Genomic DNA, 243793 nt, shown 5'->3' on the forward strand with positions numbered 1-243793 from the left:
CAAACAGGAAGGGGCTCAGAGCTGATCCCTGATGGAGTCACACCTCCACCTTAAATTCTTCTATCATACCTAAGGCACACCTCACCATTGTTCTGCTGCCATCATACATGTCCTGTACTATTTTAACATACTTCTCTGGCACACCAGACTTATGCATGCAGTACCACAGTTCCTCTCTTGGTACTCTGTCATAGGCTTTCTCTAGATCCACAAAGATACAATGTAGCTCCTTCTGACCTTCTCTGTACTACTCCACTAGCATCCTCAAGGCAAATAATGCATCTGTGGTACTCTTTCGAGGCATGAAACTATACTGTTGCTCGCTGATACTTACTTCTGTCCTGAATCTAGCCTCCACTACTATTTCCCATAACTTCATTGTGTGGCTCATCAACTTTATTCCTCAATAATTCCCACAGCTCTGAACATCGCCTTTGTTCTTAAAAATGGGAACTAGAACACTTTTCCTCTATTCTTCAGGCATTTTATCACCTGCTAGTATTCTGTTGAATAAGTTGGTCAAAAACTCCACAGCCATCTCTCCAAATTGCTTCCATACCTCCACCGGTATGTCATCAGGAACAACTGCCTTTTCATTTTTCATCCTTTGTAGTGCCTTTCTAACTTCCCCCTTACTAATTATTGCCACTTCCTGATCCTTCACACTTGCCTCTTCTACTCTTCCTTCTCTCTCATTTTCTTCATTCATCAACTACTCAAAGTATTCTTTCCATCTATTTAGCACACTACTGGCACCAGTCAACACATTTCCATCTCCATCCTTAATCACCCTTACCTGCTGCACATCCTTCCCATCTCTATCCCTCTGTCTGGCCAACCTGTAGAGATCCTTTTTTCTCCTTCTTACGTGTCCAACCTGGTGTACATCTTCATATGCCTCTTGTTTAGCCTTTGCCACCTCTACCTTTGCCCTGTGTGACATCTCGATGTACTCCTTTCGCCTCTCCTCAGTCCTCTCAGTGTCCCACTTCTTCGTCGCGAATATCTTTCCTTGTATGACTCCCTGTATTTTGGGGTTCCGCCACCAAGTCTCCTTCTCCCCTTTCCTACCAAAAGACACACCAAGTACTCTCCTGCCTGTCTCTCGATTACCTTGGCTGTCGTAGTCCAGTCTTCCGGGAGCTCCTCCTGTCCATCGAGAGCCTGTCTCACCTCTTTCCGAAAGGCCGCACAACATTCTTCCTTTCTGAGCTTCAACCTCATGGTTCTCTGCTCTACCTTTGTCCTCTTAATCTTCCTACCCACTACCAGAGTCATCCTTCACACCACCATCCTATGCTGTTGAGCTACACTCTCCCCTACCACTACTTTACAGTCAGTAACCTCCTTCAGATTACATCGTCTGCACAAAATATAATCCACCTGCATGCTTCTACCTCCGCTCTTGTACGTCACTATATGTTCCTCCCTCTTCTGGAAATAAGTGTTCTCTACAGCCATCTCCATCCTTTTTGCAAAGTCCACCACCATCTGACAATCAAAGTTCCATTCCTGGATGCCGTACTTACCCATCATTTCTTCATCCCCCCTGATTCCTTTACCAATATGTCCATTACAATCTGCACCAATCACAACTCTCTCGCTGTCTAGGATGCTCAGAACTACTTCATCTAGTTCCTTCCAGAATTTCTCTTTCAACTCTAGGTCACATCCTACCTGTCCTAACCACATTATACATAACACGCTCAATTTCAAATTTTAGTCTCATCACTCGATCTGATACTCTTTTCACCTCCAAGAGATTCTTAGCCAGCTCTTACTTTAAAATAACCCCTACTCCATTTCTCTTCCCAGCTACTCTGTGGTAGAATAATTTAAACCCTGCTCCTAAACTTCTAGCCGAACTACCTTTTCACCTGCTCTCTTGGATGCACAGAATATCAACCTTTCTCCTAATCATCATGTCAACCAACTCCTGAGCTTTTCCTGTCATAGTCCCAACACTCAAAGTCTCTACACTCAGTTGTAGGCTCTGTGCATTCCTCTTTTTCTTCTGACGATGGATCCAGTTTCCTCCTCTTCTTTGTCTTCGACCCACAATAACTAAATTTCCACCGACACCCTGCAGGTTAGCAGTGCCGGGGGCGGCCGTTGTAAACCCAGGCCACGACCGATCCGGTATGGGATTCTTTAGATGAACGCTCATATTTGTTTGGCACAGTTTTTACGCCGGATGCCCTTTCTGACGCAACCCTCTGCATTTATCCGGGCTTGAGACCGGCCTACAGATTGCACTGGTTTGTGCCTCCATAGGGCTGCATTAGACCATGCATGAAACAATATTCGTTATAACCAGATGCATTAAATGGGCATAAAGCCAGTTATTGAGTCATTAGTTACTGCAGGGGTAATAACTGAATGTCCAGACTCTCCCTGCAACAAGCCAAATTTTCCAGTAAAAAAAAAAGGAAAGTACCCAAACAGGAGGTTGGAAAACAGTTCAAGACCTACAAGCAGTAAATGCTGCTGTAACACAGCGAGCACCTAGTGTCCCAGACAAACATACACATTACTGAATTCATTAAGACCAGATGCAAACGTTTTTACAGGAGTGGATTGAATTGCATTTGCATTTGAAGGCAAAAATACACATTTACCAGGTCATGTCCACATTAGAACTATCAAGTGGCAATCAAATTCTACTTTATGTAGATTGTGTTTTGCTAGCATCACCCCACAAGCAAACTTGCAAAAGTGATACAATAGTATTGTTAAAAGATTTAGCAAGGAGGGACACAAGGTTAGCAAGAACAAACTGGAAATTTGTAGACAACAAGTTAAGAACTTAGGATACAACCTTAGCCCACGAAGAACAATTTTAGATGATAGAAAAAATAGTTTTGCTTAATGTACCAAAACCACAAACAAATTATGGAACAATAACTGCGCCTTTGTCCAAGTTAATGTATGAGGAATACCTCAAAATGACATCATTGTTAAAATGGACAGAAGAATCAGAAAAAGCTTTCTGTGAGATAAAGAAGGAACTAGTGTCAGATTATAGCAAATCCTTTATCAGATACTAGATTGTCAAGATCATTTTATGACCTCAGTTTTAGTGCAACAACATATAGACTCAGCGTAGCATGTGCATTACCTCAGTGTGTAAGAGCAGTTATTGTGACATCTATTGCTGTAGAAACAAGTTCAACCATAGTTTTGTTCCATCATCTGGTTCTAAGAGTGCCACATGCAGTCCCTGCATTGCGTATCAAGACAAACGAGCGACATTGAACCCAGGAAAATTTTTTACCACATCATGGTGCAAAATATGATTGTCAAAAGTTAGCAGAAATATGAGCCAAAAGCAGAAGTGACTTGAGAGATTAGACTCTAGAAAGACGTGTGATTTGTAGATGGCTCATCTATGAAGATGCATGGTATAGACAGCCAATATGCATTTGCAACAGTGCATATTTTTGCGCAATACTGGAAGGAAAAGAAAAACAATAAGGAGATGAATTAATCCACAGTCAAAGTAACACATGCAAAATTGTTAGTTGATTTACTTAATACAATGCAAATGCCAAAAAACTGTTACTGTATGCAAATGCCTCACACATACATCAAACAAAGATGTGATTTCATTGGGAAATGCTTTCGCTGATAGAATACTCAAGGAAGCTGCATTATATATATATATATATATATATATATATACATTTATATATATATATATGATAAATGACAAATTTAGATAAGAGCCACATTAAGAAGATATGCACAACATTATAAAAAGACATCTATGTATGACCAAACAACAAACCTATCCTATAAATAGGTGGCCATTTTGAGCTATGATTTTGTCACATATCTCAAACAGGAGGGATGTGAGTCTGTATAATCAACATTATACAATTTTGGCTTCAATTTTTATTAAAAAAAATAATAATTGTAGGACATGTTTGACATGTGCAAGACATAATCCACAAGGTAATATGAGCCAATGTAGAGGACGGTTCCTTACACCACAATATCTGTTTAAAAACTATCCCTATGAGTCTAGTGAATTACACCGAAGTGAAGAAGGAAAACAAAAAGGTTTGGTTATAATAGATGCCTTTTCAAAAATGATAGAACTCTTTCTAAACAAACATGTCAACAGCTATAAAAATAGCAGAGAGGAATACTTGAGTTCATTTGTCTCATTGTAAGAAGGTTATTGATTTTGAAACCATTGTTAGTACTAATTTGTTTTATTGGCTATTTGTAAGATAGCTATTCTCATTCCCACTGCCATGGTTGCTGTAGTCCGGTTATACAGGGGGTAGTGGTATTTAGAACCCTTCCGTCTCAATCCGGTGAAGAAAACACCCTGGGCAAAGGCATTTAGGGGAGTGAGTCTGCTATCATAATGGGAACTAAACAGTTAAATTTTGCTGTTGAGTGTAGGATTTTATTTTTTCTGCTCGAGTGGTACCTATGGTGTCCCAGTGGTGTTCTGGTGTCCCAGAAAACAAATTGGATAACTGCAGATAAAAAAAAAAAAACAAGCGAGTTAATTAAAATAGCATGGTAGATCTGAAAATGGAAATCATACTACGAGAGTTGCAAGTGTTACAAAATGTGTACTTGCGCATGGAACTAGGGCTTTTGTGTCTTCCAAACAATCCTCAATTCCCTGTGTATTTTTGTGCAGGTCACAAACTACCATGACCTGGCTTTGTGACAGTTTTGAGGTTAAAAGGGAGTGACTGCTTATCTAAACACCAAATTAGATGTGGAAAACTGGTTTCAAATTGCAACAGGCCTTTCAAAATAATAATTGGGTTGTCATGGTATAAAAATGGCGTCACAGTGATGACGCTGTAAGGCTTTGGCCTCACAGTTATGAGGACTGGGGTTTAATCCCAGCCCCTCCTGTATGAAATTGCATGTTCTCCCAATGCCTGTGCAGGTTTCCTTCGAGCGCTCCAGTTCCCTCCCGCATCCCAGGAGCGTGCAACATTGATTGGACACTCTGGAGTGTCCCTAGGTGTGATGGTGAGTGCGACTGTCGTCTGTCTCGATGTGCCCTTCGATTGGCTGGCAGCCAATTCAGGGTATACCCTGCCTCCTGCCCGATGATATTGGGATAGGCTCCAGTACTCCCACGACCCTTACGAGGATAAGCGGCTAAGAAGAATTTATGAGAGGAACGGTACCTGATAATGAAGAAGACAAAAAGGGGGGATTCTGTGTATACACTAACTTCTTTTGAAAAACAAAAAACATTGTTTTCTAATGATGTACATAATTTTTTTTAATCTGTTTTACTGCAAACAAATTGGGAAATGTATCAGCAACTAAAACTATTTTTGTGATTTTTAAGACATTGTCAATTACAGACATCTGATGGCGATGCGGAGGTAACAGTCTTTGATAAATGGAAAACAAAATGCAACAGGTTACTGTGCTTCAATAACTTCATTATTGCCATTTGTCTGTTCATCCTATGTCTATTTATGAGTTAACATCTACTGTACATGCAGTTTTTACCTTTGTTCGAAAGAGAAGGAGTATGGGAATGATAAGTGTTTTAACATACATCGACGCCACTGATGTTCTTTAGATGAACGCTCATATGAACTGGAGGTGGCAGAAATGAAGATGTTGAGGTTCTCGCTCGGAGTGAGGAGTTTGGATAGGATTAGAAATGAGCTCATTAGAGGGACAGCCAAAGTTGGATGTTTTGGAGACAAGATTCAAGAGAGCAGACTTCGATGGTTTGGACATATTCAGAGGCGAGAGTGTCAGTATAATGGTAGAAGGATGCTGAGGATGGAGCTCCCAGGCAAAAGAGCGAGAGGAAGACCAAAGAGAAGGTTTATAGATGTGGTGAGGGAAGACATGAGGGCAGTTGGGGTTAGAGAGGAAGATGCAGGAGATAGGCTAAGATGGCAAAAGATGACACACTGTGGCGACCCCTAACGGGACAAGGCGAAAGGAAAAAAAGAAGAAGAAGACGCCACTGATGTTCCAAGTGAGTATAAATTGGCTGATCAATTTGGTAGCAGGTTGTTGGCGTACAACCAACAAAAACAGACTGAATGAACTACGTTCATGACAATGTACAAGAATTGGGCAATTGGATACAGAGAGGGTTTGTAACTGTGCGTGAACAGTTATCTGCTCATTTATGGCATTCCAAAGCAGAGTTGTTGTTGACAGGTTGGCTGAGAGAGGAGATATCTGTGCTATGTTCGGAGAACAATGTTGCGCAGTGAAACCAACACAGAGCTACGGAGTCATGCCATCGAGGGGTTTCAAACCCTGAACGGCTCATTCCGGTATTGACACCTCTATGTGAGAGACCTGGATAAATGCCTTTGGATGATCCACAGGCTGCGGCTCATTCTGGTATTGACACCTCCGTGTGAGAGACCTGGATAAATGCCTTTGGAAGATGCACAGGCTTGTTGTCCTCAAATTTGGGATCAATTGCTGCAGCAGTATTGGCCTTGTGTGGATGTTGATGGATTCTTTGTCTGCGTGCTTTCATTGTGAAACTTATTAACACTGTTATGTCACCAGCGACCGAACAGGGGGCGGACATGTATCCTTTAATGGTGAAGAATGACAGTGACGATGATGATGATTTTTTTTTTCTCTGTGCACGTGTATTTGTTTCATAAAAATGTTTTCATGAGAAGAAGTTGCAAGACGATATAAGAATTTGTGCAAATACATAATAAACAGGAGGGAAATGTTAGAATTATTGTTCACATATTTATTATGGACTTGCAACAAAGCCAAAGTATCCTCCTTGCTTCGGAGAGTCTTGTTCACAAGACGACCTCCTTAAACACAGATGCAACAGTATCTTCCTAGAAGTGGCCAAGGACAACTCCATCATAACCAAAGAATGTGCCACATCGTCACCAAAAAATGTGCCTTTGTTCCATAAGTTTTACTGTCAAATACAACATGAGCCTTGACAAATAACAGCAAACAATTTATCTAGATGGTGGGTTGTAAAGGTCAAATTATGACCTCAATAAAATAGTATACAAAAATATAATACAAAAACATTATATAAATGGGAGGCCACAATGAGCCATGCTTTTTACATGCCTCAACAGGAGGGAAATGAAGAGTAGATACATTATATAATTTATGGGATATTTTTTTTAAAGCATGTTTAATCTGTGCTAAACATAACCCACAAGCCTCAGACCAAAAAGGGGGAGGTTTCCGACACCTACTTATCCATTTGAAAGTATATTTATAGAGATTTTTTGGAATTATATCAAAGTGAAGGAAAAAAATACTGTTTGGCCATTACAGAAGCATTCTCTAAATGGATAAAGTTATTTCCAGCAAAACACTTTGGTGTTTTAACAGTAGCATAATGCACATAATACCATGCTATGGCCTTCCAAAAGCAAATTAACAGTGACAATGAAACACGTTTTGTGAATCAAAGAAAAACATTGGCAAAATCGAAAAAACAACCATCATATACATATTATATATCATATATAAATGTATATGGAGGAAACAGACTATGAACAAAGTTTAGATTTTGCTCAATGCTACATCAACATTACGACTATTTCAGTCCTACAAAAAATTGCATGAAACATTGTTTAGAAGGCCAATATGAAACTAATGATGATTTGAATTTAGCTGACTATATGCGGAAAAAAAAGTGAAAAGATCAAAGGACACACAAGCGCCAAGCATCTTCCAGGCTCTCAACAGGAGGCCAAATTAGTGGGGCCGGGAGGCTAGGTGCTTGTGAGAGGTGTGAGGAAGGAGCATTGGCACGCTCTAAGTTACCGACAACACCAACAGCTTAAAAAAAATAAATAAAATGGAAAAACTAATTTAGGTTAATTTGACAAATTGTAAAAATGTCATTTCAGTCTAGGATCCATTTGGTTAGTTGAGCGGAAAGCTGACTCGAGGCTGGGTGTAGACTTATAGTGTCTAAAAATAACCAAAAGTCCGAGAAGACATTAAAAGACACATAACCTATTAGGGACACCTAAATGAAATGCCTACCCTGAAAGTGGTTAAGTCCCAAATTAGGAGTCTGTAGCATGGTCGCAATCATGATAACATTCTTATTGCTTATGACACATCTGTGGAGCATTGGAATGTTGTCCTACTATGAAAAACCTTTGACACTCCAAATCATTTTGAGCACCACCAAAGTACCTTTGAAACCACCTTTATGAAGAAGCAAATATACCTCACCTTGCCTCTTTGCAAAGGCAATAGTCTCAAGGCCACAGATATAACTACGAGTACCCCTTCTTCAAAACTAACGAAAGTAAAAGGGATCCAAAAACTAGTGGCTGGTGACTAGAGGCTGCATTTTTGGAAAAAATAAGAATTGGTTTCCTATGGTAAAACAAAGGTGGAACAGTGGAGCAGTTGCGGAGTGTTGGCCTCACAGTTCTGAGGACTGGGGTTGAAATCCCAGCCCCGCCTGTGTGGAGTTGCATGTTGACCCAGTGCCTGCGTGAGTTTTCTCCGGGCACTCCGGTTTCCTCCCATATCCCAAAAAACATGTGACATTAATTGGACACTCCAAATTAGCCCAAAATGTGGTTCCTGCTATTGTCTAACTCGACGTTCCCTATGGTTGACTGGTAGCTGATTTGAGGGTGCCTCGCCTCCTGCCTTGTGGTGGCAGGGATGGGCTCCACCACTAGACAGAATCAACTGCATTCATTACTTCTTCTTCTTTTCCTTTCGGCTTGTCCCGTTAGGGGTCACCACAGCGTGTCATCTTTTGCCATCTTAGCCTATCTCCTGCATCTTCCTCTCTAACCTCAACTGCCCTCATGTCTTCCCTCACCACATCCATAAACCTTCTCTTTGGTCTTCCTCTCGCTCTTTTGCCTGGGAGCTCCATCCTCAGCATCCTTCTACCAATATACTCACTCTCTCGCCTCTGAACATGTCCAAACCATCGAAGTCTGCTCTCTCGAATCTTGTCTCCAAAACATTCCAACGTACAAAAAAAAAAAAAAAAATTGGGCAGTTACACACAAAGAGGGTTTGCAGCTGTGCACAAGCAGTTATCTGCTACTTCATTTATGGCATTCCAAGGCGGAGTCGCTGTTGACATATTGACTGAGAGAGGGGAACTCTGTGCTATGTTCGGAGAACAATGTCGCAGACTTCTCGCCAAATATTACAGGTGTGAAGAAGTCACACACCAACGCTATAAGAGAGTCTTCGAACCCTTAATGGTGAAATGTCAAAAACATTTTGGTGTTGACGCGTCTGTGTGGGACTCCTGGATGTGTCCCTTTGGAAAATACAAAGCCCTGATGTCTTCAATTTGGTATAAGTCACTGTTTTCGCAGCAATATTGACATTGTGTGAATGCTGTTGTATTTTGTCTATGTGCTCTCATTTGTTAAACTTATTAACAGTGTTTTCCACAAAGGAACAGGTGGTATTGATGAAGAATGTTGATGGAGTGACAGCGATGACGATTTTCCATTAAACTTGTCTGGCTTGTTTCTAGATCCAGATTATGAGTAAAAACATTTTTTTCCTCTGTGTATGTGTATTTGTTTTCAAGGAAAAAAAAATAGTACTAGATGATAGAGAATGATGACTGATAATAGAGATGAGAACTTGTGCAAATACACCCCACATCTCGGGGGATGATGCATCCCCTGGCTGACTTCAAAGCAGATACTCCTGATCACCATCAACAGATGCACCCCTTTAGTGACTTCAAAGTAGATACTCCTCAAACACCATTCATGTAAATGTTTATCTTTGTATTTGTTTTTGTGTTTGTATTGCTATCTGTTCCTCCATTTGTTTTTTGATCTTGTGACCCTTTGTTTTAAGAAACTAATAAAAAGGGGGACACTGGTAAAACAGACTCAGAGCGGGTGTTGGCGTTGCAGCTGGTCAGCTGGTCTCCTCTCGAGTCATTTGCATTATTCATCCAGCGGTTGGGTTTAAACCTAACAGTGAGAGGCTTGAAGTAATAGCGTAATGAAAGTTGTAAGTTTAGCTGAGTCTGGCATCAGGGGAATTTACCAAAACCCCATGCTGGCATCCAATTTACTGAAAATAATTCCCAGTGTTTGGTCCACTGAAGGCAGGATATATTTCTCCCTGCACATGAACTTGTTTAGCTTGGTGAGATCTACATATATATACAGCACCATTCTTTTTAGGCACCACAACGATGCCCGCGCACCATTCCACAGGCTCCTCAATTCTGCAAATAACGTTAATATCGTTCCATGTGGGACAGTTCATGCTTGACTTTGTCCATCAGCGAAAATGGAATGGAAGAGAATGGTACAGCTCCCGGTTTCAGCTTGTTAGCGTAAAACTGACGTACTTCTCCAAGGCCGCTGCATAATTTCAGGTAATTCTCCTTCAGCGTTCGCACGCGGCCCAAAAAGTCCCTAAAAACCCCTACATTTTCGAAGGTGCATTTAGGGGCTCCTAAAAGTCCTTAAAATCCACGAAAACCGGTCAAGCCCCTAAAAAGGCCTTAAAATTAAAAAAAATATCAAAGGGAGGACCTCTACCGCCAAAATTCTCCCTAAAAAATAAATTAATCTTTTATGTAAAAAAAAAAAAAAATAGCGATCCGTCTGGCGTCCAAATCAGCCGGAAATTGTCAACGGAAGTCACCGTGTTAACAACTCGTCGCCATCTTGTCAATATTACATTGTTTGTTTCCGTGAGTAGGCATTTCACTTCGTCTTCATTACGACGTAGCGTAGTTCTTTCATCGATCCAACTTGTATCACGGGGAAGTGCATTTTTCAAGAAGCTTGGGTTGAAAGTAAGGAGTTTGGGAGCTGGGTTCGTCGAGATCCAAAAGATCGGCACATGTTTTACTGCCATCTGTGCAAGCAGAGTTACCAGCTTGAAAAGATGGGCGTCAAAGCGCTGGAGTCACACCGGAAAAACATGAGACACGCTGATTTGGCGAAGACTCTCTCATCTTCCGTTGGTATGAATCTGTTTCTAAAATATAAAGATAGTGAAGCATCAACTTCACGCAGTGGTACTAGCAGTGCATGCGCACTAGGGATCGCAAAAAAACGCTTACTTTCATTACCGGATTTAATGTTGACGTTCATCTTTCGGACTTTCAGAAAGGGCATGAAAGTATACCGAGCGTTTCCTCGATGCCATGTTTGATGTTTCTTTGATTTAACTCAATGTTCTTTTGAGTCCAACTTTACTCTAACAGCGAAACTTGAAAAAAGTGTAAATGATGTTGAAAAAATAGTGCAATGTGGAGTACCGGAACCGGAAGAAATGATTGGAAATTTTAAACGATTTCGAAAGTCCGATTACGGTTTTCGGTTTAAAAAAAAAACAAAACCGGTTATAACCGGTTATTTGTAACCGGTTGCGATCCCTAATGCGCACCTACAGTTGTCCAGCCATCGACTTCAACGAGCCAGAAGTCAGGCTTTATGAACGTAGTTCAATACACGAAGACGGACTCGTTAAAGGCAGCGATCGTGTGGACTTTAAAAGTGATCTGCAGCCATTAGAGTTACAAATCTTGTGAAAATAATTCGAAAGTGTTTGCAGTCATGTTCCCAGACAGTGACATTGCTAAAAACTACCACTGTGGGGAAAGGAAGACTTCGTACCTGGCTACATTTGGCATCGCTGCCCACTTTTCATCTTTACTGCCTCAAAGCCAAAAAAGCCAGAATAGAGACTGACATATCAACGCTTATTGAGAAGGCTGACAGGCTGTGTGAGGAGGCAGAAGAAAAGAGGAATCTGAGGTTTATTACCGAGGCCAATGCACTCAGAGGCAGAGCAAAGGACAAGAGAGCCACTTTGGCACCTCTGCAGCAACAAATAGAGGAGGCACTGGATAGGCTCAAGGAGCTAGAGTAGGGGTGCTGAAACAGACATCAGTAGAAAACATTTGTGTATATAGTTGCAATTGTAGTTAGAATCTGTTTTTCTGTATACTGTTATGTGAAGACATTGACAATGGTCATATCAATGAGAACTACCACAAGGGGCGACAGGTGATCACTGACACAGGTACTGAGATACTGGAACATTTGATGAACCAAGAACGGTTGATGGCACCATTGGGTGAGTCTTTTTTCCTTACTCTTGATTTCCCACGATGGCGATAAATTTTTCGTGTCTGCCCTAAATTTTTTCCGTGTCAGCCCTAAATTTTTCGTGTCAGCCCCTGAGAATGCCCCTAAAAAGCCCTTAAATTTTTTTGGTCAGATTGAGTATTAACCCTGTCCTTTAATGCCTCCACAGTGACATTATCTAAGCGTGCCACCAGCCCGAGCCTACAGCTCACAGACCTCCCCAGCAAGGCAGTATGCACATAGCAAGCAATGTAAACATTGTCCATCTCTTTCCTCTTACCTTTCCTCAGCAGCAGCCTGGCGACGCCCACCACTTCAAGCGGACTCCTACTGGTCCAAGCAGTGACTTTGTTGCCTTCTTGAGTGTGGGTGAGTGGTCCTTGTATATCCTTTGGAACACTGTGTGGAAAGACTGTGACATCAGCACCCGTGTCAATTTTGAACTTCACATTGCGTTTATTAATGTAAATTCATCCAAGCTCCTCCAAGCATCTCCAGCTCAGGGTCTCGTCTGCCATCTCCTACTGAATCTACAACTTCCTGACAGGCAGGACAGTCACGAATGGGATGAGGAGAGCTCCCACAATTTTTGACACCGTGACTGTGCGCCTGTTTTGTTGTTTTGTTGCTGAGGACTGTGTGGCTTGTTTGTTTGACTGCTGTTTCTTCACCTCCTCACTCTGCCGTGCCATTCATATGACTTTATCCAAAGTTACATCTGCATCCAACTGCATGCCTTCATATAAGACCTTGTCCAGCACGTCATCCACAATTCTGTCCCTGATTACTTCCTGGTGGAACACCCCGTAGTTACAATGCTCTGCCAAGGCATAAAGTGCGGTGATGAACGAATCCACACTTTCTCCCTCCCTCTGATAGCGCATGTTGAACTTGGCGCACTCATAAATGACGTTTTTCTTCACAACAAAGAACGTCTGGAATCCTCCTCTCATTCCTTTGTATTTGTGTCTTTGGTGGTCCAACAGGTTTAATCCAAGCAGAATGTCATCTGCCACGTCTCCCATGCAATAAATCAATGTATTTATTTGGTTCTTCTCTGAGCTCGCTTGTAGGTTACTTGCAAAGCAAAATATTTCAAATCTCCAGATCCATTTCTCCCATTTCCGCGGCTTTGAAAAGTCAAAGGGCTCCGGCGGCTGGATGTTGGATGTTGAAGGTAGTGCTCGGTCGGCGGAAAATTATCAGCTGCTGTGGCACGTCGTCCACCTGGGCGGGAGCTCTGACTCCGCCGGTCATGTTTCCTCCTTCTAAACTCATGCTTTCTCCACCACGGTCCAAACAAAGCTCTGTTAGGTCCAGTCCACACTAACTACACCACTTCTGACACCATGTCGTGTTATTAAATAATATAGACGAGAGTCCACTGTGTCTTTCAACGTGCCTGATATTTATTTTGCTTTCTAACCACCAACTCCCTAACTCACTTCCTTGTCGTCCCTCTCCGTCGCGCCCTGCTGAGGTCAACACAATCAGTGTGGCTGTTTGTCTCATTGTACCCTGCAATTGGCTGGCAACCAATTCAGGGTGTACCCTGCCATCGGCTCCAGCACACCCGCGACCCTTGTGAGGATAAGTGGCTAAGAAAATGGATGGATGTATCCAAACCTTTTATTTGAGCAGGGTTTTTAATTTTAAGAAAGTACTACGTAGTATTAAAAGAAGCAGTATTACATACTTACCCTAACATACTAGTCACTCACAGAATAGGAGACCGGTTTGCAATTTATCAAAAATAATTTGTGCACCATGAAATAGATTGAAATGAACCTGTCCTTTATCTGCACATTTTTTTTCTTATTTTATAAACTTTGAACCTTATTTTTCTACATTAATTACATATGAAGAGTTTGTTTTCAAAATGAGACATATCCGTTTTTTTCATTTTGAGAGAAGGGCTTTGTATTGAAGTGGAAACAATAAACTCAATTTATGTTTCTAACTATTGGGGGATTGGAAAGAGATGCTAAAAAGTAACTAAACACCATACTACAAAAAAATATTGGCTTTAATATTGACCGAGTTTTTTTGATGACAAATTTCATTTTTTCTCCAAAATGAGACATATCCAAACATTCTATTCTTGGCAAAGTGAGACATATCCAAATTTCGACTTAAACCTTCAGGAGCAGCTGTATTTTTTTAAAGTCAGTCACCAGTCACAATTTTCACAATTAGCTCACTAATGTCAGATGTTGAAAAAGGAGATGAAAAAATGGGAATTTCTTTTAAAAAGGTGTTTTTCAGTTATTTAGAAACTGTTTGTTCAGTATGAGGTCTTGAGTTTACATCATTGTAATTTTGTGTATCTGTATGCGATTCTGCAATCCGACATCTGCAGGCATTGTGTCACTCAGTTGATTAATTTTGTTTATAAGTTGATGTGAGATCATTAAGAAAGTAAACTCCTTCAAACCACCAAAATTAATTGCGAGGGATACCAGCAGAAAAAAAATAGGTAGTCGATCTCATACACACATCTCCAAAATGAAATCAGTTTCAAACTCACAAATTCACTGTTTGAAATCTGACTCATTGAGTCTGCTTTCTTTTGATTTTATTTATAGCTGTCGCTGTCGGGGGAAAGAACACTGCAGAATAGGATATAAGTCTGTAGTAATAATAACAGTATTCATAATGCTCATAGACAGAAATTGAGTCTACTCCAAGGGTGTTGATTTCCTTTTAATATCAACTTTTCTTAAGTCATAGCCGATAACTTTCCTTATAAAAAATGGCAAAAAAAAAATTGCAAATTTATTCATTCATTAATGATTGTTGGTGAAATATTTTGAACAACAAAATTACTATTCAAGCATTACACAATCATAGACAAAACAGTATGTTTATTACATTCAGATACAATGGTACTTGGATGAGAACTGAAGTATTAAATTGCAATAATTTCATAAAGAATTAAAATTAAATAGGAAAAGCACCCTCACAATGGGACAGCCTGCAAGTAAACCAGCACAATCACTGATTCATTTATTCGATATTATTAAACATTTATAAACAAAATACAAGACTTAGTTCAGCTCCATTCTCTCCGGTGTCTCGTACATAAAATCAAACTCGGCATTAGCATCTCTCTCAAACGTGGGCGCAGCCATTTTGGATGACGATGTGGAAGATACCGGAACTTCCCTCTAGACGAATTCTGATTGGATGCTGCTTGCTTCAGCAGCGCACGCTGATTGAACGAAATTATGTCGCATTTTGCTCTAAATAAGATCTCGATATGTCGCATTTTGAAATAAAACGCGATCTTCCTTGGCTGATATAGAACGATATGCCGCACTTTGAACAAAAATCAGAGTATCCCGATAACTACCATTCGGAGCTGGATAATTTTGGCGCGAGTTTCGTAAATCTGAAAAAAATGCCTATGTCGCGTTTTGAAAACAAACTCTTCATATGTTGCCATCAGATTCTGAATCTCCATCTTTGGTCCTTTCCAAAAGTTGCCAGACTGGTGAAGTGCCTCTTCATGAAACTGGAACACATATCTTTCTGACAGTAGAGAGAATACTGCAACATGTATTTCAACCTCAGGTGTTCTCGAAAAAAAACTCTTATTGAAAGACCAAATAATTCTGTGCAAATGTCATGTAACATTTATACAAAATATAAGCATACAGTTCAATAAAAATGCTATGATTCTAGTTCTCTAGTATATATTTACTTCATATACAAGCATATACAGCAACATTTACACACACAAAAAAAGAATAAAAAATCAGCATGTAGACCATTTAAATCCTGTGTACTCTTGGAAAGGTGTCACGAATCTTTGATACACAACAGGGTGGAAGTGGCACGTGGTTATTCCTGCCAAAAATTCCCCAACACCATCACACAAGCTGTCTATAAGCAGTATGTTGCATTAACCCTAAAATATGACAATTTTCCAGAATGGGACTTTGTTTGAACAAGCATTGATTGGACAAATACACCAAGGGGCAATTTAGAGTGTCCAATTAATGTTGCATGTTTTTGGAATGTGGGAGGAAACCAGAGTGCCCGGAGAAAAACCACATAGGCATGGGGAGAACATGCAAACTCTACACAGCGTGGGCTGGGATTGAACTCAGGTCCTCAGAACTTGAGGCCAACGCTCTCCAGCTGATCCACCGAGCCAACCTCGGTGAAATAATATTTTTTAAAATCGATTTACTCATGCTGTGGAAAATCCAGTCGCTGCCGATACTGTTGCCTGAATTGTAAAAAGGCAACCTCCAGTACCGATGCATTCAGACAACTGGCAATAAATCCTGGGTGCTCCATCATGCACTGCAGCAGACGGTCTGGATAAGATGCCATTTTCTGGTGAATATGTCGACTTACGGTAGCAAAAACTCTCCTGTTTGCATAGGTATGTAGCATTTACATGCACACCTGTGGAGATAATTAAAAAAATAAAAATCTGTTCATATTCACAAACTTTTACAGCTCAATGACCCATATCAGTCCAGTAAACAGAACCATACACCTTACTTACATTTCTACTTTTAGCATTTAGTGCCAAACAAAACCAGAAGATACCGGTTTACAGCTTTTAGTATAAAGTTTTGTGCTTTTGCTCATGACATCTTGGGAAAATTTTGACTAAAATGGGGTTTGGACGAGTGTGGGTACTGTTTACTGGGGAGGTTGCTCTCAAATTAACGTGGAAACATTCTAAACGGATTTTATTCATTAAAATCCTTATTTGTGAACAGAACAGCGAGATAACAAAATGTTCATAAGCAGTCAGAAAAAGAAAGATCAAGAAAGTGGACAGGAAGAACAAATGGGAAGAAAGATCTGATGTTCCATAGAAAGGAAGATGATGAGACAGGACCAGGGTAAAGGACACTAGACAAAAAGACGAGAGGTAGTAGAAAAAAAAACAAAAAACTCTTGACTTGCTACTACCTTATGAAACAACACCACACAGAATGATGAGATCAGATGGGACTGACTTGAAATGGCACTGACTTGACTATTTTAGTGTATAGGACTGCACAAAGCCGACAAAAATCAATCTGCAGTAAATTTCAAAATTCAGACAGCAACCAAGCCTTTTAGACATAGAGCAATTTAGCAAATTAAACTAGAGTAAAACAAAAGGATGAGCCTTTTGAAGAATAGAGTGAAAAAGACAACTGTAATCAAGACTAACAGCGTGTGGGGGGAAGTTAAAGATGCAAATGGGATTCTTCAACAGCAATTGAAGAATGCTCTCCAGGTTCAAAAGATGCAATTCGGAGCTAAGTTAACAAACATTACATCGGCCTGTCCGCAGGCACATTGGAGGAGTATGTAAATCACATCCTGCATACTGAAAAGAGAAAAATGAGCATAATAATAAAAGAAAAAAACAAGAGAAACAGAAGTCACCAGAGCAATGTAAAGCAAAAATGTATGGAGGAAACAGACGATGGACAAAGTTTAGATTTTGTTAAATGCTACACAGACATTACGACTATTTCAGGCCTAAAAAAACTGCATGAAACATTGTTTAGAAGGCCAATGTGAAACTAATGATGATTTGAATTTAGCTGACTATATGAGGAAAAAAATGTTAAAAGAAAAGGGACAATCACAAGCACGAAATGACAAGCATCTTCCAGGCTCTCACCAGGAGGCCCAATTAGTGGAGCTGGGAGGCTGGGTGCTTGTGAGAGGTGTGAGGAAGGAGCATTGGCACGCTCTCGGTTACCGACAATGCCAACAGCTTGAAAAAATAAAATAAAATGGAAAAACAAATTTAGGTTCATTTGACACATTGTAAAAACGTCATTTCAATCTAGGATCCATTTGATTAGTTGAGCGTAAAGCTGACTCGAGGCCTGGTGTAGACTTGTAGTGTCTAAAAATAACCAAAAGTCAGAGAAGACATTAAAAGACACCTAACCTATTGGGGACAGCTAGATGAAATGCCTACCCTAAAAATCAAATTAGGAGGCTGTGGAATGGTCGCAATCATGATAACATTCTTCCTGCTTATAACACATCTGTGGAGCATCGGAATGTTGTCCTACTATGAAAAGCCTTTGACACTCCAAATCATTTTGAGCACCACCAAAGTACCTTTGAAACCACCTTCTAATGAAGAACCAAATATACCTCACCTTGCTTCTTTGCAAAGGCAAGAATAGTCTCAAGGGCACAGAGATAACTACTAGTACCCGTTCTTCTAAATCAAAATTAACCAAAGTAAAAGTGATCCAAAAACTAGAGGCTGGTGACTGGTTTTAAATTGCGACAGGCATTTTTGGAAAAAATAAGAATTGGTTTCCTATGGTAAAACAAAGGTGGAACAGTGGAGCAGTTGCGGAGTGTTGGTCTCACAGTTCTGAGGACTGGGGTTCAAATCCCGGCCTCCCCTGTGTGGAGTTGCAAAACCCTGCGTGAGTTTTCTCCGGGCACTCTGGTCTCGTCCCGCATCCCAAAAACATGCAACATTAATTGGACACTCTAAAGTGCCCCAAAGTGTGATTGTGAATGTGGCTGTTGTCTAGCTCTGTGTTGCGTATGGTTGACTGGTAGCTGGTGTGAGGGTGCCACAGCTCCTGCCTGGTGGTGGCAGGATGGACTCCAGCACTCCCGTGACCCTTATGAGGATGAGCGGCTACGAAAATTGATGGATGGATGGATGGATGGATGGATGGATGGATGTCAAAACAACAACAAAATTCTTATCGAAAGATTGTGTTGTTTGCATGACAATTTTACAGATTATCCTGGCACTGTAGGAACTGGAAGCAAATTAGGAAATTTAATTTATTAGCTTCGATGTGTAAATCCATTTTTGAGATTGACGGTACATTTATGTCATTGTCGCATCAGGACATCTGTTGATTATGCAGATGTAACTGGCTCTTTGACAAATTGGAAAAAGAAAGAGATAGGTTGTTATGCATTGATAACGCTATTGTCTTATCTATTCATATGAAAGATGTCTGTTTATGAATTAACATCTATTGTACATGCAGTCTTACCCAAACACTGGCATAGACAAAAGACCAGAGGAATGAGAACAACAAAAGTGTTTTAACATACATCGATGCCACTGATGTTCCAAGTAAGTATAAATTGTCTGATGAATTGGTTGCAGGATTTGAGTCCTCTGGTTTTTGGTGTACAACCGACAAAAATGTTGACAGAATAAACTGCATTCATTACAACATAAAAAAGGGCAGTTGGACACAAAGAGGGTTTGAAGCTGTGAACCAGCAGTTTTCTGCTACTTCATTTATGGCATTCCAAGGCTGCGTCGCTGTTGACATGTTGGTGAGAGAGGGGAACTCTGTGCTATGTTTGGAGAACCACTTCTCGCCAAACATTACAGCTGTGGAGAAGTCACACACCAACGCCATAAGAGAGTCTCCGAACCCTTAATGGTGAAATGTCAAAAACATTTTGGTGTTGATGCTTCCGTGTGGGACTCCTGGATGGACCTTTGGAAAATATAATGCCCTGATCTCCTCAAATTGGTATGTCACTGTTTTCGCAGCAATATTGACCTTGTGTGAATTCTGTTCTATTCTTTGTCTATGTGTTCTCATTTGTAAAACTGAACACAGTTTTCCACAAAGGAACAGGTGGTGGAGATGTATCCTTTAATGATGAAGAATGTTGATGGAGTGACAGCGATGGTTTTCCATTAAAGTTGTCTGACTTGTTTCTAGATCCAGATTATGATTAAAAACATTTTTCCCCTCTGTGTACGTGTATTTGTTTGAATAAAATAATTTCGTACTAGCTGATTGAGAATTTGTGCAAATACATGATAAACTTTAGGGAAATGTTAGATTTATTATTTTATCATGCATTTCTTTATATCATCCTTGCCTGAATCCTTCTCATTCCAAGCGGCTGCGTGATCTGAAGTTTGACCCAAAGTCTGACCCAGTGACATCTGGGGGGGTGATGCACATCCTTGCTGACTTCAAAGCAGATGCTCCTCAACACCATAAACGTGCTGTAAATCAGAAACCTGCTGACCTCTAGCAGGTTTATTAGGCAATGCTGCGGCTTTGAAGAAATGTTTACTTTCATATTTCTCTTTGTGGTGGCATTGCCATCTATTCCTCCATTTGTTTTGTAATCTTGTGACCCTTTCATTTGAGAAACTAATAAAAAGGGAGACACTGGTAAGGGTGACTCAGAACGGGGTTTGGAGTTGCAGCTGGTCAGTCAAACCCGTCTCTCCTCTCAAGCCAAATTTTGTTCCTGTCCCTTCATTTGCATAATTCATCCAGAGGTTGGGTTTAAACCTAACAGAAATATTTGCAGGTATCAATGATCGGCAAAAATTGATCGGACATTGATGACCCGAGCACACTGCGGAAATTACAGAGAACAGTAGCGACGTCACACTGAGAAAAACAAACTTGTCCGCAACCCAAGATCAAGTTGAGAACGTCAATGAATCTTCTGATAATTTGAGCGATGAACGTGATTCTGAAGGGTCCTATGAAGACGGTGAAGAATATGAACTATATAAAGGCATTAAAGGTTATCAATTTTAGCCAGTTCGACAGAACCCAAATTCAGATGCAGATGAAGCGGCAGGCCCTGAAGGTGCCAACACTGGGACGAAAACCTAATTCTTGTTAACTCACTGGTGAGCATTTGTGATTTTTTTTTTTTTGCCATAAACTGATAAATAGAAATGGCTTAGCTATCCTCAATGAATATATGAAGTTTTCAGTCTTTTAAAATTATGCAAAGGCCCTGTATTTTTCTGTACATTTTGACACCAAGTATCTGGAGTTTACATTGGTATATTTTCACAAATAAGGATTTCAAGGCACGAAATGTTATTTATATTTTTATCATTCCTGCTAAAATCAGCATTTGTCCAATCAATGCTTGTTCAAACAAAGTCACATTTAGGAAAATTGTCATTTGAGTACTGAGATGGAAAATTTAAGTATAAACTGTCTTCTTCAAGCCACTTCTGTTTATAACAACTTGTGTGTGTTACCTGTGGTTATGTTACCATGAGAACTTGTGGGTTTCCTGTGTTCCAAATGTACAGAGGTAAGTGGAACAACTGCACCTAACTGAGAGACTGACACACGTTAAGGAACATATTTGACCAGCCAATAATAACAAAGCGTTATGAAAATAACCATGTAACAGTGCACATCATGTTGTGAGTCAACTCCACTCCGGAAGAAGAAACGGTATAAAAGCGGTAACCATGCCCCTCACAGGAGGGATGTGTGTTGGTACAGATCTTGGACTCATATTGTGTTTCCTCCAAATGCAATTGTAATACTGTACATCTCATCATTGTAAAAAGATTGTCTTCGTCTCGGTCTCCCTGGCAAGACAGTATATTTTCAGGTGATTGAGACATACTGGGCAGTACAGTGGCGCAGCTGGAAAGGGTTGGTCTTACACTTCTCAGGAACCGGGTTCAATCCCAGTCCTCCCTGTGTGGAGTTTGCATGTTCTACCCGTGCCTGCGTGGGTTTTCTCCAGACACTCCGATTTCCTTCTACATCCCCAAAACATGCAACATTAATTGGACACTAAATTTCTCCTCTGTGTGACTGTGAGTGCGGCTCTTTATCTCCATGTGCCCTACGATTGCCTTGTAACCAGTTCAGGGTGTACACCGCCGCCTGCCTGTTGACAGCTGGGATAGATTCTAGCACTCCCATGACCCTTGTGAGGATAAGTGGCTAAGAAAATAGATGGATGGATGAGACCGCTGAAAGACAGCTTGTGAGATCGTGTTGAGGAATTATAGGCAGAAATAATCACATATCACTTCCATCCTGCTGTGTGTGAAAAATTCATGACATGTTTCCTAATCCGGATGGACAAAAGTACACAGGATTTAATTGGTCTACATTGTTAATATTTTCGTGTTCTTTAAGTTTTTGTGTAAATGTTTATGTATGTTTGTATATGAAATAAACATACACCACAGAACTAAAATCATTGCTTTTTTTATTGAACTGTATGCTTCCTTTGTGTATATATGTGTTTCACTGCATTTGAACTGAAGGCTTATTTGGTCTTTCAATATGAGCATCTTGAGACCACCTGAAGTTGAACAACATGTTGTAGTATCCTAACTGCTGTCAGAAAGATATCTGTCTTCCTTTCTCATGAACCGGCACTTCATTTTATTCCAGGCTAAGGTCATACACACGTAAACAGTCCAAAATGGGCAGAGGCACGAAAACGCGAAGCTAGAGGCAAGGTCTAAAATCATGAAAGGAAGTCGAATCACTTTGATGCAAAACTTGTAAACAAGAACAAAAGCAAGGCTTGGCTAGGATGGCACAGACATACTGTAACGGAGGGAAGTACTACAAAACGCTTGCATACTCACGCATTATAAAGCAGAGAACAACACACAGTAAAACAGTGCAACGAACTGGCAAACGCCAATGACACATTCAAGGCTTAAATTCCTGGTCTAATTAGCATCCAATGCAGAGCAGCTGTGGGACAGCTGTCAGAGGCAGTACCGCCTAGGGCAGTGGTTTGGCCATGGCCCTTGCCAGCAGCACCGCCCAGGGCAATGTAATTAATGTAGAAAAGTAAGGTTCAAAGTTTATGAAATAGGAAAAAATGTATCGATAAAGCACAGGTTTATTTCAATTAATTTCATGGTGCACCAATTATTTTTGACAAGGTGAAAGCACAAATTCATTTCAAACAGCCCTTGCTCCATATTTTGGATGAGGTTTTAAAGCAGCATATGTCTCTAAAATCACTATATGACGATAGGGTAACAAAGGAAAGAGTGTAATTCACTGATCAAATTCAAAGTATTACAAATACTGTTTTCTCCAACATGAATCCACAAACTGCCGGAAACTGTCGCATTTTTACGTATTTGACAACCAAGTTTCTCAATGAAGTATACAATCACATTTGCAAGAGAATTTTCATTATTTAACGGTTTGAAAGTATGTGTGACTAGTATGTCATACTTAAAGCCCAGGTGTCATCCCTATAAACATTCTAAAATAGATATTTTAATGTAAAACGCATATAACATTATTCAGTTCAATGTCTATACGAAAAAATAGAAGTAATGGAAACAAACGAGTCCACTCGGGGGCGCCTCTGTCCTGTACGTCATTTCCTCCTTCTTCTCGAAAACAATTCCCTGAGAGGATTTTCATGGCGGGAGTTACAAAAAGCTGTATACGTCAAAATCATGTTTTGTGGACACAACACATGGGACCATAATGGATGTGGGTTTTTCATTAATAATATAACAAAAATCATCCATTTCATGACAGTCGCACTTTAAATTCTTGTTTTCATACTATGTACTATTTTCCACTTTTATTTTACGTCGCCGGACATCTAGAATTAAGATAACAACAGCAGTCAGTCAAGTAATAGTCTGGGGAAAGTCATCTCTCCTTGGTGTATAGTGCAGTGATTTCCAACCTTGATAGAGCCACGGCACATATTTAACAATTGAAAAATCCCACGGCACACCAACAAAAGTAAATGTCACCAAAAATTGATCAATTAATTACTGGATGTACTTCCTGCCATCTAATAGAAAAGGATTTTTTTGTTCTGTCTGTCATTGTGCCACACTGGCAAAAATAGATGAATAAAGATACATGATTTCTTGGATAAAATGTTTTTTTTTAGCAATTACATAAAATTGGATTACTTCCCACGGCACACCTGAAAAGGGCTCAGGGCACACTAATGCACCCCAGCACACTGTTAAAGAATCACTGGTATAGCATCTTGCGAGTTGAATCAGAGGTTAGTCAAAGTTTGTCAAGTCAGTCGGTGTCTGCCAAATCCCGTGCTAGTGCAAATCAGCTGTTATATGGCGAACAAGTCCATACAGTTGGGCTGGGTAGGAGTAGATGTCGGGCAGGGCTGGGTGAGGGGTATTGGGATATAGCACATATGTGAACTGTCACGTCCCATCTGAACGAGAGGTAGGACCCAAATGCAGGAACTCGGAAGACGCAAGGTAGTTCAAGAAGAGACACGTTTATTGTATGCCGAGATCGGGGATCGAGCAGGTAGTCCGGTGCAGCAGCGGTTGTTGGGGCGTCGGGCGAAAAGAGCAGATGAGTGGGCAGGCAGGAGTCGGTACACGGGAGAACAATCAACGCAGGCAGAAGTGTCAAGGGATCAGGCTTACAAGGTTGGTCAGAGAACGGACGAAGGTCGGTACACACAGGTTCAGTCAGGAATACGAGGGTGCTGGAACGGGACATAAAGCTCAACGAACTGGCCGCGGACCAGTCGTCACCGGGTCCTATATATACGGGGGATGATCAGCCCGCATGAGGCACAGGTGTGTGCCTCCTAATTAGCGCAGCCGCGCGGGCACCCGCACAGCTCGTGCTGAAGCGGCAGGATCATGACATGAACTGGGCGTTTGCTCAAAGTCTCCAGGGCTGATAAGATGGGTGACGGAATAGTTCATACGTGAATCTTTCTCTGGGCTTCACAGTTCTGGTGGACTTCCTTGTGGGCTCTCCACCTTGTGGTCCTGCTACAGGTTCAGCCATCTCCTCTGGCTTCATGGCACCTGTATTATCATCATGTTTTTGCATCACAGGTTGTTTCTGAACATTCTCAACAGGTGGTGACTCAGGTGGTGTTTGTTCAGGCAATACAGATAGAACCCTTCCTTCCTGCTGATGCACATAATCTGGTTCTGGTGCTTGTCTTCGAGATTGGAATTCTCGTGCTCCAGCTCTGAGATTACTGTGTGTGTCAGGTGGAGGCTCCTGATGCCTGAGTTTCCTCTTGTACACAGGTAACTGGCGAAAGTTGTAGAAATATCCTTTCTCTTCAGGATCTCCAGAATCCTGCTCAACTGCTTCTCCGCTGTTTGTTTGTCTGTCTCTCAGTTTTGTTTTGTTTTTTGTTTCTTTTGTCCATGATAGGGCTGCTCTTCCTGTTCAAATGGCAAGTCAAGCTTTTCTAGGAGCTTTAATCCTGCAGCCTGAGTTGAGAATCTGTGTGTGTGTGTGTGTGTGTGTGTGTGTGGTGTGTGTGTGTGTGTGTGTGTGTGTGTGTGTGTGTGGTGTGTGTGTGTGTGTGTGTGTGTGTGTGTGTGTGTTTGTGTCCCAAGCCCGGATAAATGCACAGGGTTGAGTCAGAAAAGGGCATCCGGCTTAAAAACTGTGCCAAACAAATATCCCACACCGGATCAGTCGTGGCCCAGGTTAACAACGCCTACCCCCGGCACTGCTAACCCCCAGGGCGTCGGTGGGAATTCAGCTACTGTGGGTCGAAGACAAAGAAGAGGAGGAAACCGGATCCGTCGTCAGAAGAAAAAGATGAATGCATAGACCCTACAACTGAGTGTTGGGACTTTGAATGTTGGGACTATGACAGGAAAAGCTCAGGAGTTGGTTGACATGATGATTAGGAGAAAGGTTGATATAATGTGCATATATATATGACCGTGTGGGTGCTTGTACTACAACGTAATGTGCAAGAAGTTACTTCCCATTTCATTTTACTATGTTGTAATCATCTGGCGGCCCTCGATAAGGAGCTTATCACCTGTTTGTAATGGCAGTTCATTTAGTATATCCAATTAATCATATGTATAGTAATTAAAACAAATTATTAATTTAATTAAGAATTCTTCTTCTTCTTTTCCTTTCGGCTTGTCCCGTTAGGGGTCACCACAGCGTGTCATCTTTTTCCATCTTAGCCTATCTTCTGCATCTTCCTCTCTAACCCCAACTGCCCTCATGACTTTCCTCACCACATCCATAAACCTTCTCTTTGGTTTTGTTTTGCTCTTTCTGTAGCAGTATAGTTTGCCTTTTGCCAGTATTTTGCCACAGTGTGGTCTATTAATCCTAGCATTATTTGTCCAATCTCCACTGTCATGAGGAAGTATCTCATGACTTTGTTTTGGGTCCCAATTTTCCCTAACAATATGCCAATCGCCTTTAAAAGGTGTCATCCCAATTTAGTGTACTCCAGCCCCATTAAGGTGGGGCCTTTTTTAGGGGAGAACATTTTCCCCCATGTTTTGGACCACTCAACTTCTGTCCCTTTTGACCTTGTTAGTCTCTCATCAACTCCTTTATATTGTGGGGGAGTAGGGAGTAAAGCTGGGTAAAGTACCGGATAGTTTGGAGCACTCGGTAATTTAGCCGGTATGAGGGTGGGTGCGGTTGTTGTTCCCGGTCTCTCTTCCTGCCTCCCCCTTCTGGTGCCATCTAATTACCTGTTTTTCTATGAAACATGATGTTCCCTTCCTTCTTTTTACTAATTCTTCCCCTACTTGCTTGTTCTTTTCTTTTGACTTCCTCTACCTCCCTCTTCACCTTACACTGAAGAAAATAAGTATTTGAACAACCTGCTATATTGCACGTTCTCCCACTTAGAAATGACGGCAGGGTCTGAAATTTTCATCGTAGGTGCATGTCCACTATGAGAGAAAATCTAAAAATAAAAATCCAAAATCACAATGTATGATTTTTTTAACGATTTATTTGTGTGATGAAATTTGCATTATTTCAACAGCAATCGAAGACACAAGAAATACAAAAAGAGTGTAACGAACATGAGACATGAAGATGACACCCCGCAGTTCGGCGCTCGGCCCATGTTCCCACGAAAACGAAAGGACACGGAGATGGTACATTTGTTGTTGCATTCCAACGTGAAGTGGATTGCCAACAAGAACATCAGAGAAAAGACTGGACAGCCATGGCTAGCATCGTGTTTAGGTGCCCCTGCAATGTCAACAAACCAACTGCGTGAGCTGGCCCCCAAAGGTTTTGTGAAGCAAAAACACCCTCCCTCTGAATCACAAAACTCGGGCATCTTCTTCACCAATGGACAACCACAGATGGAGTTAGAGGGTGCAACAAGCAAAACAACTGCCTGACACACAACTGAAATAAAAGGAAATAGTTTAATTCAGTAGCCCCCAACTACTGGTCCGCGGACTGGAACCATGCCGTGAGGCATCTGTTACTGGGCCACGGAGAAAGAATGACTAATTTACATAATTTGTATTGCATTACAATTTACGTAACAATGTCTTTTATTTTTAACACTGACCGCATCTTCACCGCCGCAACAGCTGTATGACTCAATTGACACGTCAAGACTTCACAGAAAGCTTCCGTTTCCACTCCCGGCCAAGTCAAAAAATTTATTTCATCCTAACAAAGACTCTTCTGTCACATAACACAACAGACACCTATCGCCAGCTGTTCCAACCTGGTTAGACCAGTTTATTTACTTCCTTACCACACTTACTATTGCTTTGGATTGTTGACCCCAAGTATTTGAAGTCATCCACTCTCGCTATTTCTTCTCCCTGGAGCCTCACTCTTCCTCCTCCACCCCTATCATTCAGGCTTATATATTTGGTTTTACTTCGGCTAATCTTCATTCCTCTCCTTTCCACTACATGCCTCCATCTTTCTAATTGTTCATCCAACTGCTCCCTGCTTTCACTACAATTTCATCTATGAACATCATGGTCCAAAGGGAGTCTAGTCTAACCTATCTGTCAGCCTATCCCTTACAACAGTAAACAGGAAGGGGCTCAGAGCTGATCCCTGACGCAGTCCCACTGCCACCTTAAATTCTTCTGTCACACCTATGGACCACCTGACCACCATTCTGCTGTCCTCATACATGTCCTGTAATATTATAACATATTTCTCCACCACCGTTCCAGAATTCTGGTTGAAAACCAAAACGTTCGAAAACCAAAGCACGTTGTCCCATTTCAATTAATGGAAAATGAAATAATGCGTTCTAAACTTAAAAAATAGTTTAAACAATTTTTGTAGCTTTTCCTGAAAATTAACTACATAGTAGAAATACATGTTTAAATAATTTATATAATTAAATCATTTTAAAAATATATTTATTTTTTGCTCAAAATGTATGCGTTAGCCTAGTAGACTATGCTAGGCTGGGAGTGCATTGCCGTATCTGTAGTGACTTGGCCCCCAGCATTATACACCTCTTTTTTTTATTAACAAAAGTGCAGAATAACTTTAAACGAGCAATAATGAGTGGGAGAAAAAACAGACATTGTTTATTTGCACAGAAATTACGTAACATGTAAAAAAATGAACTTGCAACTAGAGGTAGGGGTAATGGAACAAAAGAAAAAAAAGCAATGCTAAATTTGCAGCCTATGGCGAACAACGGAGTGAATCCCACTTCTTTTGCAGAAATTATAGAACCATCCTTGACTTGCTTAGAATTCTAAAAAAAAACTAGAAAAAAACTAAACTGAGGTCTTTTCTTTTTAAATCTGTATACAGGTTTCTAGCTTTGGCGCAAATCCCTTCCTTGCCAACACTACCCCCAGCTAACTGCTGCTTGTCAACAGTTTTACGAACTACTTTCCTTTTTTCAACACCAGCAGTTCCACTTGCCTTCTTTGGAGCCATGATCAGGGGTTAATGTTGCTCAATTTGAAGAAAAAAAAAGTCACTACAGTACTGGGAAACATCCGCGAGTAGAGAAGTGTGTCAGTCAACTGGTTGTGCCGTTCGCTAATGCGCGCAGTCGGCCTTTTCTGTTTTCTGGGGGGTGTGCTTGAAAGCACAAAAACAAATCATTGTGGGTCAGCTGGCCTGGGTGTTCTAATACCAATTTTTGTTCGAAAACCAAGCCAAAAAAATCTCAAAATTTTTGTCCGAAAACTGAGATACCTCTGTACTTACTTCTGTCCTGACTGTCGCCTCCACCACTCTTTCCCATAACTTCATTGTGTGGCTCATTAACTTTATTCCTCTATCGTTCCCACAGCTCTGCAAATCGCCTTTGTTCTTAAAAATGGGAACAAGCACACTTTTCTTCCATTCTTCAGGCATCTTCTCGCCCGTGAGTCTTCTGTTGAATAAGTTGGTCAAAAACTCCGCAGCCACCTCTTCAAATTGCTTCCATACCTCCACAGGTATGTCATCAGGACCAACTGCTTTTCCATTTTTTATCCATTTTAGTGCCGTTCCAACTTCCCCCTTACTAATCATTGTCACGTCCTGGCCCATCACACTTGCCTCTTTAACTCTTCCTTCACTCTCATTTTCTTTGTTCATCAACTATTATTTAATCTATTTAGCACTACTGGCACCAGTTAACACATTTCCATTACTATCCTTCATCACCCTGACCTGGTGGATACCCTTCCCATCTCAGACATGAAGATGATACTTACTCTCACAGGAATGAAAGGACAAGGAAATTGCACAATTGTTTTGGGACTCTAATGTGAAGTGGATTGCCAATGAGGACATCAGAGAAAAGACTAGACAGCTGTGGCTAGCATGGTGGCATTAAACAAATTTAATCGCCAACCCAGACAGATTCCGCAACCCACGGGGCCTCATTTGGGCCGCCGGGTTGGGAGAATGAGAGGGTCAAGAGTGACATCTACATGTAATGGAGCGTCACGGCAGACAGGGATCTTCCTCAATTACACTGGAATGAAAGGGAAAAAAATATAATCCAGGATTCCCTTGCTACTTCACGCTTCACTTTTTGCGGCTTTGGTGCTTTGCGTTTTTAACACCCTGGCCCAAAAGAAATAAATATTGGCATATTGCGGGAATATGCATTGGTACAAGGCGTGTGATTGGTCCAGGCGTGACGTTGACCAATAAGAGCATCTATGGATTTATCTTCTGAGGTGATTAGGTGAGGATCATTGAAGCCTCACTAAGCAAATTCCATTCAAACCTTTCCCTTGTCATTCCTTTCCACCATTTTCTGTAATTGACTGCGCGATAACGTGTTGTGTTCACAATGCCACCAAAGCGCTGTGCTGATATGAAAGCTTCATCTGAAGTGCCCAACAAGAAGAGGAAGATGAAAAACTTTTGGATATGATCAAAGATGGCAGAAATTATGCTTTTGTTGCGCGCGATGATGGTGTGAATGAATCCACGGTGTGCTACATAAAATCCGTAATCAATGTTTTCTATGACAATGAATGAAAAAAGAAATAATGCATTCCAAAATTTGGGCTTTTTAACACATTTTTTTAGCTTTTCCTGATAATAAACTGGATAGTAGAAATAAATTTATGGTTTAAATACTTTTTATAAATTAATGTAAAAATATTTATTTTTCGCTTAAAATATATGCTTTAGTAGTGGACTATACTAGGCTGGGAGTGAATTCCTGTATTTTTAGCGACTCGGCCCCCAGCCTTGTAAACTTTTTTTATTCACAAAAGAATAACTTTAATCAAACACTAATTAGGGGTAGAAAAGCTTTTTTTTTTTGAACAAAATGTAACAAAACATTCGTAACTAGAATTAACAAACAAAAAAATTGAGAAATGCTTCAACAACTGTATAAATCAAATGTCTTCAGGTGTGGTGACTCACCCCCTTTTAACAAAAATCGAATCTAATGTCCTTTGTTGCTGCCGATTCTTAAGAACATTTCTGAAGTGGCTCATTAAGACATCATTAAAATTTTGGAGTTCTCTGCTACATTCAGATTTATTGGGGTGATGAAGTTCAACGAAATTATGGATTTCGCTCCACTTGGCACAGATGCCTTTGATGTCAGCACTTGGGACATTCTTCTTGGGTTTAGTCATCGGATGACATCTCATCCTCCAACGTGTTCTTCTGCTCCTCCTGAAGGTGCAGGAGTTCTTCGGAAGTGAGCTCATCACGATGCTTCTCCAGCATGTCCTCAACATCATCGCTGTCCATCTTTAAACTGAGATTGTGGCCCATTGTCACGATTTCATGGATGAGTGGACGATCCTCTGGAGACCTCATGTCGCCACCAGCAGCTATTGAAGACCCTGCAACAGTTGCAAAACCTTCAAAGTCAGGCTCAGTAACACATTCGGGCCACAATTTCCTCCATGGAGACTTCATGGTCCTATATATGACTTGGCTCCAAGCTTTGTCGACAATGGTGATGCAGTGGTAAATGTTAAAATGATTTTCCAAGAATCTCAAAAGGTCACCTCGAAGCATCTTAGAAACAGAAATTTTGCATACAATTTCTTGAAATTGGCCATGACTTTCTGATTGAATCAAAGGTGTCATTTTAGGAGGACGAAACGGACTTTGATTAATTCAAATTCATCTAAGTCAAGTCGTCCTCCAAACGTGGAGGCTGGGCAGGTGCATTTTCTATTAGCAGAAGGCAGTGTAAGGGGAGGTTTTTCTCCTCAAAATAGGCTTTCACTGTCGGGGCAAACACCTCATGCATCCACTCAGTAGAAAAACAAGCCATGGTGTTGGACCTCCACAGAACAGGCAATGTATGGCTCATAATGGTTTTCTGCTTGAATGCAAGGGGATTCTCAGCATGATACACTAGCAGAGGCTTGATCTTGCAGTCGCCGCGAGCGAAAAAGAAAGAAAGCGTTAACGTGCCCTTCATAGGGTTGTGGCCTGGCGTTGACTTTTCCTCCTATGTGATTTAGGTCCTTCGTGGCATTTTCTTCCAGAATAGGCCCGTTTCATCACAGTTGAAAACTTGTTGGGGAAGGTATTCCTCGAGCCTTGACAAAACGGGCAAACTCGACCTTGAACTTGCAACTTGGTCCGAACTTACAACCTCCCCGTGATGAACAATTGAGTGTATCCCACTTCTTTAACGGAATTTGTCAAACCATCCTCGATTAGCTTTAAATTCAAAGCCCTCAGGAACTAGACTAGGGTCTTTTTTGTCTTTAAATCAGCATACAAATTTATCTCACTTTGAAATCATGGAGGTTCTATTGTGAGAGAGACAATCTAAAGAGAAAAATCCAGAAATCAAAATGTATGATTTTTTTTTAATGATTTATTTGTGTGATAGAGCTGCAAAGAAGTATTTGAATACCTGTCTATCAGGTAGAATTCTGATTCTCAAAGACCTATTAGTTTGCCTTTAAAAGTCCACCTCCACTCCATGTATTATCCTGAATCAAATGCACCTGTGTGAGGTCGTTAGCTGCATAAAGACACCTGTCCACTCCATACTATCAGTCAGAAGAGGAAAACCAAGGAGTGGCTCCGTAAAAAGCATATCAAAGTTCTGGCGTGGCCTATCCACTCTCCAGAACCTAAATCTAATCGAAAATCTTTGGAGGGAGCTGAAACTCCGTGTTTCTCAGCGCCAGCCCAGAAACCTGTCTGATCTCGACAAGATCTGTGTGGAGGAGAAGGCCAAAATCCCTCCTGCAGTGTGTGCAAACCTGGTGAACAACCACAGGAAACTGACCTCTGTAATTGCAAACAAAGGCTACTGTACCAAATGTTAACATTGATTTTCTCAGGTGTTCAAATACTTATTTGCAGTTGTAGCACACAAATAAATCGTTTAAAAAAATCTTACATTGTGATTTCTGGATTTTTCTTTTTAAGATTATCTCTCTCACAGTGGACATGCACCTAGAGACGAAAATTTCAGACCCCTCCATGATTTCTAAGCGGGAGAACTTGAAACACACCATGGTGTTCAAATACTTATTTTCTTCACTGTTGCTGTCTGTCTCTTTTCTGCAATAATTATAAAGAACGTATTATTGTCTTGCACATAGATTTTATTTTATCCTCTTATATTAATTTTATTTTATCCTCTATATTATTTTTATTTTATCCTGCAGGTGCATTATTTTTGTGTTTTCAGCTGATCAGCGAAATCATATTTTGTTACCCACAAATTTAAATATTTTATTTTAGAAGGACATTGGCTTTCTACAATCTTCCAATCTTTATATGTTAACTTTCGTTAAGGATCCTCTTTGTCTTCAGCCTTACTGTTTGTGTTCCCCATTATCGCAAATTTAGAAGTCAGCGGTTCATCTATCGTGACTATATTGACTTTTCCTGAACAGGGTGACAATTATTTTCTGTATTTGCCTCTGCTTCCTCAGTGCAGTTGTCACTAAAATGGCCTGTTCAATTGAGGTAGCGAACCTCCACTAACACTTAACACGTGCACACGGAGTTTAAGTACGTATAGAACACCGTCACTCTTTTCACAGTTTTTACAACTTCTCTGTCGAGGTTACCTGATAAGAGACTAGTATTGTCAGGGTTTATTTTCTGCAGCAGTCACCTCGACGTGCAAGTCACTCTACCCGTATGTGTGTGTGATTACCTTTCTGAGCAAGAGTTGTCCTCCTCCTTTGGCTGCCCGTCAACTTTCAGTTCCCAGATGGAGACCCAAGGCCAATGCTCCAATGTTGTGGCCACGGTCTTTACCTGGACTTTGGCTCAGCCTCTCGGGGACTCAGGTATCTTGGGATCTGGCTTGAAGGACCAAATTAAATGTCAGCTTCACCAGCATGACATTTAGTTAAAACCATTAAATAAGGAGGAGGCACTCATCACCAGTTTGCTTGCATGGAAGGAGAACGGAAGAGAACTGCATCCCACAATTCTCCTCCACGCTTTAAAGCAGTTCTCCCCGACTCCTTTCTTTTATTTGCATTCACAATTACAACATCCCCAAGGAGGGAGGCCAGAAGCATTTTTTCCATGATTTACTACGTGTCATGCAAGTAAGTGGAAACTGCTTAGTAAGGCATTATGGAAATGATAAGTGTGGCAAAAGCCATTTTAGAGTTATATTCAGGTGCACAGGAGTTGGTTGACATGATGATTAGGAGAAAGGTTGATATTCTGTGCATCCAAGAGAGCAGGTGGAAAGGTAGTAAGGCTAGAAGTTTGGGAGCAGGGTTTAAATTATTCTACCACGGAGTAGATGGGAAGAGAAATGGAGTAGGGGTTATTTTAAAGGAAGAGCTGGCTAAGAATGTCTTGGAGGTGAAAAGAGTATCAGATCGAGTGATGAGACTAAAATTTGAAATTGAGGGTGTTATGTATAATGTGGTTAGCGGCTATGCACCACAGGTAGGATGTGACCTAGAGTTGAAAGAGAAATTCTGGAAGGAACTAGATGAAGTAGTTCTGAGCATCCCAGACAGCGAGAGAGTTGTGATTGGTGCAGATTGTAATGGACATATTGGTAAAGGAAACAGGGGCGATGAAGAAGTGATGGGTAAGTACGGCATCCATGAAAGGAACTTTGAAGGGCAGATGGTGGTGGACTTTGCAAAAAGGATGGAGATGGCTGTAGTGAACACTTATTTCCAGAAGAGGGAGGAACATATAGTGACCTACAAGAGCGGAGGTAGAACCACGCAGGTAGATTATATTTTGTGCAGACGATGTAATCTGAAGGAGGTTACTGACTGTAAAGTAGTGGTAAGGGAGAGTGTAGCTCGACAGCATAGGATGGTAGTATGTAGGATGATTCTGGTGGTGGGTAGGAAGATTAAGAAGACAAAGGTAGAGCAGAGAACCATGTGGTGGAAGCTGAGAAAGGAAGAATGTTGTGCGGCCTTCCGGAAAGAGGTGAGACAGGCTCTCGATGGACAACCGAAGCTCCCGGAAGACTGGACGACGACAGCCAAGGTGATCAGAGAGACAGGCAGGAGAGTACTTGGTGTGTCATCTGGTAGGAAAGGGGAGAAGGAGACTTGGTGGTGGAACCCCAAAATACAGGGAGTCATACAAGGAAAGAGATTAGCGAAGAAGAAGTGGGATACTGAGAGGACTGAGGAGAGGCAAAAGGAGTACATCGAGATGCGACGTAGGGCAAAGGTAGAGGTGGCAAAGGCTAAACAAGAGGCATATGAAGACATGTACACCAGGTTGGACACGAAAGAAGGAGAAAAGGATCTCTACAGGTTGGCCAGACAGAGGGATAGAGATGGGAAGGATGTGCAGCAGGTAAGGGTGATTAAGGATAGAGATGGAAATGTGTTGACTGGTGCCGGTAGTGTACTAAATAGATGGAAAGAATACTTTGAGAAGTTGATGAATGAAGAAAATGAGAGAGAAGGAAGAGTTGAAGAGGCAAGAGTGAAGGACCAGGAAGTGGAAATGATTACTAAGGGGGAAGTCAGAAAGGCACTACAAAGGATGAAAAATGGAAAGGCAGTTGGTCCTGATTACATACCGGTAGAGGTATGGAAGCAATTTGGAGAGATGGCTGTGGAGTTTTTGACCAACTTATTCAACAGAATACTAGCGGGCGAAAAGATGCCTGAAGAATGGAGGAAAAGTGTTCTAGTTCCCATTTTTAAGAACAAAGGGGATGTTCAGAGGTGTGGGAACTATAGAGGAATAAAGTTGATGAGCCACACAATGAAGTTATGGGAAAGAGTAGTGGAGGCTAGACTCAGGACAGAAGTAAGTATCTGCGAGCAACAGTATGGTTTCATGCCTAGAAAGAGTACCACAGATGCATTATTTGCCTTGAGGATGCTCGTGGAAAAGTACAGAGAAGGTCAGAAGGAGCTACATTGTGTCTTTGTGGATCTAGAGAAAGCCTATGACAGAGTACCAAGAGAGGAACTGTGGTACTGCATGTGTAAGTCTGGTGTGGCAGAGAAGTATGTTAAAATAGTACAGGACATGTATGATGGTAGCAGAACAATGGTGAGGTGTGCCTTAGGTGTGACAGAGGAATTTAAGGTGGAGGTGGGACTGCATCAGGGATCAGCTCTGAGCCCCTTCCTGTTTGCAGTGGTAATGGATAGGCTGACAGATGAGGTTAGACTGGAATCCCCTTGGACCATGATGTTCGCAGATGATATTGTCATATGCAGTGAAAGCAGGGAGCATGCAGAGGAACAATTGGAAAGATGGAGACATGCACTGGAAAGGAGAGGAATGAAGATTAGCCGAAGTAAAACAGAATATATGTGCGTGAATGAGAAAAGTAGAGGGGGAAGAGTGAGGCTACAGGGAGAAGAGATAGCGAGGGTGGAAGACTTCAAATACTTGGGGTCAACAATACAGAGCAATGGAGAGTGTGGTCAGGAAGTGAAGAAACGGGTCCAAGCAGGTTGGAACAGCTGGCGAAAGGTGTCTGGTGTGTTATGTGACAGAAGAGTGTCTGCTAGGATGAAGGGCAAAGTTTACAAAACAGTGGTGAGGCCGGCCATGATGTACGGATTAGAGACGGTGGCACTGAAGAAACAACAGGAAGCTGAACTGGAGGTGGCAGAAATGAAGATGTTGAGGTTCTCGCTCGGAGTGAGCAGGTTGGATAGGATTAGAAATGAGCTCATTAGAGGGACAGCCAAAGCTGGATGTTTTGGAGACAAGATTCGAGAGAGCAGACTTCGATGGTTTGGACATGTTCAGAGGCGAGAGAGTGAGTATATTGGTAGAAGGATGCTGAGGATGGCGCTCCCAGGCAAAAGAGCGAGAGGAAGACCAAAGAGAAGGTTTATGGATGTGGTGAGGGAAGACATGAGGGCAGTTGGGGTTAGAGAGGAAGATGCAGGAGATAGGCTAAGATGGCAAAAGATGACACGCTGTGGCGACCCCTAACGGGACAAGCCGAAAGGAAAAGAAGAAGAAGATTCAGGTGCCTTCCATCAGACTTACTCTTGACAGCCACCTGCATCACACACCCAGGGCATCCAAGTTCAACCAGCAACAAACAGAGACACAAATGCACCAGACAGAATCTTCACCAACAGTGCTGGAGGTGCCCTTTCTGGCCGCGCCTGCCTGTCTTCCAGTGTTGGTGAACAGGTGGTAAAGTTCACTGATGTAGATGCTTTCTTTCTACACAAGGAATTTAAAATTTATGGTGATCAGATTTCTGACATCGGTTCTGAAATGTCTAGCCTATGTAAGCAAATGGACAAAGGAATACTAGAAGGGTTTAGTGAGTCAGAGATTATCCCCACTGTTCTTAAAGGGTATGTAAAATCTTCAATGCACCTTCTGCTTATATTATGTAGTTTTTTTGTGCTAAATTTGAATCTGAAATCTGTTATGAAGGAAACGCTTTTATTTTTCGATTATCGGCAAAAATTGATCGCACATTGCTGGATTCGCCAGAAATACATGACAACACAGCGGAAAAACCAGAGAAGGGACATGACGTCAGAAGTTGACATAAACATTATTGCTCAACACCATTTGACTTCATTGTATGAAAGATGCTGAATTTTCCAATAATTTGAGCGATGAACATGATTCTGAAGTGTCCCACAAAGACGGTGAAGAATATGAGCTTTTTAAAGGCATTAAAGGTTATCAATTTGAGCCAGTTAGACAGAACACACATTCAAATGCAGACGAAATAGCTGGCGATGAAGGTGCTGAGCAAGCACTCAGACCCAACGAGGATGACATGCCTCATGTTCGAAACAATGACTGGTAAGCATTTGTGAAGTTGTTGTTTCATTTATTTAGCCATAAACTGATAAATAGTAATGGCTTTGATATTCTGAATGTATTATACAAAGTTTTTTGTCTTGTTTAAAAATTATCCAAACGCCGTGTGTTTAGTCTATGTTGGTATATTGTCACAAATAAGGATTTTAATGAACAAAATCCATTTAAATGTCATTAATTTGAGAGCAATAGCTGGTCATAACTTGCTTCACCAGAAATATAATTTCATGTGTTGAACTGATGTCATAACCAGACAGTACCCAGAACTGTCCATCTGCATTTTAGTCACAATTTTCCCAACCAGTCATGAGCAAAACCACTAAACTTTAGACTGAAAGGTGTAAACCGGTATCTTGTGGTTTTGTTTGGGCACTAAATGCTTAAAATAAAAATGTAAGTGGGGTGGATGGTTCTGCGTAGTGGACTGATATGGGTCTTTGAGCTGTAGAAGTTTGTGAATGTGAACAGATTTTAATTTCTTTTTTAAAATAGCCACAGGACTGCATGTAAATGCTGCATACCCATGGAAACAACAGAAGGAAGTTGTTGTTGTCATGAGAATCAACATATTTACCAGAAAATGGCAGACTATCCAGACCATCCTGCTACACCACGTACATGCAGTGAACAAGGCGAAACAAACACTTTGTAATATTTGTAGCATCAAGCTACCACCCAGATAAGTGAAGCAAATATATTATCTATCCCCTATACATACTACAGAGCGTAAATACCCCTCAAACACAGTGTATCTTACCACAACGTACATTGTCTAAAGGGGAGGGGTGAAGATGGTCGCGGTACTTATTACGGGAGGGTGTATCCCCTCTAAGTGTACATGGGGGTGCAAGGCTTAATTACAATGTTACACTCAGGGTTAATATGTCAGGGAACTATTTACAAATTTTGTGTGATTATAAAAATAAAATAAACAAATATGCTTTTAACTTTGTTACATTACTTACCCATTTTTCTCTGCCCCTGTAGCTGTAGTGAAATGTGGTGAAAAGCTGCTTGGTTTTGTTTTTTTCTTTTCATCTTTTCTGTGAAGCTCAAGTATTGCAAACTACCTTATTCTTTTACATGATCATTTATTTTCGACAGTTGTGACTGAGTGCTCGATGATCGATTGCTGCTGTCTCAGTCCTTGACAGAGGGTGTACGGGTGTCTTCACGTCAGTGCACTTTGTGACCGGAAGAGAAAGACATCGCGTTGTGAATTCTTGTGTCTTGACTTTGCTCCTTCTGCAGAGGAGCGCTACGTTTTGGGAGCTCGTCCGGGATTTGTGCAGTGTTCATGTACTTCTTCCTATTAAAGAAATCACCGGCTATCACATGTCTCTTCTAAACTCTACCATCATCAGCAGCGTAGCGAACCAGCAACAGTGGTGTCCTGACTATCATTGAACACGGGAAAAGCAAGCTGAGGTAATTCTACATACCAGGGGAGCTGCTCTCACGTTCTCAAGGTGAAAAGGCATCACATTCCGCCGTTCACTACCACACTGCACAAAGATGGCTTCATTTTCATTGGAGGCAGAACAACTACAGGTTGAAATAACCTCTGGAAAACATTGGCTGAAATATGTGACTTTTTAGTCATCGCAGGAAAAGATCTAGAATATGTGACTGGTAAAAGTCAAACAACTCTCATCAAATTAATTTCAGACTACATACAGTGGGAGGAACTTGAAGAGCTTTAGGATAATGCATTAGCTGACTTGCTCAGACTGACAGATGAAATTGCTAATCTCCGCAGAGCCGCTGCTCTCAAACAGAAACAAACACAGAAAAAGAGGAATGATTATGGAAGGGGATTGAGACTTTGCAACTTCAGAATGACAAAGAGCCCGCAAACAGAGAAATTTAAACCGCCAGCCCTAGCATACTAACACAGAGCACACACCAGAATTTCCTCCCTGCTGTGTGGCACAAAGACTTTACAATATCTGGCCAAATCGGAGAGCTCAGGCAGAAAGATCGTCTGACCTTTTCAACTGTAGCCTGTGAAATAGAACACGGCCTAAGTAAAGGGGTTCCAGAACTCGAAATTGTTGATGCAGTAGTACAAGCAATTACTCCTGGCATGCAACTTCATAGCTATTTAGAGGGGAAAGTCAATCTAACGCTCCCCAACCTCAGAAGAATCCTCTGATCCCATTATCAACAGAAGAGTGCCATGGAGCTTTACAAGCAGCTGATCTCCAAAGTCCAGGGCACCAGAGAAACACCACAGAACTTTCTCATTTCAACCCTTGATCTAAGACAGTAAATCCTGTTCGCATCGCAAGAGGCTGAGTCAGGTTTGAAATATGACCCAGATCTAGTACAAAATATATTTCTCCATACTGTGTTAACTGGCCTGCAGAATGACAGTATCAAACGTGACCTACAGCCTTATCTTGAACAGAGTGACACCCCTGATGAATTGTGACTGGAGAAGGTAAACAGAGCATGTGCCTATGAGACAGAGACAGCACACGAAGAAGTTACTGGTACCACCATGGGCTGCCAGTATTCATTCATTTCAGTCAAATGATGCTCCTGACAAGCCACTCATGCAACAAAGCTTGGCTAAAGTACCCCTACAATTGTCTCTCACCTACAAAAGATGAGATCCGAGATGGCCCTGTTGCGAGATCTTAAGCTGTGGTGTCCCAAATAAAAGAATCAATGCAGCAGCACCAGCAGCAGTTGCCACAGCTTCAGTACACCACTACATAGAGCCAGCCTAAGCGTCAGTACAGCTCCCAACAATTTCAACCACAACTCCCATACATTCCACAACCGTTACAGCCGCAATACATCGCTCCACCACATATCTCTTAACTTCAGTACACTCCTCAGCAATTACCAATGCAACAACTCCAAGACCAACACACACAGAACTTTCCCCAGAGATACTGACCTTCACCTTGCCTGGGACAGCAAGAAGGAGCCATCTAATATCAACAAAGGTTTGTCCCACAATGTAGCTTTCCACCACCAAACCGTGGATGAATGAAGAAGTGGCTTAACTGCTAACAATGAGGAACAGACCTTTCTGCACACACTGTTTCCTCTGTGTTAGCAGTGAACACTAACTAGATGTCGCATGAGGGCACAGCAAACAGTTTTGAGGTGAGTCGTTAAATGAAATGAGGCCACTCATCCGGGGCAGGGAGTGACCAGTAACCAGATAATGTCCCCACACTGCCTACACTGCCGAAAACAGACTCAAAGATTGAAGCAATGTGCTAAATGTGAACATGGCTCTTTACTGCTCTAAATTTTGTAAAACTAATAATTGGAAAGTGCACAGTGATAATTGATCTCGCCCCTCATGTATGCCTGTGAACACCGAATTACAAAGAGAGAGAAAACCCCTAGTAGCGGTGCTGGTTGGTAAAAAGTGTCTAATTTATTGTCTAATTCAAGGTCAAGAGGGTCAACCTTTGTGGGACTCTGGCTCTCAATTGACAATTATTGATGAGGAATGGAAAGAAATGCACCTGCCAAACACAAAACTCAGGGGGCCCTTTAGACATGGTAGCAGCCAATGGGGAGAACATACCGGATGTGGGCTGGGTGGAGGTAACCATTAGTTTAGCTTCAGGGGAAGCTCCCACCACTTCAGTGAAAGTCCAAACTCTCGTAATGAAGGGTGACAAGCTTGGCCGACCAATCATTGGATCTAATGTTTTTGACCTGATTATAGACAATGAATTAAAATAATCTAATGCCACTGACAGAGAATGCCTAAGACAAATGGTGAGAACACCATTTCCCAATCTTGAACCAAAGCAAGGACAGGCCTTTGTACAGTGAGTAAGTGTGGGAACGGGTACAATGTTAGAACATAGAAGGAACGGATCACAATTCCAAAACACATGTCTGTCAATGTAGCGGGCCATGTTCAGATGCAGAGCCCACATGAAGATACCATGCTGATCTTCGAGCTCGACGTGAACCCCCAGTGGACAGAGGGACTCGAAATCTGTGACACTGTTGTCAAAGTAAATTAAGACAGCAGGCCCTCTATCATTGTAAGTGTACAAAATCCCACATCTCACGACATAGTGTTGGCAAGAATAACTGTCATTGGAAGTGCCCAAAACATTCAAGCTCTGTATCTTGCCTCCATATTGAAGGGTGCTCGACCTCCAGCTCCCGTTTGCTTGAGACCCGTTCGACTCGAAGGAAACAAAACAACTGACCAATGGAACCTACCAGTCAATTTGAGTCACCTCAGTGAGCCTGAGAGAGAGATTGTTCACCAGGTGTTGAGAGAAGAATCTGCTTCATTTTCAAGAACAGATGATGATATAGGGTGCATTGAAAAGCTACAACTTAGCATTTCTTTGAAAGACACTGAAACTGTGCCAAAAAACATACCTGTCTGTGCCTAAAATGCTGTACAGAGAAATTAAAGATTACTTGCACGACCTCATTCCACAGGGCTGGGTCCAGAAGTCCAATTCACCATATGCCTCACAAGTCGTCTGTGTACGAAAAAAAGATGGGAGTCTACAATTGTGCATTGACTTTCACGAAGTAAACAAGAAAACTCTCTCCGCCAGGCAACCTATCCCCATGTGCAAGATGGATGGTCTTGAATGGTCTTGGTGGAAACTCCTGCTTCTCACTGTTAGATCAGGGGAAGGCATACCATCAGGGCTTCATGGCCAGAGAGAGCAGACCTGTGACAGCTTTTGTTACAGCCTGGGGTCTCTATGAATGGATCTGCATCCTGTTTGGCCTGATAAATGCCCCAGCGGCTTTCCAGCGGTGCATGGAGGAATGCCTGGAGGGACTGAGGGAGGAATTTTCCATCCCATATTTAGATGACACCCTGGTCTTTAGTAGGTCATTCCCGGACCACATGGAAGATGTGAAAGCTGTGCTCCAATGTCTGCAACAACACGGCATCAAGCTGAAGCACGAGATATTTATATGCGAAGCCCGCTACCTGGGTCGAATTGTCTCTGTTGATGGCAGTAAAATGGACCCTGCTGATACAGTGGTTGTGAAGGCCCTGAATGAGAAGAGACCAAAAACTGTGGGTGAGTGTAGAGCAGTAATGGGCCTCCACATTTATTACCGTCAATACATAAGAGATTTCTCCTGTATTGCTGGACCCTTGTATGCACTGCTTGAAGCTGAACCTGTGACACAGGAAAGTAGTAACACAAGGACAGACGGGGAAAAATTGAAGCGCAGGGGAATTCCTTCAAACAAGCCAATCACTTGGACTGATGCCCACCAGCAGGTTTTGGAAAGATTGATTGACTGTCTGGTTGAGCCCCCAATCCTTGGATTTTCAGACTTCAACAAATCATTCATTCTGCACTCAGATACGTCCAATTTTATTGTACCAGGAACAAGAGGGAAAGCTATGTATCATAACCCATGCATCTCGAATGTCGACAAGGGCAGAAAAGAACCATCCCACTCACTTATGCATTATCCACAACCAAGCTGAACGCCATAGTGACTAGGTGCATTGCTGAGCTGGCAGACTTCCATCTGACCATTAAATATCATCCAGACAAAGAGAGTGGTGATGCTGATGGTCTATCAAAGAATGCCTTGTGAGGAAATGATGGAGGACTATACAGAGGAAATCTTTTCCCCTTCAGTCCAAGCTACTGTGCAAGCCATAGAAACAGGTCTCCGAAACAATATGGTGCATGATGTCTCTTGAATGTTCGAGAACAGACGAAGAACTACCTACGCCATTTTCAAGAATGGAGATTTGCCAGGCACAAAAGAAAGATCCAGATATTGGCCCAGTATTAAACCTCAAACTGTCAGATCTAAGACATGCTGGAAAGCAGCTCAAGTCACTCAACGCAAAGAGCAAACGTCTACTCATAGACTGGGAAAAACTTAGTTTGGATGTAGACGGCGTACTGCACCACAAGACTGTCACCAGGACCCAACTTGTCCTACCAGAAAAATATAATATACAACAGTACTGACACAACTTCATGACGACATGGGCCATTAGGGGTGGAACACACAACATCACTCATTCGTGATCGTTTCTTCTGGCCGTACATGCAGCAAGAGGTTGAAATCAATATGTCTCACTGCAGTGCCTGCATTAAACAGAAAAATCCCTGCAGAGAAACAAGAGCTCCCCTCAATCCCATTGTCACAACACAGCCAATTGAAGTAGTCTCCATTGACTTCACACATCTTCATAAGTGTGCAGGGGGCTGTTTGTACATATTGGTGATAGTTGGTCAATACACTCGCTTTGATCAGGCATATGCCACAACGACGACATCTGTCAAATGTCTTGCAGACAAGATATTCAATGACTATGCTATGAAGTGGGGTTTTCCCAACCGTAGAGGTAGAGGTTCTGTGCTGTATGAGGGTGATAGAGTCCTTGTAAGGAATTTCACCCCCAGAGGGGGAACTGGGAAACTCCAAAACCACTGGAAAGATTGTAGAAACAAAGACATCCGCCAAGTGGGAGAGGACATGCCAAAATATGAGATACTTCCAGAGCAAGGTAAAGGGAGAACAAGTAGGGTTCTACACCGTAATCTTCTGTTGCCATGCAATAATGTACCCTTGGGAACCCAGTTAACCCTTACTAAACGGAAATGGAAGACTAAGGCTCAGGCCAGTAGTGATACGACAGTAGCAAACCAAGAGAATGAGGAGAGCGATGATAACAACTATGGATACCACTGTGTGTCTTAAGACCAGTTGTTCTGTGTGCTGCAACCTGTCAATCTAGACGAACAGAATGTCAATGATGCTGGACGTCAACAGCAAGACCTACCTCAGCAGTAGTAGCTTTAGGGTATAGAACATGTACTCAATGGAGGCATGACACCAGATCAAGAGGAGATGCAGGTTAAAGATGAGCCAGTCAACGAACAAAGAATGCCAGTGATGTCGTCATCTCTTCCAAGCGACGAGAACGAAGCAGCACAGCACTACCAGCGATCTGTTAGAGAGAGATGGCCTACGAGGGTAGCTGGAACTCCAAGTAATATTTTATGCCCTATGGAGCGATGCCAAAAGGGAGTACGTGGATGGCTGCACAGCATTCCATCAACTACCAGTCTGCCATCCCCGGGTCCTGAATCCAGAACACCCCCAAACTCCTTGACAACAATGCCTCTATTCCCCTATATATACACTATTTACATACACACACTACACACAACATTCATGGACTGTGGCTGATGCATACATACACACATTGCCCCACATACAGACACTCCCCACTCAAGGACTCTATGATGAGCTGAGTGAAACCACACACTTCTGTACTCTTGGACTTTACGTTGAGCTGAGTACTACAGACAACATTCATGGACTGTACAAGTATATGAGACATACATGCACGATACACAGACAATTCAGGATCCTGGAGTCTGCATGATACACAGACACTTCAGGATCCTGGACACTGTAATGAGTCGAATGGGACAACATGCTTGTGTACTCTGGGACTTTGTGTAAAGCTGAGAACTATGCTGAACATGTACAGACTGTTCAACAAGTTGACTTGTTTCATACATGTACACCTTGGATATACTCTGAACTGTTAATGAAACGACTGAGTGCTTTAGCCTTGATTGTACGTTGTTATGGGCCGGATGATATATGTATATGTAAAAAAAAAAATTATAAAAAAAAAAGTTAATGATTGAAGGATACCCCTCCTCGAGCCGTCACCTTAACGCGGTGAAGGTGTTTGTGTGTCCCGATGATTCTAGGAGCTAAGTTGTCTGGGGCTTCATCCCCTGGTAGGGTCACCCATGGCAAACAGACCCCAGGCAAAGTACAACTCCAAAACCCCTATAATGACGACAAAAATTGGATATTGGTTTCCCTTTCCTGGACGCGGATCACCGGGGCCACCCTTTTAGGAGTCCTTAGAGCAGGGGTACTCAATGTGTCGATCGGGGGACTGCGTGCCCCCCCCCAAAAAAAAATCAGCCAATGGTCCCTCTGAACTGCGCACGTGTGCAATTTGCACTGCTCAGGCAGTCTTGCAGATATTCTGAATTGCGCGCAAAAAAAAAATAATAATCCAATGCAAAATGAAAGTATGACATACATCTATTCAGTTTGTGGCATTTTGCAATGTGATTCAATGAGTGAGAGATGACTGGTTGTTACATCCAATGGCACAATTCACATACATACTGTAAAAAATGAAAAGAAGCCACTAGTTTCTTTTAGGCAGCACACGGAACTTATTCTAACAACGACCACTGCTCCGCCATACTCTCTTTTCCTAGTTTACCTTACATCCGCCCCGCCCCCCTTAAAGACATACACTCATAAGTATAAATGTTATAGGAGTTACACAGCTCTAACCCTAACCAGCAATGTGTTTTATGATGGATGAGATTTTCTCTTTTCCAAGTGGGAAAGGTCTGGTCTGAAGCCAAAGCAAAAAAGGCAGGATGAGATCCAAAACCGAAGACCCAGTACAAAAAATGTCTTCGATGGATCTAACTTTGTGGAAGACCGCATCATCAACTGAATCCATCTAAAATCAACTGGAACAGAAGACCGAGTACGAAAAATGTCTTTGATGGATCAAACTTTGTGGAAAACCGCATGATCAACTGAATCCATCAACCGGAACAGATATGTTTGCACGAGGTAAGCCCTATATTTGATTTTCAATACATGTCTCATATAAATGAATTAGCAGTTCTTCGCTTGGATAACATAGCTAAGTGTGAATGATTGACACACTTGATCTGTGTTGAGCGATATTTTGCGATGATCTGACTGCACAAACGTGTCCCTTTGTTCGCGGCTACGGTAAACCGGACTGTGTTTGCACGAAGGTATGCCCTATATTTGATTTTCAATACATGTCTCATATAAATGAATTAGCAGTTCTTCGCTTGCATAACATAGCTAAGTGTGAATGATTGACACACTTGATCTGTGTTGAGCGATATTTTGCGATGATCTGACTGCACAAACGTGTCCCTTTGTTCGCGACTAATTAGCTAAGCTAAACCGGACTAACAGTCCTAAAAGCCTTCGACGTGCACCGAGACACCAAGACTGAAGGAAGGATGTTTGAGGACACTAAAGTAGTGATTGTCGTACTCGGTCGGGACTTACGTAGGTTCGGCACTAATTCAAGAATAATTATTGAGGGGAGCGCGTGACGTTACACAAAGAAAACGAGAGAAACACCTCGTAAATCAAGCCTCGCCTTCTTCTTTTCCTTCATACGGCGGTTCACAAACTGCTATACAGATACATATACAGATTCTGCACACAAGTGTGATATGTAACACGAAAATAGGAAACTGTCAATGACGAATTCGTCTTTGGGTTATAATATATTATATTATGTGGCTTCTCGGTATTCCTCTGACTCTGGAAAGATCTCGAGCTAATATCAATGGTTTCTGCGTCGATATGCATGTAAATACCATTGAAATACCCCTCGCTGAAATACTGGAAGCCCTGCTGTCTGCTTTTCAATGATATTTCGCTGTTAGCTAAGAATGTAAGTGAGAAATCAGCCGGTAAATCGGACAGTTTCGCTCTATTCTTTTCTTGCTGCGCCGCCCTTTTTGCTAATTGTTTGTGTGATGTAGGCGCACGTGGCGTGACGTCACTTCAGGAGGCGCGGTTAAGTGCCATGTACGGAGGGGTCAATTGCGCAATCTGCGTCACTGACCAATCAGAGGCCAGAGATCTGCATAATCCAAAGCCCATTTTTGCTCCCGCCATTTTCTCAGACAACATTGCATGGTCCAGTATAGGTTTAGTTAGCGTTTTATCGCATATTTGGGTTATTTAACAAAAAATATGGTTAAGAGGTGTAGTCACGGACTTTGTAATAGTGACGACAGGTATCCTGAAAGGCTAGTTGGTGGAGTTCGATTCGTACCCTTTCCAAAACCGAAGACCCAGTATGAAAAATGCCTTCGATGGATAAAACTTTGTGGAAGACCGCATCATCAACTAAATCCATCTAATATCAACCGGAACACATATGTTTGCACGAAGGTATGCCCTATATTTGATTTTCAATACATGTCTCATATAAATGAATTCGAAGTTCTTCGCTAGCATAACACTGCTGCGTGTGAACGATTGACACACTTATTCTTTGTTGAGCGATATTTAGCGATGATCGGACTGCACAAACGCGTCGCTTTGTTGCCGGCTCGCGGCCGAAGCTTAACCAGACTGTGTTTGCACGAAGATATGCCCTAAATTTGATTTTTAATACACGTCTCGTATAAATGAATGAGACGTTCTCCGCTATCATAACATTGCTACGTGTGAATGATTGAATGAAATCAGAAGCATGGCGTCTCTCTCAGTTAAGAATGTATTGTATTTAGAATCTATAATATATCGTTGATTTGAATGAAATCAGAAGCATGGAGTCTCTCTCAGTTAAGAATGTATTGTATTTAGAATCTATAATATATCGTTGATTTGAATGAAATCAGAAGCATGGAGTCTGTCTCAGTTCAGAATGTATTGTATTGTATTTGCCATTTTTACTGTTTGTCTTACGTCAGGCACGTGGCGTGATGTCACTTCAGGAGGCGTGGTTAAGTGCCCTGTACGGAGGGGTCAATTCTGATCATGTGGCCCTTAGTCAACATTATTTGCCCACCCAAGCCAACTGAAAGATGAGAAGGTTCGACCAAGATGGCGACCGAGGCAGACGCTTGTTATCGCAGCTGAGCATTTTTGGATCTCTATCCCTTACTCCTGCTATGTGAGTTTTACTATGCGGCTATAAATGTCTACAAGCAGTGTTTAAACAACCTCCCGGAGTTTTGGGACGCTTGTCCCACAATTTATAAAAGGATATTTTTTCCCCACGGCGGACGATAAACAGCTAAGCTTAAGCTAAGCTAAAAACAAGTCAAGGCTAATCTAAAGAAACAACGGAGTGACTGTACCGAACTTAACTAAACTTGACCATGCTAAGCGATAAAGGAACAAAGCGCAAAGACAAGAATAAAGAAGTTGCCTACCAAGAAGGAATGATTTTTGGCGTGCCCCTTGACGTGAACAAGGCTCGGCGTTCCTCCGCTGACGCTACGTCCAGGACTTCTTCCCATCCTTCTTCGGTCAATATGGACCATGACTATGACTGCACAGGTCTGCAGACCCAGCTCGATGGTGATGGTGGTCTGGTTCCTCTGCCGCCATCTGCCACGGATACTCCAGTCAAACCAAGAGAGAAAAAACAAAAGGCAGAGATGTCTTTAGCTGATCTACAAGCTAGCATCCTCACTGCAATCAATGTGCGCGCCGACAACTTGGAAGGCATGATTACTAAGAATGCGGACATGATTACTAAGAATGCGATGAGCATTGATGCCCTTAAAAAATCAGTTGATTTTGCTTTTGCTGAAGTTGAATCTCTTAAATATAACATGAAGGAAGTCCAGGCTGCTAGCGTAAAATATGAACAACAGATTGCAGACTTGCAGCAAAAGGTCAATGAAGCAGAACGTTATACTCGCAGATGGAACCTCAGACTTCACGGCATCCCTGAAGACAACCCAGAAGACATCAAGGCCAAAGTTATCAACATTTGCTGTTCTATGTTGCCTGGTTCTCAGCAGAAAATTACAGATAATATTGACATTACACATCGCCTAGGGAAATACCAGAGTTCCCAAAACCAGCCAAGAACCACCATCATCCGCTTCACAAACAGATCCACAAGAGATCTTCTGTGGAGAGTGGCAAAAAAGAGCGAATACCTCAAAAACCACAAGCTGAGATTTACTGAAGATCTAACAGCTGAAGACAAGGCAATACGCAACAAGCTGTGGCCAATGATTGAAGCGGCAAGGAAAAATGGGAAAAAGGCTCACTTTGCAGGCACCCGTGTTATCATCGATGGAAAAGAAACACGCCCAGAGAATAGTGATGGTTTGCAGGCTAATACCCCATCCAGTGGTGGATCCACTCACAGTTAAAAGGTCGCTGAACTCAACGCAACTTCACTCAGGATGATCGACAAAGAAAATTGAAGAAGAATGAGGAGGAACAGAAGTGCCTTTACAGGTTGTAAAACACTGAAGACAACAGACAATACAAGGGCTCGTTATCACAAGTATGGCTAAAGTTTTAAGGGAGGAGCGTTAAAATTCAAAGGACAATTTTGGACCTTTATCTCTTCCCACTTAACTTCTTGTCCTTTTCTGGATTAAAAGTTTAAGTGTTGCTAAACTTCTATATGTTCTACCTCATTGATGGTATGTTTAACACTGGTTTATATGTTAATAGGTACATTTTTAAATTCTCAGGGATAGAGATTTTTTTTTTTCTCTTCGTTACTTGAAACTATCTTTCTATAGTTCTTGTTCTTAGTATATTTTTTTTGTTACATTGTCTTTCACTGTTGTTTCTCTTAATGTCAGGGGGTTAAGACAAAACGTTAAAAGAAAAGCTTTATTTTTATTTGCAAAACAACAAAAAACTGATTTCGCTTTCTTTCAGGAGACACACTCGCTTAAGAACGATACAACTTTTTGGAAGGCCCAATGGGGCAATGACATCTGGTTATCTCATTGTTCAGAAAGAGCAGCAGGTACAGCTGTTTTAAATAATTCCTTCAATGGGAAAATCTTGCACAGTGAAGCTGATACTAAAGGTCACTTTCTTATTATAATTATTAATACCAATGATACCATAATTTTCTTAGTTAACATATATGGATACAATTCAAAAAGTGAAAATGATACCCTATTCGGAGTTTTAGAATCTCGTTTCCTATATTGGCTCTCTAAATATCCAAGCGCAAAGATAATAATGGGCGGTGATTTTAACATTGCTCTTAACGGTCTCAAAGATAGGTGGCCTCCGCGCTCTAATCCCTCATTAGCATCTACTCTAATACAGTTCATGCATAAATTTGATTTGATTGACATATGGAGAGAAAAAAATCCTGGAATGTCCTTATATACTTGGAATAATAAAACTAACACTAGTTTGTCAAGAATAGATTTTTGGCTGATTTCCAATGGATTTGACAAAAATGTCATTACTGTCAATATTATTCCAACTCCTCTTACTGACCATAAAGCAATATCAATACAAATCCTTCTAAACCCTCGTACCTGTCGTAGGAATTCTTACTGGAAATTAAACAGCTCTATTCTTAAACATGAAGCTGCTTCTAAGACCATCCGATCTTTAATTGATCATTACTGGCAAAAAGCCTTACTTGAAAATAAGTTTTGCACTAACTGGGAACTTTTAAAATTCGAACTATCAAAATTTTGAGGACATACAGTAGTTCAGTTGTTAAAGCAAAAAAAGCTGAAGAAGAAAACATTATCTCAGAAATAACGGCTTTGACACAAAAAAACAGAGCTAACTTATCTGAAAGTGAATCTCATCTCTTAATACAGTTACAACTTAAATTAGATGATTTATATAGGATGAAAGCTGAGGGGGCTTTTATTAGAAGTAGAAGGAGGTGGATGGAGGAAGGAGAACAGAATACTGCCTATTTTTTCCGGCTTGAAAAATCTCATGGCAAACTTAATACTATACAAAAACTAAACATTGACGGAAACATCACAGACGATCCCAAAAAGATAGCTAAATACTGCTCTGATTTTTATACCAAACTCTATGATTCTAAATACTGTGAAGACCTCACCAGCCACTTTATGGTATCTCTCACAAACACTAAGTCAATTGATCTCGGCCTGAAAGAGTCCTGTGACCAACCACTAATAATACAAGAAATTATCTCAGCAATAGATCATCTTAAATTAAATAAATCCCCAGGTACAGATGGCATTACTTCCGAATTTTACAAAGCTTTTTCTAAGCAGTTAGCTCCCTTCCTCCTCGCTCTCTTCTCAGAATGTATTCATAATGAATCCCTCCCTCCAACTTTAACTCAAGGCCTTATAACTTTAACACCCAAACCCAAAAAAGATTTACTTCTTATTGATAATTGGCGCCCAATATCATTACTAAATAATGACTACAAAATTTTTGCCTCAATATTTGCCAAAAGAATGAAATTTGTTTTAGATTATATAATTGATGAGACTCAATCTGGTTTTATGAGAAATAGACACATTTCCAACAATATAAGATTAGTTCTTGATTTAATTGACTATGCAGATCTATGTCCAGACGAAAGTTTCATCCTTTTCTTAGATTTCTATAAGGCTTTCGATACAATTGAACATAACTTTATATTCCATGCACTAGACAAGTTTAATTTTGGCCCACTTTTCAAAAGTGCTGTCCGAACAATGTACAAAAATGGAAACTCATCTATTAAACTGCATGCTGGCACTTCCCCCCGATTTCCTCTTAGACGTGGAGTAAGACAAGGATGTCCAATATCACCCTATCTCTTTCTTCTTTGTACACAGCTTCTCACCGACTCTATTAAGCTCAGCCCATTGAAAGGTATTCTAATAGCAGACAAAGAAATTTTCATAAGTCAGTTGGCCGATGATACTACACTTTTCTTAAAAAATAGATGTCAGATTCCTCTTGCTATTGATGTGGTTAACACTTTTTCTCTTGCCTCTGGGCTCTGCTTAAATATTAAAAAATGTGAACTACTTGCCCTCAAGACTTGTAATATCTCTTCAATCTGTAATATACCTGTAAAAGACTGTGTCACATATTTAGGCATATTTATAAATAAAGATATGGAAACTAGATGTGATTTAAACTTTAATCCTGTTATCGACAAAACTCAGAAAAAACTTAATCAGTGGCTGCAAAGGGATTTATCTTTGAGGGGCAGAACTTTATTAACTAAAGCTGAAGGTATATCCCGGCTCACCTATGCTGCCTCATCGCTTGGTGTTAATAAAAACATTCTAAAAAATATCGACAAAATGCTCTTTAACTTCGTATGGAAAAATAAAACTCACTATATTAAGAAATTGGTTGTAATGAATACTCATGACAAAGGAGGCCTAAATTTTTTAGACTTTCAAACATTAAATAATACTTTTAAAATTAATTGGCTGAAGCACTTCATTAAAGACCCCTCCTCAATTTGGAATTTCATACCAAATTTTGTCTTCTCTAAAGTAGGTGGCCTACATTTTCTTTTACTGTGCAATTACAAGATTGAAAAAATCCCATTGAAATTATCAAACTTTCACAAACAGATGCTTCTCTCATGGTCTTTATTATATAAACATAACTTCTCTCCGCACAGATATTACATATGGAATAACAAAGACATAACATACAGAAACAAATCCTTATTTTACCCTGCCTGGTTTTCTCATAATATACTACTGGTTCACCAGCTGTTTGATTCCGATGGCTTGCTGTTTACTTATGAAGAATTTATATCAAAACACAATGTGTTAATCCCTACTGACGAATTTAAGATAATCATTAATGCAATTCCTGCTGGTGTCTCTTTGCTATTTAGAAGCCCAGCGGACCAAATACCAGCTCCTTTGCATCTTGATCCATCTAAAAGCGAAGTAGGCAGGATTTGTTTCTCGAGAACACGTAAAAACAATCATTCCATACGTACTTTATTTCAAAGGGACATAGTGTCTCTTCCTCACATAACATCTTATTGGAATCAATTATTACATAATCTTGACTGGAAAAGAATCTGGATCTTACCAACTAGATATATGATTAACAACAAAATAAAAGAAGTATCTTTTAAGTTAATTCATCAAATTTATCCTTCCAAAATATTTATTTTACAGCGTTTTAAAAAACAAATTGATACTGATTGCTCTTTCTGTTCAAACTGCCCTGAAGATAATTTTCACTTATTTTGGTCTTGCCCTGTCTCCAATAATTTCTGGAAAGATGTTTGTATTTTTATTTCTACTTTTATTGACAACAGTTTTACTCTTTGTTTTGAAAATATACTGTTTGGTTTCACGTCTTTTACCTCGTCTAAAAACAGACACTATTATATGATTAATCTTATAATTTTACTAGCTAAATTTCATATTCATAAATGTAGGTGTATAAATAAAAATCCTTGTTTTATTTTCTTTCAAAATGAAACTAGACAGTATATTCATACCATTAAGAATTCTATGAACGCTAAAGCCATTAAAACGGTAAATTTGTGTAGTTTATTTCATGTTTTTTTGTAGAATGTAATCTTCTTTTTGACCCCCCTGGCAAATTGTCTTCTGCGTTGAATTGTATTGTTCTGTTTAATGTTCAATAAAGGAAAAAAAAAAAAAAAAAAAAAACTGAAAGATGAGACGTAAGCGGACGACTGAAGGATACACCTTTGCGAGATCGCTGCACACAACGTTACTTATTTAAAAATCTCCCCGCCTTTCCTCCTTTAAAATACACGACAGTAAAAACTCATTATTGTTGTCGTGTATTTTAAATTTTATTTTGAATTGTCGGTTAAGGTGTTGAGTCAACGTAAACCTCAGTGATGAATCATGAATGGAATGAGGAAGCACTTAAAATTTTATATGAATTAGAGCATAACGATTCCGTGAACGAATCTTTTTAAGAGTGTGAGGCAGTACGCTCAAAAGAAATGCCGTTCATATCACTAGAATGTAGGAAGCAGCTGCCTCGGAAGTCTTTCATTCCAGTGCTGCAAAATAACCGTTTTCCACCAAGGCGACGCGCCCATATTTTAAACTCCATGCACACTACGATGCTAAACTAGGTCGCAGTCGTCAGCGCTTTCCGTGTGTGTACGGCAGAAAAATTGCAAAACACTGCTGCATACGATTGAGTATAACGTCTTGCAGTTAGGACAAGGAACAGGGAGTTCCTTTCACATGAGAAAAAAAAGACTTTTAAAATATTTTTTAGAAGCATGTTGTTTATTTTAGTATCTGGTTTGGCGTTAGAAAAAAATAATCTTCATGAAAACTGACATGGGAATAAACAGGTTACAAGTTAATTTCCGTGTTCCTGTGTTACTTTCTAAGGCAATGTCGACCTTCCCAACATGGCCTTTGTATCGGTACGTCGTTTCACTTGACTACTAATTATATAGCTTCATATCTATGTGTAAAAACCGGAATTCGAAGAGGACCTCTGAGTGGGAAATCGAACTTCGGAGGCATTGCATATCCAACATCAGACTAGGTACTCGGAAATCCCACATCCGAGTAGGCAGGAACTAATGTTGCGTATTCGTTCCAAATTAATTTTGGAATGTATTGAGAGCACATTTGGATTAACACTTAGAACAAAACGGACAACTTTGTCCCAATTGAGTTGCTGTACGTTTTCCGCCGCCGAACGCTTGTACTCTACCGCATAAACATTGTATTCCGTTATTGATAATTTTCATAGATGTGTTTACAACTTCGTCGATAGACGCGGACTTGAAAAGGAACAACAGTTAATGCGAAGAAGTCTGAATAAGTAAATTTGCGCGCGAGGTCCACAGTTAAAATGGCGGAACCATAGATATATGTTAACCACTGTACGCATTTTCTCATTCTCTGGGCTCTTTTACTAATATGTACATTTGTTAGCTGCTGATGACATACATGCCTGATTGGAGGGAGTTAATTTAAAGTTGTCTTCCGAATAAAAATTCCGTGTGGATAGACCAGGTATGTATCTTCATTGAGCGGTAAATAACAGGTGTGGGGTCTTTTTACTTATTTTTCGTCTTATTCTGTTTCTTCATCACCATTGTTTGCTTTTGTCTGAGTGTTTTTTTTTTTTTTTTTTTTACAGTTATGAACACGACTGAGCTGATGAGAGGAGGTTGAGCTAACTTTCGGACCATCTGACCCGAACCAACGAATCGAAGATGAACAGGAAAAGGGATAAAGGATTTGAGAGTCCACGACCCTTTAAATTATAAGTATATTGTATTACTCCGTTCAATTAATGAGAGCTCAAGTAACACGTGTTAATTTATTCAGCTCACTGGAAGACAGCGTTATTTATTTATGTACAGAACCAAGTGATTGTTTATAGTAACGCTATTATATCTTCTGTTTTTTACGACCCACCAGGTCGTGTGCATCAACAATATCAACTTCCAGAGGAAGTCTGTAATTGTGAGTATGAATATTCCATAAGGATGATATTTTTACCACATGCAAATGACATCATTACAAATACATGCAGAGCATAATGCTATCAAACAACACTCGTATCTAATACTTGGTGAGCGTTTAGGTGGAGAAAAGGGAGTGGTGACTAATGAGTGAAACAATTTTTTTTCATAAATAACCTCTTTAAAAGCATACGTGATCACGTGAAATGTGAAATTAGCACTAAATAATTAAGTTGGGGTGACATGGTGGAAGAACTGGTTAAAATGTTCACCTCACAGTTCTCAGGACCCATTTGAATCCCGGGCGCGCCTCTGTGGAGTTTGCATGTTCTCCCCGTTTCTGCATAGGTTTTCTCTGGGCACTCCAGTTTCCTCCCACATCCTAAAAACATACATTAATTGGAGAATCTAAATTGCCCTGAGATGTGATTGTGTGAATGTTGTTTGCCCTGCGATTGACTGGCCACCAGTTCAGGGTATACGCCGCTTCCTGCCTGATGATAGCTGGGATAGGCTCCAGCATTCCCGCAACACTTGTGATGATAAGCGGTTCAGAAAATGGATGGATGGATAATTTAGTAGGAACCTTTTCAAAATAATTTCAATCGAAAACTGGATTTGTGTGTCCCAGTAAATTGAGCATTTCGCATGACAATAATAAGTGGGATGCTGTATACATTAGTAATCTTAAATTAATAGTGGAGATGCGGCCTTTATTTGTTTTAGAAAGATTAAAATACAGTCCTTTTACACAGCTATAAAGCTGTATATTAGTGTGCAATCGCATGAACAGAGTTATGCTCCCAAAAATTTGCATTGGTCAAATAAAAGAGTCATGCTTGTGGTTCAGTGCTGCATTTTTTTTTAAACTTACCATAATAATCTTTTTACAATGTAATCCAAAAATCCAAATCTTCTTCTTTTCCTTTCGGCTTGTCCCGTTAGGGGTCGCCACAGCGTGTCATCTTTTGCCATCTTAGCCTATCTCCTGCATCTTCCTCTCTAACCCCAACTGCCCTCATGTCTTCCCTCACCACATCCATAAACCTTCTCTTTGGTCTTCCTCTCGCTCTTTTGCCTGGGAGCTCCATCCTCAGCATCCTTCTACCAATATACTCACTCTCTCGCCTCTGAACATGTCCAAACCATCGAAGTCTGCTCTCTCGAATCTTGTCTCCAAAACATCCAGCTTTGGCTGTCCCTCGAATGAGCTCATTTCTAATCCTATCCAACCTGGTCACTCCGAGCGAGAACCTCAACATCTTCATTTCTGCCACCTCCAGTTCAGCTTCCTGTTGTTTCTTCAGTGCCACCGTCTCTAATCCGTACATCATGGCCGGCCTCACCACTCTTTTGTAAACTTTGCCCTTCATCCTAGCAGACACTCTTCTGTCACATAACACACCAGACACCTTTCGCCAGCTGTTCCAACCTGCTTGGACCCGTTTCTTCACTTCCTGACCACACTCTCCATTGCTCTGTATTGTTGACCCCAAGTATTTGAAGTCGTCCACCCTCGCTATCTCTTCTCCCTGTAGCCTCACTCTTCCCCCTCTACTTTTCTCATTCACGCAAATATATTCTGTTTTACTTCGGCTAATCTTCATTCCCCTCATTTCCAGTGCATGTCTCCATCTTTCCAATTGTTCCTCTGCATGCTCCCTGCTTTCACTGCATATGACAATATCATCTGCGAACATCATGGTCCAAGGGGATTCCAGTCTAACCTCATCTGTCAGCCTATCCATTACCACTGCAAACAGGAAGGGGCTCAGAGCTGATCCCTGATGCAGTCCCACCTCCACCTTAAATTCCTCTGTCACACCTAAGGCACACCTCACCATTGTTCTGCTGGCATCATACATGTCCTGTACTATTTTAACATACTTCTCTGCCACACCAGACTTCCGCATGCAGTACCACAGTTCCTCTCTTGGTACTCTGTCATAGGCTTTCTCTAGATCCACAAAGACACAATGTAGCTCCTTCTGACCTTCTCTGTACTTTTCCACAAGCATCCTCAAGGCAAATAATGCATCTGTGGTACTCTTTCTAGGCATGAAACCATACTGTTGCTCGCAGATACTTCTGTCCTGAGTCTAGCCTCCACTACTCTTTCCCATAACTTCATTGTGTGGCTCATCAACTTTATTCCTCTATAGTTCCCACAGCTCTGAACATCCCCTTTGTTCTTAAAAATGGGAACTAGAACACTTTTCCTCCATTCTTCAGGCATCTTTTCGCCCGCTAGTATTCTGTTGAATAAGTTGGTCAAAAACTCCACAGCCATCTCTCCAAATTGCTTCCATACCTCTACCGATATGTCATCAGGACCAACTGCCTTTCCAGTTTTCATCATTTGTAGTACCTTTCTGACTTCCCCCTTAGTAATCATTTCCACTTCCTGGTCCTTCACTCTTGCCTCTTCAACTCTTCCTTCTCTCTCATTTTCTTCATTCATCAACTTCTCAAAGTATTCTTTCCATCTATTTAGTACACTACCGGCACCAGTCAACACATTTCCATCTCTATCCTTAATCACCCTGACCTGCTGCACATCCTTCCCATCTCTATCCCTCTGTCTGGCCAACCTGTAGAGATCCTTTTCTCCTTCTTTCGTGTCCAACCTGGTGTACATGTCTTCATATGCCTCTTGTTTAGCCTTTGCCAACTCTACCTTTGCCCTACGTCGCATCTCGATCTACTCCTTTCGCCTCTCCTCAGTCCTCTCAGTGTCCCACTTCTTCTTCTCTAATCTCTTTGCTTGTATGACTCCCTGTATTTTGGGGTTCCACCACCAAGTCTCCTTCTCCCCTTTCCTACCAGATGACACACCAAGTACTCTCCTGCCTGTCTCTCTGATTACCTTGGCTGTTGTCGTCCAGTTTTCTGGGAGCTTATGCTGTCCATCGAGAGCCTGTCTCACCTCTTTCCGAAAGGCCGCACAACATTCTTCCTTTCTCAGCTTCCACCACATGGTTCTCTGCTCTACCTTTGTCTTCTTAATCTTCCTACCCACCACCAGAGTCATCCTACACACCACCATCCTATGCTGTCGAGTTACACTTTCCCCTACCACTACTTTACAGTCAGTAACCTCCTTTAGATTACATCGTCTGCACAAAATATAATCTACCTGCGTGGTTCTACCTCCGCTCTTGTAGGTCACTATATGTTCCTCCCTCTTCTGGAAATAAGTGTTCACTACAGCCATCTCCATCCTTTTTGCAAACTCCACCACCATCTGCCCTTCAAAGTTCCTTTCCTGGATGCCATACTTTCCCATCACTTCTTCATCGCCCCTGTTTCCTTTACCAATATGTCCATTACAATCTGCACCAATCACAACTCTCTCGCTGTCTGGGATGCTCAGAACTACTTCAACTAGTTCCTTCCAGAATTTCTCTTTCAACTCTAGGTCACATGCTACCTGTGGTGCATAGCTGCTAACCACATTATACATAACACCCTCAATTTCAAATTTTAGTCTCATCACTCGATCTGATACTCTTTTCACCTCCAAGACATTCTTAGCCAGCTCTTCCTTTAAAATAACCCCTACTCCATTTCTCTTCCCATCTACTCCGTGGTAGAATAATTTAAACCCTGCTCCCAAACTTCTAGCCTTACTACCTTTCCACCTGCTCTCTTGGATGCACAGAATATCAACCTTTCTCCTAATCATCATGTCAACCAACTCCTGTGCTTTTCCTGTCATAGTCATAGTCCCAACATTCAAAGTCCCTACACTCAGTTGTATGCTCTGTGCATTCCTCTTTTTCTTCTGACGCTGGATCCTGTTTCCTCCTCTTCTTTGTCTTCGACCCACAGTAGCTGAATTTCCACCGACGCCCTGCAGGTTAGCAGTGCCGGGGGCACATCCAAAAATCCAAATGACTGTACATATTTTCTTAACATGGTGAAGTGCAGGGCTCTCAGACTCATGGGCCAACTGCGGCTCCCGGGACAATAGTTTGCGGCCCCCGCAAGTGTAGTGTGAATGACACTTGTGTGCGAAGCTGAACGAGCCAATCACTGTGACTATGGCTCTCGAGGACAGGACATCTGCCGAGTTTATTGCCTACTCGTGACATTAGACAACAGCCACAGTCAAGTGCAGTACGTCCAATGCCTCACCGCCTTAACTTGCTCGCATGCTCAGTACGTCCAATGCCTGACTGCATTCATTCACTCGCTCACTCAGTACATCCAACGCCTCACCTCCTTCACTCGTTTTTATGCTTCTTCATTCCTCCAATCAAATCGGCGGAGGAGTAGCTGTGAAGCCACTGACTGATCATCCGTGTGCACGCCTGTGAACACTGAAACATCAACGCAACACTGACTCAAAGTGGGATTATTACACAGCCCCAAACCTCTTTTTCAAAGCCCACAGTGAAGAGAAAGGTCGGTGATGAGTGTCATCTTTACACAACCAGGAGATTTAAAGTACGCTTTCTCAAGGAAGGAAGACAAAAGGAACTTTTTCTCGTGAGGAAAACATGGGACGTTTCTCTTTCACCATCTCCAACCCGTTCTATTCACAGCTCCATGTCTCCTCTTTTTATTTAGTTAAGGCAATCCGAAACGTAACAAACACGGCAAATGTGGTAGGCAACACAATCGTAAGCAGGTGTGTGACAAGCAATGCAAAAATGACTCAATAAACAAAGTAACTGAGGTAAATAAAGAGAAACGAGTCGCGGTGTGTCTTCAATTGACGCGCTGAGCGCTTGTGTCGCATTTCAGTGAGTCGGGGGACATTCTCCTTTGCACGCCGAGCGCTTGCGTCGCATCTCGTTAACGTCCTCTCGGTCTTGTGATGTCATCCTTGTCCTGACACCTCCGTCTCTACAGTCGAGTGGTTTCCCGGACGTAATATTAGTGCGTATTTCTCCGTTGCATCATATTATTCAAGCATTCAAGTGAGAAGCATTAAAAGAAAAATGAGAAATAGCTATGTACTATTAAGAAAAAGAGCATTAAAAAGCAAACGAGCAAATTTGAGAAAAATATGTACAATGAATTCAACAATGAGCACAGACAATTTCAGGAGTGCAATATTCAGGGATGAGAATTTTTAGACTTTTTCAGACCAAAATGACCATTCTCGAGATAAGGGCAAATCCGTTGAGAAAATTTCAGGGGGGACTAGGGGTAGGGTACCGTGCGCCTGCCTTTCGGCGGTCGGCTCCGAACTGCAAGTTCAGCTTAGTGCTAGCACAAGCACGACTATCATGCCGTTGTAACTTGCTCGGTAGTGTAAATATTTGCACTTTGCGACATAAACATTAAAACTTGTTTGCGGATGATTACTCGATTGTTCAACAGAGTTATATACAGTATAACGATCCAATCATGTTAGTGGTTAATCGAGTTTCACCATTGCCATATACATGTGTTCTCGGTTCTCAGAAATCGCAGTGTAACTTGTTAGTTAGCCAAGTAATGGCGCGTGGGACTTAGCGCGAACTGAGCGATGGTGTGTTCAAAGTTTCACGATGGCGAAAGTGTTAGAAAAAAAGGATGAAGGTCGAGCGAGAGGAATTGACAAGGATCCTGGAATCAAAAGCTGTTTCAGATCGGCATGGCTTGAAAAAAGTGTAACCGTGCAGATAGGACCAAAAACGGTATCAACATGTCTAACCGAACACATGCAAAAAGAGTACGTTCCCGGCAAAGTGCTTTGCACTCTGTGTTCTGATAGGAGCAAAAAATATCCAGGAGGAAACATTGTGGCAGAGTGCATTTCTGACATGTCAAGTGACATTTCTGATGAATTGTGTGAGAAAGCCAAATGTTTCAGTGTATATTTGGTCGCTCTTGATGAAACCACAGGCATCACAGACACTGTCCAGCTCGCCATATATGTCAGTGGTGTTGATGACAATTTTGAAGCAATGGAGGAGTTGCTCACAGTAATTCCAATGAATGATCAGACCACCGCTCAGGAGATATTTCACCAGCTGTGTGATTCCATTGAGAATGCCGGTTTGCCATGAAAGAGGTTTGCTGGAATAACAACTGATTGAGCTCTATCAATGACAGGGAGGAAAAATGGACTGGTGGCACTTGTTCAAAAGAAACTGCAAGAGGAGGGTGTGGAGGAGGCTATAGCTCTGCACTGCATTATCCATCAGCAGGCCCTTTCCAGCAGATACCTGAAGTCTGTCTGTGTGAAATGCATCAACCAAATCAGATCCAGGGGCTTAAAGCACAGAAGGTTCCCTGCTTTTTTTTTTTTTTTTGAGGAAATGGAGTCAGAATATGGGGATGTGCTCTACTTCACCAGGGTACGTTGGTTCAGCAGGGAAAACATTGGAGTGATTTTTTTTTTTTGAGTTTAGAGCAGAAGTGAAAGCCCTCATGGAGAAGGATGGTGTGGCTGTTCCTGTGCTAAATGGACATAGCTTTTCTTGTTGATATCACACATGAGCTTAATGTACTGAACAAGAAGTTACAAGGCCAGGGGAAACTTGTCAGTGATGCCCTTGACAACATGGGGGCATTCTGCACAAAACTTGTTATGGAATGTGCCGCTCTCAGACAAACCTTTGCCATTTTCCAGCATGGAAGGCACTTGTGGATACAGGCACACCATTCAGTGACCGTAACAGTTAACACAAGTAACAATGGTGAAGAAGTGTGTCGCTCAGTTTTGTTGCAATTTGAATTATTCTGGTCACAGTTTACATGATTTTCCCATAGACCCAAGCCTCAGAAGACAGTGGGTCAGGTTTGTGCAAATGAAGAGAGCTAATTTTTCCAAACCCAGTCAGCAGTCTGTCATATGCAGCAGGGATGCGAATTTTCCGCCGATCGGCGGATTTCCGACTTTTTCCAGACCAAAATGACCATTCTCGAGATAAGCTCAAATCCGTTGAATTTCAGGGGGGTTTGTTAGCCAAGTAATAATGGTGCGTGGGACTTAGACATGACCAGCCAAGCTTATGTTCTGATGTGTGCAGGGTTTTTAATTTTGATAAAATACTACATAGTATTAAAACAAGAAGTTAAGTGTGACATACTAGTCACTGGCATAAAAGTTTCAAACTGCAAACTAATGTAAATTCTCTTACTTGCAAATTTGATTGTATACTTCCTTGAGAAACTTGGCTGTCGAGTAAGCAAAACCTGACAGTTATCAGCATTGTGTGGATTTACAGTGCCTTGTGAAAGTATTCAGCTCCCTTGAACTTTTAAACCTTTCGCCACATTTCAGGCTTAAAACATAAAGATATACAATTACCTTTTTTTTGTCAAGAATCAACAACAAGTGGGAAGCAATTGTGAAGTGGAACTAACTTTTTTAACAAATAAAATCAGAAAAGTGGGGCATCCAATATTCCTCCGCTCCCTTGGATTAATACTTTGTAGCGCCACCTTTTGCTATAATTACAGCTGCAAGTTGCTCGAGGTATATCTGTATCAGTTTTGCACATTGAGAGACTGAAATTCTTGTCCATTCTTCCTTGCCAAACATCTTCAGCTCAGTGAAGTTGGATGGAGAATGTTTGTGAACAGCAGTCTTCAGCTCTGCCCACGGATTCCCGATTGGATTCAAGTCTGGACAATGACTTGGCCATTCTAACATCTGGATACGTGAACCATTACATTGTAGATTTGGCTTTATGTTTTTGATCATTGTCCTGTTGGAAGATTAATCTCCGTCCCATTCTCAGGTCTTTTGCAGACTCCATCAGGTTTTCTTCCTGAATGGTCCTGTATTTTCCTCCATTCATCATCCCATCAATTTTAACAATCTTCCCTGTCCCTGCTGAAGAAAAGCAGGCCCCAACCATGAGGCTGCCACCACCATGTTTGACAGTGGGGGTGATGAGCTGTTGCTTTTACGCCAAACGTATCATTTTGCATTGTTCCCAAAAAGTTCGATTTTGGTTTCATCTAACCAGAGCACCTTCTTCCACATGTTTGGTGTGTCTTTGAGAAATGGCTTTCTTCTGGCCACTCTTTCATAAAGGCGATATTTGTGCACTATACGACTAATTGTTGTCTTATGGACAGACTCTCCCAACTCAGCTGTAGATCTGTGCACAGTTCATCCAGAGTGCTCATAGGCCACTTGGCGGCATCTCCGATCAGTCTTCTCCTTGTTCGAGGTGAAAGTTTAGAGGGACGGCCGGGTCTTGATAGATTTGCAGTGGTCTGATACTCCTTCCATTTCAATATGATTTCTTGCACAGTGCTCCTTGAGATGTTTAAAGCCTGGGAAATCTTTTTGTATCTAAATCCGGCTTTAAACCTCTCCACAACAGTATCTCGGATCTGTCTGGTGTGTTCCTTGGGTTTCGTGATGCTCTCTGTATTTTAAACAGAACCCTGAGACTATCACAGAGCAGGTGCATTTATATGGAGACTTGATTACACACAGGTGGATTCTATTTATCACCAGTCAACATTGGATCATTCAGAGATCCTCGCTGAACTTCTGTAGTGAGTTTGCTGCACTTAAAAAAAGGGGCAGAATAATATTGCACGCCCCACTTTTCAGTTTTTTATTTGTTAAAAAAAGTATAAAATATCCTATAAATTTCGTTCCACTTCACGATTGTGTCCGAGTTCTTGTTGGTTCTTGACAAGAAAATAAAAATTTTACATCTTTTTGTTTGAAGTCTGAAATGTGTCTCAACTGGCTCAAATTGATAACCTGTAACACCTTAATTGAGCTCACATTCTTCACTGTCTTCATGGGACCCTTCAGAATCATGTTCATCACTCGAATTATCGGAAAACTCATTGTCGTTCTCACATCGGTGTTCATGGGCAGCCATGTTTGTGTGTCTTGTTTTGACTTCACGACCCTTCTCAAGATTTTCCACTGTGTACTCTGGTTGCTCCGGCGAATTCAGCAATGTGTGATAAATTTTTGCCGAAAATCGAAAACAACAAATGTTTCCTTCGTATCTGATTTCAGATTCGAATTCAGCATAAAAAACTGTACAATATAAGCAAAAGGTGCATTGAAGACTTTCCATACCCCATAAATGGTTCAGGTCCTACCTGGAGGAAAGGAGCTACTTAGTAACCATTGGAGCTGCTCAATCTCAACAAATGGCAATGGCATATGGCGTCCCTCAAGGGTCTGTTCTTGGACCCTTCCTGTTCAGCCTGTATAGACTAGCCTTGAGTCAAATTTTCCACAACTTTGGTTTTGACTATCATAGCTGTGCAGATGCCTCAGTTATATATAGCAGTGTCTCCCGATGACTATAGATCTTGTGCACGTGACGTCCCAGTTTGCACGGTGCCATATCGCCGGTTAAACCTCGCTGCCCGGCAGTGCAGGAGTCATTGACCGGAGCAGATTTTTTAAATTGCCTGAGACCTGTTGTGCTGTTGGTTGTCACAATATACAACAGTTCTTCAAAGATATCCTTCTATGGAATACCAGATGAAAAGATCAAAAAGGATCGATGGGTTGCCAGTCAAACAAAGCTGCTCGGGAGTCGCTAAACAGGAGCAGATTTTTCCCATTGCCTGAGACTTATTGTGCTGTTGACAAAACTCTGGGTGTCGTGCTATAAAACATATTTTTGTTTCTTCTCAATGGAATTAACTTGCAACAATGCTTTGTTTTACTGGCAATATGGCAATGTCACATGATTTTGTGATGTAGGTGGATGAACTCTATAGTTCAATTGAGGTATTGTGACACTTACTTAAACAGATCAATCACAGGATGAGCCAAAATTTCCTGACACTAAACCACAGCAAAACGTTTTTGGCAATAAATAAAAATTAATTGCTGTTCGTAAATACCTGGACTCTTGATCTTTAAAAAGTTAAGACCAAGTCCGTAACCTTAATGTTCTCGACAGTCCGACCTGACCTTCAACAGTCATTTCAAATCAATTACTAAAACTGCCTTTTACTATCTGAATGACAGATCTAGAGTGAAGGCTTGCAGTGTCAACCAGAAGAAGCTCATCCATTCTTTTATTTCAATTTGTCTTCACAATTGTAATGGTCTTCTGACTGGGCTCCTCCAAAAAAGAGCATTTAAACAGTTGCATGTTGTTCAGAATTCTGCAGGTCGGGTTATGATGAGAGCAAGCGGTCTGAGGATATAACTCCAATTCTAAAGTCTTTACACTGGTTTGCAGTCAGTTGTAGAATAGATTTGAAAGTTCTGCTACTGGTCTTTAAATCACTAAATGGTTTAGGTCCTGAATACATTAAATAAAACCTTACCGAATGCAAACCCAGTAGGTCTCTGAGATCGACTGACTCAGATCTATTATTAATGGAGTGCATAATCCAAAGGAATCAGCATCTGGCTATGATGCTGCTGCAAAAAAGTATAAGTTGCCTACCGATATGATGTCAGCCTCGAGTGTGTTTTCAAATCCAGATTAAAAACAGGTTTTCATTCATTTTAGAGTACGTTTCCTTGACATTAATTGGACTAAAAGCTGTTGTAATTGTACCTATAAACCTTGTACCTTTAAATGTTTATCTATGTATTTCCCCTCTGTATTTGAATGAAGCGCATTGAGTTATAATGTGTCTGAAATGCGTGATACAAATGTTTGTTTTTGCTTTGCTTTGGAGTGTAAGTGATTAAAATAGAAATGTATCTGAGGATTTGATCACTTGCTTTTAATTGCTAAATTCTGCTTAATCAGGGTAGTCACACAGTATTGCCAAATTTGAGCATTTTCTCCACCTTTCGATCAGTCACTAAAGGTCTGATTTAGAGTCCCCTTTGAAAGTTTATCGTGACATAATATCCCGTGTTGTGGGCTACAGTAATGTTCATAATAATAGCAGTCCAATGTGACTAACCAGATTTATCATGTTTTCAGTATATTTTTATTGCTACATGTCAAACAAGTTACCAATAGGTGCAGCAGTTTCTCAGAAAACCAACAAGACCCACCATTCATGATACACACTAAGGTTGTGCAATTGGGCAATTTGTTGAAGGGGTTTTGTTAAAAAATAGCAGTGTGGCATTCAGTCAGTGAGGTAATCAATTTTGTGAAAAACAGGTGTTAATCAGGTGGGCCTTATTTTAAGATGAAACCAGCACTGGCCTACATAGAAATATGGAGAAACAATTTGCTGACAGAGTAAAATGGTTCTTTTTGGGTGCAGGGTCCATGGACAGTTTGTGAGTAGACCACCAAACTCTGAATTCAAGTCACTGTACACAGTGAAGACAGTAAAGCATGGTGGTGCAATCATCATGATATGGGCATGTACGCTTACTATAGTGTTGACCCTATTTATCGCATACCAGGGATCGTTGATCTGTTTGCATATGTCAAAATACTTGAAGAGGTCATGGTGTCTTATGCTGGAGAGGTCATGCCCTAGAAATAGGTGTTTCAATTAGACTGTCACGTTTACCAGTTAAAGTAAGTAAGTAAAGAAGTAAGTAAACAGGACAAAAAAAGAAGCAAAGACACCAGTTCAAGTTTGACAGCTCGTGAAGAGAGAGGATAGGAACTGTCTGCACTCTCTGATAATCCTCTCCCCAGTACCTCTATATATTTGGTTTTAAACACCCCTTATTTACATGGCTATTACAAAAAGGAGACGGGGTAGCAAAATGTATTTGGAAACAAAGTTTACTTGTTTGATTGTCTTGCGCTATCTCCTGCTAAGCAGGTGCCACGTTATTGAGAGCAGAATAAAGCATTTCTTCAGTGCAAGCAGATGTATTATAATTATATTCACAATTGTACCTACATAGACAATGACCCCAAACACACTACAGGGATGAGAATTTTCCGCCGATTGGCAGATTTCCGACTTTTTCAGACCAAAATGAGGGGTAGGGGTAGGGTATCGTGCGCCTGCTTCTCGGTGGTGGGCTCCGAGCTGCAAGTTCAGCTTAGTGCTAGCATAAGCACGACGACTATCATATGCCGTTCTAACTTGCTCGTTATTGTAAATATTTGCATTTTGCGACATAAACATTAAAACTTGTTTGCAGCAGATTACTCGATTGGTCAACAGAGTTATACAGTATAACGATCTAAACGTGTTAGTGGTTAATCGAGTTTCACCATTGCCATGTACGTGTTCTCGGTTCTCAGAAATCGCAGTGTAACTAGTTAGTTAGCCAAGTAATGGCGCGTGGGACTTAGCGCGAACTGAGCGACGGTGTGTTCAAAGTTTTACAATGGAGAAAGTGTTAGGAAAAAAAGGATGAAGATCGGGTGAGGGCAATTGACAAGGATGCTGGAATCAAAAACTGTTTCAGACTGGCATGGCTTGCAAAAAGTGTAACCGTGCAGATAGGACCGAAAACGGTATCAACATGTCTAACCAAACACATACAAAAAGTGGACATTCCCGGCAAAGTGCTTTGCACTCTGTGTTCTGATAGGAGCAAAAAATCCCCCCCCCCCTCCCCCTATCAACAGACATTTTCAGTGTTTTTCCAAATTGGTCATTCTCATCCCTGACACTAGTAAACATGCAAAGTCTTGGTTCCAACCAACAAAGGTACTGTCTTGGATTGGTCCGCCCTATCCCCAGACTTTAATCCAATTGAGAACTTGTGGGGTGACATAAAAAAAACTGTTCCTGAACAAAAACCAAAAAATGTAAAAGAATTGTGGAATGTCGTTAAGCAACGTTGCCGTGGAGTAACAGTTGAAAGGTACCACAAGTTTGTTGACTCCATGCCACAGATGTGAAGCAATTATAAAAAAAACAGTTGTCATACAACTAAATATTAGTCTAGTGATTCAAAAGTTTGGTAAATCCCAGAAAAAGTTTGTTCAAAATACCTTTGAGTTTGTAAAGTCAACGACAGAGTGCTACTGTTTTGAACATATCCTTTTCAATAAATTGCTCAATTGCACAGCCTTAAGATCGTGTATATCATGAATCTTGTTGGTTTTCTGAGAATCTACTGCATCTACGTGTAACTTGTTTGACATGTAGCAATAAAAATTCCACTGAAAACATGGATTAATGTGGTTAGTCACATTGGACTGCTATTACTTTGAACTCCTGAATTTTCACGTTATTTCACATTTTTACATACAACTTATTTTATGACGCTATTTCTTTTACTTTTTATGTATGGATTATTTAGGTTGTTCCCAACATCTGGTGAATTTTTCAGGAAGACCTTTGGTAGTTTATTTGAGTTCAAATGTTGACATTTTAAATGATTTATTTTAGTTGCTGTATCAAGAAATGATGACTAATACACTAACTTTTTATACATGTTTTGTTCTCCCTCCTTTTCCCATTTAGGGCTATGTTGAACTGACCATACTCCCTACAGTACCCAACCTTAACAGAATCAAATTGAACAGTAAACAGTGCCGTATCTACAGGGTCCGAATCAATGATCTTGAAGCTCCATTCATTTATAATGACCCAACTTTGGAAGTTTGCCACAGCGAGTCCAAGCAGTAAGTACAATATGTCAATGGTTTTTGAGTCTGGTTTACACATTTTTTTCATGTAGTTATCTTATTTTGGATATCATTCAGATTTACAGATGATCTTGCTTTGGTTTAGGAACAAAATTACAGTATTTTCTGCATTATAAGGCGCACCTTCAATGAATGGCCCATTTATATATATATATATATATATATATATATTATATATATATATATATATATATATATATATATATATAAAAAAAAAATCATATATAAGGCGCACCGCTTTATAAGGCGCATAGAATAGACACTACAGTAGAGACTGGGGTTACTTTAAGCAATCATTAGATGGAGCTATGCTCAAGGATCAATAGTGATCCATTTATAAGGTGCTCCGGATTTTAAGGCACATTGTCGACTTTTGAGAAAATTGAAGGCTTTTAGGTGCGCCTTATAGTGCGGAAAATACGGTAATCGTTATTTTGAAAATTTGCCTCACAAAATTCTCATGATAATAAAAAGGCATTTTGCCTCTTTGGGTGCAACAGGGGTAATTGGGCCAAAGTCTGGTATGATAGAACAAAGTGTGAGTGTTTATCAATGCATTTATTTATTTATTTTTCAGGGAGGGGGGGTCCAGTTTTTAGAAAACACTAATACTTGAAATTTATACAAAGGTGGGGCAATTAGCGCAATTTCTTGTGTGTAATGCGTCCTGAAGTGTAATATGCTCCCCCAAAGTTGACCCCAAAAATAATCAAGAAAACCCTTCTACCAATGTACAATGCGCACCACCAATTTGCTGCTAGCCATATGGTCAAATTATTAGAAATGATCTGTATTTCTATTTCGCTATCTTAGTACTTTTATTGTTTGTACTTGTATTGATTTTCAAAAAATAGTCTGTACAACAATCATTAAAATAATCTTTGTGCATGTGCTGATGTAGCGGTAAAATATATCTTTGGACAGGCCAAAGGACACACTTGTCCTGATCCCTGTAATTGTCATAACAGAATCCCTCAACCAACTAAAACAACTGCTCAATGATGACATAACATTTTATAAATACTGTTGATAACACATACTTTATTAGTCTTAAGTTGTTTAACTTAAACTTTGTGCAGAAACATTTTTTGCATTAAAAATTTGTGCATAAAATGTTTGTGCATCGTACAGTGTATCCACTGCATTGCACATCCTTGGCCAAGACTTCAAAAGAGGCATCATACTCATCTCCAATTTGAAAAAGATCCAGACGTTACTCACGTTCGATGTTTCTTCAACAACTTGTTAAATTGCCTATAAATCCTCACGTCTAACACATCTTGTTGTTAGCCAGCTAAGCTAAGGTGGTCTGGGTCATCAGCAAGCACGTTTAAGTTGACTTTTCTACTTGGCCAACTTACTACTCAGTACTCACGGTCCTCTTTGTAACCGAAATGTAGGTCTTGCCGGTCGTGTAAGTACTAAGGTTTGATGTTAAATATTAGTTCAGCTCAGTTAAATATTAGAGTACAGGCACGTTTTCTTTTTAGCCATCTAGGCTTGGCTAACTTAGGCCAAGCAGTTTCAAAATGAATGAAATGGCTCCAATTTGGGTACTAAGATTGCACAGATGATGATTGTAGTCCACTGAAGTCGTCCCATAGGAACGTTCTATGTTGAGTATTCACAACATTCGGGCCAAATTTGGCAGGATTAAAGTTAAACAGTGTTAAATAATTTATTTATTTAAGACTGTCAATTGTATTATCAACTGTATTGATAAAATGTTATACCATCTGTCACGACCCATCGAAACGGAGGTAGGACTCAAATGCAGGAATCAGGAGACGGAGTGGTAATTCGGGAAAAACGTTTATTATTCCAAGGTCGGGGATCGGGCAGGCAGTCAAGTGCTGCAGTGGTAATCAGGACGTCATGCGTGGAGTGCAGGTCCGCGGGCAGGCAGGAGTCGGTACACGGGAGATCGATCAAAGAAGGCAGGAGGGATTTTTTTGACAATGATAGGGACTAGGACAAGCGTGTCCTGTGGCCTGTCCCAAGTTATATACAGTATTCCCGATACATCAGCAGAGGCACAAAGATTATTATTCATCATTGTTGTACAGACAGTTTTTTGAAGAACAAAACAAGTACAAACAAAAGTGCAAACTTAGCAAAATACAGATAATTTCCAATATTTTGACCATATGAGTAGCGGCAAATTGGTGGTGCGCATTGTACATTGGTATAAGGGTTTTTCAGATTTTTAGGTCAACTTTGGTGGCGCGGATTATACTTCAGGACGCATTATACTGGAGAAATTACGGGAAATGCCATAATCTGTTCCAAGCCTTCCGACCTCCCGCCAAAAGTAAGCAAAGTACATTTTGTAAAGAATAATAAAAAAAATTGTTCATTTACCTTTGGTGTTTGGCGACGATGTGAAGAGAAGGGTGAGTGACAAGCAAAAGGCATTGCGGGGGACGGAGGTGAAGGTAAGCTTTGACAGCCGAGAGAAAATATATGTACGAACATATGCAGGCACACAACTTAATTCCACGAAAGTAACTTGGGGCCCATGATGAAGGAAGAAGAATAAACTTGCAAAAAAACACGCAAAAAGTTGTACTTTTCCAATGTGCGTTATTGTGACAGTGCTAGCATGATTCGGTGACAGTCGAATGTCCAAGGGAATCAAAAAGCATCATGGTTAAAGCTTGACATCCCTCGTAGCAAATAGGATGCCAGGAAGATGCTCTGGGGGTAGCCAATGGGAGAGCAGCTTTATCTCTCTCGCTCTCGCTCTCTGTCTCTGTCTCTCTCTCTCTCTCTCTCTCTCTCTCTCCTCTCTCTCTCTCTCTCTCTCTCTCTCTCTCTCTCTGTCTCTCTTACAAAATGTGAAAGAATTCATTACTATCATAGTTATGTCAAAAGCATGTTCACATTCTGTAGAAATTCACCATGCAGATGTGCAGGTGAGACAGTCAAGCTGTTGGGTTTCATTCTTACTCAAGCTGTTAGGTTTCATTCTTACTCAAAATCTGAGATTTGCAATAAAGCCAAAGTATCAACCTTGTTTTGAAAATTCCTTGCGCACACACACACACACACCACACACACACACACACACACACACACACCAGGGTTCGCACGCGGCACTAAAAGTCCCTAAAAACCCCTAAATTTTCGAAGGTGCATTTAGGGGCTCCTAAAAGTCCTTAAAATCCGCGAAAACCGGTCAAGCCCCTAAAAAGTCATTAAATTAAAAAAATATCAAAGGGAGGACCTCTACCGCCAAAATTCTCTCTAAAAAATAAATGCATCTTTTATGTAAAAAAAAAAAAAAAATAGCGATCCGTCTGGCGTCCAAATCAGCCGGAAATTGTCAACGGAAATCACCGTGTTGACAACTAGTCGCCATCTTGTTGTTTGTTTCCGTAAGTAGGCATTTCACTTCACTTTGGGAGCTGGGTTCGTCGAGATCCAAAAGATCGGCACATGTTTTACTGCCATCTGTGGAAGCAGAGTTACCAGCTGGAAAAGATGGGAGTCAAAGCGCTGGAGTCACACCGGAAAAACAGGAGACACGCTGATTTGGCGAAGACTCTCTCATCTTCCGTTGGTATGAATCTGTTTCTAAAATATCAAGATAGTGAAGCAGTTATGCGAGTAGTATTTTGATGTCTGCCAATAAAAGTTTTATTCCTACACCATCGATCGTTAATTTACTCCGCGGTAATGGGGTAGTTTGTATACAATATTGACAAACAAGCTTGTTGAATGTGGCTTTCAACAACGCACTCGTGTAAGTTAAATTTTTATTTTTTTTGTAAAAATGTTTTAATGTTGAAATTCTTCTTTCGGACTTTCAGAAAGGGCATGAAAGTATACCGAGCGTTTCCTTGATGCCATGTTTGATGTTTCTTTGATTTAACTCAATGTTCTTTTGAGTCCAACTTTACTCTAACAGCGAAACTTGAAAAAAGTGGAAATGATGTTGAAAAAAATAGCGCAATGTGGAGTACCGGAACCTTAAGAAATGATTGGAAATTTTAACCGATTTCGAAAGTCCGATTACGGTTTCGGTTTAAAAAAAAAACGAAAACCAGTTATAACCGGTTATTTGTAACCGGTTGCGATCCCTAATGCACACCTACAGTTGTCCACCCATCGACTTCAACCAGCCAGAAGTCAGGCTTTATGAACGTAGTTCAATACATGAAGACGGACTCGTTAAAGGCAGAGATCGTGTGGACTTTAAAAGTGATCTGCAGCCATTACAGTTACAAATCTTGTGAAAATAATTCGAAAGTGTTTGCTGTCATGTTCCCAGACAGTGACATTGCTAAAAACTACCACTGTGGGGAAAGGAAGACTTCGTACCTGGCTACATTTGGCATCGCTCCCAACTTTTCATCTCTACTGCCTCAAAGCCAAAAAAGCCAGAATAGAGACTGACATATCTACGCTTATTGTGAAGGTTGACAGGCTGTGTGAGGAGGCAGGAGAACAGAAGAATCTGAGGTTTATCACCGAGGCCAATGCACTCAGAGGCAGAGCAAAGGACAAAAGACCCACTTTGGCACCTCTGCAGCAACAAATAGAGGAGGCGCTGGGTAGGCTCAAGGAGCTAGAGTAGGGGTGCTCAAACAGACATCAGTAGAAGACATTTGTGTATATAGTTGCAATTGTAGTTAGAATCTGTTTTTCTGTATACTGTTATGTGAAGACGTTGACAATGGTCATATCAATGAGAACTACCACAAGGGGCGACAGGTGATCACTGTCACAGGTCCTGAGATACTGGAACATTTGATGAACCAAGAATGGTTGATGGCACCATTGGGTGAGTCTTTTTTCCCTTACTCTTGATTTCCCACGATGGCCCTAAATTTTTCGTGTCGGCCCTAAATTTTTTCCGTGTCAGCCCCTAAGAATGCCCCTAAAAAGCCCTTAACTTTTTTTGGTCAGACTGAGTATGAACCCTGCACGCACACGCACACATGCACAAGCCAACTTCCTTATCTTCCGAGAAGTGGCCAAGGACAACTACATCAACGCGCACACATTATTTTTAAATATACCTTTGTTCACTTGCTTGCTCACCCCTCATTTTGACCTCGAGTACTTTTCGAAATAGAGTATGCGGGAGGCTGGTTCAGAATGTGTTTGGAGACTGTAAAAGGCCAGTCTCTCACGTTCTCCTGATCAGAAAAATGTTTTCATTGGCATTATTTATGCATTTAGTGAATCAAATTACAGTGAAGGAAATAAGTATTTGAACACCCCCCTATATTGCAAGTTCTCCCACTTAGAAATCATGGAGGGTCTGAAATTTTCATCTTAAGTGCATGTCCACTGAGAGAGATAATCTAAAAAGAAAAATCCAGAAATCACAATGTATGATTTTTTTTTTTTTTTTTTAATGATTTGTGTGATACAGCTGCAAATAATTATTTGAACACCTGAGAAAACTAATGTTAATATTTGGTACAGTAGCCTTTGTTTGCAATTATAGAGGTCAAACGTTTCCAGTAGTTATTCACCAGGTTTGCACGCACTGCAGGAAGGATTTTGGCCCACTCCTCCACACAGATGTTCTCTAGATCAGACAGGTCCCTGTCGCTGAGAAACACTGAGTTTCAGCTCCCTCCAAATATTTTCTATTGGGTTTAGGTCTGGATAGTGGCTAGGCCATGCCACAACCTTGATATTCTTACGGAGCCATTCCTTGGTTTTCCTGGCTGTGTGCTTCGGGTCATTGTCATGTTGAAAGACCCAGCCACGACCCATCTTCAATGCTCTGACTGAGGGAAAGAGGTTGTTCCCCAAAATGTCACAATACATGGCCGTGGTCATCTTCTCCTCAATACAGTGCAGTCGTCCTGTCCCATGTGTAGAAAAACACCCCCAAAGCATGATGCTACCACCCCCATGCTTCACAGTCGGGATGGGTTTCTTGGGATGGAACTCATCATTCATCTTCCTCCAAATACAGTTAGTGGAATTATGACCAAAAGTTCAATTTTCATCTGACCACAAAACTTTCTCCCATGACTCTGTATCATCCAAATGATAATTGGCAAACTTAAGATGGGCCTTCACATGTGCTGGTTTAAGCAGGGGATCCTTCTGTGCCGTGCATGATTTCAAACCATGAAATCATAGTGTATTACCAACAATCACCTTGGAAACAGTGGTCCCAGCTCTTTTCAGGTCATTGACCAAGTACTGTCGTGTTGTCCTGGGCTGATTCCTCACCTTTCTCAAGATCATTGACACCCTACGAGGTGATATCTTGCATGGGGCTCCACTCCGATTTAGAATGACAGTCATGTTTAGCTTCTTCCATTTTCTAATGATTGCTGCAACAGTGGACCTTTTTTCACCAAGCTGCTTGCCAATTTCTCCATAGCCCTTTCCAGGCATGTGGAGTTGTACAATTTTGTCTCTGGTGTCTGTGAACAGCTCTTTGGTCTTGACCATGTTAGAAGTTTGACTCTTACCGATTGTATGGGGTAGACAGGTGTCTTTATTCAGCTAATGATCTCATACAGGTGCATCTCACTCAGGATAATATATGGAGTGGAGGTGGACTTTTAAAGGTGGGCTAACAGGTCTTTGAGGGTCAGAATTCTAGCTGATTGACAGGTGTTAAAATACTTACTTACCTCGTGGGGTTGGACAGCGTCAGGGGCAGCTGTGGTGTCTGAATAATCCTTAGAAAGGTGACGAATCACCCCAGGACAACATTACAGGACTTTGTCAATGACAAAGAGCTGAGACCACCATTTCTAAGGTGACTCTTGGTAATACACTAAGACGTCATGGTATGAAATCATGCATGGCACGAAAGGTTCCGCTGCTTAAACCAGCACATGTCAAGGCCTGCATTAAGTTTGAAAAGGAGCATTTGGATGATACAAAGTATTCATGGGACAAGGTTTTGTGGTGAAATGTTCCCAAAATGGAACTTTGTCGTCATAATTCCAATAACAGTGTTTGGATGAAAACGAATGATGAGTTCCATCCCAAGGACACCATCCCTTCTGTGAAGCATATGGGTTGCAGCATCATGCTTTAGAGGTTTTTTTCTGCACATGCGTCAGGACAACTGCACTGTATTAAGGAGAGGATGACCATGGCCATATATTGTGAGATTTTTGGGAATAACCTCTTTCCCTCAGTCAGAGCATTCAAGATGGGTCGTGGCTGGGTCTTTCAACATGACAATGACCCGAAGCACACAGCCAGGAAAACCAAGGAATGGCTAAGAATTTCAAGATTCTGGCATGGCCTAGGCACTATCCAGACCTAAACCCAATAGAAAATATTTGGAGAGAGCTGAAATTCAGTGTTTCTCAGCGACAGCCCAGAAACCTGTCTGATCTAAAGAAGATCTGTCTTGAGGGGTAGGCCAAAATCTTTCCTGCAGTGTGTGCAAACCTGGTGAACAACTACAGGAAACATTTGACCTCTGTATTTGCAAACAAAGGCGACTGTACCAAATATTGACATTGGTTTTCTTAGGTGGTCAAATACTTATTTGCAGCTGTATCGCACAAATTGTTAAAAAAAAAATCATACATTGTGATTTCTGGATTTTTCTCTTTTGATTGTCTCTCTCACAGCAGACATGCACCTACGACGAAAAATTTCACACCCCTCCATGATTTCTAAGTGGGATAAATTTGTATGCTGATTTAAAGACAAAAAAGACCCTGGTCTAGTTCCTTAAGGGCTTTGAATTTAAAGCTAGCGAGGATGGTTTGACAAATTCCATAAAAGAAGTGAGATATACTCAGTTGTTCGACACGGGGAGGCTGCAAGTTCGACCAAGTTGCAAATTCAAGGTCGAATTTGCCCGTTTCGTCAAGGCCCAAGGATTACCTTGGCCAACAAGTTTTCAACTGTGATGAAACGGGCCTATTCTGGAAGAAAAACTTGCCCTTACGCTGCCTTCTGCTCATGGACAATGCGGCTGGCCACCCTCCACGTTTGGATGACGACTTGACTTAGATTAATTTGAATTCGTCAAAGTCAGTTTCTTCCTCCTTATACGACACCTTTGATTCAACCCATGGACCAGCAAGTCATGGCCAATTTCATGAAATTTTATACCAAACTTCTTTTTCTAAGATGCTTCGAAGTGAAAAGTGACACTCGGCTAACCCTCTGACTCTCTCATTTTAACATTTACCACTGAATCACCATTCTCGACAAAGCATGGAGCCAGGTCATACATTGGACTATGAACTCTGCATGGAGCAAATTGTGGCCCAAATGTGTTACTCAGCCTGACTTCGAAGGTTTTGCAGCTGTTGCAGGGTCTTCTACAGCTGCTGGTGAGGATCTGAGGTCTCCAGAGGATCATCAACTCATCCATGAAATCGTGACAATGGGCCAAAATCTCGGTTTAAAGATGGACAGCGATAATGTTGAGGACCTGCTGGAGAAGCATCGTGATGAGCTCACGACCGAAGAACTCCTGCTCCTTCAGGAGGAGCAGAAGAAGACATTGGAGGAGAAGATGTCGTCAGATGTCACTGAAGGCAAGAAGGATGTCTCAAGTGCTGAGATCAAAGCCATCTGTGCCAAGTGGAAGAAATCCATAATTTCGTCGAACTTCATCACCCCAATAAATTTGAATGTCGCAGAGAACTCCAAAATTGTAATTATGTCCTAATGAGCCACTTCAGAAATGTTCTTAAGAATCGGCAGCAACAAATAACATTGAGATTAGATTTTTGTTAAAAGAAGGCGAGTCACCACAGCTTAAGACATTTGATACATTCAGTTGTTGAAGCATTTCTCCATTTTTTTTGTTTAACTCGAGTTACGAATGTTTTGTTACTTTTTGGAAAATAAAATAAAATGCTTTTCCCCCCTAATTATTGTTCGTTTAAAGTTATTCTGCACTTTTGTTAATAAAAAAAGTTTACAAGGCTGGGGGCCGAGTTGCTACAGATACGGCAATGCACTCCCAACCTGGTGTAGTCCACTACTAAAGCATACATTTTAAGCAAAAAATAAATATTTTCAAATTATTTTACATAAAGTATTTAAACTATACATGTATTTCTACAATCCAGTTGATTATCAGGGAAAGCTAAAAAAAAAAAAAAAGCGGTAAAAAGCCCAATTTTTTTAGGCTTGGAATGCATTATTTCACTTTCCATTCAATGTCATTCACTTTTAGAACCGTTTTCTGGAACGGATTGTGTCGAGAACTGAGGCACACACACACACACACACACACACAGTGAGTCCTTGGGTGGGTAAAAACGTCCTCGAACTACAGCAATTTTACGGATTTTATGTAGCGCACTGTGGATTCATTCACACCATCATGGCGCGCAACAAAAGCGTAACTTCTGCCATCTTTGATCATATCCAAAGGTTTTTCATCTTCCTCTTCTTGTTGGGCACTTCACATGAAGCTTTCATGTCAGCAGAGTGCTTTGGTGGCATTGTGAACACGAAAGGTTATCGCGCAGTCAATTACAGAAAATGGTGGAAAGGAATGACAAGGGAAAGGTTTGAATAGAATTTGCTTAGTGAGGCTTCAAGGATCATCACCTCAGAAGATAAATCATGCTGTCATTGGTCAACGTCACACCGGGCAATCACACTCCTTGTATTAATGCGTATTCCCGCAACTCCGCGCATTAGCATTACCCCTACCTCTAGTTGCAAGTTATTTTTTTTTTTTTTTATGTTCCGTAATTTCTGTGCAAATAATTTCTGTTTTTTCTCCCACTCATTATTGGTTGTTTAAAGTTAATCTTCACTTTTGTTAAAAAAAGGTTTATAAGGCTGGGGGCCGAGTCGCTACATACGGCAATTCACTCCCAGCCGAGCATACTCTACTAGGCTAACGCATACATTTTGAGCAAAAAATAAATGTATTTTTCAAATGATTTAATTTTATAAAGTATTTAAACATGTATTTCTTCTATGTAGTTTATTATCAGGAAAAGCTACAAAAAAATCGTTTCAACTATTTTTAGGCTTGGAATGCATTATTTCATTTTCCATTCATTGTCATGGGACAACATGCTTTGGTTTTTGAGCGTTTTGGTTTTCCACCAGAATTCTGGAACGGACTGTGTTTGAGAACCGAGGCTCCACTGTATCGCTGAGCTGCATTATGGTTTCATGCGTAGAAAGAATTCCACAGATGCATTATTTGCCTTGAGGATGCTCTTGTAAAAGTACAGAGAAGGTTAGGAAGACCAACATTGAGTCTTTGCAGATCAAGATAAAGCCCATGACCGAGAATCAAGAGAGTAACTATGGTGTTGCATGCATATCTCTGGTGTGGTGGAGAAATATGTTAGAATGGTACAGGACATGTATGAGGGCAGCAGAACGTTGGTGAGGTGGTCCATAGGTGTGACAGAAGAATTTAAGGTGCCAGTGGGACTGCATCAGCTCTGAGCCCCTTCTTGTTTGCTGTTGCAATGGATAGGATGACAGATAGGTTAGACTAGAATCCCTTTGGACCATGATGTTCGTAGATCAAATAGTCGTGAAAGCAGGGAGCAGTTAGATGAACAATTAGAAAGATCGAGGCATGTAGTGGAAAGGAGAGGAATGAAGATTAGCTGAAGTAAAACAGAATATATATGCCTGAATGATAGGGGTGGAGGGGGAAATATGAGGCTCCAGGGAGAAGAAATATCGAGAGTGGACGACTTCCAATATTTGGGGTCAACAATCCATAGCAATAGTAATAGTGGTAAGGAATTGAAGAAAGTGGTCTAACCAGGTTGGAACAGCTGGCGATAGGTGTCTGTTGTGTTATGTGACAGAAGAGTCTTTGTTCGGATGAACTGAATTTTTTGACTTGGCCGGGACCGTGTCAATTGAGTCATACAGCTGTTGCGGCGGTGAATATCCGGTCAATTTTAAAAATAAAAGACATTGATACGCAAATTGTAATGCAATACCAATTATGTAAATTAGTCATTCTTTCTCCGTGGCCCAGTAACAGACCCGGTTCCAGTACGCGGACCGGTATTTGGGGACCACTGAATTAAACTATTTCCTTTTATTTCAGTTGTGTGTCAGGCACACGCGTGTTTAACTACATCTGTGGTTGTCCGTTGGTGAAGAAGATGCCAGAGTCTAGTGATTCAGAGGGAGCGTGTTTTTGCTTCACAAAATCTTTGGCGACCAGCTCACGCAGTTGGTTAGCCGACATTGCATGGGCACCGAAGCACGATGCTCGCCGTGGCTTTCCAGTCTTTTCACTGATATTCTTGTTCGCAATCCACTTCACGTTGGAATGCCACAACGTGTCATCTCCGTGTCCTTTTGTTTTCGTGGCAACATGGGCTGAGCACGGAACTTCGGGGTGTCATCTTCATGTCTCATGTTCGTTACACTCTTTTTGTATTTCTTGTGTCCTCAATTGCTGTTGAAATGAAGCAAATTTCTACGTGTGATTAAATAATTAAATTATTTTCCAAACATTAATTATTTTTTATCGTCTCATTTTCACAAGTGATGTCACAGTGGTGACGTACTAATTCATTTCCTGTTTCCAGTCCCTGTGTAGCTGTCTACCATCATGTATTTTTGTTTTTATCAATCTGGACACATTTGTCGGCTATTTTGGGCTTCAGAGTTTTATAATCTCGCTTTCACCCAGACCAGAGAATGTATTGCAATTTCATGTCGTCATAGGTAACCAATCCACCATTGCGTCCCTATCTTTTTGCGGTCTTATCCCTTGTCTAAACTTGTCAATGTGTAGTTCATTCATTGTCATGGAGATGATGATTATGATCTGGCAAATCATTTTCAGACAAAATAAATAAAGCAATATTTTCTTTGTCCGGTTTCATTACAAAAATAAAAAAAAATTGTAAATTGAGGAAAAAGAACAAGTCATTAGTTATTACCACTGACTGATGTGTAAGTATCGAATAACTGTGTTACAGAACTGAGAGATAGAAAAGATTAAAAAATATGATAATGCACTGGTTCATTTCCACTCTCTTACACAGTTAGCTTTGTCCAGCTGCACTCTGTACCAGAAACAAGAGAGATTTTGTCTGATTTGACTACAGACAGAAACAGACAAAAAAAAAGTTTTTACACAGAATGTATAAAGTTCTGGCTTTAACTGTATATTTAATTGAGTATGATCATGATCAATGATCATGAACGACTTTTTGGGCTGCATCACGTTCCAAAAAAGATGGGACAGTTGGCAAAAAGGACTAAGAAAGTTGAGGATTGCTCATCAAACACTCGTTTGGAACATCCCATAGGTGAACAGGCTAATTGGGAAGAGGTGGGTGCCATGATTGGTTATAAAAGGTGCTTCCCTGAATTATTCAGTCATTCACAACCAAAGTAAGGGCGAGGTTCATCTTTGTGAACAAGTGTAGTGTGCGCTCAGGCTCAATTGACTGGAGTGTTTGTGCTTTTGAGAAGCAAAGGTTTAGAAGGAAGTGTTTGTCAACCGCACCTGTGGTCCTGAAGATTTCATGGAATCAAGTAAAAGATAGACTTCAGGCTTATTCCTTGGGAATACTTTGCTCTGAAGCTTTCTCATCCAGGATTCCTCCGGTAGCTAGTGTTGCTTTCTTTTTGCTAGCTTGCACTATCACTGCTTTGTAATTACAAGTACAAAAAAAATTAATACCACTGATATTTAAATTTGCCATGCCAGTATGCATATATACCGTAATTTCTCAAAAATAATGCACACATTTTTCCAAAAATATTTTCGAAAAGTTAATAGAGCCCATTATATTTAGGTATGGATGAAAAATAAAAAATACAATCACATTGTATAGTTGTATACAGGTACATAGAGTGGTTAAATAAAAGAGATACATATACATTTCAATATGATATTCGATGTCTTATTTTACACACTTATATTTATTACTGTAATGTGCTCCCCCAACCTGACCACTACGACCTCCTAGGGGAGCTTGCATTTTACGATTGTCAGCGTCGCTCGTTTGTTACTGCACCAAAAATTAGAAACGACTGGCTGTGAGTTTGTTTTAACTTAAACCAAGACAGAAAAATGTCTACTACAACGGCAAGTTGTGCAGCTGCTTTAAAAAGAAGTCATCTCTCGTGCCGATGACGCCGCCACACTGGAAGTAGTGCCGCAGTCCGAAACAACGATAGCTCGCCTCAATGGCTTCAGGTGGGTGTAAAAACAACGTGAACTCAAACTACTTAATATGAGCGTACATAAAAAAACGGGAGTGCGCACACAATTTAAATGGGCGATTTTCTTTTTTTTTTTGTTTCTTTTTTTTTTTTTTAATGTGCCCATTACCATCGTTTCTATGTAGTTTGACCTCACGTTGTTTTTTTACCCACCTGATGCCATAGGAAAGCTGTGGCATTAGGTGGGCGAGAGGCTGCGCTGCGGAACCAAAACTCTTGGGATTCAAGAAATATTTCCCTACAAACGCCATGGATGGCACAGAGGATGACATGCTGTGGGAGCAAACTAGGATCACTGTTCATGAATTCAGGAGGCACCAGAACTGGACCTAAGTCACCAAAGGTAGCTACGATGGATATTTTTCAGATTGGCGATGAGCCAGATGATGCTTTTGAAGTCTTGGCCAAGGATGTGTAATGTAGAGGAGAAACTGCAGTACGCACAAACGTTTTTTGCGCAAATATTTATTGCAAAAAATGTTTACGTCAAAAACAGTGTTAAATATTTATTTAAGACTGTAATATGTGTTATCAACACTATTAAGAAAATGTTATGCCATCATTGAGCATTTATTTTAGTTGGTTGAGTGATTCTGTTCTGACGATTACAGGGACCAGGACAACCGTGTCCTGTGGCCTGTCCCGAGATTATATTTCGGCTACATCAGAACGTGCACAATGATTATTATTATTAATGACTGTTGTACAGACAGTTTTTTGAAAAGCAATACAAGTACAAACCTAACAAAATATAATTCCCAATATTTTGAGCACATGGGTAGCAGCAAATTGGTGGTGCGCATTGTACATTAGTAGAAGGGTTTTCCAGATTTTTTTCTTTTTTTAGGTCAACTTTGAGGATGCGCATTATTCTTCAGGGCGCATTATATACTCACGAAAATACGGTGTATATATATTTTAACCAGATGAATGCTTTTAATATTCTTTTCAACAGAAGGAATCTGAACTACTTTTCCAGTGCCTATACTGCGGCTGTGAGTGCTGTGGACCCAGATGCAGGACATGGGGAGTTGGTCATCAAAGTTCCTTCTGAACTCTGGAAACAAGGAGATGGTGAGGCAATCAAGACTAAACCACTGTGTATGCCTAAATCTAAATTTTGTTACCTTATTGAATTTGAGAAATTGAAAAGGTGAACATTCTATATGAGATATTTTCTCACTACTGTATTTCCGTAAATAGATTTTATGTGGCAATCCCCACACAGCTCACTCCAAAATACAATTACAAATACAAATCTAAACACTTAATTCTTCTTGGAATGGAAGCCTAAAAGAAATGTGGAAAAATGTGTCACTGTTCACTGATCATTTAAAATGACTTAAACATACATACAGGGGGTATGGAAAGTATTCCCCTTAAAATAATTCAGTTTTTTTTATAGCCGTTTGCTGAAGCCATTTAAGTTAATTATTTTCCTCATTAATATACACACACCACCCCATTTTAAAATTTAAAAAAAAAAAAAGAATTTTAAAAATTTGTGTAATTTATTAAAAAAAATAGAAATATCACATAGCCATAATTATTCTGACCCTTTTTGCAGTGTTTAGTAGAAGCACCATTTTGAGCTAATACAGCCATGACTCTTGTGGGAAATAATGCAAAAGATATTTTGGGATTTTTGGATCCTCTAAAGTTCTGTCAGTTTGAATGGTAAATGTTAGTGGGCAGCCATTTTCAGGTTTCACCAGAGCTGCTCAATTGATCCCTCCGTGGATATTGCGCAATTATTATTGGTTCACTGACCAATCAGAGGCCAGAGATCTGCATAAACCACGCCCCTTTTTGTTCCCGCCATTTTCTCAGACAACATTGCATGGTCCAGTATAGGTTTTGCTTACGTTTTATCGCGTATTTGGGTTATTTAACAAAAAATATGGTTAAGAGGTGTAGTCACGGACTTTGTAATAGTGACGACAGGTATCCTGAAAGGCTAGTTGGTGGAGTTCGAGTCGTACCCTTTCCAAAACCGAAGACCCAGTACGAAAAATGCCTTCGATGGATCAAACTTTGTGGAAGACCGCATCATCAACTAAATCCGTCTAATATCAACCGGAACAGATATGTTTGCACGAAGGTATGCCTTATATTTGATTTTCAATACATGTCTCGTATAAATGAATTCAAAGTTCTTCGCTAGCATGACATTGCTACGTGTGAACGATTGACACACTTATTCTTTGTTGAGAGATATTTAGTGATGATCCGACTGCACAAACGTGTCGCTTTGTTGCCGGCTTGCGGCCGAAGCTTAACCAGACTGTGTTTGCACTAAGATATGCCCGTTTCCAAGGTGATTGTTGGTAATACACTAAGACGTCATGGTTTGAAATCATGCATGGCACAGAAGGTTCTCCTCCTTAAACCAGCACATGTCAAGGCCCATCTTAAGTTTGCCAACGACTATTTAGATGATACAGAGGAGTCGTGGGAGAATGTTTTGTGGTCAGATGAGACCAAAATTGAATTTTTTGGTCATAATTCCATGAATCGTGTTTGGAGGAAGACGAATGATAAGTTCCACCCCAAGAACACCATCCCTACTGTGAAGCGTGAGTGCTTTGGTGGTGTTTTTCTGCACATGGGACAGGTGCACTGTATTAAGGAGGGGATGACAGTGGCCTCGTATTGTGATATTTTGGGGAATAACCTCTTTCCCTCAGTCAGGCCATTGAAGATGGGTCGTGGCTGTGTCTTTCAATATGACAATGATCCAATGCATACAGCCAGGAAAACCAAGGAGTGGCTCCATAAGAAGCATATCAAGGTTCTGGCGTGGCCTCGCCAGTCTCCAGACTTAAACCCAATAGAAAATCATTGGAGGGAGCTGAAACTGTGTTTCTCAGCGACAGCCTAGAAACCTGTCTGATCTAGAGAAGATCTGTTTGGAGGAGTTGGCCAAAATCCCTCCGGCAGCGTGTGGAAACCTGGTGAACAACTACAGAAATGTTTTGACCTCTGTCATTGCACAATCACATGCTACTGTACCAAATATTAACATTGGTTTTCTAAGGTGTTCCAAGAGTTATTTGAAGCTCTATCACACAAATAAATCGTTAAAAAAATCACACAGTGATTTCTACATTTTTTTTTTTTTCGAGATTATCTCTCTCACAGTGAACATGCACCCATGATTAAAATTTCAGACCCCCCCCATGATTTCCAAGTGGGAGAACTTACAATGTAGCACGGTGTTCAAATAATTATTTTCTTCACTGTATCAATGTTCCTTCGAATCATCATGTCAACCAACTCCTGAGCTTTTGCTGTCATGGTCCATATACTCAGTTATATGGTCTGTCTATTCCTCTTCTTCTGCCGACGAATCTGCTTTCCTCCTCTTCTTTGTCTTCGACCCACTGTAGCTGAATTTCCACCGACGCCCTGCAGGTTAGTGGTGAGGGGGCGGCCGTTGTTAACCCGGGCCACAACCGATCCGGTATGGTATTATTTAGATGAACGCTCATATTTGTTTGGCACAGTTTTACACCGAATGCCCTTCCTGACGCATCCCTCTGCATTTACCCTGGCTTGGGATCGGACATCTAATTGCACTGCCTTGTGCCCCCATAGGGCTGGATTCTCTTCGCCAAATGCCAAATCTGCTTTCTCGCCCGGGCATCCTGCATTTTCCTAATTCTGATTCAGTGTCTGCATTTTCCTGCTGCGTTCTCTCACTCACGCCAGACAATTATTTTGCGGTCTCTAGCGCCCTGTAAAGTTGAGGAAACATGATTTATTCTCTACTCCATCACATTTGAAATCGAAAACGTTGCCTACAGAGGTGATGTCAGGCCCAACAGTGATTGTTTTGATTGCCAACTATTACTTTTTCTCCTGATTTTTAGCTTTTTGCCATTTTTCAATGATAATTCTTACACTGGATGCGCTTGCTTTGTTTTTTAACTCGGTTTTTTTCCATTTCTTTCCCTCTTTTGCATTTTCCCCCCACGCCTTTCATCATTCGTCAGGCCTTTATCCTCTCCTTTTCTCATAGTTTCTGTATGAATGGTTATAGTTATCCATCGTTCTTTTCGTAATACTGCCTTTGTAGCCCCACCCCAAGTTTTCCTCTCATGTTTGGAAATGGTGATTTGATGTAGGTGCCATACGGGAGCCTTCAATGTTTGTGTGTTTGCTCACAATATTGATACATCTAACAGTAATAGTGTCTTGTGTTGTGTAATCCAGCCCTATGGGGGCACAAGCCAGTGCAATTTGTAGGCCGGTCCCAAGCCCGGAAAAATGCAGAGGGTTGCATTAGGAAGGGCATCCGGCATAAAACTATGCCAAACAAATATGAGCGTTCATCCAAAGAATCCCATACCGGATTGTTCGTGGCTCAGGTTAACAAAACCCGCCCCCACCACTGCTAACCTGCAGGGCGTCCGTGGAAATCCAGCTATTGTGGGTCAAAGACAAAGAAAGGAGGAAACTGGATTCGTCAGCAGAAGAAGAAAAAGAATGCACAGAGCCTACAACTGAGAGTAGGGACTTTAAATGTTGGGACTAAGACAGGAAAAGCTCAGGAGTTGGTTGGCATGATGATTGGGAGAAAGGTTAATATATTGTGCTTCAAAGTAAGCAAGTTGAAAGGTAGTAAGGTTAGAAGTTTAGGAGCAGGGTTTAAACTATTTTACTATGGAGTAGATGGGAAGAGAAATGGAGTAGGGGTTATTTGAAAGGAAGAGCTGCCTAAGAATGTCTTGGAGGTGAAAAGAGCATCAGATCGAGTGTTGAGGCTGAAATCTTAAATCGAAGGTGTTATGTATATGTGATTAGCGACTATGCCCCACGGGTAGAATGTGACCTAGAGTTGAAAGAGAAATTCTGGAAGGAACTAGATGAAGTAGTTCTGAGCATCCCAGACAGAGAGAGAGTTGTGAATGGTGCAGATTGTAATGGCCATGTTGGTGAAGGAAACAGGGGGGGATGAAGAAGTGTTGGGTATGTACGGCATCCAGGAAAGGAACTTTGAGGGACAGATGGTGGTGGACTTTGCAAAAAAGATGGAAATGGCTGTAGTGAACACTTTTTTTCCAGAAGAGGCAGGAACATAGAGTGAGCTACAAGAGCGGCGGTAGAAGCATGCAGGTGGATTTTATTTTGTGCAAACGATTATCTGAAGGAGTTTACTGACATTAAGGTAGTGGGAGGGGACAGTGTAGCTCGACAGCTTAGGTTGGATAACTCTGTTGGAGGGTAGGAAGATTATGAAGAGAAAGGTAAAGCAGAGAACCATGTGGTGGATAATTAGAAAGGAAGAATCTTGTGCGGCCTTCCGGAAAGAGGTGAGACAGGCTCTCGATGGGCCCGAGCAGCTCCCGAAAGACTGGACTACTACAGCCAAGGTGATCAGAGAGACAGGCAGTAGGGTACTTGGTGTGTCTTTTGGTAGGAAAGGGGAGACTTGGTGGTGGAACCCCAAAATACAAGTCATACAAATAAAGAGATTAGCGAAGAAGATGTGGGACACTGAGTGGACTGAGGAGAGATGAAAGGAATACATTGAGATGCGGTTTAGGGTGAAGGTAGAGGTAGCAAAGGCTAAACAAGAGGCATATGATGACATGTACACCGGGTTGGACACGAAAGAAGGAAAAAGGATGTCCACAGGTTGGCCAGACAGAGGGATGGATATGGAAAGGATGTGCAGCAGGTAAGTGTGATTAAGGGTAGAGATGGAAATGTGTTGACTGGTGCAAGTAGTGTGCTAAATAGATGGAAAAAATACTTTGAGAAGTTGATGAATGAAGAAAATGAGAGAGAAGAGTAGAAGAGACAAGTGTGAAGGACCAGGAAGTGGCAATGATTAGTAAGGGGGAAGTTAGAAAGGCACTCAGGAGGATGAAAAATGGTAAGGCAGATGGTCCTAATGACATACCTGTGGACGTATGGAAGCAATTTGGAGAGGTGGCTGTGGAGTTTTTGACCAATTTATTCAACAGAATACTCGCTGGTGAGAAGAAGCCTGAAGAATTGAGGAAAGTGTGCTAATTCCCATTTTTAAGAACAAAGGTGATGTTCAAAGCTGTGGGAACTATAGAGGAATAAAGTTGAGTCACACAATGACGTTATGGGAAAGAGTAGTGGAGGCTAGGCTCAGGACAGAAGTATCAGTGAGCAACAGTATGGTTTCATGCCTAGAACAAGTACCACAGATGCATTATTTTCCTTGAGGATGCTAGTCGAAACGTACAGGGAAGGTCAGAGGGAGCTACATTGTGTTTTTGTGGATCTTGAGAGAGCCCATGACAGAGTACCAAGAAGAGGAACTGTGGTACTTGCATGCGTAAGTGTAGTGTGGCAGAGGAATATGTTAGAATAGTACAGGACATGTATGAGGGCAGAAGAACACCGGTGAGGTGTGGCGTTGGTGTGTCAGTAGAATTTAAGGTGAATGTGGGACTGCATCAATGATTCGCGCTGAGCCCCTTCCTGTTTGCGGTAGTAATGGATAGGCTGACAGATGAGGTTAGATAGGATTCCACTTGGACTATGATATTCGCAGATGATATTGTGATTTGCAGTGAAAGCAGGGAGAAGGCGGAGGAACAATTAGAAAGATGGAGGCATGCACTGGAAAGGAGAGGAATGAAGATTAGCCGAAGTAAAACAGAATATGTGTATGAATGTGAGGGGTGGAGGAGGAGGAGTGAGGCTCCAGGGAGAAGAGATGGCGAGGGTGCACGACTTCAAATATTTAGGGTCAACAATCCAGAGCAATGGTGAGTTTAGTAAGGAAGTGAAGAAACCGGTATAAGCAGGTGGAACAGCTGGCGGAAGGTGTTTGGTGTGTTATGTGACAGAAGAGTCTCTGCTGGGATGAAGGGCAAAGTTTATAAAACAGTGTTGAGGCCAGCCGTTATGTCCGGATTAGAGAGAGTGGCACTCGAGACAACACGAAGTAGAGCTGGAGGTGGCAGAAATGAAGATGTTGAGTTTCTCGCCACGAGTGCGGAGGTTGGATAGGATTAGAAATATTCTTAGCTTATTAGAGGAACAGCCAAAGTTGGATGTTTTGGAGACACTCGGTTGTGTGATGTTCTCTTCTTCGAAAAGAGCTTCTGTGTCAGAAAGCGCGTGTTCATCTCCCATAGTAGGGTCCACTGCATGTTTTCAATGACGAATGTCCGGGTGACGTCACGGACAGGGGATGCAGCCAATATGATGACCATTTGGATGTTGTCGAATGACTTTTCCGCAACTTTGCACATGGATGACGCGCTGTCCGCTCATATTTATTTTTTGGTATAAACATTGAAGTGAATAATGTTCTATGTATTTATCATTACAATATCTATTTTAGAATGTTTATAAGGATGACACTTGACCTTTAAGTATCATCAGAAGAAATGGACAGCACTCAAGTTAATTTTTGAGTGTAAAAACAAACATTCTGAAAACTTATGGCTGTGTGATATTAGTTTTTCCTTTTTAATCAGCTAGAAATTCACATTTTTTTCCATCAATCTTAGGTTATGTGTCAGTCACTCACATTTGAAAAAATGTTACGGCCACTCATGCACACAGATAAAGTTGCAGTGGTGATTAGGGATGGAATCTCAAAACCTTAAAATAACTTACTGGATTAATATAACATCACTGTAAATTAAAATTAAAAAATACATAACTAAAATATTAAAACGTTTCAAACTCAGAAATGATAATTTCCCATTTCAACTGATATTAGTAGAACGTGATATAAAACGGTATTTAAAAATTTTCATCAATAAAAATACTTGACCTGACAAATTTTATCTGAAGAAAAGTTAAATGCACTGGCCTGCCAAGGAATAAATACGTACGGTCTATACACGCAATGTTTTGAAAATGTTTAAAGTTTAGTTCAACATAATCGGAGTTATTGGCAACAAGCTCGCGATACGTTGTAACAAACATTCCTGTCGGCAATTGTGATGTATTTTTATAATCTAGCATAATTTACGGCGGTATCTGTCAATCCATAGATGAAAGATAGCAGTTAGATGATCTATATCTTCCTGAAGCATGTAGAGCGGAGATGTTTTCAACTTCAAGATAATGCATACCACAGGGAAAATGTTAGAACTAAGTTAGAACTTAGATCAAATCAAAGTAAATCACAATCTCATACTTATTATAGTTAGCGGGGTGGGAGGTGGCAATGCACATGCACATCGCCGCGACTGCCGTAAATAGGAGGCTGGATTGCTAGAACACGCCTTTACTTGCGTGCGCTCAACGTATTGGCCACACCTGACTCAAGCGACGAGGTGGATGATAGTCGAACGTCTTTTTTTTTTTTTTTTTTTTTTTTGGGCAGGCCGTCACACGATCAACCAAAACTGCCTCACGGTCGACGTCTTGAGCACCCCTGGTGTAACTGAATTTTCTTTGACATGGCTCATTATGTTGATGACTTTCAATGTAAATGCACATGCAGTACATGAAGAAGCTCTGAACATGCACTTTTGGCATCACTTCCGGACATGCTCAGTATGGTTAACTTGCATTTCCTGTTTCCGGGTGAAGAGTGATTGTTTAGGAGCAGGCTTGTTTAGTTTCCATTTATGAAATAAACACGTAAATTAATGTCAAGACTACACAAAATAAGCGATGTCTTTCAATATGTATTTTTTTTACTCGCAACAAATTTTACGTACGTGATTTTTCGTGCTCGACTGTGCAAATTTGCGAGCGCGAAGGCGTGCTCGTCAAATGTGAGTGACTGGTGTGTACATTGAGGGGAAAAAAATTAACTTACATGATTTTAGCAAATGACTTCAATATAGCAGAGTAAAACAGTTAAGGGGGTTAGACTCTAGGTCAGCCATATCCATTAATCTAAGGAAGTGCTTCTCAATTATTTTCTGTTACGCCCCCACTAGCAAGTTCTCCGCTGTGAATATAAGTAACATTAGAGAAAACAAAAATAAATTAGAAATATACTTCAACCTAGAACAAAGAATAATTTTTATAATAATTTTTTATTCTGTAACAGAAATGATTTTGAGCGCATCAATTTGCCTGAAATTAAAAAAATCCTTGTGTAAACGGTAAACATTTTTGACTGACTTATTGCACATTTTGATTGTGGAAAATAAAATGAAATAAAACCAATAAATAATAACTTCAAATTCAGTTCAGCATCCTTAACTTAACACAATATATAAAACTTATTTAACTTGCAAAAATTTTTATAAATCTGCTGTGGTGTTTTGTTTTATTTATTTTTTTTTAATAATTTTTTACCCATTTATTTATTTTCCGCTGGGGCAATTTGTTACCCTACCTTATATGATGCTTTCAAAATGATGCTTGCAAAAAGGATGGAGATGGCTGTAGTGAACACTTATTTCCAGAAGAGGGAGGAACATATAGTGACCTACAAGAGCGGAGGTAGAAGCACGCAGGTGGATTATATTTTGTGCAGACGATGTAAAGAATAACAACCCTCCTAGCCAGCGAAATGCCAGGAAGATGCGACGGTGATTGTCAGTGGGAGAGCAGCTCTATCACACCACACAAACTAAGATACTGGGTGTTTATGTTTGGTAGAATTTGGGGAATCCGGTGCCTATTTTTTCTTTTCGTATCCTGAATTTTTCATCACTAGAGATGTTTGTAAGTAGAGGTACCAATGTACTCACCAATGTAATCTCATCCTGAATGACAGTTACCCAAGTTTGTCACAAAACGTTTGTCTACTGTTAATGATTTTTCTGTTTATTGTGCGCTTTTATCTTTAGATTCACATCTTTTAAAGGTATATATTGAATTTTCCCTGGACCAGCCTAAAGGAGGTCTCCACTTTGTTATCCATGATTTGGAAGGCAGTTTGGCAGAGAGAGGTGCCCACGTGTTCTCCTTCGGACACCATAACTCCACTCGGTATTCATAATAATTTTTTTAGGTACAAATCATGAGGTAGTTTACATAGATAAATGTTCACATGTTCCTTATTTTTTTGCTGTTTACTTTAATGTCCAAATTAATGAGCTTAAAACACAACATCTACTTACAGGGGCTGCCATGTTTGTATTCTAACAAGTGTGATTCTTGAGAATGTAATTCGATTTACGCAATTAATCTGTTCCGGAAGTTGTTTCGTAACGTATAACTTTCGTAAGTAGAAACGCACTTTACAGGTAAATAGTACCGCTTTTAAACCAAGATACAGTCCAGATGTTTACATTTTATTTAATCCACTGCCATTTTTTTCCTTTCGTATCCTGAATTCCTTTCGTAAGTGAAGACAAATAGTTTCCTGGAAGGCTTTTTGTAACCTGAACCTTTCGTTAGTTTACACTTTCATTCAAGTAAAGGTACCACTGTTTACAGTATAGTCACCAGATCTGTCTTATTTTTCGTCTTGATTTTCAAATAAATGTTATCTCCCAAAAAGGGGGTGCTGCAAAGAAAGTTGGGGAACCCTTAAGTTACAGGGACTCGTTGTTCTAGGGCAGGGACACATAGTTTCCATGACATGTGCATCCCGGGACTCTCGTATTCTGAAGTGTAAAATGATCAATGTGTTTAAACTATTGGTCTGAGGAAAATGTACAATGTATGTTATGGAATACCTTCATGAACCAAGGTCTCACTGAAAGGAAAGACATTTGTTTGGTGAACTGACTGAAGCAGAGCTGAAACAAACATTTTACTATTTTTTAAATATGAAATTAATCATCTTATTTGACCTTTTCGCAAGGTTCTGGTTCCCTTGTGTGGATTCCTACTCAGAGCTGTGTACGTGGAAGCTTGAGTTCACCATAGATTCCACCATGGTTGCAGTGTCATGTGGTGACCTAGTCGAGACAATATACACGCATGACATGAGGAAAAAAACTTTCCACTATGTCTTACCTATCCCAACTGCGGCTCCCAACATTTCCCTGGCTGTAGGGCCCTTTGAAATCCTTGTTGACCCCTACATGCATGAGGTGAGTTTGCTGTTGTTTTTGAATGTTAAAATATACATACAATGTACGATATGTCTTCTTTTGAAATATTTACCTTTTGGATGGACCACTGATATTTTCACAGTTGGGAAAAATAATTCTAGTATTTGCGGTAGTATTTGTGATTCAACAGTTGTATAATATTGTAATTTTAAATATCAATATTTTCATGATCTCCAGCAATGTGTACATACTTTGCAGGGAGAAAGTTTTTTAAAAGATGTGGAATTCGAAACACTTGAAACCCTTTTTCCATTTTCAGGTCTATTGTGGCATCAGGTCCTAATTGCTGTAAATAAACCCCCATCAGTACCTATTAAGTGTGTGAGACTAGCAGAATGAAAATAAATCTAGATATTTGCGTTTGAGAATTTGGTAGAGTAATTAAGTAATTAAGCCAGGTAAAGCAGTGGAATCTTATACATTTTATACTCTCTACATATTCACTAAAGTTGGCATCTCTATTTAATTCATCACAATAGAATACACACTTGAAGGTATTTGTTGTCTTGCTACAGGACACCTTGGTTGTGAGTATGAACCAGAAACCCCTCAGAAGCAAATTATATACAGTGACAACTGTTAAAATGATTATTCATTCTAGATTGTGCAGTTAAAACTTGTAGTGTGGGAGATGGCCCCAAAGAACTCTGTAACTACATTTGGTAAAGATTACACAAACATCTTCTCTCGTCTCATCCCAGATACTTTAGAGAATCATTGTAGGGCCGCATATCAAGCTCTGGTCTTTATCGGAGGAGAAAGTAATTGAATTAACCCCTTTACCCGAGGACCTCAAGACAAGACTTTTGAAATTGTTAACCCAAGTATACTCCCACTCTGCTCCACAAAACCCTTGACTGTTTTCGAACCCTTGGAGAGACACAAGGGCTCTGCTAATGCAGTTAAAACGTGCTGATAAGGGAGAGACCTCTGCTAATCGATAGTGATGAATCACCGATGAGGAACACACGGTTCTTTGTGATACCAAACAACAGGGGGGTATTGAACCAAGCACATTGTGAAAACTCGCAGGAAGTTGTCCCTAAAAAGAGGGAAAGTTGGTTCAATTAGTTCCAAAGAGGTGGGGAAGAGGAATTCCGACTCAGTCGCTGTAGTAACTGGCTCAGTGAACCTAACCTGTTTTGGCAAGTCTTTTTGTGATAGAATAATTCAGGAAGGCAATCTTGGTTTTTAATACAAAGATACAAATAATACAAAAAAGTGACAGTGGGAGGGGAAGGAGAGAGATTACGAGATGGCCAGCTGTCTTTATGCCCTTTGCAAGCTGCCACACTCTCTGAAACTGAAACTCAAAAAAGCAGATTAAAAGGTCCTTCAGTCAGATTCACTAAATTTCAATGTGGTAACGATTGAACCTCATTCCAGCCAGCGGCATACTGATAAGGAAATGACAGACAAAGCACTTCAAATTCTTTATTGTCAGATATGTTAGACATAGATGACATACAACATTCCTGAAATAGTATTCCTCTCAGATCTGCAGTCCCATAATAGAGTTGAAAATGAATACATAAAATATAAATGAGATGGTCTGTCCAAAATATGTACATTGTGCCTTTTACTATCGAGATATGGTCTCGAGTCAATAGTGATGGGTACCAAGGAGATAAAATAATAATGGCAGCAAAGCATAGAGGGAATTGAGCATCCTGATTGCCTGATGGATTTTTGAGCCTGCTGGTTTTGGCCCAAAGATTCTGCAGTCTCCTCTCTGTGGGCAGTTTTTGAAGAGGGAGTGGGATGGGTGAGTGGGGTCACCAGCGATCCTGGTGACCTTGTGGGTGAGGCGGGCCTTCAAAAATGTCCAGAAGGTAAGAGCAAGAGACACCGATGATCCTCTCAGATGCTCTCACAGCGTGTTGCTGGATCTTGCGGCAGGGGGTTTTGCAGGTACTCCACGGTGATGCTCAGCCACAGGATGTCTTGATCATTCCTCAGGAATGGAGATCATGACTGGGGACAGGCCTCTCACTCTTTTCAGTTTCCGCAGTAAGTGCTGCTTTTGATCCTTTTTAGCTTGTGCTGTGGTGTTAGTGGTCAAGGACAGGTCTCTGGACATATATACACCCAGGAAATTGGCGCTGCTCACCTGCTTTACTGCAGCAATGTTGATGGTTAGCGGGGATGATGGGTGTGCCCTCTCCTGAAATACATTATGATCTCTCCTTAGTCTTCTCCATGTTCAGGTGGAGATTGTCCTTGCATTCCTTGTTGTTACTTTTCTGACCGCTTTCAAAGCAAAGCAATGCAAATTTATTTGTATAGGGCATTTCATACACAAGGTGACTCAATGTGCTTTACATGATTAAAAGCATTTGAATATAAAGAAGGAAAACATTTAAAACAGGAAAAAGTAGCAACAAAATAAATGCAGTAATCCCTAATTTTTTTTGCAGTTGGGCCCAAAACCACCTGCGAAAAGTGAAAAACCGCAAAGTAGTAGGGGATGTAGTTTTATGTGGATACCAGAATGTTTAAAATATGCGAACAGTATTTGTACTTTGCAAAGTAAAGACAAAAATAGTTAATTAAATCTTTAATTATAAAACCTTAGAAATTTATACTGTTTTATAAATTTATCATATAAGTACAGGGAGTCCTCAGTCTACGATCGAGATCCATTCCTACATTGGCGACATAATTCGAATTTCACCGTAAATCGGATTTAACCATAAAATTCAACATTTACGATGACCAATGGTGTTGGCTTCTGAGGATAAACGGGTCAGAAAATGCATGGGTGTAATGAAAAAATATAAGATCCTTCACTTACCATTACTGAGAGGTGGTTGGCGAAGAATGAAGGGAGGCTGCGTTTAGCTATTCCAAAGGAAGCATCTGCAAGTAGCCGTTGCTAGCGGTAAATTCCTCCTCAGCGTCCTTGCCTTTTTGCTATTTCAAAATTACAGTGCCTTGTTAAAGTATTCGGCCCCCTTGAACTTTTCAACCTTTTGCCACATTTCAAGCTTCAAACATAAAGTTTAAAGTTTAAAATATCCCCAAAATGTTGTTCCATTTTAGGATTGTGTCCCACTTGTTGATTCTTGACAAAAAATGTAATTTAATATCTTTATGTTTGAAGCTTGAAATATGGCAAAAGGTTGAAAAGTTTAAGGGGGCTGAATACTTTCACAAGGTAGTGTAGAAAATATGCAGTCTCTTTTCCCTGAATGAACTACAACTACTTCTTTTCCTTTTGGCTTGTCCCCGCTATGGGTCGCCACAGCGTGTCATCTTTTTCCATCTCCGGCTTCTTCCTCTCGAACACCCACTGCCCTCATGTCCTCCCTCACAACAGCCATCAATCTTCTCTTTAGTCTTCCTCTCACTCTTGCAGCTCTTTCAGAATGCTGCAGATCGTGCTCTGACCAGAACAAAGCGGTCAGAGCATATAACTCCAATCCAAAAGTCTTTGCACTGGCTTCCAGTCATCTTGAGAATACATTTTAAAGTTCTGCTACTAGTCTATAAATCACTAAATTATTTCGGCCCTGAATACATGAAAGAAATGCTTAAGGCATACCAACCCAGTAGACCTCTGAGATCGCCTGACTCAGGTCAAATACTGGTGCGCATTGTCCAGCGTAAACATGGTGAAGCAGCATTTTGGTATTATGCTGCGCACAAACAGAATAAATTACCAACAGAGGTGAGGTCACCCACAAATCTGAATCTTTTTAAATCCAGGTTGAAAACTCTTTTTTTTCCTCATGCTTTTTAGAGTATTTCTACTTTGTAATCATATTACTTGCACTGGATGTGGTTTTAATTCTTTTTTTAAAATGTATTTATTTTTGTTTTTATCCCATTTTAAATGTTTTCTCTTTGTTTTCAAAAGCTTTTAATCATGTAAAGCACATTGAGTTACCCCGTGTATGAAATATGCTATACAAATACACTCCATCCTTAGCACCTACCAATATACGAATATGCTCACTCTCTTGCCTGTGGACATTTCCAAACCATTGAAGTCTGCTTTCTCGAACTTTGTCTCCAAAACATCCAACTTTGGCTGTCCCTCTAATGAGCTCATTTGTAATCTATCCAACCTGCTCACTCTCTGCCACCTCCAGCTTTCCTATCTGTTGTCTCTTGAGTGCCACTGTCTCTAATCCGTTCATAACGGCTGCCCTCACCACTGTTTTATAAAGTTTGCCTTTCATCCAAGCAGAGACTCTTCTGTCACATAACACACCAGACACCTTCTGCCAGCTGTTTCAACCTGCTTGGACCCATTTATGATGAGATGAAAACAAAACGTTTTGGTCATAATTCCACTACCTCTTTTTGGAAGAAGATGAATGATGAGTTCCATCCCTACTATGGGGGTGGTAGCATCTTGCTTTGGGGGTGTTTTTCTGCACATGGGACAGGACGGCTGCACTTTATTAAGGAGAGGATGACCGCGGCGATGCATTGTGAGATTTTGGGAAACAACGTCTTTCCCGCAGTCAGAGCATTGAAGATGGATCGTGGCTGGGTCTTTCAACATGACAATGACCCGAAGCACAAAGCCAGGAAAACCAAGGAGTGGGTCCGTAAGAAGCATATCAAGGATCTGGTGTGGCCTAGCCAGTCTCCAAACCTAAACCCAATTTAAAATCTTTGGAGGGAGCTGAAACTCCGTGATTCTCAGCGACAGCCCAGAAATCTATCTGATCTAGAGAAGATCTGTTTGGAGGAGTGGGCCAAAATCCCTCCTACAGTGTGTAGAAACCTGGTGAACAACTACAGGAAATGTTTGACCTCTGTAATTGCAAACAAAGGCTTCTGTACCAAATATTAACATTGGTTTTCTCAGGTGTTCAAATACTTATTTGCAGCTGTATAAATAAATCGTTAAAATATCATACATTGTGATTTCTGGATGTATTTTTTTAGATTATCTCTCACACAGTGAACACGCACCTACGATGAAAATTTCAGACCCCTCCATGATTTCTAAGTGGGAGAACTTGCAATATAGCAGGGTGTTCAAATACTTATTTTCTTCACTGTATCCAGGTGTTAGAATGACCGAGTCAAAGTCCAGACCTGAATTCAATTGAGAATCTGTGGGCAGAGCTGAAGACTGCTGTTCACAAACACTCTCAATCCAACCTCACTGAGCTTGAGCTGTTTTGCAAGGAAGAATAGGCTAGAATTTCTCGATGTGCAAAACCAATAGAGACATACCCCAAGCGACTTGCAGCTGTAATTGAAGATGGCGCTACAAAGTATTAATGCATGGGGGCCGAATTATATTTCATGCCCCACTTTTCAGGTTTTTATTCCCGTGCATGCCTGTCTGCCTGCCAAAACCTTAACAGCCGGTCTGTGAAAAATAATGCCTACTCTAAATTAGTCCACGGTCCAAAAAACATTGGGGACCACTGCCGTACATGACACATCCCAAATACCATGGAGGAGATTGACAGCGCTCAGTCACGACGCAGAACACAATGTAGGTTTTCTCTTAGCGAATAAGGATACAGAATACAATGCGCATTCACACTCTATAAAAATCCTACTACACTAAAAAATACACGCACAAAAAAAAGTCAGTGTAATAGCGTGGCCCCGTAAATTGAAATGCGTTGTTGCACGGGAAGACTATTTATTGTTCTTTTTCCTCCTATCAGGTGACCCACTTTTGCCTGCCACAACTGCTGCCTCTTCTCAAGCATTCAATGTCTTACCTGCATGAGATTTTCGAGTTCTATGAAGAAATTCTTACATGCCGCTACCCATATTCTTGCTTTAAGACTGTGTTTGTGGATGAGTCCTATGTGCAAGTGTCTTCCTATGCTTCCATGAGCATCTTTAGGTAAGCATGAAACTTTTTTTGTACCTCATCTTTTATTTTGATACATTTTGTTTTCTTTTCAATGGTTATTCAGGGTGTCCCCCCCAAAAAAGTATACAAACTTCAAATAACGGACCTTTCCGACCTGTCAATCAGTCGTACATTAATAGCCAATCAGATAGCTGCATTGTCTTGCTTGACACACCCCTCTTGTGATCATGACCCACAAGCAATGCTGGTTATCAGTCGCGTGCGCTTTGAAAAGTTAATGTTACCAACAAAATGGTCTTCAGATGTGCCTGGGGAACATGCAATTCTGATGAAAGATATCCGGCCAGGTTACAAGGGGCCCGGTTGATTTATTTTCCAAAGCCTAAAACACAGTTGACAAAGTGTCTACGATGGATTAAGGCGTGTGGAAGAGCGCTCGTACAAATAAATGTAGACAAAATCAACAAACACAAGGTTGTATGTTCGAAGGTAAGGGAGAGGTAACTTCTCTGAGTTTGATTTAATTATTATCAGTGCTTTATACATTGTAGGAGAACAACTTTCACTTTGTTAGTGTATCACTGACCTGCTGAATGAAGTGTGTAGTATTTCATGTCGAAGAGTCGGGTTAGTGATACGTTAATGCTCGATGTCATGCAAGAGAAATGTCCATTTGCCTATTTGTATCACATCGGACTTTTAAGACGGAGCACTGGGTTCCGTTACGGGCCAAGTCAAATGAATACACCCACTCACTTGTAGAGACTACATTGATATTACTAATGATCTTTCCGAGTTAAAAGCTTGCTTTACATGTTCAGTACCATTCCACTATTTTAGCCTGTTGGATTTCAATATGAAATTTGTGAGGCATCAAACTTTTTTGCATTGATTGCCAACGTTTCGCTGGAACTCTGACATTGCGTCCTGCTTCGTCCAAAATCCTAATTCCGTGTACATATCCTTCCGTAAAATAGTATAGACCTCTCTGTAGAACCCTCTTGGACAAGTCTTGTGCATTTGGCAAAAAACCCCAAAACCGCAATGTTACCGGGAATACGCGAGAGAATCCACTTCAAACTTGTTCTGTTCACTCGCCATTTTGGAAGATTGTGGGGGATGGCAACTGTAGCCAAGGGGGGCGGCGCTGAAGATCGCCAGTCGGAAAAGGTCCATTGTAAACTTGATTATAATTCAAATAATTTGTTCAGTGTTGCATCTTGCATAAATTCACTGCCAGTCAACAAAAGTCGTGGACATCCCTTATTTATATTTGAATCATTTTAAAGTTGAAGTGAAGAGACCTCCGCGACGGAGGCCATGTTTTTTGTGTTAAGACAGAATTTTAAAGGTCTACTGAAATCCTTATATAGATTTTAAAATAGCTATTGTTATGAAAACTACGTATAATATTCTCACTTCAATGTTTACATGAAAAAAATGAGCAGAGAGGGTGTCATTCATGCGCAAAGTTGCGGAAATCTCACTCAACATCCCAGTGGCAGCCATTTTGTATGAAACATCATTTACAGATGTCACACACGCCATTTAGAAGATGCTGTGCCACCTGCTATGGGAGACGGACAATAGAGATTTTCAGATTTTTCTGACGCCCCTTCTGACAGCTTTTTTCGAATAAGAGAACATCTCACAATCGAGTGAAGTGACCGGGGCAGTATTGCCCTATCGTTTCGAGCCATATTTAGATGATGTGCGGATCACTTCTCACTAACATCAGACGCCCGACAGTATGTACGACAGTATGTAGCGTACTCAGGAGGAGGCATGCCGGGCTGAATAACTACTTCAGCCAGTTGGAGGGGCTCCTTTCTCCTCGTCCAAAATCCTAATTCCGTGTACATATCCTTGCGTAAAATAGTATAGACCTTTCTGTAGAACCCTCTTGGACAAGTCTTGTGCATTTGGCAAAAAAACCCAAAACCGCAATGTTACCGGGAATACGCGAGAGAATCCACTTCAAACTTGTTCTATTCACTCGCCAGCGCTGGAGTCGCACTGGAAAAACAGGAGACATGCTGATTTGGCGAAGACTCTCATCTTCCGTTGGTATGAATCTGTTTCTAAAATATCAAGATAGTGAAGCATCAACTTCAGGCAGTGGTACTAGCAGTGCATGCGCACTAGGGATTGCAAAAAAACGCTTACTTTCATAACCGGTTTTAACCGAACAGCTGTAGCAAAAAAACGGCACCATGGTGGTGTTTAAATAATTCACCCGCGGGACCTCGAGTTGGGGAGCGGGGTCCCGCACGGACTGTTTTTGTTGTTGCTCTTCCGGAGTGACAAATCCACAGAGTTCCCCCGGTTATGCGAGTAGTGTTTTGATATCTGCCAATAAAACAAGTTTACTCCCATACTTTGGAGCGTTTCCTCGATGCCATGTTTGATTTTTCTTTGAATTAACTGAATGTTCTTTTGAGTCCAACTTTACTCTAACAGCGAAACTTGAAAAAATGGAAATTATGTTGAAAAAATAGCGCAATGTAGAGTACCGGAACCGTAAGAAATGATCGGAAATTTTAACCGATTTCAAAAGTCCGATTACGGTTTCGGTTTTAAAAAAAAAAACGAAAGCCGGTTATAACCGGTTGCGATCCCGAATGCGCACCTACAGTTGTCCAGCCAGAAGTCAGGCTTTATGAACGTAGTTCAATACACGAAGACGGACTCGTTAAAGGCAGAGATCGTGTGGACTTTAAAAGTGATCTGCAGCCATTACAATTACAAATCTTGTGAAAATAATTCGAAAGTGTTTACAGTCATGTTCCCAGACAGTGACATTGCTAAAAACTACCACTGTGGGGAAAGGAAGACTTCGTACCTGGCGACATTTGGCATCACTGCCCACTTTTCATCTCTACTGCCTCAAAGCCAAAAAAGCCAGAATAGAGACTGACGTATCAACGCTTATTGAGAAGGCTGACAGACTGTGTGAGGGGGCAGAAGAAAAGAGGAATCTGAGGTTTATCACCGAGGCCAATGCACTCAGAGGCAGAGCAAAGGACAAGAGAGCCACTTTGGCACCTCTGCAGCAACAAATAGAGGAGGCACTGGGTAGGCTCAAGGAGCTAGAGTAGGGGTGCTGAAACAGACATCAGTAGAAGACATTTGTTATATTATAGTTGCAATTGTAGTTAGAATCTGTTTTTCTGTATACTGTTATGTGAAGACGTTGACAATGGTCATATCAATGAGAACTACCACAAGGGGCGACAGGTGATCACTGTCACAGGTACTGAGGTACTGGAACATTTGATGAACCAAGAACGGTTGATGGCACCATTGGGTGAGTCTTTTTTCCTTACTCTTGATTTCCCACGATGACCCTAAATTTTTCGTGTCGGCCCTAAATTTTTTTCGTGTCAGCCCTAAATTTTTCGTGTCAGCTCCTAAGAATGCCCCTAAAAAGCCCTTAAATTTTTTTGGTCAGACTGAGTATGAACCCTGATATGTCATCCCCCCAACTATTTTTTTATGGCTTGATACATACCAACCTGTCATTTAGGACCCACAAAGCTCTCGTCCTTTGCACCTGTGCAATCCATTTTTCACGATGAACTGAGTCTTTTGGGAGAGTGTGAAGAGTCAATCCATCCTCCTGAATGTTCGCGCAAAATCCAGACGTCATTTTGGCTAACAGGCAGGAAAAAAACAGCTACTTTCCCGCCGGTAAAACTGGTATAAACACACAAACCCACCAGTCTGGGTGTCTGTAAAAAATGTCACTTCCTGCTTCTTCTCCAAAAGAAATGGCTCGACAGGATTTTCATAGCGCGAGATGCAAAAATCCATATATGACAACATCATACATGGTTCCATTTCACCTTGTCCTGAATTCTCTTGAGCATCCCAAAGTTTTTTCCTGTCAGATTTGGTGATCCATCTGTGGTAACGTTGGCCAGCGTACTCCAACACCAACTTGTGCTTTTGTATGACCGCTGACACGCTGTTAAATAAATCCTCTCCACGTTTTTTTCCTTTCAGCGATTCTATATTCAGAAACTCCTCCGTTATCTCAAAATTCTCATTAATCCCTCTGATAAAAATTAAAACCTGGTGTCCTTTATATCATGGGTTTCGTCCAGTGTCAAAAAATATTATGTAAATGACTCCGCTTTTTTGTTTCGCTTGCCAGTTAAGTGTTCGTCAATTACTTAAATATGGCGAGTCACTGACCTGCATGATAAGCTAATTTTTTTCGAATTTGTTCTTGCTCTCAGGACATAAAATACTTGCTGTCTGTACAATGCACTCTTTAAGAAACTCCCCTTCGGAGAAAAGCTTGCTGGCCTTTGCTCGTTTGAAAGCCAGTAAATAACTCGTGTTCGAGCTTGCTTCTTGGATGGAAGTTGCTCGAATAAAGGTGTTTTGCTGAGCCTGCAAGCTCGCTACCAACCTGTCAGCGGTAGCTGTACGTTCCTTTTTTGAAAGGTTGCTGGCGTAATTAGCATGTTTGGTGGTAAGGTGACGGCTGATGATGTACTCTTTTAAAACTGCAACGGTTTCTTGGCAAATAAGACATTATGCCTTGGACTGGACTTCAGTGAGGAAGTACTTAGGCGTCCATTCTTTGTTAAACACCCGGCACTCACTGTTGACTTTTCTTTTCTTTGACATTGCTGTAGATGGCTTCTGATCTGACCAGTAGAAGAAAAGCGAAAACTGGAAATGACTCAGGGTCTGTAAAATCAAGACACTGTGCCTACTGCGCCACCTGGTGTTGAAATGCCTGTCATTACAAGTCAAATGAAATACATGTCATTGACATCAAACCTTAATTCTGTACAAATCTTCGGCCCGTTTGCTCACCCCGTTATACATACATCAAAACGCATATCGTGCAATCCCCCACGCACCAATTGGCTCCTCTGATTACTGCTTGTTGGACTGAATACCTACCCGCAGGCAGGCTAAAGAGATTGCATATCGTAGTGGGGACAGGGCCCTCTACAATCGCACTAGAAACCATCTGAATAAAGAAATTAACATTGCAAAGAGGGACGATGTCGTTAAACAGGAAAAACATCGTGACTGACTCTAAATCAGTCTGGCACGGATTACAATCTGTCATTAACTACAAGTGACGTTCTCCGGTAGCCAACAACCTAAATAGCTTTTACTGCAGATTTAAAATAGGCACTTCCACACTACGCACCCACCAAGCTGCACTGCAACCCACAGCATCTTCCACTCCACCTTCCTCTCCCCTGTTTAGTATCCATGAAGGGGACGTTAGACAGATCTTCAAACAACAAAAGATCAACAAAGCACCGGGCCCAGACCTTGTGTCCCAATTCTGCCCCAAAGTCTGCGCAGACCAACTTGCTCCTGTCTTCACAAAGATTTGAAGCAGGTCTCTAGAACTGTGTGAAGTACCAACCTGCTTCAAGCGCTCCAACATTATACCGGTCCCCAAAAAAGCAGCGGTCTTAGGTCTTCATGAATACAGGCCTGTTGCCTTGACATCTGTGGTCATGAAGGTCATGAATGCCTTGTGCTGGACCACCTCAAAAGCGTCACAGGTCCCCAAATGGACCCATTGCTGTTTGTCTATTGAGCAAACAGGTCTGCGGATGATGCAGTCAACATGGGTCTCCGCTTCATCCTTGAACATTTTGATAGCGAGGGTACCTATATGAGGATCATGTTTTTGGACTGCAGCTCTGCATTTAACGCAATCATCCCTGAATTCCTCTCCTCCAAACTTCTCCAGCTCCAGAGTCTCTCCTGTGTTTTTACACACTTGGCCATTAAAGCTGATTCTGTTTCTGATCATGACGTGTGATGAAAAGACGGATGGGTCCGTTCCGGCTGCCTTTTTTAAAATTAAAAACATCCTTAAAATCATGCTGTACATGTCAGTAGACCTTTAAGTTTCTCTGGAATGAAGAAAGGAAGACATTGTAAGTGGGAGAAGGGGGGTGTTCTAAGCCACCTCCAATGTTCAGGGATGGTCTTTCCACATTCATGTAGATTGCCTCTGTACTTTTTCAAACCCTACGGCTACCCTGTCTATATTGTGCACAGTTTTGGCCTCAAAAGCGTGGTCTTTATCTCGAAAGTACAGACACCTGAGTCTTGGTTGAGGAATGTACCCGTCTTTGTTGTGACATGGATTTTGAGGCACTCAGTCATACGTAAAGCACACCATATATAGTCTGTATGTGCACTTGTAGAAAGGGCTGAATGATATTGGTGGAAAAAAGCCTTCTAACAATATACTCATTCTTTTCTGCCAAAGAAGACAATTGGTGGAGAAATTTCTATTTTGGTTTCATCTGAGATTCTCCCAATCCTCTCTCTTGTCTTTTTCCTCTTTATACAAAGGCTCCCTTACGAACTTCAGGTGGGTCTGGATATGTAGTGGCTTCAGCACGAGGACACGGCTGGGACTGAAGGATTTGAGTCCCTGGAACTGGAGTGTGTTACTGATGGTAGTCTCTGTTGCTTTGGTCCCAGCTCTTTGTAGGTCATTCACTAGGTCCCACTGTGTGGTTCTGGGATTTTTGCTCACCGTTCTGTGATCACATTGACCCCACGGGTGAGATCTTGCAAGAAGCCCCAGATCGAGGGAGATTGTCAGTTGTCTTATGTCTTTTATTTTCTCACAATTGCCCGGAACTCCTCACCAGGGAGGCGTCCAAATCAGATGCCTCAGCCACAGGGATGAGAATTTTACGTGGATTTGTCGAATTCCCGAGTTTTTTCAGCTGAAAATGTCATAGTTGTGGAACGTGTAGATTCGTCGAGAATTTTTTGTTTTGTTTTGGGGGGTTGCGGGTTTCGGCTTGATGCGGGGTGAGGCTATGATCAAGACCGGCTACCAGCATTTATCGGCAACACTCGTCGTGAAATTAGTCACAGCTGTGATAGCAGAAAGCAGCATTGCTATCTGTAACGACAACATTCCGATTTCCGGCAGCATTCTGATGGTATTTCATCGGTATTTTCACTCTGATGTTATCATTTCTTAGAGAAGCATTCTATTTACCATGGCATAGATATAACTTATAGACATACGTACGCATATGTCATTGACCGGTCTGCACATTTTCCAGTATGGCGAAAGTCTTGGAGCGAAACGATGAAGATCGTGCCAGGGAAATTGATTAAAACCATGGTGTAAAAAACAGTTTCAGATGGGCATGGCTTGGAAAAAGTGTAACCGTGCAGATAGGAACGAAAACGGTATCAACATGTCTAACCGAACAAATACAAAACGTGGACATTCCTGGCAAAGTGCCGTGCACTCTGTGTTCTGATAGGAGCAGAAAATATCCAGGAACATATCCAAACCAGGTCAATCTACCGTTCCATTCTTCCCTCACTCATGAACAAGACGCCAAGAACTCCTCCACTTGAGGTAGGATCTCATCTCTGACCTTGACAGGGCACGGCACCCTTTTCCAAATGAGGACCATAGTCTCACATTTGGCGGTGCTGATTCTCATCCCAGCTTTACATTCGGCTGTGAACTATTCAAGTAAGAATTGGAGATCATGGCTTGAAAAAGCCAACTGGACCACATCTGCCAAAAGCAAAGATGTAATACTGAGGCAATCAAACCGTACAGCCTCTACACGTCGGCTGCGCGTATGTGTTCTGTTCATAGCTTTTATGGTTCTGAAAAGAATCTGTGACAAAAGGCAGCCTTGGTGGAGTCTAACCCTCAGAGGAAACAAGTCCCATGGAAAACATGCAAAGTTCTTTCGGCGGTGGGAGTTGGGACTTATTCTGAGAGCGGATTCTGCCAGTTGTTCCCCGAAGACCCTCACAATACATGGGGGCCTATCAAGTTGAACTGGCATTTTCCCCCACCATCAGAGCCAATTCACCACCTGGTGGTGATCAATTGATTTCCCCGCCCCTTTCTTCACAAGTGTCCAAGACATGCAGGCACAAGTCCGATGACACAAACACAAAGTCGATCATTGAACTGCGACTTCAGGTGTCAAGTGGATGTCTGGACATCCATATGTTCATACATGGTGTTCGATATTGGACATTCCGGGATGATGACAGAAGTCCAATAACAGAACAGCGCTCTGGTTCTGATCGGGGTGGGGGGTGGTTGGGGGCAGTTCCTCTCAATCACGCCCTTGTAGGTCTCACTGTCACTCACTGCCAGAGAGGTGACATTCCAAGACCCTAGAGACAGCTTCTATAGCTGGGAATCGGCTTGCCGAAGTCTCTGCCTTCAGCCATTAATAGCAACTCAACTGAATGTGATTTGATCTATTCACCGTCTCAATGTGTCTCTTGTTATATAATTACACCATTTTCCTCATAGTTGAAGTCCAGTAATCCCTTGTTTTTCAAGGTTAATTGGTACCAGACCCAAGAATGAAAATTGAAAATCCTCAAAGTGTGGGTAAGTCGACACTGAGCCCCTCCTGGATGACCAAGCTTCTCACCCTATCTCTAAGGGAGAGACCGGGCACCCTGTGGAGGAAAGTCATTTGGGCCGCTTGTATCCGGGATCTTGTTCTTTTGGCCCCGACCCATATCTCGTGGCCAAAGGTAAGGGTAGGAACGCAGATTGACTGGTAAATTGAGAGCTTCGCCTTCCAACTTAGCTCCCTCTTTACCACCACGGATCGATGCAAAGTCCGCATCACTACAGACGCTGCAAGGATTCGCCTGTTGATCTCCCGCTCCATTCTTCCCTCACTTGTGAACAAGACCCCAAGATACTTGAACTCCTCCACTAGGGACAGGATCTCATCTCTGACACGGCCACTTTTCCAACTGAGGACCATTGTCTCAGATTTGTAGGTGCTGATTCTTATCCCAGCCGCTTCACACTCGGCTGCAAACTGCTGCAGTGACTGTTGGAGATCAAGACTTGATGAAGCCAACAGAACCACATCAACTGCAAAGAGCAGAGATGCGATGCTGAGGCCACGAAACCCGTACACCGTCTATAAGCCTTGGCTGCACCTACAGATTCTGTCCATAAAAGTGACAAAAGGAACCCCTGGCTCACCGGAAACAAGTCCGACTTATTGCCGCCAATGCGGACCAAACTCTGACACCAGTTTTACAGGGACCGAACAGCCCTTATTATGGGGTCAGAACCCCATACTCCCCAAGAACCCCCCCCCACAAGACTTCCTTAGGGACACGGTCAAACGCCTTCTCCAAATCCACAAAACGTGTAGACTAGTTGGGCAAACTCCCACGCTCCTTCGAGGATCCTGCCGAGGGTGTCGAGCTGATCCACTGTTCCACGGCCAGGGTGAAAACCATGTTGATCCTCCTGAATCTGAGATTCGACTACCTGATGGAACGTCCTCTCCAGCACCCTTGAATAGACCTTACCAGGGAGGCTGAGGAGTCTGATCCCCCTATAGTTGGAACACATCCTCTGGTTCACCTTTTTAAAAAGGAGGACCACCACCGGAGTCTGCCACACCAGAGGCTCTGTCCCCGATGTCCATGTGATGTTGCAGAGGTGTGCCAACCAGGATAGCCCCACAACATCCAGAGCCTTGAAGAACTACGGGCGAATCTCATCCACTCCTGGTGCCCTGCCCCCAAGGAGCTTTTTGACCACCTCAGTAACCTCAACCCCAGAGATAGAAGAGCCCGCCTCAGAGCACGCAGTCGTGTTGGTGGAATTGAGGAGGTCTTTGAAGTATTCTCACCACGGCCTCACAACATCTCGAGTTGAGGTCAGTGTCCCATCCCTACTATACACAGTTTTGACTGTGCACTGCTTCCCCCTACTGAGACGCCGGACGGTGGACCAGAATTTCCTCGCAGCCGTCTTGAAGTCATTCTCCATGGCCTCACCGAACTCCTCCCAAGCCCGGGTTTTTACCTCCCACCGAAGCTGCATTCCGCTTGGCCACGCGGTACCTTTCAGCTGCCTCGGGAGGCAAAGGCCAAAAATTCCCGACAGGACTCCTTCTTCAGTATTCCTCACTGTTGGTATCCACCAACGTGTTCGGGGGTTGCCGCCACAACAGACACAGACCACCTTACGACCACAGCTCCGGTCGGCCGCCTCAGGAGTGGAGGTGCAAAAAATTGTCCACTCAGACTCATTGTCCCCCGCCTCACCCGAAGCATGAGCAAAGTTCTTTCCGAGGTGGGAGTTGAAATTCCTTCTGACAGAGGAATCTGCCAGCCATTCCTAGCAGACCCTCACAATACGTTTGGTCCTGCCACATTGGCATCTTCCCCCACCATCAGAGCCAACTCACCACCAGGTAGGGATCAGTTGACAGCTTCACCCCTCTCTTTACCCGAGTGTCCAAGAGATGCACTCCCAAGTCCGATGACATGACCACAAAGTCGATAATTGAACTGCAACCTCGGGTGTCCTGTTGCCAAGTGCACATGTGGGCACATTTATGCCTGAACATGGTGTTCGTTATGCACAATCTGTGATGAGCACAGAAGTCCAGCAACAGAACACCACTTAGGTTCTGATCGGGGGTGGGAACGTTCTCCTGGCTCCAGAGGGGGGCCCCGGTGACCCCTGTCCGGGCAAGGGTAACAGAGATCCAATTAGTGTACTCGTCATCAGGGTTTTGGAGTCATACTTTGTCTTTGTTAGTCCTGTATTTTCTTTTTTTTTTTTTTTTAATTCACTTCATTTGCAGATCACAACATAGTATTCATTTGGCATGACATTGTTTCTTCTTTGATTTCCACGAGACCGGTCAAGTTTAGTGTATTCCTCTCAATTAAGGCTAAATTGATAAGATGTTGACTGCCAAACTATAAAATAGGGCCACAGATTTTGGTCTCAGATATATCATGTCCCAATATTGTCTTTCATGAAAACCTGTGAGTTTTTAAAATTGCATGAAACAGAAGACATTTGGTTGCAAATGCATCAGCCATTCCAAGGTTGATACAATAAATACACTACATGAAAATTGCAACTACTGAAGATTTATTCACAAATACAATTATACTGTACCGTGAATGAATGCCATTTATTTGACATTATACAACTGTAAAAACGAGATAGGCTAACTTATGTCGTGCAATTGAACATTTAATTATTTTTATCCCGGTACATAATACTGCAATAACTATCCCACGAGAATGTTATTTTCATAACTTTAGAAATTCAGAAAAATTGTTTTTGTTTTGTGTGCATCCCCTACTCACATTTTTCACACAGGATTTTGCCATGTTTTCCAGCACCAACCTTCTTCATAGCTCTATGGTCATTGACCAGACCCCTTTGACTCGTCGTTGCCTTGCCCAGGCCTTGGCTCAGCAATTTTTTGGTTGTTTCATCTCCAGGATGTCTTGGTAAGGAATATTTTGTTAAAACCCACTGATTGTAGTTTTGGTGGTTGTTGTGGCATTAGTGATTCACCAAAGATTCAGCCACCAAAATGCTTTGACAAAAAATGTAAGTTTTTGACTGACTTTTTCACTGAAATAAAACTACCTTATTTATTGACAGCTGGCACACGCAAATGTGTACACCTCAGAGTAAAGAATAATTTACTCTTCATAAGCAACGCCTTGTAGACTATTACTGAATATCTAGTTGACTTGACTGGGAGGTCATTTTATGACATGCACTGTACACTCACCGTACATGCATTCAGCAAACTATTAGTAATATAAACAATTGCATCAGGAAGAGCATCCGGCGTAAAACTGTTCCAAACAAATATACGTTCATCTAAGATGACACGCTGTGGCGACACCTAATGAGACAAGCCGAAAGGAAAAGTTTTACAGTGGATACCCTTCCTGATGAAACCCCTCCGCATTTTAGCTGGGGAGAGAAGCTTACAGCACCTGCTATTTCCAGGTTGTCTCCCATCCAAGTACTAACCAGGGCCAAACCCGGTTTGCTTCCGAGATCTTACGAGATTGTGCGTTCTCACCCCGATGATATACTGGTACTTTGTGAAATTAGATATTCACACAGAAGGACTTTGTAAATATTTTTTTACTTCCTTTGCTTCCAAACTGAGAGAAACTACTCAAACAAAAGTCATTGTTTTTATTTTTTTCATTTTATTTTTGAAAGATTTTAAATTAATTAAAATACAAATGCATATTTTGGATTTGTGCGTGTCCTGCTGCAGCGTACAAAAACAATTAGCACTGTCTTCTACACACGCTCCAGATAGATTTTTCTTCTAAGTGCACTTGAGGCAGTCTTCTTTTACACATCGGCGGCATCTGTGCATGCTCAAAAATTCCATTCACACGATACACTGGGTTGATGGTGCTCTGCTTCTCCCTCCTGAGAAGCCTTATGGTGGACTAAAATTTATTCGAAGCAGTTCAGTTGTTGCTTTCCATGGCCTCACTGAACTCCTCTAATGGCTGAGGTTTTGCCTCACCGACCACCAAAGTTGGATTCCGCTTTGTCAGCGGGTACAGGAGTCCCAGAGGCCAAAAAGGCCTGATAGACTCTTTCTTTAGTTGATGGCATCCCTCCCCGGTGGTGTCCTGCAACGGGTTCAGGTATTGCCACCACGACAGGCATGGACTACCTTCTGGCACTGTTCTGGTCGGCCGGATAGGCAATATTGGCGCAGAACATGGTCCACGTGGACTCAATGTCCCCACCCCAAGACATGGATGAAGTTCTGCCGAAGGTTGGAGTTGAAACTCCTTCTGACGGGGGATTCTGCCAGACATTCCCAGCAGACTTTTACAATACGTTTAGGCCTGCCAGGTCAGACCAGCATCTTCCCCCACCATCGGCGCCAATTCACGACCAGTTGTGATTATAAGACGGCTCCGCCAATCTCTTCACCTGAGTTTCCAAGACATGCGGCTGCCAATCCGACCACCAAGTCAATCATCGGATGGCGACCTAGCATGCCCTGGTGCCAACCAAATGTATGTCCACCCTGATGCTTGAACATGTTTATGGACAATCCATGGTGAGCACAGAAGTCAAATAACAGAACACCACTCAAGTTTTGATTGCGGGGCCTGTTCCTTCCAGTCACTCCTTTCCAGGCGTCATTGTCATTGCCCACGTGAGCATAGAAGTAGCCAGCTGGAGTGCTTTCTAGGACCCCTTCTAAGGTGTCCCAAAAGGGTGGCTATTTTGAACTGTTGTAGGCACAAACAACAGTCATGATCAATTCCCCTATCCGAAGGAGGAGGGCGGCTACCTCTCATCCACCAGCGTAAGTCCAAATATACAGGCAGCGAAGTAGGGGGGCAATGAGTGTACCCACACCTTCCTGGCGCCTCCCACCACGGGCATCTCTAGAGTGGAAAAGAGTCCAACCCCTCTCAAAAGGGCTGGTACCAGACCCCAAGCTGGGTGTGGTGGGGAGCACGACTATATCTTGTCGGGACTTCACACACCAGCCTGGGCTCCTTCCCTGACAGAGCGGTTACATTCCACTCCCTTAGAGCCAGTTTCTGTTGCTGACCTTGGATTGCCTAGGTCCCTGTCTCTGGCCATCACCCAGCTCACAGTGCACCTGACCCATATGCCCTCTCCCACAGGTGGTGACACAATAAGAAGGGTGAACCATGTTACCCTTTAGGGTAAGAAGGATAGCCCATGGCTGACAAGATTTCATCAAGAACTAAGAAGCCAGAGGAGAGGAAAAAAAAACACCAAGAAGGCGGGAGACGAGCTAAATACCCAGGAGTGTGCAAGAGTAATAGTGAAAGATGGAACAGAGCACACCCATTGGCTTGATTATTAAAATGAGTTCAAACGAGCCATCCATCCATTTTCTTGGCCACTTATCCTATCAAGGGTCGCGGGAGTGCTGGAGCCTATCCCAGCTGTCATCTGGCATGATTCAGGGTCCACCCTGAACTCGTTGTAAGCCAATCACAGGGCACATAGAGACGGACAACAGTCTCACTCACAATCACACCTAGGGGCAATTTAGAGTGTTCAGTTAATGTTACATATTTTTGGGATGTGGGAGGAAACCCGAGTGTCCGGAGAAGATTCATGCAGGCATGGGAAGAACATGCAAACTCCACACAAGTGGGGCCTCAGTGAGACCAACTTTACAGCTCCCTCACCGTGACGCCGGTTTGAATAAATAAATTATAAAATATTCTCAATTTGGTACTCCGTACTCAGCAGTCAAGCATATCTATCAGACTTTATACGGTAGTCTTGGGAAATAAACTGCTTATGGTTTATGTCACATTTCATGTTGCTTAGAGTCAAAGACAATTCTAAATATCTCACAATTGCGCTTGAATTTTGACATACTGATACAGACATCAAGGCATACATTTGGAATATTTCAGCAGAGTTGGAAACATCAAAACAGGTATGAACCACTGTGTCGCCTTATTTTGGTCAATTACACAAAATTTTCAATTTGTGATTGGGCGGGGTCAAAATCTTCTAGGGGTATGCATACTTTTTCATAGCACTTTTGTTTGGTCAGTGATTAGACATACTTGTGAACAGTCAGAATGCTTAAATCGATAAAGTAGAAATATGTCTAAAGATTTGATCACCTTTTAAGCGCTGAACACTGCTTAACCTGGGCATTCAAAAACAGTATGGCTAAATTTGAGCATTTTCTCTATCTTCTGATCGGAGTCAGTTAAGGTCTGACTCAGCGTCATCTTCAAAAGTTTATGGTGACACAATATCCTCGGTTGTGGGCTGAAGTAGTGTTCAAAATAATAGCAGTCCAATGTGACTTAAACAGATTAATCCATGTTTTCAGTACATTTTTATTGCTATCAAACAAGTTAGCAGCAAATGCAGTATAATCTCAGAATACCAACAATACCCAGCCATCATTATATACACATTCTTAAGGCTGTGCTATTGGGCAAGTTGTTGAAAATGAGTCTGTTCCAAAAAAATAGCAGTCTCTCTTTCAATCAGTGAAGTCATCAATTTTGTGAAGACCCCTTTTTAAGGATGAAGCCAGCACCCTTTGAACATGCATTTTTTCTTGGAAGCCTGAGGAAAATGGGGCATTCAACACATTGTTCAGAAGAACTATGTACTTTGATACAAAGTTTGATTGGACAGGTGCAAAAAACTATTGTCTGTTCCTCTAAAATGATCTCTGATGCCTTAAAATGGAGAGGAAAACCCAGAGACACCTGGCAGAAAACAGAAGACAACCATCAAAATGAAACGCAGAATGGCACAGGCTCAGCCAATGATCAGCTCCAGGATGATCAGAGACAGTCTGGAGTTACGTGTAAATACAGTGACAATTGTAAGACATCTGTGTGAAGCTAATCTATTTACAAGAATCCCCCGCAAAGTCCCTTGGTTGCAGAAGTGTGCAGAAGAGGCTACAATTTGCCAAAGAATACACCAAATGGTCTAAAAAGAAATGGAGGAACATTTTTGGGACTTATGAGAGTAAAATTGGTCTTTTTGGGTCCAGGGGCCACAGACAGTTTACAAAACGACCCCCAAACTCTGAATTCAAGTCAAGTGAAGCATGGTGGTGCAAGCATCATGATTATGGGCATGTTTCTCCTACTATGGTCTTGAGCCCATTTATCGCATACCAGGGATCATGTTTCAGTTTGGAATGTCAAAATACTTGAAGAGGTCATGCCCTTAAAATGGGTGTTTCAACAAGACAATGATCCGAAACACACAAGTAAACATGCAAAGTCTTTGTTCCCAACCAACAAAATTAATGTCTTGGGGTGGCCAGCCCAATCCCTGGACCTTAAGACAATCGAGAACTTGTGGGGTGACATGAAAAATGCTGTTTCTGAAGCAAAACCAAGAAATATAAAAGAATTTTGAAATGTCTTTAAGGAGTCTTGGAGTGGAATAACAGCTAAAAGGTGCCACAAGTTTGTTGACTCCATTCCACGCATATGTGAAGCAGTTATTTAAAAAAAAAAAAAAAACACAAATTCAACTAAATATTAGTTTAGTGATTCAAATGACTGGTAAATCCTAGAAACAAACATATGAACAAAATAATTGACTTTGTAAAATCAACGGCAGACTATTTTTTGGAACACATCCACTTCAACAAATTGTCCAATTGCATAGCCTAAGTGTGTATGTATATCAAAAATGCTGGGTCTTGTTGGTTTTCTTAGAATCTACTGCACCTACTGGTGAGTTGTTTGAGGTAGCAATAAAAAATATCTTGAAAATGTGGATTAATCTGGTTTGTCACATTGGACTGCATTATTTTAAACACGACTTTATGTTCAATGATTCCAAGTGATCCAACATGTTCAGGATTTCCATTCACAAATCCCTGCGTATAGTAAAATGTGGGAGTTGGCTCAAAAAGTAACTGGTTTATAAATGACAATACCTATGTTAATTTAGCAGCCATGTGGAAAGCATCTGACTGATATTTGTACATAGTTTTTGTGAACCTCATGCTAATAGCTAATGGTATGTTGTCACTCCTATAGGGCTGATGAGTGGGTTTTGAAGGGAATCTCAGGCTATATATTTGGTCTTTATCTGAAGAAGACGTTTGGAGTGAATGAATACCGTCACTGGATCAAAAAGGTATCAGCCTTTTTTTATATCGTTATTGTTTCATAAACTTGGGCACATTTGCAATAATATTTGGATATCTAAGTAATCTGAAGCTGGTTAAGTTCAACTGTGTTTTCAAAATACTAATTCCCTCCAAAAATAACTGAATACTAAGAAAGAAAATAGCTTAGGTCTAAATGCTTGTTTCAGGGTTTAGCATGAATAGAGGGATATTAACATCTAGTCCTACATAATACATCTGATCATCTGGTGAACCAGTGACTGCTGTGAAAAGGCTGCTGACAACAAGGGAAAGACCTTGTGACAGCCTAGAAAGACAGCTGGTAGGATAAGAATAGACGCTAACTGGGCCGCCTCATGCTCGCTACGTGTGGCAGCAGAGCCCAGGACAATTCCTCTATGGGCTCACCCAACATAGCTACTGAAAATTCTAAGAAGAAAACAGCCCCTGAGCCTGTGAGAGTGGGGGCGGAAGATGGCTCATTGGAGGACAGAACACACAGAAATGGAAAAAAACTACAATATCGTTTAGCAGCATAAATGAAGCTCCAACACTCAAAGCAGGACTTATCCTCCAGATCTGCAATTGTAGTTGGCCAAAGTTTACATCCACTCAGGGCCTGGAGATTCACCACCGCAGGAAACTGTGCCTAAAGAAGGGACAGCGGGTAAGTTGCATTGACAGCTACCTTTTGAGAAGCAGGTCAGTCAGTTGGCTGAAGTTCAGCAGCAGGACACACACCACAGTCTGCTGGACATCAACACCCCTGTCACAGTGGAGGAGGAGGAACAAGGCACAAGAGAGCAACCTGAACCAATGTTCTCCCTCTAAGCTGCGCCACTGCACAATTGTGCACTTGTTGCACACTCAGTGCACATGAAAACCATTCCAGCGAGGTGACCCACAGCCTGACGTCTTTTTAAAAAAATAATTTAACACTGAACCACACGGTCTCTAACAAGCTGCTGTTCACCCGACTTCTACTTCCTAGTTTACCTGACACCCCCCCCCCCCGCCCCATTTGCTCATAAAGGGGTACACTCATAATTACAAACACCGCACACCACTAGTGGTCTTTAGTTATTAACACAGTCTGGGCAAAATAGAGCAAAGAGAGTTAGGCATGCTGCTTATGTTTACTCTTGATAATAATGGTAAAAAAAAAAAAAAAGTGGTGTTGCTTTAATGAATGTCGGGGTATTGAATAATAAAAGAAAAAGTGGTGAAACTGGATGAGATTTTATTTTTTTTGAGTAAAAAAGGTCTGGTCTGAAGCCAAAGTAGAAAGTACAAGAGGACTTAGTGTATAATGTTAAAATTCCACCTTGGCACAGCCTCATCGAGGATGAAAGCACAGACAATCTTCTTCTTTTCCTTTCGGCTTGTCCCGTTTGGGGTCGCCACAGCGTGTCATCTTTTTCCATCTGAGCATATCTTCTGCATCTTCCTCTCTAACCCCAACTGCCCTCATGTCTTCCCTCACCACATCCATAAACCTTGGTCTTCCTCTCGCTCTTTTGCCAAGTAGCTCCATCCTCAGCACCTTCCACCAATATACTTACTCTCTCGCCTCTGAACATGTCCAAACCATCAAAGTCTGCGCTTTCGAATCTTGTCTCCAAAACATCCAACTTTGGCTGTCCCTCTAATGAGCTCATTTCTAATCCTATCCAACCTCTACATCTTCATTTCTGCTACCTCGAGTTCTGCTTCATGTTGTTTCTTCAGTGCCACTGTCTCTAATCCTTGCATCATGGCTGGCCTCACCACTGTTTTGTAAACTTTGCCCTTCATCCTAACAGAATCTTCTGTCACATAACACACCGCATTGCTAAGGATATTCTGCAAGCAATAATTCCGTTTTACACCAAAAAAAAAAAAAAACAGATGGGGATATCATTGTGGCTTAAAAAAATTAAATGAAACAAAGTTGGAAGTGACATTTCCATTTTTTTGTCATTGTGGGTTGTTGACATTTTCATTGTACGTTTGTAAAAACACAAAAATGTTCTTAAAAATGTTCTGATGTAAATGCTATAATCTGAATCTTTGAATGAGCCACGTAACTTCAATAGATGACACTGCTCTGACCACGATGCATACATCTGATGTTACTTGTTTGCTCAGACACGTAAAAAATTAGAGGGAACGTTGAACTGAAACCAATCCTCCACTACAACCAACCGCAGAAAGGAAGATCCAGGGGCGCAGGCCCTTGGTCAAATGGCCAAAGGCCTGCAACAAGACTTTGTGGAAGAAGGTCAACATGGATCTCTGCAGCACATTGGAAAGGATCAGAGGCACCATTCCAAAGAAACTGGAAGTGATGTGGGATTTAATCTATACATACAATTTGGAGTGGTGGAAGAGAAAAAGGCTCCCCCAGTATCCCCAAACAGTCCAGAAGGCAAAAAGACAGATTTCCTGATGGAGAGGAGGCACTTGAAGAAGCTGTGGAGGAAGGCCACAGAGGAGGAGAAGGAGGCCATAAACCTGCTGGGAAGACCTGAAAACCTTTCCATAAAAATGCAGAAGGAAGGAGCATACAAAATCACACTTCTTTAAAGATCCCTTCAGATTTGCGAAGAGTCTACTTGCAAAGGAGAAAAGCGGAAGGTGACGAAAGCCATTCTGGAAGAACACCTGAAAAGTTCCTGCACAGATGACCACACTCATGAAGAAATTATGCTCCCGAAAGATATGCCACCAATCAATCCACCAGAGAACGAGCTGGACATCAGTCCACCCAGGTGGAGTAAGGCAGTCCATCTTCTGCATAGCGCAAGGGCTGCATCAGTTCCTGTTCCCAATGGTGTTCCATACAGGCTCTACAAAAACACACCAGATGTCCTGTGATTCCTCTGGAAGCTGATGAGGGTCGTGTGGCAGAAGAAGGACATACCAACTGCCTGGCATAGCGCTGGAGGAATTCATATTTAAAAGGAGGAGGACTCATCAGAGATTTGGCAGTTCCGACAGATCAGGCTTCTAAATGTCGAAGGGAAAATTTTCTTCAGTGTGGTTGCTCATAGGCTAGCAGAATACCTGCGAGGTAACAACCTGATTGCCATGTCAATCCAGAAAACAGGAATACCTGGCTTCTCCAGATGCATAGAACACACTAGCGTCATCTGGCATCTGATCCAAGTTGCCAAAAAAGAGGGATGAAACCTTCATGTGGTGTTCCTGGACCTAGCAAAAAGCTTTGACTCAGTCCCTCACAACCTTCTGTGGACAGCGCTTGATTATTTCAAGGTCTCGGCGGTGCTTACAACCTTGGTTAGAGCCTACTTCAAAGATATCCAGCTCTGTGTTACAACTGCAGGGTACACCACTTCATGGCAGCACCTAGAAGGGGGAATCATGGCTGGGTGTACCATCTCCCTGCTGCTATTCACTCTGGCCATGGAGGTCATCCTCCGGGCCTCACGCTGGGTGGTTGGTGGGCAGTGAATAAGACCTGAGGTGAGGCTGCCTCCAGTCAGAGCCGACATTGATGACCTCACCACACTTACCACAACCAAGGCCTGCACTGCACAATTGTTATAAAAGCTCCTGGAAAACAAATCTAGAAGTATCTCCATCAACAAGAGAAAATTATCAAGCCATCGCTTTCACATTGGTGAGGAACCAATTCCAACTGTCTCCGAGAAGCCTGCGAAGAGCTTGGTCCGGCCGTACAACGTCTCTTTTAAAGACAAAGAGCAAGTAGAGCAGCTCAGAAAGGAGGTGGCCAGCGGTTTGGAAAGAATCGACAGAACCCTGCTCCATGGGAAGTTGAAGCTCTGGTGCTTACTTTACGGGTTACTTCCTCGACTCCTTTGGTCACTAACCCTCAATGAGATCCCGCTCTCAAAGGTAGAAAAGCTGGACAGAATGGTCAGCTTGTTTGTGAAGAAGTAGCTTGGCCTTCCCCTGTGGCTCAGCAGCATTGGGCTCTACGGTAAAGGGATGTTACACCTGCCCATTTCTAGCCTGGCAGAGGAGTACAAGTGCGCCAAAGTAAGACTGGAAATGATGTTACTGGATTCCAGCTTATAGACCAGACTGCCTCCATCCTGGCCACTGTGAGGAAATGGACTCCACTGGCTGCAACTGAACAGGCAAAGGCAGCACTCAGAGACAAGGACATTGTTGGCCGAGTGTAGGAGGGGAGGAGTGGCCTTGGGCTTGGGGCCAGTAGACCAGTATTGAGTAAAGCCACTACTGCTGAGAGGAATAAGCTGGTGGTTCAGGAGGTCCGTCGGGAAGAGGAAGCAAAAAGTTAAGCCCAAGTTGTGTCGCAGGCCAAGCAAGGGCAGTGGTTGATTTTCCCCAATTTTTTTTTTTTTTTTTTTTTTACAACAGTAAGTTTCTTTCGGCTTGTCCCTTTCGGGGTCGCCACAGCGTGCCATCTCGGATGAACGCACATATGTTTGGCACAATTTTTACGCCGGATGCCCTTCCTGACGCAACCCTTCTCAGGGAGTGGAGGCCCCAGTGGGATACGAACCCACAACCCCTGGTTTATCAAACCAGTGCTCTAACCACTGAGCTACAGGGCTCGATAAACCAGTGCTCTAACCACTGAGCTACAGGGCTCGATAAACCAGGGGTTGTGGGTTCGTATCCCACTGGGGCCTCCACTCCCTGAGAAGGGTTGCGTCAGGAAGGGCATCCGGCGTAAAAATTGTGCCAAACATATGTGCGTTCATCCGAGATGACACGCTGTGGCGACCCCGAAAGGGACAAGCCGAAAGAAACTTTTTTTTTTACAACAATCAATAATAATCTTTGTGCATGTACTGATGGAGTGGTAACATTTATCTCAGCACCGGCCATAGGACCCGCTTACGCTGGTTCCTGTAATTGTCAGAACAGAGTCCCTCAACGTACTAAAATAAATGCTCAATGATGGCATAACATTTTATTAATACCGTTGGTAACACGTATTCAGTCTTAAATAAATAAACTAACACTGTTTAACTTAAACTTTGTGCAGGAACATCTATTTTGCATGAAATATTTGAGCATAAAACGTTTGTGCAACGTGCAGTTTATCCACTACATTACACATCTGCGGCCAAGCCTTCAAAAGAAGTATCTGACTCCTCTCCAATCTGAAAAAGATCCATAGTAAGCTACCTTTGCTGCATCGCTGTGGAATTCATTGATGATTTGGTCGAGTTCTGGTGCCTCCTGCATTGCATCATGAACAGTGATCCCATCTTGCTCCCACAGCAAGTGATCCTCTGTCCCATCCACGGCGTTTGTGAGGAAACATTTTTTGAATCTCAAGAGTCTTTGTTCCTTTTATGCCGCATTATTGTCAGCTCCACAATGCTCACAGCGCAGCCTCTTGCCCTCCGTTCGGCTACAATTTTTAGCAGCTCTTCTGGAGCGTAAGGTTGCTATCAAAACAACAATTGTTAAAAGCCAAACTCCTGCGAGCAGGTGAGAGAGCTCAGGTTGGTGGCAGACATTACCGTAATACAAATAAATGTGTAATGCAAGACGTTAAGTATATTGAAATGTAAATGTACTGTATACCTTTTTTCCCTCCTGTTTGTACCTGTACAATGTGATTTTCTTAATATATATATCTACTAACTTTTTGAAAATCCATCCATCCATTTTCTTTGCCGCTTATCCTCACGATGGTCATGGGGAGTGCTGGAACCTATCCCAGGTGTCAACGGGCAGGAGGCGTGGTATACCCTGAACTGCTAGCCAGCCAATCGCAGGGCACATGGAGACAAACAGCCGCACTCACAATCACACCTAGGGGCAATTTAGAGTGTCCAATTGATGTTGCAAGTTTTTGGGATGTGGGAGGAAACCGCAGTACCTGTAGGAAACCCACGCAGGCAGGAGTACATTCAAACTCCACACAGGCGGGACCGGGATTGAACCTGGGACCTCAGAACTGTGAGGCCAACGATTTACCAGCTGATCCACCGTGCCGCCCTTTTTGAAAATATTTTTGTAAAATTTTGCGCATTCTATTCAAGGAATTACGATAAATGATTTGGAAATAGATTCAAATGAAGGTAAACACCTGCGTTCCCTGGTGCTTCAATCCGATATGAGTTAATCGTTAAAATCCAACACATTTATCTTGTAAAGAGGCACCATCTCACTTTTTATACAGTTGAATCAAGTTTACGCATGTGAAAAAATTATTTTTTTGTATATCTATCACACCATTTTAAAGAACAGAGGCGATTTGCAGAGCTGTGGGAACTATAGAGGAATAAAGTTGATGAGCCACACAATTAAGTTATGGGAAAGAGTAGTAGAGGTTAGACTCAGGACATACGTAAATGTTTGTGAGCAACAGTTTGGTTTCAGGCCAAGAAAGAGTACCACAGATGCATTATTTGCCTAGAGGATGCTTGTGGAAAGGTACACAGAAGGTCAGAAGGAGCTACATTGCGTCTTTGTGGATCAAGAGAAAGCCTTTGACAAAGTACCAAGGGAGGAACTGTGGTACTGCATGCGCAAGTCTGGTGTGGCGGTGTTATGTTAGAATAGTACAGGACATGTATGAGGGGAGCAGAACAGTGGTGAGGTGTGCCGTAGGTGTGACAGAAGAATTTAAAGGTCAAGTGTCATCCCTCAAAAGGGCTAATTTCTAATCCTATCCAACCTGCTCACTCCGAGCGAGAACCTCAACATCTTCATTTCTGCCACCTCCAGTTCTGCTTCGTGTTGTTTCTTCAGTGTCACTGTCTCTAATGCGTACATCATAGCCGGCCTCACCACTGTTTTGTAAACTTTGCCCTTCATCCTAGCAGAGACTCTTCTGTCACACAACACACCAGACACCTTCCGCCAGCTGTTCCAACCTGCTTGGACCCGTTTCTTCACTTCCTGACCACACTCTCCATTGCTCTGTATTTTTCACCCTAAATAATTGAAGTCTTCCACCCTCGCTATCTCTTCTCCCTCTAGCCTCACTCTTCCCCCTCCACCTTTCTCATTCACGCAGATATATTCTGTTTTACTTCAGCTAATCTTCATTCCTCTCCTTTCCAGTGCATGTCTCCATCTTTCTAATTGTTCCTCTGCATGCTCCCTGCTTTCACTGCATATCACAATATCATCTGCGAGCATCATGGTCCAAGGGGATTCCAGTCTAACCTCATCTTTCAGCCTATCCTTTACTACTGCAAACAGGAAGGGGCTCAGAGCTGATCCCTGATGCAGTCCCACCTCCACCTTAAATTCCTCTGTCACACATAAGCCACACCTCACCATTGTTCTGCTGGCATCATACATGTCCTGTACTATTTTAACATACTTCTCTGCCACACCAGACTTCCGCATGCAGTACCACAGTTCCTCTCTTGGTACTCTGTCATAGGCTTTCTCTAGATCCACAAAGACACAATGTAGCTCCTTCTGACCTTCTCTGTACTTTTCCACTAGCATCCTCAAGGCAAATAATGCATCTGTGGTACTCTTTCTAGACATGTAACCATACTGTTGCTCACAGATACTTACTTCTGTCCCGAGTCTAGCCTCCACTACTCTTTCCCATAACTTCATTGTGTGGCTCATCAACTTTATTCCTCTATAGTTCCCACAGCTTTGAACATCACCTTTGTTCTTAAAAATGGGAATTAGCACACTTTCCTCAGTTCTTCAGGTATCTTCTCACCAGCGAGTATTCTGTTGAATAAATTGGTCAAAAACTCCAGAGCCACCTCTCCAAATTGCTTCCATACGTCCACAGGTATGTCATCAGGACCATCTGCCTTACCATTTTTCATCCTCCTGAGTGCCTTTCTAACTTCCCCCTTACTAATCATTGCCACTTCCTGGTCCTTCACACTTGTCTCTTCTACTCTTCTCTCTCATTTTCTTCATTCATCAACTTCTCAAAGTATTTTTTCCATCTATTTAGCACACTACTTGCACCAGTCAACACATTTCCATCTCTACCCTTAATCACACTTACCTGCTGCACATCCTTTCCATATCCATTTCTCTGTCTGGCCAACCTGTGGACATCCTTTTTCCTTCTTTCGTGTCCAACCTGGTGTACATGTCTTCATATGCTTCTTGTTTAGCCTTTGCCACCTCTACCTTTGCCCTACGTCGCATCTCAATGTACTCCTTTCGCCTCTCCTCAGTCCTCTCAGTATCCCACTTCTTCTTCGCTAATCTCTTTCCTTGTATGACTCCCTGTATTTTGGGGTTCCACCACCAAGTCTCCTTCTCCCCTTTCCTCTCAAAAGACACACCAAGTACTCTCCTGCCTGTCTCTCTGATTACCTTGGCTGTCGTTGTCCAGTCTTCCGGGAGCCTGTCTCACCTCTTTCCGAAAGGCCGCACAACATTCTTCCTTTCTCAGCATCAACCACATGGTTCTCTGCTCTACCTTTGTCTTCTTAATCTTCCTACCCACCACCAGAGTCATCCTACACACAACCATCCTATGCTGTCTAGCTACACTCTCCCCTACCACTACTTTACAGTCAGTAACCTCCTTCATATTACATCGTCTGCACAAAATATAATCCACCTGCGTGCTTCTACCTCCGCTCTTGTAGGTCACTATATGTTCCTCCCTCTTTTGGAAATAAGTGTTAACTACAGCCATCTCCATCCTTTTTGCACAGTCCACCAAAGTTCCTTTCCTGGATGCCGTACTTACCCATCACTTCTTCATCGCCCCTGTTTCCTTTACCAATATGCCCATTACAATCTGCACCAATCACAACTCTCTCGTTGTCTGGGATGCTCAGAACTACTTCATCAAGTTCCTTCCAGAATTTCTCTTTCAACTCTAGGTCACATCCTACCTGTGGGGCATAGCCGCTAACCACATTATACATAACACGCTCAATTTCAAATTTTAGTCTCATCACTCGATCTGATACTCTTTTCACCTCCAAGACATTCTTCGCCAGCTCTTCCTTTAAAATAACCCCTACTCCATTTCTCTTCCCATCTACTCCGTGGTAGAATATCGTAAACCCTCCTCCTAAACTTCTCGCCTTACGACCTTTCCACCTGCTCTCTTGGATGCACAGAATATCAACCTTTCTCCTAATCATCATGTCAACCAACTCCTGAGCTTTTCCTGTCATAGTCCCAACATTCAAAGTCCCTACACTCAGTTGTAGGCTCTGTGCATTCCTCTTTTTCTTCTGACGATGGATCCGGTTTCCTTGACCTGTAAATGGGCTTATTGAAGTTGAAGGTGGAGAAGAGCTTTTTGCATAAATATGTTCTCCCAAAAAGGCACATGGTCCACTTGAACATTCGAGAAAATTCAGGGAAGCTGGGGGTCAATTCTCTCAACAATTGCCCAAGCTTGTCTGCTTCTCCACTCACCTCCCTGAACTTGGTTTTGAGTTCAGCGTTGCACTGCTCCATTTGAAACACAGGAGAGGCATCTTGCACATCAAAGGAGAAGGGGTCTTTAAATATTTGAAATGTGGCTCTGTGCATCTTGAAGTCTGCAAAAAAATAGAATTCCTCCTGCAGCTTCAAAATGGCCTTAACATACTTCTCAGCATTGAATAGTGTGCCTGCATCCTCGAGTGCCTTGCATGCTGGGAAATGGAAAAGGTTTGTTTGAGAGAGCTGGGCTTTCCATAACACAGGTTTTGTACAGAATGCCCTCACGTTTTCATAGGCAGTTTCCCCTGGCCTTCTAACTTCTTTTTTAGTACATTAAGCTCATGTGTGATACCAGGAAGAAAAGCTTAGTCCATGTGCCATTTGGGATCAGTTAGCACAGGAACGCCCACCCAATCCTTCTCTATGAAGTCTTTCACTTCTGCTCTCAATTCAAAAAATCTCTTGAATATGTTTCCCCTTCTAAGCCAACATACCTCGGTGAAGTAGAGCGCAACCCCATATTCTGACTCCATTTCCTCAAAAAAAAAAAAAAAATAAGCAGAGAGCCTTCTGTGCTTTAAACCCCTGGATCTGATTCGGTTGATGCATTTTACAACGACAGACATAACATTGTGAAACTTCGGGCATCTGCTGCAAAGTGCCTGCTGATTGATAATACAGTACAGACATATGACCTCCTCCACACCCTCCTCTTCCAGTTTCTTTTGAACAAGTGCGACCAGTCCATTTTTCCTCCCTGTCATTGATGGCGTTCCATCAGTTGTTATTCCAACAAACCTCTTCCATGTCAAACGGCATTGTCAATGGCATCACACAGTTGGTAAAATATCTCCTGAGCGGTGGTCTTACCATGCATTAGAATTACTGTGAGCAACTCCTCGATTGCTTCAAAATTGTCATCAACACCACAGACATACAGTGAAGAAAATAAGTATTTGAACACCCTGCATGTTCTCCCACTTAGAAATCATGGAGGGGTCTGAAATTTTCATCGTAGGTGCATGTCCACTGTGAGAGAGATAATCTCAAAAGAAAAATCCAGAAATCACAATGTATGATTTTTTTTTTTTTTTAATGATTTGTGTGATACAGCTGCAAATAAGTATTTAAACACCTGTCTATCAGCTAGAATTCTGACCCTCAAAGACATGTTACATGTCTGTCTTTAAAAGTCCACCCACTTCATGTATTATCCTGAATCAGATGCACCTGTGTGAGGTCGTTAGCTGCATAAAGACACCTGTCCATCCCATACAATCAGTAAGACTCAAACTTGAAACAAGGCCATTACCAAAGACCTGTCCAAAGACACTGGGGACAAAATTGTACAACTCCACACAGCTGGAAAGGGCTACGGACAGATTGCCAAGCAACTTGGTGAAAAAAGGTCCACTGCTGAAGCAATCTTTAGAAAATGGAAGAAGCAAGCTAAACATGACTGTCAATCTCAATCGTAGTGGAACCCCACGCAAGCTATCATCTCGTTGGGTCTCAAGGATCCTTAGAATGGTGAGGACTCAGCCTGGGACTACAAGACAGGACTTGGTCAATGATCTGAAAAGAGCTGGTGACTGTTGGTAATACACTAAGACGTCATAATATGAAATCATGCATGTCACGGACAGTTCTCCTGCTTAAATCGGCACATGTCAAGGTCCATTTTAAGTTTGGCGTTGACCATGAGTCATGGGAGAAAGTTTTGTGGTCAGATGATACTAAAATTAAGATTTTTGGTCATAATTCAACGTAACAAATTTGACAAAACAGGGCAACCGTAAAAGCAGCCGAATGTTCCTCATCCCACGATGTGTTGCACACAATCTGCCCCTCTCGAGAACGTTAGTCTGTTGCATCACTATCTGGTGTTCCCACAGCACGCAATGTGCCTCTCTTCGTTGCATCACATTGGTTAAGACCATGAAGTATAGTGTCAGGTTTACCAATTAGACATTCATTAAAGTGGACAAAAACAAAGCAAAGACACCAGTTCAAGTTTGACAGCTCGCGAGGAGAGAATGAGAGGAACTGTCTCGTACAGTTCGCCACTGCACTCTCTGATTATCCTCCCCTCAGCACCTCTATTGAGTTTCAAGACGCCCCTTATTTACATGGATGTTACAAAAAGGACACGGCAAGCAAAACATAGTTGGAAACAAAGTGTACTTGTTTGTTCATGTGTGTGCATGTGTGCGGAAGATTGCTGAGTACATGTGTGGTCATCATTTCTTTAACAGGCAGCAGGTGCTCCCGGTTGTAACAGTTCTGATGATTAGATATTTTTGTTCTTGCTATCTCCTGCTAGGCAGCTGCTATGTTATCTAGAGCAGAGCAAAGCATTTCTTTATTGGGAGCAGATGTATGATAATCATATTCACAATTATTCTTACATTTCCGCCCTGTTTATCCCACATTTGCTGCCATGTTTTCTAGAGCAGAGCAAAGTATTCTTCATTGCAGGCAGGAACAGTAACTGAATTAGAGCAGAGCAAAACATTTCTTCCTTGCAGGCAGAAACCGTTACTTAATTATATTTACACATCATCTAATAGATCACCCTTTGGGGTTTATTCTGAAGAATCATATTTATGAAAACAAAAATAGTTACACTCGAGGAAATTATAGCACTAATTATTTGTAATCTTCTGGATCAGAGAACAGCTCTGGAAGAGAAGTCATAACGTCATCGTGGTCAAAAATATCACTGTCATTATGGGGGTTTCCTTTGGCATAAGTCCATAGATGGAATCCCCAGCAATTAGAATCCACCAAGGAAAAAAAATAGTGCTTAACTTATTCAGTGGGAGCACACATGGAGTCCTCCCCTCATGCCTCACAGACTGCCGCATAGTTGTTTATAAATGTTATTTGAAATGAGGTTGCACCTCTTTATCTTATGAGTGGTAGGCATAGTTGGCTGAGTTTAATTATTGGTTCTGTTGTAATATGTTTTTGTCAGCTTTACAGGTACCCAAAAGTATCATATGAACAAAAATATCATTACGGCTGTCAACATTGCACCCCAACATGCTATCATATTATTTAGCTATTTTGAAGTCATGTCGACCAAGCCACCCTTGAATGAGTCAGGTGTCTTTTAAATCTTCGCCAGCCTTCAGGTATTTTCAGATACTATTAATCTGCATCCACCTTATGCTGGACTTTACTCACCTTTCCCTTTGACTCAGCTGTGAGGACCTTTTACAGTGTGTAAGGTGTTTCTTTCTGCTATTTAGCCCAATTCATTCAGGTCTTCCTCGGTCTATGCCAGTGTTTGGTTAAAACTGCACGTACAATAGATGTTAATCCATAAACAGACATGAATAGACAAATGGCAATAATAAAGTTATTAAAACACAGTAACTTAGTATATTTTCTTTTCAATCTGATGGTGTAGTGCAGGGGTGTCAAACTCATTTCTCTTGCGGGCCACGTTGTAGTTTGGGTTTCCCTCAGAGGGCCGTTTTGAGTGCAGGCAGCGTGGGATCGACACCTACTCAGTGATGGTGTCGACATCTACACCGCGACTGGCCGCCGACCAGCCCGGGGTGTAGTCTGCCTCCGTCCGAAGTTAGCTGGGATAGGCTCCAGCTCTCTCTCCTAATAAATGCAAAAGGGTTGCGTCAGGAAAGGCATCCGGCATAAAAAAAAAAAAATAAAAAATCTAAAAGACACTTACCGCTGCACCACTATGACAATGGCACAAAATTGGTTTTACACGTCAATGCTGATAAATTTCTGATTTGTTTCCAGTCCTATCAATTTGATGGATGTAAAATTTCCTAGTGACACGGCATTACAAACAATGTTTTTTGTTTTTCAAAAGAAGTTAATGGATACACAAAACCCCCTAACTTTTTTCTTTTTTTTAATGCATTCATTATCAATTAATAGCACTGGTATTATCTGTGGATCCGTGCAAACAACACAATCTTTTAGACATTTTTTTTTTGTATGTAGTTATCCAATTAGTTTTTTTTCTCTTTGGTGGTGGTGGTGCTGGGGGGGCGTTGGGTGGTTCCCACAGGTACCACTCAAACATAAAAATGAAAATAATGGGTAGCGTTTTCATCCAACACCCAACAGCATAATTTAACTGTTTAGTCGACATTATGACTGCAGTCTCACTCCTCTGTGTAACCGGAGTACAGCGACCTTGGCAGTGGGAATTTGAACAGCTATCTTACAAGTGGCCAATAAAAACAAATTAGCTTTTAGTGTGAGCAATGGTTTCAAAAGCAATAACCTTCTTACAATCGACAAATGAACTCAAGTATCCTTTTTGAAATTTTTAAAGCTGTTTGGGGTTGTTAATGGCTACTGAAAGGGACCCACTTGTGAGGTTTTTTTTCTTCATCATTCGTCTATCTCTCATTGTGTGGAAAATATCCGTAATTTGTATGGTCTCCCAAACGGTGTTTTGAATGGAATGAGACCTGTTGTGCTTGTAATGTATGTAGAGTTTGACTAAATCTATCCATTGTGTCCATGGTCTATATTTCTTCCATGCATTTCTTGAGTGTGTTCTTAATTGTATTATTCATTCTCACTTTGTGGATAGTAAGAACAGAGGTATTTCAAGTTAATGTGGAGCATGAGTCCTATTTTGTCAACCACTTTGTTTACAAAGTGTGTTCCATTGGTATGATGTCATTGCATAATGCTTCAGGAACAGTTAGTGCATCAGGTTGTTTAGCTGGGACCATTTCTACCCATTTTGAAAGTGCATCGATGATGACTAAACAATTGTTTTCCCTCACTTTTGTTTAGTTCAATGAAATTCATGTGTATTTTCTGAAATGGATGTGTAGTCTTGGCGGCACGGTGGTTCACCTGGAAAAGTGTTGGCCCCACACCTCTGAAGACCCAGATTCGATCTCGGCCCCACCCGTGTTAAGCCTGCATGTTCTCTCCGTGCCTGCGTGGGCCCCGGGCACTGCGGTCTCCTCCCACGCCCCAAAAGCATGCAACATTAATTGGACTCTCTAAATTGCCCCAGGGTGTGATTGTGAGTGCGGCTATTCATCTCCATGTCCCCTGTGATTGGCTGGCAACCAGGGTGTACACTGCCCTCTGCCCATTTACAGCTGGGATAGGCGCCAGCATGGCCCTTGACCCTTGTAAGGATAAGCGGCTAAGAAAATGCATGGAGGGATGGATGGATGTGTAGCCTGAGGAAACTGACCACCTTTTGGATGCACGTTCCCTGGTGGATTATGTCGAGCACAGATCAAACAAGCCCTACAAAAATTTTTTTGCATACAAGTTAAATCCATGGGTCATGTAATGCCTTTGTGCCGGGGCTACCATTCGCCCTGTTGAGACCTGAGACTTCCCAATCCTCAATATTGCCGCCCACTTAAAAAGATTTTTTGGTAAAATGGGTTTTGTATCTGTGCTGACATAAATCCCATTTTGTAATGTAGCACCTTTATTTTTCCACATTTTTAGTTCTGCTGGTAAGTTTTGTTGTTGCATTTTGTTTAACACATCGTCTGAAAGTATGTCTTCATTTGTTGCATGGTCAGCTAATCCCATAAAGGTTTTGGCTGCTACGTCTTTTGCTGTTTTATCTTTAAATCCATTTCCTAATAATACTTTCTGTATTTGATGTATGTACTGCACATTTGCATGGCTATTTCTTTTGGTAATTGAACTGCTGTGAGCAAATTTTGTAGGAGCTCTGCATGTGCCACTCTTTTCCCTGGAGTTGTCACCATTCCTCTATTTTTCCAGTATTGTTAGTGTAGATTTTGATACCACTGTGAATAGCATCTGGTCTCATATTGATTAACACTGCCCATTAAGGTATTGTCTGTACAGTTCAGTCCAAATCTGGTTCTTTTCTGTCCAATCAAGACCATTTCGTGCCACCAATACAAATTGTCCCAAACTCTTTAACTCCTGTTAAATTTGTTTGTGCAATGACTTGTGTGGTAGTGTCCATTCCTTGCGTCATGCATTTAGTTTGTCAGTCAGTTTTGTTCCTGTCACTACGACTGATATACCATCTGAGTACAGATCATCAATTATGATTTTGTCTCGTGCGGGCTGTTATAAGTTTACAGTATCTTATACTACATAGTCACATGCAATGAGTCACTTCTTACGTGATTTTGTGGTTGTTCAATCATGTCTCGAGTTGTTTGCAACAAGCCCGTTTTTGTGGGAGGTTTGTTTGGAATATTTAAGGTGTCATAATAGAGTGCTGGGTTCCAATTTTGTAAGATATTTAACTGTCTTCCCAGTAACTCCTTTTTTTTTCTTTTTACTTCTATATTTCCTGTTAGAGAGGGAATTAAGCCCAGTCCTAGTTTCAAGCAAGCCATCTCTTCCCAACAAATGTATAGGGCAAATTAAAAGGTTGCATTTTGGGAGCATTAGTTGTGACATTTTTGATGGGGCGATACCTGCATGAGGAGATGGCATTCACGTGAAATGTGATCTTTTTCTCTACAACACCAGCTAATTTCTTTTTGATCAAATTTCCACACCTCCCCATTACTCTTCCTTGCCTCTTCCTTATCTTTGGCCACAATTATTAAATGTTTCCCATAAAGCTTCATAAATTTCTCCTTCCTCTGTCAGAAAGGTGTCAACTTTCTTTTTCAAATTTTGTAGCACTTTGTGTGTAGTGGTTGGTTAATGTATTGTTACAGGCTGCCAGTCGCTTTGTCAACCCAATGTTTTTCAATCCATTGTTTTGTAGGATTATTTGAATTTGCATGAAACATTTTTTAATTGCTCTTAATACACACTCCCTGGAGTGTGATCTAAAGGAATGGCACTGTTTGCTTTAAAACATGCAGTCATTCCAATTCTATGTGCTTCAAATGGTTCATTGTTGTTTTATTTTGCTCTTGGAATGTCAGAAAAAATTGGTTTTGTCTAAATCTAGCAGCAGTGCGCTATATTACCCCTTGAACTCCCTGCTGCTGTGAGAAAGTACTTTGGTGTCATCCGAATTTGCTGTACTTCCACACCATTTAAGTGTTAAGATTTTCTCAAGTCTTTCCTTCCCAGGACGAATTATGTTACATCAACTTTATTAGATGTGATATCTTTTATGGCCATTTTCATATCATCTTGAGTCCATTTTTTCTGTGTGTGTGTTTCTCTCTTATCCTGCAGGTTAACTATATACATTTTTTGTGTATGTGTTGAGCTGGCCAGCAAAGCCATATTGTGTTATCCACAAATTTTGATGTTTTATTTTAGTACGACATTGGCTTTCTACAAACTTCTAGTCCTTACATATATATATTTTTCAGATGTTCTCTGTATCAACTATTTTGCTATTTGTTTTTCCCCTGTTGAAGTCAGTGGTTTACCGAGGGTGACTATCCTGACTTCCCCCTGAACAGGGTGATGATTACATTCTGTTTGAGGTAATTTTTAAGCTTCTACCACAAGTGGCGGAGAATTCTTACCTCTGCATCCTCAAACAGTTGTCACTCAATTTCCTGTTCAAATGAGGTTGTGAACCTCCACTCACACTTTTACACATGCACACGTTTCACAGACCCTAAGTACGTACAGGGCACATGTTGTCCTTTTCTCAGTTTTATAGACTAATCTGCGTACTCGATAGGGACTAGTATTCTCGAGGTTTGCTTTGGCAGTCACCCAGATGCGCATTCACTCATTCCTCATGAGTGTGTGAGTTTCCTACTCACCAGAGATGTCTTTACTTCTTTCGGCTTCTCGTCAACCCTCAGCCTCTAGACACAAAGTCAAGGCCCAGTCCCGGAAAGGGTCTCACGTGCCATGGCCACGGTGTTTGCCTGGACGTCGACTCAACGCCTGGAAACCTCCGGTATCTTGAGATCCGGCTCGAAGGGCCAAGTAAATGTGAGGTTTACCAATTAGACATTCATTATACTGGACAAAAAGTAAGCAAAGACACCAGTTCAAGTTTGACAGCTCGGGAGGAGAAAGGAGAGGAACTGTCTCGTTCAGTTTGCCACTGCACTCTCTGATTATCCTCTCCTCAGCACCTCTATTTACTTAGTTTCAAGACGCCCCTTATTTATATGGATGTTACAAAAAGGAGACAGCAAGCAAAACATAGTTGGGAACAAAGTGTACTTGTTTGTTCATGTGTGTCTCCATGTGTGTGGAAGATTGCTGAGTACATGTGTGGTCATCATTTCTTAGACAGCAGGTGCTTCTGGTTCTAACAGTTCTGATGATAAGATGTATTTGTTCTTGCTTTCTCCTGCTAGGTGGCTGCCACGTTATCTAGAGCAGAGGAAAGCATTTCTTTATTGGAAGCAGATGTATGATAATTATATTCACAATTATTCCTATATATAGCATCAATCATTAAAAGCAAAATGAGAGCAAATATAAGATAACTATGTACAATTACTGTAATTTCTCATGTATAGTGTGCAGAATTTTCCCAAAATATTTTCAATATGTCAATATGACCTGCCTCCAGGAGTTCAGAATCAGCTTTATTGGCCAAGTATGTAAAAACACACAAGGAATTATTCTCCGGTAGTCAGTGTTGCCCTAGTACGACATACAGAACAAGAAGAGCAAAGCAACACCAACAAAGAACAAGACACATTTCTATTTATAGGAACTATTCCTTATAAGAGTCGTGCAAGATGTAAATCTTCTTCATTTAGAACAGGTAAGAGATAAGTGTGTTGACGTCCCACATTGTGAAAAGCTCGTTTAGAGTCCCTTTCCCCATTTGCGGTTCCCGTTACAGACAGTGCAATAACAATTGTGCAAAGGGAGCAGTTTAAAATGACGAATCGTGTGATAGTCTACAAAATATATGACAAATACTAATATTGATTGGACCAGCAGGATCTGAGTATCACAACAATAGCACAAGGCAGAAAATTGTATATTTGCTGATAAAGAATTTAATGGTTTAATTGCCAGAGGGAAAAAAATCTTCAAATGCCTGCTTAGTTTTGACTTGCATTGATCTGTAAAACTTTCCTGACGGAAGGAGCTGGAAGAACTGGTGGCCAGGATGTGGAGGACCCGAAAGGATCCCGCCTGCTTTCGACCTAGTTCACGTTGTGTGTAAGTCCTCAACAGTGGGTAGAGTGGTGCCGATAATCGGTTGAGCTATTTTGAATGTCTGCTGCAGTCGGAGTTTGTCCGTTTTTTGTGGCGGCCCCAAACCTGACTGTGATGGAGATGCATACAGTGAAGAAAATAAGTATTTGAACACCCTGCTATATTGCAAGTTCTCCCACTTAGAAATCATGGAGGGGTCAGAAATTTTCATTGTCAGTGCATGTCCACTGTGAGAGAGGTAATCTTTTTTCTTTTGGCACAGCCTGATCGGGGATGAAAGCACAGACAATCTTCTTCTTTTCCTTTCGGCTTGTCCCGTTTGGGGTCACCACAGCCTGTCATCTTTTTCCATTTAAGCCTATCTCGTGCATCTTCCTCTCTAACACCCACTGCCCTCATGTCCTCCCTCACAACATCCATCAACCTTTTCTTTGGTCTTCCTGTCACTTTTTTGCCTGGCAGCTCCATCCTCAGCACCCTTCTTCCAATATACTCACTCTCTCGCCTCTGAACATATCCAAACCATTGAGGTCTAATCTCTAACCTTGTCTCCAAAACATCCAACTTTGACTGTCCCTCGAATGAGCTGATTTCGTATCCTATCCAACTTGTTCACACCAAATGAGAACCTCAGCATCTTCATTTTTGCTACCTCAAGTTCTGCTTCCTGAGTCTAGCCTCCACTACTAATTCCCATAGCTTCATTGTGTGGCTCATCCTCTTTATTCCTCTGGAATTTCCACATTTCTGAACATCGCCTTTGTTCCTAAATGTGGGGACTAGCATACTTTTCCTCCATTCTTCTGGCATCTTCTCTCCTGCGAGTATTCTGTTCAATATGGTCAAAACTCATAAGCCACCTCATCAAATTGCATCCATACTTCCACTGGTATGTCATCAAGTCCAACTGTCTTTCCATTTTTCATTCTGTTCAGTGCCTTTTTAACTTCTCCCTTACAAATAATTGCCACTTCCTGGTCATTCATGCTTGCCTCTTCTACTCTACATTCCCTCCCATTTTCTTCAGACATTAACTTCTCAAAGTACACTTTCCATCTACTGAGCACACTACTTGCACCAGTCAACATATTTTTATCGCTATCCTTAATCACCTTTACTTCCTACCCATCTTTTCCATCTCTATCCGTCTGTCTGGCCAACCTGAAGAGATCCTTTTCTTTTTCTTTCGGATCTAACCTGGAGTACATGTCGTCATATGTCACTTGTTTAGCCTTCGCCACCTCTACCTTTTCCCTACGGCGTAACTCAATGTATTCCTTACGCCTCTCCTCAGTCCACTTCGTGCCCCATTTCTTCGCTAATCTCTTTCCTTGGATGACTTCCTGTATTTTGGGGTTCCACCACCAAGTCTCATTCTTCCCATTCCTACCAGAAGACACCTCAAGTACTCTCCTGCCTCCCTCTCTGAATACCTTGGCAGGAGTCTTCCAGTCTTCTGGGAGGTCTTCCTGACCATCGAGAGCCTGTCTCACCTGTTTTCGAAAGGCCACACAACATTCTTCCTTGCTCAACTTCCACCACCTTTTTCACCTTTGTCTTCTTAATCTTCCTACCTGCTACCAGAGGCATCCGACACACCACCATCCTATGCTGTCGAGCCACACTCTCCCCCACCACTACCTTACAGTTGGTAACCTCAAAATATAAGCCACCTATGTACTTCTAACTCTGCTCTTGTTGGTCGCTATGTTCCTGTCTCTTCTGAAATAAGTGTTCACCACTGCCAATTCCATCCTTTTTGTGAAATCCACGATCTGCTCCTCAAAGTTCCTTTGCTGAATGTCGTACATACCCATCACTTCTTCATTGCCCCTGTTTCCTTCGCCACCATGTCCATTGAAATCTGCACCAATCACCACTCTCTCTATGGCTGAAATGCTCTGTGGACTACTTTGTCTAGTTCCTTCCAGAATTTCTCTTTCAAGTCGCAGTCACATCCGACCTGTGGGGCACAGCCGTTAACCACATTATACATAACATCATAATCCTCACTCATTCTGATACTCTTTTCATTTCCAAGATATTCTGAGCCAGCTCTTCCTTTAAAATAACCCCTACTCCATTTCTCTTCCCATCTATGATAAAATAATTTAAACGCTGCACCTAGACTTCTAGCCTTACTCCCTTTCCACTTGCTCTCTTGGATGCACAATATATCACTCTTTTTCCTAATCATCATGTCAACTAACTCCTTAGCTTTTCCTGTCATAGTCCCAACATTCAAAGATGCCGATGTATGGTCTGTGTGTTTCTCTTCTTCTTCTGCTGACTAAGCCTCTTTCTTTCTTCCTCTTTTTTTGTCTTCGACTTACATTATCTCAATTTCTACCAACGCCTTGCAGATTAACATTTCTGGGTGCGGGCGTAGGAAGCCCGGCCCACGACCTATTCGTTATGGAATTCGTATTATGTTTTACTTAAAGCGGTTTATCCCGAATTCCATTCCTGACGCAATTCTCTGCATTTATCTAGGCTTGGGACTGGCCGACAGGTAGCACAATATTGTGCTGCCCAGCGGGCTGCAGATAGTCAGATGTGAGAGATAATCTTTTCATTGTAGGTGCATACCCACTATGAGCGATAAAATCTAAAAAGAAAAATCCAGAAATCACAATATATGATTTTTTTAACGATTTATTTGCGTGATAAAGCTGCAAATTAGTATTTGAACATCTGAGAAACAATGTTAATATTTGGTACAGTAGCCTTTGTTTGCAATTCCAGAGGTCAAACGTGTCCTGTAGTTGTTCACCAGGTTTGCACACACTGCAGGAGGTATTTTGGCCCACTCCTCCACACAGATCTCGAGATCAGACAGGTTTCTGGGCTGTCGCTGAGAAACACAGTTTTAGCTCCCTCCAAAAATTTCCCATTGGGTTTAGGTCTGGAACTGGCTAGGCCACGCCAGAACCTTGATATGCTTTTATGGAGCCACTTCTTGGTTTTCCTGGCTGTGTGCTTCGGGTCATTGTCATGTTGAAAGACCCAGCCACGACCCATCTTCAATGCTCTGACTAAGGGAAAGAGGTTGTTCCCCAAAATCTCACAATACATGGCTGCGGCCAGCCTCAGTTCAATCGTACAGTCTCATGTGCAAAAAACCCCCACTCCCAAAGCATGAGGCTACCACCCCCATGCTTCACAGTAGGGATAGTGTTCTTGGGACTGAACTCATTTGTCTTTCTCCAAACACGGTTAATGTAATTATGACCAAAAAGTTCAATTTTGGTCTCATCTGACCACAAAACGTTCTCCCATGACTCCTCTGTCATCCAAATGGTCTTTTGCAAACGTAAAATGGGCCTTGACATGTGCTGGCTTCAGCAGGGAACCTTCTGTGCCATGCATGATTTCAAACCATGACATCTTGGTGTATTACGAACAATCACCTTGGTCCTGTCGTGTAGTCCTGGGCTGAATCCTCACCTTTCTAAGGATCATTGAGACCCCACGATGTGATATCCTGCATGGGGCTCCACTCTGATTGAAATTGACAGTCATGTTTAGCTTCTTCCATTTTCTCTGATTGCTCGAACAGTGGACCTTTTTTCACCAAGCTGCTTGGCAATATCTCCGTAGCCCTTTCCAGCCGGGTGGAGTTGTTCAATTTTGTCTTTGGTGTCTTTGAACAGCACTATGGTTTTGGCCATGTTACAAGTTTGAGTCTTATCGATTGTATGGGGTGGACAGGTGTCTTTATGCAGCTAACGACCTCACACAGGTGCATCTGACTCGGGATAATACATGGAGTTTAGGTGGACTTTTAAAGGTGGACTACCAATTCTTTGAGCGTCAGAATTCTTGCTGATAGACAGGTGTTCAAATACTTATTTGCAGCTGTGTCACACAAATAGTTAAAAAATCATGCATTGCAATTTCTGGATTTTTCTTTTTAGAATATCTCATAGTGGACATGCACCTACAATAAAAATTTCACACCCATCCATGATTTCTAAGTGGGAGAATTTGCAATATTTATATTTGATATTGCAATATTATTCCTGACTCAGTTGTAAGGTGACGGTACACATGGGTTATTTGGAGACAACGCTGAAAGATGTTTCTCCTCCAAGTAAGGAGGCGGCGCGGAGGGCACTTTGGATGTTTATGGTGTCAGACCAACACTGTCTTCCTTGACAGCCAAATGGGACAACTTTAACGCACATCCCATCGCCATCATCCTTTCTCTTGATTTCATTTCCACAACTTAGTATTCTCTCACCTTTCTTCATATTGAGACAATTTTTTCTACTTCCAATTTTAGAGCTGCCGCTCTTTTAGCACAAGCTTTTTCCGTTTCTCTCATTAATGCCACAAAACATGCAGTTGAAGACATTGGAGGAAACCAACCATTCTCACAGTTTTTCCTCATCCATTATTTGAATTATTTGTCATTCTCTTTCTTTTTCAGGCATGCTTTGATGCCTTGATTCCAAAATTATATACAAAAGAAAACAAATACTCATAAAAATTACACAAATAAATGACAAAACACAAACAAACCACATGCATTCCTCACTTAGCACCACTTAAGAATGGTTTGGTATTTGCTGCGAATCGAACCATTCACATTCCCTATCAAACTCTCCCTGCATTTTGATTTAAATCGTCTTTTATCAAAAGTGCTCAAAACTTTTTTTTTTCTCGAAAGTACTCAAACCTTAATTTAGCAAATAATACTTTTTTTTTTCTTTCATTCTCATTTTATTTGAGGAATTCTAGTTGCCAGGATTCTTGAAAAAATGAAAAAACCTCTCCTAAAATAAAATTACAATTGCGCATTTCACTGTTCATCTGGGTAATTCTTTTCAACTTGTTTTTATCGTGTACACTTCCTCAGTTGAATTCGAATGAGGAATTCTAGTCTCTAGGAATCTCGGAAAAGAATGAGACAACCTCTCTGTTCAGAAAGTTTTGGACTGGTTTCAACCTACCGGTCTGTCTGCCATTCACATGATTTACAACTTTTTTTTGTCGGCACAACCTCCGAACACAGGGCACTTCTAAACCCTTTTTAGAGTGGTACGCCCACACACTCTACTGCTTTTCAACCATTTTGGTGGGACGTGACGGTTTCCCACCAGGACCTCGAACCTAGGACTATACCACCCACAATTTCCCCTGCTGTTCAACCAGCCCGAAACTATAATTTCACACTGTCACAAATTCAAACGTGACCCGGACCTCAACACCACTTAACAAACAAAAGATCACTTTTGGAGGATAAATATCCTCTCGTTATGTCAATTGTTGGCCGGCCAATATGTCCACCAACACGTCAGTCCGAAATCACGTCAGGGTCACCAATTGTTGGAGGACGCTTTTTTTTCCTCTGCGTGTTCGTTTAATTTCGGGTAGTGACAATGCTGGTTATCTAAATACAGGCTGGAGACGATGACCAATTTCTTCGAAGCTTTTACTTAAAGAATATTCGTTATATGAGTTACAGACAATGGCTTTCCCAGTTCATAAGTGCGAAGATACAAAGAACTTACAGCATTCTTATACTATCAGAAGGGTCCGCATCACAAAAGTATGAAAGGAAAATAAAGAGCATCACAAAATTTCTTCATCATAATGACTAAACCAGTTTGAGTTGATAATAACTGGCACATTCCTATGCCCTGGTCTCCAGTATGGTTAACTGATGATTTGGCATGCTTCAAACATCTGGTTACAATAGAGTGTTTAACTGAGGGCATGTGAGCAAAAGATACACATCAATAAAGATACACTTATATATATATATATATATATATATATATATATTATATATATATATATATTCGGCCAGGCCCATGTACCTGCAAAGTTTTGTTCAAATTTGAACGTTCTAAAATCTGCTTGTTCAAGGAGAGTAAGAATTTATACGAAACACTATGACCCTTGCAGTGGTTGCTACTCTTAAAGTGTAGCATCAGGAATTCCCAACCTGCTTAGTGGTGTTTTGAGAATGTTTGTTCTTGTTAATGTTAATTATTCCCTAATAGAATTAGTTTCATCCCTTAATAGTGTTATTAGTTGATTTTACTTTTTTTTTTTTTTTTTTTTTTACATTTTTTCCTGTGGTTTTGACACCGTTTAAGAGTGTCCTATTGCAACCATTTACCGTTCCTTATTACAGCACATCGGTTGGGAACCTTTACATCTGAGAGAGTCATAAATGCCAAATATTTATAAGTGTAATTTCAAAAGAGCCATGCAATATTTTAAAAAATAAATGCAAGTGCATCTACGCCTTTATAAGACCAACACTTTTAAAGTACAATAAGTCTCTGAATTCTTTTAAATAACATTGTTATGCTGTTGCTAACCAATGATGACCAAAGTACTTCTCACCATTAATGTGACATCTGGTGCTTCATGTTTTTGCTCATGGTTTTATAGTCTCATATGTTTCATATGTCGTTAGATTAAGCTTCATGCAGGCATTGAGGCTTCCATCCATTAATCGTGAACATAATTCAATTTAATTTGCCATCATGATGGTACAATGATGAACAGTTCTTACTGACAAAGGCATGTCTTTTATCTGTTTGATTATCTTGTCTTTATGTGAAGTTGTGAAAATGTTGATTGGGAAGATCAAGTACGAATGCTTTGGCATACTCCCCATCTGTGAATTTAGACACACAGCAGAACCCTTTCTCTCCACAAAGGCTGTCAATTCTTGTTGAAAACTTCGGTGGTACTCACCTGTTTTTTCTTTGAGCAACCTTTGCCAAAAGCGTTTCCATCATTAGTTGCTCTTTCCCGATCTGCATTCAACCCTTCTCCGCCTGAGCACATCGACTGCCATAACAAACTACAGTAATCCCAGTGGACAAACAGTCTCCTTGTCATTTGCGTTGCCTGCACGACAGAAATCACATGTACAGTATGTCATTGTGAGGGCTCTGCCAGCCATATGCAACCATCAAAAAAGGTAGGTATAGCTCGTGGACCATAGTTTCCCGACCTAGGTTATAGCAGCTTAATGGCTCGTGTTTGTAATGACTGGTTGAAATAAGTCTTATTGTGAAATGTAACTTTCGACTTGGCCATATGGATCGTTCAGCCATATGTGGCATGGAGGCACATTTGCAAGAGCATTTTGCGGTTCTGCCAATTTTAGAATGACATTGGATCATGTAATTGAGAATAGCTAATTTCTGGTTTGATTACAAAATCATTACTGCCCTAATTAATTTTGTCACAGGAGTTGGACAAGATTGTGGAATATGAACAGAAGATGGGAGGCGTTCTTTTGCACCCAACATTTAGTGGAGGCAAAGAAAAGGACAAGTAATACATTTTAATTTGATTCCAATCACTGTTCATTTTATGACTGGGAATGTTTGATGTGACATGCTGAAACCAGTCCTCTTTCTCCAGCCCAACCCCTCACCTTCATTTCTCTTTGAAGCACCCACACACATTGTCATGGGAGTACTACAAAATGTTCCAGTGTAAGTCTCACTTGGTGATGAGGCTGATTGAAAACAGGATCAGTATGGAGTTCATGTTGCAGGTGAGTTGCCTTCTTTTTAACTTAATGGGCCACTATCATAAAATGCATGATTTTTATTTTATTAATGAAAAAAATGGCAGCCGACATTAACCCATGCGGGTTTTTTTTCTCCACAAGACATGATTTAGACGTATACAGCTTTTTGTAACTTCTGCCATGAAAATCCTCTCAAGGGATTTGTTTTCGAGAAGAACCAGGAAGTGACGTACACGGTGGGACCGCCCTCAAGTGGACTTGTATGTTTCTGTTAGTTTTACCTCACCGGCCGGCTGCGATGAACCGCGATGGCTCATCTCCGCCGCGAAGTGGATCGGACCGCGAGGCGGTTTTGTCGTGATCGCATATCATGTGAATATGGCTCGAATCAATAGGGTAATATTGCCCTGGTAACTTCACTTAGTTGTGTGATGTTCTCTTCTTCAAAAAGAGCTTCCATGTCAGAAGGGGCATGTTAGTCTCCCATAGTAGGGTCCACTGCGTGTTTTCATTGGCGAATGTCCAGGTGACGTCACGGACGGGATGCAGCCAATATGGCGACCACTTGGATGTCGTAGAATGACACTTCTGGAACTTTGCGCATGGAAGACGTGCTCTCCGCTTATATTTATTTTTTCGTATAGACATTGGAGTGAATAATGATACATGTATTTTTCATTACAATATCTATTTTAGAATGTTTATAGTGATGACACTTGACCTTTAAATTGGTACTGACACGTAATGCATGAGTTTTAGTATGTTTTTAACAAAAAAAGGCAGCCGGAATGGACCCATCTGTTTTTTTCACCAAAGGTCATGATGTTGTCGTATGTGGGCTTTTGCATCTCCCACCATGAAAATCCTCTCGATGCATTTGTTTTGGAGAAGAAGCAGGAAGTGATGTTTTTACTGACGCCCATACTAGTGGGTTTGTGTGTTTATACCAGTTTTACCGGCGGGAAAGTAACTGTTTTTTCCTGCGTGTTAGCCAAAATGCCGTCCCATTATATTGCTAGATATTGCTTGAACACATGGGAGGATGGATTCTTCACACATTTTGGGAAAAATGGATTGCACAGGTGCAAAGGACGAGAGCTTTGTGGGTTCCAAGTGACAGGTCGGTGTGTATAGAACGATTTTAAAAAAATAAAATTAAAAAAAATTATATATATATATATATATATATATATATATATATTATATATATATATATAATATATATATATATATATATATATTTGGGATGGGGGGGACAATGTAATCCTCTCAGAACATAACAAAAGATGGTCATAATAATTCAATAAAGTACCTAAGTCAGGGGTGCTAAATATGTCTATGTGCGCGGGACAGCGTTGTTAATCGTATATGCATCATATATGTAGTTTTCATAACAATATCTATTTTAAAATGTATATATGGATGTCAGTAGCACTTTACATATTGTATACAGTATATTGGTACACTCTGCATGGGACAATGTGGCCTTTTAGACAGTTATTTTCAAGTTTTGCACTTGGGCTTCGCAATCAGGGCAACTAGAATAAAACCAAATGTGGCTTTTATGCAGATGCTAGTCTCCTCCCTCTGCAAAGAAGAGTGGTCCAAAATTGCCCTCAAGATGTATGCAAACCAGGGGGATGATATTCAAATCATGTACAAATGGTGTGTATACACAAAACACAGTGTATGTTGTTTTTCACAGAAGAGTTCAGATATATCAAGAGTGAAAGGACCATGGAAATGTGAAGTGCCTAACGCCAATTTCCTGGTTGGTTTATGCACATTTCTGTTTCTGTTGCTGTTGGTGTTTTGGTGACACTTAAGAGTTAATGCTAGGAAAATGTGATCATAAATCTTCACATCAAATATACACTAACAATTAGCACTGATGAACAATTAATGCCCGGCAACATTTGATTTACACTCCGAAATACATACATGGACTCATAATTCATTGGTTAATCAGTGTACTTAATGTATCAGTGGTATTTCTAAAGACATCTTATAAGTGATTCAGGTGATCATTTATGTCGCTTATTGCCCTCACAATTGCTTCATGTAACTAAGCATACACACTTAAAAAAAATTCCTTTGAATTTTACTTTGAACATGTTTATTGGTTGTACGTGATTAAAATATTTTTGTCGGAGAAGGAGGTGAAAGTCTTGCCATTGTGTCAATATGTTCAAATTCAGTAAATTCAAAGCACTATTTTTTATCAGTCTATGTGTGCAGCAAAGCACTATTCTTATCAGTGTCTACGGGTGTAACAGCAGCCGGTTGTTGGAGCGTAATTACATCAGAGACGGGAAGGGATGGCGTGGGTGATACAGCACTGATGAAATCAAGTCGTTTCTTCTTTGACTTGCTGATGTGTTTCTATTTTAAGTCAAAAGATTTTTTGATAAATGCCCAACATACATTTTCACATGAACATTTATCTCTTTGGGCTGAGTGTAGATTACTGAAGTAACATATTTGCTATGAGTTATACAAATACATTACATTAACCTTGTGGGGTATTCAGAGTCCTCAACATGTGACCCCACCACCCTCGAGAGAGCAGTGTCAACTATGATCACAGCGACTCTCTCAAACAGGGTGGTGCCCTCGGCGCTCGTTCCTCCACCTGTTTTGGCCACACTAGTGGTGGGCTGCTGTGATCCACTTTGTCTGACCACTTTTTTAGTTCAGCATATATGCACTGGTCTGTCTCCAAAGCATTGACAGCTGCACACGTCTCAATCGCTCTTCTTTTACTTGTTAATGCCGGAGGACAGTGTACCACAGAGGAATTTCTTGCACACCTCCAATTCATTGAGCAGCTACACATTCAGAATGTTTTTTTTGTCATTACCTTGCTAATATTCCATTTTTTTAATGTAAATGTATGTATTTGATTCCTTTAAGTAGGATTTGCATATTTAAATGTTGGTGTGGGGAAAAAAAAGGGTCATCTTCTCTAAGATGCGCTCAATTCTATGTGAATTGGAAGGTATGAAGGAAATGTATTTCGATTCACGCGTATGCTCAAATTCCTCTATAAGGATATTTTTGTGAATATGATATTTTCTGTTTCAGTTGGAAATCCATGCAATTCTTTGTGCATGAGGCCCCCGGGAAATATCTGACGTTCCGTTGTACTTTCCAAAATGGGGTTCTCCAACAATATTAAGTAATGTTTTTATAGGGGGTTCTAATACTTATTTCCTTCAATAAATAACAAAATAATGAAAGTTTTTTTATTTTTATTTTCTAGAAGCTGATCTAGAATCTAGATTTGTTTTAAAATTTTGATATTCTGCCTCTACTTGTTAAAATATACCTTCAATTAAATTCCAGGGGTGGCCAACCCGCGAGTCTCGTGAAGGCACGAAAGCATATTGAAGTTCTGTTTCTTGTAATGTGTGTGCTCGTACAGTAGTTGCGACCACACTTTGCTTGTGTTTATTACGGTATTTGCAGGCGCACTTTGCTTGATTTATCACAGTTGTTACGGATATTGTGATGACAAGCTAATTGTGTGTGGGGATCTGGGTCAATGTGTGAGTGAGATGGGTCTGCACAAGCGTGTATGGTAAGAAGGAAAAAAAATACATAACAGCCACCGAGGAAGAGTAGCTTTGTCTCGCCATCCAGCTCAGAAATAGAGTAAGTATCTGCGAGCAACAGTATGCATTCATGCCTAGAAAGAGCACCACAGATGTGGTATTTGCCTCGAGGATGCACATGGAAAAATACAGAGAAGATCAAAAGCAGAGCTGGAGATGGCAGAAATGAAGATGTTGAGGTTCTCTCTAGGAGTGACCAGGTTGGATAGAATTAGAAATTAGCACATGAGAGGGACAGCCAAAGTTAGATGTTTTGGAGACAAGGTTCAAGAGAGTTGACATTAATGGTTTGGACAATGCCAAAAGCGAGAGAGTGAGTATATTGGTAAAAGGGTGCTGAGGATGGAGCTGCCAGGCAAAAAAGCGAGAGGAAGACCAAAGAGAAGGTAGATGGATGTTGTGAAGGAACACATGAGGGGAGTTGGTGTTAGAAAGCAAGATGCAGGAGATAGGCTGACATGGAAAAAGACTGACACACTGTGGAGACCGCTAACGGGACAAGCTGAAAGGAAAAGAAAAAATTCCAGCTCAGATCTGCAACAAGAGAAGGGAGTTAACCCAAAGGACAGTCTTGTCCCAGAAAAGACGTCTCCTGTGCGTTTCCCCACCATGGTCAGGTGACGGAGCAGGAAAAGTTAACACGGTATTTTTGTAAAACTGGCATGCGCATTGAATGAAATTAGCGTCAAGTTTCTCAGTCGTATTTTGTTCTTTGTTTAAGTATCTTGGGGTCTTGTTCACGAGTGAGGGAAGAATGGAGTGGGAGATCGACAGATGGATCGGTGCAGTGTCTGCATTGATGCGGACTTTGTATCAGTCCGTTGTGGTAAAGAGGGAGCTAAGTCGAAAGGCGAAGCTCTCAATTTCCCAGTCGATCTACTTTCCTACCCTCATCTATGGGCATGAGCTGTGGGTCCTGACCGAAAGAACAAGATCCCTGATACAAGTGGCCATAATGAATTTCCTTCGCAGGGTGTCCGGGCTCTCCCTTAGAGGGAGGGTGAGAAGCTCGGTCATCCGGGAAGGGCTCAGTGTCGAGCCGCTACTCCTCCACATTGAGAGGAGCCAGATGAGGTGGCTGGGATATCTGATTCGGATGCCTCCTGGACGCCTCACTGGTGAGGTGTTCTGGGCATCTCCCACCAGAAAGAGACCCCGAGGACGACCCAGGACACGCTGGAGAAACTGTCTCTTGGCTGGCCTGGGAACGCCTCGGGATCCCTCCGTAAGAGCTGGAAGAAGTGGCTGGGGAAAGGGAAGTCTGGGTATCCCTGCTGAAGCTACTTCCCCTGCGACCAGACCTGGAAAAGCGGTAGATAATGGATGGATGGAAGAGAGACTTTGCAGTTAAGCTGGAAAAACATGTCACTAATGACTCCAAATCAGTTTGGCACGGTCTACAATCGCTCACTAACTACAAGCGGGGTTCACCCCCGGTAGAAAACAGGAGTGGGCTCGCTGACGACCTAAATAACTGTTACTGGAGATTTGAATTAGACACTTCCACACTATGCACCCACCAACAAGCCGCACCACCTTCCTCTCCACCGTTTAGCATCCATGAAGGGGAGGTTATACAGATCTTCAAACAACAAAAGATCAACAATGCAGACCTTGTGTCCCCAACCTGCCTCAAAATCTGTGCAGACCAACTTGGTCCTGTCTTCATAAAAATCTTCAACAGGTCTCTAGAACTGTGTGAAGTACCAGCCTGCTTCAAATGCTCCAACATTATACTGATCCCCCAAAAAGTCTCAGGTCTTAATGACTGCAGGCCTGTTGCCGTGACATCTGTGGTCATGAAGTCCTTTGAACGCCTTGTGCTTGACCACCTCAAGAGCATCACAGGTCCCCACCTTGACCCACTGCAGTTTGTCTATTGAGCTCACAGGTCTGTGGATGATGCCGTCAACACAGGATTGCACTTCATCCTTGAATATCTTGACAGCGAGGGTACCTTTGAGAGGATCCTATTTGTGGATTTCAGCTCTGCGTTCAACACCATCATCCCTGAACTCCTCTCCTCCAAACTCCTCCAGCTCACCGTCTCGCCTGCCATCTCCCGGTGGATTTACAATTTCCTGACGAGCAGGACACAGCAGGTGAGGCTGGGCTACCTCATCCACGTGCAATATCAGCACCAGGGCACCCCAAGATTGTGTCTTCTCCCCTCTGCTCTTCTCGCTTTACACGAATGACTGCACATCGTGCCATCCAACTGTTATCCACCTGAAGTTCGCAGATGACACCATGGTCATCAGCCTCATCAAAGATGGCGATGAATCTGCGTATCGACAGGAAGTGGCGGAACTTGAGCTTTGGTGTGGTCACCAGACCTGGTGAAGAACCTTGCCAAGAATGCCTCCCTCAGCCACGTGCGCACATAAAGCGCCCGGCTCGACGGTGTTGTTCATCGCGTACTGCAGCGGCTATGAACACCCCCCTAAAGCAGCTCCATTATATGCCACCACAGTGCCGAAAAACAGCCACACCAGCTAAGGCGCCGTGTTCGGCGGTCACGGCTTCTGCGAAGGCTGCGCTTCGGGCTTTGCGGACAGCGACGGCTCTGAAGAACCCAGCCGAGAATGCCTCACTCAGCCGCGTGCGCGCAGTAAAACGCCCTGGCATGACAGTGTTGTTGATCGCGTACTGCGGCATCTGTGAACAACCCCCTAAAGCAGCACGGCTCAGCTCTTCCTCACTCAGCCGCGCGAGACAACAATGCAGTAAAGCGCCCTGGCTCAACGGTGTTGTTCATTGCGTACTGCGGCGCTATGAACAACCCCCTAAAGCAGCTCCGTCATAAGCCACATCGGCTGGCTGCGATGGCTCATCTCCGCCGCGGAAGTGGATCAGACGGGGATGCAGTTTGGCCGTGATCGCATATCATCTGAATATGACTCGAAACAATAGTTTAATATTGCCCTGAGGGCTCAAAACAATTGTGTAATATTTTTCCCGGTAACTTCACTTGGTTGTGTCGTGTTCTCCTTTTCGAAAAGAGCTTCCGTGTCAGAAGGGACGTGTTCATCTCCCATAGTTAGGGTGCACCGCGTGTTTTCATTGGCGAATGTCCGGGTACCGTCACGTACAGAGGATGTAGCCAATATGGCGACCACTTGGATGTCGTAGAATGACACTTCTGCAACTTTGCGCATGGATGACGCGTTCTCCACTCACATTTGTTTTCCTATCGACATTGAAGTGAATAATGTTACATGTATTTTTCACGACAATATCTATTTTAGAATGTTAATAGCGATGACACTTGGGCTTTAAATTTTTGAGCAGCGAACCTAATATTTTTCTGCCTTGAGCCATGTTAGGACACTCACTCACATCCTGCTCGTCCAATCAGTATTGGTATTTATTTATTTATTTTTACATTTTGTGGACCGCACGATTCGTCACTTTAAACTGCTCCTTTTGCACAATTGACATTACCAGTTTATATAGGTTTTACATCTTGCACGTCTTATAAGGAATAGTATAAACAGAAATGTCTCTTGTTCTTTTTTCTGAATGTCATACCAGGGCAGTACTGACTGCCAGAGAAAAAATCCTTGTGTGTTTTTACACACTTGGCCATTAAAGCTTATTCTGATTCTGATATTGTTACAGTGTATGTCGGTTTCTGTGAGGTGTGTTAAAAATGTTTAAATGTGTTTAAAATTTTCACGCGTTCAATAACAAACCGTGGTTTACAGCCAGACCTCGGCAACTCCGCCAGACTAAAGAGGATAGATATTGCAGCGGGGATAGCACCTTCTACCGTAGCACTAGAAACCAGCTGACTAAAGAAATTAACATTGCAAAGAAGGAAGATGCAGTAAAAGTGGAAAAACATCTTGCCGCTAATGACTCCAAATCAGTCTGTCACAGATTACAATCGCTCACTAATTACAAGCAACGTTACCCCCAAGTAGAAAACAAGAGCGGGCTTGCCAACGACCTAAATTTTCTGACACTATATTCTCACTGAAGAGGTAAAATCAAGTGAAGATTAGTTACAAGTTTGTTTATGGAGATTAACAAGTTAAAAATACTGTAATTTCTCGACTATCATGCGTCCTGAAGTATAATGTGCACCCCCAAAAGTTGACCTAAAAAAATCATGAAAATCCTTCCACCAATGTACATTGCTCAGCACCAATTTGCTGCTACCCATATGCTCAGAATATCAGGAATGAGTTGGATGTATATTTTATGTTTGTATATATTAAATATTGTATATTATACACACACACACACATATATATATATATATATATATATATATATATAGTTTTTCAAAAAAATTCTCCGGACAACAATCCTTAATATTAATCATCGTGCATGTCTTGATGTAGCGGTAATATCATCTTGGGACAGGGCATAGGACACGTTTGTCCTGGTCCCTGTAATTGCCAGAACAGAATCCCTCAACCAACTAAAATAAATGCTCAGTGGTGGCACAATATTTTATTAATAGTGTTGATAACACATATTACAGTCTTAAAAATATAAACTGTTTCAACTCAATATTTTTTTTGCATTAAATCTTTGTGCATAAAACGTTTGTGCACAGTGCAGTTTATCCACTACATTACACATCCTTGGCCAAGACTTCAAAATAATTTCCATTCAGAAAAAGATCCATAGTAGCTTTATTTAGTGCATCACAGTGGAACTCATCATTGATGACTTGGTACAGTTCCAGTGCCTCTAGCATCATGAACATCCCATCTTGCTCCCATCGCATGTCATCCTCTGTGCTTTCCATGGCGTTTGTGAGGAAACATTTTTTTAATCCCAAGAGTTTGAAAACTGTAAGACTGTATAATGTTGAGTGACATTTCGCTGTCTCCATCGTATGGTTGGAGTTGTGTATTACTAGTTGAATTTTGTTTTGTCTCTTTTTCTGGGCATTATATTATATATATATAAATTATAAAACGAACGTCCGAACTTGTATCCCACTAATAATCAACACATTTTTCTTGTCATCAATTACTACGCCATACAATTGTCAGGTTCGGGTGAGGGCCTGCTTAACACTTTCTGCACACAAAAACTGTCCGAGGAAAAAAGAAAACAAGAATAGAAACCGGACAGGAAGCTAATTGTAGAGATGTTGGTCTTGTAGTGGAGGTTGTGGTTCTCATCCATCGCTGCGTAGAAAGGCGTATTGTTGTCAGAGTTCTCCTAGCTTCCAATAGTTGCTGTCATGAGGATACTCGTGTATTAATGTCCCCAACACTAAATTCATTAAAAAAATGCATAGTGAAAAATTGCAGCTCACTTTTTTCCCCCTCTTTCCTGAAGGTTTTCAACAAACTTTTGAGTCTGGCCAGCACAGCCTCATCACAGAGATACCAGAGTCACATGTGGAGCCAGATGCTTCTTTCTACTCATGCCTTCTTGAAATCCATCTCTAATGTGTCTGGCAAAGATATTTCCCCTCTTATCAAACAATGGGTGTATCCTTTAATTCACAGCAGTCAAATTCATGATCCGCAGCCCAGATCTGGCCTACCATGTCATTATGTGCTCTGTGAAAGCCCGAGAATGATGTGCTTTGATGTGTGATTTATTTCTTTTTCTTGCTTGGTTACGTAATTTAGTTTCCTTAACATAAAATGTATTTTTTTCTTAACTTTTAATATTATTTTCATAATGTGTTTATTTTATTATTTGATAAAGCTTTTTTTTTTACTGAAAAAATTTGGCAGGAAATACAAAAATAGCATGTGCAAATTGTTTTATTTTCTTCTTAACTCATTCACAACCAGAGATCAGAGTGCTGTCGTAAAATTCTATGGCAGCTTTGTATTCAACAGAAAGAGGAATGTTTTGGAGCTGGAGATCCGGCAAGACTACACATCTTCTGGAACTCAGAAATATGTTGTGAGTATGTGAATTAAGAATTTCGATACTGGACTTGGACATTTGACTTCTTTTTGTTCTCGGGATGAATCTAAAACAATACGCACACAATGCAATGCGCTCAAACCTAATTGAACAAATCATTGCAAAAATGACATTACTAACTCACTATCACACTATGAACAATTGGATACAGTATATAGTTGGTATGGAAGGTATTCCGAGACCCTTCAGTACTTAAATTGCATTATATTTTTATTTTGCAGACATTTGCTAAAATCATTCATTTTTTTCCCTCAAAATGTACACACACCGTAGATGCCCCCCAAAAAAAAGATATAGACCAAATAACATTTGGTGGGAAAAAAAAAAAAAATATATATATATATATATATATATATATATATATATAGCAACTTTGTAAACAATTGAGAAAATTGGTGACATTTCAAATCTCTGTTAGCTGGTACTAAAAAAAACCAATTGTACTGTTTTGTTCCGTTTTGACAAACATTTTTTTGTAAAAACATGGTCCTGATACCTGGTGGCACACTGCTATGCATTATTTTGTAGTGTTAAGGAAGTGTATGGATGTAAATATGTACCACTAGGATTTGAATAAAAAATGCCACTGGAATTTTTATGTTTTATTGTTGTATACATATTGTGACTAAATTCATCTGGCTAACATTCGCTATCTGAAATTCACCGCCTAAATTTGTCACGTGGCGTTACATACTAAGAAAGCGTAACTTGATTGGCTGGGTGATGGGTTCTGACATCCTTTGCTAATGTTTGTGACCTGAAGTCAACCTGCCTGTTTTACACTGAATTTAGACGTTGAATTTCAGACAGCAAATTTTAGCCATTTGAATCTCGGGAAACTGAAAATATTGCATTTGAATTTTGAATGGGTGATTTATTTATTTATATATTTTTTTAAATGAATTTTTTAAAATTAAAAAGTTAATCTGAAATACATCTATTGAAAATGTGATCACTTTGAAATAATGTTAATTTTAAAATGTAGTCAAAATATGTATACCAAAATACAACATAAAATATTCAGTGGCATTTTTAATTAAAATCCTGCCATAGAAGTGACCTGATACAATAGTGTTGATGGATACAGTACACTGTTTTCTCAAATGTTTATCGATTCCGCAGGGTCCCATAAAGGTGACTGTGCAGGAACTAGATGGCTCATTCAACCATACTTTGCAGATTGAGGAGAGCAGCCTCAAACATGATATTCCATGTCACTCCAAGAGCCGAAGGTGCTGTAAAAAATACAATATACAATAAAATTGTTCACTGTCATTTGTCATTTTAACTATTTTGGATTTTGGAAATGGCAGCATGGCAATACAGAGGTATCTCTATTTACGAATGTTTCACATTACGAAACGATTTCCGTAACAAATTAATTTCGAAAGTCGAGGCACCACTATTTAAAGGCTTCCTGACAGTCAGGCTGAGGTTGAAGTCTCAGTTGGAAAATTTGGATTTTGCAGTTTACTGTGAATCCCCGCAGTAGGTGAAATTCGCAATTTTCTATTTACTTATTTGTAAGATGTAGGAAACTTGCCAGTCCCGCAATTATTAATATTTCCCAAACATTTATTCTCATCCATACTCATTAAGACTTTCTGTACTTTAAACGTGTAATATTAACAACACACAGTATAAAATAAATGTACTTACCATTTAAATTATGTATTTTGAATGTACTGCACAGCTGGGAAGAACTCATCTGTCACCAGGGTGTTTTTTTTTCATTCTTTATGTACCGGACCAAAGTTTTATTTAACTCGAAATAGCTCCTGACAGGTGCAAACCATTTTACCTTATTTGAAGTGGTCAAGGAATTCCATGTTGCATTTTCTTCTGCCATTCACTGCGAGATAGTTTTTAGGTGGTATCATAGGGCTCGAAATATAGTATTGTGATGCCTTCCCAATGATGTTCGTGGAAATAATAGTTTCTCACGTTGAATGAAAAAGAAGCGTTACTGTAAGATGTACACCAAACTCACTCTCAGCTCCCTCGCACCTACAGTACATGGTCCCACTAACACAGAGAAGGTATGCATCCAAAAATACTCAGAAATCTCAGTGCGCATTGAGTAGGCTTTTTTACTCTCGAGGTATTTAATACCTGCTAATCAGTCAGCCAGGATAGGCTCCTGTGAACCTAATAAAGACAACCAAAAATCATTGATTTTCCATGTTATGATATATATAATGGGAATTTTTTTTTTTTGAAGGGAGGTGTGGGGGCAGTGAAATCTTGTTTATGCACACACTGTACAAACAGTTCCCTCCAAAAGTGTTTGAACGGCAAGGTCAATGGTCAGGTCTCAAATGCCATTACATCTAACTGCATTTTAGCAAATGTACTATTCTCATTACCTTTGTAGTAGTTGTTTTTTGCACTGTCCCTTTGTGTCAGCACTATATTTACGAAAAAAGAGACATACAGTCCCCTCCCAAAGTATTGGAACAGCAAGGTAAATTTCTTTGTTTTTGTTGTATGCCAAAGACACAAGACATAGCAGATGAGCCTAGGGGATTCCACCTCATCCACAGGAACCATCAGCACCAGGGCACCCCAAGGTTGTGTCCTCTCCTTGGTGCGCTTCTCGTGCACAAACGATTGCACCTCAATGCACCCGACTGTCAAACTCTTGTTTGTAGATGACACCACAGTTATCGGGCTCATCAAAGACTGTGACAAGTCTGCATATGAACATGAAGTGGAGAGGCTGGACCTTTGGTGTGGCCAACACAACCTGGAACTGAACGTACTAAAGACTGTAGAGATGATTGTGGACTGCAGAAGGCATTCTTCACCACAGCTGCCCCTCCTTCTGTCCAACTGTCAACCTTCGAGACCTTCAAGTTTCTGGGAATTACAGTTTCACAGGACCTGAAGTGGGAGACGAACATCAACTCCATCCTCAAAAAAGCCCAGCAAAAGGTGTACTTCCTGCAGCTTCTGAGGAAGCACAGCCTGCCACAGAAGCTGCTGAGACAGTACTGTGTATCTCCATCACAGTCTAGTTTAGATCTGTGAGAAAAAAGGACATACTCTGACTGCAACGGAAAATAAAAACTAATGAACTGTAGGATGGTTGGCACCAGCCTACCCACCCTTGATGACTTGCACACCACCCGAATTAGAACGAGAGCAGGCAGGATCCTCTTGGATCCTCCACATCCTGGTCACCACCTATTCCAAGTCTTTCCCTCCGGTAGGGGCCACCAAACACTTTTCGCCACACTGCCTTTAGTTTTTTTGGACATTTCTGGCACATTCACCTACTTAGAACATTCGCCTATTTGGACATTCGTTCGATTTTGGTGGCTATCCGTCTGGCGTGTTAGCTCATGTTGCACGCTACTAAACTGTTTTTGTATCTATTTTGTGTTAGTTTGTTATTGTACTGTGTTATATTGTGTATGATTGAATTGTCTTAAACGCAATACAATTGCTTTTGTTAGATTTTGCCGTTTTGACCAAGGAGATTTATTCTAAATAACATACATAACACAGTTCTCATTTGTTTCTGGAGGTTTCTCCCTAAGTCTCGACTTCAGGAGGTAAAATACATGCTTTGTTGGTTTAAGGTTCGGTAATTGATTTGGTGAGTCAAAGACCTTCCACTCCCCCTCAAAAGTCCTTGTTTTGTTAGCAGTGTGTTTTTGTCATTGTCTTGTTGCATAATAAAGCTTCCCCTCAATAGTTTTGATACATTTTTCTGTAAATTGCCACACAAAATGGTTTTATGGACTTCCGAATTCATTATGCTCTGACCATCATGCGTGACATAAATAAAGATGAGTGAGCCCGTTCCAGAAATAGCTATGCAAGCCCAAGTCATGGCACACCTACACCATGCTTAACAATTGGACGTGTTTTGGATCACAAGCAGATTTTTTTCTTTTTCTATCACTTTGGTAGAAGTTAATCTTTGTCTCATCAGTCCAGAGAGCTTTGTTCCAGAATGGTTATTGCTCATCTCTCTACAGCTTTGCAAAATCCATTCTTGCCTTCCGATTATTTTTGCTCAGTCGTTTGCATTTTGTGGTACGGACTCTAGATGACTTCTCTCGAAGTCTTCAAACAGCTGATTGTAATACCTTCACTTCTGCCCAGGGGATGTTGACAATCCATTTTGTCTGGCAATTTAAAGAAAAATTCATCCAAACTAATCGGGTGAAGCTTCATCATGCAACAAGACAATCATCATGCAACAAGACAATGACCCAAACTACACTGTCAACACAACAAAGGATTTCTTGAGGGGAAAAGCGGAAGCTCTTAGACTGCCAATCAAGGGACCTTAACCAAATATTGCATGTGTTTTACCCCCTGAAGAGGAGACTGAAAGGAGAAACTCCCAGAAACAGACAGAGGCTGCAATGAAGGTCTGGAAAACATTTCAAATGAAGAATGCAACACATGATGAAATCAGTGAATCGCAGGCTTGATGCAGCCTACTGCATGTAAGGGTTATGCCACCAAATACCAAATGTTATTTGCTTTAGGTTAATAATTTCTGATCCAGTACTTTCGCTCACATGAATTATGTATGGCTTCAAAAAAGTTGCTCTGTCCCGAGCTGTTTAACACATCTATATGTAAATACCATGAAATTAACCATGGATTTCTGCGCTTATCTTATTCATATTTTGGTCTGAAACGCAAATGTTTTCATGATACAACAAAAACAAAATAATTTTGGAGGGAACTGTATGTATGTATCTCTTTTCACGTAAATACTCTGCATACAAAATGGGACAGTGAGAACAAGTGCAATAGTAGTGGAAATAAGTACAAGTGCTGAAATGGGGTTTGATTTAGTGTAGTTGCAGTCCTGTGTCGAGAGAGAGAGAGATGAAGAGGCTCAAGTCATTCATCCACCTGGTAGCTGCAGCCACATCCATGAACGTGGAGGAATATGGAGGCCATAACCTTCCTTTCCCTCTTCACTGTTCTGGTTTCTTGTCATGACTTGAGGGGGAGCAGGGGACAGCCGTTAAACCTCTTGGATGTATGAATAACACCCTACCACTTGGCCTGGTGATTGACCATTGTGGCAGGAAACTAGGACATAATGGAGTGGATGTTAGACTCAATGATAGCAGTATCGAAGTTTGATTGCATGTTCAGCCTGACCTTCTTCAGATGTCGGAAGAAAGACATTCTCTTTGCAACCTTCTTCGGAAGGGTGATGATGTTGAGCTCCCACTTAAAAATATCCTGAGTTATGGTCACTGCTCGGAAATGGCTTCACTTGCAATGGCAACATGAGTGATGTCCACTGTGAGAGGAAGGGGCTGGGTTGCGCTTCTTGTAAAGTCTACTACGATAGCCACTTTTTTCTGGACACTGAGCACAAAGTTGAATAGATCGGTGGTTCTCAGAAAGTTGTCACCCTGAGATCCAAATTTTCCTGTTGTTGCAGTTGTGAGGTGCTTATACAAAAGTTGAGGACCACAGTGATTCTTGTTTTGTTTAGAAATAGCGTCTTAAAACATCCACCATATATGTATTTTTAAACACCATTTCAAATGAGTTGTACATACTGCCAAAAGCGTATCGCGAGCAAGAAGCTGAGTTTCAACACAATACTTGTTTATGGAGTTAACTAGTGACAAGAGCACAAGTGAATAGCATTTCCTGTCCCATACATAACATGTTGTAATTCTTGTAATTTTGTCCTCTGTGATTTTGACTAACCGTAAATGGATCCGGACACATTTTGGGTAGCCACCATTCAACCATTGGCTTGAATTCCCAATGGTATAATCATGTGGTTTCCCTCTCACACAAAGAACAGCTGTTTGTTTTCTGGACCTCTTTGAGTATTGTGCTTGTCCACTGATTGAATTCACAACTTAATTTGTATTTATTTTTGGAGTATTTGTATTTATAATTCAATGGAAACAATGGATTTCCCTCACTTGTCATCATTGATGACTAAGAACCACACATCTGTTTGTTAATCTGACCATTGCATTGACAATATCCCATTTTTCCCGTGTTTTACGGGTCAGTTGTAACAACAGAGGGGCAGTGTTAGGTCTAAAAATAAACGAATCCAGCAGTCACTTTAGCAAATGTAAAACTGTAATCTGTTTAAATCAAGTTTGTCAATCTTATTCTAGCTCAGGGGCCACATGGAGGAATATCTATTTCCAAGAAGGTCGGACCAGTAAATCATGGTGTGTGTGTGTGTGTGTGTGTGTGTGTGTGTGGTGTGTGTGTGTGTGTGTGTGTGTGTGTGTGTGTGTGTGTGTGTGTGTGTGTGTGTGTGTGTGTGTGTATTAGGGTTAGTTATATACTTTATAACTTCAAAAGAAAAACTTCATTATTTTCATTGTTTTAATACAGTTCAATATCAGGGTGTCATTTCTCAGAAATATAAATTTGCATTTATCAGGAAATGGCGGCACACATCGGTGCAGCGGCTCTTAGCTCTGCAGCTTAATGCTTTTTCTTTTTTATTATTTCGGTGTTACTTGTGTATTTCTGCAAAGCCACAGTGACATATAGCTTCCAGGACCTGATTGATCTGGAACTGAAGCACAACTTATCAATAACAAAGGAATATCAAATGAAAACAATATTCCGGAGGACATCGTGATCCCACCGAGATCTCCGTGGATAGCTGCTCTTAGCAAGCAACGGAGAAGGCGGAGGGAGCGTGAACAAAAGCGAGGATGTCGGGCGGGCCTGGGTGCTAAGCTAATAAAGCAACCTCACAGACCTGCGCTTCCAAGCATCTTTTTGACCAACGTAAGATCCATCACCTACAGAATGGACAAATTGGAATTACAACTAGCCAGTAGCAGCTTTGTCTGGAACTGCAGTATTATTTTCATCACAGAGACATGGGTACATCCGCGAATCTCCTATGCTGCAGTTTTGCAAGCAGGCCGCAAGCTACATCGACAGGACAGAACCAAAGCATCTGGTAAGACCAGAGGGTGAGAGCTTTGTGTCTATGTACACAATGACTGGTGTTCTAACACCAGGATCATCAACACCCACTGTTCTTCTGATTTAGAGATTCTTGCAGTTTCATGCAGACCCTTTTATCTACCGAGGGAGCTAACAGTGGTCATTGTTGGAGCTGTCTATATCCCGCCAGATGCTAACATTAGTGTAGCACTTAGCTGTCTGCTCAATACTGTAAACAAACTTGCAACTCACTCATCCCGACGGAGTATTTCTTGTAGCTGGTGTCTTCAATCAAGCATGTTTGAAGACTGTCTTATCCAAATTCATCCAGTATGTGACGTGTCCCACCTGAGGAGACAAAACCTTGGACCATGTTTACTCCAACATTAAACATGCATACAGGGTCTCACCCCGCCCCCATCTTGCTGGATCCGATCATGTCTGCGTCACCCTTACGCCCACATACATCCCCCTATGAAAACAAAAAAGGCCCAAACAAAGACAATTACAACATGGCCTGAGAATGCACTGTCTTCACAGAAAACAATTGGAAAAAGATGTGGGAGGGATTACAGCACATCATAAATTACAGCAGAAATAAAATGTATGCTGGAAACACAGACTCCTCGCTGGCAGAGGAACTAAACAATTTCTTTGTCAATTTTGAGACAGACTGATCAAATCCAGGCTCATCACAACCACCTCACATCAGCAGCACACTGACGCTTCAACAGCATGAAATCAAAGGTATGCTCAGGACTGTAAATACCAGGAAAGCAGACGGAGTGCCGGGGAAGGTACTGAAGGCCTGTGGTGATTAGTTGACCAGTGTTTTCACAAAAATCTTCAACAGCTCCCTGCAAAAATCAACCGTTGCCTCCTGCCTGAAATCTGCAATGATCATCCCCATTCCCAAAAATTCAGCCATTCACAGTCTAAATAATTAAAGGCCTGTTGCACTCACACCTGTGATCATGAAGTGCTTTGAGAGTCTGGTTGCACGCCACATAAGGGGCTCACTTCCTCCCTCACTCGACCCCTACCAGTTTGCCTACCGATGAAACCGGTCCACCGAGGATGCTATCACAATAGCTCTCTACACTGCACTGAACCACCTGGAATGCCAAGGGAACTACAGTACATCAGCATGCTTTTCATAGACTTTAGGTCAGCCTTTAATCCCATCATCCCAGGCATGTTGGTTGACAAACTCTCCCTCCTTGGACTATCTCCTTCCATCTGATGCTGGATTAAAAACTTTCTCACAAACCGTCCACAGTCTGCCAAACTTGGCCCACACCTCAATCACCTTCAGGACCGGGTCCCCCCAAGGTTGTGTACTGAGCCCTCTGCTATACTCTCTGTACACATATGACCAGATGCCAGCCCATACCAGCAACTCCATTATCAAGTTTGCTGATGATACCACCGTGATCAGGCTCATCTCAAAAGGAGATGAGTCTGCCTGCATAGACGAAATTACAAAATTGTCAAATGGGTGTTCTACAAACACACTAAACACCACAAAGACGAAGGAAATCATGTTGGACTTCTGTAAGTGTGGCATGGACCCGTTTCCACTGTTCATCAATGGTGAGTGTGTGGAGAAGGTCCACTCCTTCAGATTTCTGCGTGTCTACATCACAGAAAAACTCACCTCGACTGTAAATACCACAGCAATAGTGAAAAAGGCCCAACAGCGACTCCACTTCCTGAGAGTGCTCAGGAAGAACAACTTGGAAGCTAAGCTACTGCTGGCTTTCTACAGAACTACCGTTGAGAGCATACTCATATTCTACATCACAGTGCGGTACGCTAGGTGCACAGTAGCGGACAGGAAAGCTCTGCAAATAGTGCCCAGAATATTACTGGCTGCTTTCTGCCCTCCGTAGAGGACATTGCGAACTCCCGCAATCACAGCAGAGGCACGAACATTGTAAAGGACTCTTCACATCCTGGTCACCAATTGTTTAACCTGCTACCATATGACAGGTGGTACAGCTCCCACAAAATATGGACAACGAGATTCAAAGACTCCTTCAACTCCAAACCACTGGACGTAACAGTACGTGTAATGTAATATTATGCAACTTCACTTTTGTCTGCTCTTTGTGGTTTTAATAATCTTACCAAAGCATGGACAGGGAGTATAAGACTGAAAAATACATGCTATGCATCTATTTATTTATTTATTTATTTTAGCAATGATTTTAGTCTTGATGTACGTATTGTCATTTTTACCTAAGATATCCTTCCATTTTTATTCTATTTTATTCTCCTTGTGGAGAAACACTCATCATTTCATTGTATGCACATTAAAGGCTTTTGATTGATTGATTGATAGAAATAAAAATAACATTATCCTGTTCTGTAAACAAGTTCAAGAAGAGCTTTTTTTGTCCTAATACCACAATAATTTTGCTGCGCCCTAGCACCATCTGTAGCCAGGTTGACTGTGGAGGACCAGTGCTACGACGTGTGCTGTCATTGTATCTTTCCTTGGCACGCTCTCCACAAGCTCTCCCGATGACAGTCAACGTGTCATCAACTCAGGGAAGAGAATTTTCCGCCGGAATTCCGACTTTTTCAGACCAAAATGACCATTCTCGAGATAAGCGCAAATCCATTGAGAAAATTTCAGGGGGTAGGGTATCGTGCGCCTGCCTCTCTGTGGTGGGCTCCGAGCTGCAAGTTCACCTTCGTGCTAGCACAAGCACGACTATCATGCCGTTCTAACTTGCTCGGTAGTGAAAATATTTGCATTTTCCGACATTAAAACTTGTTTGCGGCAGAATACTCGATTGGACAATAGTTATACAGTATAACGATACAATCGTGTTAGTGGTTAATGGAGTTTCATCATTGCCATGTGCATGTGTTCTCGGTTCTCAGAAATCGCAGTGTAACTTGTTAGGTAGCCAAGTAATGGCGCGTGGGACTGAGAGCGCGCGAACTGAGCGACGGTGTGTTGAAAGTTTTACGATGGCGAAAGTGTTAGAAAAAAAGGATGAAGATCGAGCGAGGGCAATTGACAAGGATGCTCAAAAACTGTTTCAGACGGGCATGGCTTGAAAAAAGTGTAACCGTGCAGATAGGACCGAAAACGGTATCAACATGTCTAACTGAACACATGCAAAAAGTGGACATTCTGTGTTCCGATAGGAGCAAAAAATATCCAGGAGGAAATGCACCCCCCACATCGACAGACGTTTTCAGTCTTTTTCCAAATTGGTCATTCTCATTCCTGTCAACTGCGCGGATTGAAATGGCCAGTTGTGCAACGCCTGTAATGTCCATGCTTTTCATCAATTGCCACTGAAAATGCAACAAATGATTTTACTTTGTGCAGGAACTACATGTCCAAATCCACTGAAAGTGTTTCTTGTCAGGCTCATAATTGCAAAAGCCTGGCACCTTTTTGGACACACAATCTCCACGGCCTTCATCATACAAGTTTTTACAAATTCACACAAATGGTTTTGAAGACACTGATTTCATTAGCAATGTGGTAGCGAGCCTTCTCAGCAGCATCACTCATGTCTCTGCTGTGAGTAAACACAGAAGGTGGTTTCTTTCATTCACCGCCTTTCTTCTCTGCTGTCCTTAAAAGTTGTCATATTTGTCGGAATGAAGACTCATATAGTGTTTTTTTTTTTTGCCTCTGGTCCCCAAACTGGTCACAGTTTTAACAGGAGGCTCTAGCCAGCCCGATCGTAATTAAAAAAATCCTGCTGAATTTGGACCGAATGTTGTGAATACTCGATGTGGGACGCTCCTGGGAACGACTTCAGTGGACTAAAGCCCGGATAAATGCAGAGGGTTGCGGCATCTGGCGTAAAACTGTGCCAAACCTATACAGTGAAGAAACTAAATATTTGAACACCCTGCTATATTGCAAGTTCTTCCACTTAGAAATCATGGAGGGGTTTGAAATTTTTATCATAGTTCCAGGTCCACTGTGAGAGATAATCTAAAAAGAAAAATCCAGAAATCACAATCTATGATTTTTGAATGATTTGTGTGATACAGCTGCAAACGAGTACTCTATCAGTCAAAAACCTGTTAGTCAGCCTATAAAAGTCCACCTCCATTCCATCTATTATCCTAAATCAGATACACCTGTGTGAGGTCGTTAGCTGCATAAAGACACCTGTCCACTCAATGGCTAAGTACGCCCATCCCCAGCACTGTTAATCTGCAAGGCGGAGGTAGAAATTCAGATAATGTAGGTCAAAGGCAAAAAAGAGGTGGAAAGCGGCTTAGTCAGCAGAAGAAGAGGTATGCACAGACCCTATGTTGGGACTATGACAGGAAAAGCTCAGGAGTTAGTTGACATGATGATTAGGAGAAAGGTTGATGTATTGTGCATCCAAGAGAGCAAGTGGAAAGGGACTAAGGCTAGAATCTTAGGAGCAGTTGAAATTATTTTACCATGGAGTAGGGGTTATTTTAAAGGATGAGGTGGATAAGAATGATAGAGGTTAAGAGAATCAGATCGAGTGATGAGACTGAAATTTGAACTTGAGGATATTGTGTATATTGTGATTAGCGGCTATGCCCCACAGGTAGGATGTGACCTCGAGTTGAAAGAGAGATTCTGGAAGGAACTAGTCGTCTTGAGTATCCTAGAAAGAGAGAGAGAGAGTTGTGATTGGTGCAGATTTCAATTGACATGTTGGCGAAAGAAACAGGGGCGATGAAGAAGTGATGGATAAGTAGGGCATTCAGCAAAGGAACTTTGAGGGTTAGATGGTGCTGGACTTCGCAAAAAGGATGGAATTGGCAATGGTGAACACTTATTTCCATAATAGACACGAACACAAGAACGTAGGTAGAAGCACGCAGGTGGACTATATTTTGTGCAGACAATATAATCTAAAGGAGGTAACTGATTGTAAGGTAGTGGTGGGGGAGAGTGTAGCTGGACAACATAGGGTGGTGGTGTGTAGGATGACTCTGGTAGGGGGCAGGAAGATTAAGAAGACAAAGGTAGAGCAGAACACAGGTGGTGGAAGTTGAGAAAGGAAGAATGTTGTTTGGCCTTTCAGTCAGAAGTGAGACAGTCTCTTAACGGACAGGAAGAGCTCCCGGAAGACTGGAATACTCCTGCCAAGGTACTCAGAGAGGCAGTCAGGAGAGTACTTGGTGTGCCTTCTGGTAGGAAAGGGAAGAAGGAGACTTGTTGGTGCAACCCCAAAATACAGGAAGTTATCCAAGGAAAGATTAGCGAAGAAGAAGTGGGTCTTGTAGAGGACCGAAGAGAGGCGGAAGGAATACATTTAGATTCAACATAGGGCAAGGGTAGTGGTAGCGAAGGCTAATAAACAAGAGGCATATGACGACGTACACCTGGTTGGATCCAAAAGGAGAAAAGGCTCTGTACAGGTTGGCCAGACAGAGGGATATAGATAGGAAGGACGTGCTGCAGGTAAAGGTGATTAAGGATAGCGATGGAAATATATTGACTGGTGCCAGCAGTGTGATCAGTAGATCGAAAGAGTACTTTGAGAAGTTAATGAATGAAGAAAATGAGAGGAAAGGTAGATTAGAAGAGGGAAGCATGAAGGACCTGGATGTGGTAATGATTAGTAAGGGGGAAGTTAGAAAGGCACTGAACAGAAAGAAAAATGGAAAGACAGTTGGTCCTGATGAAATACCAGTGAAGGTATGGAAGCAATTGGGAGAGGTGGCTGTGGAGTTTTTGACCAACTTATTCAACAGAATACTAGCGGCGAAAAGATGCCTGAAGAATGGAGGAAAAGTGTTCTGGTTCCCATTTTTAAGAACAAAAGGGATGTTCAGAACTGTGGGAACTATAGAGGAATAAAGTTGATGAGCCACACAATGAAGTTATGGGAAAGAGTAGTGGAAGCTAGACTCAGGACAGATGTAAGTATCTGCGAGCAACAGTATGGTTTCATGCCGAGAAAGAGTACACAGATGCATTATTTGCCTTGAGGATGCTTGTGGAAAAGTACAGAGAAGGTCATAAAAAGCGACATTGTCTCTGTGGACCTAGAGTACCAAGAGAGGAACTGTGGTACTGCAGGCGCAAGTCTGGTGTGGTGGAGAAATATGTTAGAATAGTACAAGAGATGTATGAGGGCAGCAGAACAGCGGTGACATGTGCCATAGGTGTGTCAGAAGAATTTAAGGTGGAGGTGGGACTGCATCAGGGATCCGCGCTGAGCCCCTTTTGTTTGCAGTAGTAATGGATAGGCGGACAGATGAGGTTAGACTGGAATCCCCCTGGACTATGATGTTCGCAGATGATATTGTGATTTGCAGTGAAAGCAGGGAGCAGGCGGAGGAACAATTCGAAAGATGGAGGCACACACTAGAATGGAGACGAATGAACATTAGCTGATGTAAAACAGAATACATGTGCATGAATGTGAGGGGCGGAGGAGGAAGAGTGAAACTCTAGGGACAAGAGATAGCGAGGGTGAACGACTTCAAATACTTAGGGTCAAAAAATACAGAGCAATAGTGTGGTAAGGAAGTGAAGGAACTGGTCCAAGCGGGGTGGAACAGTTGGCGGAAGGTGTCTGGTGTTCTATGTGACAAAAGAGTCTAGGCTAGGATAAAGGGAGAAGTTTATAAAACATAAATGAGGCTGGCCATGATGTATTCATTAGAGACTGAAGAAACAGGAAGCAGAACTGGAGGTGGCAGAAATGAAAATGTTGAGGTTCTCTCTTGGAGTGAGCAGTTTGGATAAGAAATAAGCTTATTAGAGGGACAACCAAGGTTGGATGTTTTGGAGCCAAGTTTAGAGAGAGCAGACTTCGATGGTTTAGACATGTTCAGAGGCGAGAGAGTGATTATATTGGTAGAACAGTGTTGAGGATGGAGCTGCAGTGAAAGCAGGGAGCAGGCGGAGGAACAATTGGAAAGATGGAGGCACGCACTGGAAAGGAGAGGAATGAAGATTAGACAAAGTAAAACAGAATATGTGCATGAATGAGAGGGGTGGAGGAGGAAGAGTGAAGCTCCAGGGAAAACAAATAGCGAGGGTGGACGATATCAAATACTTGGGGTCAACAATACAGAGCAATGGTGAGTGTGGTAAGGAAGTGAAGAAACTGGTCCAAGCGGGGTGGAACAGTTGGCGGAAGGTATTCTATGTGACAGAAGAGTCTCTGCTAGGATGAAGGGCAAAGTTGACAAAACAGTGCTGAGGCTGGCCATGATCTACGGATGAGATACACTGGCAGTGAAGAAACAACAGGAAGCATATCTGGATGTAGTAGAAATGAAGATGTTGAGGTTCTCGCTCGGAGTGACCAGGTTGGATAAGATGATCTAATGAGCTCATTAGAGCAGTGATTCCCAAACAGTGTACCGGGGTACATTAGTGTGCCGTGAGCGCTCTTCAGGTGTGTCGTGGGAAGTTATCCAATTTTATGTAATTGCTAAAAAAACATATTTCCAAGAAATAATATATCTTTATTCATCTATTTATGCCAGTGAGGCACAATGACAGAAAGAACAAAAAAGTCCTCTTCTCTTAGATGGCAGGAAGTACATACACTAATTAATCTATCCATTTTTGGTGACATTTACTTTTGTTGGTGTGCCGTGGGATTTTTCAGTTGTAAAATATGTTCCTTGGCTCTATAAAGGTTGGAAATCACTGCATTAGAGGGACAGCCAAAGTTGAATGTTAAGGAAACAAGTTTAGAGAGAGCAGACTTCGATGATTTGGACATGTCCAGAGGCGAAGAGAGTGAGTATTTTGGCAGAAGGGTGCCAAGGATGGAGCTGCCAGGCAAAAGAGCGAGAGGAAGACCAAAGAAAAGGTTGTTGGATGTTGTGAGAGAGGACATGAGGACAGTGGGTGTTTTAGAGTAAGATCCACGAGATACGCTTAGATAGAAAAAGACACGCTGTGGCGACCCCTAATGGCACAAGGCGAAAGGAACAGAAGAAGACTCATATAGTGCCCATTAAGGTATGTTCTTTCAGCAATGCAACATACTGTGAACACACCAAACATGCAGCGTTCCCATTCACTTCCATGAATAAAGAGAAGGATAACCATTTTTCTGGGAACGCATTGCACCCTGTGTCCACTTTTCTCTTTTAGACAGCCATATACTGGGGAAATGAGAGTGCCAAATCCACATTAAAAGTCGAAGCTATACTAAGTAGCGCGGGCAGAACACAGTCACTCGGGCAATCGGAAAAGCAGTTGCATTTATTTAAAAATTGCAACTCATTTTTTTGTCCGTCTATGCTCACGAGCCAGATTAAACCAGTTTGCAGGCCGTACGTTTGACAACCCTGGTTTTTGATAAACCATTTAGAAAGTTGTAAAGGGATCTGGGAAATCCCAAATAAAAGGTCTCATTTGTTGGTCTTTTTTTCTCCCTAGAAACAAGAAAAAGAAGATTCCACTGATGAATGGAGAGGAAGTGGACATGGACTTATCAGCCATGGAGTAAGACAGTAATAGAGAAATTGCTGTTTGGTTTTCCAAAATGGCTAGAAAGAGAAAATACTGATCCATGTCTCGATGGGTTTCTTGTCAACTCAACCAAAGTTTTAATGAAATTTCTCCTGACATTCAAATGAAAGGGTCGCAGGTAAAATCTTTTTCACCTTTTCAAACTAACTAGTAGTGAGGACATTGCTGCTCAGACTATCCGCCCATGTGCCTTCTGGTTTGACGTAAATTTTTAGATTACACGTTATCTAATTTTCGATATCATGGGGCACAATGTTACTTCTTTTTGTGCATACAATTCAGCAAAAATGATGAGAAAACTTTTCCTTTTTATTACTTTTGATCAATTCCATAACTCTTGGTTTGCGCCAAAAAGATCTACGTTCTCTGTGAGAGTGGCTCATAGATTCTCTCCACTCAAATACAAAAACGAGGCCGCACGGAGTGAATTTTATAGGTGTCAAAAGGGACCATCAGGGAATCTACAACAACAGACATGACAATATACATCACAAACGAAGACAGATGAACATTGGTCTGGGAACTTAAGTTGTGACGTGAAGAGGGGTCAGTTAGCGTGGGATGACTAGAAGCCTTGTAGGATTCGCTGTTCTCAATAATTTGATATACACCAATTTGTACCTTTAGTAGACTTCAAGGTTTGAACTTACAAGCATTGACCGAGGTTTAGGTAGGTGGCTCGAGCTTCTGGGTTTACCCCGATAGAACAGATGCCCTCACGAAGTTTGGAGCAGGCACATATGCTCGGCAGTCGAGGCTGCTATTTTGATGGGTCAGCATCACCTTGGTGATGGTGAGACCGTGAAGGTTGATCGGGAAGGTCCGGTAGACCCGAAAGCACAGAGCATCAGCCAGGAAGAGCGCGTCCAGAGAGCGGGGGCAAGAGAGCCACAGTGTTCTAAGAGAAAGCATGACGTTGGCTTTTTCTATCCCTGGAGAAGGGACAAATGGGTGTTTTCACACCAAAGCTCGAAGGCTAGGCCCTTGAATCTTACTTTCCATTTTAAGATTAATTTGGTTCAAACCAGTGGAGATATATATATATATATATATATATATATAATATATATATATATATATTATATATATATATATATATATATATATATATATATATATAAGTATCAATTATTGGGTTTCAGACAACGAGAACATTTTCCCTCTAGCGTTGACCAGTCCCACAGTCAAATGTTCATGTGTGATGCAGCTATAGCCTGTCACAATTATCTCACTGTTTGCAATAACATCTGTTTTTTTTCCTTTTTCATTGTTTGCACAATTAACACAGGTTCAACTTTAGACATTCAAGTTTGGAGCAATCCAATCACCAATGGTGTTCATTCTAGTGTTCAAATATCATTTTTGTCATGTACTCCTAATATTAGTGAGGAAGCCTGGCTTCTGCCGTGGCGCTCCATCGAATGGAGGTGTCTCTCTTGAGTCGTTCATTGTCCTGACCCGGCAGCCCAAATGGTGCCTCTTTCAAGTGGCACGATATCCCCTTGGTTGCAGGGTCTGTCTGAGGTGGCTTTTTAGTGCCACCATCCTAGCTGCGGCTGTCCAGTCTTTTCTCTGATGTTCGTGTTGGCAATGCACTTCACGTCAGAGTGCCACAACAAATGTGCCGTCTCCTTGTCTTTCGTTCCCATGGGAACATGAGCCGAGCGCTGAATTTCAGGGTGCAATCTTCGTGTTTCCTGTTCGTTACAACACGCTGGAAAGACTACGTGTCTCGGCTGGCCTGGATACGCGTCGGGATCCCCCCACACCCCACCCCCGAAAGAGCATGAATGGATGAAGTGGATGGGGAAAGGGAATTCTGCCCGTCTCTGTTAAATCTACTCCCCCTATATCCCAACCTCGGATAAGCCATAGGAGATGGATCGATTTTTATGGACATTTATTCATTCTCTGTAAACAAATTTACCTTCTCCGACATGATGTGTACAGATGTATGAGGCCGAATCTGCTCTGGGGAAAATGTCAAACTGACTTTTACTCAAAATGCAGAATGTATTTGAACTACAGTCATTTATTTATAGACAATATTAATAACCTTAACTACAAACCCAATTCCAGTGAAGTTTGGACATTGTTAAAAATACAGAATCCAATGATTTCCGAATTATGTTCAACCTATATTTAATTGAATGCACCACAAAAACTAGATATTTTTACGTTCAAACTGATCAACTTTGTTTTTAGCAAATAATCATCCATCCATTTTCTTAGCTACTTATCACAAGGGTTGCGAGAGTGCTGGAGCCAATCTCAGCTGTCAACAGGCAGGAGGGGGTTTACATCCTGAACTGGTTGCTAGCCAATCGTAGGGCACATGGAGACAAACAGCCGCACTCACAATCACACCTAGTGTCAATTAAGGGTCTCCAATCAATGTTGCATGTTTTTCGGACGTGGGAGGAAACCAGAGCGCCCAGAGAAAACCCACAGAGGCATAGGGAGAACATGCAAACTCCATACAGGCGGGGCTGGAATCGAACTTCAGAATTGTGAGGCCAACGCTTTCCAGCTGCTCCACCATGCCGCCCAAATAGTCATTAACTTTGAATTTTTTTGGCTGCAACACGTTCCCAAAAAGCTGGGACAGGGTCATGTTTACCACTGTGTTACATCCCCTTTTTTATAACAACATTTAATTAAAGTTTGGGAACTGATGACATTAATTGTTGGAACTTTATAGGTGGAATTCTTTCCTATTCTTGCTTGATGAACAGCCTCAGCTGTTCAACACTCTATCGGGCTCTGTATCGTATTTTACGCTTCATAATGCGCCACACATTTTCAATGTGAGACACTTCTAGCTGCAGGCTAGTCTCATATCTGCACTCTTGGGCTATGAAGCCACTGTTGTAACACATGCAGAATGTGGTTTGGCATTGTGCTGCTGAAACAAGCAGGGGTGTCCATTAAAAAGATGTTTATTGGATGGCAGTCTCTGTTTCTCCAAAACCCGTATGTACCTTACACCATTATTGGTGCCCTCACAGATGTGTAAGTTACCCATACCATTGGTACGAACAAAACCCATCACCATCACAGATGCTGGCTTTCTAACTTTGGGTTCATAATGATCCAGATGGTTATTTTCCTTTTTGGCCTTAGGGATATGACTTCCACAATTTCCAAAAACAATTTGAAAGTGAAGTGAGCAGGCTCAAAGTCAATTTGTTTCACCAGGCAGTCAGGATGCTCAACTCCTCTGGTTTGGCCCCATTATGATTATCCTTCCCTGGCACCCAGGGATGTTCAGAGCTGTGGGAACTATAGAGGAATAAAGTTGATGAGCCACACAATGAAGTTATGGGAAAGAGTAGTGGAGGCTAGACTTAGGATAGAAGTAAGTATCTGCAAGTAACAGTATGGTTTCATGACTAGAAAGAGTACCACAGATGCATTATTTGCCTTGAGGATGCTCATGGAAAAGTACAGAAGGTCAGAAGGAGCTACACTGTGTTTTTGTAGACCTCGAGAAAGCCTATGTCAGAGTACCAAGAGAGGAACTGTGGTACTGCATGCGTAAGTCTGGTGTGGCAGAGAAGTATGTTAAAATAGTACAGGACATGTATGATGGCAGCAGAACAATGGTGAGGTGTGCCTTAGGTGTGACAGAGGAATTTAAGGTGGAGGTGGGACTGCATCAGGGATCAGCTCTGAGCCCCTTCCTGTTTGCAGTGGTAATGGATAGGCTGACAGATGAGGTTAGACTGGAATCCCCTTGGACCATGATGTTCGCAGATGATATTGTGATATGCAGTGAAAGCAGGGAGCATGCAGAGGAACAATTAGAAAGATGGAGACATGCACTGGAAAGGAGAGGAATGAAGATAAGCCGAAGTAAAACAGAATATATGTGCGTGAATGAGAAAAGTGGAGGGGGAAGAGTGAGGCTACAGGGAGAAGAGATAGCGAGGGTGGACGACTTCAAATACTTGGGGTCAACAATACAGAGCAATGGAGAGTGTGGTCAGGAAGTGAAGAAACGGGTCCAAGCAGGTTGGAACAGCTGGCGAAAGGTGTCTGGTGTGTTATGTGACAGAAGAGTGTCTGCTCGGATGAAGGGCAAAGTTTACAAAACAGTGGTGAGGCCGGCCATGATGTACGGATTAGAGACGGTGGCACTGAAGAAACAACAGGAAGCTGAACTGGAGGTGGCAGAAATGAAGATGTTGAGGTTCTCGCTCGGAGTGACCAGGTTGGATAGGATTAGAAATGAGCTCATTAGAGGGACAGCCAAAGCTGGATGTTTTGGAGACAAGATTCGAGAGAGCAGACTTCGATGGTTTGGACATGTTCAGAGGCGAGAGAGTGAGTATATTGGTAGAAGGATGCTGAGGATGGAGCTCCCAGGCAAAAGAGCGAGAGGAAGACCAAAGAGAAGGTTTATGGATGTGGTGAGGGAAGACATGAGGGCAGTTGGGGTTAGAGAGGAAGATGAAGGAGATAGGCTAAGATGGCAAAAGATGACACGCTGTGGCGACCCCTAACGGGACACGCCGAAAGGAAAAGAAGAAGAAGAAGAAGAGTATGTGGCCTCAGAAATGTGCGTCTGGAAGAATGGTTAAAAATAAACCAGAACACATATTTCCATAAACACACTTAAACCTTGTGCAGTCTTCCCCGAAGAGTTAAAGCTGTTACAGCTGCAAATGGTGGAGAAATGTCATATTGAAGAATTATTAATTGGATTATTATGAGTAATTATCACTTTTCATAATTATAACTTTTTCACAAATGTGCGGAGGAGGAAGAGTGAAGCTCCAGGGAGAAGAGAAAGTGATTTTTTTAACTCTTTCATCTATTTTTGCACCGCAGGTCTGAGAGGAAAGCTATTTTAGGTATTTTCTGTCATTTGTGTACAATGAAGAAAATAAGTATTTGAACACCCTGCTATATTGCAAGTTCTCCCACTTTGAAATCATGGAGGGGTCTGAAATTTCCATCGTGGGTTCATGTCCACTGTGAGAGGGATAATCTAAAAAGAAAAATCCATAAACCACAATGTATGATTTTTTTTTTTTTTTTTACCGATTTGTGTGATACAGCTGCAAATAAGTATTTGAACACCTGAGAAAACCAATGTTAATATTTGGTACAGTAGCTTTTGTTTGCGGAGTTCAAACGTTTCTTCTTCAAAAATCTCACAATACATGGCTGCGATCATCCTCTCCTTAATACGGTGCAGTCGTCCTGTCCCATGTGAAGAAAAACACCCCCAAAGCAAGATGCTATCATTCCATTCATTCCATTCCATTACCAACAGTTACCTTGGAAACGGTGGTCCCAGATTTTTTCACACAATACAAAACTGTATTTACTGACATTGGATTTCTGAAGTGTTCCGCCCTTGTGGTGGTATTATTTTTATTTTTTTTTTTTTTTTTCCCCTCCCCCCAATTGACATAGTGAGGGATTGAGGTCACGGGCATTCAGTATTACTTTTTGGTCTTGCTGCTTACATGTCGTGATTTCTCCAGTTTCTGTGATGCTTTTATGGACCGTAGATTATGAAAGCCCAAAATTCCTTGCAATTGTATAGTGGGGAACAGTCCTTTAACTGTTTCACTATTTTCTCACGCACTCTTATCACAAAGAGGTGAACCTCACCGCATCTTTGGTGATGAATGAATGAGCAATTCAGATAAGATCCTGTTATACCCGATCATGGCATCCACCTGTTGGCAATTAGCTTTTTTGTCTGATGAGCGTTCCTCAAACTTTTTCAGTCTTTTTTTGCAACCTGTCCCAGCTTTTTGGAATGTGTTGCTGCAATAAAATTCCAAGTTCATCATTATTTGGTAAAAACAATGTTTATCTTGTCTTTGTTGTGTATTCAATTAAATATGGGTTGAACATGATTTCTAAATCATTGTATTCTGTTATTAACGCAATGTCCTAATTTCATCGGAATCGGGTGTGTACATTCAAGAGATTGTGCATTGATTTGTGTCCATCGCTGCAGCTGTCCACATGCAGTCGATGTCACTGAGTAGAGAATGTAATCAGATTGCTCAAATGTCTTAATTTTTCCAGGGCCTTCAGTATTCTGTCTAATCCCTGCAATAATCTGATTGACATATTATTCATCTTCTGCAGGTGCAAATTTGATGTAAATTAAGTGATTTGCAGACACACAGCCACAATATATTTTGTGCCACATTGTAGAATTCATCATCGTAACTAATTAAAAACAATGAACATGATTGTTATACAGGTATATTGCCGGTTTCTGTGTGGCAAGCTTCTCATTGATACCACCTTTTAGAAAATAAAATAAAGTAACATTTTGAAGACATACGTGTGACTAAAATGCCACACATTGGTTTAGATCCATCGAGTGAATGCCCTTTTATGGGTAATTAGGGGCACTGCTTATGCATATTGAAGCCTGTTGGCATTAGGTCGTCAATAAGAATCTGTTCTTATTCATTCACATAAACACAGTTGTGTGAGGAAAATGGACCATCATACACGTCTAATGAATCTGACGATTTTGCATTACGTCCAATTTGTGTGCAGAGTGAGAACACTTCTACACTCTATTTGTGAAGGCGGCTCATTAACTTTATTATTCTTAAAACAATTTGTAACCTGTGTGATAATATGTATTTGGTCATTGTCGTTGTGGATTTTTTCTTTTTTTCTGATGTAGTGCTGACTCTCCTCTTCTCTGGATCCGGATTGACCCAGACATGTCCATTCTGAGGAAGGTAGAATTGGAGCAAGCCGACTTTATGTGGCAATACCAGCTGCGTTATGAAAGGGATGTGGTTGCACAGGTAAGTTAATACAATATATTTACAGGTAATGGTTTTATTTTTCTTTTGCAAATTACCATAATTTCTCTATATATTATTATTATATTATAATATATATTACAATGTATAATGCACAGAATTTTTCTAAAATATTTTCAAAAAGTCAATAGAGCGCATTATACATGTATTTAGATATGGATTAAAAATCAAAAAGAAAATCACATTGTGTAGTCGTATACAGGTACGTAGGGTGGTTAAAAAGGTAAATATTTACATTTCAATACGATATTCAATGTCTAATGTTATGCATTTATATGTATGATGGTAATGTGCGCCACCAATCTGACCTCCTCAACCTCGCTGGAGTTTCCCATTATACGATGGTTAGCCTAGCATATTGCTATTGCACCAAACGCTCCAAAATGGCTGCCTGTGAATTTAACTTAAACTGTCGACTAAAAGGGTGATTTACACTGCGGCTTTTAAAAGAAAAGTCATCTCTGCTGCCGAAGACGTGGACAACCGCGAAGCAGCACGGCAGTTCAAAGTGCCTGAATTGAATGTTAGATTGTGGAGGAAGACGAAGGCAAGAGTTTATGCTATTAGCATCGTGGCACTTTGCTTCAAAGGTAGACTTTCAAAGCTGAACTAACAGGTCTTTGAGGTCGGAATTCTACCTGATAGACAGGTGTTCAAATACTTATTTGTAGCTGTATCACACAAATAAATCGATTAAAAAAAAAAAAATCATACATTTCTGGATTTTTCTTTTTAGATTATCTCTCTCACAGTGGACATGCACCTACGATGAAAATTTCACACCCCTCCATGATTTCTATGTGGGACAACTTGCAATATAGCAGGGTGTTCAAATGCTTATTTTCTAACCAGTATGTCCGACTTCACCAAAATCAGGAGGCATGGACTGGGGAAAGAAAATTTACTTCATTGGATGACTCGGGGTGGCACTGTGGCTTAGCTCAAAAGCGTTGGCCTCAGTTCTGAGGACAAGGGTTCAATCCCAGCCCTCCCTGTTTAGAGTTTGCATATTCTCCCCGTGTCTGCGTGGGTTTTCTCCGGAGACTCAGTTTTCCTCCCACATCCCAAAAACATGCTAAATTAATTGGACATTTTAAATTGGCCCTGGGTGTTATTTTGAGTGCGGCTCTTTGTCTCAATGTGCCCTGGGATTGGCTGGCAACCAGTTCAGGGTGTTACCACTCCTCTTGCCCGTTGACAGCTGGTATAGGCTCCGGCACTCCCCGCAACCCTTGTGAGGATAAGCGGCTAAGAAAATGGATGGATGGATGGATGGATGAGTCAAGATAAAAAGAGGTTGACATAGATGTCGCCACCTCGAACTGCCTCCATACAAGCCATATTCCATACAGACATAGAGTACACTATATTGGCAAAAGCATTCTTTTACCTGCCGTGACTCATGAATTTAAGTGACATCCCATTCCTAGTCTAGAGGCTTCAATATTAAAATAGTTTATTTCAGCTGGTCCTGTTAGCGGTCGCCACAGCATGACATCTCAGATGAACGCTCATATTTGTTTGGCACTTGAACTCATGACCCCTGGTTTACCAAACCAATGCTCTAACCACTGAGCTAACGGGCCTCTCAATTAAATGTTTAACAAATTCACATTTGTGAAAAAGTTATAATTATGAAAAGTGATAATTACTCATAATAATCCAATTAATAATTCTTCAATATGACATTTCTCCACCATTTGCAGCTGTAACAGCTTTAACTCTTCGATGAAGACTGCACAAGGTTTAAGTGTGTTTATGGAAATATGTGTTCTGGTTTATTTTTAACCATTCTTCCAGACGCACATTTCTGAGGCCACATACTCTTCTTCTACTTCTTCTTCTTCTTTTCCTTTCGGCGTGTCCCGTTAGGGGTCGCCACAGCGTGTCATCTTTTGCCATCTTAGCCTATCTCCTTCATCTTCCTCTCTAACCCCAACTGCCCTCATGTCTTCCCTCACCACATCCATAAACCTTCTCTTTGGTCTTCCTCTCGCTCTTTTGCCTGGGAGCTCCATCCTCAGCATCCTTCTACCAATATACTCACTCTCTCGCCTCTGAACATGTCCAAACCATCGAAGTCTGCTCTCTCGAATCTTGTCTCCAAAACATCCAGTTTTGGCTGTCCCTCTAATGAGCTCATTTCTAATCCTATCCAACCTGGTCACTCCGAGCGAGAACCTCAACATCTTCATTTCTGCCACCTCCAGTTCAGCTTCCTGTTGTTTCTTCAGTGCCACCGTCTCTAATCCGTACATCATGGCCGGCCTCACCACTGTTTTGTAAACTTTGCCCTTCATCCGAGCAGACACTCTTCTGTCACATAACACACCAGACACCTTTCGCCAGCTGTTCCAACCTGCTTGGACCCGTTTCTTCACTTCCTGACCACACTCTCCATTGCTCTGTATTGTTGACCCCAAGTATTTGAAGTCGTCCACCCTCGCTATCTCTTCTCCCTGTAGCCTCACTCTTCCCCCTCCACTTTTCTCATTCACGCACATATATTCTGTTTTACTTCGGCTTATCTTCATTCCTCTCCTTTCCAGTGCATGTCTCCATCTTTCTAATTGTTCCTCTGCATGCTCCCTGCTTTCACTGCATATCACAATATCATCTGCGAACATCATGGTCCAAGGGGATTCCAGTCTAACCTCATCTGTCAGCCTATCCATTACCACTGCAAACAGGAAGGGGCTCAGAGCTGATCCCTGATGCAGTCCCACCTCCACCTTAAATTCCTCTGTCACACCTAAGGCACACCTCACCATTGTTCTGCTGCCATCATACATGTCCTGTACTATTCTAACTAATTTCTCTGCCACACCAGACTTACGCATGCAGTACCACAGTTCCTCTCTTGGTACTCTGTCATAGGCTTTCTCTAGATCCACAAAGACACAATGTAGCTCCTTCTGACCTTCTCTGTACTTTTCCACGAGCATCCTCAAGGCAAATAATGCATCTGTGGTACTCTTTCTAGGCATGAAACCATACTGCTACTTGCAGATACTTACTTCTATCCTGAGTCTAGCCTCCACTACTCTTTCCCATAACTTCATTGTGTGGCTCATCAACTTTATTCCTCTATAGTTCCCACAGCTCTGAACATCCCCTTTGTTCTTAAAAATGGGAACTAGAACACTTTTCCTCCATTCTTCAGGCATCTTTTCGCCCGCTAGTATTCTGTTGAATAAGTTGGTCAAAAACTCCACAGCCATCTCTCCAAATTGCTTCCATACCTCTACCGGTATGTCATCAGGACCAACTGCCTTTCCATTTTTCATCCTTTGTAGTGCCTTTCTGACTTCCCCCTTAGTAATCATTGCCACTTCCTGGTCCATCACTCTTGCCTCTTCAACTCTTCCTTCTCTCTCATTTTCTTCATTCATCAACTTCTCAAAGTATTCTTTCCATCTATTTAGCACACTACCGGCACCAGTCAACACATTTCCATCTCTATCCTTAATCACCCTAACCTTCTGCACATCCTTCCCATCTCTATCCCTCTGTCTGGCCAACCTGTAGAGATCCTTTTCTCCTTCTTTCGTGTCCAACCTGGTGTACATGTCTTCATATGCCTCTTGTTTAGCCTTTACCACCTCTACCTTTGCCCTACGTCGCATCTCGATGTACTCCTTTCGCCTCTCCTCAGTCCTCTCAGTATCCCACTTCTTCTTCGCTAATCTCTTTCCTTGTATGACTCCCTGTATTATGGGGTTCCACCACCAAGTCTCCTTCTCCCCTTTCCTACCAGATGACACACCAAGTACTCTCCTGCCTGTTTCTCTGATCACCTTGGCTGTCGTCGTTCAGTCTTCCGGGAGCTTCGGTTGTCCATCAAGAGCCTGTCTCACCTCTTTCCGGAAGGCCGCACAACATTCTTCCTTTCTCAGCTTCCACCACATGGTTCTCTGCTCTACCTTTGTCTTCTTAATCTTCCTACCCACCACCAGAATCATCCTACATACTACCATCCTATGCTGTCGAGCTACCCTCTCCCCGACCACTACTTTACAGTCAGTAACCTCCTTCAGATTACATCGTCTGCACAAAATATAATCCACCTGCGTGGTTCTACCTCCGCTCTTGTAGGTCACTATATGTTCCTCCCTCTTCTGGAAATAAGTGTTCACTACAGCCATCTCCATCCTTTTTGCAAAGTCCACCACCATCTGCCCTTCAAAGTTCCTTTCCTGGATGCCGTACTTACCCATCACTTCTTCATCGCCCCTGTTTCCTTTACCAATATGTCCATTACAATCTGCACCAATCACAACTCTCTCGCTGTCTGGGATGCTCAGAACTACTTCATCTAGTTCCTTCCAGAATTTCTCTTTCAACTCTAGGTCACATCCTACCTGTGGTGCATAGCCACTAACCACATTATACACAACACCCTCAATTTCAAATTTTAGTCTCATCACTCGATCTGATACTCTTTTCACCTCCAAGACATTCTTAGCCAGCTCTTCCTTTAAAATAACCCCTACTCCATTTCTCTTCCCATCTACTCCGTGGTAGAATAATTTAAACCCTGCTCCCAAACTTCTAGCCTTACTACCTTTCCACCTGCTCTCTTGGATGCACAGAATATCAACCTTTCTCCTAATCATCATATCAACCAACTCCTGAGCTTTTCCTGTCATAGTCCCAACATTCAAAGTCCCTACACTCAGTTGTAGGCTCTGTGCATTCCTCTTTTTCTTCTGACGCTGGATCCGGTTTCCTCCTCTTCTTTGTCTTCGACCCACAGTAGCTGAATTTCCACCGACGCCCTGGAGGTTAGCAGTGCCGGGGGCGGGCGTTGTTAACCCGGGCCACGACCGATCCGGTATGGGATTCTTTAGATGAACGCTCATATTTGTTCGGCACAGTTTTTACGCCGGATGCCCTTCCTGACGCAACCATCTGCATTTATCCGGGCTTGGGACCGGCCTACAGATTGCACGGGTTTGTGCCCCCATAGGGCTGCATTCTGAGGCCACACACTGATGTTTGATAACAAGGCCTAGCCCTAAGTCTCTGCTCTTAATTCATCCCAAAGGTGTTCTGTTGGGTTGAGGTCAAAAATCTGCAGGCTAGTGAAGGTGATTCACATCAGACTCTTTCATCCATGCCTTTATGGAAATTTCTTTGTGCACTGGTGCAATCATGTTGGAAGAGAAAGAATGGGCCAGATCCCAACTGTTCCCACAAAGTTAGGAGCATGGCATTCTTCCACATATGTTTGCATGCTGAAGCATTCAGAGTTCCTTTCACAGGAACTCAGGGGCCAAGCTCAGATCCATAAAAAAAACAAGCCTACTCCATGTCTCCTCCACCAAATTATACACTTGGCTCAATGTAATCAAACGTAGCTTTAGTAGACCTCCTAGTAACAGCCAAACTCATACTCATCCATCAGATTTCCAGATGAAGATGCGTTATTTGGCACTCCAAAGAATGCGTTTCCACTGCTCTACAGTCCAGTGGGGGTGGCTTTTCACCACCCCATTAGATGTTTTGCGTTGCACTCTGTGATGAATGCAGCTGCTCAGCCATAGAAACCCACTCCATGAATTATTTTCTTTTTGCATTCTCAATTTTCAGCTCTGAGCCCCTCCCAACTGACCAAGCTACTTAGCGTATTTCCAAGGGGGATACTGCTGAGGAAACTCATTTTGTCCGCTTGTCGATTTTGCTCTTTTCTTATTGTCATCTTGTGTCTTTAGGGGAGGGTGGAAATATAGATCAAATGGTAAACTCAAAGCTTTATCTTTCAGCTCTTCGACAGACCAATGCAGACGGTGCACTATTCTGCCTTTTTTTTTTTTTTAATTTTTTTTTTTTTTACTTGTCATTTTTAGCTGTGTGGTCTTGCATAATGGTGGATCTGTATGTATTTTATGTTGGGACAGTTTTGCTGTGCAAAACAAAAGTTTGAAATACTTCCTCTGTTCATTTCTTTTTTTTAAATCATCCTAATTTTCATTGAAAATACATTGAAATTTCATTGAATGCACCCGAACAGAAAAGGCTTATCCAGGACAGACCGAGGGACAGAACGGACAAGGGAAATAGAGATCTGAACCTCAGTCGAACAAATGTTCAGTCTACATATTTGACTACCAGTAACACTACAAAGTTAAAGTTGCATTTTTATTTGTAGATAGGGTGGGAGACACACAGTCAAGACATCTAAGCACTAACCAATAGGACAAGATGAGAGAGGATAGAAACTGTTAGGGTAGACCAGGATTTGGGAAGTAAGGGAGTGCGACTGATGAGTGATGTTGTGCAGTGCTTTTATACTGTCCAAACACCTACAAGAACCTGTGAGGTGATATCCTGACAACAATTTATGTTCTTATCGGCCCCATCTAGTGCAATTAAAGCCTGTACCGTGTCTATGGAACTTATTAGTAGACCACCACCCACTGCTGCAACCACCTTTTTAGAGCAGAGGTGCCCCAACCACCAACAGGGCCCAACGCAGGAGCCAGCTATCACTCGTCATGGTGTCACAATACCAAAATTATGACTTCATTACTAAACATACTAGTACTTAAATGACACCACAACAAAAACAGTTCAAGCAATTGAATGAAAACCTTTATAATAGTTTATTAATATATGTGTAATATAGGGCGTCACAGTAAACGACTTTTTAGCACATCTGCCTCACAGTTTTGAGGATCGGGTGCACATCCAGCCTCCCTTGTGTGGGGTTTGCATGTTCTTCACCATGCCTGCGTGGGTATTCTCTGTGGGCTTTCTTACCACATCCTAAAAACAGGTTAATTGAAGAATGTAATTGCAACAAAAAAAAATTAATTACTGATGTTTCGCATTTTTTCTATTTGCTAGGAGGAGGCCATATCTGCTCTTGAAACATTCCCAACTCCTGCTTCCAGACTGGCTCTCACTGACATCCTTGAACAAGAACAGTGTTTCTACAAAGTCCGCATGCAGGCCTGCTTCTGTTTGGCAAAGGTATCAAATACTCTTATCTTAACCTACTGTGACCTAAAACATTTTGATTTTCATAAAACATAAATTAGGTACTATGGTAGCCGAGTGCTCAGCATGGCTGCTTCACAGTTCTGAAGTTCTGGATTTTGAATCTCAGCTCTGATGTTCTTGTGTAGGGTGTGCATGTAATTTCCCGACTTGGGGTGTGTTTTCCCTGAGTTCTCTGGCTCCCTCCCATATTCCAAACATCTGTGTAATGGGTTAAGAGTAAGTTGTCAGCAACCGTATTGGGACAGTTATACAAAATCCTTTATTTTTGTTGAAATGTAAAATTCAGTTTGAGATCAAATGGTGCATATAAAGGCATAAAAGATCAACAGTTGTTACCATAAGAATCAACAACAGTGCTATTTGAAACAAAAAACCCAAAGGGATAAAACTGGTAACTTTTTGATCACCAACTATTTCATTTTTTATTGAGATGTGCTGTGTACTCATGCATGTAAAAGTTTTATTATTTATTAAATTGATAGCTGAGATTATGTTCACAAACCTAACCTAACCCTTGATATGTAAAATGCAGCTACATGGGGGGGAGGGGTGGGGGGCTAAAATTAGAAATGATCTAATCAGAGGGACACCCAAGGTTGAAGCTTTTGGAGACAAAGTTAGAGAGAGCAGACCATGATAGTTTGGAAAGGTCGAGAGGAGAGAAAGTGAGTACAGTGGTACCTCAACTCGTCACAAAAAATTCAGGTTACGAAACGGCTCCTTGGAAAAACATTGTTTCTAGTTACAAAGGAAATTTAGAATACGAAAGGGAAAAAAATAACTGGATTCCACCGTCTGTAAACATCCTGTATCTTGGTTTGTGTGGTGAGATAGAGTGGTTCTCCCATTGGCTATCGCCGGACCATTTTCCTAGCATCCCATTGTCTAGGAGGGATGTCAATATTTAGCCATGATGCACTTCCTGTATCTTGTTTTGTGTGGCACGATAGAGCTGCTCTCCCATTGGCTATCGCCGGAGCATTTTCCTGGCATCCCATTGGCTAGGAGAGACATCAATCTTTTCTCACGATGTACTTCCTGTATCTTGGTTTGTGTGGCACGATAGAGCTGCTCTCTTAGACATTCGACTGTCACCGTATCACGCTGGGGCTGTCGATACCCATTATTGTTAATGCCACCAGGACACACCCTGCGATATAACATTGCAATGGACTATCTCCTGCCTGCACCACGAGTGGGATTCCTAATAACGTGCCTGTGGATTAGGGTGGGTTGAGGAGGTTAGAGTGAGTGGGCTTCATAATAATGCTGCCTCACTTGAAGTCTTAAAAATGTAGCACATCCTACTGGGATGCAGGAGCCAATTATTATGGAGTGATACGTGTCGTGCAGTCAAACTTATTGCAGCAGTAGAATTCCAAATAACGTGCATATAATCCCTCCATCTCTGGGAGGCAGCTTCTATGTTAATCCTTGTTTTTTTTCAGTCTCTGTTATTTCATTATTTTTAACTTGTACAAGTAACTAACCTTAGCCTGCACAATTGTGCCTGTGAATGTAAGAAAATCATTTGGTTGGTTGGTTTGGTTGTCTTTCCACAGGTGCACTGGATTTCAATTTCAAGTTTCACAAAGGTACCAGATGAGGCCAAAGAAAAATGTTATTTTCTTCACAGAATATTTAACTAATGAACTACAGTCAGGTTTACCCTTACAGTTTTAACAAATACAACTAAAAGTTATTTTTTGTTTGTTTTTCCTACCAAACTCTCCCATAAAATGTTTTGGATCGTTAAGGCAGTTTTGTTGCACACAGAGACAACTCAAGCAAATCCAAATTGAAGTCTGTAAATGATTGTATTGATTTACTAAGGGGGAAATCTAAACCTATCTGGCCCTACTTGAAAAAGTACGTCAACGAGGTATGACCGGTTGTTGTTATTATAACCTTTTAACCATTTATTGCCAGATATAGTTTTTCCCCCCTCCCCTCAACAAATAACATCATAATTTAGAAACTGTTATTTGTATTTGCTTGGGTTGTATTGGTGATATGAAAAATACTTTGATAATATGAAACACTGGTATGAAGAAGAAACTAAAGAAATCAGGAAGGAGACATACTTTTTAATGCCAGTTTATGAATGTGTATGTAAATAGTCTTAAAGGACATTGTTCTGTGTCCATAATTACAGATTGCCAATGCTATGGTGAGCACATGGCAGGGCCCTCCAGCTATGAAGTCTCTTTTTACCAGAATGTTCTGCTGTAAGAGCTGCCCTAATATCATAAAGACCAACAACTTCATCAACTTCCAGAGCTATTTCCTGCAAAAGGTAGCATGTCCCTATTACAAGTGGCATCAAATATTTTGTTTGGGTATTTATACTCATTGGTAATGTTAGCTTTAGACCACACTGAGTGGAAATGTTATCTTTCTTACGGTTGAAGCAGACTGGAAATTCATCTACTGTGGGTTGAAGAGAGGGAAAGTGGATTCTTTGGCAGAAAGAGAAAAGCACAGCACTATATCTGAGTGTGGGGAGTTTGTATGTTGGGAGTATGAAAGAAAAGTTCGTGAATTGGTTGACACGATGATGAGGAGAAACATTGATATATTGAGAGAGAGCAGGTAAAGGCAGTAAGGCTTGAAGCTTAAGGGGCAGAGTTTAAATTATTTTACCATGGTGTAGATGAGAGGATAAATGGAGTGTTATTTTAAAGAAAGCGTTACCCAAGAATGTCTTGAAGGTGAAAAGAGTATCAGATCCAATGATGATGCTGAAACATGAAATTGAGGGTTTTATGTATAATATGATTCGTGGCTATGTCCCACAAGTAGGATGTGACCTCGAGGTGAGAGAAATTCTGTAGTTCTGAGCATCCCAGATACATAGTGTTATGATTGGTGCAGATTGTAATGCGCATAATGGCAGAAGAGGTTATATATTATTATTGGATCCAGGAACGGAACTTTGAGGGACAGATGGTGGTGGACTTTACAAAATGAATGGAAGTGACAGACAGTGGTGAGCACTTTTTTCCAGAAGTGGCAATATCGGGTGACCTACAAGAGTGGAGGTAGAAGCACGCAGGTCGCTTACGTTTTGTGCGGACGATGTAATCTGAAGGAGGTTACTGACTGGAATCTAGTGCTGGGGGAGACTGTAGCTCAACAGCATAGGATGGTGGTGTGTAGGATGACTTTGGTGGTGGGGAGGAACATTAAGAAAGTAAATGTATAGCAGAGAACCATGTGGTGGAAGCTGAGAAAGGAAGAGGTGATACAGGCACTCGGTGGACAGGATAAGCTCCCGGAAGACTCTCGCTCTTAAAGGGGTACTCTCGCTCTTGTGGTACACTCATAATTACGGATATTACAGTATTTACGCAGCCCTTCAATATAGTTTACAATGACAGCGTCCTTATGCGCTGACCACTACTGGACAATGTAGAGCGAAGATGATCTCGATGCATTGCTTGTGTTTGCTCTCAGTAATAATGGCGAAAGTAAAGAAAAAAAAAAACGATGTTATCTTAACATGTAAAGACTGTCAGAGTATTGTGAACAATGGAAGAAAAGGTCTGGTCAGAAAAATGTGTTGGGAAGCCAAAGTAGAAAGTACAGGATGAGATTGTGTTTAAGTTAAAATTCCACCTTGGCACAGCTTCATCAGGGATGAAAGCACAGACAATTCAATGCACAAAAAGCTAATTCTGTATTTTAAATAGAGGGAACAAAATAACGTTAACCTCAAAACTGTTTGGGAGCATCATTCAGCTGTCACTGCGCATTGCAAAAGATATTGTGCAAACAATATTTCAGTTTTACACTAAGAAAAACAACAGGGATATCTTTGTGAATCTTAAAAAAATAAACGAAATCAAGTTGGAAGTGGCCTTTCAAGTTTATGGTTGGCTTGGTTTGGTTAGCAGGATTTTTTATGTGTAGTTAAAAGAACACAAGTTTGTTGACATTTTCATTTTAAGTTTGCAAAAACACAAATAAAATTGTTCTTAAAAATGTTCTGATGGGAATGAGCTCATTAGAGGGACAGCCAAAGTAATATATTTTGGAGACAATGTGAGACAGAGCAGACTTCGATGGTTTGGACATGTCCAAAGGAGTCTGGTCTAATTTGATGTTATTCACGAGGCCAAATTTTATTAAGACCAAATAAACAATCCAGCAGTATCCCTGCTAAAGTAGAGGTAGTGCCATTTATTAATAGTGGAACATAAGGTATAAATTTTAAGGGGTTGGGGGCCTGGGTGTTCTAGCACGCGTTCTCATCGTTGCATACATTATTATGATTGCTATTATGGCTCCATATCTTTTAACAGTAGAATATTTAGACTTTTTAATTTATTTACATCACCTCATGTATCCTTTTTCTGTATTCCTGACAAGACGATGCCTGTTGCCATGGCATTACTCAGAGATGTCCAGAACCTCTGTCCCAAAGATGTCCTCAGCTTCATACTTGACCTTATCAAGTACAACGACAACAGGAAAAACAAAGTAAGGACACTAAGGCACACACTATAACTTCGATTCTCAATCCAGCTAAAACCTTCCTGAAATTTCAGGATTTTATATTTTATAATAAAATAATCCTTTAGTGATCTCCGGGAGGAATCAGAAAAGCAGTTTGTTTAAAAAAAATATACTGAAAAAATCTGAAATTTATATACAATGACTTTACTATAACCCACCAGCATTGAGTATGTGATGAATCTATTGATTGAGGTTGGTGGTGATGTAGTAACTAGTTGTGGCCCCCACTGCTGTTCTGCAGCCCAATGGCTGTGAGCACAAGATAGTTTGTGAAGCACTCAGTTCTGCTCCTGGGTGGAATAAGCCGCTGACGAAATGTCTGCCACAGCTCATTGTCATGAGGGTGAGAGGAGTTTTCCACTATGTCGCAAAGATTGTCTTTGATCCTCCACTCAGCCACAGTGTCTAGGTTGTTACGCTCAAGAACAGGGGTATAAAACTCATTCTAGCTCAGGGGCCACATGGAAGAACAGCTAATACAGACCTGGGGATTTTATTTGGCCCGCGGCCCCACTTTGACTGGCCTGCGAAAGGTCCAAAAGTGTGTAAGCTTGTTCTTTTGCTTACAAAAATAAATGTACAATTGTGCCTCACTGTCTCTTGAGCCCCACCCTGCCTACCCTTAATAATACGGTGCACCTTGTACGTAAGTTCAGTACTGGAATTGCACCCGCATCTGAGACTGCGCCTTTTAATACGGTGTGCCTTATCGCCATGAAAATACAGTACAGTGTTTGCACACGGCCCTAAAAGTCCCTAAAAACCCCTACATTTTCAAAGGTGCATTTAGGGGCCCCTAAAAGTCCTTAAAAATCTGCGAAAACCGATCAAGCCCCTAAAAAGGCCTTAAATTTAAAAAAAATCAAAGGGAGGACCTCTACCGCCAAAATTCTCCCGAAAAAAAAATTTAATCTTTTATTTAAAAAAAAATAGCGATCCGTCTGGCGTCCAAAACAGCCGGAAATTGTCAACGAAAGTCACCGTGTTCGGTGATATTCCATTGTTAGTTTCCATGAGTAGGTATTTCACTTCGTCTTCGTTACAACTTAGCGTAGTTCTTTCATTGATGCAACTTGTATCATGGGGAAGTGCATTTTTCAAGATGCTTGGGTTGAAAGTAAGGAGTTTGGGAGCTGGGTTCGTCGAGATCCAAAAGATCGGCACATGTTTTACTGCTATCTGTGCAAGCAGAGTTACCAGCTTGGAAAGATGGGCGTCAAAGCTCTGGAGTCGCACCGGAAAAACATGATTTGGTATGAATCTTTTTCTAAAATATCAAGATAGTGAAGCGTCAACTTTAGGCAGTGGTATTAGCAGTGCACGCGGACCTACAGTTGTCCAGACATCGACTTCAACCACCCAGAAGTCAGGCTTCATGAACGTAGTTCAATACACAAAGGCGGACTTGTTAAAGGCAGAGATTGTGTGGACTTTAAAAGTGATCTGCAGCCATTACAGTTACAAATCTTGTGAAAATAATTGGAAAGTGTTTGCAGTCATGTTTCCAGATAGTGACATTGCTATAAACTACCACTCTGGGGAAAGGAAGAATTGGCTACATTTGGGATCGCTGCCCACTTTTCATTTCTACTGAGGCAGAAAGTGAAGGCTGAAGCAGAGTATGTCCTCCTCTTTGGTGAGTCTCTAAATCATGAGATGCAAGAGAAGCAGCTGGATATTCATGTCCGATTGTGGATTGATGACCGGATCCTCACTTGCTACCTCACCTCTGAATTCCTGGGACATTCGGCAGCAACTGATCTTCAGGAGCGTCTGGACCCTATCGTGTGTGACTTCGGTCACCAAAAGCTGCTCCAGCTCTCGATGGATGGCCGCAATATTAATTGGAAGCTGTACAAATCAATTAAAGAACAAATAGAAAAGATAACCTCCCGCCATATGCTGCAGACTGCAAGCTGCGGTCTACACATCCTCCATAATGCATTTCGAATCGGCTGTGAGGCAGCTGGATCGGGGGTGGAAAATTTTCTGTCCAGCCTCTACAACTTGTTTTGCGATGCACCTGCCAGGCGCGAGGACTTAAAACAAGTCACTGGATCCGACACTCTCCCTCTCATGTTCTGCAAGCATAGATTGCTTGAAAACATTAATGTGGTAGAGAGAGCTATCACCCTGATGCCACACGTGCGAAATTATTGTGAGGCAGCAAGGACGAAGAAGGTGACCTGCCCAACCAACAGCTCCTTCACTGTTGTTCAGAAAGCAGCACAGGACCCCATCTTTGTTGCCAAGCTTCACTTCTTTCTCATGTGCGCCAGGCTGGTGGAACCATTCCTGAAATTGTACCGGACTGACAAGCCTATGCTTCCCTTCATCGCAAAGAACATGCGCACCCTCATCAAGACTCTGATGGAAAAGTTTATCAAGCCTGAAGTCCTTAAAGAAAAGGCAGCCTCCCTCACCAGCCTTGTCAAGATTAATGTGGGTGACAAGTCACACTGGGTGGATTTATCGAAAGTAGGCATAGGCTTTGCTGCTCAGAGACTGCTTCTGAAATCTGGCATTGCAACTATTTAGAATGAGCTGCCAAACTTTCCTGGTAAACATGATAGAAAAGTTGCTGGAGAAGGCCCCCATCATATACAGTTTAGTCCGCCTACTAAGCTGGATGGACCCTCGGCAGATTGCCATGAAAGATGAAAAGGAGAACAACAACAAAAAAACTGCAAAAAACCTTAAACATCATGGTGGATCACAGAAGGGTGGAGGAAAGCAATTGCGACAGGATTCCGTTCCAGTATTCCAGACTGAGTGAAAAGATCCAAGAAGATGAGGAGATTAGGGTCGCTTTCTCTGACTTCAACATCTCTAAGGACAGGGTGGACACCCTCTTCCACTCCACTCTGCATCAGCAGGAAAGCCAGCAGTTCCAGGAGGTATGGGGCGTCATAAACCAGCTCAGTCCCAGTACTAGTCCCATGGACAGGCATCTGTGGAAAGAGGCTTCTTCACAAACAAGGAGGTCACCAAGGACAACCTAAGCAAGGAGTCACTGATTGCTCGGAGGCAAATAGTGTAGGTGGTCCAGCAATATGGAGGGCCTGACATGCTGCCTATCACAAGGGAGCTGTTGTTCGCTGCATCTTCTGCCAGGAGTATTTACGTCCAGCATCTAGAGGAGGAAAAGAAGAAGGATGCATCAAAACAGGCAGAGAAGAGGAAGGCAGCTAAGGCAGAGATAGACAGCCTTAAAGCCAAAAAAGCCAGAATAGAGACTGACATATCTACGCTTATTGAGAAGGCTGACAGGCTGTGTGAGGAAGCAGAAGAAAAGAGGAAGCTGAGGTTTATCACCGAGGCCAATGCATTCAGAGGCAAAGCAAAGGACCAGAGAGCCACTTTGGCACCTCTGCGGCAACAAATAGAGGAGGCAATGGGTAGGCTCAAGAAGCTAAAGTAGGGTGCTAAGACAGACATCATTAGAAGACATTTGTGTATATATTTGCAATTGTCGTTAGAATCTGTTTTTCTGTAGACTGTTATGTGAAGTAATTATGTGAAGACATTGACAATGGTTATATCAATGAGAACTACCACAAGGGGCGACAGGTGATCACTGTCACAGGTACTGAGGTACTGAAACTTTTGATGAACCAAGAACAGCCGATGGCACCATTGGGTGAGTCTTTTTTCCGTACTCTTGATTTCCCACGATGGCCCTAAATTTTTTCAGTGTCGGCCCTAAATTTTTCGTGTCAGCCCCTAAGAATGCCCCTAAAAAGCCCTTAAATTTTTGGGGTCAGACTTGAGTATGAACCCTGGTTGAGTAATAACACAGAGCATCGACTCGGGTGTTATACTCGTTTTATTGGCTCTTAGCACACAACACTTTCTAGTTACTATTTATGGCGATGCGCGCGTGCAACCTCCATCCCCCAAACCCCCGCCACCAGTCGATCACGAGAGGCTGCTTGAAAAGTATAACTTGGGGTAAAAAAGTCTTGCCACACCTGCTGTATCTTCTCTACATCTAAACCAACTCCTCAAAAAAACGTCAGACAAATCTCCGCAGTCCATATAATGGGATTATTGTTCGTCGTTAGTGCCATGCCCCCTCTCCAACACGTCAAGTTCCGCTTGTGTGTATTCAGGCTCAAGCGCACAGGCTTGAACATTGTACATCATGATATTTTTGTTGTTTGTTTGTAAATATTTTCACAAAATTTGTCCACAAAATGCCAGATAGTGGACATTCTCTGTTCAGTGAAATGTATCCACGAGCAATGGGGGGGGTTCAGAACTGCACTGCAGGCGTGGCAAACGCTGATTGGCTCATTGGAATGTCTGAGCGAGAGAGGAATTTCGATAATACTTTTCCAATTTACAGATGTTTCTTGGTGAAATCTGTGGATAACTCTGGCATTAAAAGAAACACTGAACCCTCGTCTATTAACTTTTGTGTGCTCCAATTCCTATTAATTTTGGGGAGAGTCTTCCTTTAATTCCACAAAACTCTTCAATCTCTGCTATTAGGTCCAAAGTCTTTTTGACACTTTGCTCAGGCTGAGCCCTCCGACAGCTGTATGGTACTGTTGGAGGACACTTTTTTTCCTCCGCGTGTTCGTTTAATTTCGGGTAGTGAGAATGTTGGTTATCCAAATAAAGGCTGGAGATGATGAACAGTTTCTTCGAAGAATGTACTTACAGAATATTCCGGGCACTAATGAGTTACAGACAAAAGCTTGTAGAGAGCAGATCATAAGTGCGAAGATACAGAGAAAGCACACATCCTTTATCTTGTCAGAAGGGCGGACTATGGGTGATATCAGACCTGTGGCGTGAGATCGGCTTTCCACTTAGACAAAGGGTTTCTGTCTCAACCGGTTGTAGCTGGCAATAGATTATTACAAAGTCTCCAGTATGCAGTTCATCAAGGTTAGCCTACGTGCAGAGATGCGATCAAGGACACATCTGGCTACAGAACAAAGCTCCACTGAGGACATGAGCAAATTTTGTAGTCATGACTAAATATGGGCATAAGACATACTTCAGTACCTGAGGTCAACATGTTTGTAATCCTGCTCTTCTAAAAGTGCAACAAACTGCTTGTGATGCTTGCCCTGATAAAGTTAACAGTCTTCGTCATAACATCAACAACATTAAGTTTTAATACTGACTTGCACAATGCACATTGATGAATGCTAAAATGAATGAATACCAATTTGTACTCTGTGTCAAGTTCAGTCACTTTATCTTTCATTCGTTTCAAAAGTCCCACATTTTTCCCTGTCATATTCGGACAACCATCAATAATGACTCCTACCAGTCTCCCAATTTTAGTTCAAGGGTGTGCATGCATGCATTTACCTTGTTGAACACATAACTCATGGTGGTTGTTCCTTTCATTGATCTCATTGCTGCAAACTCCTCCGTAATCTTGAACTCCTGCATTATCCCTTGGAGAAACACGAGTAACTGCTGTTTCGCGGACATCACAACTCATCCAAAACCAAGGAGAAAAATTCAAAACTTCCCACTCCACTTTTGAGCTGAAGCTGGAGATTCTCCGCTATGTCCTCCACCCTTCTTGTCACGGTTCACCTGGACTTTCTCAAAGGCTTTTTTTCTCCGGACATATTAGTGCTGCAGGGTCCACCAAGCAGTTTTTTTCACAAACCCCCTATATTGTGGAATATCGTAAAGCTGCTCTTTGTTGCTGCATCCCAGGCTATGTGTAGCTTGGTAAAATAGCCTTGCTGTTCTCTTCGCTTCGTTATAAAATCTTTCGATATCTGAGCTCTCTGTCTCCGTCAAATGTCTGTATTTTTCTTGCATGTTTCATCTCATAATGCCGACTCATGTTGTACTTCTTAAACACGCCGACCTGTTCACCACAAACTAAATATAAGGGTTTACCCTCGACTTCAGGAAATAAATATTTAGTAGTCCATATGTTCTTGAAACCATGGCCTTCAGCATCCACGTTTATTTTTTAAGTATTTGCGAACATTTTGAAGAGTTACCATTACAATGACTTGTTGCTAATCACATGCACTTGGACTTGTCTCAGAGTACCTGGATGTAAACAATGCGTGCACAATGTAAAGTTTTATAGTAAAAGTTGTGCTGATTTAGTCCATGCATTAAGCAATATTTTTGAAAGTAGGTTTAGTTTTCTTAATTCCAACCCTGATCCTGATTTCTGGATTTTTCTTTTTAGATTATCTCTCTCAGTGTACATGCACCTATGATGAAAACTTCAGACCCCTCCATAATTTCTAAGTTGCAGAACTTGCAATATAGCGGGGTGTTCAAATACTTATTTTCTTCACTGTATATATGTCTGTTTACATTGTTTGAACTTAAACTGGGTAAACTATGCAGAAATAGACATTTGAGAAGGGGGGTGCTACTCTTTCATGGGTCAGCGTAGGTTTATATCCAGCATTTTTTTGTTTGTTTGTTTGTTTTTTACACAAATGTAAACAAACAATCCCAACTACTATTTTAGACACCAGACATCCATCTTGACATGACATTCAGAATTAAGTGGGCTTGTCACATGGCTGTTCTGATTAAATGTAGTGCACACTATGTAAACACTCGATGGGAATAGATCACGTCATGTATAAGGTCAATCTTAAATCTTCATTCAAAATTATTTCAATCAGAAAGAAATTGATTGCCGAGGCAGTTTTGGTCGATCGCATGACAGCGTGCCAAAAAAAAAAAAAAGACGTCATTCTATCAACCATATCGACGATTAATACAGGTGTGGCAGATACGCACATAAATATATATCATAGGCAGGCACTATCAATCATTGCAAACTAAAACCAGGAGGCATTTCAATAGCTTCTTCACTCTTGCCACGACCTTCCTGAACGTGTAACTTACAATTCCATTGTAAGATCGTGCCAGTTTGTCTTGATTTTTGTCAGATCTCTGTCAGCGACACTTCTCCATTATTCATGCACTCACTGTAGTAGTCTCGTCACTCTGCACTATTTGCACATCTGTTGTTGACCAATACTGGTTACTTGTGTTGGAGAAGACCATTTGTACAATTGTCCCGCTACTAGATTATTGCTGTATTAGTCATTTCAAACTGCTCCAAATTGCTCGAGGACTACATCGTTTTCACAGTTTTTCGCCCCCCCAAAAAATTGTATTAGCATTCACTGATACAGTAACCTTTGTTCAGTCAGTGATTTTGTTTTTATGTCTCAAAAGAATTTGTTGCACTAGAGCGGTTCCCACTACCAAAGGCAAATTACAAACATATTTAACAAATAAAGATTATTCTGTTTCTAATAACGTGCCACTGAAGTTATGCTGACTAAACGGTTAACATTCCTGTATTTGCGTTAACTGGGGGCTAACACACACAACTCAGAAATGCAACGACGTTTTAAATGACTTTACAGCAGTGGAGCGATTTGTTTAGGTCCTTTGCTTGAAGGTTAGCTCGTGAGCTAGCACGTTGCCTTGAGGCTAGGCTAGTGAACAGATGGAAAAGTTACCTTTTCCTTAACTGTCCCTGTTGTGTGACTCTACATGCTGCACATGGTGTAAGGCTGTGGCGTATTGGGCAAAGCCAACACTGGCAAGTGTGTTACCGGTACACCGCTGTTTCGTGGGGTCTCTAACGGCTAATGACACTGCCATCAAAATCTGTCTGCTCACCACAAGAATGACATTTTTTCAAGTCTGTAAAAACTATCATGTCCTTTTTAATTCCTGAATGATGTGTTGATATAGTAATTATCGTGACAGGTCTACTCAGCATCCTATTGCAGATGCCATATGATTGTAGAGTCCTCAAGAAAACTCCTTAGGAATCTACTCTGTCCCTTCCTGAATACTGCATCTGTATTTTGTGTGAAAATGTAGAATTACTTTACATGTAGTGTACAGTATATGACATGCCAGTTGTGATTATTATTATTTTTATTATTGTTTCCAACTGACACTCACTTTTTTGGTCTTTGTCCAGTTCTCAGATAATTACTACCGTGCAGATCTGCTTGAAGCACTGACCAACTCTTTGACCCCAGCCATCAGCATTAACAATGAGACGCGAACAGTGGACAATTTAAATGCTGATGTACGTCTAATCTTGGAGGAGATAACCAGATTTCTTAACATGGAAAAACTATTGCCAAGCTACAGAAGCACAATTACTATCAGGTAGCTGCTGGCTCATGCATTTGTGTGCTTATGTGTATGCATGTTTATTTTGGTGCTGTATGATATTTGGTTTGAGCATCATCATCTCAATTTACATGTGTAAAATAGTCACTGCAATGTTGGTAGATTTGATTTGCAGTGAATCAATTGTGATATTAAAAAAGACCAGCAGGGACACCTGTTTGGACATTTAAATAAGATTAGGACCAAGATTATGGGAAATTATAATCCCTCCAGCAACACACAGCGCAGGCCAAACATTTGTCCTCCCACTACTCTCCTTGTATAACTATGAATGAGGACACGGGAAACAATGTACACCAGCTGCTGTGCTTCTCTAAACTATGACCACTTTGAAGATAAAATACTGGTAAACTAAACTAATGCACTCAAAGAAATATAAATGCATATTATACTAAATCAGACATTTAAAAAAAAAAACTCCCAGGAACGTGGTCATGACAATACAGTATAACTAGGCGTGAAAATAAATTATTTCAACTGCATATGTGTATTGTTACCTAATCAATACTACAGTCGTCACTCACATTTGAAAATGGTATGGGTGTGCTCAGTCATGCTCGCAGATATAAAGTTATGGGTGTGGTCCACCAGTCATGGCAACAGATAAAGTTGCGGGTCTGATTAGGGATGGAATCTCAAGACCTTAAAAAATAACTTACTGGATTAATATAACATAACGGTATATTAAATATAAAATGAACAAATACATAACTAAAATAGAAAAAAAATTCAAATTCAGAAATGATCATTTCAAATTTCCACTGATATTAGTAGAACATGATATAATACATGATAAAAAGCAGGGAGCAGGTGGAGAAACAATTAGAAAGATGGAGGCACGCACTGGAAAGGAGAGGAATGAAGATTAGCTGAAGTAAAACAGAATATATGTGCATGAATGAGAGGGGCGGTGGGGGAAGAGTGAAGCTCCAGGGAGAAGAGATAGCAAGGGCGGACTTTAAATACTTGGGGTCAACAATACAGCACAATGGAGAGTGTGGTAAGGAAGTGAAGAAATGATCCAAGCGGGGTGAAACAGTTGGCAGAAGGTGTCTGGTGTTCAATGTGACAGGAAAGTCTCCGCTAGGATGAAGGGCAAAGTAAAAAATACAGTGGAGAGGCCGGCCATGATGTACGGATTAGAGACGGTGGCACTGAAGAAACAATAGGAAGCAGAACTTGAGGTAGCAGAAATGAAGATGTTGAGGTTCTCGCTCAGAGTGAATAGGTTGGATAGGATTAGAAAAGAGCTCAATTCGAGGGACAGTCAAAGTTGGATGTTTTGGAGACAAGTTTTGAGAGAGCAGACTTCGATGGTTTGGACATGTCCAGAGGGAATAGAGTGAGTATATTGGTAGATGAGGATGGAGGTGCCAGGCAAAAAAGCGACAGGAAGACCAAAGAAAAGGTAGATGGATGTTGCGAAGGAACACATGAAGGGGAGTTGATGTTAGAGAGCAAGATGCAGGAGATAATGTTATAATCTAGCAAAATTTACAGCTGTATTTATTGTCAATCCATTGACGAAAGCTAGCAGTAGATGATCTATATCTTCCTAAAGCATGGAGAGGGGAAACGTTTTTAACTTCAAGATAACGCGTACCTCGGGGAAAATTACCGTTCACATTTAGATATATGGACAGACTAGTGTAATGTGAGAACATAGATCAAGTCAAAGAAAATCACAATCTCATACTTATTATAGTTAGATGCTGAAATATTACCTGTGTTACAGTATATCCCAGATATGTTTTCAGTGTAACGGAATTTCCTTTGAAATGGCTCATGATGTTGATGACTTTCAATGTAAATGCGCTTGCAGTATGTTAAGAAGCGCTTAACATGCGCTTGTGGCATAACCTCTGAACATGCTCAGTACAGTTAACTTGCATTTGCTGTTTCCGCGTGAATCCTGATTGTTTAGGAGCAAGCTTGTTTAGTTAACGTTTATGAAATAAACACATTAATGTCAAGATTGTACAAAATAAGCGATGTCTTTCAATATCTATTTTTTTTTCCACTTGTACAAATTTTTCACGCTGGATTTTTCGTGCTCGACTGTGCAGATTTGCTCGTCAAATCACAGTGACTGCTACAGTGCATGCAAATATTGGCTGACTTAATATACAATGACTGTCATGTTGTTAGCGATTTAGTCAATCCAACAAACAGCTCAGAAATGTTTTGAAAATAGGCAGAAATGAATCACTTACCGCACGTGGCTCCTCACAGAGGCATGACAGCAAACATTTGCAACAGAACAAGACTACATAAATTTGTAACCTCACTTTTTTCCTTCTTGTGTTTAAAAAAAAAAAAAAAATCCAGACTTTGAATATTGTTGCCAGCTATGCTCCAGCCCCACATGTGAGCAAACTAAATGCATTAAATAGTATAGGGAAATCAGTAGTTCTTCTTGCAGTGACATCACTATATAAAGATAGATTCCCCTATTTTTAAAAAAATTGTATTAAAGTTAATTCTTTGTTCTTTATAATATTGCTTGTTGGAATTTTTTTTCAATAGTGGTATTTATACAAAATTTGTCACAAAGACATGCGCACACAGGCAAGATGATATGGTGTGCTTTGTCAATCTCCAATGTTTCTTACAGATGTACAGAGAGGTGATATTGCTTTCTCAAGGCCCTTTGTCACAGATTAAGAAAAAATGCATTTATATGTACCGTATTTTCCGCACTATCAGGCACACCTAAAAGCCTTTAATTTTCTCAAAACCGACGGTGCGCTTTATAATCCGGTTCACCTTATATACAGGGATGAGAATTTTCCGCCGATCAGCGGATTTCCAAGTTTTTCAGACCAAAATGACCATTCTCGAGATAAGCGCAAATCCGTTGACAAAACTTCAGGAGGGGGTATCGTGCGCCTGCCTCTCGGTGGTGGGCTCCGAGCTGCAAGTTCAGCTAAGTGCTAGCACAAGCATGACTATCATATGCCGTTCTAACTTGCTCGGTATTGTACATATTTGCATTTTGCGACATAAACATTAAAACTTGTTTGCGGCAGATTACTCGATTGAACAACAGAGTTATACAGTATAACGATCCAATCGTGTTAGTGGTTAATTGAGTTTCACCATTGCCATGTACATGTGTTCTCGGTTCTCAGAAATCGCAGTGTAACTTCTTAGGTAGCCAAGTAATGGCGCGTGGGACTTAGCGCAAACTGAGCGACGGTTTGTTCAAAGTTTTACGATGGCGAAAGGATGAAGATCGAGCGAGGGCAATTGACAAGGATGCTGGAATCAAAAACTGTTTCAGACGGGCATGGCTTGAAAAAATTGTAACCGTGCAGACAGGACCGAAAACGGTATCATGTCTAACCAAACACATACAAAAAGTGGACATTCCCGGCAAAGTGCTGTGCACTCTGTGTTCCGATAGGAGCAAAAAATATCCAGGAGGAAACTCATTTTCAGTGTATTTCCAAATTGGTCATTCTCATCCCTGTATATATGGACCAATATTGAGCCTTTCGTGCAGCTCCATCTACAGGATTCATAATGTAACCTCAGTCTCAACTGTAGCGTCTATTCTACGCACCTTATAATACGGTGCGGCTTATTTGTGAAAAAAGGTTTAAAATAGGCCATTCGTTGAAGGTGCACCTTTTATGCAGTGCGCCTTATACTGCGGAAAATACAGTAGTTTACTTTTCCTTAATTCAATGACATCTTAATTATTTTTCCAACTCTTACCTTTTTTTAATTAGTTGTCTTAAAGCCATTCGCCAACTTCAAAAAAATGGTCACATCCCAAGTGAAGCATCACTCTTCAGGTCCTATGCAGAGTATGGACACTTTGTTGATGTACGTGTTGCTGCTTTAGAGGCTCTAGTGGACTACACAAGAGGTAAGATATAAACACACTGATGGAAGTTATTTGATCAGTTTTGGAAAACGATTGGAAAGCAATTTTTTAAATTTTTGTTTTCATTATTTTCTTTATATATATTATTAGTGTTAGTTAAGAATAGGCTCTTGGCTTCTACATTAAATTCCTCATTTATGTAGTAATATTAGTATAATAATTAGTGAAGAGAAAAATACACATTAAGATTTGTATTTAAGCTTTATTTAACCAGGCACAAGGCCAGTTGACCCAGAGATCTCATTTACACTGGTTTCTTGGCCTACCTGGTCATCAGCATTGGTGTCACAAAAGGTGTAGAGTCCCCTCTAGTTATTGAAATGGCAAGATCATTTCTTTACTTTTTGTTGTATATTTGGGTTTCAGATCATATGATGTATAGTTCAAGCCAGAAGTTTACGGTCACTTTGCAAAAACACATTTCATTTTTTTGTCTCACTGTCTGAAGTCTAATCAGACTCAACCTCACTTGTTTCACGTCAGTCAGGATCACCCAAATTATATATATATATATATATATATATATATATATATATATATATATATATTTTTTTTTTTTTTTTTTTTTTAAATGCCACATTAATGGAAGAGAGAATTTCTTAAGTTATTTTTTCCTAATCAAAATTTTACATAAATTTCCCAAGTATGGAGAAGCATTTCCTTTGAACTGCATGAATTAGGTCAAACATTTTGAGTAACTTTCCACAAGCATTTTACAGTACTCTGCTGGAATCCTGGCCCATTCCTCCTGGCAGAACTGGTGTAACTGAATCAGGTTTGTCAGTTGCCTTGCTCGCACACCCCTTTTCAGACCTGCCCTCAAATTTTCGATGGGATTTAGATCAGGGCTTTGTGACGGCGATTTCAAGAAACTTTATCCTCAAGCCAGTTTTTAACCATTTTTGCAGGGTCATTGTCTATTTGGAAGAGTCGTTTGCACACAAATTTTGGGTTCTTGATGTCCCAATATCTCCATGTAATGTTTCTTCATGGTGCCATGTATTTTATGAAGAGCTCCAGTTCCTGGTGCAGCAAAAGCCCCACATGATGCTGCCACCTCCATGCTTCACAATTGGTGTGGTGTTCCCAGGTCTACAAGCTTCCCTCTTTTTCCTCCAGATGTAATGTTGGTCATTATGGCCAAACAGCTCCACTTTAGTTTCATCAGACCGCAGTACATGTCTCCTGTATTTTTTTGTTGGTTTCTTAAGGAAAAATGGCTTTATTCTTGGTAAGTGGCCTTCCAGCTAATATTTTTGCAATCTGGAATGCAGAATGTTCTTTGAGAGTATGGTGTACCGCACCCCCTGATATGGTCTGTTCAGTCCCTGTACGACCAGTGTCAGAGTTTGGTCCGCATTGCTGGCAATAAGTCAGATCCGTTTCCAGTGAGAGTTTGAGTCTCCCAAGGCTGCCCTTTGTCACCAATTTTGCTCGTAATTTTTATGGACTGAATTACTAGGTGTAGCCGAGGCGTAGAGGGATTCCGGTTTGGTGGCCACAGCATGGCATATCTTCTCTTTGCAGATGATCTCGTTCTGTTGGCTTCATCAAGCCGTGATCTTCAACGTTTACTGGAGCAGTTCGCGGGTGGGATGTGAATCAGCACCTCAAAATCTGAGATCTAGGTATTCAGTTAGAAAAGGGTAGTATGATCTCTCCGTGTCAGGGATGAGCTCCTGCCCCAAGTCGAGGAGTTCAAGTCTTGTTCACGAGTGAGGGGAGAATGGAGCAGGAGATCGACAGGTGGATCGTTGCAGCATCTGCAATGATGCAGACTTTTTATTTGTCTGTTATGGTGAAGTGGGAGCTAAGTCGGCAAAGCTCTCAATTTACCAGTAGATCTCCATTCCTACCCTCACCTATGTTCACCAGCTGCGGATCATGACCGAAAGAACAAGATCCCAGATACAAGTGAACGAAAAGAGTTTCCTCCGCAGGGTGTCCGGGCTCTCCCTGAGAGATAGGATGAGAAGCTCGGTCATCCCGGAGTGGCTTTGTGTCGAGCCACTGCTCCTCCGCATTGAAAGGAGCCAGATGAGGTAGCTGGGAGGTCTGATTCAGATGCCTCCCAGACACCACACTGGTGAGGTGTTGCAGGCACGTCCCACGGAAAGAGACCTCGGGGATTACCCAGGACACACTGGAGAGACTGTCTCTCGGCTTGCCTGGGAACGTCTTGGTATCCTTTCGGACGAGCTGGAAGAATTAGTTGGGGAAAGGGAAGTCTTGGTATCCTTGCTGGAGCTACTTCCCCCATGACCTGGGAAAAAAGTGTCAGAAGATGGATGGATGCAGAGTCCGCTGGCATTTACAGAACTTTGATTAACAAATAGAGCTATAGTCCGGTGCAATGACCATGCATTGTGCAAAGGGTTGTGAGAATACAGGAAATGTATGCAGTGTTGTGCGATAATCTGGGACAATGTCAATTTTGCAGTTGCTACTCAAACAGACGAGTGGCCAGTGTTAATCGACAACAGATATGCAAATAGTGCAGTGTGGCGAGACTACTGCGGTGCGTGCACAAGTAATGTATAATTGGCCCGACAGAACTATGACAAACACAAGACAAAACTTGGCAGGATGTTGCAATGGAATTGTAAGTTAACTATTTCAGAAGTTCACGGCATGAGGCCAGAAGCTGTTGGAATGTCTGCTAGTTTTAGGTTACATTGTTTGGATTTTCGTCACAGCACCAAACTAGACTGTGTTGGAAGAACACAGGACCGATTCAATGACTGTTATGTGGATGGCCTCAGACACTGCACTGGTGGGACGTGGTTCCACAGAAATCGCAGGAAGTACATCCTCTATTTTGCCTTTTTGAGGATGAAGTTGGTTTTGGTCTTGCAATACAGGTCCCAGGAACTTGTTGGTCTCTACAACTAACACAAGGCAATTGGACAGCATAAGAGATAGCTGAAGTAAAGGATGGCTCCTGAAGTCCACAATCATCTCAGTCTTGAGCGTGTTCTGCTCTAGGTTGTGTCATCTGGAGTCTTTGATGAGGTCCATGACTGTGGTGTTGTCTGCAAACTTCAGGAGTTTGACAGCCAGGTGCATTGAGGTGCCTCTGATTTGTATTGTCTGAACCGTGGCGTGGTGGGCAATTTCGCTCACTATTCTGGGTTTCCCCAAAAATTCTTTGATCTTGGGAATGTTTTCAATGAGAAATACAGAATTTTGGCCATGTATTTGCATCTTGAATAATTGCTTTGCATATCAGGTATAATTCCACAAGACTTGATTGAAAGACAACATAGCTGCTCACTAATTCATGTTTTTAATCGCAAAGAAAATGACTGCACTGTCTTTGTTGATACCACAACACACCTAATATACTGGAGAGACAAAGTATTTAATCTGAAAAAGACTACAGAAAAGGGGCAATTCAATCTAAAGACATTTGAGAGGTGTGTGCATCAATTATCTGAGCCGCTTATCCTCACAGGGGTTACGGGAGGACTGCATTCTAACCCAGCTATCTTCAGGCAGGAGGCGGGATACATCCTGAACTGGTCGGCAGACAATTCCAGGCCACACATGAACAAACAACCATTCACATTCACACTTATTGGCAATTTAGAATCTTTAATTCACCTCCAATGCAGGTTTTTTTGTTTTATTTTTTTTTTTTATCTGGGAGGAAATTGGAGTATCCAGAAAAAATCAACAAAGGTGCAGGAAGGACGCGCAAATTCCACGCAGGCAAAGCCAAATTTGAACCCAGATCCTCAGAACTGTGAGGCTGATGCCCAATATCCAGCACCCTGGCATATTTGAAAATGACTGACACGGGGGTCATCAGAAGAAAGCCTAGATTCATTTAAAATGTATTCAGAAATAATGCATTTGATGTGTTTCGTACTAAAACAACAATAGTTACTCAACTGTAAATACAAAATGTGTTTACAGATGATCAAAGGGAACTGAAAAAAAGTCAGTTGAAATGTTATGATGTCCAATAGTCTTTGTACAGTGTCAACAACCATGCAGTTTTTGTTTATACAGTAGACGCCACCCCTCCCCTGCGCCACCCCCAATATTCTGTGGTTTTTCTGTTTTCAATGTATTTTATTTGACAACAACCCTGAAAACTCAGTGGCAGTTTATCTTTTCTGATTCAATAATGTTTTTGTGTTCAAGAAAAATAGGGATTTTTTTTCCTTTGCAATGCAATTTTGGTAGCAATTAAATGTTTTTTGCTATTTATGGTCCGGTCCTCTTCCCTGCAAATAGTGGGGTTCCACTGGATATAAATATTCTGTGTTCATGATATCATTTATTTTGTAGTTGAAAAGAGTTCAGATGAGCTCCAGTGGCTTCTCAACCTCGTTCAGAATGACCCAGCACCTTATGTCAGGTTAGTAATTATACAGGCTTTCTGGATCCACTGATAGGGTGGGACAGGGGTTCCTTGGTTTACAAAAGTATTCTTTTTTTATTCCTTTGGCGAAAATGTAATTTGAATTTGTACTTTGTGAGTTGTAACAATTCTAATTGAATACAGTAGTGCATTGGGTTTTTTTTTTTTTCCCCTGACGTTTTCTAAATGTGTTAACATGGGCTTTGTGTTACATACAGTAGTGTTTAAAATAATAGCAGTCCAATGTGACTAACCATATTAATCCACGTTTTCACTTTCCAGTGGTAGCTCTATGAAATTAATCCTTTCCGGAAGTCGTTTTGTATGGTGAATTTTTTGTCGGTAGAAACGTGTTTTACATGTAAGTACCCTAATCTGTTTCAAGCCACCTGACCCAAACACACACGCTGCCAAAAATAAGTATTCAAAGTACACTATGTAAAGAATAATAAAAATTCTAATCATTTATCTTTGGCGTGCTAAGAAAAGGGTGAATGACAAGCAAACGAGAAAACATACATGCACGCACACCACTTAATTACACTAAACTTTCTTGTGACCTGTGGTGAATAAAGATGGCAAAAATAACGAGATTGACGTCCCTCCAAGCCAAAGATGCGACGGCGATAGCTAATGGGAGAGCAGTGCTATTGCGCCACACAAACCAAGATACAGAATGTTAAGATTCGGCAGAATTTGGGGGCTGCAAATCCATCTTTTTTCTTTTCGTATCCACAGCTTGATTCTATTAGATTAATATGTTTTCATTTTAAATTGTATTTATTGTTCTGTATAACGATTTTTAGTTGTTTTTAAAATTGGAATTAAAAGTTAAAAGTTCTTAAAAAGCACAGACTTGAATTATTATGCTCTAAAATATCATTACCCTGCTGGCAGCCATCACCTCATCATAGTGGAGAAGTTTTTGTGTCCCAATTATCCTATGAACTAAGTTGTCGGAGGATTCACACCCTTGCTAGGCTCAGCCATGACAAAGAGGTTCTCGGTGAGGGACCAAAGTATGATTTTCTAATCTCCCATGATAACTAAGGTCTGCTGGGAATGGCTGGCAGGATCCCGTCAGTAGGAGTTTCAACTCCCACCTGCAATAGAACTTTGCTCATGTTCCCAGAGAGGCTGGAGACATTGAGTCAGAGTGAATGATGTTTTGCGCCTCCATTGCTGAAGCAGCCAACTGGAGCTGTGGCCGTCAGGTGGTCAGTGCTTGTCATGGCAGCAATCACCGAACACGCTTGTGGACATTGAGAGGAACTAGAGAAGGTGGCTGCAGCATCTGATTCGAATGCCTTCTGGATGCCTCCCTGGTGAGGTATTCCAGGCATGTCTCACGAGAAGGAGACCCAGGGGATGACCCAGGAGCCTTTCTTTAAATGTGACTTTGTCATATTCAATAGCTACATCTCATCGCAATAGTAATGCTGTACTGTATATAAAGTGAGCATACATGCGCCATAATCGCTTTTGTAGCTGTCTTTTTGTGATGGTGTGTTTAAAATGGATTTTGACAGTTTAAGGTTTTAAGTTGTTTTCTTTGTTGCAACTTCATACAAACGCGACACACCAGCTTGTTTGTGTTACCAAGATGGCCACATTCATCTGGCTTGAATCCAAAATATAATATGTTTTGAAGCAAATTCCATTTACATAGCTCACTCAATCTTCTGTAACTGCAGCTACCTGCTCACAGTCACCAAATCTCGCTTTGTGTATGCCAGTGATTGCATTTCAAACTCATGCATGCACACATTGTCAATCAGATAGCGGCTCCCCGGTCTTCTGTGACTCTAATTGGTTTAGAGACCACGATGGGTGTCATGTCTTTTGCTTTCTAGTTGTAGGAATGTTATTTTTTTTTCCTCAAATAACTGGGCACCCATTACGCACCCTCTTTTTTTTTATATTGCACCATTCAGAAATTTGGGCACATATGTGACCATATTAGTCACACACGACAGTCCTGCCTCATTAAAAAAAAAAAAAAAAAAATCATTAACCGGATTTACATTACCACGCCAGAGTACTAAGCCATGTGTCTGACGACACAGATTGTATTTTATACCCCTGCACATCAGATGATTGTATATATTATTTATATATTTTATATCTGTGTGCGTGCTTGTGTGTGTTTGTGTGTAATTTAATATATTTAGCATGCTATGCGAATGTGGGGTTTGGTGGGGTTTTTGCTGCATAAGTAACCACAGAATGCTAACATTTTCACCATTTGTTGTTCTATCAGACATAAAATCCTAGCCATGCTTTGTACGAATCCACCCTTCACCAAGTTAACAGAATCAACTATATGCAATGAAGCGCTGGTGGACCAGCTTTGGAAGCTTATGAACTCAGGTGAGTCACAGACATATTAAATCTTCTTCTTCCTCTCTTCCTTTCGGCTTGTCCCGCCCGTTAGGGGTCGCCACAGTGTGTCATCTTTTGCCATCTTAGCCTATCTTCTGCATCTTCCTCTCTAACCCCAACTGCCCTCATGTCTTCCCTCACCACATCCATAAACCTTCTCTTTGGTCTTCCTCTCGGTCTTTTGCCTGGCAGCTCCATCCTCAGCACCCTTCCACCAATATACTCACTCTCTCGCCTCTAAACATGTCCAAACAATCAAAGTCTCCTCTCTTGAATCTTGCCTCCAAAACACCTAACCAACTTTGGGTGTCCCTCTAATGAGCTCATTTCTAATCCTATCCAACCTGCTCACTCCGAGCGAGAACTTCAACATCTTGATTTCTGCTACCTCCAGTTCTGCTTCCTGTTGTTTCTTCAGTGCCACCATCTCATACATCATGGCCGGCCTCACCACTGTTTTATAAACTTTGCCCTTCATCCTAGCAGGGAATCTTCTGTCACATAACACACCAGACACCTTCCGCCAGCTGTTCCAACCTGCTGGGACCCGTTTCTTCACTTCCTTACCACACTCACCATTGCTCTGGATTGTTGACCCAAAATAATTGAAGTCTTCCACCCTCGCTATCTCTTCACCATCTAGCCTCACTCTTCCCCCTCCACCTTTCTCATTCACGCAGATATATTCAGTTTTACTTCAGCTAATCTTCATTCCTCTCCTTTCCAGTGCATGTCTCCATCTTTCTAATTGTTCCTCTGCATGCTCCCTGCTTTCACTGCATATCACAATATCATCTGCGAGCATCATGGTCCAAGGGGATTCCAGTCTAACCTCATCTTTCAGCCTATCCTTTACCACTGCAAACAGGAAGGGGCTCAGAGCTGATCCCTGATGCAGTCCCACCTCCACCTTAAATTCCTCTGTCACACATAAGGCACACCTCACCATTGTTCTGCTGGCATCATACATGTCCTGTACTATTTTAACATACTTCTCTGCCACACCAGACTTCCGCATGCAGTACCACAGTTCCTCTCTTGGTACTCTGTCATAGGCTTTCTCTAGATCCACAAAGACACAATGTAGCTCCTTCTGACCTTCTCTGCACTTTTCCACTAGCATCACAGACATTGACTAGAAGAGGAATAAAACCATTGTCACATAAATAATGAAACTGAGTCAGGCATCTACCAAGGCCCCATAGCTCAGTGGTTAGAGCAGTGATTTCCTTACTGTATAGAGCCAAGGCACATATTTTTCAATTGAAAAATCCCACGGCACACCAACAAAAGTAAATGTCACCAAAAATGGATAGATTAATTAGTATATGTACTTCCTGCCATCTAATAGAAGAGGATTTTTTTTGTTCTGTCTGTCATTGTGCCTCACTGGCAGATGAATAAAGAGACATTAGTTCTTGGAAATAAATGTTTTATTTTAGCAATTACATAAAATTGGATAACTTCCCACGGCACACCTGAAGAGCACTCATGCCACACTAACGTACCCTGGCACACTGTTTGGGAATCACTGAGTTAGAGCATTGGTTTGGTAAACCAGGGCTTGTGAGTTCATTGTCACTGGGGCCTCCACTCTCCGAGAGGGGTTCCGTCAGGAAGGGCATCCGGTGTAAAAACTGTGCCAAATAAATAGGACCGGTCATCTGAGATGACACCGTGTAGTGACCACTCAAGGGACAAGCCGAGACAACGTTAGTCAGGCATCTCCAAACTTGCAGCACTGAGCAGAAAAAAAAACATTTATAAAAAAAACATTTACAGAACATAATTATTGTTTTTCACATTTGGTAAAGTTTGCATTTTACATGGTGAGAGTGTTACTTACCTTCAGGTAGTGCAGATTTTTTCATTTCAAAATTTTAAAGTATTATTGAGCAAATGGAAAATGTATCAAAGATACATATGACGAACATGAAAAGTATGGAATTGGATGTGATCAGTTGCCAGCTCTGGGGAAAACACACCTGTATGCACAACAGCAATACTACCATGGTCTTGATGGATGGTCGACTCTGATTGGCTCAGACAATTCCATTGGTGTACATTATCAGCTACTAATGTACACCCTTCAAATGTCTCAAGTAGTTCCTGTGAGAAAGTACATTGTTCCATATAAATACACAACACCCTGAGCCATTTGATCATGGATCACCAACGTGGTGCCCACGGGTACCAGGTTGCCTCAGAGGACAAAATAAGTAGCCCTCTAGCCTGTTCTAAAAGTAGCTGCTACTTACCAGAGCTGCATCAAACATTGTTGTTTTTCCCGTTTAAAATGACACCTGGCTCAGTGTAACTAGGTATGACATTTAAGATAATTACAATAATTCCCCGTTTTTCACAGTTAATGGGGATCAGAACCCCCTGCAAAATGTGAAAAACCGTAAAGTCGGACCCACCCCACACACACACACACAACACACACACACACACACACATGCACCAAGGATTTTAATGTATGTGTACAGTAGTTATACTTTCCATATTTGAGACTAATATTATAGCAACATTAATTGGACACTCTAAATTGCCCCTAGGTGTGATTGTGAGTGTGACTGTCTCTATCTGGCCTGCGATTGGCTGGCAACCACTTTAGTATATACTCCACCTCCTGCCTGTTGACAGCTGGGATAGGCTCCAGCACTCCTGTGACCCTTGTGAGGATAAGCAGCAAAGAAAATGGATGGATGGGTAGAAGTGAGGCCAAGAGATTTGCCTGTCTCCCTCACAAGGAAAAGGTCCTGATGAAATTCCTTCTTTGCGGTTCTTTTGTTTGTCTGTGAGCTTGTCTCCAAATAAGAATCCTGATACACTAGTCTTGTTTTATTATTTATTATTTGCAAAGGCTTTTGTGAGATAGAAGAATACAGCCCACTTTACCCTTCTCCTTCTGTCGTGAAATCCGGAGGCCGAGTGATCCTCCTTTCCAGATTAGAGTTCCTGTAACGTCATTACCTTCTTATCAAACTGGTTCTTGCTTATTATCAGCCTGAATGTTATCATTATCTGTGTGCACGTGTGTTTGTGTTAATCGGTTGGGTCAGTTTTAAGTTTTAAGATACTGTGTGTGTCCTAGTGTCCTGTAGGCAGCAGCATCGGAAATTATTTTATGGTATCAAATTGGTAGCTCACTTATTATTCAAGCAGTAGCTCTGTTTCAAAAAGTTTGGTGACCCCTCCGTTATATGAGCAAATGTAGCAACCTGACAGTGAGATTTTCTGATCAGTAAACATGAAGTATTCCGAGGACAGAAATGACCAAACTTAAAAAATGAGTGATTTAATCATTTCGATTATTTGGCCAATACGTTTGACAAATGGGCCATTGAGTAAACGTCCTCAAAGAGATCAGAGTAACCACCTCCAACAGTCTTTTCCAATCGATCTTTCCCAAAGCATGAAATCAACAAAAGAACGGACTATCTGGGGTACTTTGCAAGCTTGTCCAGGTCATACCACACTATTTTGATGAACCTTTTTAGTGCCTCAAGGAGATTTGATGCAAATAATGAACAGGAAGTGCTGTCATTTGATTGGAGATTTGTGTCTTACAGAATTGGTTTCTGGTGCCAGGTTAATCAATGGTCCAATTTTCTGCCCAGCAATTGGCTTTCATGTTGAGGAGCATAAGAATCTCAGGGAACTCTTGCAGCTCACTTTGTGCGAGGTCACCTTGAGCCACTACAGTAGAGCGTTCAATACCATCCTCCTCTCCTCCAAGCTTCTCCAGGTCAGCATTTCAGTTGCGATATTCCAATGGATTTATAGCTTCTTGACGGCCACGGCAACTCAGGTGTGTGGGGGACACCAATTCATCCACATGCACCATTAGCTCCCCAAAGATGTGTACTTTGTCAGCTGCTCTTCTCTACACAAACGACTGCACTTTAATGCACCAGGCCGTCAAATTCCTAAAGTTTGCAGATGACACCACAGTTGATTGGACTCATCAAAGATGGTGACAAGTCTGCAAATCGACAGGAAATGGAGCAGTTGAAACTGGTGCAGCCAACACAAGCAGGATGAACCCGCTCAAGACTATCGAGATGATCAGGGATTTCTGGAAGCATTTTTAGCCACACGTGCTTCTTACGCTGTCCACCTGCCATGTCAACTTTTGAAACCTTTGAGTTCATGGGAATTACACTCTCCCAGTACTTGAAGTGGTGGACCAATATCAACTCCATCCTCAAAATGCCCGAGCAGAGGATATATTTCCTGCATCTTCTGAGGAGACACAGCTTGCCGCAGTATTTATTGAGGTTGTTCTACACAGCAATTATTGAATCAATCCTTTGTTGATCCATCACTGTCTCATATACCACAAAAAAGAACAAACTCCGACTTTAACAGAGAATAAGGAGTGCTGCAACAATTGTCGGTACTGTCCTGCCACCCTTGAGGACTTACAAACTGCCAAAACTCAGGCAAGATGTTGCAAAATCCTCTTGAACCTTCAAAATCCTGACCACCACATATTCCAACTCCTTCACTCAGGTAGTTAGTATTGATCAAAGCAAACTAAAACCAGTAGAAATCCCAAATGCTTCTTCCCTTTTGCCATTTAATTTCTTGAAGCTAAATGACTAGTGTGTCTTATGTTTCCAAAGTTTATTTTTTTCCAAAATGACTGTATATTGCCATATGCTAGAGCAGCTCCAACTATCCATCCATCTATTTTCTAGACCACTTATCCTGTTTAGGGTCACGGAGCTCTGGAGCCTATTCCAACTGACTAAGTGCAAAAGGCGGGCTACAACCCCGAGTGAGCAGCCATGGACTGTCACGACAGTAAAGGGCAAGAAGAACAGAATGCGAGTTGACATCAGAAGTGCTCCATCCCTACTATAGAGAATGTTGACAGTGCTCTGCTTCTCCCTTCTGAGACGCTGAACGGTGGACCAGAATTTCCTCAAAGCTGTCTTGAAGTCGTTCTCCATGGCCTGACCAAACTCCTCCCATGCCCGGGTTTTTGCCCCAGTGACCACCGAAGCTGCATTCCACTTGGCCAGCCGGTACCTATCAGCTGCCTTGGGAGTCCCACAAGCCAAAAATGCCCGATAGGACTCCTTCTTCAGCTTGACAGAGGGCCTCACTGTTGGTGTTCACCAACGTGTTCGGGTGTTGCCACCACAATGTGCACCGACCACCTTACTTAGCTTCAGTCGGTCGCCTCAGCAATAGAGGCGCGGAACATTGTCCACTCGGACTCTGTCCCCCACGAACCCCAGAATCTGAGCAAAGTTCTTTCAGAGGTGGGAGTTGAAATTCCTTGTGACGGGAATCTGCCAGCCGTTTTCAACAGACCCTCACAATACATTTCGGTCTGCCACGTCAGACCGGCATCTTCCCCCATCATAGGTGCCAACTCTGTTGACAGCTGCGCCTCTCTCTTCACCCTCTAGTGTCAAAGACATGCGATGACACAACTACAAAGTGGATCATCGAACTGCAGCCTATGGTGTCCTGGTGCCAGATGCACATGTGGACACCTTTATGCCTGAACATGGTGTTCATTATGGACAATCCGCAATGAGAACAGAAATCAAGTAACAGAACACCACTCGGATTTTTATCGGGGGGCATTATTCCCAGTCACGTCCTTCCAGGTCTCACTGTCATTGCCCACGTGAGCACAATGGAGTCCCCAGAGGGAGCCCACTCCAGCACTCCCTCTATGGACTCCTAAAAGGGTGGGTACTCTGAACTGCTGTATGGTGCATATCCACAAACAACACTCAGGACCGTCCCCCTACCTGAAGGCGGAGGGAGGCTACCCTCTCATCCACCGGTGTAAACACCAATGTACAGGCCCTGAGCTGGGGGTTAAAAAAAGTATTGTTACGTCAATTTAGACAAACGTCCCCTTTGTTCAAACCAGCAAAATGGGACAAGGCAGTTGTATTGCGTTCAAGACAATTTAATCTCACACATAGACAACGCACACATGGCAAAATAACTAACGCAAAATAGAAGTTCAAAGACTGAGTAGTCGATCACTTCAGTCTGGTGAGTTTCCTAAAGCTCTCAAAGTAGCTGCTATTAAGCCTCTTCTAAAAAACAGAGCACTACACGATTCCATGTTAGCAAGCTTTGGCCCCTCTTAAATCTCCCATTCATAGCCAGGATTCTTGAGAAAGTTATTTTTAATCAACTCAGCAATTTCTTGAATTTAAATCCGCTTTTTTTGACAAATTTCAATCAGGTTTCCGAACTCATGACAGTCCAGAATCTGCTCTTATCAAAATGCTAGATGATAGAAGGTTGAATACTGACTCAGGGAAGGTGTCAATTTTGGTCTTGTTGGATCTCAGCGTGGCTTTTGATACGGTAGATCACAATATACTGCTATACAGGTTGGAAACGTGGGTAGGACTAAACGGAATGGTCCTTAAATGGTTTAGGTCCTACCTGGAGGAAAGTAGCTACTTTGTGACCATTGGAGGTGCTCAGTCTCAGCAAATGGCAATGACCTATGGGGTCTCTTAAGGGTCAGTCATTGGACCTCTCCTATTCAGCCTGTATAAGCTACCCTTGGGTCGAATTCTTCAAAACTTTAATTTTGACTACCATAGCTATGCAGATGACACACAGTTATATTTAGCAATATCTCCAGATGACTACAGTTCAATTCAGGTATTGTGCTACTGTCTGAAATCAGATAAATAACTGGATGAGCCAAAATTTTCTTCAACTAAATCACAACAAAACTGAGACAATTGTTTTTGGTAATAAAGAAAACAGAATTGCTGTAAGTAAACACCTGTACTCTCTATCTTTAAAAACCAAAGACCAAGTCCAAAACCTTGGTGTTTTGATTGATTCCGACCTGACTTTCAACAATTAAATCAATCACAAAAACTGGCTTCTACCATCTGAAAAACATATCGTGAGTCAAGTCTTGTATGTGTCAAGCAGACCAGGAAACGCTCATCCATACTTTTATCTTAAGTAGACTTGACTACTTTAATGGTCTTCTGACTGGACTCTCCAAAAAGAGTATTAAACAGCTGCAGCTCGCGTTCTGACTGAAACAAAGTGGTCAGAGCATATAACTCCAATCCTAAAGTCCTGGGTTCTGGTCAGCTTTAGAATAGATTTTAAAGTTCTGCTACTGGTCTATAAATCACTAAATGATTTAGGTCCTGAATACATAAAAGAAATGCTTACTGAATACAAACCTAGTCGAGCTCTGAGATCGACTGACTCAGGTCAAACAGTGGAGCGCAGAGTCCAGAGCAAACATAGTGAAGCAGCATTTAGCTATTATGCTGCACACAAATGGAATAAGTTGCCAACAGGGTTGAGGTCAGCCCAAAGTGTGAACGTTTTTAAATCCAGTTTAACATGTCCACTTTTTAACCGTATTACTTGCACTGTATGCGGTTTTGTCTTTTTTTTTTAATCTGTTTGTCATTTTTATTGTTTTTATCCCATTTTTAATTTTTATCTTTGTTTTCAAATGCCTTTATTCAAGTAAAGCACAATGAGATACCTTGTGTATGAAATGCGCAATACAAATAAATTTGCTTTGCTTTCCTTTGCTTTGATTTTGACATCAAACAAGTCACTGCACAAGACTGAAAAATACCCTACTTCTCTGTACTGGATGAAAGCTCCGGAGAAACAGTGACAATAGGATCAGCGCCAATTCGAGCCCCCATCAAATTGTTGCCGATCAACAAATCAACACCCGGAACTGGAAGAGAGTCAGTAACACCAACCTCAATGGTGTCAGAAACCAGATCTGAAGTCAAATTCACAAAATGCAAGGGAGCCAGAGAACTGCCACTTATACCCTCAAGAATAACATCTGAGTTAGCTGAAGAAAAAGGCAAAACATCCTTCAAAATCAGAGATTGAATAGCTCCCTCAGAATAGTAACGGGCCTTGGGGTAGAATTATCTCCCATAAGTGAAACCGAACCAGTGTGAATAAAAGGCAAAAACCTCTCCAGAACTTCAGAATCAGAAAGTTTATTGTCAGAAACAAAACTCCCCTCAGAACCACCCGGCAAGGAACGCTGAGGTGTGGTAGATACACAAGCATTTGGGGTAGCAGTGGACTGATTTTTGTACTTGAGCTTTTTGAAAGCAGAAATCAAGTGACCAGGCTTCTGACAATAAGCACATACAGGACCAGAGTCACCCGAAGACTTGGGTTTGGAAGAAGACTGTGACTGCTTGTCAGAAGAATTTAAACCTGCCTTATCACCACTTGACCCTGTATGATAAGCAGTGTTTCCCGCCGAAAAGTCCTTTCGGTGAAAAAACTTGGAATTGCCAGGAGACTGAAAAGAACTCTTGTGAGTCAAAAAATATTTATCTGCCAACACCGCTGCATCATATAAGGTTTTAACATTCTGTTCCTCCAAATAAGTCCTGAGAAAGGAATGAACACACTGCTTAAAGGTCAAGTGTCATCCCTATAAACATTCTAAATTGATATTGTAATGAAAAATACATATAAGATTATTCACTTCAATGTCTATGCAAAAAAATAAATATGAGCGGAGAGCACGTCATCCATGCGCAAAGTTGCGGAAGTGTCATTCGACGACATCCAAGTGGTCGCCATATTGGCTGCATCCCCTGTCCGTGACATCACCCCGGACATCCGCCATTGAAAACATGCGGTGGACCCTAACTATGGGAGACGAACACGACCCTACTATGGGAGACGAACACGCCCCTTCTGACACGGAAGCTCTTTTCGAAGAAGAGAACACCACACAAACGAGTAAAGTTACCGGGGCAATATTCCCCTATTCTTTCGAGCCATATTCAGATGATATGCCATCACGGCCAAACCACCTCCCCGTCCGATCCACTTCCGCAGCGGAGATGAGCCATCGCGGTGTGAACAACGTTGCCGATAATGCTGCACTCAGCCGCGTGCGACGATAACGCCATAAACCGTCCCAGCTTGGCAGTGTTGTTCATCGCGGACAGCAGCTATGAACGTCGTCGTAAAGGAGCCCATCGGCACCATGATAAGCCACCTCGGCGCCAAAAATGAGTCGACAAGGCCAGCGGCTGACTGACGAGCCACCCTGGCCGACGATAAGGTGACGGCTTGAGGAGGGGGCTGTCAGTTCAAGTGAAAAAATGATGCCTTGATAACTGCAATCCAAGATTTCGAGGGGACCTGCTAATTACTTAAGGGTCCACTTGACATTTGGCAGGTGTCTCAAATCTCACAGCAGGGCTGCAGGGAAGAATGCATCTTATCAAGTCACTACATTGTTTCAATCATTTTTATTGTCTCAATCATTTTTATTGTCCTCTACACAGGTACCTCTCATGATTGGCGCCTGCGTTGCGATGCTGTGAACCTCTACTACACATTGTTTGGTTTGACTCGGCCTTCTTGCCTGCCCCTCCCTGAGCTTGGTCTTGTGTTGAACCTAAAGGAGAAGAAAGCTGTACTAAACCCCACCATCAAACCTGAATTGATGGTTGATGCAGTTATCGACACACCTGCCAGTATAGGAATCCATGGCATTGGCTTAAATTACCCACCTGTAAGTACTATGCAAAAATAAACTTTATGACACTATATGGTTTAGGCCAGGGGTGTCAAACTCCCTTTGGTCTGCGGGCCGAATACAGCTTAATTTGAGATCAAGTGGGCCGGACCAGTAAACTCATTGCAAAATTACCATAAGCCCACTTTTTTCCTTTGTATTAGTCACTAATACTAATAATTAGTGCAAAGAATGAGTAAATTATCAAAATGTTTATTAACAGAGTTTTCCTTTTACATTATGAACAATATATTATGAACAAGAGAATAACATAAGAACATAAATAAAGTATGTGCAATTTTAACAACACTTTTACACAGTTAAACATATATTTAAGTGTGTTGTACATAAAACTGATCATAGAAATAGTAACAATGTTCCAAAAACATTTAGTACCAGCCTTGTGGAACTTAAAAACACTGTTTTTCAACATCTGGAAAGCAATTTGAACAAATGAATAACTTTCACAGCAATTATTCGTCTTGCTTGGAATTTGCCCTTGAAACTTGACATCGTTTATCCTCCACAAGTGCATCAATATATCATGTCCTGAGAAGCAGCCAATTTCAGAATCTCATTCAAATGCTTATGTGTGACCTTTGAGCCCAGCTTTGTTTTATTAATGTTCATTAGTGAGAAAACTTGCTCACAAAGGTAGGTTGTCCCAAACATGGACAATGTTTTAGCAGCTAGTGCTGTCAATGCGGGATAGCCTGGTAGGAGGTACTTGTAAAATGTGTCCAAGCTTACAGAGGCAAATCTGTCCTTCAGTTCTACATCACACTGCAAATCAATGATTTCAAGTTGCATGGCAACGGGCAAATCAGAAGCTTTGACTGTGAATGGTGAGCGAAAAACTGCAAAATCTGTTTTGAGTTCGCTAAAAACCTGAAATCTTTTCTCAAACTCCATCAACAGCCCTGAAATCTTCTCTTTGTACCGTTTCACGTCAGAAATAACGCTTGCTGCGCACATAGCTTTTAAACAGGGAAAATGAGCAGGGTCACCGCTTGCCACCTGCGTCTCCCATAACCTGAGCTTTAACTTGAATGCACGTATGCTGTCATAATACTGTGTTACGATTTTTTTGCGTCCCTGCAACATTTTGTTAAGAATATTCAAGTGCTCAGTGATGTGAACTATAAACGCAAGGTCCTGCAGCCACAGATGGCACTGCAATTCCTTAACAGGTTTATCTTTTTTCTCCATGAATTGTCCGATTTCATCACGTAAATCAAAGAAGCGCTTCACCACAGCACCTCTGCTTAACCATCATACGTTCGTGTGATAAGGCACACCATGGATAATGTTACAGTCACTGAAAAAGCTGTCAAATTGACGATGATTGAGACCTCTGGCTCGGATGAAATTAACAGTTCGGACAACCACCTCCATGACGTGATCCATTCTTAGCGATTTGCTGCATAATGCCTCCTGATGCAAAATGCAATGAAATGTCCAAAAATTACCTCCCCCATTTGCGGCTTGTACTTTATCTCTGAACTTTGTCACAACACCTGCCTTTTTACCGATCATTGACGGCGCACCGTCAGTAGCCAGGCTTACGGCGCGTGACCAGTCCGCTCCGACTCTTTCCAGCGCTCCGCACGACGGAGCTGAAAATGTCCTCAGTTGTTGTGGTGTTGATCATCGGCACCAGCTCGAGAAACTCCTATGTGACATTCAAAGTCTTGTCAACTCCACGAATGAATATGGCCAGTTGAGCGACGTCCGTGATATCAGTACTCTCATCAATAATGCAATTGTCGCCAATAGACGCTGTACAGACGTTCAATTTTACCAGGTCAAGGTGGTCCTAGTTCCGCCGCAGTGTTGCTTTCATGTTGTCTGCACGTACTAAAACACTGCGCCCCCTAGCGGATAATATAAGAACAACAAATTTTAAAGAAAATTCATTTTTTTTTTAATACAATGCAGCTTTCTTCCCTAGGCCGTACCAAACCACCAGACGGGCGGGCCGTATGTTTGACACCCCTGGTTTAGGCAATGTAGACTGTTTATATAGGAGAACACAGATTTCCATGTTGAGGAATTTCAATAAATACAGTAAATGCAAGGTCTACATAACCTTGTGTCAGGTTTACCAATTAGACATTCATTAAACCAGACAAAAACGGAAGCAAAAACACCAGTTCAATTTTGACAACTCGCAAGGATAGAGGAGAGGAACTGTCTCATACAGTTCGCCCCTGCACTCTCTGATTATCCTCTCCTCAGCACCTCTTATTTATTTAATTTCAAAACGGCCCTTATTTACATGGATGTTACAAAAAGGAGACGGGCGAGCAAAACATAGTTGGAAACAAAGTGTACTTGTTTGTTTGTGTGCGGGTGTGGATGTGTGTGGAAGATTGCTAAGTACGTGTGGTCATCATTTCTTAAACAGACAATAAGGGCTCCTGGGTCTAACAGTTCTGATGATGAGATGTTTTTCAACTTACATTTAAAGTTACAAACTATTTGTCTCAAAAAGGAATGCCACAATTTAAAATTTAGGCAAAGTGCCAAAAGCCCCAATCAAGCTCAGTAATTTAGAAGGCTGCTACATGAATGAAGTAGAAGTTATCAAGAACAATGGTTTCCCTGTTAAACTCACACAATACACAAAGGAAGTGAAATTTTATAGAAAATTTAAATCTAAACGTGAAACCAACAGGGAAACAATGATGGATTTTACTAAAAATAAAAAAAACATTGCAATAGGAAAATAGACATACATCAAGAAAAGTAGGATGTCGTGTCGCTGAACTCACTGAAAATAATGTGCATGACTAGGTTGTAGTCTGTTGAGGTAGTACAAAGTTGAAACTTTTGGGAAGCTTGTATTTTCCCCCAATATTATCTGGCACTAATTTCGTACATTATTACAATGATTGTCATGCTGTACTCATGACCGTACATCCATTGGCCACGGGGATGGTTTGCCTCTGAGTATCTCAAGAGGAAAGGAAGCAGGTTTCATTGAACCCAAAGCTTCCAAGCATGACGAGAGAGCCAAAACATGGACGCTGAGGGACGAATACCCAGGGGGTGTGTTTGTAACCACAACTGGGAGGGATGGGGGTTTTGGTTGCATTCCATTGTTCAACAGTAGTCAATCGCCTCCTTGCTCCCAAGAGTTTTATGGCGTCAGATCGTATACAGCCCATTTGCAGTTCACGACCCAGCATATAAGTGGATTTTGGTCTCCAGGTTGGGTTTTTTTTGGTCATATTTTCACAACCAAAGACAACTTAAATTCTCTTCTAAATAGACGAACCCCCATGTCTAACGTGCCACCCTACAATGTGGTGCACCTTATGTGCACACTAAATTCCAACATTTGCAAATGTTGTGTGACTTGTGACTATTCTGTTTGCTGTGGTGTGATAATTTTAGTTTCAAAGACACCGTAAGTGTGTACATCAGGGGTGCCCAAACTTTTTTACCCCAAGATCTACTTCTCAAGCATCCAGCCTCTCGCGGTCGGCGGATGTGGAGGGGGGGGGGGTCATTTTTTTTTTTTTTCAAGAATGACCAATGATGAAATAAAATGACGATGAATGATGAATAAATGTCACAAGGATCTACCCTCTACAAAAATGCAAAACATATTTACTTTAAAGTATATTGAGGATTCTGTATGTGTAAATGTATGTTTGTGTTCCTTGCATAACCAATATTTACACAACATAATTAAACATTTTTTTGCACTATTCATGTTGATGATCACTAAACACCATACAAATGAAAATGCACTCCTGGGCTGTGTCACATCAGTGGATTCGTCCAAGGACACTCACAATCTCCGATGTCCTTCCACACGTCAGCCATGGCTTCACAGCGCCTTTCCAGCTGCAGAGATTTTATTGAAGATATTTCCGCCTTATTTTTAAAAGATCGTCTTGGAAGGACTTCTTGTTATTAACAATGATGTGATGAAACAATGCTTTGGTGGCAGCTTTCGCTGTTAAACTATATTGTGTGAAAAGTGACTGCCATACAGCCAATTGGGATTTTAGTTCGTTCACTTTTCTCATTCTCAGCTTGCTTTTCGGCGGAATGTCGGTGTCGGTTAAAAAATGCCGTTCCACATTTCACTACACTGGCAGATGAGGCAAACGCACTTTGAAAATGACATTGTGAAAAAGTTGTCCGCCTCCTATTCCGTATGAAAGTGATACGCTTTTATCGTCTGTACTGCAGCATCCATACATGTTTGTTAAGATTTCTTAAGCGAGAGCTTAAAATAGGGGGGAACTCACTGACAGCGTTTTTTCCTGTACTGTTGTTGTTTCCACATGCGCAGTGAGCTAAAGTAAAAAAAAAAAAACGGCTGATGTCTTTTTTTTTTTTTCGGCATGCCTTCGACGCATTGGGCACCCCTGGTGTACATCATCAGACTGACCTGCCTACACAGGCAGCATGTGAGGAAATGTCAGTTTCTTCTCCTTACAGATGTGAAATGTATTTGTTCCTCACAGCCTCGTGAGCGCCATCACATGATAGCTTACATACACACTAAAACACGCGCTGGCATGAATGCTAACCAGTTGGTTCAAGTGTACTTCATTGGACAAGTCACACAACAGTTGTGTACATAAGGTATGCTGTTGATTTTTGAGAAAATGTAAAACTTTTAAGTGCATCTAGTGGTTGCAAAAATACTTATCATACATAGGTATTTCAATATTAGTTGCGGCCAGGAACCATCACTCCAGTAGTCATGAATTCCTTTGAGAAGTGGCAAAGATCAAAAACTCCCATCAACATTACTGTGGAACATCATCAGTACATCTCGCTGCATTCTCGCCAACTTCTGTCTTTCCTGTCTCGGTATTCGCTTTGAAACATGTTGATACGAAGAAAAAAAAACACCCAGTCAAGCTTTGCTACAAGAATATGACAATGTCTTTTGCAAGAAGGGATATTGTACAACGGGAAGACAGTAAGAAAGTTCATGTGAAAAAAATCAACAAGGAAAACGGCATAAAAAAACCCATGGAATTGGAATGGGCTTGAACATAAAGTCGGCAACGAGTACCTCAATGAACACATTCGTAAAATCAAGGAACCAGGCAAGGCTTACTGCGTGCTATGCCACCAAGACGAGTATGGATCAGGCGGGAGGGCGCGTTTGGTGGACCACGTACAAGAAAAAAAAACATTCCGAACTAGTGAAATTGAAGTTGTCGAATAACAGATTGCCAGATAGATCTAATCCTTTATGAAATAATTTTATTTTGTTTAAATTCTTGTTAAAGTTCAAGACGTTAGATCAGATTGTGTGTGTGAGTGTGTGTGTGTTAAATTTCCTCGGATTTTCTCTTCCTAATTTCACAGCCCTGCTTATTGGATCATCGCTTTTAATTAGCAATTCTAATCCGTACCAGACTGATTTGGAGCCCTTAGCCTGGCAGAGTTGCCTAAGTCTGGCTGTAAACCATGGCTCGTTATTGAACAGGTGAAAAGTTTTTGTTGGTACACACACTTCCTCACAGAAACGCGTATACGCTGAAACAATATTCAAATATACATCTAGGCCAGTGATCCCCAACCTTTCTTGCATCAAGGATTGGTTTAGAGTAGGCTTCTCCCCCCTCCCCCCCCCCCCCCCACACACACACAGACCGGCTGTCAAGGTTTATATATATGACAAAAATGTCTTGATGAATGTTAGATGCATGAAAAATTAAACTCACTATAACGCATAGCTCTTAAGCGTTATCCTTGCAACTAACTCTCCTTCAATGTCCTCTGCTATTTCATTAATTCTTCTTACTGTGGTTACTGAAAGGGGTATGTTTTCAACCTTTCATACTACAGTCACTCCGAAAGGTGTGCGGCAAATGTCCTTTGTTGCACGCAAAATCAGTTCCTTCCTATTAGTAAAGGGCTTCTTACTTTTAGGAAGTTAGGAATGATGCTTTTAGCATGGACGTATTTGTTAAAGTAGTGGCCTTTAATAGCTTTTCTATCCTTCATGTTCCTGTGTTCTTGTTTCAAAATATTCAAAGGGCTTTTCTTTCAATACAAGGTATTTTGTCTCCATGTGGTAGCGCGGTTTTGATGGTTTCATTTCTTGTCACGACATGGAGTCTGCGTGCTGTTTGCCTGTCCTCCCCTTGTTCACCTTGCAGATACCTCCCATGGTCCAAACATGTCCACAACCACGTAAGTAAAGGGGTTCTCTAGTTGGAATCTGTCAGCAGGCAAATCAGTCATTATTTGCTCTGTGAACTTTCCTCTTAGTCTTGTCACACGTCATACATTATACATTTATTAAAATATGTCAACAGTACAGCATTTATACCTTGCATACTTGAGACAAAAATTACAACAGTACAAATGTCTAGTTAAAGCCCGGGTGTCATCCCTATAAACATTCTAAAATAGATATTGTAATGATAAATACATATAACATTATTCACTTCAATGTCTATACGAAAAACTAAATGTGAGCGGAGAGCGCGTCATCCATGCGCAAAGTTGCAGAAGTGTCATTCTACGATATCTAAGTGGCCGCCATATTGTCTGACACGGAAGCTCTTTTTGAAAAGGAGAACACAACCGAGCGAAGTTACTGGGGCAATATTACACTATTGTTTCGAGCCATATTCAGATGATATGCGATCACGGCCAAACCTCATCCCCATCCGATCCACTTCCGCTGTGGAGATTAGCCATCGCGGCTCATCGCAGCCAGCCAGTGTGGCTTATGACGGAGCCAAGCCGGCCTGCTTTAGGGGGGTGTTCACAGACGCCAGAGTACTGAGCAACACAGTCAAGCCAGGGCGCTTTATGCGCGCACGCTGCTGAGTTCTTCAGAGCCGTCCCCAAAGCCTGACGCGCAGCCTTCGCAGAAGCAGTGACCGCCAAACGCGGCGCCTCAGCCGGTGTGGCTGATTTTCTGCGCCACGTGGCATATAAGGAGGAGGTGGAGCCGAGCCATGCTGCTTTTAGGAGTATGATCAAAGCCGCCGCAGTACTTGTTGAATACCGTCGAGCCGGGGCGCATTACTGCCTACCTGTTATTTGGAACCCACGAAGCTCTCATCCTCTCCACCCATGCAATTCATTTTTCACAACGAATCGGGTCTCTTGCAAACTTATGAAGACTAAATCCATTCTCCCGAGTGTTCAAGCAATATCCAGCAATGCAATGAGTTACCTTCCCGGAGGTAAAACTAATGGAAACAAACTAAGTCCACTCAGGGGCGCCGCTGTCCTTTACGTCACTTCCTGTGTCTTCTCGAAAACAAATCCATCGAGAGGGTTTTCATGGCGGGAGTTACAAAAAGCTGTATACGTCAAAATCATGTTTTGTGGTGAAAAAACACATGGGACCATATTGGCTGTGTGTTTTTCATTAATAATATACGAAATGGTTGCAGAGCCACCCAGCTTTTTGTCTTTTCCTGAAAACACTCATTGTCCATAATCTCACAGAAGAGCAGATTTTCCATTGAAGGTGCGGGCTTGTTGTTGTTTTTGGTTTGTCAAATCACATTTCCCATGGTTTCATTTTGTGTTGCTTTTCACATTTATAACAGTACTAATTGAGATTTGTCCTCTTGAGACATTGAAGTCTGTTTTGATGTTGAAGTGATTTTCACATGGAAGAAAATGTGCGGGTCTCCCTTTTGTTAGAATGTAAGTCTTTAGGGTAGTCCCCTTGTGGAGGCTTATGTGTGCTTCCCAAGCATACATCTCCAACGATCACCCACCCCAAGTACAGTCTCTGAGCATATGGTGCGTCGTGAGGGCTGTTGATTTGACTGCGTAATTTATGAACCCTTAGTATGTCTAATCCAACCACTATCAGAATCTTGGCACTGTTGTCTAGAGGGAATTTTGCATGCAATGCTTTCAAGGTGATGACTATTTGCACCAGCTGGAGTAGAGATTTCCTCGCTTTTGTCTGGTATTATTTTGCACTTAATTAACATGGGTAGGGGTCTTGCAATAGCGCCATCTATGGACTATCACATAGTCGAAGGCTCTTCTGCCAACAGTAAGACTTATACCACTATACGTTTGGAGGGTGTATGGTGCTGTATTACCATTAACTTGGAACATGTTGAAAAACGCAGTGTGCGAGCGACACAATACTCTTAGTCCAGGATCGAGTACATCCTCATGCTAGAATCATTGTCAGGATAAACATTGACCAGGCGTATATTGGAACGCCTGCCCACATACCTCAGTGCAACTTGAAACAACTGCTGTCTCCCGCTCTTCTTGGGTCTCCCTGCTGTGATCTGCTAGAGGTTGGGGAGATTTGGGACACTAAGGTCCATCTGAGTGCAAAGCAGTTGGGTGCCTGTCATTGTCATAGTCCGAGCATTTTACTGTTGCTTCACAGTTCCGTGCCACGTTTGTTGGAAGCACCGCATTTATAAAAGTTAAGGTTTGTTTTAGTATTGTCTTCCTTTCCTGAAGAGATGTTTATCTGAAGCCCCTGCATTGTTTTAAGGTGTGAGTTTTGTTATGCACAGGGCAGCTTTTGTCTGGTCCTTCATTGGTTAGGGCGGGGGTTGGGAACCTTCACGACTGAGAGAGCCATAAAGGCCAAATTGCAGCAAAGCCACTAATACTGTAAAGGACTCTTCACATCCTGGTCATCACCTGTTTAACCTGTTGCCCTCTGGCAGGCAGTGCAGTTTTGTGCAGTCCCACAAAACACGGACAACCAGATTCAAGGACAGCTTTTTGCCCATAGCCATCAACTCCTTGAACTCAAACCACTGAAATAACAGTACTGTAATGGAATATTATGCAGCGGGACTTTTGTGCATTTATTTATTTATTTATCTGTTTATTTTTTCGGTGACTGTGCCTTATTGTTTTATCTCTTTTTACCCAAAATGTTCTTTCATTTTTATTCTACTTTATTGCACCTTGTGAAGAAGCACTCATCATTTTGTTGTATGCACAGCATATAATAACTTTAAAGGCTTTTGATTGATAGATTGAAATATTTTAAAATCTACTTTCAAAAGAGCCACACAGTATTTTGAAAACTAAGTACAAGTGTATTTGCACATTTATGTAAGACCAACACTTTTAGAGTACAATTAGTCTGAATTATTTTTAAATAACATTGTTACGCGTTTGCTAACCAATGATGACAAAAGTACTTCTGACCATTAATCCTACTTCTGGTGCTGCCTGGTTTTGGTTTCATCCATCGTTAGAATAAGCTTCATGCAGGCGTTGAGACTTCCATCCGTTAATCGTGAACGTAATTCAATTTGATCTGCCATCATGCTCGTACGGTGGTGAACAGTTCTTGCCGACAAAGGCATGTCTTTTATTTGTTTGATTATCTTGTCTTCATGCGAAATTGGCAATGTCGAGTATGAGTGGTTTGGCATACTCCCAAACACAGAACCCTCCCTCTCCACAAAGGCTGTCCATTCTTGTTGAAAATTTCAGTACTCATGTTTTTTTTCTTTGAAGGACCTTTGTCAAAACCGTTTCCATAATTAGTTGTCCCGACACGATCGGGATTCAACCCTTCTGCGCCTTCACACACTATACTAAACTACAGCAACCCCACTGGGACAAACTGTAGTCCAAAGAGCAGTTTTCCCACAAATAAGAGTGATCCCCCTTGCAGTGTCAAGATACGAAAGTAAGTGCAGATAGCCATCTTTTGCAAGATTAACCTCTAGTAACAAATCACTTAGTTCTCTTAAGTTTACTGCTGTCTTTGGGCCCTATTTTGGGAAACTGATCCTGTTTTGCAAAGTGAGTGCCCTCTATAGCCTCTGGTGAGCCAGACACCTCTTCTGGTCTTGCCCAAATTAAATCTTTTTTTACAGATGCTTTGCTTTTATTTACTGCTTTAATGTAGTGTGCATGTTGAATGGATTCAGGGCCAAGTGACTTTATTAGGAGATCAATTTGTCCTGCTGCTTTAAGATCAAGACTCTCAATGGTGTTGATTTCCAAGATAAATGGACCAAACACAGTTGACATTCTCCTTTGAATTTCAACTGGTTTGGACCCTTGAGCAACCAAAAACTTGATGACTGACCACTGTTCAATCTTGGAGTATGCTTCTTGGTCGGCCATGTTTTTTTTCAATCGCCAAAACTTTTCAATCTGCAAAGAAAATTAAATTCATGTGAAAAAAGTCAAGCAGAAATATAAGGAAAGTAAGCTTCTATCTATAAGTTCTTATCATGAAAAATTCATCTTATTGATTGCAATGCCTCGTATAGTGGCATTGAAACAATTCTGCTAAGAAGAGCGGGACAAAATTCCTCCAGAGCAATGTGAAAGACTCATCCCCAATTATCACAAATGCTCAAGTTCAGTTATTGCTTCCAAGGGTGGTAAAGAGGGTCAAAAAGGTTCCAATTTTTTGGGGGGCCCTGCGCCACCAAAAATAAGCTTCCAAAGTGTACATCATGTAAAGAATAATACAAAATTATGTTCATTTACCTTAAAAATAAGTATTCAAAATATACATGATGTAAAGAATAATGAAAAATTGTTCATTTACCTTTGATGTTGAGTGTGTGGTCAGCAAAAAGGGATTGTGGCATCATCTGAGGGAGAGGCACCCTCACAACTAAATTCCATAAACTAAAAATTCAAAACTAACATTAACTGTCAATGTTTCCTGAAGTACCAATCAAAGGATGTTTGCCTTTGATAGCTTTTAATAATCTTGCGGAAATGTGCAAGGCAAATGTCATCGAAGTGAGTGATCGCCCGACTAGTTAACATATTTTCCGGATGATTCTTGGTACGTGTGAATTTAGACTAAAATCCCCAAACTCAAACCAGCAAAATATGACAAAGCAGTTGTATTGCGTTTTTAAGACAATTTAATCACACACAACAACACAACACAAAAATAAAACAATCAAAACAGAATAGAAGTTCAAAGACCGAGTAGTTGAGCCAAGCTATGAATAGTCACCAGAGTTGAACAACCAGGCAAATGTTCTTTCCAGCCAATATTCCAAGTTAACAAATGTCCAGAAATGTCCAAAAATGAAAGGCAGAATGCAGTGTGGCGTGTACTTGTCTACTTGTCCAAAGAGTGGTGGTAACAAGCTCTGTTGACTGTCCTTCTCAGTCTTCTTATACAGGCACACCTCGGAACATTCCAGAATTCCACATCACAAAAGAACCGCATCATAGTAACATAGAGGAACATAGATGAAGGAAAATAAAAATACACACACACATAACATGCTTATAAATAAATATAAATCTTATAATCTTATAAATAATCATCTTAATCATCAATAATCTTAATCATCTTATAAATAAATTCCAAAATGTCATGGAATTTCATTTCACATCTTTACTTCTGGCTAACCAAATGGTGGCTGCCTACTCCTCTAAGCAGCAAACTGCTCCTGCGTTGTCGTGTGTGAACCAACTCCTCGATGTCCTCGCTTTTCCGTCGAAAGATACTCGTGGTGAACCAACTCGTCGATGTCCTCACTTCTCCATCGAAAGATCCTCGTGAACCAACTCGTCGATGTCCTCCTTAGCCTTTCCCCAGCGAAACAATTTCCTCAATGTCAATTCAACCTCCACTTCGAATCTCTCAAGTCGAGCAGCAGCAGCCATGAAGCCACATGCACGCATGTCTTTTTTGTATTTCTTGACGATTTCTTGTTTTTTTTTTGATGGACAAAACAACTGTGTTTTTCTCCTCACTGGCACGGGACATAAATTTCAGTGGGGCCTCTGATGAACAAATCCACAAAGAAGTTGAACAACGAGAGTGTGCGCGAGCGTATAACAATAGATTCAGTGACGAACATAAAGGAAGTGCGTCACAGGTAAAGATTGACATCCACCCACTACCCCCACAAAAAAATGATTGGCGTAGCTCAGAGCCAAAGTTGGGATGTGATGCCAAGAAGATGCTAGGTCCTAGCCAATAGATGGAGCTGCTCTATTGCGCCACACATACCAAGAGACAAGATGTGTGTCATGGCTAAAGATTGACATGTATTTTAGCCAATGTGATACCAGGAAGGTGCTCCGGCGGTGGCCAATGGGAAAGCAGCTCTGTCGTGCCGCTTCTAACCAAGATACAGTTCAGGATGTTTACTTTCGGTTGAATCCAGCGCCCTTTTTTTTCCTTTTGTATCCTGAATTACTTCCGTAACGAGAGACAAATATTTTCTGGCAGGCTTTTCGTAGCCTGAATCTTTCCTTAGTAGATACTTTCATAAGTAGAGGTACCTCTGTACAATCATACAATTGGTTTAAATTTTATGCTCTATTATCATTCATGTCTGAAAAATCATCCTGCGCAAAGCGATTCTCCTGTGGTCTGCAATGTGTTAAGACTACTAGTTTTGAAATTTCTTAATCTGCGGTATCTCCTTTTTTTCATGTAGGAGGATGAAGAGGCTGATCCTATTTCACTTGGTGTGTGTGGGGTAGGACAGCCTCCTCAGGGCGTCAAGAGAAAAGCAGAGACTCAGTTGGGCTCCCCTCCAGAACTCGGACAGACACTGCAGCATCAGGATGATAATTGTCGAGTCGCCCGCCACAAGATCAGAGTAAGTATGGTGATGATGACAATGATTTTTATGGATTTTGTTTGTCTTTGTCACAGTGATGAGGTCAGGGCTTCAAATCCCGGCCCCGCCTGAGTGGAGTTTGCATGTGCCACGTGCCAATGTGGGTTATCTCCGGGCACTCCCGTTTCCTCCCACATCCCAAAAACATGTATTGATTGGAGACTCTAAATTGACCTGAGGTGTGATTGTGTATGTGATTGTTGTGCCCTGCAATTGGTTGGCAGGCAGTTCAGGGTGTACCCCGCCTCCTGCCCAATGACCGCTGGGATAGGCTCCAGCACTCCCGTGACCCCTGTGAGGATAAGTGACTCAAAGATGGATGGATGGATATTTAATTTTGATAGATTGCATAGTTACGATTGTTTTGTTCTGGTCGATTGTAGTTTAACATGGAAGATGAAGATATTGATATGGAGACTGTTCACGATAGTCAGGCCTTCATTCACCATCACCTCAATCTTCTGGACAGACCCTCTACACCAGGTGAGAAAACACAATAATAATTAATTTGTTTGTGTTTAGTTGATTTACCATAGCAGGTGATACTTCTCTTTGAAGGTAAAGAGCCAGCATCCATCGAACAGTCAACACTATCCATGCCACCCACGCCGATACCATCCTTATCCAAAGACACCCTGTCCTTACCTCTGAAACACAGAGGTGAGCATGGACACCACCACCATGAGCACAAGAAGAAGAAAAAGAAAAAGCACAAGCATAAACACAAGCACAAGCATGAAAACAAGGAAAGAGAGAGGGGTAACTGGCATCCCTACAGCAATAGCCCAGTGAGTGGCAAACCCCTGCATTCACCATCGCTATCTGAATAAAATGTTTTCATGAAAATTATTTACCCATCAGAGTGTCGGATTATGTCAGTTGGGGAGACGCAGTAAACTTATCACTTCATCACCTTCAGGTGAATAATTTCTGGGAACAAATATTGCTTCCTGTTATCCTTATTTTAATTAATTTGTGGGGCAGTGTGTTTCACGATATCTCTGATTGAACTAGATAGAAAAGTGAACTTTACTTCGCTAATGTTGACGAAACGCTATGAAAAGAACATTTGAAATTTGAAGTCGAGATAACCAACACTGTATAGTGATATCCAGTGTTTGTTCTGAATAAAAAAGGTCTAATGTTCCAATGTCAAGTCATCCTGTAAAACCTTTTCCATTTTTTTATGAAAAAGCAGTCATGCAAGATTCTTATTGGAATAAATAGTTTTTGGTGTGTTTTATGTTTGAAGTTCTTTTTGCAGCTATTTAAATCCAATTATCAAATCATTTATTTTCTCTTTACAAAACTTCAAATCATGACAGTATACATGTCTTATAAATGAATTAAGTATTTTCCCCCTTCTGAAATTCTTTAATTTTCCTCTTTAAGATAAAAAAACATATAAAATGCATTAATAAAACAGATATTAGAATATTAGACAAATATAATGCAAGTGAACTTACAATGGTGTTTTTAAATTTAATTGATTAAATGAATAAGGAAACAATGTTAAAAATTATCTGGCAAATCATTTATTTTCTCTTTACAAAACTTCAAATCATGACAGTATACATGTCTTATAAATGAATTATTTTCTCCCTTCTGAAATTCTTTAATTTTCCTCATAGTTAGCCCCCTTTCTTTAAGATAATAAAACAGATAAAATGCATTAATAAAACAGATATTAGAATATTAGACTAATATAATGCAAGTGAACTTAAAATGGTGTTTTTAAATTTAATTGATTAATTGAATAAGGAAACACAATGTTAAAAATTATCTGGCAAACTTGCTGGTGTGTCTTGGATTGTTATCCTGCTATAGAATCCAATTGTGCTGTGGCTTGGGGTCACAAACTGATGACTGAACACTCTCCAGGATTTTCTATTAAACAAAAAAATAATGTTTCCATCAATCACACCGAGTTGTCCTGGTCCTGAAGGAGCCCAAGACATCACATTACTTCTTTTTCTTCTTTTCCTTTACTTTTGGCTTGTCCCGTTATCTGTCATCTTTTTCCATCGAAGCCTATCTCATGCATCCTCTCTAGCACCCACTGTCCTCATGTCACAACATTCATCTACCTTTTTTTTTTGTCTTCCTCTCACTCTTTTGCCTGGCAGCTCCATCCTTGGCACCCTTCTACCAATATACTCACTCTCTCGCCTCTGGACATGTTCAAACATCGAAGTCTGCTTTCGAGAACCTTGTCTCCAAAACATCCAACTTTGGCTGTGCAATTAGCTCATTTCACATACTATCCAACCTGCTCACTCTGAGCAAGAACCTCAACATCTTAACTTCTGCCACCTGTTTCTTCAGTGCCACCATCTGTAATCCATACATCATGACCGTCTTCACCACTGTTTTATAAACTTTGCCTTTCATCCAAACAGAGACTCTTCTGTCACATAACACACCGCCATCCGACCAGCAGACCATCCACCAGCTGTTCCAACCTGCTTGTACCCGCTTTTTCACTTCTTTACCACAATTACCATTGCTCTGGATTACTGAACCCAAGTATTTGAAGTCGTCCACCCTCGCTATCTCTTCTCCCTGTACCCTGTAGCACTTCCCCCTCCGCCCTTCTCATTCACGCACATATATTCTGTTTTAGTTCGGCTAATCTTCATTCCTCTCCTTTCCAGTTTATGCCTCCATCGTTCTAAGATGTGTCAGAGTGGAGGAGGAGTCAACAAGAACATTAAGTTTCATGACACGAAAGATACCCCAAGCAAGGTTAGGCTTACTCATTTGGACCACCTAGGACACCTTCCCCAGTCCCAACAACCTGTTTCTGCGGTACCACCTCAAGGGAAGCTGTCATTGCAATGGCACCAACCCAAGCCTGCCATGCATCCTTGTCCAGCTGCATAATAGCTCTGGTTTGGTAAAGGTGGAGTGACAACCAACTCCTGCAGGCATGCAAGTTAAGGGGCCAAACAAATTTAAAGGAAATTTATTTATATCGCGCATTTCATACACAAGATAACACAATATACTTTACATGATTTAAAGGATTTGAATACAAAGGAATAAAACATTTAAAACTGGGGAAAAAGAATAAAAATGACAAAATACATGTATTAAAAATGAAAAATAAAAGTGCAATTAAAAACAATGTACAGTGCAAGAAATATCAAGTGAAAATGCTCTTAAAAACATGAGGGGAAAAAAGTTTTCAACCTAAATTTAAAAACATTCATAATTGGGGCTGACGTCACCTCTGTTGGTAACTTGTTCATTTTACAGTGAGGAAAATAAATATTTGAACACCCTGCTATATTGCAAGTTCTCCCACTTAGAAATCATGGAGGGGTCTGAAATTTTCATTGTAGGTGCATGTCCACTGTGAGAGAGATAATCTCAAAAGAAAAATCCAGAAATCACAGTGTACGATTTTTTTAACGATTTGTGTGATACAGCTGCAAATAAGTATTTGAACACCTGTCTGTCAGATAGAATTCTGACCCTCAAAGACCTGTTAGTCTGCTTTTATAAGTCCACCTCCACTCCATGTATTATCCTGAATCAGATGCACCTGTGTGAGGTCGTTAGATGCGTAAAGACATCTGTCCACCCAATACAATCAGTAAGACTCAAACTTGTAACATGGCCAAGACCAAAGAGCTGTCCAAAGACACCAGAGACAAAATTGTACAACGCCACACGGCTGGAAAGGGCAACAGAGAAATTGCCAAGCAGCTTTGTGAAAAAAGGTCCACTGTTGGAGTAATCATAAGAAAATGGAAGAAGCTAAACATGATGGTCAGTCTCAATCGGAGTGGCGCCCCATGCAAGATTTCACCTCGTGGGGTCTCAATGATTCTTATAAAGTTGAGGAATCAGCCCAGGACGACACGACAGGACATGGTCAATGACCTGAAAAGAGCTGGGACCACCGTTTCCAAGTTGACTGTTGGTAATACACTAAGACGGCATGGTTTGAAATCATGCATGGCATGGAAGGTTCCCCTGCTTAAACCAGCACATGCCAAGGCCCATTTTAAGTTTGCCAATGACCATTTGGATGATACAGAGGAGTCAATGGAATTTTTTGGTCATAATTAAACTAGCCGTGTTTGGCGGAAGACGAATAATGAGTTCCATCCCAAGAACACCATCCCTACTGTGAAGCATGGGGGTGGTAGCATCATGCTTTGGGGGTGTTTTTCTGCACATGGGACAGGACGACTGCACTGCATTAAGGAGAGGATGACCGCGACCATGTACCGTGAGATTTTGGGGAACAACCTCTTTCCCTCGGTCAGAGCATTGAAGATGGGTCGTGGCTGGGTCTTTCAACATGACAATGACCCGAAGCACACAGCCAGGAAAACCAAGGAGTGGCTCCGTAAGAAACATATCAAGGTTCAGGTGTGCCCCAGCCAGTCTCAAGACCTAAACCAAAGAGAAAATCTTTGGAGGGAGCTGAAACTCCGCGTTTCTCAGCGACAGCCCAGAGACCTGTCTGATCTCGAGAAGATCTGTGTGGAGGAGTGGGCCAAAATCCCTCCTGCAGTGCGTGCAAACCTGGTGAACTACTACAGGAAAGGTTTGACCTCTCTAATTGCAAACAAAGGCTACTGTACCAAATATTATCATTGGCTTTCTCAGGTGTTCAAATACTTATTTGCAGCTGTATCACACAAAAAAATCGTTGAAATATAAGTCATAATTTAATTTGTGGATTTTTCTTTTCAGATTATCTCTCTCACAGTGGACATCCACCTAGGATGAAAATTTCAGACCGCTCCATAATTTCTAAGTGGGAGAACTTGCAATATAGCAGGGTGTTCAAATACTTGTTTTTTTCACTGTGTGTACATTTTGCTTACCATATTTGCCTTGGACTCTGCGCTCCTTTATTTGACCAGAGTCTGTCGATCTCAGACCTCTACTGGGTTTGTATTCTGTAAGCAGTGCCTAAACCATTTAGTGATTTATAGACCAGTAGCAGATCTTTAAAATCTATTCTAAAGCTCACTGGAAGGACTTTCGTATTGGTGTAATATGCTCTGACCTCTTTGTTCTGGTCAGAACCCGAGCTGCAGCATTCTGAATGAGCTGCAGTTGTTTAATGCTCTTTTGGGGAGTCTAGTCTACTTGAGATAAAACCATGGATTAGCTTTACGTGGTCTGCTTGACACATGCAAGCCTTCACTATTGATATGTTCTTGAGATGGTAAAAGGCAGTTTTTGTGATTGATTTGATGACTGTTGAAAATCAGGCCGGAATCTATCAGAGCACCTGATAGGCAGTCCAGATATGTACAAACAGCAGTTCTTTATCTTTTTCTTTATCGTCAAAACCAATTGTCTCAGTTTTGTTGTGGTTTAGTTAAAAATAGATTTATATATAGTGAGAAGATGTAAAGGTATATATTATTCATTGATATAGAACAGAGGGGCAGCACAGTGGAACAACTGGAAAGCGATGGCCTCACAGTTTTGCGGTCCCAAGTTCAATCCCATGTGGAGTTTGCATGTTCTCCCCGTGCCTGGGTGGGTTTTCTCCCACATCCCAAAAACATGCAACATTAATTTGACACTAAATTGCCCGATGGCGTGATTGTGAGTGCAGCTGTTTGTCTCTATGTGTCATGATCCTGCCGCTCCAGCCCAGACTGTGCGGGTGCCCGCGGGGTTGCGCTGATTGGGAGGCGCACACCTGTGCGTCATGCAGGCTGATTATCCTGTGTATTGATATGACCCCGATGACGACTCGTCCGCGCCAGATCGTTGAGCTTCATGTCCCGTTCGAGTACTCCTGTATCCCCGATCGACAACCCGTCTGTACCGACCTTCGCCTGTTCTCCGACCAACCCCGTAAGCCTGACTTCTTTGACACTTCTGTCTGCTTTAATCGTTCTCCTGTGTACCGACTCCTGCCTGCCCGCTCACCTGCTCTCTTCGCCCGACGTCCCAACTACCGCTGCTGCACCTGACTGTCTGCCCAATCCCCGACCACGGAATAATAAACGTTTCTCCCCGAACTACCTTGCATTGTCCGAGTCCTGCATTTGGGTCCTACCTCCGTTCCGATGGGTATTGACAGAACAATCTGGCCAAAACAGGACCCAGCAGGAAAGACCCGGCTTCGCCGGGACCGACGCAAGGTAGACCGTCTGCCGGAGGACCAAGCCTGTTCAATCCGCGTAGGCTCCTTGACGTCCTCCGTGTCTTACGCTCCGCCAGCGAGGTATGAATACGTCCCGGCCACGACCCGTCCGGCTCCTCATATTCTTCTAGACTCTGACTTTTCGGAATATGAGGAGGACCTTGATTTGTATGACCGGCTGCCTGAGTACGACTCCGATGATTTTGATTATGAATCTCTTTGCCCGGTCTTTCATCCCAGTCAGTTTGTATCACCTCCCTGCGTTTCCAGCACCCGAGCGTCTTCGCCCGGTAGGTCCGAGTACACTAACCCGTTTGTGGGAACCCGCTTGGCCATCTACCCGGGGCCTCCGCGTGGCGGCTAGAGGAGACGCCCCACCCGGGCGCTCCCTTGTGCCTCCCGCTGCGCGACGACTAAGACACCGTCCTCCCATTCCTCGCTGGCAACGGCGAAACCGGCAGACCCGCAGCTGGTGGCGAAGCTTCCAGCTCAGAGGGAGGAGGAGCCACCAAATCACGAGGTGTTCTGCCGCAAAATGCGGGCGCAGATAGAGCGGCAGAGCGCCGAATTGGCGGCTCTCACAGCCCAGGTCCAGCAAGGACTGGCGAACCAGCCGAGCTACGCTGACGTCGCAACGACGACAGTCTCGCTGCTGACGCAGATTCACGCTGCAGTGGGAACAGACCCGCCACCTCGCCAAGTGCACGTTGCAGTGGGAACGGACCCGCCACCTCGCCAAGCGCTTGTAGCTATGGAAACGGATCCACCTCCTCGCCATTCCCACGTCGAGGTTTTGGCTGTTGTTCCGAGCAGAACTCACGCGGCAGTTGGAACTGACCCGCTCCTGAGACACGCCCACGTGTCAGTTTCAACGGACTCGTTACGGACTCATGCTCACGCGGCAGTTGGAACTGACCCGCTCCCGAAACACACACACGTGTCAGTTTCGACTGACTGTCTGCCGACTCTCGTTCACGTCGCCCTGGAAATGGATCGTTTCAACGAATGCACTGCAAGCCCACGTGGCAGTGGGGACCGACCCGATGCCGCCTCACGTTGCTGTCCAGGAGGTGGCGACGTCTCTGCAGCCGCTTCTCATCCGTGCCCTGGAGTACCAGTGGCGACCGGTCCGCGGTCGCTCCCCGTTCCTGCTTCGTCGGGGACTGGCCCGCGGTCGTCCCCTGTTCCTACTCCGACGGCGACGTGCACGTCCATATGTTCCCGTCCAGGAGGTGGCGATGGTGCCACCACTTTCTCAGGTTCCTGTCCAAGAGGAGGTGGCACTGACGCCGCCTTCTCACGTTCCTGTCCAGGAGGAGGTGGCACTGCCGCTGCCTTCTCACGTTCCTGTCCTGGAGGAGGTGGCGACGGTTCCGCAGCCGCTTCACGTTCCCGTCCAGGAGGAGGTGGTGATGCCGCCTTCTCACGTTCCTGTCCAGGAGGTGGCGACGGTTCCCCAGCCGCCTCACGTTGCCGTCCAGGAGGTGGCGATGGCGCTGCTGCCTTCTCAGGTTCCCGTCCAGGAGGAGGTCGTGATGTCGCTGCCGCCTTCTCACGTTCCTGTCCAAGGGGTGGCGACGGTTCCCCAGCCGTCTCACATTCCTGTCCAGGAATACCACCGGCGTCCGGTCCGCGGCCATCCCACACCTTTGTCTCGACGGCGACAGGAGCTGGGGAGTTCTGATGAGCCATCCTGGAGCTGGAGAGACTTCGGGATGGCTGTGATGGTGGCGGTAATGGCTCTGGTCCTTCTCTCCATCATCCTCTTCGCTCCTGAGGGCTCCCAGCCGCTTCATGACCTGGCCACGTTGGTGACCAATCCATGGCTGCCTCCTGATCAAGCCTTGGTGGCGACCAATCCCTGGTCCTCTCGCAACCACGGCCTGGGAGGTTCTCGTCCGGAGCAGTTGCCTGCCTCGGTCTGGTTCCTGCTTCGCCGTTTGGTTCCTCACCGAGGTCGTCTGCCCGAATCGCCCCGTGGGGATCCTGGTGCTTGGCGTCCGGGTCATCCTCCTGACCTGTCCACCCAGACGCCTCACGTGTGGTGGCCTGGATGGCCACCAGACTGGGGTTGGGGGGGTGTGCCCTCCTCCAGACCCCCCTTCCGCCCACCCCTGCCTGTGTTAATTATTGTCTGTTTCTTTCGTTAAGGCACGTCTGGGAGCCGTGCCTTTGAGGGGGGTACTGTTATGATCCTGCCCCTCCAGCCCGGGCTGTGCGGGTTCCCACGCAGTTGCGCTGATTGGCAGGCGCACACCTGCGCCTCATGCGGGCTGATTAACCTGTGTATTGATATGACCCCGATGACGACTGGTCCGCGCCAGATCGTTGAGCTTCATGTCCCGTTCGAGTACTCCCGTATCCCTGATCGACAACTCGTGTGTACCGACATTCGCCTATTCTCCGACCAACCCCGTAAGCCTGACTCCTTTGACACTTCTGCCTGCTTTGATCGTTCTCCTGTGTAGCGACTCCTGCCTGCCCGCTCACCTGCTCTCTTCACCCGACGTAACAATTACCGCTGCTGCACCTGACTGTCTGCCCGATCCCCGACCACGGAATAATAAACGTTTCTCCCCGAACTACCTTGCATCTTCCGAGCCTTGCATTTGGGTCCTACCTCCGTTCCGATGGGTCGTGACACTATGTGCCCTGCAATTGGCTGGCAACTAGTTTAGGGTGTACCCTTCCTCCTGTCTGTTGACAGCTGGGATAAGCTCCAGCACTTCCCGCGACCCTTGTGAGGATAAGTGGCTAAGAATGTATAGAACGGGTCAGCAACCCAAATGTTTTAAGAGCCATATTGGACCAAAAAAATAATATTAGCAAATCTGTTTGGAGCTGCAAAAAATTAAAAAGCCTTATCTATATTAGGTCAACATCCAAATGACATCACGAACATTGATGATTAAATTATAATTTATAATTATTTATTTCTAATTTATTTATTTTTCCTGCAGCGCATGTTGGACTGAATGACACACCGTGTTACAGGGAGTCCTTGAGTTACAAACGAGTTTTGTTTTTATGCTGGGAATGTAACTCGAATTTTATTGTAAGTCACATTCCACCATTAAAGTCAGAATTCACATCAAAATATTTTGTATAGAAAAACCAATACATTGAAAAAAATTAAATTCTGTATTTACCATTACTGCTGAGGTTGTGGATAAGAAATTGCGAAGGAATCTGGTCCTCAACCCATAACGTAAGTCACCTTTCCATCTCGACAAGTATCAAAGAACTTTGTTTGTGCGATCATTGCATTTGACGTAGAAATGGAATCCTTCACATGCGCTAAAATAAGGGCTTTGTCTTTAATATTTGTCACCATGGTCGACTGACTGAAGCCTAACTCTTTATTGATGTTCATCAGTGTTTCACCTTTCTCCGATCTTTGTATGATCTTGAGCTTTGTTTCCATGGTAATGGATTTTCTTTTAGCTAAAGAAGCATTGCAAAAAGACACTGATTTCTTCTTTGGGGCCATAATGTCTAAAAAGGAACGTGAAAAATGTGAAGATGCTCCTGGCGCACAAACACGGACAAGCACAATGCACATTCGCTAAACAAAATGTCAGACGGGGGACGGGCATTTTAAAGTCAAAACATCTCAAGTCAAAACAGAAATACTCCCTGTACTCTGCTGTATGATGGTTTTATGTTTAACTTCCAGTACTGAATTTGTTTCATTGCATTGATGAAATTATATAAATATAATAAAGAACATTTTTTGGTCAATTATTTTAAGTATTCAAAAAATAATGGAACATGCCTCCTGTAATTTCAGACCTCCCATAGAAATAAAATGCCATCCTCTTACCCACTTACTGGGCAACAGACAGCGTGTATTAAAAAACAGGCTGCAATTGCAATACAGAAATAAAACAGCAGATTTTTGAAAAGGTAAATCCTACGAAAATGAGCCACTTTCATTTCTCAACAAATAATGCACAATTGTCTTCTTTTTACCCCCTAATGGTGGAATCAGACACAAAGACAAAAAAAAGCAATAAGAGAAGACTCTTTTGACATCTACAGTACAATGCAGCCATCCTCGGACCTGAGCAACAAAACACAATAATATACCTCTGTGTCATTCCAAATATATACTGACAAAAGTCAGAAACTATAGACACAGACACTTTATTGCTAAATATCTACTTAATGTATATGTAACGTAAATTTTGTAACACAAATTATCTTATCTGTACGAAAATACATGTTCAACTGTACCGTAAAATACATATCTTGGTCGATGTATTTACTGAAAAATAAAAGTATTTGTGAATTAAAGTCCGCAAACTTTGACCTCGTTTCCCATGCCTGAAAAAGGCCTCCTTTCCTGTGGCTTACCTCTGACATCAAAGCTAGGAGACCTGTCTGCTGTGGGACTATCTTATACTCCATAGCATTGGCTGTTGATGCCGAAGAAAAACCCATTTGTTTCGAGAATTCCTTTGTGATTGTAAGATCAAGCCAATCCGTAGAAATTGTGAAGATGTGTGTGGTTCAATTTTGTAGGAATTCAAATTATTCTGGTCACTGTTGACATTATTTTCCCAAAGACCCAAGCCTCAGACGACAGTGGGTCAGGTATGTGCAAACGAAGAGAGCAAATTTTTCCAAGCAGGATACTGCAACATGTATTTCAACCTCAGGTGGCCTCAAGATGCTCATATTGACAGACCAAATAAACATTTAGTGAAAATGTTATGAGAGAAACATATTTATACACAATGTAAGAATACAGTTCAATAAAAATGCGATGATTTTAGTTTTGTGGTGTATGTTTACTTCATAAACAACCATATACATCAACATTTACAAAAAGACAAAAAAAAATCAGGATGTAGACCATTTAAACCCTCTGTACTCTTGGCCATCTGCCACAAATCGTAGCCACACAGCAGTATGGAAGTGCCACGCGCTTTTTTCTACCTACAATTCCCCAACACCATCTCACAAGCTGTCTATAAGCAGTATAGACCTGAAAATATACTCATATAACAGTTTTCCAGAATGGGACTTTGTTTGAACAAGTGTCGTAGACCTCCAGTACGGGGGTGGATCCAAATGCAGGACTTCGAGGCAGAGGCATAATGTTCAATGTATTTTTTTTCCGGAAACTGGGTCATACACTGTGTAGCAGTCCAACAAGGCAGAGGTACAAAAACGCTCCGCTAGGCGGAATCCAAAAGACATGCAGCAAGGTCCGATGACTATGGGGCAAACTAACAACTGAACGGGACAGAAACAAATAAAAGGGCACAGAATCGCTGTGACTACGGTTACTCTAATTTATGCGTAGATCGGAGAGTCCCACAGGCCACGACCGATCCGGTATGGAATTCTTTAGATGAACGCTCATATTTGTTTGGCACAGTTTTTACGCCGGATGCCCTTCGTGACGCAACCCTCTGCATTTATCCGGGCTTGGGACCGGCCTACAGATTGCACTGGTTTGTGCCCCCATAGGGCTGCATTCAGTATCAATAATGTAAACAATTCTTTATTTCAAAAAATCTAAATGTAAATTGAAAAAAGATGGGCTGATTTGGAGAAATATTAATATTGATCATTTTTAAAGTAGCTCTTACTTTTCTTGTGGAAAATACAGTCCCTGCCTATACTATTGTCTGAATTGGATATCTGCAACCTCAAGTACTCATCAATTCAGACATCTGGCAATAAATCCCAAGTGCACTGCATCAGATAATCTGGATAATCTGCCATTTTCTGTTGAATATGTTGACTCTCATGGCAACCACAACTTTCTTCTGTTGTTTCTATGGGTACATGCACACCTGTAGATATAATAAAAAAAATGAAAAATCTGTTCACATTCACAAACTTTGACAGCTCAAAGACCCATATCACTCCAGTACACAGAATACATCCACCCCATTTACATTTCTATTTTAAGCATTTAGTGCCGAAACAAAACCACAAGAGAACCAGTTTGCAGCTTTCAGTATAAAGTTTAGCAGTTTTGCTCATGACATCTTGGGAAAATTGGGTACTGTCTGGTTATGGCATCAGTTTACCACATGAAATTATATTGGTGGTGAAACAAATTATGATCAGTTATTGCTGTCAAATTCACATGACACCATTTTTAATGGATTTCATTCATTGAAATCCTTATTTGTGAAATTATATCAACTTAGACTAAATACAAGGGGTTTGCATAATTTTAAAACAAGACCGAAAACTTCGTATATACATTCAAGATACTGAAATCATTACTATTTATCAGTTTATTTCATAAATGCTTACCAGTCAGTGTTTCCAACATGAGGCATGTCGTCCTCCCTGGGTCTGAGTGCTTGCTCGGTACCTTCATTGGCAGCTGTTTTCATTTACATTTGAAGATGTGGCTGGTGATGGTGGCATGATGTTTCTCTCAACTTCCGACTTCACGTCCCTTCTCGGGTTTTTCCACTGTGTGGTCGTGTAATTCCGGCGAATCCAGCAATGTGTGATCAATTTTTGCCAATAATCGAAAAATAAAAAAGTGTCCTTCGTAATAGATTTCAGATTCTAATTCAGTATGAAAAACTGTATGATATAAGCAAAAGGTGCATTGAAGACTTACATACCATTTAAGACAATTCTTGAATGTGCCTTATGATTTAAGACATACCCGGACAGCTTCTCAACTTTGGAGATGTAAAATGTAACTTAATCTTGAAACATAACTGCAAGCTCTCATCTGGGAGGCGGTTGCACTCTTTGGAATCAATGTTCATATTTGAGAATGTCTGTTTGCACAGGTACGTTGATCCAAAGATGGCAATACCCCAAATGTGTATTTCTTATAAATTACTACTAGGAAGAACATTCTATGCTTCAAACAGGTTTCTACTCACTTACCATGCAGAGCTCAGAGAAACAGCTGTCATAGGTTATGATGCAAATCTTCATTGACAGAAATGTTGAAATATATCCCAACATTTTTACAGCAATGGAAAACATTTAAGAATATTTGTCATGTTTCTCCTGCAGAAACCATATTCAAATCAGATTATTTTTTTTAATCGCCCATCTTTTTCCATTTTCATACACTTTTGAATAACCTCCAGTGAGCTATTAGGTCAGTGGTAAAGAGCCACAGGTTGCCTATCCCTGATAACTTTTGTTTCCCTGATAACTCCACGTCGCAGTCCGCCCATTGGAGACCAGAGCCAGGGAGCATAACGACCCGATTGGGGACAGCCTCGCATAGCCAAGTCTCCATGAAGCACAGGGCGATGTAACATCCCAAGTCTTTGCTGGTCTTTATCAGAAGATGATGTTCATCCATTTTGTTGGGAGGGGAGCAAAGATTCGTAAGGTGGAACGCCAATCTGTGTCCTCTCCTTTGGAAATTCAACTGAATCCTGGCTCACCTCCCTACATGATGACGCTTTTTTTTGTCCCTGTTCCAGCGAGTAACTCGGGGGGCAAAGCGGTGTGCAAATTTGTGAAAGTTGTTAAAAAAAAATCCGGGGTAGACTCCATGGTGGTCTTCCCCTGTAAAAGTGAGACATTTAATGTCTCCAAAAATTGATTAAAAACACAAAAACAGAGTACTAGAGAGCATTAGTGATGGGCATGACAGTTCTTTTGCATGTACTGAATCACTCGAATCAATTTCTTAAAAAGATTAATTCGAAAGATGCATTCACCAAATCATTCATTTCCTTTTCATAAAATAATATGTGCTTTCTCAGTTCATAAACGATCCATCCCAAAGGTTCACGTTTAGTCAACACATTCACCAAAGCTGTCAGGGCTGTGGCAAGGCCACTGCCCTGTGCAAGGCTGCCTCCAGAAGGAGCTCCTCGCCGACGCCTCATTGATAATAATAATAATAATAAAAATAATAATGCCATGTATTTAAGCCTTGTGTGTTGAAAGCTAGTTGCCAGTTCGTTGTATGAGACTGCATTAGTCTGCGTGATCATACGAGCTTCTTGTTGTGTATTTGTCACGGTCAGTGTCCCTGTGCCACCACGGCCAAGTTTCGTTAAACCTTGTTTTTGCCTGGTAGTTATCCAACCTCATTTTATTGTTTTGGGACCTTGCTTTTCGCCACGTGTTTTTGTGCCTTTGCCTATCTGTGTAAGACCTCTGCCTGAAATAAAACCACCCTTGACATCATGTCACTCCCTTGGAATCCTGCATTTGGGTCATACCCCTTGTCCCATGCTGGTGACAGAAGCACTATATGTGTTATCTTCGGGTATTTGAAGTATCAAACATGGAGAGATTTTAAAAAGCTCACAAAAAACCTTTGTGAGCAGCAAGCTGAGCAACTGACCATCCTTCCGTTTCCTCTTATGTCTCTATAGGCCAGGGGTGGCCGACCAGTCCGAGATCAAGATTTTACTGTGTGACAACAAAGAGCCACATCATACACGTGAACATCATTCCCTCACACACGTAACTTTGCTGAGGGAAATTTATTGGAAATGGCACACACCATAAAAACAAGAAAAAATGACTCCTCCAGAGTAACAGGACCACAGGCCATCCAGCCATACATTTTCTGACCCGCATATCCGCACAAGGGTTGCGGGGGAGTGTTGGAGCCAATCCCAGCTGTCATGAGGTAGAAGGCAGACTCCACCATGAAGTGGTTGTCACCCAATCACAGGGCACATGGAGACAGACAACACCGAGGGGTAATTGTAAAGTCTCCAATGAATGCATGTTTTTGGGCTGTGGGAGGAAAACAGAGTGCCCGGAAAAAACCCATGCAGTCACGGAGAGAACATGCAAATTCCATCCAAGTGGGGTCGGGATTTGAACCCCGGTCCTCAGAACTGTGAGGCCAATGCTCTACAGCTGCCCCACCGTGCCGCCACCTTCTTTTCCTTTTGGCTTGTCCCGTGAGGGGTCGGCACAGTGTGTCATCTTTCTTCGTCTTAGCCTATCTCCTGCATCTTCCTCTCTAATACCCACGACCCTCATGTCTTCCCTCACAACATTCATCAACCTTCTCTTTGATTATCCTCTCGCTCTTTTGCTCGCCAACTCCATCCTCAGCTCCCTTCTACCAAAATAATCACACTCTTGCCTCTGGACATGTCCAAACCATCGAAGTCTGCTCTTTCAAACCTTCTCACCAAAACATCCAACTTTCATTTCATTTAAGCTGATTTTTAATCTTATTCAAGCTACTCACTCGTAAAGAGAATCTCAACATCTTCATTTCTGCCACCTCCGTTCTGCTTCCTGTTGGCTCTCCAGTGGTACTGTCTCTAATCCGTACATCATGGCCGGCCTCACCTCTGTTTTATAAACTTTTCCCTTCATCCTAGCAGAGACGCTTCTGTCACATAACACACCAGACATCTTTCGCCAGCTGTTCCAACCTGCTTGGACCCGTTTCTTCACTTCCTTACTACACTCACCATTTCGCGAGATTGTTGACCCCAAGTATTTGAAGTCTTCTACCCTCGCTATCCCTTCTCCCTGGAGCCTTACTCTTCCCCCTCCACTCCTCTCATTCACGTATATGTATTCTCTTTCACGTTGGCTAATCTTCATTCCTCTCCTTTCCAGTGCCTGCCTCCACCTTTCTAATTGTTCCTCGACCTGACCCTTGCTTTCACTGCATATCACAATTTCATCTATGAAAATTGTGGTCCAATGGGTTTCCAGTCTAACCTAATCTGTCAGCCTATCCATGACTACAGCAAACAGAAAGGGGCTCAGAGATGATCCCTGACGATCACCTTAAATTCTTTTGTCACACCTACAGCACACCTCACTACTGTTCTGCTGCCTTCATACATGTCATGTACGATTCTAACATATTTCTTTACCACACTAGACTTGCACATGCAGTCCCACAGTTCCTCTCTTGGTACTTTGTCATAGGCTTTCTCTAGATCCACAAAACACAATGTAGCTCCTTCTGACCTTCTCTGTACTTTTCCACTAGCATCCTCAAGGCAAATAATGCATCTGTGGTACTCTTTCTAGGCATGAAACCATACTGTTGCTCACAGATACTTACTGCTGTCCTGAGTCTGGCCTCCACGACTCTTTCCCACAACTTAATTGTGTGGCTCATCAACTTTATTCCTCTACAGTTGCCACAGATCTGCAAATCACTTTTGTTCCTAAAAATGGGATTTAGCACACTTTTCCTCCATTCTTCAGGCATCTTCTCACCCTTCAGTATTCTGTTGAATAAGTTGGTCAAAAGCGCCACAGCCACCTCTCCAAAATGTTGTCATGTTTCAAGATTAAAGTTACGTTTTACATGCCCAAAGTTGAGAAGCTGTCCAGGGATGTCTTAAATCATAAGTCACATTCAAGAATTCTGTATGTATTCTGTAAGGGTATGTCATCAGAACCCAACTGCCGTTCTATTTTTCATCCTTTGTAATAGTTGCTAATCCTTCCTGTTCCTTCACACTTACCTGTTCTACGTTTCCTTCTCTCTCATTTTCTTAATTCATCAACTTCTCAAAGTATTCTTTCCATCTATTCAGCACAGTACTGGCACCAGTCAACACAATTCCATCTCTATCCCTAATCATCCTTACCTGCTGTACATCCTTCCCATCTCTATCCTCCTGTTTGGCCAACCTGTAGAATCCTGTTCTCCTTCTTTTGTGTCCAACGTGGTGAACATGTCATCATATGCCTCTTGTTTAGTCTTCGCCTTCTCTACCTTTGCCCCACATCACATCTCAATGTATTCCTTTCGCCTCTCCTCAGTCCTCTCAGTGTCCCACTTCTTCTTCGCTAACCTCTTTCCTTCTATGACTATTTTGGGGTTCCACCACCAGGTCTCCTTCTCCACTTTCCTACCAGAAGACACACCAAGTACTCTCCTGCCTGTCTCTCTGATCACCTTGGCTGTCATAGTTCAGTTTTTCACCAACTCCTGTCCATCGAGAGCCTGTCTTTCTGAAAGGCTGCATAATATTCTTCCTTTCTCAGCTTCCATCACGTGATTCTCTGCTCTACCTTTGTCTTATTAATCTTACGACCCACCACCAGAGTCATCCTACACACCACCATCCTATCCTATCGTGCTACACTCTCCCCTACTACTACCTTACAGTCAGTATCCTCTTTCAGATTACATCGTCTGCACAAAATATAATCCACCTGCGTGTTTCTACCGCTACTCTTTTAGGTAACTCTTTGTTCTTGCCTCTTCTGGAAAAAAGTGTTCACTCCAGCCATTTGCATCCTTTCTGCAAAGTCCACCACCATCTGTCCCTCAGTGCTCCTTTCCTGGATGCCATACTAACCCATCACTTCTTCATTGCCCCTGTTTCCTTCACCAAGATGTCCATTACAATCTCCACCAATCACAACTCTCTATCTGTCTGGGATGCTCAGAACTACTTCATCCAGTTCCTTCCAGAATTTCTCTACCAACTCTTGGTCACATGCTACTTGTGGGCAATAGCCGCTATACATAACACCCTCAATTTCAAATTTCAGCCTCATCACTCGATCTGATACTCTTTTCACCTCCAAGACATTCTTAGCCAGCTCTTCGTTTAAAATAACCCCTTCTCCATTTCTCTTCCCATCTACTCCATGGTAAAATAATTTACACCCTGCTCCTAAACTTCTAGCCTTACTACCTTTCCACCTGCTCTCTTGGATTCACAGTATATCAACCTTTCTCCTAATCATCATGTCAACCAACTCTTGAGCCTTTCCAGTCATAGTCCCAACATTCAAAATCCCAACACTCAGTTGTAGGCACTTGCCCGATGATACCTGGGATTGGCATCCCCACCACTGCGACCCTGGTGAGGATAAGCGGCTCAGAAAATTAATGAATGAAAAAAGATAATTAAAGATGCTTGGGTCAACAAATCGGTGTACAAAACTACTGGTAAAATGCTACAAGGCAACGCTATTTCTCTGCTTGCACGTGCCCAGGAACCATACACCCCACCATGATTGGTTGGCTTTGCACAAAACCCTGTAAAATTGCCATTCATGTAAAACTCGAAGGCCGCACTAACATTAAACTTTCAATTAAAGTGGGAGTCAGAAAATATTGTCACGGGCCGCCAGTTTGAGACCACTGCTTTCGAGGAACACTCATATTTGTTTGGCACAGTTTTATGCCGGATGCCCTTCCTGACGCAACCCTCTGTATTTTTCCGGGCTTGGGATCAGCCTACAGATTGGACTGGCATGTGCCCTCATATGGCTGCATTACTGTGATGCCACCAGAGGCCAGTCATGAAAAAAAAGTGTGATTTCTCACACAGACAAGCTACCTGTTCAACCAAGACTTGTCTTTTATGTTACAAATTTCATCTGATGCAGCATTAAAATACATGATTGGAGATCTGGGTGTATCTGTCAATCAGTAGTCAGTAATGTCTGATATTCTCTCTTCAACAATGTGGTGGGACAGTTCTGGTATTAATGTCCTGTGTTGATTCACATATTTTAGTTCAAGTGTGCATTCTTCTCTACCATTTTGCATGCCAGTTTTGCATAAATACCGTGTTAACCTTTCCTGCTACGGTCACTTGAC

The 243793-nt window shown here is 41.8% G+C and overlaps 1 protein-coding gene and 3 long non-coding RNA genes across 13 annotated transcripts in view; 1 reads left to right on the top strand and 3 right to left on the bottom strand.

Moving 5' to 3' along the window:
- Positions 1-12600, bottom strand: part of LOC133501088 (uncharacterized) — an 18640-nt gene extending 6040 nt beyond the window's left edge. The window contains exon 1 of the long non-coding RNA XR_009795095.1: positions 12361-12600. This is a non-coding gene — a long non-coding RNA (uncharacterized LOC133501088). The remainder of the gene's footprint in view (positions 1-12360) is intronic.
- A 13990-nt stretch (positions 12601-26590) lies between these two features.
- On the bottom strand, positions 26591-36580 carry LOC133500980 (uncharacterized). Its single transcript, XR_009795063.1, has 3 exons — positions 36473-36580; positions 33168-33319; positions 26591-30870 (listed from the first exon to the last, which is right to left on the bottom strand). It is a non-coding gene; the product is annotated as an uncharacterized LOC133500980 (long non-coding RNA).
- Positions 36581-53554: 16974 nt separating this feature from the next.
- taf2 (TAF2 RNA polymerase II, TATA box binding protein (TBP)-associated factor) lies at positions 53555-226390 on the top strand. 10 transcript variants are annotated; one of them, XM_061819042.1, is made up of 29 exons: positions 53555-54209; positions 54730-54810; positions 54938-55063; positions 55212-55266; positions 68505-68665; positions 82788-82906; positions 91588-91729; positions 92550-92781; positions 98445-98629; positions 109781-109894; positions 114968-115067; positions 140675-140760; positions 140851-140986; positions 149881-150035; positions 150348-150462; positions 151609-151718; positions 165788-165853; positions 172551-172677; positions 179545-179670; positions 181856-181996; positions 184072-184182; positions 192176-192369; positions 196128-196267; positions 200582-200651; positions 202915-203024; positions 212351-212580; positions 224964-225128; positions 225533-225632; positions 225708-226390. In XM_061819042.1, exons 3-29 carry the CDS (start codon positions 55014-55016, stop codon positions 225977-225979), a joined length of 3612 nt encoding a protein of 1203 aa, XP_061675026.1. In that variant the 5' UTR covers positions 53555-54209; positions 54730-54810; positions 54938-55013; the 3' UTR covers positions 225980-226390. The 10 variants fall into 10 exon arrangements, with proteins under 10 accessions (XP_061675026.1, XP_061675029.1, XP_061675024.1 ...); XM_061819039.1 differs by lacking the exon at positions 53555-54209 and adding an exon at positions 54265-54334; XM_061819041.1 differs by lacking the exon at positions 53555-54209 and adding an exon at positions 54598-54616.
- A 10519-nt stretch (positions 226391-236909) lies between these two features.
- LOC133500309 (uncharacterized) lies at positions 236910-238392 on the bottom strand. The gene is made up of 3 exons (XR_009794861.1): positions 238153-238392; positions 237556-237720; positions 236910-237083 (listed from the first exon to the last, which is right to left on the bottom strand). It is a non-coding gene; the product is annotated as an uncharacterized LOC133500309 (long non-coding RNA).
- Positions 238393-243793: the final 5401 nt, after the last annotated feature.

Source organism: Syngnathoides biaculeatus, chromosome 5 (genome assembly GCF_019802595.1).
Source record: "Syngnathoides biaculeatus isolate LvHL_M chromosome 5, ASM1980259v1, whole genome shotgun sequence".
NCBI lineage: Eukaryota > Metazoa > Chordata > Actinopteri > Syngnathiformes > Syngnathidae > Syngnathoides > Syngnathoides biaculeatus.

Excerpts from the sequence above, each read along its gene's own strand:
- taf2 (XM_061819042.1), top strand. The coding sequence starts at position 55,014 with ATGAACAGGAAAAGGGATAAAGGATTTGAGAGTCCACGACCCTTTAAA. Across the intron at positions 196,268-200,581 it reads TCTAGTGGACTACACAAGAG|TTGAAAAGAGTTCAGATGAG; the intron begins GTAAGATATAAA and ends TTTATTTTGTAG. Across the intron at positions 200,652-202,914 it reads GACCCAGCACCTTATGTCAG|ACATAAAATCCTAGCCATGC; the intron begins GTTAGTAATTAT and ends TTGTTCTATCAG.